This window comes from Delphinus delphis, chromosome 2 (assembly GCF_949987515.2).
Source record: "Delphinus delphis chromosome 2, mDelDel1.2, whole genome shotgun sequence".
In the NCBI taxonomy this organism is placed as follows: Eukaryota; Metazoa; Chordata; class Mammalia; order Artiodactyla; family Delphinidae; genus Delphinus; species Delphinus delphis.
In genome coordinates, this window is record NC_082684.1 from 11,333,289 (window position 1) to 11,621,646 (window position 288,358).

General features: G+C 38.5%; 1 protein-coding gene across 3 annotated transcripts; it reads right to left on the minus strand.

Annotated features, from left to right (window-relative positions):
* Positions 1-4,238: 4,238 nt before the first annotated feature.
* Positions 4,239-206,017, minus strand: UNC79 (unc-79 homolog, NALCN channel complex subunit). 3 transcript variants are annotated; one of them, XM_060003338.1, is made up of 49 exons: positions 205,915-206,017; positions 197,454-197,546; positions 190,954-191,009; positions 190,151-190,280; positions 163,306-163,370; positions 157,116-157,204; positions 156,457-156,497; positions 154,242-154,270; positions 148,546-148,775; positions 146,032-146,203; positions 137,897-138,127; positions 122,821-123,011; positions 122,119-122,242; positions 119,977-120,117; positions 117,553-117,774; positions 115,324-115,551; positions 111,114-111,255; positions 107,486-107,565; positions 107,253-107,401; positions 104,989-105,146; positions 100,254-100,435; positions 98,272-98,473; positions 97,293-97,472; positions 95,770-95,835; positions 87,464-87,750; positions 84,676-84,858; positions 83,936-84,098; positions 81,327-81,476; positions 79,527-80,744; positions 72,328-72,435; positions 68,812-68,928; positions 66,148-66,231; positions 62,153-62,255; positions 59,547-59,687; positions 56,457-56,495; positions 53,506-53,618; positions 53,332-53,417; positions 52,263-52,436; positions 48,614-48,682; positions 45,114-45,224; positions 37,494-37,598; positions 29,383-29,460; positions 23,708-23,797; positions 21,419-21,594; positions 20,264-20,450; positions 18,401-18,598; positions 16,271-16,348; positions 7,039-7,080; positions 4,239-5,385 (listed from the first exon to the last, which is right to left on the minus strand). In XM_060003338.1, the coding sequence occupies exons 1-49, from the start codon at positions 206,000-206,002 to the stop codon at positions 5,185-5,187; spliced, it is 7,590 nt and encodes a 2,529-aa protein (XP_059859321.1). In that variant the 5' UTR covers positions 206,003-206,017; the 3' UTR covers positions 4,239-5,184. The 3 variants fall into 3 exon arrangements, with proteins under 3 accessions (XP_059859321.1, XP_059859323.1, XP_059859324.1); XM_060003340.1 differs by lacking the exon at positions 95,770-95,835; XM_060003341.1 differs by lacking the exons at positions 81,327-81,476; positions 95,770-95,835 and having other exon boundaries at positions 205,915-206,002.
* Positions 206,018-288,358: the final 82,341 nt, after the last annotated feature.

A 288,358-nucleotide genomic window follows, 5' to 3' on the forward strand; every position in this document is an offset into this window, starting at 1 on the left:
AATATGCTGTGGGCCAAGTTTCACCAGCAGGCTGCCGGCTGCTGACTTCTGGTCTATGTGATTCTAGGTTACCTTGTGGTCAGGTGAGTAGCAAAGGACTCTACCCATCATTGACCTGCCAGAATTATGTAGTAGAAAGAGCCAAGGCTTTGGAGGCAGACATATCTGGATTCAAGGTTTGCTCTGCCTCTTACGGAGTGACTCCTGCAGATATTGTCTCTCCATGCCTCGGTTTCCTCATCTGTAATATGGGGTTAATAACAGAAATACCTGCCTCACATCGCTGTTGAGAAGACTAAAAGTGCCTGACATGCAGTAAGCCCACACAGAGGGCAGCTATGGTTATTTGAATTAGGGGCAAGTCTCAGCAGGGCTGAGTGAACTCAGACCCCTAATCTAATAGAGTTCATCATCCCAATCTGATGAATTCAGAAAATTTTATTCTTTGCCATAAAACTATTATATTAAGTGGGAAACTAAATGTGATTTAATTTGTGAGCTATAATTTTTTGGCAAATAAATGAATTCCCAAAGTAAAGGAGAAAATGCCTTTGTCAGATGAAGTGACAGTGGCTCAGTGGAAATTTGTTATAGATGATTAATAAACAGAGAAACCAACAAGACTGAGCTTCCTCCAAAAGAGCCCTCAGATTGCTTTATCCCATGCTCTTGGCACATTTTAGCCAAAAGAGGCCAGAATCAAAGAAAGGGAGAGAGAAATGAACATTTACTGAGGGAAGCTCTGATGGAGTCAGTTGGCCTTCTGGTCCTAATGCTACTACTGCCAGCTTGACCTTGGATGAATCATTTAACTTCTGGGCTTCAGTTGCCTCACCTGCAAAGTGGGAATATTAATGGGGAAGAGAGGGCTAAGAGAAGTAAAGATAATGTTTGTGAAGTGCTTAACACCTAGTAGATACTCAGTAAACGGTGGCTCTGTGGTTTCACTTGAACCCCCTTCAAAAGAGGCTCACTGCTGCCAGTGGAAGGAACTGGCCAGCCTCTTACTGATAACCCTTCCTCTCCCAGAGGGTTTGACTCATAAAAACATAGTTTGGTTCCATTCCATTGAGTTCCAACCACTCCCTTCATTCTTCTTAAGACCATTACTGTTAAAACACCCAATTTGCCCAAAATACATAGTTTCAAATTAATTCTATTAAAGAGGTATATTAAATGATCTGCATTGTCCGATTAATGCCAGAAGCCCTTGAGTCCCAGCTCACGAAAGAGTCTTGGTGGATAACCCATCTTCTCTGATCCAACCCAACTTTATTTGTCCTGTTGTAGCTTGGAAATGGAGACGAAGTTGCTGCAGTCACTTGGCCTCAGATGAGACTCTTAGGGAAGAGAGTTACTGAAAATATCCCATCGTCAGGCAGAATGACACGCTTGTAAAGAATGGCATACAATGAAGACTGGACACCCTTGGTTAATGAGCGCGTTTCAGCTCCCATGGGTCTTGTAGGTCTTGCTTCTGAGGGACTGGCTGAAGGAAAAACCAGGTGAGCCTGCAGCTGTGAGCTGTCCCCTCGTTTGGTCTTCATAAGGTGGCACAGGTTTCCTCGGAGGTCCATAGAGTCTGGTACAGTCTCCCAAGCACCACCTCAGTCCTCCACTCGTTTGTGCTTTCCATCCCCCCAGGGAGATGCGTAGACAGCTCCATTTTACAGATAAGGCAAGACAGAGGTCCAGAGAGATTGAATAGCGTGTCCAAGGTCACCCAACTAGTAAGAGGCATGCTCACTGCAGAACAGTCATGGAACCTATGCATTTGCAGATTTTGGCCCATTCTACCCTTGGGAATCTCAGAATGTTCTGTTCACATCCTGGAACCCGTAGGATTCCGTGAGGGAAGGAAAACTGAATTTATTTATTGGCTCTTCTCCAAGCCAATAATCAGAACTGGCCAGATCTGGATTGGAGTCTCTCTGCCCTCTCTGCTGCTGTCAGAGCTGTCACCCGGGGCTGGACCGTGGGGTAGCAGGAGTCTATATGGACCGTGGTTGAGAGCACAGTCCCTGGCGTCAGACAACCTGGAGTCATGTTCCGGCTCTGCCTCTTACTAGCCGTAGACCTTGGGCAAGGAGCTTTACTTCTCTAGGCTTTAACATGAGAATAAAAACAGTAACCGATAACTCTTATTGAGGGCTTACCATGTGCCCGGCATTGCTTTAAGCTCTCTCCTTGCATTCTTTATTTCGTCATCTCAACAACCCTATGAGGTAGAATGTGTCACTGTCCACATTTTACAGATGAGGAAACACCAGTAATGCAACTTCAAAAACCCTGAGGCTTTGGGGAAAATATACCCATGCGAGGGTTCAACTCAGTGCTCCTCGGTGGCCTTCACCTAGGCCAGAGGTCAGGAGACTTTTTCTGTAAAGGGCCAGATGGTAAATGTTTCAGGCTTTCAGGACTATTCAGTCTCCTTCATGACCCTTCAACTCTGCCACTGTAGCACAAACACAGCCAGAGACAATGTGTAAATGGCTGGTGTGGTTGTGTTCTAGTAGATTTTTTACAAAAACAGGCAGTGGGCTGCAGTTGTCTGACTCCTGACCTAGGCGAATGGCTTCTCCTCTTCCTTGTAAGGACCAATCCTGCTAAACTTCCATCTGCCCCTTCTTTTCCTGGCTTTTTTCTTCTAAGTGCCTGAGCCCCACTTGCTGGAGAGGCTACCACAATGACATAACAAAAGAAGATGAGGATACTGGGTAGGGGGCAGGGGGGAGTGAGTGTAAGCCAGAGAAGCCTGCTGATCTCTATCAGCCAGTGAAGTGGCAGGGTCCCAGCAGGGGCAGTATTTTGGTCAAGCTGGTAGGAAAACTGGTCCCACAGTTCTGAGGGGCAAGGAGGGAGACCTGCCTGGATGGGACCAAGGACCCAGGTTGTGACTGGGGTAAAGGAAACAGGTCCAGATAGCAGGAAGCATTAGAGGCGACCCAGTCAAGAGGGCTGAGCTAAAGGGTCATCTCCAGCCCTTGGGGGGATGCAAATACAAAGGGAAATTGAGGCAGAAGTTCATTCAAGGAACTGGGCAAAGAAGATGGAGAAGAAGCTGTGGATGACTCTGGACCTTGTCTACTGGTAGAATAGGGCCACCAAGATCCTGGCCACCTGTGGCAGGGTGGGCTCAGGACCACTAAAGAGCTGGGCCTACAGCTGAGCCCAGATGGGGAAGTCAGTTAAACCTCCAGGGAGAGCAGCCAGGGCCTCCTGCTCCAGCCTGTGTCTGTAACCCCCTCTAGGAATCCCTGCATAAAAAAGAGAAAGTCACAATTTAGCCCTTGCTGAGCCCACTGGGTAGCTCAAGAAAGACCTGCTGCTTAATCAAATCCGTTCCATTCAATAGACACTAATTAAACATGTACTATGAGCCAAACCCTGGGGATACAGAGACAGGACATATCCTCAAAGCCGTCACAGTTTACAAGCGAGATAAGTACATGCGCAACTTTTTATCATACAAGACCAAATGTGCACAGAAGCGTAACCAAGCACGACTGGGACGGAGGAGAATTCTGAACAGGGGAAGGCCTTTCCAAAGAGTTCATTCGCAAAATATGAAGAAGAATCATTTCTATAGTCTTACTATAAGGACCTATTTGTTCCCCACAAGTTTTCATAAGAATGGAGATCTGCGGGCTTCCCTGGTGGCGCAGTGGTTGAGAGCCCGCCTGCCGATGCAGGGGACGCGGGTTCGTGCCCCGGTCCGAGAGGATCCCACATGCTGTGGAGTGGCTGGGCCCGTGAGCCATGGCTGCTGAGCCTGCGCGTCTGGAGCCTGTGCTCCGCAACGGGAGAGGCCACAACAGTGAGAGGCCCGTGTACCACAAAAAAAAAAAAAAAAGAATGGAGATCTGCCACCCTGTCTTTCTAGAACTCATGTGAAATGCTTAACATTTGAGGACTTGTTTTCCCCTGAGAAGCATTAAGATATCGGACTTCCCAGAAGAAGAGAGAAGCTTCTTTAAAACCAACATAAAAAAAAAAAAAAAGTCTCATGCCCTCATGAGTCCCTAGAGAATGTACTTCAAATAAACTGTGTATTTCTCTCACCAAATGACCTTAAAGAAAGCCTTTTCCTCTTAAAATTGTACTTAGTCTTAATGGAAGTTAGAAGTTTTAAAAGTTTAGAAGAAATGGTTGTCAGGAACTAAACTCTAGCTCTATAAACTGATTTTAAAAAACCCCAGGCTCACAAAGATAATAAAAAATGCATTTAATAGCATGTCAATATACAGCTTAAATGTATATTAAGTCTTCTTTTAGTCAGTGCATTACAGGGATAGAGAAGAGAAATATCATTTGTGAATGCACAGTCAAATGTTAAATATAAGTGCTGATAAATCTTGGTGCTCTTACACTATTAAAATTCCGTTTTATGAAACATAGCTCCAGGTGCAGTGTTCTGTGCCAGCGTGGGGAATCGTCTGGTCCAGTATGCAATCTACAGTTTTAAATTGAATTGTATACAAGTATTAACAAAAGAATAAAATTTATTATTCACAAAACTAAAGTGGTTGTCATAAAGCTTACAAGAAAGTACAGCCTAGGACTAATGAGTTGAAAAACTAGTTTTAAAAATAATAAAACTTACTGGACAGTCCTGGAAAATGATATTATAAAACAAAGAAAACAGTTGGCACAGTTTAACCACCTAATTTCTAAGTGCACTTTGTAATGGTCCTTGCAAGCTGCCACTTTTCCCAGGATAATGACAAAAAGCTTCAGTCAAGTGTCACTGGCTTATGGTGACGGGTTTTTTTTATTGCATTGCCAAGAGTGGATTTTAAGAAAAAACACTACAAAGGTTTCAAAAACCCTATTTATTCTCTATCATCAAAAATAGCAACAGGGGGACTTATACAACTTTTCTGTGAGTACCCACCAGTCTATTTTTTTTTTCTTAAAAAAAATAGAAGTTAGTTAAAGAAAAATGATTTGGTTTTTAAAAAATAATGTAAGGAAACACTTAATCGGATAGCCCAAGGAGTCATCAGAAATGTGTAGCAAGAAAGCTTCATTTTGGCCCTCTCCGGCCTTTGCACGTCTTTTACTAAACTAGAAAGAGAATGTACAGTACCAATATGTTCCCCAACCTGCTTGGATCGAATTGTTTTGTTTTGAAACCCATTATTGCTAAACCAGAGTGTTGACACTGAGAGCCGAGGAGTCCGCTCATAGAGGATAAAATTGAGAGGCTGCTTCTGAGGACTGGATCTCCACCTGCGCCATTTTGAACTGGGTGCACTGCAGCCACTTGCGCAGGGCCGCCAGGCTGGCACTGCTCTGGGTGGAACCCGGCAGCGTCCTGAGGCTGTGGTGGTTCACGTTGTTCTGAATGGCCTGGAGGCGAAGCTGGAGTCCCGCAGATAAGTGCTGTAAGAAAGGGCAAGACGGTAGTTTAGTTTCTTTCCTGCTCGGGTTCCCCGTCAACCCAGGGAGTGCCGGCCTGGACTTCTTCTGCAGGCGGGACTTACACGTGGCACGGGAGCTGTCTGGCCTGAAGAAGGCCAACTCCCAAATTTGGGGAGGGCTCAGGGCAGAGGGCGTGGGCCGGTGCCATGTTCTTAGAGCCCACCTGGCCCAAATCCATCCAAATAATGCCCCTCCCATCTCGACTCATTCTTTGCAACACCAGTGCAGGGGCTGACACTTAGACTTGTCCCCCGAGAGCTGTTTGCTATGTGGGCCTGGTGTCGCGGGCTATGCTGCCAGGCTCCCTGGGTTCAGATCCTCGGTCCTCTGTAAACACCTTGGGGAACAAGGTTTTTCGGTCTGTGTTTGGATTGTCTCATGGGCAAAGTGGGGATAGTAACACTCACCTGACGGGGTTATTGTAAGGATAAGTGATTTAACAGAGGGGTCAGAACAGAAGCCGGCACATAGGAAGGGCTCAGGACATTTTCATCATGATTATAGTCTCTCTGTTCTCACGTTCATGCACACGTTCATGCACACACGAAGGAGCTAGGTTGTAAGCTTTTCTTATTCTTCTTAGCTTTCCATGAAGTTCTGTTGGCCTCCACTTAGCACTCTGGGCAATGTCAAATTGCCACAGATGACCGCCAAGCAGGGGGAGGGCAGTTTGGAATGCCTCGGGGTGAAAGTCCAAGCAGTTTTCACAACAGAAGCTAGTGGTGCAATGAGGTTTTCAGCAAAGCCATTGGCCCTACCGGTGGCCACAAATAGCAGTTAGGCCGTGAACCAGTACTCAAAGCCTGTGGGCACTGCTGACAGCTGTATATCTCTCTTGGTATCCCTTGAAGTCACCTCCCTTCCTTCCACAAACATCCCTCCCCAACTCTGGGAGGAAATCCAGCAACAAGGCTTCCATCTTCTCCCCCTCCTACCTGATACTCCCAGTGCCTTAGACGGGACCCAGTTTGGGATGGAGAGGGTGGTGAGCTTTGCCATCTTAATGTTAAGCCCCAGTAACTAGATTTACAGCCATGGAGTACGTCTGGCCCTGCAGTGACCATGCGTCACTCAAGGCGGGGCCTGGCAGTGAGAACTACGTTCTGTCTCCCCGTCCCTGGCTGTGGGACCCTGTCCAAGTTACTCTTCCTTCCGATCCTACGTTTCCTCTTATATAGAATGAGGGGGGGGAGTGGGCAGGTCCCTTCTAGTTCAATTCTGTCGTTCACTGAATGCTATCCTCTCTTAATAGAATTCTTCCCATCACAAAACGTCAGTCCTAGTGGCCAGGAAATAGCACCGGACATGTCTGGGACCAGATCCCATGGGTATCCTCTGAAGGTAGAGTAGCTTTTCAGCCTGTGTTCTAGTCAGTAGCAGAGCCTCGCCCAGACTCTGGGATCCTCCCCCTCCCCCTTCAATCAACGATGAGTAGGACAGCGGCTCCTGCTGTCACCTCGGCCCACAGGCCCCCTACCTGTCCCGCAAGGTCTCCTGCATTATCAGCCCCCAGAGACCAGGAACAGGTAATGAGTGGCGCATTGTAGAGCCCTGTGAATGTTATGAGCTTCTCTGGAGGGAACTGAGCTTCCAGTCCACCCGGGGGTGACTTACCTTGATATTTGACTGAATCATTGGCAACCACATAGGTATCAGCTGTATGGAGAAACACAGAAGGCCCATTATTACTGTTCTCCATTCTCCCACATAAGCTCCGCTTACTGCCTGGCAAAGCAAGGCACACGGAATCCCTTTAACATCACAAAAGGATGTGGGCCTCCGATGCAGAGTTCCCCGCTATCAGACAAACGTCTCTCTGAGGCCAAACCCTGCTGAGCTGGTGGCATTTGGAGGTTAATAAGCGCCCCATGAGTGCCTGAAACACACACCGTAAATGACTGATTGTCTCTTGAAAGCTACCAAGCATGGGAAATTAAATGTGTATTTATTTAATTAAATCCTCTCTTTCTTGAAATAGAATTTCCTCCACGGGATCTTTAGAACTGAGTCTCCAAGTAGCATGGCGAAGCTCTCTGCCTGTGGTCGTTAAGAAAAGATCACTGGGAAGCGGTTAAAATGCTTAAGTGATGGACAAAGACAAGCCCTGAAGTTGCCTGGCTGTGATCTGGAAGACGAGACACAGCACGAGTGAGTGCCGGCCGGGGTTTCAGCAGTGTGGGTGCACGGGCAGGCGAGCAGCGGGTCCCTGCTCCAGCCGGGAGCAAGGCTCTCAAATCTTGGGCATCTGGGGAGCCCTGCCCCTCCGCTGCCTCTGATTTGCCCTGAGACCCTTCCTAGGAGGTCACAGGTGCCCCGCCCGAGCTCCCCCAGCAGTGGCTCTCCTCTGTCCGCTTTGGTCTCTTGCCACACTTCAGCCCTTCCGAACACAAGTGTTGACTTGTGTTCATGGCCTCATAAATCCGGAAGTCAGGGACAGAATACATTTCCCAAAGTGTGTTCCACAGAACTCCAGTTGGGTGGGATTTAAATGGGGAAGGGGGGCTATGAGCTAATAAGTTTGGAAATGTTAGTTTCTTTCAGGACTGTTCAGATCTTTAATATGCTCAAATGCATCATATCATTTCAGTCCACGCTCCTTCTGACCCAACTCCAATAGAGTTGATATGGGTTGCATTGTGTCCTCTCATATAGCCGTTGTAGTCCTTGCCCACACAGCCTCAGAAGGGACCTTATTTGGAAATGGGGTCATTGAAGATGTAGTGAGTTAGGATGAGGTCACTCTGGAGTAGTGGGGACCCCTAATCCAATATGACTGGTGTTCTTATAGAAAGGGGGAAATTTGGACACAGATAGGTACACAGGGAGAGCAGCACGTGAAGGTGAAGCAGAGATCAACAAGCCAAGGAACGCCAAAGATGGCCAGCAAACCCCCAGGAGCCAGGGGAGAGGCTGGGACAGATGCTCCCTCACAGCCTCAGAAGGAATCAATTCTGCCATCACCTTGATCTCATAACTTCTTGCCTCCAGAACCATGAGACAATACATTTCTGTTACTTCAGTCAGTCACCCAATTTGCAGTGTTCAGCAGCCTAGCAAACTAATACAAGGGCACTCAAGGGAGCAAAGCCCAGAGGTGGGAGTGTGCAGAGAGGTGAGGAAGCAGTGGAGGTTCACGTGATGCTGAAGGGTGAGGTTCTTAGCACAGGATCATGAAAAGCAAGTTTAGAAAAGCAGAGTGAGGCCTCTTGATGTTTGGCCTTGATGTTTGGGAAATACCTGAACTGACCTCTTGTTAAGAATCCTGAGGGACGGGGAGGTGGGTTGAGACCAGGGAACACTGAGTACTCTGCCCCTGGGTGGACACCTTTCCCAGGGTTGCCCCACGGGCTAAGGGCCTTTATGAGGCAAACAAGGGGAATACTGAGGCTGATTTTAGAAGTGCTTTTGTTATTTCCCCACTGATGTAACACAAGACCATAAGATTCTAAATAGACCTGCAAGGGGCCTTCAGGTTTGTGATTTACCAACCTGACTGAAGGCATCAGGTTAAAGTTCATTGTGAAGGACAGCATTATACAATCCAGCAGTCATCCCATTTCAGGAATGCTAATTTGACTGTTTTGAATAACGGTTCATTTCAGTACCCTTTTGCTAGTGGCTCCTACAAAGCTGTCAGTAAGAATTAGATGTAATTTATTCTGGGCACTGTAATGTTATAATAAAATTGGTTGTTTTTTTTTCTTCTCCAAAAACAATATCCAGAAAACTGAAGGACACTTAAAAAAATATGTTTTTCATCAAAATCAAAGGGATACTTTTCCTCTTATCTTGGTTTATGTTATGGGATAAATTGAAGACTTCCTGCTCAGTTGGACTATATTCATTTCACTCCATGCTTTTTCCAGCCCTCAAAATAAAATTAGTCATGAAACTTTCTCTTTCACCCAAGATGGAGTAACAGAGACCAGATTTACAATCCTGCCTAAAACAAAACTAAAATTCCAGATGAAGGGTAATGAAACAATGATTTTCAGACATTAAGCATCAGCAATGCAGGACAGTGATCACTGAGGGAGAGGAAACAAACAAGGTGACCCCTACAGTTATCCTAGCTCACTGCCTAGACAGTGTTTTCAGGCAGTAGCACAGGGAGAAGGAATCCAGGTAGAGTCTGGTGGTCTTCCTGAGGTGAGGAGATGGAGCTGGGAGTCCAGGGAGGCCAAGGGAGCTAGAGTTTGTAAGGCAGAGTAGTGGAAAGGAGAGAGCTGTAGAGAGAGAGAGAGAGAGAGAGAGAGAGCGCTAACTCTCTGAAGATCTGTAAAGGGTTCCCCTTGAGTCTTCAGCTCAATACTGACCAGTATACACATGTGAGAAAATTATCCAAGGCTGAAGAAAAAATAACCTAAAAAGATTAGAGGGAAAAATCCCTGGTAATCACATAGCAATAGTTTGTGTTTCCACTAGTTATAGTGGAAAAATCTTGCAAATCATAGAACACCAAGTAGAGTACTCAGGATATTACCTTACCAGTGAAGAAATAGTAGCCCTAGACAAACTGCTGCTCCAATCCTACCTAACAAAGCTTAACACCAAGTTTCAAAGGCATAAAACTGTTTCTAAGTAATTTAACTATGGCATAGAGTACAGCTCAAGAATGCTTGTAGGAATAAAAAAATATCTAGCACCCAAAAAAGTCAAATTCAAAATGTCAAGAATCCAATAAAAAATTACCAGCCATGCTAAGAAGCAGGAAAATGTGATTCATAATGAGAAGAAAACTCAAGTAACTAGAAAAGACCCCGAAATGACACAGAGAACAGAACTGGTAAACAAGGACATTAAAACAGTTATTACAACTATATTCAATATGGTCAAGAAGGTAGAGGAAATACTGAGTATGTTAAATAGAGGTATGCAAGAAAATCTTAAAGAAACAATAGCTGATACTTTTCCAGATATAATGAAAACTATAAATTCACAGATCCAAGAAAGTCAACAAAATCAAGAACAAGAAATATGAAGAAAACTACACCAAGGCATATCATCATCAAATTGCTTAGCAACAATGGTAAAGAAAAAAATCTTCAGAGCAGCCTGAGAAAAAAGACATATCATATACAGGAGAAAAAAAATAAGAATGACAAAGATTTCTTCTCAGAAACAATGGAAGCAAAAAGACAGTGGATGAATAGCATCTTCAAAATACTAGGGGGAAAAAAAAACTTTGAACCTAGAATTCAATAACCACTGAAAATAGCTTTCAAATATGAGGGCAAAGTAAAGACTTTCTCAGACATACGAAAGCTGAAGGAATTAAGCTTCAGTAGACCTACACGAGAAGTTGTAAAGAAAGTCCTTTGGGCAGAAGGAAGATGGAAGTTTAATTCTACAGAAAGGAATGAAGAAAACTGAAAAATGTAAATATGGCAAAAACAGAAAATATAAAACAAAATTTAAATTGCTTTGAGAGATAATTGTTTAAAAAAAATTATGGTTTGGTTTATAACATATGTAGGAGTAAAATGGATGACAATCATAGCACAAAGTCTGGAAATGGAAGTATACTGTTGTACATTCTCATACTATACATGCAGTGGTACATTATTACTTGAAGGCAGATTGTGTTAAGTTAAAAATGTTGACTATAAACTCTTAAGTCAACCACTAAAACAACAACAGCTAAGACATATAGCTAATAAGATAACTGAAAAACACATTTAAATAACCCACGGGTCAAAGAAGAAGTCAAAAGGGAAATTAGAAAGTATTTTGAACTGAATGGAAATGAGAATATATCAAAATTCAGAGGAATACAGCCAAAGCAGTACTTAGGAGGAAATTCAGAAAACCAAACACTGACAGCTGAATAGAAAAACGTTCTCAAATTAATGACCTCAGCTTCCACCTTAAGAATCTAGACCAAAAAGTGGAAATTGTATCCAAAATTTAATCATTAAAAACTCAATTAGTCAAAAAGAAGGTAGAAAAAGAGGGAATAAAGGACAAAGAACAGATGGGAAATAAAGAAAACAAATAGCAAGGTATTTAAGCCAAATGATATCACAAAACACATTAAATGAAAATGGTTTAAAAATCCCAATTAAAAGGGATTGTCAGATTGGATTTTTAAAAAAGCCCAATACCCAACTACATGCTGCCTATAAGAAATATACTTTAAATAAAAAGACACAAATAGGTTAAAAGGCTAGAAAAAGATATACCATACTAATACTAGTCAAAAGAAAGCTAGACTGCCTTTATTATTACCAAAGAATATTATCGAGGATAAAGAGAACCATTTCATAATTTCAATTCATTAAGAAGATATAACAATCCTAAACATTTATACACCTAATAATAGCTTCATAATATGTGAAACAAAAACTGGTATACCTGAAAAGATAAATTAGGGAGATATTTCAATACCCCTTTTCAATAACTGATAGACTAAGTGGATAGAAAAAGAAGGAAGGACATGAAAAAATTGAACAATACTATCAACAAGCTTGAATCAACTGACATAGGAAACTATATTCAACAACAGCAGAAGACATATTCTTTTCTAGTACACACAGCATTTACCAAGATAGACAATATCCTAAACAAGACTCAATAAATTTAAAATGAGTCAAATTATACAAAGTATTGATATTTTCTCTGATCATAACGGGATTGGATTAAAAATCCATAACAGAAAATCTCTAGAAAAGCCTCAAATATTTGGAAACTAAATTATTGCCTCTAAATAAGCAATGGGTCAAAAAGGAAAGCAAAAGGGAAGATAGAAAGTATTCTGAACTGAACGTAAACGAGAACAGAACTACCAAATTGTAGGATGCTGCTAAACCAGTGCTTAGATGGAAATCTTAATCACTTATGTTATAAAAGAAAAAAATCTCAAATCAGTGAATTCCACTTCCACCTTAAGAAACAAGAAAAAGAAGAGCAAATTAAATTGGAAGTCAACAGAAGAAAGAAACTGATAAAGAACAGAAATTAATGAAACAAAAACTACAGAAAAAATCTATGAAAACCAACCAAAAGCTGGTTATTGTTGTCATTGTTTTAAATCAAAAGCTCACTAAAATTGATAAACCTTTAACCAGATTGATCAGAAAAATAAAAGTGAGATCACAAATCACCATTATCAGGAATGAAAGAGGTAGCATAACTACTGTTCCTACAAATATTAAAAGTATAATAAGGGAATATTATGAGTAACTTCATGCCAATAACATCAACTATTTTGATGAAATGGACAAATTCTTTGAAAGACACACTGTCAAAGATCACTCAAGAATAAGCAGATAACTTAAATAGCCCTGTATCTATTAAAGAAATTGAATCTGTAGTGTAACACCCTCCTGCAAAGAAAATTCCAAGCCCAAGCAGTTCCACTGGTGAATTTGACCAAATATTTAAGGAGAAAAAAAATACCAAACATACATAAACTTTTCCAGAAAATGGAAAAGAAAGGAATACTTCCTGACTTACTCTATAAGGCCATCATTACCCTGATACCGAAACCAAAAATAGTTATTACAAGAAAAGAAAATTACAGTCCAATATCCCTCATAAACACTGATGCAAAAAAATTATTTTAAAGTGTTAGCAAATAGAATTCAGCAATACATAAAAGAATAGTACGTCAAGACCAAGTGGTTTGTCCCAGGAATATAAGGTTGGTTTAACATTCAAAAATCAATCCATGAATCTCACTGTTAATAGTCAAAAAAGAAAAATCAAATGACCATCTCAATAAATGTAGAAAAAGCACCTGACAAATCCTACATCTATTCCTGACAAAAATTCTTAGCAGACTAGGAATAGAAGAGACCCTTACTCAATCTGACAAAGGGTATCTATGAAAAACTAACAGCTAACATTTATATTTAATGAATGCTTTCTTCCTAAGATCAGGAACAAGACAATGTTTCCAACCCTCATGACTTCTATTCAACTTGTATTAGAGGATCTAGCCAGAGCAATGAGACAAGAAAAAGAAATTAAAAGTATAAAAATTCAAAAGAAAGAAAGAAAACTGCTTCTACTTGCACATGACATAATTGTCTACAGAGAAAATCTGATGAAAGCTACAAGAAAGCTACTAGAACTAATAAATGAGTTTAACAGATTGCAGGGTATAAAGGCATAAATCAGTTATATTTCTAAATACTAACAATAAAATACCAAAAATTTAAATGTAAAAAACCATACTATTTATAATACTATAAAATTACTATACACTTAGGGATAAATTTGATAAAATATTCTAGTCCTGTATATGGAAAACTATAAATATTGCTGAAAAAAATTAACAAAGACATAAATAAATAGAGTGGTATACTCTGTTCAAAGATTGGAACACTCAATATTGTTAACATCTCAATTCTCCTTAAAGTGATGTATACATCAGTGCAACCCACATTCCCAGCAGGCTTTTCGTAGTAATTGACAAGTTGATTTTAAAATGTATCTAGAATGCAACGGACCTAAAATAGCCAAAACAACTTTGAAATAGGTGTAGAAATTTAGAGGAGTAACACTACATGATTTCAAGGCATATTAGAAAGCTATAGTAACCTAGACAGTGTGGTACAAAGGTAGACAAACAGATCAGTAGAAATGAATTGAGTATCCATTAATAGAACCATACATGAATGGTCAATTGATTTTTGACAAAAGTGCAAAGGCAATTCAATGGATAGAATTTTTCACAAACAATCCTAGAATAATTGGATATCCACACACATAAAAAGTACCTCAATCCATACCACACACATCCACAAAAGTTAACTCAAAATGGATCATAGATATAAACTAACACCTAGAAGAAAACATATATAATATCTAGAAGAAAACACAAAGAAAACTCTTTGTGATCTTGGATTAGGCAAAGATTTTCTTAAATACAACATCAAAAGCATGATTCATAAAAGAAAAATTTGATAAATGGTATTTCATCAAAATTAAGACTTTCTGCTCTTCACAAGTCACTGTGAAGACAATGAGAAGACAAACACAGAAAAAAAATCTTTGCAAATGACATATCTGATAAAGGACTTGTATCTGAAAGTTCAATAATAAGAAAAAAACCAACTTGATTTTTAAAATGGGCAAATAATTTTAATAGACATTTTACCATGCAGATATATGGATAGCAAATAAGCACATGAAAAGATGTTGAGCATCATTTGTCAACAGGAAAATGCAATTTTGCAGTACACAGTTCTTAGAATGACTAAAACTAGAGATTAACTACATTAAGTATTGACGAAGATGTGTAGGCACTGGAATGCATACTGCTGGTGTGAATGTAACAGGGTACAATCACTTTGGAAAACAGTTTGCCAATTTCTTTAAAAGTTATACACATATCATACAGCCTAGCAATTCCACTCCTTGGTATTTATCCAACACACCTGAAAGCCTATAGCTACACAAAGACTTGTGTATGTATATTCATAACAGCTTTATTTGTAATAGCCTCAAACTTTTGGAAACAGCTCAGATGTCCATTAATTGATGAATGGATAAACAAAATGTGTTATATCCATATAATAGATACTACTCAGAAATAAAATAATCTACTGATACATGTAACATGGATTAATGGTAATATAATTATTCTGAGTGAAGGAAGGCAGAGAAAAGCATAACTACTGTATGAATCTATTTATATGAAATTCTAGAAAATGCAAACTAAGCTATTATGACAGAAAGCAGATCAGCAGGTGCCTGGCGATGAGGAAATGGGGTACAGGAAGTGGTGGCACAGAGACTAACCAATGTGTATGAGAAAACTTTAGCTGGGGAGGACAATATTCATTATCTTGACTGTGGTGATGGATGGCTTCACGGGTATAATATGTGTGATGTGAAGATATCAAATTGTACATTTTACATATGTAAAGTTTACTGTGTATAAATTATACTTCAATAAAGCTGTAAAAAACAAAATCAGGTATGATCACCCAAGTGTCAGTCATGTAGTTTCTCCCATAGTGTTGACTTTTGCTATTGACTGTCAAGCTAGATAAGCTATATCTATCCCTTTTTAACCAACAACCTTGCAGTTTTCTGGTAACAGTCAAGTTTTCCCTAAAATCGTGCTGCTTTTCTTCAGCACTGTGTGAGTTAACTTTACAAATGTCCTTTATTGAAGGGAGTCAACCAAGGAGTGAAATAGGAAGTTATAAGGTTCTAAACTGATGCACTCTGTGGGTTGGCGGGGGGGAGGTGGGTGGTGATGGTGGCTGGGATAGTGGGATATAGACATGGAAGGCAAAGAAGGAAGTGGTACAAGAAGAGGAAGGACAAAGAATCAGTGAAACAGAGAGGTGGAATGATAGGAAGGAAAGGAAAAAGAATGGAAATAAAAAGAGAAAGTGAGTGAGCAACCAGGTTCTCCTTTGTTCTTTTATCTTTTTATCACACTAGCATGTTTCTGATGTCCCTGGATAGATAACAAATACCTGAGTTACTTTCACACACTGTACAGTGATTTAGAATAGTTATATTAGAAACTAAATTAATTTATCTTAGAGAAAAGTATCCGCTACCAAGTCAAACAATGACAGAGTATTTTCCTTGGTTGTCTGGATATCTTGCAAGGCGAGGCTCCACCAAACAATTTACATGACTCTAGGGTCATTTCCAGATCAATGCTTCTGGTAATATTTTAATTACTTATGTTGCATGCAATCATGGTGTGACATACCGAACCCAGCAAGAGTTGTTATAGGAGCCCGATTCCTCCAGCCCCAACTTTGAATGTGAAAATTAAATCAGTTTTATTTTCCTCTTCAGAAGGTACATTCAAAATAAATCCACATTTGTTTTTAGAAGCAAGAAATGGTCTATAGAAATCATAAGATTTTCCTACCTTGACAAAAATTGTTGAATTGCATTCTTGCAGTGCCTCCATTAAACTAATCACATGGAGACACACCATTTCTACCATCTGAAACAACAAACAGGAAAATCAATTCCACTCAAGGTGATACGGAAACAGTCTGCAGCCGCATGCCCTGTGCCCACGAGGACATTCTGCACAACAACCAGAGGGGACCAGGGGTATTTATTCCTCTCTAAAACTTCAACCAGAAACTGAATTTTATAGGCTGCAGAGGTTTCCTCATGCCATGCCTTCCTCATCTAACTTGGGGCTGCCAGTGAATTCAGGTATCAATCTCGCTAATCTGCACCACACTGCGATTCACACCAGAGGATAAACGGTTTCTGCTTCCTTCATTTCCAACTGCAGAACTCTTGGGCTTGGGTCTTTTCTCCATCTTGATCGATCCTTTCTCCACAGTTTCTTCACTTGGAGCGGCTGTTTCATTTATTGCACCACCTCTGTTTGAGGCTTTATTCTCCGTGGAACAAGGCAGTCATATTTACGACAGTTTAAAAATACCATAGAAATGATATCCTTCATCAGAAATCCCTGTGGCTAGATTTTAAACACTCCAGGGGGGATTTTACCAGACTGGCTTATGTAGTTTAACAAAATTTTCAGAATTTAAAATTAATTCAAATTCATTTGTAACACCATTTGTGCAAGATTCACCAGTAACAAATTCATTTCCAACATTTGGATATTAAGAGACATTTGGAGGAGAGGTATTAATGGTATCAAAAAACGAGGACAATAGAAGGAAGCTCTGAATCTCTAGTTTAAATTTAAGGTCCCAGTTTCATCGTCTGTAACAGAGCAGAATAGAATACTTGACCTCCAAGTGCTTCTTCAGTCCCAGACTCTATGATCTAATAAATGTAATTATCTATGCGGTGGTCAGAACTGTTGGTGTACCCTAAAGTTTTCACATAAATTTCCCTTAAGTTGAATTAAAACACCTCTCTCCCTACAGAACTGCCTTATAATATCTGCTTCTCTAAAGAAAAGAAAGTGCTTCCCTAAAGGAAAAATATAATCCCCTTTCCAATTACAACAAAAAGAAAATGTTTCTTAGACGAATATTCAATCAGTCAAAACCATTGCAGAATGCATTGGTGGACAGTGAATTACTGGGTTTCTGGGCACATTGGAATCATCATTATGGCGTTCTTCCAGGCCCTTTGCCCTTCACAGATAAGAACTCTACTGATGAAGCCCCCATAACCAAGACACTGGATGCTGCTTTCCCAGCTGAGAATCTTCCTCCAAAGTAGCAAACTAAACCAAAGGACTCCCTTGTAAATTCCTTCCATACACCCTCCAATCTTGACTCCATAGGACTAAGCTAAGCTTGTTCAATGAAGTGGGATCATGCTATCCATACCTCAGCTATTTTCCAACAAGGTGAGCCATCCACATTAAAATGGAACTGGATTTGAAGATTGAGGAGCTTAGGTCCTCAGAGGGCAACTCAAAATGGTGAGACTCTTTTCAGCTTTGGGCCCTAAGTAGAATTAACACGTACAGTCAATACGCTCTTTTTTTTTTTTTTGGTACGTGGGCCTCTCACTGTTGTGGCCTCTCCCGTTGCGGAGCACAGGCTCCGGACGCGCAGGCTCAGCGGCCATGGCTCACGGGCCCAGCCGCTCCGCGGCATGTGGGATCATCCCGGACCGGGGCACGAACCCGCGTCCCCTGCATCGGCAGGCGGACTCTGCGCCACCAGGGGAGCCCCAATCTGCTCTTAACCACCACAAAGAGATGACTTAACTGGCTATGGTTTTTTCAAATTGCCTTAGACTCCAAAAATAATATAAATCTCCCTCCTCACTCTCTGACTTTATAGCACAAGACAACTCTTAAAGGTAGAAGTTTCACATAAATTTCCTTTGGCACTAGGCAGAGAAAACAAAAATGGTTTTTACTGAATTTATTTGTTTGCATTGTTTTTCATCAAAATTATTATGCAGGTAGAACACCCAGGTTATAACATAAAAATTCACCAATCCATTTATGTACTGTTACAACTGAAGTCTTTAAAAAAACATGTAATGTGAGGACTGAGAGTGGTTTTTGAGATTCTGTCCAAGAGGGGAAACTCATTTGTGAACTCACCACTTTGTTATGGGCCATCAGCTGAAGGATGCTGGGTGTCACCCTACTCCAAAATTCTAGTGCTGTCAGTATCGCTGTGAAGCTGAATTCATTCTGACTTTGAACATTTGTAGCTACAGCACTTTGTTCACAATATACGGTCCAGAGCTGAGCAAAGATAAATGCATGGAAAAGAGAACACATGTGCAACACGGAGGTCTGAAAAGGAAGAAAACAGGGAACCGTTACATGCTAGTGGGCTGTGGTGCTCCAAGGAGCCCTCTCCGCACGGCTTCGGCTTTCCAGGGAGCACAGCCAAAGTACATGTCATTCAAGTGATCCAAGGCTGGAGGAGTCGTCTCCAAGTTACAAACTCATGATTCATCACCTCCAAACAATCTGCTCTTCACTCAGTTAGTGGGAGTGTGCTTAGAGACCAAGCATCTTTTCAGGGAGAAGCCACCTTAGTTTGCAGAATAAATCTACCCTCCCCCTTGCCCTTTAATGAAACTGACGTTCCTATCCCTACACTAGATTAGGAAGAACAATCATTCTACCATTTTAGGGTGTCTGCTGATCTGTAACATGGAGATAACAGTACCCTCCTCAAAGAGTTGTAGTTAAGAGTAAATGAGGTGATATACATGAACGCACTGCCCAGAACTTAATAATTATACTACTATTAGTAGTGACAGCAGTAGCAGCAGCAGCAAAGATAGTATTCCTAACTAGTAGTGAGTACTGATAGTATTCCTAACTAGTAGTGAGTACTGATAGTATTCCTAACTAGTAGTGAGTACTGATAGTATTCCTGACTAGTATAAGTATGATAGTATTCCTAACTTGTATAAGTACTGATAGTATTCTTAACTAGTTGTAAATACAGATAGTATTCCTAACTAGTAATGAGTACTGATTGAGTAAGCACCTATAATGTCCCAGACACTGTGGTAAAGACTTTTTATAGATCACCTCCATAATTCTCAAACCATTTCATCTATTTTACAGATGAAAACCTGGAGCTCAGAGAGGTTAAGTAACTTTTTCAATGTCACAGAATTACAAAGTACCATCATGAGGACTCAAACACAGATTGGGTTGAAATAGTAGGAACTGACTGCCTAATTCCTTTTGCAAACACCATTCAGGTCATTTGGATGGGTGCTCTATTTGATTTCAGAATAAATCTATTGCAGGACAGCTTGCCCTGGCCTAAATCCCAGCTGTTCCCAAACCCGCCGTGACCTCCTAGAATTTGCCTAAGCTCTGTGAGGGGACCTTGTCTCCTCATAACTGATTAGTACCAGTGTGTCTAGTTTGCTTGTATAGGTTCATGATTGATGCTTGCCCTGGATTGACTTTATTCCCTTAAGCACATCATCTGTCTCTACAATTTATAAGTTCCTCTGTGTAAGTGATTCCAACATATACTTTAGTGAGCTCCCAACTGGCCTTATTTTCATTTTTTATCTTCATGTATCTCTAGAGATTTAAGTTGAAAGGCAGTGCATAAAAAATTAGAGTGTAAATTATCCTCCTCTTCATATTTGGTTCTAAAAACTGATCACAGAATTTTTATTATATTTCTATCCTTGTATTGCTCTTCATTATTTTGAGACAGAAATGCCTAGGAAGCTAACTCTTGCTTGCCTCCATAATTTATCTTCATAAAAGTAAACCGAAAAACAATTTAGGGGGAAGAAAAGATAGTCTGGGAATTTGAACAACTTTAAATAAGGCATTAGCACAAAGTTGCTTTCCTAGCATCCACAGGAGGGCAAGTGATAAGATGCATTTTCTTCTCAGAAGAAACATAATTGGCTGATAAGGGTTTCCATTAGCAAATTTGATGCATATGGTTTTAATCTTGCAGAAATCACTTACCTTTGATTGCTCTGGAAATCCAATCAGGATAACAATAAGATGATCTGCAATATGGGAACCTGCATCCAGAGGTATTGGCAGGCAGGGAAAGGAGGCATTTGGACACACTGCATTATGAGTGAGGGAACCCAGAAGCAGCCAGGACAGCAGCCGGATGTGAGAGACACACTCAATGAATTCTTTTGGTCTATTAGGGAGGAAGGAAGTGTTAGAGATGTTTTTGTGTTTTCAGTTTCTTTGTGTGCTTAACAAATGCTTATTGATGGAGGGGTTTAAAAGTGTGGTCTTGTAGGCAGTTACATGAAGTAAAACACCAAAGCAACAAAGTGAGAACAAAATGATAAATCTGTTTTTCTTGTTTTGCACTCTAATCCTGGATCTTAGCTTCTTGAGCAAAGAGCAGCCTTTGGCGACACAGGATTAAACATCATTCTTCCGCAAACCTGGCTGCCATTCTGACTAGCTTCTCTTTCTAAACTCTTTCCTTTCTTCTCATTAGAAAGTTCTCGGATATCCCCACCAGAAGGGAAGGAATAGAAGAGGAGATAAAATACACAGCCACCCACATTCCTGTCCTCCAGTAATTTTCTCCCTCTGCCCCCCTTACACCCCACTCCAAACCTTTCCTCTAGCCAGGAAGCTGCCCATGCAAGATGGCAGGTCAAGCGTGCTCCAAGGTCCCAAGTAAACTAGCCCACGGGCACCTCTCTCTTCTCAGCCTCCCTTATGGGCAGGGTCAGGGGCTCACACCTCCTTGAACTCTATTTCATCTCTGATGTAGATTCTGTTCAAGCTATAATCTAAGCTCCTTGAAGGCAGAAGCTATGTAAGTGCACAAATAAATACCTATCAATTTACTTAACTATGGGAATTAAGAGTTAAAGTGATAGTTCTAAGCTCCAAGTTTTCATCATCCATCAGGATGACTGAGGTCTTTGTAGGAGGGCAACTTGTACTGCCAGCATGTCATGAAGTACTCGTGTTCAAAAATGCTGCCAGGTCAGCAAATAAGTATGGAAATTGGTCTCAATTCCCATCTCCCTAACCAACCATATTCTATTCTCATAGATCTTCAATGCATTCAGTAGCTCTTACTGAGCCCCGGGAAACTCAGGGGTGTTTCCTGCCTCGTGGCCCGAATAATAAGGGTCTTACCCTTGTTGCATTGCAGAAGGGGGATGATAGAGCCAAGGCAGATAGCGAATCACAGCTTTGTTATCTCTGTGGTTGCCCCGTGAGATTTCCATGGCTGCAATCTGAGCCAGCCCAACTTTGAGATGGCCACCAAAGGTATCTTCATGCAGAGGCTGGGAACACGTCTTCATGTGGCTCTACAAAACCAAGTAGTATTTTGTGACTTTGGCAGAGTAAATGGGGATGTTCCAGGGCACTCTTTAAGAAGATCAGGTTGTCATTTCCACATCTGCTATCACCACTCCCAAGCATACAACCCATTTAAACTGCTTCAGGGGCTTCCCATTGTTCTTAAGATAAAGGGGAAAAAAAATTCCTTAGCATGGCCTAAACAACCTGGAATGATCTAGATACTTCAGATTTCTGCATCTTACCCCTTCATCCTTGTGGTCCAGCTACACTGGCTCTCCATGTTCCCTTCCATCACTGGCCTTTGCTTATGTTGTTCTCTCTCCCTGAAATACTGTTTCTGCCTCTCTTCGCCTAATTAACCCTATTCTTTGTTCAGATTTTAGCTCAAGTGTCACCCCCTCCAGGAAACCTTCCTTGATCTACTTTAGGAACCTTCCTAACCTCCCTGGTAGGTCATATCACCCTATTAGAAGCTCTCATGCTGCTGTCTACCTCTTTTTCATAGCAATTGTGAAAGTCACAATTTCACTTTAGTTTGTATGAAATTTTCATTAAAATTGGCCATCGCTGCCAGACCCTAACTGAGGGCAGCCACTGTGTCTGTTTTTGCGGACCATCACATCCTTAAATGCCTAGAACAGTGTCAGGCATGTTATTCGTGCTCAATACATACCAGTTGAATTAATTCAGAAAAATTTCGTTGCTCAGTGTGGCTTAGTGGAAAGAGCAGTGAACTGGGAGTTGAGACCTAGGTTCTAGACCCAGTTCTGTCCTAACAGTCACATGGCCTTAGCTAAGCCACTTGCCACTTGACCTTTCTGATCTGTTTCCTAATACGTAAAATCAGAGGGTTGGATTATGTCTACAGTCCCTAACCTTTTGGTCATCATAGATCCTTCTTATTATTTTTCTCTGTATTTTGGAAGTGGCTATAAAACTATTTAGGTAATATTGTTTCCTCTTCAGACAGCAAAGTGGTTTCAGCGTGGGCAACCAGATTCAGCACGTGCGTGAGCAAACACTAGGGGAGCTTACTCAGAAATGACTGGATTTGGATATTGTGAGAAATCATCAATTTAAATTTTGATTCTACTCTCTGCAGAGCATTTGCAAGTCTATCCCTATCCCAAGAAACACTTGGATCTTCTGAGCAGAGTCTGGAAACTGAGTTGGGCGCTGAAGGGACGGTAGCTTTAGCTGATGAACTTCTGGGACGACTAGATCCTATTTATCAAAAAGCCACATTTAGTGCTGGACTGCAGTCTGGCTGCTCATCGGGCCAGGTCTGGCTCCTCTTCCGCTCTTTGTCTGGGGCCTTCCTCAAATCTCTCGGACTATCAATCTTTTAGCTCCCTAGTCTTCTCGCGGCAGGGAAGTTGACTTGCATCAGCAATTCATTCCACCCTGCAAAGCAATCAATATCCTCAACAACCTCACTGGGATTTTATCCATATGCAAATTAAATGTTGTTCTGTCTTTAATTATTTTCTGGAAGGAGATAGCTTTAGTGCAGATAAAAACCATAAACAACTTACATTTGCATAAGGTGTACACATTTCATACAAACTAAAGTTTACAAAAGTGTCTTCACATGCATTGTTTCACACCAAACCTTGGAACGGGCAGCAAAGGTAGGTTGATTTAGGTGGGTTTATTAGACTTCCTTTGCTAATGAGGAAACTGAGGCTCAGGGTAGTTAAATGGGTGGCACAGTGAAAAGAGAATGGATTGGGGGTCACTACAGTCTTAGGTCACCCCTGACTCCACCACTTAGCAGTAGCGTGATCTTGAGCAAATGACTGCACCACCTTAGGCCTCAGTGCCTACATTGGTAAAATGGGAATATTTTACAATAGGGGTATTGTGAGAATTGAATAAATGGCAAAAGTAAAGGTATGCACAGAACTGGAGCCGCCATGGAAATATCCTTTCCTTTCTTCACTCCCTCTTCACAGAGGTGGAACTCGGTTCTTCAGAATCCCAGGACATGGGCTCATTCAACAGTGCCACCACGGCCTCTCCAGGTAATGATAAATTTCCATCCAGTCTGCTTGATTCCCTAAAACTGTCTCTCCAGTCCCGCTAACCTGAGGGATGAGGGGACGCAGGCCCTCTTACCTTCAGTTTGGTCAGCGTGTGCATGTCTGCCATGAAGTCCAGCACGTCGCTGAGGTACTGCCGCACGCACTCCATCGCCGCCGTCCCGCACTGAAACACACAGGACACGGCGGGGCGCGCGCTCTGAGTCGCGGCCTGCGCTTTTGCCCTGATGGAAGTGATTGTCTCGCTCTGGTTTCACACTGTTTACTAATGAGTTGTTTCATTTTCTGGATTTCTGACTCACTTCGTTACTCTCAGCCATAGCCTGTGATTGTCTGCCCCAACTTTGGACAAAAATTAATAAAAAGGTTTGTGGTGGAGAGCAAAAAATGGGATGGCCTAGGGAAGACAGGGTTTACAGGCTTTTTTTTCCCACTGGGTCATTGAACTGATTTTGTTTGCTTGTTTTTAAACTGGTTGGTATATAAAGATTTAGCCTATGTAAAAGTCATTAGTATTGGTCTTCATGACATGAATCACCTCAAAACAACAGTAACACTTTATCACTCCAGGGAGTCTTAGACACACAAAAAATATGTACCACCAAATTCTACCACCATAATCTTAGATGTCTTTCTCTATCAAAAAAAAAAAAAGGACATAAACGAATATCATGTTTGTTGAAAGAGTCAAAAATTCTTATATTCAAGCACTTACAACTTCTTATACATAGTAGGTACACTATTAAATAGATAAATTTATCATTGTTGAACTCTTGCTAGGGAAAATTAAAGAAACAAAAGGGTCATCTTCCCCACATACTAGCAGCGTGCTTGATAAGTTTTAAAGGAAAAAAAAGCATACTTGTGTTTCAGGTTATTAAATGGAATAAACCTGCTCTCTCAGGGCAATGCAGTGAATTTAGGATTATGAACAAAGAAAAGGAAAATGCACAGACAGGCTGCTACATCAAAGCTGTATGAGAGAACTCATACATAAGACTGGATACAGTGTGGATCAAAAGCAGGCCCTCTTTGAAGCCATCTGAATACTATGCTAAGGCCTTTCTTAGCTTTCTTTAGGAAAATCTGGAACATTATATACTTAACTAGCTCACCCAGTGGCTCTCATTTTCCCATATTCATGTAAATCTGCACAGCACTGAACTATATCACCTTCTATCTCTTCTAGAATGTTACGCCTGTCGGTTCCTCTGACAGGATAACAAACAGTAAAATAAGGTCATTGGCAGTTCTGTCAAGAGTGTTTTCCAAGCATTTCATATGTTTTAAGGTTTTCTTCTTTTAATTTAAATCAAGTGAAGGAATTATAAAAGGTTATTGTGCTCCTGCTTTGGGAATATTAGTCCCTTAGTGCAAGAAAGGATTTCCCCCCCAGTTTATTCCATTTTCTCTGACCTTTCACATGTCATGCAAATAAGAGCATATACTCTGCTCCTGAATTTCTTGAAAGGGATTTGTTTCTTTCATAGGCAATATTTTATACCATTTCAACTAGGCAAATGTCACAGAAAATAATTACTTGGAGCATTATTCAATATTTGTCTTTTACTCTTGAATTTCAAAAAATGAGAGGAAAGAATTTACTATTACCAGTTACTTTTGCTCTAGAGACAGTAACTAGATCTAATAAAAGGCTTAAAATACACTGTCTAGTCAGGATAACTTCAGTGAGCCATCTACACTTATAAAACAAAGCATATAATTTCCAATTGCCCCCCTTTTTTCTTTTACTTTGCAAAACATAAGTATAACCTTAGTGTGTTATTTTAAAAGACCAAAAAACATAAAGAGTCTAGCTCAACTTGTTTCAAAAGACTTATGTTTATTTCAGTGGGAAAACTGATGATAAAGGAGTTGAAAACATACTCTAATCTCAAAAACATGAACTGAAGTGAACCACATCCAATTCTTTCTCAAAACTTGTATCTGATTTTAAAGTTACATTTCTTACATTATAAAGATAACACGTGTTCAATGCAGAAACCTTGGAAAATATAAATTAATAAAAGAAAAAGAAAAATCACCATAATCCTAATTCCTGCTCTCCACCTCTGAGACAGCCACTGTTAATATTTCCAAATATTTTTTAATGCATATAACATACACACATATATAATTTTTTATAAGATTGAGATAGTTTTTTTCTAACCTGCTTTTTAATTAGATTCATCATAAGCATTTTCCAATAATTAAATATTCTTTGAAAATTTGATTTGGTCCACATAATAGTCTATCTTATAGATGTATTTTATTTTATTTAAATAATACCCTAATGTTGCACATTAATTTTGTTTCCATATTTTTGCTATTTTAAATCCTACTTTAATAAATATACTTGTAGATAATTCTTTATGTGCTTGTAGATAATTCTATATTTAATTACTTTCTCAAACATATTCCTAGAAGTAGATTGGCAACTCTTTTTCAGCAAAACTGACTATCACCAGTAGCTTATAAGAATTTTTGTTTCGGGCTTCCCTGGCGGCGCAGTGGTTGAGAGTCCGCCTGCTGATGCAGGGGATGCGGGTTCGTGCCCCGGTCCGGGAGGATCCCACATGCTGCAGAGCTGCTGGGCCCATAAGCCATGGCCGCTGAGCCTGCGTGTCCGGAGCCTGTTGCTCCGCAACGGGAGTGGCCACAACAGTGAGAGGCCCGCGTACCGCAAAAAAAAAAAAAAAAAAAAAAGAATGCTTGTTTCACTTCATCATCAGTAAGTTTCTTTGTTAAGAAAAACCTGCTGATTTGCTAACTGATTTTAAATTTTTATATTTTATATTAATTTACAGTTCACTGATTACTAGTGAGGGTAAAAGGCTTATTTTGAATGGCTTATTGGTCATTGGAAAGGGTTCTATATGTAGAGCTATAACTGTTGCTATTTTGTTGTTTTGGAATATTTGTCTTTTGTTGATTTCAATAAACCTTTATATATTAGGGATATTATTTTTTAGCTATCGCATAGGTAGCAAATATTGAGTTTTAGAGAATTAAATAAGGAAACCAGTGAGTGCTGGGCAGAGACTGGCTAGCTACTCACAGAACCATTTTTCTTCTTCCCTAGGATGCACTAGACCACATTTCCCATCCTCCTTTGCAGTCGGGTGTGGCGGAGTGACTGAGTTCTAGCCAATGGAACGTAAGTAGGAGAAATGTGCACCACTTTTAGACCTGGCCCATGAAAACGTTCCATGTACCATATTCCCTTCTCCTTCCCCAACCACCAGCTGATTGCAGAGGACTGCACATGACAGAAGAAAACTGATCCCCAAGTGCTCATGTGGAAGTCCTCCTCCCTTTGTTAATCAGGACACCCGCTCAAACTTCACTTGAGCAAACAATAAACTTTTTTGGAGCTAAGTTGCTAAGAACTGGAATTTTATCTCATAGCATCTTGTATTACCCCAACTATTGTCAAGAAACTTAAAAAAAATACCCAGAATCTATTAATCTACTCCTAGAAATCTATTATAAAGAAATAGTCTAAAATATGAACAAAGATTTAAGCACAAAGATGTTTATCACACATTAGTTACAATTGCAGAATACTGAAAATAATGAAACTATCCAACAATAAGTAGTGTTTGTTAATAGTATTTTTTTTACTTTTAGTTGTATTTTATTTTTTTATGGACATATGTTTGACATATAACGATGTAAATTTAAGGTGTATAACATGTTAATTTGATGCATTTATATATTGTGATATAACCACCATCGTAACGATAATTAGTACCTATATCACATTATGTAATTATCCTTTCTTTTTGGTAGGAATAATTAAGTTTTAGTCTCTTAGCAAGTTTGATTATTATAATACAATATTGTTGTCTATATTCACTGACCTGTGCATTACATCTCTAGGACTTTTTTACTGCTCATTGTAAGTCTGTACCCTTAAACATCACCTGTCCTGTGCCCCTATCTCCATTAATATTATTTTTAATAGTTAATGTTTACTCAGCACTTACTACGTATTTAACACCATGCTAATGTGCTTTACATGCATTATCTCATTCAATCCTCAACCTAGACCTTAGGCCCTATTATATCCCATTCTACAGATAATACAAATCAAAGCATCATGGGTTAAATAACCTTCCCGATCACACAGCTAGTCAATGTCAGGCCTCACACTCAGGTGTGAATCAAAACCCCTATTGTTAACCACTATTATATGGTGCAGTCACATGAGGTAATGTCACTTTGGGGAAAATGCTTATGACATTTGAAGCCAAAGCTGCATCTATATTACGGTTTGACTATATTTAAAAATATACATAGAAAAAGAAGAAAGAAAATACATTAATATGTTAGCAGTAAAATTATCTCTGGGTTGAATGACTGTTATTCTTCCTCTCTCATAATATTTCTCCACATCAAAAAAAAAAATGAAGTAATGTTTAGTGTGCTGTGGATAAAACTGGTATACTTATAAATGTAAATGAATAAAACCTTCTTGGAAAGCAACATGGGAATACGTATTGTGAAGACGCTCCTGCCCACTGACTAAGGAATTTATCCCAAGGATATCATTCAAAATAAACATGAAGAGGATCTTTGTGTATATGCTATATACTATGCTATGCTATACAAGCAAAGAAACTAGAAAGCATATAGATTTCCAACAATATGGGAATAAGCAAATTAGGATACTGAATAGATTAAAACATGTAAAAAATTTCTAAAACAATAGGGTTCTTATTTTAGGGCAGAAGGATTATAAGTGATCTTTTTTCCTTATTAAAATTTTTCTCAGACTTCCCTGGTGGTGCAGTGGTTAAGAATCCTCCTGCCAATGCAGGGGACACGGGTTCGAGCCCTGATCTGGGAGGATCCCACATGCCGCGGAGCAACTAAGCCCGTGCACCACAACTACTGAGCCCACGTGCCACAACTACTGAGCCTGCGCTCTAGAGCCCGCGAGCCACAACTACTGAACCCACGTGCCACAACTACTGAAGCCCGCGCGCCTAGGGCCCGTTCTCCGCAACAAGAGAAGCCACTGCAATGAGAAGCCCGTGCACCGCAATGAAGAGTAGCCCCCGCTCGCCGCAACTAGAGAAAGCCCAGGTGCAGCAATGAAGACCCAATGCAGCCAAAAATAAATACATAAATACGTAAACAAATAAACTAAAAAATATTTTTTTCTCTACTGAAAATTTAAATAAATTTTTTCCATTAATAATTTATATCTCTAAGTTTTCTCAGTTTGTTGCAATAACCTTGCTATCAATAAGTTATTGTGGTTTCTCATATTCAATCCTATCTATAAGAATCTCAACATATTTCACCAAACAGTTCACTAGTTGATGATAATAGAAGTATTTTTCAATTTTCAGAGGAAATATTATAAAGGAAAACAAGGTATTAAATGCTTATTTCTTTCTGGCAGTAGTTAAATCAAATTGGTTAACAGAAGCCAGTGTAAGAAAACTGATTCTGGAAAAATTGAACTTTAATCAAATCTATGCTGTATGCCTGGTAATTTCTTCCCTCTCCTTAATTGGCTGCTTCAATTTCATTCATGTTTCCTGGAATTAAAAGTTTCCAGGGGCAGAGATTGATTTAAATTTTCACCAGTGCTCTTTCAAACAAGATACTAATGATTTCAATTTTACAGTGTTTGTTCTATCAAAAGCGAACCAGGACACAGGCCAAAAGTACCTCTTGGCTAAATGAGGAAATGAGGAGTAATAGAAAATGTGGATAGTTAACTCGGTCAGGACTTACTCCAGGTACAGAGGCGATCATCTGCTTGCTCAGGATCGTTGACTCAGCTAGTTTGGTTCCAGCATCTGCACAAATAAACTAATAAGAAATTGAAAGGATAATTATTTTTAAGAGCATTTGGACAGTAATAAGGAATTTGTAATTTTATTAACTTGGCTTAAATTCATTAGCGTCTACTTTGGTGACAAGCTGCCCTAGATATATGGGACTTGCTAGTCATGAGAGTTCATTCCTACCAGAAATTCAGAATCGTAGTACTGGGATTAACACACAGATTCTCACTTTAACCAGACAGTAGTTCAGTGGCACTGAAATGCCACATTCAGTCAAGGAAGAAAGGAAAGGTGTCACATTGCCAGATTTATTCTGAAGTCATGCTATTTATTCTTCAGCACTTTTTGACAGTTCCTGAATTTTCATAGATTTTCCGGACTTCTGTCATTATACCATACATTTTGACTGAAAACAGAAAAACAGTCAACTTCAGAGTGAGGACTGTACCTGTTTCTTCCCCTCCGAGGCCCCTCAGTATCTGGTCTTTCTCCTCCCACTTCATTCATGCCTATCCTCTGTGCTGATAATGACCCCCCCCCCCCCCCCGCTCCCTCTCTGTGTCCCCACAGGACTTTCCACACATTTCCATTGTAACAGTCATCACATCAGGTTGCAATGATCTACAAGTCTATTTCTCAACTGGCTACAAGATCTTCGAGACCACAGATCTGATGCAGCTCACTCCTGGCGCTAGCTTCATGCCTGACATCTCGGAGGGGCTAAGCAAGAGTTTGTGAAATGAGACGATTAATCAGGTATGACTCGAGATCACGGTGAGGATGGATTTGTCAGCTTACAACCTGATTTGCTTCATTACAGATTTTTACAGGTGTTTCCCACTTAATGCAATGCCCAACTATTTATTAATGGTTTTAGGGGAAAAGTCAAACATGAAGTCTGTAGAGTTTGCTAAGAGCAGCTAGTTCCTGCTTAGTTTCTCTTTCCTGGCCTCTGGCCCCAGTGACTTGAGGATCCAAAGCTGCTGCTACCCAGAGCTCAGAGGTTCTCAAAGAAGCATTGACCCTGACAGCTCTTCCTTCTAATTCATTTCACTCTCATACTGGAAGAGCATGATAAATTTAGGTAGGTCAGCCAGGCAGGCATGGTCCCCGTCAAACTGAGGAGAAGCAGTACAGATCGGGGTAGCAGAAAAAGTCTCAAGGAGGACGAGGAACAAAACCCAGCATGTTGTCAGCTTAGCCAGAGATCGGAATCTAGGCGTTATTAACAGGCAGCATTGGCCAATGAGGTGAAGCTCTAACGTCAAAAGACTTTCTGAGGGTCAGGGGCCTGTAGACTTCTCATCTGGGGCCATGAGCTGGTTTTCAAGTGTGGGAGAGGCGGTCCTCCCTGAAAGGTATTTCGGGACAGGTAACTGAGCTGGAGCTGAGACGACAGCAAGCAGAGCTGTCCCTGAAAGCCGCATGGCAGGAGTGGGCACAAATCTCCAGGCTCACATTCTATCCTCTCCATTTGCCTCGCAGACAGTTAGAGAAAGCTGAAGAATCTATTTGGCTATTAACTCTGAAGACCAGCTAGTAACATCTAGGGAACACCTAAAATTTTCTATTATTTTATTCAAGAATGCTTATGTCTGCTCTCCTAACTTGGACTTATTTCTAATAAGAAAAAGTAAATAAATGAGGATAAATAATAATAATGAAGCCTACAACCTTGGCAAACCTCTAAGTAAAAAAGGAAAATATTTGAGGGACTTCTCTGGTGGTCCAGTGGTTACGACTCCACACTTCCACTGAAGGGGGCACGCGTTTGATCCTTGGTGGGGGAACTAGGATCCCGCAAGCCGCACAGTGCGGCCAAAAATTTTTTTAAAAAAAAGAAAAAAGTAAAATATTTGATAGAGATACATAGTGAAAAGAAGGAACACTCCCAACCTCCTGGCAGATGCTGCATGTTTTCCCAAAAAATGTATTTTCAAAAGCTATCAGAGTCTGCCATCTAAGACAAACGACTTACAATAAGTTCCAAAAGCCCCGTCAGGACTCCAGCGTTTTAATTAATTTCTTTACAGCAGAACCAAGAGACTGCACAGCTAAGAGAGGCAAAAAGAAAAGAGAGAGATGGATCTAACTGTGGGTGAAGCGGGTAGGAGTCCTCTGCAGTATCCTATGTAAGGATGGTGTAAACCCTGACCCCTAAAGTATGCTTGCAAGCCTGGCTGTGCCCCTAAGGGCAAGAGAAAATGTGTGAAGAAGCAAAATTTCAAGTGTCTGTATCTCCCTCAGCAGAAGCGTTTCTCCCTCACCAAACTCAGGTTAGAGCTTCACCTTATTGAGTAGCATAACGTAAGCAGGTTGTTAGCCATGTGGTGTTAAGATTTGAGGCCAAATTCAAACGTCCGATCTGCGAGAGCTAATAGATAACTTCAGAAGTCAGAGTTAATTTTTTAAAAAATCACTCTAAAAGTTACGGAGGTGTCTCAGAGAGTCTGATGTACTAAAAGGCATAAAAGTACATAAACCTCTAAAATCATCTACTATTTTTTATCAATGTCTTTTCCTCCAGTGTAATTTTACATAGTATGTATGACTAAAACCTTAACAAACTTTTCTGTCTTCATTTTATATAGCTGCCAACTGAAAAACTCCATTATTATTTTATAGAGTTGTTCAAAATATAAAGATATAACAAAATCAGAGGGAAAAAGAATGATGGCTATAGAAGGAAGAATTCAGTACTTTCAGATAGAAATATGCCACTGAAATAGGCACTCCCGCATGAATACAAAAGAAACGCAATACCCATTATGTGTCATTACTAAAATCATTATCAAAATGATACTCAAAATAGGATCACCACCTCTCATCCCAGAGAGTGATCAGATTATTACTAACGCAACAAATATTAATTACCCCACATCAATAGTATCCGGGAATTAAAAACAACAGCCGTAACTCTGCCGTTTCTTTGTCCTCCAGCCCACAACTAAACTATCTTTAAAAGAAAACCTTTCCCCCACATGATTTCTCACAGCTTGAATATGCAGGTGTATCCCACACAGTGGGAGTGTTACATGCAAATTAGCAGAATGTCTACTCTTGACACATAATAGGAGCTGAGGAAATTCTTTTGGATTTGAGCCTATATAGATTTTATGGTAGCTTTCAATGAGTTATCACTCCATTATGAAAACTCTAATCCATCCTGAGAACAATAATAATAGCTTATTACACACGAAATATCTACAGCATGACAGCAGAAGAGAAAATGTTATAAGTGAAAGCAAAAATGTCAACAGATCTGAATTAAAACAAGATAGGGCAACTGTCCAAAGTATAAAAGGGGAACTATACCCCGATGGTCAACAATAGTAGATTCTGAAGAATACATATATTTTTTCTATTTGGAAAATTCTTTCCTGTCTCCATGCCTCTTTTTCCTTTTTTAAAAAATCCACTTGAACATTTAAGGCCACCTGATTGTATATGTAAGTTAAAACAAATAACAGGAGTGATGGCTGAACGACCATAATACAGCAGACTGGGAGATACTCCACAGTGCCAGGCCTCCAGGAAGAAGTTCTAGAAATTGAAAACCAGATTGGTACCTGTCACCGCCTTGAAATGTTTAGAACCTGAATGACCCTGCATCCCTTGGGCAAGTGTTCCATTGTCTTTTAAAGGAACACTCTTACTGCCAGAGTATTTGGTAAACAACAAAAGTAGGGTTTACCCATGAAAAGAATTATAAACAGCCTCATATCTGTGAACTCATCTATCTACTAAGTTATTAATTAGAGAAGTACAATAGTAGAGGGAATGTCCTAGTGGTTCCCTGTGGGGTGAAAGAATGAATGGTAAATCCAAGGTCTGAGCAACTGACTCTCTTCTCGCCAATGGGGCTAGTGTCACTCATGATGGATCACCAGGGGACTTTTGGTTTTTTTTACTTCTAAGCTTTAAGAAATTTATCTTTTTTAAAATTTTATACTGGAGTGTAGTTGATTAACAATGTTGTGTTAGTTTCAGGTGTACAGCAAAGTGATTCAGTTATACATATACATGTAGCTATTCTTTTTCAAATGCTTTTCCCATTTAGTTGGTTACATAATATTGAGTAGAGTTCCCTGTGCTATACAGTAGGTCCTTGTTGGTTATCCATTTTAAATACAGCAGTGTGTACATGTCAGTCCCAAACTCCCAATCTATCCCTCCCTCTCACCCTTCCCACCAGGGGACTTTTTCCTTCCAGTTGTTACTTTCTTTTCTTTTTCCAAGTTGCATTTTCAGTTAAACAGAGCCACCTCCAGTGTCCTGAGATGACGGTCATGATATCCAAGAAGGAAGTCGCTGTCTGCCCCAGACACATTGTTCATATTGTGAATCTGGTCTCCCAGGTACCAGGAACTGACACTGCCCACCAGTAAAGGGGAAAGCTTCTCTCTGACTCCATGCTAGATTCTCTGGTTTAAGAGAAACTACCAGAGAACAGGCTACCACTTCTGCTACCCGCCTGAACATTTGTCAAGGGCAAGAGAAAAAGGAACGGGGAAACACTGCAGAAAGATGCACCGCTTTCTGTAGTGAGACAAAAGATGCTTCTCCCTCATCCCATGAGTGGCCCTGTGGCAGACTTTTCTCCATGACTTAGCCAGGAAGCACAGCGGGGAAAAGGGAACTACTTTTGTTTTTTTTAAGGTATGCCTCACTTTTATTTCTCTCAGTAATTTTTTCATTACTGGTTTATTCTGAGTTTATAGAACAAGGATATGTTACTTCAAAATGGCATGGTGTTTAATATTTTTTGTTGGAGAAGGTCAAAATGTTATTCACTAGGTTGTTCCTCATGGGCATGATCTCAAAATGTCCCCCCCCCAGATATCTCTTTGATCTAAATAATTTTACAATCTGATTTTTAAATTTAACTTAATGACTCAATGACAAATACATATTTGTTTTTAAAGATGAAAATGTTATACATTTGAAATGGCATGAGAGAACCCAAAATACACAGAAGAATTTACTTTTTTGTCTTCCTTCTTCCTAAAGCTAATTTGTGTTTATTTATTCACCTAGCTGTGATGCAATAACCACTGTTTTCATGGTCTCCCGAAGCACTGAGCAATTTAAACTGTCGGTGTTCTTTCACCGTCTTGTGACAAGTTCTTATTACAGCCAGCTAATGTACTTCAGAGAAAAACCCGCCCCCCGTTGCAGTCACAAAGCGGGGTGCTAGAACCCAAGAAGATCAGCCACACAGACCGGCTCTGCCAGGACTGAGGGCAATCAAGGGACCAGCCTCTGACGCCCGCAGGAAAGCACCCTCAGGGCCTGGAAACTGAGGTTGCTTTGAGGTGGCATGTCCCCAATCTAAACGCTATCAGAAGCAACTGACTTCCAGACACTGTCAACCTGCTGGCCTTACCTCTCTCGTGGGCTACTTCACTAAGCCTAGGTCACCTGCCCTCTCCTCCAAACCAGTGTTGATCTTATTAACCTCTATGGTCAGTTGCATCAAAGTTACTTGTACTCAAAAGTGGTGTTGCTGCTGCTGTGTGAAGAGGTAGGACTGGCCAATGGCAATCCACTGGAAGAGATTCAATCTGTCTCTTCTTAGGAACACAGATATTTCCCGGCTATGCTTTGCTTCTGTCTCCCTCTTGGGCTGTCCAGCATCTTGGTACAATGGGAGCCATTTCACTCTGACTATATCATGCCCAACATCCACTGCCATCACTTTCCAGCAGTCACTCCTCTCAGAAAGCATCACTGTGCCTGGGAAAGCTCTTTAAACATGACTTAAGACCATTCTTCACTGAAAGTATACCAACTTTTTATTAAATCTCAAGCCTTTGAGAAAAACTCCGTTCTGTTCCCAAGGATTACTAGTATAAGGCGGGGGAGGAAGCGGACCAGTTAGTGGATATTAAATGGTTAATGACAAGGGTATTCCTCCTCTTCTCCCAGGTAAACACCCAAACTTCTGCACACCCTTCAAAAACATACGATCCCTTTTCTACACCACTTCCCTCCTCAGTACACACCTCTGCTACCGTACCCATCACACTGCGTCGGGAATTTTTGCTTCGATGTCAGCTACCCCTATCCGACAGGAAACTCCTGGGAGGAAGGGGCCATGACATTCATCTTTGTTTCCCCAGCACCTGGGCCAGGTCAGGGCTCATAACGGTTAATGAGCCTTCCTCCATTTCCCAGGCTGAGCTGGCCACTCCCTCCTCTACAGTAGTTTATATACCGTGCAGACTTTCAGTATACTGGTTAGCACGTTATAAGGGTAGGGCCTATGCCTTTATATCTCTATATCCTCAGAACCTAGCCGAAGATAGGTGGTCAGTAAATATTTGTAGTGGGAAATAATGCCAGATGATGGAAGACCTTGACAATTCGGGTACCACAAGGTCACCAGAGGTTTTCGATGCACAGAGTGATATGATAAAGAGCAGAGTTTTAGCAAAATTCCTCTAGGCAGCCATAGGCTATAAGACTGGATTGACGTGGGGAGAAATAAACGGTGCAAAACGCTAAGAGCTATTAACGGTAATCCGGGCAAGTGATGTGCGGGGCCTGACTAGGCTGTGCTCTATACTGATTAGACCCTGTGGTCGGGTGCTTACGCTACTTATGCCAGCTGTGTGATCGTGGGCAAGTCACTGAACCCCCCCGAGCCGCGGTCTCCTCATCTGTGGTACAGGACCAATTCCTCTCACGGTTGAAGGAGTGAGGGGGATATATAAAACCCCAGCATGCTGCCTGGCACTTAATAGGTGCTCCATTAATTTCCCCTTCTCCCTCATCTCTCCAAATGGCACCCAAGGTACCTAAGATTCAGGGAAACCGACAGCTTGATATCAAGCTCCATTTTCCTTCATTCATTTAAGCTCAACCTTGTAGGCCCAGACTCTGGGACTGGTCATAACGCTCAGCAGGGAGAACTGAAACAGCTGTGACACACTTCCTGGGTACTTTGCACAAACGCAGGCTGAATGATACCCTGATCCCAGCTGCAGCTCATGACCAAGTCTTTAAAACCAGGCTCAACCTTTGGGGTAAGAGGCAGGATCCCAGTTTACCTGATCCCTTGCTGACACCCCTGGCATGGCCAGCCTTTTTCTAAACCCATCCTCATGTCGTTATTCCTAAATTTATTCCATCTTTCTGCTAAAGCCTCCCTTTATTGCTTGAAGATGGTCAGCCTCTGGTGCTGAACTCCAACCCCAGGCAGAGTTTGGCCTGCACCCACCAGTCCTTTGTGACCCAGTTCAAACGCCACTTCCTTCATGAAGTCTTCCCTGATTTCACATCATATGAGGTAAGATGCCTCCTGCTCTTAACTCCCCCCTAGGACTTTATCTACATCTCTTTCTCACTCATGGCACTAATTGCAGCCTATCTTGTGTGATCAAAACCTGCACACTTGCCTAAGATGCTGAGCTTAGGATGCCAGGGATGGAGAGCTAGAGCCTCTCGTAAGCAGCCCTACAACCAAAAGCACTAATCTTTGCAAGTTCTCTAGAGCCTGCCTGGTATGTGTTCAAGCCCTGCCCCCTGCCTTAGGGCTCCTGTGGTGCTGGTTCTTTCACACCCACATCCCACCCTGGTTGGACTCAGTCCGTCCTGCCTTTTGATCATATCTGGCTGGGCCCACCCTCACTTTCACTTCTGCTTCACAGAGATTTGGCGACCCATCCATACTCATGCGACTCCGCGATCAGACCTCAGCCTCCGGGTCGCTCATTTTTGGCTTCGTTAGTCCTGCCTCAGCTCTGGTAGCCATTAATGGGCTGCCCCTCCAACCTACTGGACCATAAACTTCTCGCAGACACATTATCGTTTCATTCTTCTTTTTCGTTTTTCACAGAACTAGTTCCACAGTAGGAACAAAATAAATACTCCTTTTCCGGTCTTTTTTGGCCAGTGGAAGTGCCAAGTGCATAGTAATAGACAGATCATGGCTCACGTAAGATATTATTTCTTATCTCTGGACAGACATTTAATTTATGCATATGTCCCACACCTTCCTTAAATTTTCCAAACATAAGTGAATTTCATGAAAAGTGAAATGAGGCATAAGCCTACCTGGACAAGCAGAAGGAGGTTTGTATCCGGTAAAGGAGATTTGAGCTTCAGGGCCTGCAGGAGTTCTAGAACAACACTACGAGACAAATAGAATTTATCCCTCTCCTAAACGAAACAAGAGAGAAGAAGGTAAGCGATTTCTAAAACTTCAGTTAGAATAGATCTATGTCAAAAGAGCTTCCAAAAGATTCACAGATCAGAAATAAGAAACAGTATTTAAAAATGCATAATGAACTGTCCTTAAGAAATAAACCCAAGAAAAAAGAAAAAGGGCATTTTTGTGTTTGTAATGAGTTTAGTGAAGCACTGAGAACACATAATTTAATGGATGAGAAAAAGACAGGCTACCTCTTAAAGACTGAAACCACGAGATTTGGTTCTTATTCACAGAGGAGAGGTTCCAAGAACTGCAGAAACTAAACAAATCTAAAAGGATGTTTTTCAATAGAAAATGATGTAGAGAAAAACATGCAACACTGTTGAAAGGGTCTCATATCCTTTCAAAAGGAGCTTACTTTTTAAGTGGACTATTTCAAGCATACAGAAAAACAGAGAGATGGAATACATCATCTACTTATTACCCATCTTTGTTAAATCATAGCATTTTGCTTTATTTAATACTTTTTATCAAAAATCAAACATCACAGAAATAGTTGAAGCTACCTATAGAGTGCTCTCTTTTCTTTCTCCCTTCCTTGAAATAGCCACTATTTTGAATCTGGTGCTTATTATTTCATGTACTACACTTTTACTACATATGTATACCTCCATTATAAGGCTTACTGTTATTTTTGCTTGTTTTTAACTTTCTATAATGTTATCATACAATGCAAATCTTTCTGCAACTTATAATTTTTTACTCCATTTTACATATATATATATATATATATATTTTTTTTTTTTTTTTTGTGGTACGTGGGCCTCTCACTGTTGTGGCCTCTCCCGTTGCAGAGCACAGGCTCCAGACACGCAGGCTCAGCGGCCATGGCTCACGGTCCCAGCCGCTCCGCGGCATGTGGGATCTTCCCGGACCAGGGCGCGAACCCGTGTCCCCTGCATCGGCAGGCGGACTCTCAACTACTGCGCCACCAGGGAAGCCCTCCATTATATTTTTGAAGTGAGTCCCTGTTGATACATATGTTCTCATTCTTTCAACTGAACAGTTTAATGATGTTTTATTGTATGAACATACTGAAATTCATTGATCTGTCCTTGTTAATGCAATGCTAGAATATTTTCAATTTTGTAAGCTTTATTTATTGTCAAATATAGCACACATGCAGAAAAGTACATAAAATGTAAGTGAACAGATAAACAGATTAGCACAGATTGAACACTCATGTAATCAGCACCCAAGTCGGGTACACATCACAAGTACCTTAAAAGTCCCCTATGTGTCCTTTCTTGATCATAACCAACTTATTGGAGACCCTGTAGGTCTGTATCCACTGTCTTTTCTTTCTACTCATTCTCACTTGTGGTGTCTTGCCTCCTCATATGTCTGGTTATCTTTGCATGTTGCATCCTTTATTTTTAAAATATTTTTAGAAATAATTTGAGGCCTGAAATGTTATCTTCCTCCAAAGAGCTTTCTCTTCATTTTTTACCAGGTACTGGAGGCACTCGTGATCCAGGGTTACCTTAATACACATACAAACCTTGTAATATCTTATCTTGGGCCACCAAAGGTCTTGACAGGGATCTGTGTCCATGTGAGGACAACTTTACTTCTGGGTTATCTTTACTTAGTGGTCCCAGCCAAAAGGTGCAGGAGGTGCAGGATCAGAGAGTCTCCACTCTTGGAAGGTCCTGGATTCTGACTTTTTTCCCCCTACCCTCCTGGATCTTCCAGAATTGTCACATCTTTCAGATAGGCAAACACCCCCAGAGCAAAAAAAAGGTCTTCAGTGCTAGGCTCACATCTCTGCATTTCTGTGTTCTCTCAGATCTTAGCCTGGTAATTCTATATCTGGTTAGCATTTTGATGATTTTTAAAAGTTTTCAGAGAATAGTTTGTTCACTTTTTTAAGAAACTTTTCAAATCCAGTGGGAGGATACATTCAAATTATCTAGTCCATCAGTAACAGGAGAGAAAGTCTAGGATATTTATTGGAATTATACTAAATTTATAGGTTATTTTGTGAGAATCAGCTATCTTTATTATGCTGGGTCCTCATGAACACGAGATCTGTCTCCATTTATTTAACGTTGTTTAATAAAATTTTCTGGTTATCTCCATAAAATTATTGCATATTTTTGTTAGATTCATTTTTTGTTGCCACAATAAATGCTAGTTTAAAAGTATATTTTATAATCATTTGTAGCTGAATAATTAAAGGTAGATGATTTCTGGGTATTCATTTGTATCAGCATCCTTGCTGAACTCTCATAAAAGTTATAAAAAGGTGTCTAGATAGATTCTCTTCAGTTCATTTGTAATCACATCATCTATGAAAAGGGAGAGTTTTTTTTCCTTTCTAATCCTTATACTTTGATTTCTTCTTCCTGTCTTACTCAACTGAGCAGGACCTCCAGAACTAGAGCAAATAGAAGCAGTGATAATGGCCATTCTTGTCTTACTTATGATTTTAAAGGGACTACTGTTGGCATTTCACCATAAGTATAATGTTTCCTAGAGATTTCTGGTAGACATCCTTTATCAAGTTATCCCTTTTAGTCCTAGTTTGACAAGATTTATCACAAATGGATGTTGAATTATATAGAATGCTTCTTTTGTATCTCTTGAGATAATGATAAAAGCTTTTCCTCCTTTAATCTGGCAACATAAATAGATATTCTAATATTTAAACCAATTTTATATTACAAGAGAATCCTCACTAGGTCATGAGGCTTTAGTTTTTTTTAATTTTTTAAACTGAAGTATAGTTGGCATACAATATTATATAAGTTCCAGGGGAACAATATATTTATTCACAATTCTTAAAGGTTACACTCCATTTATAGTTATTATAAAATATTTCCTATATTCCCCATGTTGTACAATATATCCTTATATTTTATACATAATAGTTTGTACCTCTTAATCCCCTACCCCTATACTGTCCCTCCCCACTTCCCTCTCCCCACTGGTAACCACTAGTTTGTTCTCTGTATCTGTGAGTCTGTTTCTTTTTTGTTATATTCACTAGTTTGTCGTATTTTTAGATTCCACATATAAGTGATATCATACAGTATTTGTCTTTGTTTGTCTGACTTACTTCACTTAGCATAATGCCCTCCAAGTCCATCCATGTTGCTGCAAATGGCAGAATTTCATTCTTTTTTATGACTGAGCATGAGGTTTTATTTTTAATGCATTAACTTGGGATTATTCATTCAGAATTTTTGCATCTTTGAAGTATAACTGGCCTATAATTTTCCTTTCCCCTATTGCCCTTGTCTGGTTGGTATCAAAATTCTATTGGCCTCATAAAATATGTTGCAAATTGTTCTCTTTTTTTCTATTCTCTGTTTCAGTTTGCATAAAGTAGAGCTCAATCTGCTCCTTAAATGTTTAATGAAAGTTGTCTTTTAAATTGGAATGGTTTTTAAACTTAAGATAGATAGCTAGTGGGAAGCAGCCACATAGCACAGGGACCTTTGTGCTTTGTGACCACCTAGAGGGGTGGGATAGGGAGGGTGGGAGGGAGGGAGACGCAAGAGGGAAGAGATATGGGAACATATGTATATGTATAACTGATTCACTTTGTTATAAAGCAGAAACTAACACACCATTGTAAAGCAATTATACTCCAGTAAAGATGTTAAAAAAAATTGGAATGGTTTTTAACTACTGATTCCATTTTTTTATCATTTAAGTCTAGCCATCTTTTTTCTGATTGTTACACATTACATTTTTTCTAGAAAATTGTCCCTATTTCCCAAGATTTCAAATTTACTGGCTAAATCTTCTCTTTATATTCTTCATTTCTTTATCTCCCTTTGCTGCATGCTATATAATTTCTTCAGATCTATTTTCATTTCACTAAATCCCTCTTTGGCTATGTCTAATTTGCTCTCTAACCTGTCCACTGAGGTTTTTTTAATGTCAATGACTATTTCATTTCTAGAATTTCTACTTTGTTCAAATCTATCTGGTTTTTTTTTAAGTGACTAGATCTTTTCTCAAGTTTTTAATTCATCTTTTAATGCTTATCATTCAGAGTATGTTTTTATAGTCTCTATCACATTGTTCTAATATTGGAAGTTCTTAGGGGGAATAATCTGATTTTTGTTGACTATGCTAAAGTAGCTCATGGTGGATTATTTCTTCACATGTTTTGTAATTTTAGATCATGATCTCATGTTCATCCAGATTTTAATTATGGGAATCCTGTTGGGCCTAGGTTGAAGGCATATCCCTCCAGAGAGCTTTGAGGATTGATTTTGAGCTTGCTTCTGCCAGACACTCCAATGCAATTACTTGCCCAGCACCAATTTATTTGACTTTTGGGGGTTCACAGAGCATGCAAATTCTAAACATGTTCAAAGACAGGCTCATGTTTACTAATTCTCAAGGGAAACTACAAATCTTTCAGTTCCCAGGCTCAGATAGAGCCCATTCTTTGTCACCTCCATATAAGAATATATCCTTTCCAAATCAAACTTTTCTCAAACATATAGCCTTTCAAGGGTTCTGGCTTTCTCCTGGGGACAACTCAGCTCCAACTCCCAGCCTGAAATAGTCCCAAGACTTCATTTCCTTTCTCTGTATGGGCTTTAAAACTCAAGTCACTAAGGAATATAACAAAAAAGAAACAGACTCACAGACATAGAGAACCAACCCGTGGTTACCAGCAGAGAAAGGGAAAGGGGTAGGGGACTAAGAAGTACAAACTATTGGGTATAAAATAAGCTACAAGGATATATTGTACCACACAGGGAATATAGCCAATTTTTATAATAACTATAAATGGAGTATAACCTTTAAAAATTGTGAATCACTATATTGTACACCTGGAACTTATATAATATTGTATATCAACCATACTTCAATTAAAAACAAAAAACTCAAGCTACTGAGTTACCAAAACAATCAATTTCTCTACCCCAAGACTGCTACAATATCAGCTTATATGCTTACCACTCTGGTTCTCAATTCCCTTTTCATTTTTTCAACTTTCATTCTTATAAAATTTGCTATATATTTAAAATCATGTTTATTACATTTCATCCATCACTTCTAGCATTTTAAGTGGGACAGTTTTCAAGTTATCGAGACTGCCCGATTGCCAAATAGTCTCCAAAGCTATTACCTTTCTATGTCTTTTCTTGGGCACATGAAAAGATGCTCAACATCACTAATTATTAGAGAAATGCAAATCAAAACTACAATGAGGTATCACCTCACACCAGTCAGAATGGCCATTATCAAACAAATCTAGAAACAATCAATGCTGGAAAGGGTGTGGTAAAAAGGGAACCCTCTTGCACTGTTGGTGGGAATGTAAATTGATACAACCACTATGGAAAACAGTATGGAGGTTCCTTAAAAAACTAAAAATAGAACTACCCTATGACCCAGCAATCCCACTACCGGGCATATACCCTGAGAAAACCATAATTCAAAAAGAGACATGTACCACAATGTTCGTTGCAGCACTATTTACAATAGCCAGGACATGGAACCAACCTAAATGTCCATCGACAGATGAATGGATAAAGAAGATGTGGCACATATATACAATGGAATACTACTCGCCATGAAAAGAAATGAAATTGAGTTATTTGTAGTGAGGTGGATGGACCTAGAGTCTGTCATACAGAGTGAAGTAAGTCAGAAAGAGAAAAACAAATACTGTATGCTAACGCATATATATGGAATCTTAAAAAAAAAAATGGTACTGATGAACCTAGTTGCAGGGCAGGAATAAAGAGGCAGACATAGAAAATGGACTCGAGGACATGAGGTGGGAGGGTGAGGCTGGGGCAAAGTGAGAGTAGCATTGACATATATATACTACGGAATATAAAATAGTTGGCTGGTGGGAAGCAGCAGCATAGCACAGGGAAATCGGCTCAGTGCTTTGCGATGACCTAGGGGGTGGGATAGGGAGGGTGGGAGGGAGGCTCAAGAGGGAGGGGATATGGGGACATGTGTATGCATGTGGCTGATTCGCTTTGTTGTGCAACAGAAACTAACACAGTATTGTGAAGCAGTTGAGGAGAAGCCTCAATTAGATACTGCTATTTCTTTAGCTATTTCTTATAGTTTCTCATTATCTGTGAAAAAGGTGGGAATGCCCTAGATCAAAGCTTTCTACAACTAACAGTCATTTTGAGTTGCAGAATGAAGAAGGGTAGATGACAACAGGAAGAGAGAGGCCACAGAAGTTATGATAGATTATGAGGGGATATAATGCATAATGAATATTTAAAACCAAAAATATCTTGAATTCAAAATAGTGGAAGGTCCACTGTAATCAATACTTATAGTACACAGCATAGAAAGTACAAACTCATTATGATTCCTCCTCTATAAAATATATAATTTAAACAAATCAAACATAAAGAAAATTAAGAAATAAAATGACTTCTAAAAATAGAATATCTTTTCATTGTATTTGCTGCTGTGTCTTTTTTTTTAAGTGGAAAAAAAGAAAAGTTATTTTTCAGGAAGGATTTGAAAGAAGAAAAAAACACTGATTATTTTCGTAGTTAGAAAACATATTGTTCCAGGCAGAGTAATAAACAGTTTATAATCATAAAGATTAAAGAGAAGGTTATCATGAAACACTTAACATGGTGGAATGGACACAAGATGGTAAGAAAGGAGACAAGGATGTTTTAAATAGAATGAAAACCTTGATAAAAGTTAGATTTTTAGGAGGAATTAAAGGGCTTGTAGAAGTGGACAACGTGAATAAAGGAGTATTCTGAATGTTTAAGAGGGAACAACAGAAACAGAAAGCCCATTGAAAATAAACTTGGAAAATTTGGAAATTGGAAAAGTAGCATTTGCACATTGTTCTTAAGGACAGAAACGCTCTCAATTTGTCCTGCCTTCTGCTTTTCCATTAGGATAGTGTCTATCAGTACCAACAAGGCTGCTATATGCACTGGGCAAGCAGTACTTTTCCACTTCCTCAGTAGTGGGGCAGGGGATACTAAAGATAATGCAATAGAGAAACCATTATCAAAGCAAGATGACAAACGATGAGATTACAGTCTCAGAGGCCAAGAACCCAGAACTGGGGAGACAGACAAATGATGAGAATTAAGGAGCTCTCCACAGGCTTTTACAAATGACAAGCTGGTATTTTTCTACTCTGGGTATAAAATTGATATGTACTGATGGCTTGCCCACTAATCATAGGATGGTGAACTTGAAAAGGACATTAGAGGTCATTTAGACCATTATCTCATTTCATTCGGAATACCTCTTCTCCTCTAAACCATATGACCCTCAGTTCTCCACATTTGCATATATAACGTATAGTTTACATATTTGTGTGTGCGAAGTGTTTCCTTCTAATGAATTTTATTAGACCTCAGTTGAATTACTCACTTTTAACTATACTGAGGCAATTAACCTAAGAGGGATTTGATACTGATTAGAAAGAATATGTTTCTGCCAGTTTTTTGTTTCCCAGGGACACATAAACACACATGCAACCTTACCTTAGTGAAAGCTCGGTAACATAAGCCACACACCTCCACCAAGTAGGCCAAAGTGAAGATGGCATTCTGAATTACAAAGCTGAGCAGTTTTGAAAATGGTTCCAACAAACTCTGCAATGAGATTGGGGCCAAAATAAAACCAAAATCAATTGCTGATTCTTTCATTTAAAAAAGTATTAAAGTCTAATGATACCTTAACTAATGGGATCACTCTTTCTTAATTTCAAATCTGTTGCCCGGTGGCTACTGTAGCAACCCTGTTTGTCTAACAAGAACAGAACTGAATCTTCAATCAATGGCTCAAAGAGCATGAATTAATCATTTTATTGCTAAAAAGAATCCATTTTTTTCCATGTGGCATCATTTATAAACCTATGTAACTCCAATCTTATCCTCATACCCACCACCAGCAATCAAGACTCTGTGAAGTTTGCTTTAGGATCTCCCGCTCTATTTCTCTGAATCTTTAGGCATGTGTGAGTTCATCAGACCCAGCTCCTCTAGAAGCCTGTCATCTCAGGTAAGTAGCACAAACCACCCTTGCACGTAAGTACCAAAGCACTATTAGCTTAGATAATACACATCAGGACCCAGCTTCCTGCCAGTGTTTACCAGGAAGGCTGTCAGTTTTGGTTTCCCCATCTGAATCCCACCCATAAAGGGTCAGTTTTAGATCCTTATGCTTTAAGTCATTTAGAGACATTTATTGGGCACCTACTAAGTCGCAAGCAGAGTTACACGCTTTTGTTTCGTTTATCTCATTTAAATTTCTGATAACAATCCTGGGGAGAAAGTATATTATAATAATTAATGACACAAGCTCTAGAATTTCACACCAGTGTTTGCAAACTTTAGCTCTCTGTGACCTTGAATAAGTGATTTAACCTCTCTGGACTTAATTCTCTTCCCTGTAAAATGAGGATAATAATGACCTCCATCTCAATAGTGTTGTGAGAATTAAAGAAGATAATGTATGTAAAGCACTTGGCAACAGTAAGCCTTCCATCACTGTTAGTTATGAACTGCGCCATAACTCTCTGAAGCTTTACTATCCCCATTCTTCAGCTGAGGCAGTTAAGTAGGCAAGTAACTTGCCTAAGGCCATACAGCCATTGAATGGAATTCAAACTCAAATTCCAGGGCAATTTTCCAGAGGGAGAATTGCTCTGTAGGGAAGACAGGATTTTAACTGGGCTCCAAAAGACTTCGATGCTGTGATTTCCACTACTTCTCAACCTCTATGGTCCTAACTATCTGGATTATGAAAGTAATACATGCTCAGTGTGCAAACGCAGGATCTGTAGAAAAGTACAGATAAGGAAATAAAAGTCATCCATATTCCCATCACCCAGTGATAACATTTTGATATATTTCTCTTCTTCATCACACACCAGTTTACTCAGTTGAAATCTTACACGTATATATAATACTACATTTTGTTAAGATAATAACGTACGAAATTTCCAATGCTATTTAATTCTTCATAAAGATCCATTTTAATGGCCACAAAAGTCAGATTTTATTATATATAATATCTCAATAAATATGTTTTTGCATGAAATTTGCATTTTCTTCCTTACAATAGATTACCAGAAAAAGAATGACTAAATCAAAGACCATGTGCATTTTTGAGGTCCTTTTTCCTTATGGATACAAAAATGAATTCATTACATGATAGCTGCCTCTGAGGATAGGAATTATGTTTGTTATTTGTATTACCCGCAAAACCATGCAGTGCTTTCCATGCAGAAAATCTTAGAGACACTCTTTGAAATAGTATTATTGATTCAGTATTGTTTGCGTTGTATAAATGTTGTTGCCTTAAAACACTAATAATGAATGAACAGGGATAGGGATAGGAATATGTCTCTGGTTGATATACATCCTTATTGGTCAAAAAAAGAAACCTGAATTCAGACCTATATAGAAACTTGCTCTTTTATCTAGCAAAGCAGCATGGTAATGGGGCAATACAGTACAACAGACAAATAAAAAAGCTGGAAATCAAAGGACATAGATTCAAGTCTCAAATCTTCCAGTAACCAGCTCTGTGACCTTGGCCAAGACACTTCATCTCTCTGAGCCTGTTTCCTTATCTGTAAATGAGCAGACTAGACCAAATGATCTCTATGCAATTTTCCAGCATAAACCATGAGTCTATGCAAGCACAGTCAAGGTAAAAAGTTACAGGGGATGTGGCTTCTTGGTATATTAACTAGTAGCTACAAGCCATTGCAATACAAATTATTGCACTATTGCATATAGTGCAGCCTGGGAATGTAGCCAGGAATACGAAAGTAAATGAGCCATAGTGCTGGACTTCATAAAGCTCACAGGCTCACTGGGGAGACTTCAGTATAGTAACTGCTCATATAGAGAGCTCTGTCAGGTATTGTGGGATCTGATATAGGAGGAAGTTGCTACAGAAAACGTGAGCCTTTATAAATTAGAATGGAATTCAGATTCTCATCTTGAAGAATGAGAAGGAGTTCACTCACCAGCAAGGGTATAAAGCATTTCAGGCAAAGGAAATGGCCTAAGCAAAGGCAAGGAAGTATGAAATTAAATAAGATTATAAATTAGCACAATGTCTGCCATATGGTAAGTGCTCAGCAAACAGTGGTTATTGTTTCACTGATGATAATGATGATGATCCTGAAAGTACGCAGGAAGCACAGGGATGGGACAAGTAGCCAAAGACTAACTAGGAAAGGTAGGCTTGCAAGTTAATGAAGTACCTTCTTGTATGCTCCATTAAGGAATTTGGACATTATCTTAAAAGAAGGGAGAAGTTATCAAAGATTTTAAACAAGGAACCAGTGCGATGAGATCTGTGTTTGGAAGGATCATCTAGTTCATAGTATTGAGGATGAACTGGTGGATATGGCCCAGGACTAAAAGGACCAATGATATTGTAATCTATTGGAGTTCTTCATACTAGGCACTTTCAGAAGGTTGAAAGTGGCAACTACAGATTATCATACTAAGTGAAATAAGTCAGAAAGAGAAAGACAAATACCATATGATATCACTTATATGTGGAATCTAAAATATGACAGTGAATCTATCTATGAAACAGAATCAGGGATGTAGAGAATAGACTGTTGGTTGCCAAGGGGTGGAAGGTGGGAGAGAGATGGATTGGGAGTTTGGGATTAGCAGATGAAAACTGGTATATCTAGAATAGATAAACAACAAGGTCCTACTGTATAGCACAGAGAACTATATTCAATATCCTGTGATAAACCAAAATGGAAAATAATATGAAAAAGAACGTATATATATGTATAACTGAGTCACTTTTCCGTACAGCAGTAATTAACACAACATTGTAATTCAACTATACTTCACTAAAAAATAAATTTAAAAAAAAAGGTTGAAAGTGAAGCATTCAGTATGTGATAACTATTTCTTCAGTATTGCTTGCTATATGCCTGTCTTTTTAGGTTAAAAAAATAACCAAATAACCAACTGGTTATGTTTTTCTGAAACATACATACCCTTGTGGCATTGGTAGAGGGTATCTTCAAGAGGCAAATCATAATTCTCAAACTGGAATCTAAAGAACACTATGAACAAATACAAAAAAAGTAAAAGTCAGTACTCTTCTTAACATATCTTTTGCTTCATATATTTCCTCTAAGCATTTATTTTAGGGAAAAAAAATCTGAAATATAGCTGCCTCCTTACAGTTTTCCATGCCATATATTCATGTTGAAAAAAAAAAATTCTTAGCTTTAAAAATTTCATTAAACCATTAATTAAACAGTGTTAAACAATTAAATAATATTAATTGATATTAAATGTGCCCAATCCTAAAGAGGTCTATTAATTTGTGAAAGGTCCTGTTGAAAAAAAAAACCTACTTAGATCAATTTAAAACCATTAGGCTTATTAGTCCAAATAAAGAACATTTCATCTGTCATTTCTCTGCTACGAAAAGATATAACAATAACCTAAGAAAAAGCAGTAAAATTCCTACAACAGAAAATCATGCCTCACAAATCAAGTAGCATATTTTGGCACAATTCCACATCAAACTGTACTTTTTAAATAACGTGTACTGGGTTTGGGGGAAAATGTTATAGCAAGAATAAGCAATGATATTATTTAACATTGTTAAATATATGAAAATAGCAGGTTACAGTGAAATCTCTGCAGCTGTGCACAATACGAACCTCTTTAAGATAGTACAAACGAAGCCAGTGTTTCTCCAAGTATGATCCCTGGACCAGCAGCACCTCTATTACCTGGAAACTAGTTGGAATGCAAATCCTCAGGTCGCACCCCTACTGAACCAGAAGTTCTCAGAATAAGGCCCAGGATTCAGATTTTTAGCAAGTCCTTCAGGGACACTGACACACACCGATGTTTGAAATCCACTTCTCTAAATTGATGAGAACAAACTACAGAAGGTCTTTCAATGGCTTAATGTTTTCCCCAGAGATTAAATACACAGCATAGGATGATCAGAGGCAGTGCCCAGACAAAATCCAGCAGGGCAAGTTTTCAGATAAATGCTGAAAGCATTTCACAAGTATCAATACCTCCTAAGGGAACCACTGGTCTATTTAATCTGCTCAATACCCATACGAGTTGACGTGACATTTACATTACTTTAAACCAGGGGCTGAAAACCGGGTGCTCATCAGGTCCCCACAGTGACCTATGAAGGAAGTCAGGAAATATCTTAGGAAACGTGGGGAGATGAGGATTGCATTCTCAAATAACAGTTGGCTAGAGTGGAGTAGCAGCTGACCCCATTAGAAAGGACTGGTGCTCTCCAGTTCTCAAGGGTCTCAATTCTCCTTATCTCACTCCACTCCACTCATTAACCTTGCAGTCAGGGTCCCTTTGGACAGGACTGATTATTACAGATTAGGTTTACTAATTGTTTCCAGCTGGCAATACTTCCAACTAGTCCATGTTCAAGTTAAATATTTTCATTATAGCACCGCCCTACAGGCATTTGAATTTGCCATGCCTGCCCCACACCTTCTCTAAAAGTGTGTGGCTCCTAAGCAATGAATGGCCCTGAATGGCTCTCTGCTCCTAGGGAGGGTCCATGTGGTCGTGTTAAAATGCATGCACTTGAATATTTTGGTACATGACTGTTTTTGAATTATGGTTTTCTCAGGGTATATGCCCGGTAGTGGGATTGCTGGGTCGTATGGTAGTTAGATTTTTAGTTTTTTAAGGAACCTCCATACTGTTCTCCATAGTGGCTGTACCAATTCACATTCCCACCAACAGTGCAAGAGGGTTCCCTTTTCTCCACACCCTCTCCAGCATTTATTGTTTGTAGATTTTTTGATGATGGCCATTCTGACCGGTGTGAGATGATATCTCATTGTAGTTTTGATTTGTATTTCTCTAATGATTAATGATGTTGAGCATTCTTTCATGTGTCTGTTGGCAATCTGTATGTCTTCTTTGGAGAAATGTCTGTTTAGGTCTTCTGCCCATTTTTGGATTAGGTTGTTTGTTTTTTTAATGTTGAGCTGCATGAGCTGCTTGTAAATTTTGGAGATTAATCCTTTGTCAGTTGCTTCATGGACTTGAGGATACGGGGAGGGGGAAGGGTAAGCTGGGACGAAGTGAGAGAGTGGCATGGACATATATACACTACCAAACATAAAATAGCTAGCTAGTGGGAAGCAGCCGCATAGCACAGGAAGATCAGCTCGGTGCTTTGTGACCACCTAGAGGGGTGGGATAGGGAGGGTGGGAGGGAGGGAGATGCAAGAGGGAAGAGATATGGGGACATATGTATATGTATAACTGATTCACTTTGTTATAAAGCAGAAACTAACACACCATTGTAAAGCAATTATACTCCAATAAAGATGTTAAAAAATGCATGCACTTGACTTCCTAAGTGTATATGTACAATAGCTATGTACATATATAGTTTCAAAGTACCAATTCTCTTTGCTTGGATTTATTCAACTACTCTAGATTTCTGGATAGACAAGAATCACAGGATGTGAGAGATGGCAAAGATCTCAGTATTCCTGCGTCTTACAGTAATTTCAGACTCAAAGAAACCAGCATACACCAAGGTAAGGGTCCCTGAATTATCATCCTTACAGACCTTATTTGGGGGTCGCATTTTCCAAATTTGCCAATTTGGGAAAAGGTATTATCAGAGGTGGTTGGTCTTTTAAAAACATTTTACATATTTGTAATATTCATTTCAGAAGTAGTGCTGCCAACGTGTAACTTCACTTGTCAGATCCAGTTTTGCTGCAAGTTGAATATTTTTATCTGTGACCTGGATAAAGCACAAAAAGCTTGTGGAACCAATGAGGTTCAAAGACACAGCAATGGCCACTCCCAGCTACCTCCTTTCTCCCTGCTATAGAGACCTGAGTGCCTCTAATTCACCCTTGTTCTAGAAGGACTCTAGGAGTCTGCTAGTGAAAGGACACTGGATTGGGAGTCAGAAGACTTGAGTTCTAATCTTTACACTGCCACTATCTCTCTGAATTTGCAGATCTCCATCTGGAAAATGGGAGCATTGGAAAGGATGGTTTTTATGGGTCTCTTCCAGTTTTGACAGTATAGGATTCTGGTTTTGCATTTAATGGGCTCATATGGAAAATGTTCCTTAGGCTACCAGATTTCTAGCTAGGTAATTTTGTGTGTATTCTTGGAGGGCGGTGTGGCGTTGGGCAGGGGCGGGGGGAGGGAGGAGGGGGAGGAGGGGTAAAGTTGTCAAATAGAAAAATATCATCTTGGTCTTTTAAGTACTTTATTCACACACACAGAAGCAATCACTTCCCTTTAGATAATGCTGTAAAATTGAAGCCTTACATTATATATGTCTGGTCTCCTTTTAGATGAAACTATTATGCTTTTATTTAATATCCTTTTGAGAAAAATTTCTAGATGAACACAATCTACTAACGTCTTCCTGAACTTTTTTATGTTTTACTCAACCGGAAACATGAAATCACTAAGTCAAAAGGTCCACTGCATATTACTGTCAATCTGTAACATTTGAAGAGAAAACCTAAATAACACTCTCTACTCTGTGGCTAAAAGAGACTCCTTATAGTCCTTTATGAAACATTCAATCACCCAAGACCCAGATGATCTGCAAACAATAAGGAAGTAATTTAAAATGAAATCCTGGGCTCAGCTTACCTTCAGAGGCAAAACACAAGGCAGCTTGGCAAAAAAAGTCTGAAACTGGTTGCTGATGATTGCCCAGAGGCTACTAGGAGAATCCATGGGCAAAGCTTCCATGAAGGTAGCAATGTTTTCCAAACAGCGTATCATAGCACCCCCTGCTGGTAAATTCTTTTTGTTATTTAGACCCTAAAAACACAAAGCATAGGCAATCAACTGCTGAAACAGTGTGGGAATTCATACAGCTATTTGGCGAAGATCAGTTTTTAAAAATCATATATTCGCACTATAAACACGTGTTGTGTGCCTGCTATAAAGGCTAATCATTGTAACTTCAGGAGTACAGGGAAAAATGGACGAGTCCACACAAAGTTGGGGGGGAAACTGTGATCTCTGACTCAGTGAGAAAGGGTGACATGTGAACAGGAAATTAGAAACACCTTTTAAGGATCTACAATTGGTGTGGTTAGGTGTCAAGAAACGCAGTGAATGATGCTTGTTGGCAACTCCACCGGCCAAAGACTGAGGATGACTACTATAGCAACAGCAAAGTCCCTACGGCAATCTGCCAACCCTCCAAGCTAACCGAGCAAAGCTAATGAGCAGAGGACAGGAGACAGACTCCAAGTAAAGCGATACAGCGAATAAGCCGTGGAGGTGAGAAGTAGCTTCAAGTCTCATGATACAGAAAATAAGCAGACCTCGAACCCAGATCTTGTGATACACAAACAAACAGTGAAGCTGAAACCTGAATCCAAGTCTCGTGATGCGATGCACATGGATCTGCGCACCACCCATTCTGACATCTGGAGAGTTTTGTGGAGGTGAGTGTTCCACGCCTGGCATGCACCTCTTAGCGAAGGGGTCCAGAGACTTCAGGTAAATTCTAAGTCTGCACTAAACAGCAGTGTCCAACCGACACTATTCTATGTGTTGGCAATTTTCATTTTTTAAATTTTTTAATGTTAAATTACTTAAAATTTAATTTGACATTTAAAATTTAATACTTAAATTAAATGACTTTGAATTTCTTCCTCAGCAGTGATTTTGGCAGGGGCTCAGAGTGCCGAGAAAGCAAACCTACCTCCAAGAGCTGACTGAGGACAGCAACAGAGCTCAGTTCATTGAAGTCCATCAGAGACATGGCCAAGGTCCGTAAAAAAGTCCCATCTGGAAAGACAACCATCAGATTTAGTAGCGTTTGGGTTTCAGCACCTAGCCACGTCTGTGGTGTCTGGATTCCCCATGGATGAATTACCTTTGATAGTGCTCTGGAACAGCTGCGGGAAGATGCCATTGGGAGCCAGTTGATGGAAGATACAGCGCAGGAACTGCTTGGCCACCCCCGCTGCATTGCCGGGGAGCATCATGCTGGCGTTGACCAGGGAGAGAAAACACAAGGAATCTTGGAGCAACCAGCATGAGTTCAGGTATTTATTTACTTATTTATTCACATACACATCAGTCCTCTTATGGAATATCCCACTGTCATTTTCATTAGCAAGATGAAATATTCTAGTCACATGGAATCCCTGTTAACGATACGTTTTTAGAAAGAGGGAACCAGGTAATGTCAGAGTTGGTCTCAGACTAATTCCAGCCACCCCACTGTACAGATGAGGGCTCCCAGTCAGAGAGAAAAGGTGACCTACAAAGGCTACAAGTCCAGAGAATGGCAGAGTCAGGACTAGAATCCAGGATGGGGATTATCAGCAAGATCCTCTCAGAAAGTGGCGTTGGCTAAGAGAGAGAGCCCCTCTGAGGGAAAATGCAGGAGGGAGATGTCCATTCCTACTGGAAGATCTGGGAAGTTTTCTTGGGGCATCTGAGCTGCTACTTGTAAAAAGGTTAGGACTTTGATATGTGCAGTTTTCCCCTTTACCCTCTGCACTACCAACTGCATGTCAAAACAGGGAGCCAAGAGATGATTATCTGGCCTTTCCCCTTAGACCAAAGTATCAGAAAGGATGTTCCCAGAGGTGATTGTAGCTGAGTTGCTGAAAAGAAGAAGGAGGAAATCAAAGAGCCCAGCTGGGTAACTAGTAAAAAATCCGTCTTGTCTAATTGTTTCTTTCTGCCTTGTCTACCCTGATATGCTGGCTCAAACTTATAGGTCAAAAATGTTCTTCAGGAAGAAATGACACCAAACTCTCACAAACTCTTTTGAAAATTAGAAAAGGAGGGAACCCTTCCCAGTGTATTTTATGAGGCCCTAAAACTAAAATCAGATAAAGCATTACAAATAAAACAAAACAAAAACCAAGAAGGAACAAAATGAAAAGAAAAAGGACAGACCAATAGTCCTCATGGACATTGACTCCAACTGTAGATAAAAAGGATTATTGACCGTGACCAAATAGAGTTTATCCCAGGAATGTAAGAATCACTTAATATTCAAAACCCAATCAATGCAATTCAATATCTTAAAGAATAAAGGGTAAAAACCATAGTTATTTCAATAGATAACAGAAAGTGCATTTGATAAAATTCAACATGCATTCATAAAAAACTCTCAGCAAACTAGAAATAGAAGGAACTATCCTCAGTCTGGTAAAGGGCACCTATGAAAACCTATAGCAAACATAATTAATGGTGAGATATTAAATGATTGTCTTGTAAGAGCAGGAACAAGGCAAGGGTGCTCATTCACATCTTTACTTTTACACTGGAGGCCCTAGCCAATGCAAGAGAGTAACAAAAAAATAAAAGGCATAAAAATCAGAAAGAGGTGAAACTGTCACTATTTACAGACGATATGACTTTCTACATACAATTGCCTTTACATTCTAAGGAATCTAAAAGGCAGCTACTACAACTAATAAGTGAATTTAGTTTATTACATTACAATATGAATACAAAAATTGTATATCTGTATATCAGCAGCAAAAAGTTAGAAAACCAAAATGTTTTAAATTTCATTTACATTGGCATTAAAAACCCAAAATTCCTGGGAATAAATTTAACAAAAGCTATGCAAGATCTCTACAATGAAAGCCATAAAACATTGCTGAGAGAAACAAGGACCAAATGAAATGACAATAGACACCATGTTTATTAATTGAAAGACTCAATATTTTTATGATATCATTTATCCCCAAACTGACTTAGAGTCTGAATACAATCCTAGGAGGCTTTCCCCCACAGATTGAGAAGCTTTTTCTACAATTTATATGGAAATGTAAGGAATCTAGAATATCCAAATCAACCTTCTTTTAAAGGATGACCAAAGTTGGAGAACTCACAATGACTTCAAGACCTACTATACGGCTACAGTAATCGAGGCTACAGTAATCGAGACAGCGCGGCGCCAGCACAAGGATCAACATATAGATCAGTGAGGCAGGACACAGAGCCTAGAAACAGACTGAACCTAATACGGTTATTTGATTTTAACAGACACCAAAGGGATCCAATGGGGAAAGGGAAAGTCTTTTTTTTTTTTTTAATGGCGCTGAAATAACTAAGGTATTCACATGGATAAAATGGAACTTCAGCCCCTACCTCACACCATACATAAAAATTAATTTGAGATGGATCATGTAAATGCTAAATATAAATGCTAAAACCATAAAACTTCTATTGGGAGACATTGGAAAATATATTCTTGACTTAAGGATAGGCAAAGGTTCCTTAGATACACAATAAGAAGGAATAGTCATAAGTTGTTTTAAAATTTTAAAACATTAGACTTCATCTAAGTTAAAAACTTCTCATCAGAGCTTCCCTGCCAATGCAGGGGACATGGGTTCAAGCCCTGGTCCGGGACCACATGCCATGGAGCAACTAAGCCCGTGGACTGCAACTACTGAGCGTGTGCTCTAGAGCCCGTGAGCCACAACTACTGAGCCCGCGTGCCACAACTACTGAAGCCTGTGTGCCTAGAACCCGTGCTCTGCAACAAGAGAAGCCACCGCAATGAGAAGCCCACACGCCGCAACTAGAGAAAACCTGAGCACAGCAACGAAGACCCAACGCAGCCAAATAAATAAATAAATTTATTTTTTTAAAAAAAGTATTTGTTGACTGAAATGAGTGAATGCAGGACTGAATAAAGGAAGGTGTGAAGAGAAAATGAACGAGTGCTCTCTGGAGCTGCAACTGAACCTAACCATATTCCTCCCGTGGTAAACACTCTAGTGTGTTAGAAATGGATGAACATGCACAGGGGACGAAAAGAAAGTGAGATTTGAGCTCATTTTAGGACCTTACCTTTCTGCTTGATTAGAAAAAGTTGTGCTGGATGCCAATCTAGGAAATAAAGTAAACAGAGTCACATGAGTATCTTAGGGTTTCATGATGAAATGCATGAGTACTGTATGCCGCATTGCAGCTCCCATTTAGATGGGGGACATGTAAAACCATTGACAATTCCTTTGACCAGGGACAGAGGATCCACTCAGGGGTCAATCTCCAGGGTTCAATTTAATCTAGTTTCTGAAATCTGCTTTCTGCATCAAATATTTCCATGGAGATGCATACAGTTGAGTTAGTTGAATAGCACCCAGTCAATCTACAAATATGTCCTTTGCAGCCAGGTTAGACAGATAACAGAACAGTATTTGACCCAGTCCATCCCCATATTAACTCAACTCAAAATTCATTTCTTTGTATACAACCTCTGAAACCTCACCGCAAACAAACCACAAACTGTCAAAGCCTCTGTAAGATAGCAAAATAGGTAACGGGTATTTGTCAGCTAATCGTTGGGTTGAAATGACATATTGAAAAGAGAAATGTATTAGGTTAAGTAATCGATACATAACATGTAATTTTTGAAAAATATAATTATATGGTTCTATATGCATGGAAATATTCTAGATGTATAGAAAGAAAAAGAATGTAATAAATTCGTGGGTTTAGAAAAACACGTCTTGATCAGTGAGATACTGAAGAAACAAACAAGGAGAATGCTAAAAATTTATTTACTTAAGACCACAACAGTGAATCGAGTCAAGAATGCATTTGGACAGGAATAGAGGGTCCAGCACCAGTAACACCAGACATGATTCCCAGTTTCTTTGGTTATGGTCTCTCTCATACTAGTGACACTACAATGAATAGATAAGCATTGGCAAATGAAATAAACAGTAATTAAGGGTGCAGCCAATGTGATCTTGAAGGCTGCATCTAGAAAAAGGGGTGGGTAAATTTTAAGAGATCTAAGTAGAGAGCAAAACATGAAATCATATGGAAAGCCTTGGGTGATAAATGAAAGGGATGTGCTGAACTTACACACTCTTAGAACATGCTGGAAATAGTTCCTGTGGGATTAGAATAAACTTAAGTGTTCGTAAATCCACATTGCCTCACCTGGAATTGAGGTATGCAAGGAAGGCCTGAATCAGGTGACTACTGAATCTGCCTTCTTGGTAGGTTTGGTTGCTAAGAATTGGGCAGCTTGCTTTAATGCTCTCCCTGTCTCTTGCTAGTCTGCCCAAAGGAGGTACAGATTTAACGATTTTTATATGTAAGTATGTAAAAATGTATCTCTATTGTTTTTCCTTTGCCTTTCTTCAAAACTTGTTTGTTTCCATCCTAAGAATTGGCAATGCTTGAACATGATTTATTCTCCCTTATGTTAAAACAAAATAAAAACCCCTCTATGTATCTATTACAACTTAGATCAGCTATTTCAAGGAGATGGTAACCGACCAGAACAATAATTCTGTCTGTTCTAAAACTGAAAAGTATTGATAGTAGGAATCGAGACCTTGCATTAATAAAAAACTTTCAATTATGCAAGTATTGCTGATAGCTGGTATAACATTTATTCCACATTTATTATGATTAGGTTAAATCAAGGGCTTAATTCATCTTTTCTTACCTATCTCCCTGTGTTCATCACTTACTTTACACATTGGCTATTTCTAAGTATTAGAGGTGGAATAGTTATACCAAGTCTGACTGCATACTCCTAAGGATACACACACCTAAGGATACTACAGAAAAATTTGGGGAAGGGGGACAAGGGAGTCACATACTTCTGGGCTTGAGGGGTTTTTAACGCTTCCCTGTTTGTCTTTAACTTGAAATTATCATTTTTTTCATTAAAAAGATTAAATTTTAGCTCCATCAAGATTCATTCTCTTTCCTCCATCAAATACCAGGAATTTGCAGAATCCAGGTTTTTTCTCCAACCTCCTCTATAGAGACCTTCCCTAAGAAATCATTTCCATCCTGAACTCCCATAGCATTCACCACACATATCGCTCATGAATACAGCTCTTAATCATGTCCCATCTTTTATGGCTACTCAGTTATTCCACACATCACTGTCCTCTTCAACAACTAAGCCATAAAGCACTTGAGGGCAAGAGCTAGGTGTAATGCCTGCAACCTAAAGCACCTAGCTCTGTGCTAGCACAGATTGGAAACTTAACACATTCATGGGGAGTTAACTCAGTCCTCTCCTATACGTTGTGTATGCTAGGACTACAATTTGTTACTGAATTTGAACTTTACTTATATCCATGAAGTACATCACTTTTCTTCTAATGTCCTATCTTACTAAATGGAATTTTCTTAACATGAAAATTCTCAAAGCAGCTAAGTTTTAATCAGTCAGGCTGAAGGCTCTGTTCCCAAAATGAGTGCATCTTTCCTTTTTCTGAGTCAGAAGTATAAAACTACTATACTTCCATTTATCCCTTCACGTGACAATGCCGCAAGTTGCATAATTAAGTGAGCCACCCTGATTACAAGTGCCTAGAGAACCCATCTTAAAACAGGTAAAGTGAGGGACTTCCCTGGTGGCACAGTAGTTAGGACTCCACGCTCCCAAAGCAGGGAGCCTGGGTTCGATCCCTGGTAGGGGAACTAGATCCCACATGCATGCCACAACTAAGAGATTGCATGCCACAACTAAGGAGGCTGCCTGCAGCAACAAAGACCTGCTACAACCAAATAAATAAATAAATATTTTTTTAAAAAACAGGTAAAGAAAGATAATAATAACATCTAAAAGTTACAAAGTGTTTAGTATGAATTATGCACAGTTCTGAGCACTGTAACATACACTGGCTCACACAGTATTTAATAGAGAACAACAAACAGTAGGGTTTTCTTAGTGCAGTTTCCTCTAGCTCCACTCTGACGTTGTGACTCATGACCCTACATGGCTGTAGAATTCAACCAAAAGTTTGGTACATTCAGTTTGTGAAATTAGTCTGAGTTGATCCCACAAATATCAAGCATCTGTAAGGTTACAAAATGTTTCACTTTTGAATTGGCAGTTTTTATTTAAGGATACAGATTGAGTAAGGCTCCTTCCTACCAAACAAAACAGAAGCTGACATTCACCTTCCCACAGACTGCATGATATCCAGCAACAACGGGGCTGCCAAGTCTGGGCTTAAGTGAATGAATGTGGAGAGGACCACAATGGCCAGCCCAAGGGTTTCCTCATCATACTCTTCAAGAATGGCCCCACAGTCATGGCATCTGCAAAGAAAACAGAGGAATGCTTTCCGTGAAAGCCGACAGTGGTTTCAAGGTGTAAGTACATGCAGCCATTTTTGGTGAGTCTTGGAAAAGCCCCCAAAAGGAGGTCAGCGGTCCCATTCTAACAATAAATAGAAAACTCCAGCACCACCATCACCTTAGACACAGAAATAGCACACACACCAGAGATCAGGAAGGTTCCGCGGATCACTGAAAACGGTCTTTCAACTCATTACTATCTGGCCTTTACACGAATTAGAGCTCCCTTTTACAATGAGCGCCAATTGGACTAATAGTTTGAAGCTTCTGGTTGAAGGATTTTCTGCATGTGAAATTATTGCTGGGGATAGTCACTAACTAGATTTTTTTTCATTTGTTGAAATTAAAAGTGAAAAATGTCTAGACAAAAATGGAAGCCTTCCCAATCTTTCAGATTTAAAAACATCCTATTAATAAAGACATAGACATAGAGAATGTACTTGAGGACACGGGGGCAGGGAGGGGGAAGCTGGGGAGAAGTGACAGTAGCATCGACATATATACACTACCGAATGTAAAATAGATAGCAAGTGGGAAGCAGCAGCATAGCACAGGGAGATCGGCTCGGTGCTTTGCGATGACCTAGAGGGGTGGGATAGGGAGGGTGGGAGGGAGGCTCAAGAGGGAGGGGATATGGGGACATGTGTGTGCACATGGCTGATTCACTTTGGTGTACAGCAGAAACTAACACAGCATTATGAAGCAATTATACTCCATAAAGATCTGTTGAGAAAAGAAATAAAACAAAAATAAATAAAAATTTTAAAATCCTATTTGTGGGTGAGAGACAGAATAGTCTAGTCAATAGAACCCTGGAGAAAGCCTAGGGAGTCTGGATCAAGTCTCTTCTCTACCCGTCGTCACTCAGATCAGTTTATGAACTCACCACGCCTACTGAGAGTGCAGTCTGTAAAAACACAATGGTCCCTGCTCTTAAGGAACTTCCAGCTTATTGCTCTTTGTAGTATCTAATGTGGGTTCAACTGACGTCATCTCAACCAAAGCGGAGCTCTTTTTCTCAGTGGCCGCTGAACAGCTTTATACGGTGAAGGGAAAAGCAAGGGAGGCAGCGCTAAAATAGCTACTGTGACCTTTCCATCTGAAAACTTCCTGATATACATATATATCACTCCTTACAAACTGACTTTTTAAAAAAATATAGGATTCACACTGGTAACTAAAAACGAAGATAAATGGAGTACACACAAAGGCAACCGGGAAGACAACTAGGAAATATTGAGACTTGGAGGAGGACACAAAACGAGAAAATTATACCAAAGAAAGAGCTAAGAAGAGCCCTCCACCAGCAACTAGGTGCTCCCCATATGGACACGGTAAGGAGCTGTTCAAGACAGGCCTTTCACTTCTTCAGTAATGACGGCCGGCTGTGGCCAGCTGCATGGATCCTCATACCAGCCCCTTCCACCTCACCTTCCTCTCCTTTTATCACAAGCCTACTCAATTTCTCACGTGGGTCACCTTTACCAGGAAGCCTCCCCGGCCCAAGGGATCTCTCCCAAGTTGAAATTGTACAAGTCTTATTCTTTATCATATTCACTGAACAGCATTTATGTGCCAGGAAATGTATAGGGAGCTCAGAGTATAAAGTACAGAAGAAAGGGTACTAGTCCCTAAGGAACTCACAATCTATTACAGAACATGTATGTATAAACACCTAACGATTAAAATATAGCGTGATAAGTGGTAGAATAGAGAGATGTATCAAATACTATGGAAACTTGGAGAATGGCATGATGCATTATGCCTTGTGAAATCAGGGAAACTTGGCCTCAGGCTGGGTCTTGATGCATGAATAGGAGTTCACCAGGCAGAGGAAGTACAGAGTGAAGGGCACCTATGAGATCACAGAGGAGAGAACACATCAGGCATGCTCTGGAGAAGGTGAGGGGGCTAGGGAAGGAGTTCCTGGTGAGGAGTGGTTAAGTCCATACCTTCACAACCTAAAGAGCCTTTTACAATCAGCTAAAGCATTTGGACTTTATCCCATAAGAAATCTGGGGGAACTGAAGGCTGATAAACAGAGAGGCAACGTAACCAATCTGAGATTCAGAGAATGAATTCTACCAGCTGGATCATATCTCAAACTTAGTCCCACTCTGAACAATTTGAAGCTTCTGGATGAGAGATTTCATTTGTGTGAAATTATTGCTAGGAATAATCAGTAAGCGGACATTACTTGCATTCATCCAAATTAAAAAAGAAAAATGCCTTGGCATAGATGAAAGCTGCCCATACAATACTGCATTTCTAAAGTAACAAATGCTTACCAACACTTATGGCTACAGCCATTTGAAGAACAAATTATGACTTAAAAGCATAGCATGCCTCCTCTGATATTTTCTCACAACCATGGTGAGCAACTTCTCAAATTCTGTAAACAGTGAAGAAAATAACTGTGAGCTTACTTGTCTGTCATCACCGTGGGCTGCTCGTCTGTGAATTCTTCGGGTGCTGGTACAAACATACTCACAATGCTGGGTGCTGACAGCAGGCTGGATTTCGTGGCACCTGGGTAAGCAGCAAAGAAACAGCTGGTGAATAGATATGTGTGTCCGGGGGCCAGGAAAAGCCCTATTCTCCTCTTATAAATCCTCCAAAGATCACATTCACAGGGATGTAACAGGGACAGCCCAATTCCATTGTGAAAAACCGTCAAGAGTGAAATGAATTCAAGAAAGACTGATTTGTTTTGGCTTATATCATTTTAAGAGCTAGACTGCTATGGTTCATTTTGCTTCTTGACTCTGAAAAAAAATCAGAAAGAGTTCAGGTGTGCCAACAATGTACTAAAACAGGGAGGAAAAAAAGTGTGTGTGTGGGATCTATTCAAGGGTATCCTTAAATGAGTTACAACCCTTAATTGCTAGGCATAAATGGAAGCTGCTCATACAATACTACATAAAATCACAAATGCATGCCGACACTAAAATGTTGCTAATTTGGAAAGGGAACCAGATCCTAGATCTCTACACACCTAAGCAAGAGGAGAAGTTTGAGCTAAGAAATATCAGGAAAGTTTTCTACTTTGTAAATTAATATAAGCCCCAAAGCAAAAGACTTCATTTTTCAAACTGAAATCTTTATGAATGAAATATGAAGTGTTTTTGAATGAACCATCTGGTGACTTCAGCCAATCGATATCACAGAGTTTAGTACTTTGGGTTTTGCTGCCTTCAGAGAAATCTGAGGCAGGAATCTAGTGCTCTAGTGATGAGTAAATCTGGAGATCCAGGAGACTGTTCTCCATTAAGAAAACCACCAGCGCTAGACAGATTCTCCAGGAACTATGGAAATAAGGCACTCCAAGAATACCAAAGTGACAACTCAGAATAATACCACGTTCTACAAAGTACTAACTGAGACTGAGTTCTTCAAACAGGAAAGAAGCCACAAAAACCCAATGGTCGTTAAAGAATCTGTTTTTCATTAAGGAACTGCTAACTTTGTGCTGAAAAACAAAACAAAACTGTCTGGTCTTTCCTTAAATAGGAGAAAGATAATGATTCAGAGAATTGGTTTCTAAAGGAATCAACATAAAAAATTTTAGAAACCTCACCAAGTGGGCAAAGTATTTCAATCTGAGAGAGAAAAAATGGTATCAAAGCCTTTGATGCTTCCATACTATACAGACTCCCTTGTCTGATCAAAGGCTACAAAATCTGTTTATAAGGAGACCTTCAGACCCAAACAGCAAAGGAAATTATCTGAAAATATCTTGATGTCACTTCCGAGGATCCCAAATGGGAATCCAAATTTTGCTACTATATTTATCAGCTACCTCTGAGATAATACTCTTTCCAATTATATCATTAACAAAGATCTCCAGCTGTTTCATAAAGATGATGCTTTGAAAGGAAGCAACATATTTATTACAAACAAAAGTATAAATTGATTAATAATAGAAAAGGCAAGAACTGGGCCAAGATAAAAGAAGATATGATTGATTATTAAAACAGTAAGGTAAACTGTATGAAGTTGCTTCAAGAAACCAAAACATAGAAAGTTCAACTCCAGTACTCCACATTTCTTGAACATTGACACACCACATCTGCCAGATGCCATAATGCCTGTGCTGAAAGTGGAAACTCAGCCCACAAGATACGTGGTGATATATATACAGTCTTACTAGAAACATAAGCAACTGATTTTTTAAAAAACCAACAACTCTGAGTCAAGGCTTTCAGAAGATGCTTGCTAAGTACTATTGCATACATAGAAATCACAATTCAAGTCAAGAAGAGTGGGAATCCAAGTCATTTGGGTGGTTTCAAGCCAATCCTTACCTAATACAAATGCCGAGGAACAGATTTTTTTTTTTTTTTAAAGAAGATGTTGGGGGTAGGAGTTTATTAATTAATTTATTTATTTTTGCTGTGTTGGATCTTCGTTTCTGTGCGAGGGCTTTCTCTAGTTGCAGCAAGCGGGGGCCACTCTTCATCGCGGTGCACGGGCCTCTCACTATCGCAGCCTCTCTTGTTGTGGAGCACAGGCTCCAGACACGCAGGCTCAGTAGTTGTGGCTCACGGGCCTAGTTGCTCCGCGGCATGTGGGATCCTCCCAGACCAGGGCTCGAACCCGTGTCCCCTGCATTAGCAGGCAGATTCTCAACCACTGCGCCACCAGGGAAGCCCAAGGAACAGATATTTTTGACAACAGCATCATGAATTTGTTTTTCCACACAACACAGAATGTACAAGGCAATATTTATGACAGTCATTTATAAAAGCAGATAGGTTAAGTGATGAGACATTGGCCACCTTATGGCAACATTAGCTGAATCAATGGATTTCTAAATACTGCTTATGATAAGGGAGCAAAGAGTAATATACAAGGAGAAGGTGGGCAATGCAAAAAGGAAGCCATTGACCTCAGCCACCTTGTGCTATAGCTGAGTCACAACTAAGTCTGCAGTATGAAGGGCAGTCCCATTATCTCCCATTATCTAGGGCAACACTTCTGGTGCCACCCCTACTGGTTCCCCTACTGAATACCCAAAGTGCACTGTATATGGAATTAGGAACAGAAACAGAACATTCTCAGAAACTTGAATAAAGAGGGGACCTCCTCCAAAGCCCAACTTCATAGCTGGAGATTTTTTAGTTTGTTTGTTTTTTGAGGTACGCGGGCCTCTCACTGCTGTGGCCTCTCCCGTCGTGGAGCACAGGCTCTGGACGTGCAGGCTCAGTGGCCATGGCTCACGGGCCTAGCCACTCCGCGGCATGTGGGATCTTCCTGGACCGGGGCATGAACCCGTGTCCCCTGCATCGGCAGGCGGACTCCCAACCACTGCGCCACCAGGGAAGCCCATAGCTGGAGATTTTGACAAAAGCTTCTTAGAGAGTCTTGGAGAAAGTATACAGGTGCTGGTTTGTCTCAAAGCGTAAATGCACATATCAGTCCCCTAGTTATATCAATGGACTCTTCAGTTTACCATGAAAGAGACTTTCTTTGTTCCCATTACCTCATGCCACTTTTGCTTCTACTGACCGAGTCACTAGATCACGGACAAGCACCAGAGTTTGTTCAACCACCCTGACTTCTGCTCATAAAAGCTTTTCCTAAGCCCATAAATGAGAAGAGTCTCATCTCATCGGATACAGGAGATAAAACTGCTACTCAATGCCAAATAAATGTTAGCCAAAGCTGGAGATAACTGTCTCCTCATTCCTAAGGAAAATCAGAAGTGATATGGTCCAGGATAATAGGTTTGCTTGATTTATGGGACTAGCTAAGAGATGTGGTCATAATTCATTTTTGCTTTTTGGTTGTCACAAGTAATAGGTTAACCTGCCTTCTAAATTAAAAAAAAAAAAGAACAAAAGTAATGATTAACTAGACATAAGATGAATTTAAAAAATACATATTCTGATTATCTTAGCATAGATTTATTCTCAGCTTGCTCCTATGATCATCATAAAGTCAAGTGTATATTTTGTTCAGTTCCAGATAGCTGAAAAGAAGCTATTCATCTATGATCTCAATAATTTAGAAGAAACATAGATAAGCTGCGCCATGTTCAGAGAAGGAGATACAGGATGATATGGAAAACTGATACATATTAGGAGGAATACCAAATGACCAGGGATGTGTGGTTTAGAAAAGCCTGAGGAAACAAGCAACTGGTGGCTTTCTTCAAATATCTAAAAATTACGTGAGAGAGTCTAGACTTGCTTTGTGTGGCCCCAAAGGTTAAAAATTCACTATAAGGAAGAAATTTTTGTCAGTCATGTTCAAAGATGAGATGTCGTACATTCCCAGGTCCTGGAAGCGTTTGAGCAAAGGTTGGATCCACTTCATGGAGCTGCTGAAGAAGAGATTTCAGCACCTGCTGGGTGACTAGATGATTGACATATATGGTTTCTTTCACCCTTTCGGTCTGAGGTTCTGCGACTCAGCTCACCTCTCATTCTCAGTGGCTGTCCCTCCAGGTCAGGGTTTAGGCACATTGGCACATTACACTGGCGTTTCCCAGGCTGTATCTGTTCTGTGGATAAATAGAACATTTCAGTCTTCATTGCGGTCAATTGCGCACAATTCACGATACAAAGAATTTAACCAGTAATCTCTTGGGGCCATATTGTGGTGATTGTTACTGTTGATTATTAACATTTACAGGAAACATCCTAGATTTTAGGGTAGGGTTGCTTGGGGTTTCACTACAAACCTGCCATTCAGGTGTATGAGATGCGGCTGAAAGCAGGAGAGTATCTAAAACCATCCCTAAAAGTCCAGATTCTCTAATCCCTCCCCCACAAAAGCTCAAATCGCAAATCTCTTGATATGAAATGAAAGGCTAATGTCACAGCCATGAAAGACATGTTTTATGCAAATCAATAAATACGTTAAGTGATCATTTGTGGCAATGACCAGATCGATCGTACAGAAAACATGTGCAACTGGTAGCAAGGAAATGACAGGCATTTGACTGAGGGCTGCAGAACAGGAATAAGGGGACAGGGGCACATGGGGGAGTAGTGCTTCAGGAACATTTTTTTCATGTGAAAGATGAGGCAAAGAAGCAAGCCATCAGATACGCATGGGTGGAGAAGAGGCAGGTATCCTCTGAGCGAGCAGGCACATGCTGAGGTGAGTCGATCATGACCCATGCTTTAGGCTGCCTTTCTCAGTGTGTCTGCATGACCAGATCTGTTCTTTTGGAGACTAGCAAGTCACTGAATCAACGTATGTGGTATAAAGTGACATGCCACGTAACAAAAAACTCCACACTCGTCAACTCTCTCTGGTCTTGGATTTGGGGAGAATTTTTATGACACTGATAAAAAAAAAGAATATTGAGATGAAGCTCTAGGAGGACTTGGTGACTAGCAAACCAACTTGGAGGATGGAAAACAAGCCCAGGAAAACTCAGACGAAAGAAATTCAGACAGCATGTGAATGGTTAAGTATTAGATGATAAACCAGAGTGACATGAACAAGGCTGAGGTTTAGTTGAAAAGTGAAAAATTCAGTTAAATGGGTTATTTGGCATCATGTAGGTTTTTTTTTAGATTAAAATTTGGATTAGAAATTGAGATCTATTTGCCTTTTTATCACTCTACAGAGTCAATCAAACTAAGCTGTAATTGTAGTCAGAATCTAAAATGGAGAGCTTAGGCTGAGCTTGCTACAGAGAACAGCAGCATGGTAAAATAATCTTCAGGTCAACCTAACGAAAGATGGGCATTTAATCATCGGAGAATGAACCTAACAGCAGCTTCCATTCTCAGTTTTACATAGCACGAGCTCAGTAAAGAGAGGAACAAAGTCCTCTTTGGTGTGAACAGAAAAGCTTCACCCAAACCCAGTAAACTCTCAAGGCTGGTTATTCAATGTCTTTCTCCTTGTCTCCCTTGCCCATTGGCTTTTGGCCATTTCATTATTCACTACCACTTATCACTAAAAAGAAGACAAAACACTAAACCTTTAAAATGTTAAGAACCTTAATAAAGGCCAGGAGAGTTGAAATTATCTGTTAAATATAGGATTGGGTATGGTGTGTAGGATTTAGTTATCTAGACTAGCTCTCTTTTTTTTCTTGAAGAACAGTGGGGAAAATAAGACGAAATATATGTAAATATTATGGTTGTGAAAAATTAACAGTATCTCAATATTTTGGTTTTGTGGACACTGTAATTCCTGGTCATAAAGAAAGCTATTAAAATAATTTCATATAACTGTAGCCAGAAAGTATACTAACCACGATACAAAAATAGTCCTATCCAAGTGTTGGCCCCCAGAGCATATCACAGTAGTAAACCCTGACATTTTCAAAGTGCATGCGTCTTGCAAAAAGCTTTCACATATATAATCTTGTAATCAAATGACCCATTTAATTAAAAAAGAAAAAAAGAAAAGGCAGGCACTCAAAAGAGCAGAATTGCAGCAGTACTACTGGCTTGAGAAAGTAGTACATGTGCAGAACGTGGTAACAAAGTTTAGAAAATGCAGAGTGATCATGTTTAAAATAGACATGTCATGGCGGTCAATTCTTACTTTAAAATTGAGGTTAGAGGCAGTTCCATCGTATGAGCATGAGGGTGTGCGGCTGCAACCTGGTGACCCTGCTGACTAAAACACAGAGCTCATATTCCCAAACCTACCGGCAGATCATGACGTCACTAAGCTGACATTTGTTATTACTGTTATTATTACTATCAATAGTCCCTCATTTTTGATAATTCAGAGTTTATAAAACACAGAATATTGATAATCTGGTGTTTTGTTTTGTTTTCTAATTTGCATCATGAAATCATAGTTCCATTCCCTCCTTTATGCATTTATATCATTTAACCCCCAAAGAGATAGCCTAACATCTGGTATCTGGGTCTTAGAGGAAAACAAACAAACAAAAAAAAAGAGTTGGACCAGCCGAGATGGAAGAACCGGTGGCTCTAGAATACTTGGAAAGTTTAAATAGACTTATTAATTACCTTAGGTTAAAAAAATTGTTTGAACCACAGAATATGAGAAAAAATCTATTCCTTCACAAGGAAGCAGAGGGGACACAGAGAAAGTGGCATTCGCTAATCTGAGAGGTAAAACAAGAAGAAAAAGCTTGACCCACCAGTGTCCCAGTTGCTGATGTTATGGGGGGCGCTAGACTGATGTTCCAGCTGTCGCTTCATTAACTGGCTCATTGTCAGAGCTCCCAGGGATCCCCTTTTCATCTGCCTATACTGAGCTATATGGAGGAAATTAGGAGATAATTACTAGGGGGAATAAATATGCACAGCACACAAAGGCTCTACACATCCACACAGAATCTTAATTGAACCTTCATTGGCTATTCATCATTGTTTAGTGAGTTGTATGCTCCTGTTCAGATGAAAAACTAAGGCACTATGCTATTTCTGGTGCCTGTCTTCACTCGATAAAGAAAGAAACAGTGCCTATGAGCACTTATCTGTAGCCTGTAAATATTTACCCCAGTTACAACAATATGATATTTTCATTTACTTTTTAATTTATATACTCTGCCTTGTTCCCAAAAGGATTCAAGACAGATACTACTACTTTGAATTTATAGCTTAACTTTCTTTAATGGAGCTGTGCATACATGCATAGTTTCAGTTTCCATTATATCCCTCTGAGGCCCCCGTGCATGTGTGTGTGTTTGTGTATGTACATGCATATTTTGGAGTAGGATGACACATATCAACCCCAATTTTTAGGGAGAAATTGAAGCAAATGAAATTATGTTCCTTGGAACCGACCAGCAAATGAGGTGGTCGTAAAACCAAAACATGTTGACTCCAAAGTCAATGCTGTTTTCGATCTCTGCATGAGCCTCTGCCTACTGTTGGAAAAATGTGAATTGAATAACATTCCACAAGTATATTCTAGTACACATCTTTGTTTTAAAAAGAAATAGTGGTAACATTTTTATCTCGCAATTAGGCATTGACAAATATCCCATGATTGATAAGTCACGTACATAAGCATCTCCAAACCGGAAAAACAGTGAAAAGCACTTCTGACAACAGACTGCTGAGTGAGAAAGCAACCTGTCTCCTACCCTCCTATCCCTCCTCAAGTGGTCCCACCAATCCCTGCCACCAGCCCAGTGAGAAAGGAAGAGCATCGCTAAGAGGCCTTTTATACACGATCCCAAACAACTGGATATTTGAGAACTTGTGGTTATTCACTCTCTTATAAGGACAATTTTAGAAACTGAAGCTCTGAAATACATAGTCTAGAAGGAGATGGTAGAAACCGAGATGTCTTTATGGCCCTAGAAAGCCTTTCTTACGTGTTATACACAGGTTTCACAATCATGGTACCAGGGCAGCAACTTGGTGTGATGTGAAATCAATTATGACATTATTTTTAATGTAATTAGCATGCTGTTTGATTCATGGTGGTCATGGCATGTTTAGCTACAAAATAATCAGCTGATAAACTGAGCAAAAAAGAGGGGTGTGATGAGAATTCTTGTGTCTTGGAGTCCATGTTAACTGAATTCATGGAAATGACTATGCAAACTAATGAAAAATCTGATTCTTGTGGTTGATTGGTAAATTTTGCAATTTCATGGTTCACTTGAAAGTGCAGCTCCAGGTAAAATCCAAAGGCAGAAATCTTTTAGAAAATTTAACAAATTTCAAGTAAAATTCAAAAGCAGAAATCTTTTGGAAGATCGACAAATTTAAAAATTAGCCCCATCTATCAGACAAAATCAAAGAAGGGTTAGAAACCTCTAGTGATTGATTAATTTCTCCAGTCCTCAGTATTTTTTTAAAGACAGAAGAATTCCCTGAGAGTAAAGTCCCTTAATGTTTAGCTCAGTGTGTAAAGCACCTGGCATTATGTCTCTAAGAACACACCACCAAGAGCTATCCAATACATGCTTTAAATGGAGAGAAGGAGGAAGGTGGAAATTTAATGATGCACTATGCTGAATCCAAAAGGGCTAGATTCAATCATGACTTCAGGATCATGATTCACTGATACACTTATTTTATGATACATGTAACTAGCACTGAAGCCAAACTGACTTAAGTCATCCTATCTCAAATTATATCCAACTTGGAATTCTAACTATAATTCACTTTTTTCAGATGACTCATGCAAATTAGGAGGAGAAGATACACTTTCATGATTTTAGTATATGGACTTAAAAATGGGCATTTTTTCATGTTATAAAACAGATTTTTTGTGATAAAAGAAGAACAATTAGATTCAGAACGAGGCGTTCTTCTTTGCTGCCAAAAGGGCAAATAACTGTTACTTGAAAATGCTTTCTTAGAATTTCTGTAATCTCTATTATAACTGAATTTGAATTATTCTAAGGCAGTGTGGTATACTAAAAAACACCATGGGCTTGAAAAATCAAACAGACCTAGCATCAATTCCTGTCTCTATCACTTAATAGCCGTATGACTTTAGGCAAGTCACTTAGCCTCTCTGAACCTGTTTCTTAGTCTATTAAAACTGGGTCAATAATATCTGCCATGCAGTGCTGACACGAGGATTTAATAAGGTAGCAATGTGTTAAGAGAGCAACCACTTAGCACAGTGCCTGGAACATGGTGTCAAATAATTGGTAGCAATTATGACTATTATGTCTGTAAATGCCTGGAGAACAAGGGGTGTCTTATTTATTCACCTGTGATCACCAGTACCAAGCACAGTGCCTGGCACTCAGCAGACACTTAATAAATACTTACTGAATGAATGAAAGCATGAATAAATGAATGATGAAGATGACGATGTTGTTCCATACTACCAGTCCAGCATTTAAGTTAAGATCTTTATCTGGTTTTCAGGATCATCTTTACTTCAAAATACTGTCAAAGGAAAATGCACTAGCCCTTGAGGCAGTGGCCACATGGAACACAAAATACACCAGCACAGATGACAAGGGTTTGCAGAAGTTGCACCACTGTTTGTATCTCTGATTCCTACTGAGAATTTCCCATGCTAAAGTCTTTTAATTGACTCCACTGAGCCAGGTGGACACCCTTATTTTCACCTCAATGGAACTCAAGCTCCTCATGGGCAAAATATAGGACCCAACAAACAAGGTAGTTTCAAAATACTGAATAGTTGCCTCCAGTAGATCCAGGAATACTTCATGCCATTTTAATTTTCCGATCCAAAAGCGCTATATTCAATAATAACTTTGGGATCATGATATAACTGATACATTTATTTGATGATAACTTAGATAAAAATTTTGTCAATGATGGAGGTGATTCAAATTAAACAAAGGTGTTTCATGTAAAATTCTGTCACAGACAATGTTTTTCACTTGTCCCAAAACCAGTTCCATGTTTTATGTTTAGGCTAGTCATACATAATACTTATTTTATTGAATTATCCAGTGATTATACCTTAACAAATTAGGATTCTTGGCCTATCAGTAGCTGTACTGATTTATCAAACACTTGAGATGCTGACAAAAGTGGGCCTATGTCTCAGGGTCTCTGAGAACATACAACATAGGGTTACCTAGGAAGCTAACACAACGTAAAAAAAAAGAAGAAAAAAACAATACCAAGAGTGTGAAAATTGAAAACTATGCAGCAGATAATGTTCCAAATCAATGTACAGGTGAAATGATCACCAAAGGAAATCTTACTTGATATTGAAGAATGGCTACTTGTTTCTGGCACACCTGCTTCTAATGTAGGGGCAGATGAGGATTCTCGTGGCATTTCCAAAGTTGAAAGTCCTTTAGTAGCAGGATCTACAAACAGAAATATTATTTAAAACTCAGGACATTGATTAAAAGCAAGTTCAAGAACCTTTTTCATATATTTTCCCCTCTTGCCCAATTCTCCCATTCAAATCATTATATACTTTCTGGCCCTACTAACTACTTTAATGGAATCACATACACACTGGTTTCAAAGTTCCGTGGGAGTTGTATCCACGTTATATTCTGCATGTGTTGCTGTGCCTCTCAGAAATTAACGACAGCACAATTACAAAGCTAGAGCTCAGCATGCTCATATCACATATCTTTGCACCTTTCCGGAACTGAATTTCTTTTCATACAAAACCCAAAGACACCTACAGTTGATCCACCTATATCATTCCACCACTCCACCTTTGTCTGGCAATTTCCTACTCATCACTTACATCTCAATTTATATAGACAGTTCCTCCTCCAGAAAAGCATCCAGGACCCCCACCCCCAGATTCAAACAAAAAACTGAATCACATGACCCTCTTATACAATCCCAGAACACCCTGTCCTAATCTGTACCAAAATGAACACGCCATAATGTAACTGTCTGTTTACCGGTCTACAACCTTTGCTAAATCATAAGTAATTTCAGAGCAGGGACTGTATCTAACTTGGAATAATTACTTACCAATTACTCAGGTTTTCGATTTTATTAGTTGAGCAAGAAAGACGTATCATTTGCTTCTGCTGTTGACAAATGCATCTAAGGTAAAATATTTTCTGCATATACTATTGTCTTTTTCATCTATGAATAATGGGAAACAAGCTGTCCCACATTATCCTAGGTAAAGATTATCCTTTAAAGCTTTTTGAAAAGTTTAGTGGTTTATCATGGCAAACCCCTAAAACTTTTTTATAAACTTCCTTGACATCTTAAGCAACACTCACTGTATATTGAGCTCAATGAGCAGCCTGGAATTACCACTATGGGCTTCCATGATTATAACATGTCCACCCTAAACGGCTTCAAGTTCTTAAGCTTCATGACATCTGTCTCCTCCTTTTCAGGTTATCAATTGTTTTTCTTGCCACAGAGCAAGCCACCATACATTCACACATACATAAAATATAAGTATGCAGATGCTATTCTACTACTGGGTGATCATTAAACTTATTAAACTGTCAGAAATAAAAGTAAAATAGATCCTAGGTGAGGGCTGAGGAGAAAAGCTTTTAAGCACTGATTTTGGAACATCTATTTTTGGTTCTCAGAGGTCTTTCTGAATAGATACATTTGCCAGATAAATACTTTCTTCGAAACAAAAGAAGTATAACTGTTACAATGTTTCCCAAACTCTCCAAATACAGCATAAAAATAACTACCCATTAAAAATTCCTTAGTGATTAAGCTATTGCTTTTCTCTTAGGTATTCTCCACAAACCACAAGTTTAAAACATGCATAATTACCTCTCTTACCCTTATCTGCTTCTGGTTTACATTTGCTGCTACTCTGGCATAATAATCTCACCGATAACGTAGAACAAGAAAGCTTAAAGGCAAGAATTCTTTAACAGATTATTGAGACTTTTAGGGTCTCGATACGCTTATTAAAATCCTTGGTAGCTTTAATTGTAAAGAAACGTCATAACTGTAAGATACTTATTAATAATCATTAGTGTACCAAGATTCTTTAAGCCAGGCAATTTTTGCTCAGTCGTAAATCATTTTATGAAGCCTTCCATTTGTATATAGTTTAAGACAACAAGTATTTGAATAGAGCTATACACTTAGCTTAAAATTCTTCTATTCAATTTTTTATACTGATGTGAAGAAAATGTCATGTTATTGATTCATTCATTCATCAAATATTTGCCACCACTCTACTAGGTACTTGGGATACAATCAAAGAACAAACCAGAGAAAATTTCTTGCCTTTGAGAGAACAGTGGGGACAGACAGACAATAATTAACATACATAAAAGTAAATAAATTATTATATATTAGAAGAATAATTCTTTATAGAAGAGAAAGTGATTCTAAGATGCCGGGTAGGGGTGGAAAGGTGGGGTGTGGTCCAGGCCTCATGGAGAACCTGACGTTTGAACAGAGAATTAAAAGAAATGAGAGAGGGAGCCAGGCAGGTATCTGGAGAAGACAGTTTCAGGCTGAGGGACCAGCCGGTGCAAAGGCCCCAAGGTAAGAAAATGTAAGGAGTGTTCAAAAAATGGCAGGAGGCCACTGTGGCTGAAGAGGAGAAATGTGGAGAGAACCAAGCAAAATGAAGTCAGAGAACTAATGAGAATCAGGACTACATAAAGAATTTTAGGAATTTAAAGGACTTGACTTTTTACTATGAAAGAAATGGGAGCCAAAGGAGGGTTTTAAGCGGAGTAATGGTATAATCTCGTGTTTTAAAGGATCACGGTGGCTGCTGCGTTGGGCAGATACGAAGGCAATATGGGTAAAAGGCAGGAGCCCAGTTAGGAGGCTATGGCAGAGATGTTAAATGGCTATGTGAGAGATGTTAATGGCTATGTGAGAGATGTTAATGGCTCAGACCAGGGTGGAAGCAGGGCAGATGGTGAGAAGGAGTAGATTCTGAAGGTAGATTAAGGTGGCCAGATAAAAGAGGACACCCAGTTAAAATTTAATTTGGGATAAACAACAGAAAATTGTTTAGTATGAGTATGTCCCATGCAGTTTTTGGCAGATGAGGCCCCAATTCTTCACTCCTCTCCGAATCAATGACCGTTGCCATGTAACGTAAAAGTTCCTCCCACTAAAGAGGCAGAGTGTATCTCCCCTCTTGACTTTGGCTCCAGCCAGGTGATTTGCTTTGGCTCGTGGAATGTTTGCAGGCATAACATGACCAAAGGCTTGCCAAGCTCCTGTGCAACGGGGCTTGCTCTCTTGTGCCTCTTCCATCACCCTAAGAAAAATACTTCCAGGCTTCATGGGTCCCAGGAGGAGGCTGGCCACCCAGTTCAGCCTAGATTAGCTGATCTGCAGATAGCCAACAGCCCTTGAATTGAATAAATGCTTATTGTTATATGTTGCTGATATCTGTATGTTTATTTGTTACATGGCATTATTCCAGCAGTAGGTACCTAACAGAGTTGTCTCAGTATACAGACAGTATGTAAAACTACAAGAGTAGATGACATCACCAACTCACTGAGTGTAGACAAGCCTGAGAAAAGGACCAAGGACAAAGACCCTGGGGCACTCCCTCATTAGGGAGTTAAGGAGGAACCGAAAAAAGAGATTGAGAAGGAGTGACCACTGAATATGCAGAAAACCAAGAGAATGTGTATCCCAGAAGCCAAGTGACGTGGGGGTGATCAGCTCTGTGAACTATTGAGTCAGAAGATAATATCTAAGAGCTGACCATTGGATTTAGCAGTGGAGGCCACTGGTGACCTTGACAAGTGAAGTTTGGGTAAACTCTGGAAGCCTCATAGGAATGATGCGTACTTTTTAGAAAGAATAGTATGGGAGAAAATTGGGAATAGTGATAGTACAGATAACTCCTTAAAAAGTTTTGCTAAAACCTAGAGGGTATTATGCTAAGTAAAGTAAGCCAGACAGAGAAAAACAAATACTCTATGATTTCCCCTATATGTGGATTCTTAAAAACAAAACAAGTGAACAAGCAAAAGAGAAACAGATTCATAGATACAGAGAACAAACTGGTGGCTGCCAGAGGAGGGATGGAGGGATGGACAAAATAGGTGAAGAGGATTAAGAGGCACAAACTTCCAGTTATATAAAATGAGTCATGGGGATGTAACACACAGAATAGGGAATATAGTCAACAATACTGTAGTAGCTTTAAATGGTGATAGATGGTAACTAGACTTATCATGGTGATTATTTTGTAATGCATATAAACATTGAATTGCTATGTTGTACACCTAAAGTTAATATAATATTGTATGTCAATTATACTTCAATAAAAAGGCGGGGGTGTTTTTTGCTAAAAGGGAAGAAGCAAATGGGATAATAATGGGGAGAATTAGGATCAAGAGCTTTTTTAAAAAGAGAGAAATAAGATGATGTTTGTATATTCAAGTCAAAGATACCTTAGAGAAAACTAAGGGAGGAGCGAGAGGGGAGATTTCTGGGCGTACATCCTTGAGTAAGTAAGAGAGATGGAATCATGTCCACATGTGGAAAGGCTGACTTCAGACCAAAACACAGTTCACTTGCAGCCCCAGCTAGGAAGGCCAGGTGTATGGGTGCAGTTGATGGAAGGGAGGCAGAGGAAGGGGTAGGAGGATGTGGAAATCTCTTCAGATTATGTCAAATAGGAAGAGATACTGAAAGTCTGGAAAGAAAAGTAGCTATGAAATAATCAGGAGAATGGAAACGTGAATGGACCAGGGAAATACGGTGTGATGCCAGGTAGCTTTAAGGACCCAGTTGAGGTTCATGGTCATGAATTTAAAATAAGACCAGTCAATATTGTTACGCGTTTTTTTCTCCAGCCACACTCATCTGATAGGTACAGGTGTTGGTAGATGGAAAGGCAGATTTGATGAGGGCTGTGTTTAGCCAAGCAAGTCTGAAAAAGCAGAGGTCAGGAATGATATAGGCAAGAAGGGATTGTAATGATTGACTTGAGAAGGGAAGACATGAAGAAGGGGAGGAACAGTGAGAGGCAATAGGATCAATACAGCGCTGTCCAGAGAGAGAGGAAATGGTAATCAGAGAATGGGAGACATTGGACTGACACCATGGACAGGCTGCAGTTATTGATAATAACAAGTTCTGTGATATGACCATAGGAATAAGTAACTGAGTGAGGGTGGAAGATGAAAAAAAAAAGTCTCTGGAGAAGACGAATTCGAGGAACTGAGAAGCCAGAGTGTCAGAAAACACTGTACTAAGACACTGTACTATGTGTATGAATACTGACATCAACAAGAATTAAGACAGGAATAGTTTAGGAAAGAGTAAAAAGAGCCAGGAATTAAAATTGTCAGTAAATGAGAAAGTCAGGGTAAGTAATGAGAGATTCAGCGCTGGGTGTTTTTAAAGACAAGGTGGGAATGGTCTGAAGGGGGAAATGATGAGCAAGGAAGATGCCTACACCCCGGCCCTAGTCCAAGGACACGCTTCCTCAGGGAACAGCTGGGTTTCCATTAGACTAAGAAGGGAAAGGAAACAGAGGACATGAAGGACCATGAATTTCTGATGGAGGAAAAGTTTCAGGAATTGCGATAAGGTGGGAGAAAGGATCTGGACAGGAGATGTGCAAGGCCTTATGGAAATCAGAGTGAGAGAGATGAAGGGTGATCTGGAGCTTCTTGCAGGGACTGACATGAACAGAAGGAAAGTACACAATGCCATTAGACTTGGCAGACTCGAGGCAATTAGCAATGGCAAGGCTGTGAGTCCAGGCCTCCCCTGACTATGACTGATAGAGGCAAGAAGGTCTGGGGAAGCCTGAGTCTTACTCTGAGCACATGGCCCTCCTTCCAACACCCAGCAAGGAAGGGTAGCTCTGCATGTCTGTGGCAGGTGGGACACTACGCAGATATAAAATGATTATGACAGTATAACCTGTATTATAAAAATTTTAAATACATATCATCTTAATTGTCAGATACTTTCCTTCTTGCTCTGGTAACAAATATATTAATATAATACCAATCTCCTCCCTGGTAGCCTGGGGAACAACCTGACATAAGGATGAATAAAGAAGGCAACACACACACACAAACACACATACCACAACCTATATACAACCTATATATACAACCTATTGACCTCATATAGTTTCTTATATACCCACCCTACAGACCTTATATGGTTTCTTATATACCCACCTATAGACCTCTATAGTTTCTAGGTCAGTGCTTTGCTCCATCTATATGCAACAATTTTCTTGGCTCCAAATAATAAAAGGGTGTCCCAGTTTCCGTAGAAACCTTCTTACACTTTCTTGTTATTATGAGAATCTTTTTCTTCCCCCTGCCTGGCTGGAGCATGGCCTTTTCCAAATACATTAATGTTCATTTGACAAGTTTTTACAGAGCCCCTTGAAGGTACACAGCTCTGTCCTATGAAGTAGAGAACAATTGGAAAGCTCAGGAAATGCCCGGGGCAAATAAAAGGGCTGAGCCTGTTCTCTGAGGAGTTGCTTTTGTTATGGAGTGGGGGAGAAGTGCTGTGTGACCTGGGGCAGGGCACGTCCCCTCCTCCGAGTGTCAGTGTCCTTTTATAGGAAATGAGGGATTATACTAGAGGTCCCCAAGATTTCTGCCAGTGCTCAATGTTCTGTAGTCCACGGATCTACTAAAATAATCATCCCTGGCCAATCTCATTTTTTCTAGAGATTCACATTCTTTTTTTTTTTTTTTTTTTTAAATATGGGCTGAGAAATGACGCAACATTCTGATCAGTATTATGATAACAGAGAAGAGAACTGTGTTCTAGGATGAGGTGGACTACCAGCTTGTCACTTTTTCAAGTTAATCTTTCTTGGAAACAGTGCCTCCAAGGAAACACAAGAAACAGCATTTGAGGCAGGAAGTGCTCGTACTATAACAACTTCACCATCAACTGGTGACCACGGATTAGAGTCTAGGTTGTAACTGGGCTCTTTTCGGTTCCTGAGGCCACACAATGTCTGCCAGACTGCTGATACTTGCTTAGAATATGTAACCAGTATAGACCCTAAATGACTATACAGTCAATTCTTAATCATTCCAAGCACTCTCTGCTTTATTTTAGCCCTTCATGATATATTAGCTGTATCACAATTCACTAAAGTATAGCAGGAAAAAAAAGAAAGCAATAAGAGTTCAATTAATGACTTTTGCTGTTTGAGGAAAACGAAAATGATACTTGGAATGTCTTGATATGAATTAGTCATTGCCTCTTGTTGTCAAGGATGATCAAGAATTGAGTGCAGAGTTTAGAAACAACCAATACAGAAACATTTATGGAGCCAATAGAACCACATCTGAATCCAACACACTCCAGTAAGCAGGAAGGGTTCAGAGTGATAATGAAGCAATTATAATGTCATTCCTTGACATTTTAAAATTGAGAGTTTGATGCGTATCAGTGCCAAGACCCTAACAAGTAAAATGCAGAAACTTGAACGTAAGGCTGGGAGAAAGAAGAGAGACGCGCTCACCTGGAACTTTCTGATCTCCCAATTTGTCTAGAATGTTGAAGGAAATGTCAAGGTACTCTCTCTGGATGGCACTGACCGCAATCTTCCTCTGTTTCCTCTGCCTGGGGACAATCTGAATCTTAAATTCAGATTCCTCAGCTCCCTCCTCTTCTGCCTTCCTTTCAGGGTTCTGTTCTGCGTCTGATTCAGCACTGGCGTCTGGCTTCTCACTTTCCATTGGATTCTCCAAATCTTCAGGGACTTTGAGGAGGACAGTTTTTGCCCCTGAACTTGGCATCAGCCCACCGGGCTTCGCTTCCTCAGTGCTGGGCTCAGGGTTATCGTCCAGTGACATCTCAGGGAGAGCAAGCGTCTTCTGAAATAGGTCTCGTTTTTGCTTAAGCGTGAGCGGGCTGCCACAGGAAAACCCTTGCAGCTCCTCAGGCTTTGATAATTCTTCGGAGTCCGTGGTGTCTTCCAGAGCTATGAGAGGGGGGTCCCTGTCACCCGCCGACTGGTTATTTCCTGAGTCCTTAGGAGAAAAGTCTTTGGAACAGTCTTCCACGCTTACTCGCACGAGGGGCGTCGTACTGAGGCTGAGGACAGAGGGGCGGTTGCGGATGGAGGGAGAGGAAGCAGCATCCTTACCAGAGGTACCATCGTCCCCTTGGTCCATGGTCTCCTCTTCATCACTCTCTACTATTCGGAGAGGGGGAAGAGGTTCAAACACAAGGGAGTCGCTGTCCGATGTTGAGAGCGTAGAGTGTTTTTCAGGCCCAGATGTTGAATCTGAGGACAAGTCTATCAGATCTAAATCCTCTTTGGGAGCAGGCTTTAGTGGGGAATCCACTTTCACCTCAAATGTCTCCATGCAGTCTAACCTAACTTCTGGTATTACAGGCCTCCGAGCTTCTTGAAAACCTTCCAGAGCTGGGTTCTCGGGGATTTCGGCATTGTCAGACCTCGTAGCAGAGTTCTGTCTAGACCGTCCATGGTCATGCTGTCTTTGCATGAAATAAGCAGCTTGGGCTGGAGGCTTGTCTATGTCACACCGGTCTATGCAGGACTTCCTACGGTGCTCATCTAGTGTGAACAAGAGGGAGTCTGCATTCCCTATGTCAAGAGACTTTTGTTTTAAAGAGCGCAGCTTTTTTTTCTGAATGCTTTCTTCTCTCACACAGTGTAGAATGTTGTCTTGTAATGCACCCGTTTCTCTATATTCGGCCAGTTCTATTTCACCTGATTAAAACAGAAAAAGCTCGTACTGTTTTACTTGGCGATTTCACCTTTCTCTTCCCCTCAAACTTGGGCATACAATTGGCATCAGCCATAATCATAATCCCAGCTCTACCGGAAGGTAAAACTGACTTCCCGGCCACATTTTCATAAGGTTCATTCTAATTTCAAAACCCAGAAAACTTTGGAATGAGAGAACCCCAAAAGGCAGTTTAAGATCTTATTTCTGAAACCAGGCTTCGGGATAATTCCTCAGCTCTGTTCATTCGTGCACAGGAGAGGGGATCGCTTTTGGCTGAGGCGGATCTAGGAAACTTTATTCAAATTGTGTGGAAGAGAAGCAAACATTTTGCAACAAATCAAATCAAGCAATGGCCCTCTAAGACGATCATGACGTTAATGATGTATCCGTCAGTTCACGTATATATATAAGTGCATATATATATATACTGGTTGTGCATACATACATATCAAATCAACGGCATTAAAAATGTGTAGTAACATAATAAAATTGAGATTTCACCCCCAAAAAATGGTAGAGTACAACATTTCTGCATAAAACTACTAAGAGGAAAAAATTCATACTTCTCTGAACATTCATCTCAACCGGCTGATATTTCACCATTTTGCTGCCGCCTATCCTTTTCAATCTTGCAAAAAAAGTTTGAGACTCTTTATTGCAGGGTCCAGTAGGTGTATCATGAATATCAGATTCATCAAAAACACTATCTTCTTCTAATTGGGGAGAGAAAGTCAAAATTACACTTAAGAGGTTATTCTCTCTTAGGCTGTATCTACACAAGCATTTCATTGAAAGCATTACGGAACACAGCCTGGGGTGGTTCTAAACCAGCCCAAGTCTAGCCTGGCTTGGCATTTCATTCAGGTGTCAAATTATTCATGCGTTGAACAGAGCAACTGTTACAAGTTTGCCCCTCATACTTCATGTCACTGTGGGCAGCATTTTCAAGACAGGCATCTCGATATCCCAATAGGGCCCTCATGGGAAAACTTTTCCAATGTACTTAAAACCAGATAACCAATACACGTCAGGAACCTGGGACACTCCCTAAAGGTGCCTGCTTTGGGTGAATTTTCAGGCTGATTTGGCAAAAGAAAATTAACAAAATGAGTGGATCTTGCCCCTTCCAAAAACACATGCCTTCCTGGAATTTGAGAACTGGCGTAGACACAGCCTAACAGTACATGCGCCTTAAACTTTGTGAATGCAAAATACTGTACTCTACATTTGGCAATGAAACACACAACACACAGAGAAAGCTTAGAAAAGCCACCGGTCGTCTCAAAAGCTCCACAAATGATTATGGACTGATAAACAAAGGAAAGAGAAAACAGAAAATAACATTTCCCCATATTAAAGTAAGAGTTTGCCACAGGTAGCTATTATGAATCCCAGAAAGAATCTTTGACTCTTATGGTCCTGAGGCCTCATAAACAAACTGGTCACTTAGAGTCCTATCAAGCTTGTTTCTATGTTCTCTTCTATCCACATTTGGCTACTTTTAAATCAAAGAGAAAGCCGAAAACACAGTAATGAGGAAAAGGTTGCTATTTCGCAACCCATGAAGTCCACTTAATAAATTTTCTTGCACCCTTTAGAAAAGCCAAAGCCATGTACAAAGCAGCAAGAGAAAAGGCTACAAAAATGCATTTAATACCACAGTAAATGGAATTAGCCTGCTCTTCAAGTTGAACATCACTGAAATCATAGTATTTGGCCTATATTTATATCTACCTATCTGACAAAATGAGCCTCAGGTGTGATTATGATTATTTAAGACTTCTTGAGTATAAGGGGAGTACCAGCATAGGGTTAAGTTTTAAGGACCAATCCTGTCTTAAAACACAAGATTCTATAAGTTAATGAAATTTGAAGCAGTAGATGTTAGACAAAGTAATCATAATAATCTTTTTGGTCAAATAAAAAAATAAGCGTTAATGATCAAAATGGATACAAAACTCCCAGTGAACTTCTGCGATGATGAGGAAGCCTATCAACACAATGATCTGTTTAATTTATTTCCTTTTTAAAAATACTCTCCTTTGAAAAATACAGTTTTTCGAAGAAATCATTGTGTAACTTCCCTTACATAACTTGGAAATGATTCTCAAAATGTACTGAATGAGAGAGACGGAAAGACTTCAAGATGGCTCCTCCCATCCAGAAAGGTTCATCTGGGATTGGCCCAAACACTGAGCCCACATTGACGACATCTATAGTTCAACTGAATCTGTCTAATTTCCCAGAAACTAGGACCTAAGATATTCTTCAGGAAGGATCTGAATGGTACCAGAACTTAATGAACTTAGTTCTGACAGCTCTATCTCTGGCCAACCTAGGCTCTTGGACCTTTTGGCAATAAATGAACAGTGGAACACTGGCTCCAATCCCTCCTATCCAGACATTTCCAGAGCAGTCCCACCAAAAAGGAATCTACTAACACCACAAAGGGCCACGGGGCACTTGGCTTTCTCCCAGGACTGGATTGATGATGTCACCTTTTACGAGTCTAGTCACCCTGCGACATGCACTAAAGACACACACCTTGGCTCTTCAGCTCTCACCTGAAAACATCCAGGCTGGAAGTTTATCTAAAGTTTCATTCTACTGCCTCCTTTGCCGAAAAGCTATCAATATAAAGAGCGTTGATACTGGAAATAATTTAAACCTATGCAGCAAAAATGTTTCATTTCAGTTGCCTTAAGTTAATTGTTATTGAATAAGGAGGCGAGGAAAAAACACTTCAGCATATTTAGGCTCCATTCAAATCTATGAGCACAAGGTCAGGAGCAAACTAGAGATGGACAAGATTATGGCTCCACTGAGTGCCAACCAAGATCTACTTCACAGTCCAAAGCAAGATGTTTCCAACATATAGGAAAAGGTTTACAAAGCCTCCTTAACTAAACAGCAGACAATTTTTTTTTACAAAACACGATTTCTTATGAAGGGGACTTTAGAAGCATATCAATTATTTCTCTTGAGTGTTCATTTTAAATAATGAAAGCAGCAACATTCATGGGAAAGTTGGAAAATTAATGAAGCAGTAGGTCATTTTTTGACTCCAGAATGATAGCTGGGGGGGCTCCTCTATCATCTAAGAAAAACATTGTCCAGAAATGTATTACGTATGCAAGCTAAGTTTGAGACAGAATTGAGATATGTAAAGTACCTTTTTCTTTTTCGCTGTATCTGCTTATGTTACTGTTGTCACTGTACAAAGGTCCTGCCGCGGCATGGGGCTTGCAGCTATGATATTGTGCATTGAGTGTATTGACTGTTATGTGAATCAGATGCAGCAGGACCTTGCTGATATCACAGTCTCGGTATGGATACTGCTCAATGAAATGGAGGGAGAAAAATATAAATGGTTATTTTGAAGGGTAAATTTTTCCACTTGATCTTGCTAGATATTCTTCTCAGTCTCTTCTGGGTATAATAAAAAGAAAAATATAGAAAAGCAGAAACATAAATTCTTATCATGGCCTTATTTTGACAAGGGACTGTATTCCCTTCGTCTTGCACCAAATCATGGATGGCAATGCATGCCACTTTGTAGTTATAATTCCTTTCAAGAAAATTACCTGGCATAAACATTTGGTGTATGAATACAATTTTAAATAGTTTTCTTGTTTTCTGACATAATAATTAATATATAGATAAGATATGAGGTTCTGAGCATAAAGAGAGATTATTGATCAATATTCATCAGATTTTGCTTTAAGCATTTTGGAGTATACACTGGCATGGTCTACATTTCTATTTTCATTCCAATGGCTCTTTACTTCTTGACACTAATTGTGTATCATGCATCTTCCTCTGAAGGTCAAATTACTATCCTACAGAGATCTCTTAAATGTTCTCGCTAAGAGAATCATTCCACCCAAAAAATGAGTGACTACAGCAACTCACCTTGTAAAGGATGACAAGCAAGGCCTTCAACCACATCTGCCGGATGTGAGGTTTTAGGGACCAGAGAGAACAACGAGGTGGCTGTTGGAAATAATGCCGTAGTTGAGGACAAGAGCAGTATTTGAGCACCTGAACCACCAAGGGGAGAAGGTGTTTTCCCAAATTAATGTTATAGTCCATAACCTGAAATAGGAAAAAACGTAATAACTGAAGGAAAACTATAAAGAGCATTTATAAGCCAAAAGGAAAACTTTGAACCATCAAAACACGGGAGAAATATTTTACAGGTATCTCACAAAATAGTAATAGTAATGGCCAGTACATATAGAGGGGGAAAAATCCTAGCTCACAAGAAATTTAATAACTTGTAACTTAAATAGTTTTAATCTACTTACCTATTTAATTTATCTACTTAATTATCTGTTGAAAATAAATTTTATCTTTTGAAATGTCCTATTAAACTATTAACTAGAATTAAACTAGAATCAATGAAAACACATAGTATTGGTAATTATGTAGGGAAATGGGCATTCTCAGACACCACTAGCAAGAGTATTTCTCAATGTTTCAGGAGAGCAATTTAGAAACATGTATTCAGAAGTAGGAAAAAGCACATAGCCTCTAATACAGCAATTAAATATATCCTAAGGAAATAATCCGACAGGCATTCCCAGATGTATGCATAAAGATATCCAGCATTATAGCCACCACAAATTGAAAACAACCTCCATATTCAACAATATGGAATTAAATAAAAGATTGTTTATATGACAACAGAATACTGTGTAGCCATTAAATGGAACATGGTACAAATTTATTTACGTGATATGAACTTCATAATAAATTTTAGGTTTAAAAGATACATATATGTATATATATACATATTCATACACACATCAGGCACATATATATATCAGTATGTATAAATGATCCCATTATTATAAAAAAATATGTGCACATATACATATACACACATATGTATGTATGCATGTATATATGAATGTATGTAAATCTGGAGCCAGTGACATACACCAAAATGTTAGTAAGTTATATTTGTCATGGGTTTCCTGGAGATTTGCATTTTAATTTTTTTCTTATATATCTAAAATAAATATGCATAATGTGAATATAGAAAGAGAGAAGTGAGGGAGGAAGGGAGGTAAAGTTTGGTATCTGAAATGATGTATTCTCTCTCCATCATAGACAGCTGAGTATTAGTGGAGATTCATGTAGTTATCAACACCAGCAAGAGACATACATATTGCTCCCCCTTTGCTTCTCTGTGTTCATTATATTAACGATCTATTTAAGCTAAATAATAACAGCTACCATCACTGATGGTGATGGTTCCCTACCATGAGATAGGCACTGATTAAGGCGTTTGCAATATGTTGTCTCTAATCTTTCCCCCAAAAATCTATTACCACTGAGCAAAGAAGCAAGGATGCTTAACAGTTAATAACAGTGGCAGAGCTGAAATTCGTATCCATTTCTGTCTAGCCCCAAGTTCTACACCCTTCGCAGATTGGGACAGCCATTTCGGACAGTGAGATTTGTAACATTGGTCAAATTAGGCATATATATACCCAATGATCCGTTACGTCTGCTCCTGGACCCATATCCCAAAGGAATTCTTACACTGGTGAATAAGGTGCACGTACAGAATGTTCGTTGCTGATCTGTATAGGGTGGTGAGGAGTTGGGAGCAATATAAGTATCCATCACTGGGGGAGTGGATAGTTAAATCATGGAATATGTATACCATGATGTATAATACAGCAGTTAGAAGTAGCAGAGAAACATGAAAAAAGCCAATGATGATAAGGCGACATGAAGTAAGTTGGGTGATTAACTCAACTCTCCACTTGCAGCCAAGAAAGGAAAACGATTTTTTAAAAAAAAACCTACAAACAAAACTTCCACACTTCTTTATTGTTTAATGGGTAGAGTTTCAGTTTAGGATGATGAAAAAGTTCTAGAGATGGACAGTGGTGATGGTTACCTAACAATGTGAATATACTTACTGCCGCTGAACTGTACTCTTAAAAATGATTAAAATGACAATGGAATATTACTCAGCCATAAAAAGAAACGAAATTGAGTTATCTGTAGTGAGGTGGATGGACCTAGAGTCTGTCATACAGAGTGAAGTAAGTCAGAAAGAGAAAGACAAATACCATATGTTAACACATATATATGGAATCGAAAAAAAAAAAAGGTTATGAAGAACCTAGGGGCAGGACGGGAATAAAGATGCAGACCTACTAGAGAATGGACTTGAGGACACGGGGAGGGGGAAGGGTAAGCTGGGACAAAGTGAGAGAGTGGCATGGACTTATATATACTACCAAATGTAAAATAGATAGCTAGTGGGAAGCAGCCGCATAGCACAGGGAGATCAGCTCAGTGCTTTGTGACCACCTAGAGGGGTGGATAGGGAGGGTGGGAGGGAGGGAGATGCAAGAGGGAAGAGATATGGGAACATATGTATATGTATAGCTGATTCACTTTGTTAATAAAGCAGAAACCAACACACCATTGTAAAGCAATTATACTCCAATAAAGATGTTAAAAAAAAAAGATTAAAATGCTAAGTTTTCTGTACGTTTTACCCCCCAAAATCCCCAACTCCCTTTATGATATCAGGCGGTTGACGTCCTCCACGTACCCCTGCCTAATAAAGTAACTTGTGCAAAACTTTACACTTAACCAATGTCAGCTAAATGGAATTTAATGACTTGTTTGTACTAAAAGCCTAACGGCATGACTCCTGAAAGCTTACACTTACTTGGGCAATTCCTGCAATAAACGCATTAAAACAAGTTGACAGGCGCATTTTTTGAGGTGCAATCATGAAGCAACCTTCCTGCTGGTCGTAGCCAAGTAAGACATACAGGTGCCGCTTGACCGTGTTGAAGGCCTTGGCGCTGCTGATGTCTGACTCAGCGCTGCTCTCATCCTTGGCCATGAACTTCATGAGCACGGTAATCAGCTGGTGCACTGTCTGGTGGTCGATCCCAGCATCTTCAGGGAGCAGGTCCTTGATGGTGTTGTCATTCTCAGGGGATTGTTGGCCTGTCGGTACAAGAAAGGCCATCGGTGGGTGGTTCCCCCACAGGTAAGTTTACACTAAAAACTCACTGATCAATGAAGCACCATAGCACCTTATTTCATTCTTTATATCGATAAAGCCTCTAAATATTGAAAGGTTTGCTCTAGACAAACTTAAAGGCACAATATGGCCTACTGAGCAAAGCACTGGTCCCAGGGTGGAAATTACAACGACCAAGTAATTTGGGAAGAATAAGGGAATGCAAAAAAAAAAGGAGACACTATAAAGCAAAGTTATCTTCAAACAGCAAGACAAATACCTACACAAACTTTGCATTTAGCAAATTTTTGAATATCTTGGCAAAGTTTTATCCTCACTAATAAAGAGAAGTTTCCCTTCCAGCTTTGTAAAGTAAGCGTGTAAGAATAACCACAAAAATCATTTTCCTAAAATCTACTGAGCGACTAAAACATCCATTGAGTTATTTTGTCTAAATTATAATCTCAATTCAGTTACGTTCAAATATCAGCTGATGCAAAAAGAAAAGTTTTCTTCTCCAAATCCTAAGATATTAGCAGTGTGTACTCTTTGAATGATATAGTCAAAATTAGAAGTAGCAAATTATAAGCCCTGCTGTATGTAATGAGAAACATATAAGGGGTGGGAGGGCACAGACAGAAAGAAAGAAGCATGAACTTTTAAAAACAGAGAAAAACACCACATGAAGGTGAGCTGAAAGTTCACATGGAAAGAAAAAAAACCTTAGCCCTTGACTTACTCTTAACCTAACAAATAATTATATCTGAGTAGGTCCCTGACATTGACTTTCTCTGTTATTTCTCAAAGTCAGAAATTAAACCCTGTCTCCCCTTGTTTTCTGCCTTTTCTGATCTGGTTTAGTTTAGGACTTTGAGGGAAGGAAGAGTGAGATTTGCTCTTCCATATTTATGTTTATGTTTTGGGCCTTATTCAAAATACCCTATATGCATTCTTGTCCTTCCTTTGACAAGCCACATGAGAATTTCTAAATTAGAAACAAAGTTTTTGCCTGGTGGGTTAGACCCACACACCAGCATTCTCATCTCTCATCCTGAGAGGAAACGTTCTAAATAATGACAAGCTTTGGTTACAAATCATTACAAACCAAACTTTGATTCTATCCATTTTAATTATGGCATGCAGGATACAACCAAGAGCTAGGTAGTAATTTATTTCCCTTAACGCCTCAACTAATTTGGCAAAAATCTCAGTCTTCTAGGACCAGCCAAGAGAAGCAAGATAGAAGAAACGTTTCCTGGAGACCACAGAAATTAGCTGTCTCAAGCCTAAACACTTTCTCTGAAGTAGTGGCATGAAGGTAATGTCAAATTCCAAATTTACTAGTTTAGAACTGCACGTAAGGTTACATGCTTGGTTGTCTAGTTTTCCCAAGATGATCAGAAGAATGTTGATCTTTTCAAAAGTGATACACTGAGATGGGATACTTGACAATGAGTGAAGAGGCAGCAGAATCAACTAAGTCTAAGAACCTCTAGTATAGGGGAAATCACCTAACAAACTTCAATATGACTCTCGGACATTAACATCATTTTTCGGTCTCATAGAGTCTGTTCATGAAGGAATAAATGTATGCAATGTACTTTAGAGAAGTTTTAACCAAAAATTATTCAAATAAAACCTAAGGATTTGTTTGTTACACTGTTTCACATGCAGAGAGTGGTCAATAAATTGTTACTATTATCATTATTTATTAGGCATGCATGACCCATCAGGAAAAAAAATCAATTCATGTGGAACACCCTATTTCACGAAAGGTCATAAATGTAAAGCATTACTGTATAATTAAATTAAATGTCTGAAATAGAAGATCAGACCAAATCCTTATTTTAAAAGTTTAAAGAACTATCTTTTCAGCATTGAAAAATATTTAGTCTTGATTTTTTTTTTTTCCATCAGAGTATTACTTTACAACTAGCAGGAGGGTATTGCTCTGGGCAAGCTTGGGCCAAGAATGTGACAAGTGTGAGAATCTAGGTTACCTGCAGGGTTCAGTGTTATTGTAGCAGCAAACAATGGCTGTTACGATGATATAGCTTCATTCCTCAATTCGTTTTAGCTCTGGGGGGCAAGGTTTAGGAGAGCATGTATCACTCAGCCCTGCTCAGCCACCTCCAAGTCTAGACTGGCTTGACTCCAAAGTTAAAAATGGAACTGAGGAGGAATTGAGAAGGAGATGCAACTTTGTTTTTCAGCCCTGAGAGTCTAGGGGACTCAAACAGAAGAAAGGGAGATCCAGACAAGGCCCAGCTAGGACACCGGCTCCCTATTTCCTCCTATCTAGTTCAAGCCTAGAAAATAAACTATCAGGCTTCAAGTTTAAATATTTCAAATCTCTTCGCCCCATTGCAAGTAGACATTCATTTTAAAAGTGTGTAACCCTTGAGAGTCCGCCTGCCGATGCAGGGGACGCGGGTTCGTGCCCCGGTCCGGGAAGATCCCACGTGCTGCGGAGCGGCTGGGCCCGTGAGCCACGGCTGCTGGGCCTGCGCGTCCGGAGCCTGTGCTCGGCAACGGGAGAGGCCACAACAGTGAGAGGCCCACGTACCAGAAAAAAAAAAAAAAAAAAAAAAGTGTGTAACCTTAGTTTTTCCCATCAAATCATATTTTCCTAATGACTAAGTATCATTTCACAAAGGCCCCATCCTCATTTTGGATTCATCTTCATCCATCTGCAGTGGTTAGCTTTAAGTTTGCTGCTCTTTGCTTTCCCTGAATAGCCAGTAATGAGTGATCTTTCACAAACCATTAAATGTACTGAAAAAAGAACTAGTTAATGGAACTTTTTGCATAAAGTGAAAGAAATCTCTTTTCATTCCAATAATTTACCCCTCCACGTGTGGGCTTTGCAAGTCTATGCTTTGTACATTGTCTTTCTTTAAAAATAGTGTAAGCATGTGACTGACACCACTCTTCATCAGGAAAAGTTACCTTAATCAAATCCCTAAGAAAAATGAGCCTAGGAAAGCTGAAATTTTCTTTATGGATAAAGACATTACTATTTTAGTTATCTATAAAAGATATAAAATTTCCAGTTTAAAACTAAATGCCTATAATATTTTCTCTAAATGTGACAATTAAAACACTTCCTTTTGAATTCTAGTCTGTGAAACTCCTATATCTGTTTTAACTACAGAGATTTAACAGGTTAAGGGATTTGATTTTATCATTTTTGTAAAGAAAAATGTAAAAATCTTTATTATCATGGGGGCAGAGCTACTCTTACCCTCACTTTAACATGGACCGGGTCCATCATAACCTGTCCAGAGAGTGGCACAGCTGATTGAAACGCCACGGTATAATACAGTTTTATTTATTCAGAAGATGTGAAACCAGGCAGGACCAGGATCTGCTTTTCCAGACTTATCTCCTATTGCTCCACCCTAAATGCTCCACAGTCTTACTCACGGGGCTACTCCTGGATCTCAGAACGGAGCCAGCCTTTTCCCACCTTGGTGTCTTTGCTCGTGATGCTCTCTTCACCTTGCACGGTGGTCCTCCACCCGCACCCCCACCTTTATCCTATGGATCTGGTCCCCAGAAGCCATTCTTATTAACATGCCCACCCTCCTCTCAGCAACTGGGGTCCCTAAATCTATACATCTCCAAAAACAAGAAAGGAGGGAAGATGGGTGGGAAAGAGTGCAGGAAAATTTCCTTTAGCATTTCCCAACTCTCATGTGGCAAATAACTATTATGCGAGGCAGAACTTTTTTTTTTTATCCATTTGCTGTATTTCCCCTGTAAGAACAAAGACTCCTTGAAGGCAAGTGCTATGTCTTATCCAATTTTCCATCCCTCACAGAATACGGGACAGTGTTTGATATATAGTAGATGCTCATAATTCGTATATGTTTAAAGTGCATTGAATTCAAATAAATATTTCATATCTTTTCTACATGGGCAAAAACCTGATGAAGTCCCCAAACAGCAAGGAAGTGGGTAGGGAAATAGGGAACATTCCTCTTTGTAAGTCGACTCACTGACCCCTCTGTCAAGCCGACAAGTGACAATTAGGTAGTGGAAGGAAGTTTCTATGAGTTTACTCTGCATTTGGTCCAGAGAAACCAACGATCAAGCACTATAAATGAGTCTGCATTATGTTGGTAGTTCTAACTACACTGCCTCACGGGTCTCCGTGGCTCATTAAAACAACTTAAGGCTTCGTTCACAGCAGTTCTGTTCTTATGCACAGAGCCACAGGAGGGCCGTAACGCTGGGGCCGGTTACTAGCTGCATAGCCTCATGTGCTCCCCATCCCTGCCTTTGCCTCTCCTATCCCACATCCTATCACCATGCATTTACCTCCTATCCACCTGTCTAGGCCTGGCTGAGTCACCTGTCCACAAAACCTTCCTTGTTCCCTCCAGCTCTCCTCCCACTGCATTTGACGTGAACGATCCTATAGTACTATCACTTTCACACGAGATGAGAGTTCACCTCTGTTCATACTTTATCTCCCTTACTTGACTATAAGCAAGTTGAGAGTACAAGAATTTCTGATGTATCTTCACATTCTTCATATTTTCTAGTACAGCAGGTGCCCAATAAGTGTTTGGTCAATAGAAACTGTCGTTTTCCGAAACTATCATTTCAATCAAGGTCATTCCTATAAAAACAATTGAATTCTTTGATTTATTGGCTCTTAATGATCAACAGGCATTTTGCAAGTTAGTGAAGACATGAAATGTAAGCCACCTCTAGAAAGAAAGCGAGAGCCCAAAGAGAAGTAATTTGGAATTCTAGGCTGGACATTGAGGGAGGCGGGAAATACAAGAGAGTTTTACCAGTGCTACCCAGTACTGGGTACCTTCTCTTGTTGACACAAATTCAGACCAAGAGATCTCAAGATTTCTCTGCAGGCTGGAGTAGAATTGAAAGTATATATGTCCCTTTAGGGATTAGGATAGCTCTAGACCAATCTATAAGTCCTGGTCAGGAAAGGTCCTTTGGTCTGGACACTCATGGGCTTAAGTCACACTGGAGCTTGAGTGCCCAAGTCAGCTCCCTGATAAGACTGGTGTCCTCACGTACCCCAAGGCAGGGACACCCTAAGACCAATTTATTGAGAAGAAGCTGTAGTGGAAAGAAAGCAAATAAAGTCTCCTGGACTCAAGTATCAGTCTCTATCTAACTAACTAGTTATATGTGATCATGAGCAAATTATATAAGCAGAGTTACTTAGTCCCCCAGGACCTCAGTTTTCCTGTCTGTATGTAAAGTGGAAAAAAAATAATACTTTATGTATATGCAGAGTTGTTGTGAAATCGAAATTAGATGATTTGCATTAAAAACACTCTTTATAAAAAGGTACTATACATATATAAAGTGCTATTGTCGTTATTAACATTATATACCTACTATTGTTTAATTATTCATCCCAGGGGATGAGGAAGAAGATATAACTAAGTTTCCCATGATCACATGGGGTTGATACCAATTTTCCAGTACGGTCCAATGGTAACCTACCATAACTGCTGCATTATATTCAATTAATATTCAACAGGTGTTCTGAATCACCAAAAGCAAAGAATTCCTGGTTCTCACAGCATCAGTGAAAAAACAGCTTATATCTAATTATAATTATACCAAATTCAGACTAGCAGGTAAAATTGTATATTTCATCAATTGGGATTAAATGAAGGTGCTGAGCTCCTGCTAGCATTACCACACATGCCTTGCAAGAGAGATCAAGACATCTGGGCTTGAGACCCAGATCTGTCACCAACAAGCTTGTGAAACTTGTTCCTTTCTGGGAACCTCAGTTTCCTCTTCTGGAAAATGAGAATGTTAACATATCTCTAACGTTTCAGCTATGACAGTCTATGAATTTTACTTATATGCACAAAGGCCTTTGATATGACTCATAAAAGTCACAGAGGGGGCTTCCCTGGTGGCGTAGTGGTTGAGAGTCCGCCTGCCGATGCAGGGGACACGGGTTCGCGCCCCGGTCCGGGAAGATCCCACGTGCCGTGGAGCGGCTAGGCCTGTGAGCCATGGCCACTGAGCCTGCGTGTCCGGAGCCTGTGCTCCACAACGGCAGAGGCCACAACAGTGAGAGGCCCGCGTACCACAAAAAAAAAAAAAAAGTCACAGAGGAATGCAACTCTTCAGTAGCCTTGCAGAGTTTACCCTCCATACAAGTGCATTTCTGCTGCAAAATTTGCTGTGGGCAATATGTAAATGCTAAGATCAGAGAGCCATAAACTGTAAATCCAGTGTCCAAAAGTTCAGCCTAAAGAGCAACTAAAATTAAGTCTTGCTGCATAATTAAAGGACACCTGCTTTATTTCAGGCCTGATCAATAAGAGGTGTTGCACAGAGGAGCTCATTACTTGTACCAAACAAAAGCATGTTCGTTAAATAGCAAGGTCTTCGGTTTCCATTTAATTACTATCTTAAACCACTCTGTACAATCTTGTGATTATCCTGGTGTGTCTTTGCTTCCAAGTTAAAACACTCAGTGTTCAGTAAATAATAATGCAAAAATGAAAAGCTACTTTGAAATTGCCTTATAAGCTGAGCCACCTGTTTCCAAATCTAAGCAAGTTTTGCTTATGGTGGTGTCATGTAATTATCTTTGCAGAAGCATTAGCTTTATATTTAATTTAAACAATACTGTTATCTGCCCCTTTTCCATCTGATCACTTTTGATGGGACAATTAGACGCCTAAGGGCTTTTCTTCAAGAAACATATGTACATGTTTTTCCAAAGAGATGTGAGAGGACTCCTACGGTTGGATTGTTAAAATGGATAATAATAATCAAAGACTAGCTTTTCAACTAAGCCTTAAGACAAAAAGAAAAGACAGGGTAAGATAAAGGTAACTTATGAAATTGCATAAGACCAATCTCAAAAAGACCTAACTGAAGGGAAAATGGAAATTTTCACATTTTAAATGAAGCTCAGGATCAGAAATTCTTATTTTTATTCTTTTTTTTTTTTAAATCCCAGCACAATTGAGGCCCGAGTGATGCTCAAAACAAGGTAGAGGGACTCTGCCAAGTGTGTGCTCCCCTTTTCTCATCAATTTTAAAAGCAAAAATGCACTTAGGCCAACATCTGCCGTGTGCATTCACAGTATTTAGGGCTCTCCCTCTTCCCCTCGTCTCCCACGCCTAACTGCTTCTCTTTCTACCATCGTTTTTACAACACATTCTTGAAAGTCTCCTTACTTGAAATACTCTCCTTCTGAGAGTATCGGTACCATTCTGAAAAGTTTATTTTAAAACTACTCTTAGATGAAAAGCCAAACGTTGTATAGCATGATACATAGGTGGTAGTTACCAGGTTTGTTTTGGACAAATAAGCAGGTATTCAGAACCTCCACAATTTTCCCAGCAAGTATGGCATCATGTGTGTAGATAACATTCAGTCTGTAACAGGCTCGCCAGCGTCCCTTCAACCCTTAAGATACTTCATGATAAGTTAATCTATCAAGAACGTCAAAGGACAGTTACACTCTACCAAGCAGAATATGATCCCATGGTCCTCTAAACAATGGAAATCCTCCTTTCTCGAGAGACAGAAATGCATGTAAGAGTTGCAAAGAATCGCAAATGGCTAAGGGGATGAGTGAATGATGGTGGTTCAAATGTATAACCTTTTAAAATGTAAATGAAATGTTTTTCCTAGAGCAGATATATATGAACATAATATTTCTATGTGTAAAAACACATACAAATATAAGTACTAGGTATAGTTCTAGTCATACTGGCTCTCGGGGGAAAAGTGCATACTCAGGTAACATGATGCTTCTTACTGGACCATAAGTTAACAGGATCAAAAGTCATCTGCCAATTTTAAGATGGAAAGAATTGCCATGTGAGGGGCTCAAACACTTGAGCATCTCGAAGGGGTAAAACCCTTCGAGCTTTCAAATCCTAAATACATCACTCTGGTCCAGTTAGAGACATCGTATTCTTTACCTCGTCCACCTGTGATAGACACTTGCACACGGCCCTTCAACGTCAGAAGTACCCACCTGGCATCTGTTCGGGTGTCCCACCGAGAGCTGGAGCAGACTGCTCATGCCTGGTCAACCTCACAGCTTAAAAATCAACAACAACTCTATTTAAATAAGCATTAAAAACAACTTGAGCCTAGAAAACATACTCAGTGCTAACTGCACTGGATAGCAGGAGCAAGTTTAGTTTTCATATTTGTAATTAACATCACATACAAGATGTTTACGTCACAGAAGTTCTGTGGCTTTCTTTGAATCTAAAGAACATCCTTTAATGTTACTTCAATTCTTATTCTTCAAAATTGTCATGTGAATCAATTAACAAGAAATAACAATAAATAAACTTTATATCCCAAACTGATTAGTTAGGTTATAAAAGAGCTGGGAAATTCATATAGAAATTGTAATTTATTGAATCTAGCTACTGGTTTCTAGAATCTGATGCAGTTTCACTGGGCCTAGCAATGCTAAAGGTTATTCTTAAATGGCCATCTGTTATTATCTTTGCTCCCTGAAAAGCTGGGTCATTGATTGCTTAAAGAGCTTTCATTGACTCTTCCAAAGTTCAAAATACCACATTTCCGTAGCTTGTCATAAAATAGAGAGAAATGCAATAAAAAAAATAAAATCATATTTATGATTAAAAATGGTTATGTTACATATAGCTGACTTCTAAGAAATGTCAATGAAAAAACAAACATTTCAGCTTCTGACAGGATAAGAAAATATGTTTTATGGTGTTATTTTATTAACTACATGACATTATTTAAAAATTAAATCATTTAATAAATGTTACAAGTTAGTATTATATTTAATGTACTTATTCACTAATATGATGATTTAGTTATGAATTTTTAATTATTTGTCATTCATGAGCCATTGCTAATCATTACAGTTCATCTAGTCATTTGGTAATTTTTTGTTTTCTTTAAAACTGCAATCTAAAAAAAGACCTTTAGAAAACAAGTATATATGGTCTTTTTTTAGTTGGCAATGATGTTTGTTTTTATTTATAAATTATCTGCTGAAGTTGGGCAGAAATTCAACTTATCAGCCTGTTTTTTCTTTTTTGAAAACACCATTATTATTGGTTTTCTAGGAGCTTGTTGGCTGGCTTTGTCATTCATGAAAAGAAAATGCATTCCAAAGTTCCACTCTACCCTCTTAGTTGCCATGGGTCTTGACAAAGTCTCATCCAGGAAGCTCTTAGGTTATAATGGTGGTAGTGGAAACTTTCATATTCTAGGACTTAGGAGCAAACGCTTCTCCTGCGTCTCATGCCATGCATCAACGGACTTAACTGCCTTCTACATTTCAAAACAATCTGCTGCTGGATCGGGGATTTGTTTCACCAGCAACTGGGAAAAGCCACCCAGGGCATTGAAACATCTGAGGGGATCCTCTAGGGAATATGAAGGCCAATGCAGCTGAAGGAGCTCAGTTTGCTAAATACACTACTATCTGTGAACATTCAACAAGACATGTCAGCCTCAGAAAGACATCAAACAGATTTAAGGGAAGGATGGAAGAAGATACTCAACGGATTTTGGAGGTTAGGGTCTCAGGGAGGGAGAGCGCCCTCTTGGACTCCGCGGGCCCTTTCACGCTGTCTCTGAGGGAACGCACACTCTTCTGGCGGTTCCTTGCAAAACGAGCCCTCTTGATCTTCCACAATGCTGCATCACTGAGATTAGCGACATTGGTCCTCACAGCAGTGATAGCTTTGCAAAAGGAATTAGAGGTGATCATTTTCCTTAACTCGCTATGTTATACAAGTAGTTTGAAACAATCCATCTGTGTATATTTTCAATATTAAAAGTCATCTTCCATGGATACATTTCTCATTCATCTATCTCCCTCTATGAGAAGCCTTATATTAAAAAATCATGGCTATTACCTATTTTGACTATCATTTATCATTTTTCTGTTTAGACCATAAGATTAAAGTATCTAATTTTGTTATCACGGGATAAATAGTTGAGTGGCCAAAGTCTTTCCTCCATCTCTTTAGAGCTCCAGGTAACTGATTACTAAGCATGGAAGAGTAAATTTACAAAGTGCAAATATATCTCACAAAATTGCTCACGGACATTACAAACATGATGGTTGAATAATATTTAAGGAACACAGAGTCACAAATAGTTCTCATCGGTCCTCAAATAAATGAGATTTTTTTTTTTTCATTTTTTTTTTTTGGCCGCGCGACATGGCATGTGGAATCTTAGTTCCCCGACCGGGGATTGAACCCATGCCCCCTGCATTGGAAGTGTGGAGTCTTAACCACTGGACCGCCAGGGAAGTGCCTAAATGAGAAAAAATTTGATGTCGGAATGCCAGAAAATAGTTAACCTGCAGATTACCACAGTAGATATTCAATAAACATTTGATGAACTGAGTACATGAAGTCAAGGTATCCTCCATAATGGGAAATTAAACTACATGCGGAGTATCTTCTGTTTATCCAGCAAGCACCAGAATAGGAACTGTGACTGTTTAAAGCAAGTTCTTTGTTTTGCTTACTTGTAGGAAAAGGAAATTCTTTGTTACAATCCAAATGTAGCTGAGCTTCCAAAGAAAGCGTTTCAAATCTGTTGACAAAGAACTCCCAACTCAAAGCAGGAATATCTTGCTTAAGAAAATGCAAGAGTAAAAGCTTGCTCAATATTGTGGGTCGATCTTTAACCACAGTATCAAACTGGAAGTCAAGACAAAGACACAGACCCTGGGGAAAAGGTTAAAAAAAAAAAAAGGCAAGTCAGATGTAAATACACCAAGAAAAGTCAGTGAAACAAGGCAGCCTCCTCAATCCATGCTTACAATGAAGAATAATTCAACTGAAATCTTCTTTGATTGCATTTTTGGTAGGGAAAAAAAAAAAAACGCAGAAGAGGAGCTTCTCCTAATTGTTGAATATCTCTTGAATTTTGACTCAGAAATCTGAGCTAAATGTATATTATTGATTCTTCTGATGCATCGAATAATAACCACTTAATCCAAATACCCTCAGACCAGTGTTTCTTTCTTTAATGTCTGTAGTTTCTATTAAGAGAAGCGTACTTCCAAAACTACATTTTAGAATACACAAGAATATGGTCTTTAAATTCCCTTTCAATGCTAAATTCCATGATTCTAAAAGAAAGGAAAGTCATCTTGTCTTCTTGGAATGTGAGTGGAACATAGAATCTTAAGAAATCCAAGTTGGAATGGACTGAGCATCTATTTCTCTAGTATGTGAGTCTACCATTTCCCTTTTTTTAACTGAATAAAATTTTAAAACTAATTCATCCAATTATGCTATTAATTCATTCAACTCTCATCTAATGAGTGCCTCCTATGTTCCAAGCCCTGAGTGGGGGTTAGACATACAACTACCTTGTCTTATTAAGACCAACACAGAAGGACTATCCAGAAGACAACTGGGAATTTTTACATGGGGAGGTATGGGTCCACAAGCAGCAGAGCTCTACAATTTTTCAGATTCTGCATAGTTTGCCCTTTCTTCTTAGTCTTTTTTACAACAGAAGCTCTCACACTGGTTTGGGAGACCTTGTGTACACACACACATACACACACACACACACACACACACACACACACACACACACACAATTAAGAACATGGACATTATTATGAGTCAGACCTGAGTTTGTGCTGCCACTTATTAGCCGTGTGACTCTGAAAAAGTTACTTAAACTTTCTAACCCTCAACTTCTCTATCTGTAAAATGGGAACACACACAATATTATTGTGAGGATTAAATGAAGTAATGCATGATGGGACACTTCTCATACATTGCCCCGGAAACACAATACCTGTTTGACAAATGTTAGTTCTTGCCATTATTATTACTTTTAATAATAACAATATAATAATAAATCAGGTGCCAATGTGGAAAAACAGTAGATCGGGACTTTAGAGGTTCTAGTCTTGGTTCTCCCATGAATTCACTCTGTGTTCTTTGAAAAGTCACATTATCTCTCTGAGACTTGGTTTTTTCAAGTATAAAATAAAGGTGCCAAATAAGATAAATAAACAACTCTCTCCAGGTCTCATATTTCATGTCTCTTTGATTTTACTTTGTGGTATTTCACTTCAGTAGTATATTTGCCATCTCTTGTTTTGCTTTGGTTTATATTATAATTCATCTGATTTCTCCTTGCATCTAGACTCAGTGACAAGGGCTTCTGCCCCAGGAGCCAGCTGAATGGTATAAAATAACCAACCTAATTTAAAAATCTGCCACACACACAAAATTATACAATAATTACATCTGTCAGAACCGATGGCAGCATAGGGACAAAGACTGGAAAGAATCAACAAATAAAAACAAGAGATCTGTTAATACAGTGTGGTTCTGGGATGCTTTTCTCGATGTAAAAATTTCCACTGTTACCATCATCATCAGTATTCTGTGTGTTTATGTGACAAATAACTCAATGAATTAGTAGAGTAGAGCAGAGCACCATCCGCAGAGCAGATAATGCACATCTGAGGGACGTCACCTGCAAGGCTGGCCTCTTTATGGTGTCAAGCAGGAGACCAGCCCTCGTAGCCACAGCTGGGTTGACGTCCTCCACAGCCGTCAGAAAGCAGCAGAAGGCGTGTGCCAGGGAGTACTTCAGCAGGTGGTTTTTGGTCACTGAATGAATATCCAGAAATCTACAAATTACAGCCACTTTTTCCACTGCAATGTCAAAGGCAGAGAACAAAAAAAATTGACATTTATTTAGACGGTCTGAGAAATGAGCCCACAGAGAAAAAGCTAACTCTGGGCCCCCCTACACTGATGTTAAATACCAAAAGGAAATTCTAATGCCACCTTTTTTTTTAAATTTATTTATTTACTTATTTTTATTTTTGGCTGTGTTGGGTCTTCGTTTCTGTGCGAGGGCTTTCTCTAGTTGCGGCAAGCGGGGGCCACTCTTCATCACATTGCGCGGGCCTCTCACTGTCGCGGCCTCTCTTGTTGCGGAGCACAGGCTCCAGACGCGCAGGCTCAGTAGTTGTGGCTCACGGGCCCAGTTGCTCCGCGGCATGTGGGATCTTCCCAGACCAGGGCTCAAACCCGTGTCCCCTGCACTGGCAGGCAGATTCTCAACCACTGCGCCACCAGGGAAGGCCTAATGCCACCTTCTTTAGTGTTCCATTTTATCTGTGCAGCAGAGACCGTTTCTACGCAGTGTAGTATTTTTACGTCAGGCAGCCTTGATTTAGTTCTGGGTTTTCTTTTCTTTTCTTTTCTTTTTAATGGTCTTTACCTTTGTTTAACTTTCAGCCACATTTCAAACTTTTCAAAATGCCTCCATGCTCATATCTTTGTCCATTCTATAGAGGTTCTGCAGACCACACAGGGATGTGGGACGGGCCCACCAGGGCTGGCTCTAAGTCCTTAATATGTCATGAAGTGATATGACAACCAGTCTTCCTGAGGCTACAGAAGCCACCTATTTCTTCCATGAAACAGATGCACCATTATTCTGCACATCTATATTAAATTATTCCAGCCACTCTTTAAACATAGCTTTATAAAAAGTTATAATAAATAGTGAAGCAATATAGTTCCATGCAAAGACATTTCAGGACTTTACTTAAGCTGTTCCAGCAGCCTAGATAGAATATTCTTTCTATTCTTTTCTGCTTATTGACATTCTACCATCCTTAAAGAGTCTGCTGCTGAAATTCTACTATTCTGTAAGGTCACTCTGACTTCCCAGAGTGGCCTTTCCATCCCACGAACTCCTGCAAAAATACTATTCATTTACCTATGGCATTTGTGTGTTCATATATAGCTATATGACATATCTTCTGTTGTCTGAATTATATCTATACCGTTATCTTCTGTTGTCTTGAATTATATTTATACTGTTATAGTTTCTTAACCTCTTACATGTTTATATTTGATCTCATCAATTAAATTAGGAGCTTCTTGAGGGCAAGAATCTGCTCTTACACTCTTTGTATTGCTCCCATGATAACTAGTACATACAGTATTTATTCAATAAATTCACTGATTCACTTATTTTTAATTAACCATAATGGAAAAGAATATGAAAAATATGTATAGGGTTTCCCTGGTGGTGCAGTGGTTGACAGTCCACCTGCCGATGCAGGGGACACGGGTTCGTGCCCCAGTCCGGGAAGATCCCACATGCCGCAAAGCAGCTGGGCCCGTGAGCCACGGCCGCTAAGCCTGCGCGTCCGGAGCCTGTGCTCTGCAATGGGAGAGGCCACAACAGGGAGAGGCCTGCGTACTGCAAAAAACAAAAAAAAAACAAAAAAAAAACTTCCCTCTTAGAACTGCTTTTGCTGCATCCCATAGATTTTGGGTCGTCGTGTTTTCACTGTCATTTGTTTCTAGGTATTTTTTGATTTCCTCTTTGATTTCTTCAGTGATCTCTTGGTTATTAAGTAGTGTATTGTTTAGCCTCCATGTGTTTGTATTTTTTACAGATTTTTTTCCGTAATTGATATCTAGTCTCATAGCATTGTGGTCAAAAAAGATACTTGATGTGATTTCAGTTTTCTTAAATTTACCAAGGCTTGATTTGTGACCCAAGATATGATCTATCCTGGAGAATGTTCCATGAGTACTTGAGAAGAAAGTGTATTCTGTTGTTTTTGGATGGATGTCCTATAAATATCAATTAAGTCCACCTTGTTTAATGTATCATTTAAAGCTTGTGTTTCCTTATTTAGTTTCATCTTGGATGATCTGTCCACTGGTGAAAACGGGGTGTTAAAGTCCCCTACTATGATTGTGTTACTGTCAATTTCCCCTTTTATGGCTGTTAGCATTTGCCTTATGTATTGAGACGCTCCTATGTTGGGTGCATAAATATTTACAATTGTTATATCTTCTTCTTGGATTGATCCTTTGATCATTACGTAGTGTCTTTCTTTGTCTCCTGTAATTGTCTTTATTTTAAAGTCTATTTTGCCTGATATGAGAATTGCTACTCCAGCTTTCTTTTGATTTGCATTTGCATGGAATATCTTTTTCTATCCCCTCACTTTCAGTCTGTATGTGTCCCTAGGTCTGAAGTGGGTCTCTTGTAGACAGCATATATACAGCTCTTGTTTTTGTATCCATTCAGCCAGTCTATATCTTTTGGTTGGAGCATTTAATCCATTTACATTTAAGGTAGTTTTCGATATGTATGTTCTTATTACCATTTTCTTAATCGTTTTGGGTTTGTTATTGTAGGTCTTTTCCTTCTCTTGTGTTTCGTGCCCAGAGAAGTTCCTTTAGCATTTGTTGTAGAGCTGGTTTGGTGGTGCTGTATTCTCTTAGCTTTTGCTTGTCTGTAAAGCTTTTAAGTTCTCTGTCGAATCTGAATGAGATCCTTGCTGGGTAGAGTAATCTTGGTTGTAGGTTTTTCCCTTTCATTAGTTTAAATATGTCCTGCCAGTCCCTTCTGGCTTGCTGAGTTTCTGCTAAAAGATCAGCTGTTAACATTATGGGGATTCCTTGTATGTTATTTGTTGCTTTTCCCTTGCTGCTTTTAATATTTTTTCTTTGTATTTAATTTTTGATAGTTTGATTAATATGTGTCTTGGCGTGTTTCTCCTTGGATTTATCCTGTATGGGACTCTCTGTGCTTCCTGGACTTGATTAACTATTCCTTTCCCATATTAGGGAAGTTTTCAACTATAATCTCTTCAAATATTTTCTCCATCCCTTTCTTTTTCTCTTCTTCTTCTGGGACCCCTATATAATTCGAATGTTGGTGTGGTTAATGTTGTCCCAGAGGTCTCTAAGACTGTCCTCAATTCTTTTCATTCTTTTTTCTTTATTCTGCTCTGTAGTAGTTATTTCCACTATTTTATCTTCCAGGTCACTTATCTGTTCTTCTGTCTCAGTTATTCTGCAATTGATTCCTTCTAGAGAGTTTTTAATGTCATTTATTGTGTTGTTCATCATTGTTTGGGAGGTGGCATTTAAATGGAACCTTGAATAGAAGAGGATTTCAGATGGAGAGCACAGAATGGCCAACACATGGATGAAGGGAAGCAGGAAGCAATGGAGAAATAGCAATGGTATATGTAGAAAGAAGAGTGGGAAATGAGGCTGCAAACACTTGCAGTTAGACCATGGAAAACTTTGAACGCCAGTTTAAGGAGTCTGAACTTTATTCTCTGGGCACCGAAAACCCATTAAAATTTTTTGAGTAGAAAAGCAACATAATCGGAGCTGTGATTCAGAAGATTAATTTGGCAATAATCTAATCCTTAAATTGTAATGAAAGAGCATAGTTAAATATTTACCTGCCTTATTTGTATTCAAATGCCTATAAAATGTGGCCAATACTATGTAGACTTTTGCTAGAAGGTTTTACTCTAATTTCATACAATATTATGTGCTATCACATAAATAAACCAGCCCCTGGGATTCATGGGGCATTAAAAGCAGGAACTCTTTGAAGTGGTCAGTTATTAGGGAACTGAACTCAAAGTAGAGTAGTTAACTCACCTGATGGAAGTTCCATTTCTCTGCTAAATTTTTGAGACACTAAAATATATGAAACCATTCTGATAAGGCACAGGTTGGTATGCCAACCCTGCTTGCTGCCCCCTGAGAACGGGAGTACCAGCAGATTAGGGTGACAGTGAGACCAGCAGATGCAAGACTAAGAGAACACATCCCAATTCCTTCCTTACCATGTTCCTCTGGGAACTTGCCATTCTAAGCAGTAGGAATTATACCCATCACTTCACCAGATTTGGTCACTGATGCTCCAATGGCAAGAGTACAACAGCAGAGCTTCTCAAACTTCACTGAATTACCTGGAGAACTTGTTAGGAAATATAGACTTCTGGTCTCACCTCCTGAGATTCTGATTCAGGAGGTCTAGGATGAGGCCCCAAAATATGCATTTTTAACGAACATTCCCAGGTACTCAAATGCAAGTAACCTATTAGGTGACTACATAATTTATTATTCAAGCCAGGACCCATTTGAGAGTAAACAAGGGTGCAATTAATAAATACACCTGGACAACAGGCATAAACTAGGACTATCCCAGACAAAACTAGACATGGTCAAACTACCTAAGGACCACTCTGAAAAATTCTATTATCAAGGGCTCAACTAAGGAGAGCCATCAAAGAACACTAGCAAGCAGGACAATGCCTTCTAAAAAGAAGGGAGGGGAAGGGAGGGCCAAAAAGAGATGTCATGACTGGACATCTGGTTTACCTTGTGACCCAGAGAGAATTTTTAAGCTAATACAGAGGTACCTGCTTCAAACCTCATCTTCCAGTCTTTGCTGTTGAAATTGCCATTAATGATTGTCCAAAAGATGTCAGCACCATGAGGAAGTGACAAAGCATGAAGAAGGAGAGGAACTGCCAATGAAGATAGCTGGGAGAATTCAGATTTGACGACTCTCCACAGGCTGGGGAATCAAGAGGAAGCAAAGTGGTTACAGTTATGACAATCTTTCTAGGAAAAGAATCTTATTATCTTAGTTTGTGGGAAGTATAGTTAACAGAGGGCTGGTAGGAATGCTTTTGGTGAAATTCCACTCATTCACAAGAGTATAACCCTTGGAAAACCGTTCCTATGCTCTTTTCCTATGTTAATTTTTTTAAAGAAATTACTTTTATGTAATAACATAGGAGAACACTACCAGTTAACAGTGCATTTTTAACATAAAAGTTAAAAATTGTATATTATAAATGAAGGTACATAATTGAACAATGACTGTTAAATAATAACTGATATCAGTTATGTTAAGATGATGGGGTGATAAGTGATTTTTTAAATTTTTTCCTCTTATTCTAGCAAAGAACAACTCTTTCTCTACTAAGAACAGCCTCTCCACCAACTGGCAGGGCTGTCAATCAAGTTCCCCCACCTTCTCTTTCCTAATAATGAACACAAAACCCAGGGTGATCAATGTCATGAAGAGTGATTAGTCCAGGGGTGGGCATGTGACCCAAGCATGAGAGCGCTAGCATCCTTTTTCCAGGTTTTGATATGCACTCTGAAATCTCAAGAATGAAGTGTAATGTCAATCTAGGGCTGCTAGCAACCCTCTCTCTTTCCCACCTCACAGGAACAGCCTGAGGAGAAGAAGCCAGCACAGAGAGAACTAGGCTAAGTGATGGGGAGGGAGAAAGGGGCGGGGAAAGAGAGAGAGAAAAAAAACAGAAGAAGAGAGAGGTATCCCTGGTAACATCTTATGAGTACCTACCATTCTTAAAACCAGACTACTACTGGTCAAAAACATACCTTAGCAAGTTTAAGCTAAGTCCCTATCATTGCATGCCAGAATAGTGCTGACTATATATTTCTAGTAATAATGTTTTCAAAATTTTTATTCATTTAAAGTATGCCTTTTATTTCTTTTTGTTTTGTTTCATTTTGTTTTGTTTTCTATTTGGCTCCAGAGTTAATATCAGAATCAAAACTATGTTTGACTTTAAAAACTTATAATGCAGCACTAAGAGAAAGAAGAAGTGACACATTATCTCCATTTTACAGAGAACATATTGAGGTACATGTCACTAGAGAGCCTTGTTTTTGAGAAGACGTACTAAAGCTATGGAATGAAAAGGAGTAACTTTCAAACACGGTGTGCTTCATCTTAATAGTAGAAATCAGACAAATATAGATCTAATCCCAACCCTGCCATTAACTGGCTGTGTAACCAAGCGTAAATTTCTTAACTTCTCTGAACTTTTGTTTCCTCCCAATGCTGGTTGTATTAAATGAAATGATATATAGTACTTATCACATAGTAGGTACTCAAAAAGCTTGAGCTACTGTTATTGTGTGATGAAGGATGATGATGCTTCCAGAGCACAACAGTAGGCCTTATATAAGAAGAATGTCCAAACAATTGCCCTCATGGAGCCTGCAATTTAGTTGAAGGAGGCAAAGCATATATATATATATATATATATATATATATATATATATACACAGCACTAGTAGAAAACCGTCTCAGTGACAAAAAATTCTGGATTTGGCCAGTAACATGTAGCTCTCCCAGTTCTCTAAGGCAGTCTTGTTTGAAAAATGGAAGAGTGTCCCTTCCCCAAATCCCTACATTGTCCACCATGGCTTTTGTGTCAGGGTGGTACTTTGGGGGAAAAACCTGGGATACAAAGCCCAAAGGCTGAGGCAGAGATCCCACGGCATCAGCAATCCAAATGGCCTGGGTTCATATTTGGTAGAGATCGCTTTAATAACAACAAAAGTCAGCCCACCTAGAGTACACAATATTCTTAAGCCATCTAACAACTGAAAGGCATAAAATAATCCTTATTTTGCCTTTTCTACTTCTAAAGTACCTAGCAAAGACAATTACTATTCTTCATATTGACATACTCAAAAATTAGACTACATAAAAGAAAGAAAAGTAGTTCCCATAGGTAATTAGCCTGTGCTGGCTAAGAGAAATAACCCAATGAGTTGGTACGTCTTATTCTAAAATTGATTTTCACAGATAAAAGCCTAAAATATGAACAAACAAGAAACTACTAGAAAGACATACCTTGCAATCAACATATGATCCTGAATATAGGCTAAAAATTGAGGATGATCTTTTCTAGCGCTGTATAAACACTCTCCGTGTAGACAGAGGATCTTCAGGCAATTGAGCATATTAAAAAGAATGTCTGGCTCTTCAAACTTGGCCATTTCCTAGGCAAAGAACCACAAGTTTACTGAGTTATCTAAAACGGCAATGCTACTAAATATAATATTCAAATATTTCAAAAAATATACCTGGAAAATGGTGTATATTAGTCTCAGCGTTACTGGAAGCTGCTGGTAGCAAAACTTTCTTTCAGTATCATTCTTTATTGCTGGGAAGAAATAATTACACAAAGGTTAGCATCACTCCTTCCCCTCACCGCTCATGAATTGATCAAGACCATAAAACAAAGAGGAGTAAACATAGAAAGAGAATATATTAAGAAGTGTTCATGTAATGTGTTTATTTGTTCTCCAAGGTAGCATATATCCTTTCCACGATGCAAGTGCAGGAAACCTTCTAGATTTAGGATCCTCAGCTTCCACCTTCCACTGTGTATTCAGATGTCTTTGATTCCCTGAGGCAACCCCAGCCCAGCCCTAGGCTCCTGTGGACAGCTATTTCTGCTGATACCTGGAAGGGGCTTAGGGCCTGCCGAGGTTTGCCCTTCTAACTGAAAGGGAGATAAGCAGGTATTAAAGAGAGATATGCAACTTACATTAGCACCTAAGGAGGGATTTACCCCAGGACTCAAGCGTACACTCTTCACACATGCACAGGACCCCCATGTGCAAAAAGGGAGGCTTTTAAAGAAGTTGAGCATATTCAAATCAGAGCTACTCATGGTTTTATCTTCCTGTGAGGAGCTCCAAAAAGACCTTTGGGACTTCCCCGGTGACAAAGTGGTTAAGAATCCACCTGCCGATGCAGGGGACACGGGTTTGATCCCTGGACCGGGAAGATCTCACATGCCGCGGAGCAACTGAGCCCGTGAGCCACCACTACTGAGCTTACGTGCCACAGCTACTGAGCCCACGTGCTGCAACTACTGAAGCCCAAGCACCTAGAGCCCGTGCTCCACAACAAGAGAAGCCACCGCAATGAGAAGCCCGTGCATCACAACGAAGAGTAGCCCCTGCTCACCGCAACTAGAGAAAGCCTGTGCACAGCAACAAAGACCCAACGCAGCCAAAAATAAATAAATAAATTTATTTATTTATTTATTTATTTAAAATAAGTAAATAAATAAATAAAAAGACCTTTGCCTCTATAGTGGGTAGTGGTGGTATATTTTACATGAGGCATGCTAGAGAAAAGAATTCAAAAGTTAACCAGATATAGAAACTAACGTAAAATGTTTTCAAATCACCATTCTAAGTTTTGGCCATTCCTAGGATCATAGGCAGTGAGAGTCAAACCCTCTTGGTGTATATACTAGTGTATTGGGGATCTTCCACCCCAATGTATTTTAAATACTTGTTATCAGCACTAAACTCCATTCGGTCTAGCATGAAAGAAACTTTTAACATTTTTAGTGGAGGACATCTCTGACTGCTATAAGGAATAGGCACCAGGCCACAAAATGCAGAAACAGGAAATACTCTAGAATGAGAGAGGGAAACCGCTGAACACGTGTCAGTAGAGCACCCATCTGTTCTCTGACAGAGGAGCTCAAGACCAACACCTGGAGACCCACAGAGCAGAAGCAGGGTCAGCATGCGTAGCAGCCAGGACGGCCGGCCTTGGCAGAAAATTCCTCTTCCCTGAGGACACAAGTGATAACTGTGTCCTGTAAGACAGCAGAAAGTAAAAGAAGGAAAACAGACCAGAGGCTGTGACCAGAGCCTGAAGTAGTGTTTGGGGGAGATGAATAGAGCAAGTGTTTAAATAAGTGGAGTTTACAACAATTAAGCAAAGGAAAGAGTAATTTATAAAAACAAATTGCTTCATTTTAACCATTGTTCAAATAAAATGTTACATATAAATTAAAATGGTAGTGAACTGATTTGTGTGCTATGTCAGGTTTAAAAATATATATTTACATCTAAAGAGTACAGGTTATTGGATCATAAGTGAAATCGTTGCTTCCCTTAGGCATCAATGCCTGATAGAAACATGGCCCTGGGATCTAGTCTCAACCCTGCCACTAACTAGTTGTACAATATTTGGGTTTCCAATTCCCAGTCCCCCGCCCCCAAGTATGCCCAGAATCAGGGGTGAGCAGGTGGAACTCATTTCATTTTGTGTTTCAGCTCCTCAGATGACCCTGATGCTCTATTACAGTTTTGAAATCATGTTAAGCATAAAGCATAAATCAGGGCTTCCCTGGTGGCGCAGTGGTTGAGAGTCTGCCTGCCGATGCAGGGGACACAGGTTCGTGCCCTGGTCCAGGAAGATCCCACATGCCACAGAGCGGCTAGGCCCATGAGCCATGGCCACTGAGCCTGTGCGTCCGGAGCCTGTGCTCCACAATGGGAGAGGCCACAACAGTGAGAGGCCCACGTACCGCAAAAAAAAAAAAAAAAGCATAAATCAGGAATGAATAACTTGTGCTATATGACCATGGGCAAGTTGCTTAACCCATCTTGGATGTACTTTCCTCATCTACAAAGTGAGAAGGCTGACCTAGATCCACAGGTTTCAAATTCCTTGCTATGGAATCCTTTGTTGAAAGAAAATCTTAGAACGCCAACATAGGAAATAGCGCAAGTCAAAACACTCTGGTTGAAGCAGGGTGGGGAGCCTGGGTCTTTATCATTTGCCCACATGTTCTCACCAATTGCCACCCCAATTAAGGAAGGTCAAAAGGAAACAACACAGAGATTTACAACTCCAAGTACACACTCAAAACCAATGAAGTAGGTTATCTCAGGTGTTCCCTCATCTACGTTTCAATGGTTCTAAATAGTGTGAGGCAACATATACATCCTCAACTAACTAGTTACACAATCATGCTGAAGCAGTTAGTTTCAACCAAGCATTTTGTACTAATGATGTACTTATCTTGGTCTGATAAGACACCCCGTGACTTGCAATGAGCCCCACAAAACAGTCACTTAATAATGTTTGCTGTCCACTGAAGAAATGATGGAAAGCTTCCCAAACTTTGGTTCTGGGGAGTAGGCTCCCCAGGGGTCAGGTATTCTAACAATTCAGGATAGTGGAAGCAAGAAGATAAAAATTCCGAGAGTGTCACAGTGCAGATCCAGAAACCAGGCTTTCTCAGAGGCACGTGGAGTCCCATCCTAAATTCCTGAAACTCCTTCAGAGTTTAAGGAGCTGGAGATGATTCCAGGCCTGCCTGCCATCTTGCTGGTCCCAATTCACCTACATAGAGCCTTTAAGCAAAGTAGAAAGAGGTCACCTCTCTTCCCAGCTCTCAGCAGAGCCAACTAGCCTTAGAGTACGACTTGTACAGCTACTCACGGTGAGCCCATCCAGGGTCACAGCCAAGCCCCTGGGGCTCAGAAGCTGCACGAGCTCAACTTTGGTCACCTCTATGTGCTTTGGCCAAATGCCCTGAGTGGCTTTCAAGAGTGTTGGCAGCCTCCACTTGGGCCCTTCAGCCTTGATTCACAGCTACTTCTCCACAGAGAACATGATTCACTATATGTAGAGGTAATGCTCTCACGGACAGGGTAGGTTTTTATCGATAGCAAGAAATATGCTCAGTGACCTCTCTTCTATGGGAAACACAACCTGGATCTGTTCACTTCATAATCCTGAGAGAAATGGTTCATGTGCACAAGTCTGTACCGAGGAACCCAAGTCTGAGCTTGCCCAAGCCAATGGTGATCTAAGAAATCCGGGTTCTGAGCGTTAGACCTGTGTAAACTGGGATGTGCACACCTCTCTCCCCATCAGCCAGAGTCCACCTACCAGCACGTTCCATGGGCTCGGTGTGATTGCCTGGGTTCTCCTCATGCTTAGTTGCTGGGTTCTCCTCGTCCTCACCTTCCGGGCCTATAATAAACTCTGGTCTGGAAGAAAGGAGGCTATCCTCAAGGCTGTCTGTGGGCTCCTGAAACAGATATGACAAGCAGCCAGATGAGCAGCCCTTTGGGGATGTAAAGAACGGTTCCACTTAGTTCCACAAAGATGGATGAGCACCTGCTGTGTCCCAGGCCCTGTGCTGAGCCCCAGAGGGCAAACACATGTGCCCCCATAGAGACTTGAGTTTATTGCCACAATGGTTAAAGGAAATTTGGATCAGCTGTTTTCTGAAATATTTTCATTCCCTTAAAATAAATATGGAAAAAAATCTCAAAAACATTGTTAAATCTTCCTAGGCCTGCTTTCTCATCTCTGCTGTAATCCCTGTGAGCATGTCTCACTTGCCAGGTGATTCCAATCCATGCTCATTTTGTTTAATCACAGCACTTAATTAGCAGAGAATAATAAGGGGTTCACACCAATATATTTACATACAAATACTGGTTGCTGGGGGAAGTCAAATTTTTAGAAGCAAGAAATTTCTATAATATGTGAGTTAAAGAGAGCAAGGTATGGCAACCCAGGTGTCCATCAACAGATGAACAGATAGACAAAATGCATACAACAGCATATTATTCACCCTTGAAAAGGAAGGAAATTCTGACACATGCTACAACATGAATGGACTTTGAGGACATTATGCTAAGTGAAATAAGCCAGTCAAAGAAGGACAAATTTTCTTTTTTAACATCTTTATTGGAGTATAATTGCTTTACAGTGTTGTGTTAGTTTCTGCTGTATAACAAAGTGAATCAGCTATATGCATATGTATATCCCCATATCCCCTCCCTCTTGTGTCTCTCTCCCACCTTCTCTATCCCACCCCTCTAGGTGGACACACAGCACCGAGCTGATCTCCCTGTGCTATGTGGCTGCTTCCCACTAGCTATGATTTTACATTTATTAGTGTATATATGTCCATGCCACTCTCTCATTTTGTCTCAGCTTACCCTTCCCCCTCCCCATGTCCTCAAGTCCATTCTCTACGTCTGCGTCTTTATTCCTGTCCTGCCGCTAGGTTCTTTTTTTTTTTTTTAGATTTTTTTTTTTTTTTTAGATTCCACATATATGTGTTAGCATACGGTATTTGTTTTTTTTTTTTTTTTTAGATTCCACATATATGTGTTAGCATACGGTATTTGTTTATCGTTTTCTGTCTTACTTCACTCTGTATGACAGTCTCTAGTCCATCCACCTCACTACAAGTAACTCAATTTCATTTCTTTTTATGGCTGAGTAATGTTCCATTGTGTATATATGTGCCACATCTTCTTTATCCATCCATCTGTCGATGGACACTTAGGTTGCTTCCATGTCCTGGCTATTGTAAATAGAGCTGCAATGAACATTGTGGTACATGACTCTTTTTGAATTATGGTTTTCTCAGGGTATATGCCCAGTAGTAGGATTGCTAGGTCATATGGTAGTTCTATTTTTAGTTAAAAAAGGACAAATATTGGATTATTCCACTTATATAAGGTATCTACAGGAGTCAAACTCATAGAAACAGAAAGTAAAATGGTGGTCTCCAGGGGTTAAGGGGAGGGAGAAATGGGCATTATTGTTTGATGGGTATAGAGTTTCCATTTTGCAAGACAAAAAGATTGGTTGCACAACAATGTGAATATACTTAACACTATATCTGTATGTCTATATATAGATATATAACAAGCTGAAAAATGGGTGAAAAAGAAGATTTAAAGAGAGAGAGAGAATGTACTAGGAATAGCTACCGTTTAAAATATCCATCTCTAGTTATCCTCCTATTCCAGTTTTATTCTCTCTTTCAACTCCCACCTTCAAATATCCTCTTCTAAAATCATCCTCTTTTAGGGGAAAGGTTGGGGGAGGGATAAATTAGGAGTTTGGGATTAACATATACACAGTACTATATATAAAATAGATAATCAACAACGACCTACTGTATAGCACAGGGAACTGTGCTCAATGATCTGTAATAACCTATATGGGACAAGAATCTGAAAAAGAATGGATATATGTATATGTATAACTGAATCACTTTGCTGTACACCTGAAACTAACACAGCATTGTAAATCAACTATACTCCAATATAAAATAAAAATTAAATTAAAAAAATTTTTACATAAATAAAATTTTAAAATATCCTCTTTAGCTAACACTTTAACCAGTAATTACTTTAACCAGTAATTTGAAGAATTACTTGATAGCCAGCTGAAAGCAAGAAGGAGGTAAAGATTGATGGGATACACGAAGGACACCAAGAAGAAAGAAACCAGTGCTAAAACGGTGTCTGGGAAGGTTCTGAAGAATATCTTTGCCAACTTTGCAGTTTTGCTGAGGCTGGCCCTGTTCCTTGGTCACCCATGAACAAGACGCTAAATCAAATTATAAACTGAGTTTCATAAAATTCGATATGGCAAAAAATTTCCTGCTGCATACACACAGTTTTCTTCGGCATACACCCAATAACTCACGTATAATTTTCTGTAAATGGAAACATCATCAGCTCCCAAGCCAGAAAACATGGATTTGTCCTCAACTTTTCCATCGCTAAACGCTAACTAAACACCAAGTGCTGTTGATTCTCTTTCCTAAAAATCCGTCAGGTCCACACCTTCTCTTTATCACCACCATCATTGCTTTAGTTAAGGCTCCCCTGTTTCTCCCCTGAGTGACAGCATTACCTTCTGACTAGATACCTGTCCCTGGCCTCCAAATTCTCTAATCTCTCTCCTCCACTGGCAGAATTTCTCAAATTCATCAAATTATATCACCACCCTGATTAAAATTCTTCAGGATTCCCCCATTGTCGCCAAGACAAAATCCTTACCTCTTAGTATGGCAGACAGAGCCCTTAATAAATGTGACTATAAAACTGAGCCTACCTTTTACTCCTTTGCCATCCTCCTCGCTGCTCTAGCAACGATGAACTACTCGTAGTTTCCTGAGTGTATCATCACCCCCTTTCCTCTGTATCATTTAAACAGAGAGTTTCCTGGGTCTCAGCAGTCCTTCTCTCCTATCACCTTCATCTCATTAACTCCACTCCTCCTTCAAATATGTGCTCAGCAGACATCTCCTACGGAAAGACCTTGCCTATCCCCATCACACCTCTAACCTAGATTCATCCTCTCTCTGTCCTCCCATAGCTATCTTGTTCATCTCTTTCTCACTATGATCATCGTGAGCATCTTAGGTTTTTCATTTACGTAAACGTCTTCCTGATTAGGCTCTAAGCTAGACGATGTTTTCGAACCATCTATTACTGTGACTGCTTTAGACTATATACCCAATGACGGTGTTAAAAGACTGTACTACAGGAACATTATGTTGTGGCAGGTAGGACTAATGAGTTACGTGGGCTGAAAGGTATTTAAAAACTGAAGAAACACTTTACTGCATATATACTATACATCCCCAGAGAATTTTTTAAAAGAAGTCGCTTTCTACCTAGACAAACACTAGGGGAAGAAAAAGAGAAGATGGCGAACACCGGCTCAAATGATTCAGGTTCATCTACCTATGATGCTATGTGGGTATTTTGGTGATGTGTGTATCTTAGATGGAAAATAGGCTAAACAGGGAATAACTAATATATGGAGTAGATAATTCATGGCATATATTAGCTGTTCCCTATTTAAACAGTTTTCTTAAAAAGCAGAAAATAAAAGCTTTATTGGTTGTTGATCAAGTCAATTGGTTTTATACACTGAGGTGACCAAGGAATTTTCAGTGTCCATAACCAATCTACTTTCTCAATATTTGATGTCTATATTTTGTAGTATTCATTTTTATCTAAACTTTGTAATATAACTTTGTGATAAAAGTTATTTCAAGAATACCAGTAATGCTTTGTATTTATGAAAACGGTAGCAACGGATATACTACAACCCTAACTCAAGACTCAAGAATTCTGTGTAATGTATCTCCATCTCATGTCTCTTTCCAGGAGCCTGAGTTAGCAGAAGGAACAGGGAAACTTTCTTTTAACGCAATCTCACATATAACCCAGCATGGAGCATAAGATAATACTGGAGGAAGACTCCATTACACCATCTACTGCAGCCTTTATTACCATTAGGCATGGATCATCTCATGTCTTCAACTGCTTACCACCAGCCGGCTTTCTTCTTTGGGAGCCAGTCTCTCCAGGAGCTCACAAGCAAGCTGATAGCAGAGAATACTAGACTGACATAAGTTACACTCAATTGCTTTTTCTTCCTTCTGGCAGGTGTGGGAGCCCCCCCAGGGGGCTTGGAAGACATTGTTTATAATGGAAATAATGTCCTTTGATAAGCTGTGCTCTAAGCCCATCGTGATCCCATCATCTTGTAACTCCATCTGAAAGGTACCAAAAAAAAAAAAAAAGAAAGAAGAAGAAGGAGTTTGGTCCTTTTGTCCAATATTTCACTGGCACACTAATTGGGGACAATTTTCACTAACTGATGACAATATAAATATTTAAAGATGATAAGGCTTACAGACCATGAGCATACATTACTTTCCATGGAATCTTCTAAAAAGAATATAAACACAATACAAAGTAATAGGAATTATTTCTTAAATCATGTAGGACATTTAAAAGAGAGTTCTTTTTTAAAGCCATCACTTTGTGAGATTTTACACATTTAAAAAATGCTGTTCCTCACCTAGTGTCCAGATCTTGGTTTCTAAATACCATTATCCACTAAAGGAACCAAGACTCCTTGGAGAAATGGCTGATTCCAGGGTTGGGGCTAGGAAAATATAAAATGAGCCTGGAACATTCTGTCATGTGAGACATTAAAGAAGTGTTCAAAGAATGATGGGAATATGTCAAAAGAACACAGAAGCCAGTTTGAAGGGACTCTCATTGGCCAAATGTGGGATGAAATGAGCCTCAAAATAAATAATCATAGTAACAGATTTTAGCCCACTGAACAAAAGAATCCATGACTACATTCGGGTATAAGTAGATTAAACAAACAAATATATAAATGGGAGAGGCAGGGAACCTGTTCCTTCAGTAGAATGCCAGCTAATAAATTAAAAGAAATGATGGAATTAGAATATTATCATTTGGTAACCAACAGAGTAAAAATTGATTCAGGTATGAATCATCCATGGATACTAAAACTAGAAGGTGAAAGTCTGATGAAAAACAGGAAATCTGTCTTAAAGTAGCTCCCTACAAGTTAGTTATTAATTACAAAGGGGAAAATAGTGGCTTTGTAGTAGAGAAATCTGGCAGAAATCACCTTAACCAAGTTATTACCACCAGTAATGGGACATTATCATGTCATGTGCCCCCCGATATCATGCACTGAAAACAACATAACATCACATCTGTGGTATGACTGACAAAAATGCTTAACTCAAATTGATTCATAAGGAAACATCAGACAAACTCAAATTGAGAAGTATTCTATAAAGTAACTGGACTGTACTCTTCAGAAATGTCAAGAATATGAAAGATAAACAAAGATTAAAGGACTAATAAATCAGGACAAATCATTGTAATGAATGATGCTGGATTGTGTCCTCAGTCAAAAATAACTTTTTACTTTTGCTATAAATATGGTATGATTATTATATCAATTTTTCAAATGAATAATTTCTGTAAGTTTTATAATAGATAATAATATTTTAACAATATTAATTTCCTGATTTTGATAACTGTACTTGGTTATGTAAAAGTATGTCATTTTTTAGAAAATATACTCTGAAGTATTTAAGGATAAAGGGACATCCTGTTTGCAATTTACTTTCAAATGGTTCATTAAAAAATTCTACAATTCATACATACACATAATTTAAGAGAGAGAGAGGAGAAATAAATGTGGTAAATGTTGACATCTGGAGAATTTGGGGGAAAGTACTTGGGAATTTTTTGTACTATTCTTGCAACTTTTCTGTAAGTCTGAAATTATCTCAAAATAATAAGTTAAGAAAAAATGTTCTCCTGACCAAAGCCTTTTTTAAACTTTTCTTTTAAAATTAACTTCAAAAATAAATTTATATAATATATTAAAATCAGCCCATCACTACAGAGTTGTACCTTGCTCTTCCCCAAAACAGCATTAGCCAGTTTGTTCACCAAATTTGTTCAACAGAATCAATTCTAATGATGCTAGGGTGTTTCTAAAATTCATATCCATTCTCATGTGTCAACATCATTGAAGTTATTCATACAAGTATTTTTCAGACTCCTTAGGAAATCCCCATAGAAGTTTGTGAAATGTCTTGAGCGATGCTGCATCATTTCAGTAAGTGCGAAGATGCCCAACACATAGAAAGAATCACTATACAATGCTTTCCCTCATTCTTCACCTCTGAACTAAAGGAAGTTCATGCTTCAGCTACCTGCTTCAGGAGAAGATCAAACATGAGGATGAAACAATTTAGATTCATTTCATCATCTTCACAATCAAAGTCAATAGTCCTTCCTCCTTGATGTCCAAAATTCTTGAAAGGACTACGAAATGGGCTACGCATAGGACTCCGAAATGGACTCTGAAAAGGACTATGAAATGGACTCAGCATATTGTGCTGAACTCGTCGACCAGGATCAGAGGCAACACTCACCTAGAAGAAAAAACATTAACACACATAAGTGAACTCACAGGAGCTCAAATGGCTGTACAAAATATTTGACGACTCTGTGTAAGGTATTTCCAGCTGTCACACTGATTTCCTTCCTTAGCCAATGGCATTAGTACCTCCAAATCCTATGAATCTTCTCAAAACATAAAAATAAGAAATAAAATATCTAAACTTTCTAATTGTCAGGTGAATGAAACATAAGTACCCTGAAGAATGAAGGCAGCTCTCTTTGCCATTATATTTTTCATTCCGTAAAACATTTCCAATTAAACTAAACTGCATCTACTTAAAACCATAACCTGAAAAATGATAACTTACAGGCATTGCAAGATCACTTTTAAAATCATTAGCACAGAATCTCAGATTGACATGACTGGTTAAAGAAAAATGGTTTCTGGGTATAATAAGTATTAAACTGTCATGAAAAAACAATATATGTCAAGCCTGCTGTACTGTTTATTCTCCGTTTGCCAACCCAATCCTTCCCCCCCAGAAGGCCCTCACTGCCCTTTTCTGCCCTGTTCTATGCCCAAGGATGCCCAGGACTGAGTCTTTCCTGGCCCTCTTGATGGCTGGCTTCCAGTTGGGTTCAGTTAATGAGAGGCACCAGTGGAAGACCTGAAGCTGAAGGAGCGAGAGGTAGGAGTTATTTCTTCCCACCTCCTGCCTCCTTTGATGCTACACCTTTGGCAGTATCTCCACCCTCTATAGTTCCTCTAGCCAGACTTTCCTTATAATTTAAGCTCCCAAAAGGCCCAGGAACATTTTCCCTTGCTCCTTCAGCCCTAGGGGTATAAAGGCTTCCTAGTGAGCTACTGCTGGCTCCTGGGTGCCTCACCAACCCCATCGCCCCCTTAACCTTTCCCATAACTCTATAGGCAGAGTATCCATTAAAATCTCTTCATTTGAACCATCCAGGATAAATTCTGTAGCAGGACGCTGACTGACATACCTGTACATCATTCTGAAATCATCTTTTTTCTATTTAAGATCTCTCTAATGATCAGAAATCTCCTTGAACACCATATTTAAAATAAAAAAGAAGAGTATCCCCACTAAGAATCAGAATACCTGGATAATGATAGCGTTATCTATGGCAAATCACTTCAGCTCACTGAACCTCAGGTTAAGTAGTTGTAAAATGAGGCTCATGAGCTCTTCCCAACTGCCTCACACAATCCTGTGATGTCATTAAGTGTGAATATGTTACACAGTATAAAGTGCTAATAATGTACTGTAATATTAAAGATTACTGAAGAAATCAATAAAATATAAATGTTTGGCAGCTGTCTCCTATGAGGCAGATGAGAAAAGAAGTAATGATTTTTTAAAAAGAAAGCACTGAATACAAACTATGATCCCCTGATCACGTTATAGTCTCATTTTCTAATCCCTAGAGAGCAGGTAGCATGACTGGGGGCCTGCAGTATACAGCCGGGAAAATGTTAGGGAGAGGATTGGCACGGAGACAGGTGAGAACAGTCCCTGCCTTGGAGACGTTGATGAGAGTCAACCTCTCCAAAACTGATCATGGTCTGGGAATGTCAGAACAACAGCAGAAACTTTATCAGGTCCTCCATAGAAAAATTATCACAGATGTCCAATAGTTCTTGTACACTGTAGACCAGACTATATTTTCTCATCCTCAAAGGTACAAAGGGGTCAATAAGATGGGCTCAGTTAGTTTACAGTGACAACATCACTCACAATCACCCCTAGTTGATCATCTTTTCCCAAAACACAATAGGGAAAAACAAAGAGCAAGCAAACAAAAATATCCAAACTGCTCATTCCCAAAGTGAAGCAGTGATCTGCCCACTAGCTGGTAAAGAATTCTTATTCACCAGAAAACAAAACAAAACAAAATTGGATAGTACCCCAAAAGCTCAAGCTACTCTTTTTGGTTTATCGAGGATGAAAGGTAGCTAGCAGAGATGTGTAGGAGAAAAACTCAAAGGAAAATGAAAACTCAATAACTTACTGATTACAGACTATACCAAACATGTCTTAGAACAGTGTTTTCTGTTATTTAATGTGCTTAAAAGGTTAACAGAGTGAGTGGGATAGGATGAAGAAAGCATTTTCAGAGCAGTTTATGAGGATGTGACTTTAAGGCCCACTATAATTGACAAGAGTTTTCAAAATCTTAACAAGTAGGACAAAAACAATTGTGGCAATAATTACCCTTCGAGCTGCAAGGTTCCCTGCCAGTTCACTGACTCTTGATTTTCTTTGATTTGCCAGTTCTTTAACAGAATTAACTCCATCAGAAAACATACTGATTAATAGTTGAAGTGGAACCATGATGTCTAACTCTGATAATACCTGGGGAAAAAAGGCATATGTCCCCCAAAATATAAACATTAAAACTCAAAAAAACTATGTTTAACATTTTTCCCTAAGGTGACCTATTGAACATAAGGACATTTAGCCTCACACATATTCTATCTGCGGTCATCCTCAATTATTCATGCTAAAAAATTCAAAGCTATCATTGAACATTCCCACTCCTCCACTCCCCACACCCGATAAATCGCCATGTTCTTTCTATTAAAACTTCTAAGTATCTCCTGATGCTGTCCCCTCCTCTCCATACCACTGCTGTTGCCTTAGTTCATCACTTTTCTCCTGAACTAGTATAATCTGCGAGCAATCTTCCTCCAATCCTTCCCCACTCTGACCTGAATGCCCCATCCGACCTTGCTCTCTGGTGCAAGCTCAGGTACCCTTCTGTCAAAATCATGTTACTTTATCTGTAATGAATTTTCTAGAAATAGATGCCTCCTTCCTTCAGACAGAATTAATCCATCTGTCTTCTCCGCTTTCTTAAAACTTTGTACATACCTTTATTAGAGCAATTATCACTTTTTATTATATTTGATTATTTGATACTATCTCCCCACTGTGAGTTCCTTGAAAAAAGGAAGTATGAGGAAAGGATCATTTCTTATCCCATTTTTATCCTACTGCCTATTACTGTGCCTGGTACATAGGAGCTCTATAAATGTTTCTATAATTAATTAATAAATGAGTCAAGCCAATCACTATATTGTTCACTCTATTCCCCAAATGGTTAGACCAGAGGTTTAAAACCTCCTTCAACTACAGAGTGCTTTGAAGCACTCTGTCTTCAAAGCAAAATTGTGTCAAAGCCCAGTCTGTAAAACATATAAGCTGTAATTGCTCTAGCTATGGAGAACCTCTATGCTCTGGAGGTTTACAGGCCTGTCTGCTCACCTCCAGATGGCACAGCTAAAGGGTGTATAACTGAATAACGGAGGCGCTATCTAGCCATCTGTAGAAGGATGGGCTTTGCTAAAATGGAAATTATCTTATGCAAGTCTACTCGGGGATGAAAAGTTAAAATTCTGAGTCCCAAAAGTGACTTTTTTTTTTAAATCCCTTTACTACTTGTCAGTTATGAAAAATATTATTCTTTAGTTTACAACCCAGAAAGGCATCTCCAGAACTTGAAAAGCCTTTGGGATCACATCCTTCCATGATACAGAAATGTATCTGCATCCGTAGCTAATCTAAATATTGACTCTGTCCTCCTTTTCTGAAATTGTCCAAATTTTATAACAGGAATTCAACTCAATTTAATACATTTTTAAGAATGTACACTAAATAATAAAGTATGTGCCAGATGCTGAGAGGAAAGGATGAGGGAGTTATAAATTCAAAAATGAAAAAGACCTGGACCCTGCACTCCAGGCATTTGTAATCAGGAAAAGAGATAAAAGTTAACTATAATATTAAACAGAAATAGAGTTTACACAGAGAACCTATATGAATACTGGGGGAAGGAATAATGAACTCTAATGGGAAGATAAGGGTGTGACATAGGAGAAAACTTCATAGATAATTTCGGAGCTGAATTTTAAAGAATAAGCTAGAGTTCACATATGGAGACAGGAAATGAAGTCATTCCAGGCTGAGGGAATAGCATGAACTACTCCCTAAATCAGTAACTTTCAACCTTTCCAAGTAAAGGACCTATTTAATATCAAAAAATTTATCAGACTCCCACAAGACAGCTATTACACTTTTAGTATCTATTGATAGAAAAAATATAAGAACCAAAAGCTACTATGAATTCAGTAATAGTATTGCACAAATTTGTATTTTATTAACCACAACTATAGCTAATATATTTGAAATATAGCTATTTGTCTATGCATATGAGTTACTAGTCTACAGATAGTCCTGAGCAAACATACATGTTTAAGGATTCTTTGCAATAACTCTCTGCCCCTCTACCCAAGGAGCTAAAGTTCATAGGCTAAAAACTATTGCCCAAAATGATCAAAAGTGTCATTTACTTACATGAAGCCACAGTAAAGCTTGTTCCTGCACAGAGGAAGGGTATCCTGTGAACCGACAACTAATAAAGCCAAACATCTCTTCCATTGAAAAAGGTAGAGGACAAAGTTCAATGTCAAACATTTTGCTGAAAAGCAGAGCAACAAAAGTAAATGACCAGTGGGCATATAGTAGGGTCTACTGTTGCATTTCCATCTATATCTTATTTGGGGAACCAAACAGTTTAGTCTGTGTTCTGAACTATTAGCATGTTTCATTTTACTGAAAAAGCTTATGTCGTTGGAATAGATATAAATAATTCATACAGTTGTTAATAACATTGGGGTTCATACTCATATCAGGTTTAACAGAAGGAATTGCATTTCTAGGGAATTGCACTTCTAGGGAATTGCTCCCCAGCATCTAAAAACACTGTCCCTTTGTACTTCTCCCACTTTATCCAAATCATAATTACATTTGAAAATAAACAATATGGTGTATCTTTTTATTATCCCATAAGAATGAAATCCTTTCTGAACAATTACAAATCATCTTAGCACAATTTATAGCAACTATTTCATTTTGAACCTTCCAATTTTTCTATAGGATCATGTAAAAGTAAATAAGATTATATAAAATGCTTATCACAGTGCCTGGCACACAGTACATGCTCGATAAATGTTAAACATCATAATTAACGGTGACTTCATTAAACTACTTACCCACCTTAATACTTCCCTGAATTCTTTTAACTGATTATCTGGGACTTCTGTTCTGATGGCTTCCAGCCATTCTGGCATGATACACTCCCACACGGACTGACTGATCACATTGTAGGGAATCAGGCAGAGGATTCGGTTGAGACCTTCCTTCAACTGAGTCACTGTGCTACAGGACTTATCCCAGTATCCACCAACCTGATGGCATTTCCACAGCCACAGGGGAAAAGAACAAAGTGCACTTGTTACATTTATACTCAAGGAAATACTACATGAAATGGGTACAAAGACCACTATCCATTACATCTGAAACCTGGGCCAAGTATATTGAGTAAGATTTGGAAAAAACTACAAACCACCAGGATCCCTTTGTTACCAAAAAGAAACCATAGTTACAAATAGGTCCAAATAATGATCACAGACTGAATTTGAACTATTCTACTGCAGACTTCTCAAATCACACATGAATTAAAATTCCAAAGATTTATTCCTAGTAGGGTGAACAGGCTATTGGAGCGTTTTTTCTAAGGTTTGACAAACCCATTGCAAATACGTGCAGTTATACCTGTGTTTCAAAGGAACACAGATTTCTACTACTGTACACTTTGTATTGAAGATTTTTCATATGGAAAACGAAGGGACAGAGAGTACTTTTTTCCCCTATGCTGCATATTCTGCCACAATTTTTTCCCTAAGAATGTTCTAAGGCTGGTTGAATCCATGACTTTTTTTAAAAGCTATATTTTTTACTAAATAAGATAGTATATTAATTTTCTAATGCAGAAGAACTTAAAATTACAAACTGAGGTTCTGTTTGTAATTCTGATTTTAAATAAAGATCCTATATTACTATTATACGTATCAAAGTAACAAAGGGTTGACTGGTCCTAGATCTTTACTGTATAACACAAGATTTGTGGGAAAATATGTTATTTTTTTCCTTCCAGTTTTATTGAGTTATAATTGCCATGCGGCATTGTATAAGTTTAAAGTGTACTGTACACCATAATGATTTGACTTACATACATCATGAAACGATTACCACAATAAGTTTAGTGAACATCCGTCACTACAGATACGAAATTAAAGAAATAGAAAGATATTTTTCCCTTGTGATGAGAACTCTTAGGATTTATTCTCTTAACAACTTTCACATGTAACATACAGCAATGTTCATTATATTTATCATGTTTTTACATTATATCCCTGGTACTTATTTATCTTATAACTGGAATTTTGTACCTTTTAGCTGCCTTCATCTAATTCCCCTTTCCCCCACTCCCTGCCTCTGGTAACCACAAATCTGCTCTCTTTTTCTATGAGTTTGTTTGTTCGTTTTTGAAGTATGATTGACCTAGAGCACCATATCAGTCCCTGTTACACGACATAGTGATTTGATATTTCTATATATTTCAAAATGATCACCCTAATAAGCCTAGTTACCATCTGTCACCATATAAAGATATTATATAGTTATTGACTATATTCCCCACACTGTACATTTCATCCCTGTGACCCATTCATTTTGCAACTGGAAGATTATACCTCATAATCTCCCTCACCTATTTCTCTCTTCCCCCTAACCCTCCTCCCCTCCCGGAACCACCTGTTTCTTCTTTGTATCTATAACTCTGTTTCTGTTTTGTTGTGTTTATTCAGTTGTTTTGTTTTTTTAGATTCCACATATACGTGAAATCACACAATATTTGTCTTTCTCTATCTGACTTATTTCACTTAGCATAATGCCCTGTAGGTTCATCCATGTTGTCACAAAAGGCAAGATTTCATCCTCTTTTATGGTTGAGTAATATTCCATTATATATGTACCACTTCTTCTTTATACATTCATCTATTGATGGACACTTAGGTTGCTTCCATATCTTGTCTATCATAAATAATGCTGCAGTGAACATAGGGATGCATGTATCTTTTCTAATTAGTGTTTTTGTTTTCTTTGGACAAATACCCAAGTGGAGTTGCTGGATCATATGGTAGCTCTATTTTTAATTTTTTTGAGGAACCTCCATACTGTTCTCCATAGTGGCTGCATCAATTTACATTCCCACCAACAGTGCAAGAGGGTTCCCTTCTCTCCACATCCTCACCAACACTTGCTATTTGTCATCTTTTTGATAACAGCCATTCTGACAGGTGTGAGGTGATATCTCATTGTGGTTTTGATTTGCATTTCCTGATCATCAGTGATGTTGAGCATCTTTTCATGTGCCTATTGGCCATTTGTATGTCTTCTTTGGAAAAATGTCTATTCAGGTCCTCTGGTCAATTTTAATCGGATTTTTTTATAAGAGTTGTATGAGTACTTTGTACATTTTGGATATTAACCCCTTATCAGATATATCATTTACAAATAGCTCCTCCCATTCAGTACGTGGTCTTTTCCTTTTGTGAACGTTTCCTTTGCTGTGCAAAAGCTTTTTAGTTTGATGTAGTCCCATTTGCTTAGTTTTGCTTTTGTTTCCCTTGCTTGAGGGGCCATGTCTAAAAAATATTGCTAAGACTGATGTCAAAGAGCATACTGCCTATGTTTTCCTCTAGACATTTTATGGTTTCAGGTCTTACGTTTAAGTCTTTAATCCATTTTAAATTTATTTTAGTATACTGTGCGAGAAAGTAGTCCAGTTTGATTCTTTTGCATGTCTAGTTTTCCCAACACCATTTATTGAAGAGGCTGTCTTTTCCCCATTGTACATTCTTGCCTCCTTGGTCATAGATTAATTGCCCCAAAACTATCTTATTTTAAATGAATCCAATTTTAAATATTTAATTGTTATATCTAGAATTCCACATTATTCAAAACAAATAAACTCCATTTAAAGTTGAAATATCTATTTGGTATCATATTGGCCAACACGCTAGATGATTGACTGACATTTTCAGGAAGTGACTACATTTCTGGGGTTGTTGTTAGTTACATAGACTCAGAAGAGCTACCACTGATAATGTTGCGATTGTGGAATGTATCATTACTGAGGTCCCCTTGGCTATTTAATTTATGGTTAAGCCATATAAAGGCCTGTTGGTTTTGGGTCACATTTTGGAACAGGTATCCTTATGGAGATACTAAATTGTCAGTGACCAGACAATGGATCCTTTGATTTGGAAAAGTTTTTATGTTTAAAAGGATTTTAGAGAGTTCTCACCCTAAATAAATGTCCTCTTACCAATGGGGAAGGATCAGATTGACAGAAGCACACCAAAAAAAGGATCACAGCTAGCCTAAAAGACTCCCTTAACAAAACTGAAGAACAGAAATCTGATTTAGAAAGAAAAATAAAATCCACACCCACCCTAAACCTCCCCCCTCCACCACCTCCCTCCTACGAATGACCCAGTTGGAGGTTGACATTCAGAGCCTGGTAGGAGCCATTATAAAGGCCTTCCCTCAGAAGTTTAATTGCGCTAAAATGGAATGATCTACTTGGAGAAAAGGAATATATCCTAAAACCTTTGTCACACAATTTATAAAAAATATTGCAAAGGCACACAGCTCTAAATCTACAAATCTCAGATCATAGGAGTCTTTTGTTTTCTACTTTAGTTGAAAATCTCGTTTCTGATATAAAGAGGTTACTTCAAAGTAATGTGGTTGCATGGGCAGGCCAGCTCCTTAATGTTATTATTGAGGCTGTCATCTAATTCTTTGAAGAATTAAAAATAAGTGGCCTTGCCTTACTAATTGAATATTTACAAAAACTAAACTGTGGCTCTAGAAGAACCCCAAAGCTCATCCATCCTTCTTCCCAGCCCCAAAGCCTCCCTATTCATCTCAAAATGATTGCAGATACCATAAAAGGCAGGACATTGGAAAAGGGACTGCCCTGCCCTTCAGAAGAAGAAACACTTAAACAGCAATTGTCTTAGGCCCAGCCTCCTCGGACAGGCTCCTCTGAGTCCTCTTCTCAACTAAGGCCTCACCTTGGACCTGTTAAAAACTGCAGACTCTCAACACAAATAATTTTGTCCACCTCCCATGAACCTCCTCAAAATGCCTGCTTGTAAAAGCTCAACGCTGCCAAGAGAATTTGTTTGTCCCAGTCAAAACCTGTTAAGAGACAAATCTGCCCTTGAAAACCTTCTTAGATTGTTATCTTACAAGCTTGCATCCTTTCTCTCCCTCTTTGACATTTAAATCTTCTACCACCCGGCACTATCTTCTCAAGGACTTGAGAATCAACTCTTTAAAATGCAAATGTTCAAGGAATTAACTGTGGCTCTCTAAGGGGTGCCTTGCTTTTATTTGTACTATTGCCTCCTCTCATAAAATAGGAGAAATTTATTTCTCCTCCTGATAAGCATCACTTAACACTGCCCTTAACAAACCTCCAATGCCTTTTTCCTTAGCACACTCCAGCCTTTAAAAAGTACCTTCTTAGTCAACTAAAACAACTGTCTTACGCTGAATCACAGCCTCTATCAGATTATATATCAGGGCAAATAAAAAGCTCTTAAGGGTCTCCCCCTACAAATATTGCTTAAAAACTTTAACCCTATATTGAACAGATTAACTAACAACTTGGTCCATCTGCTAGAAACATAATTTGAATAAAAGTGAGGTAAAGATGAAAACCAGCTCTTATATAAACTAGTGAGTTTTGTATTAGGTCTGTATTTTCTATGAGGTCTGTATTTGTGTCTGCCTGTAAGTTTATATATGTATGGTATGTATATATGGTATTTTCTTCCTCTGGATGGTTTTGCCAAATTATTTATAAAACACCTTAAAAGATCTCCATTCTAAATGGGCTTTAAAAAAATAAGAGCTTTTAAAAATTAAATATTCCTCCAGTCCCTCCCATCAGGAAACTTGCACAAGGCTCTTAGATAGCCTTATCCACCAGAGGGCAGACAGCAGAAGCAAGAAGAATTACAATCCTGCAGCCTGTGGAACAAAAACCACATTCACAGAAAGATAGACAAGATACAAAGGCAGAGGGCTATGTACCAGATGAAGGAACAAGATGAAACCCCAGAAAAACAACTAAGTGAAGTGGAGATAGGCAACCTTTCAGAAAAAGAATTCAGAATAATGATAGTGAAGATGATCCAGGACCTCGGAAAAACAATGGAGGCAAAGATCGAGAAGATGCAAGAAATGTTTAACAGAGACCTAGAAGAATTAAAGAACAAACAAACAGAGATGAACAATACAATAACTGAAATGAAAACTACAGGAGAAGGAAGCAATAGCAGAATAACTGAGGCAGAAGAACAGATAAGTGACCTGGAAGAGAGAATGGTGGAATTCACTGCTGCGCAACAGAATAAAGAAAAAAGAATGAAAAGAAATGAAGACAGCCTAAGAGACCTCTGGGACAACATTCAACGCAGCTACATTCACATTAAAGGGGTCCCAGAAGGAGAAGAGAGAGAGAAAGGACCCGAGAAAATATCTGAAGAGATTACAGTCGAAAACTTCCCTAACATGGGAAAGGAAATAGCCACCCAAGTCCACGAAGCACAGAGAGTCCCACACAGGATAAACCCAAGGAGAAACATGCGGAGACACATAGTAATCAAACTGACAAAAATTAAAGACAAAGCAGCAAGAGAAAAATGACAAATAACATACAAGAGAACTCCCATAGGTTAACAGCTGATTTCTCAGCAGAAACTCTACAAGCCAGAAGGGAGTGGCACGATACCCTTAAAGTGATGAAAGGGAAGAACCTACAACCAAGATTACTCTACTCAAGATCTCATTCAGATTCATTCAGATTCATTACTCACGCAAGATCTCATTCAGATTCGATGGAGAAATCAAAAGCTTTACAGACAAGCAAAACCTAAGAGAATTCAGCACCACAAAACCAGCTCTACAACAAATGCTAAAGGAACTTCTCTAAGTGGGAAACACAAGAGAAGAAAAGGACCTACAAAAACAAACCCAAAACAATTAAGAAAATGGTCATAGGAACATACATATCGATAATTACCTTAAATGTGAGTGGATTAAATGCTCCAACCAAAAGACACAGGCTTGCTGAATGGATACAAAAACAAGACCCATATATATGCTGTCTACAAGAGACCCACTTCAGACCTAGGGACACATACAGACTGAAAGTGAGGGGATGGAAAATGATATACCATGCAAATGGAAACCAAAAGAAAGCTGGAGGAGCAATACTCATATCAGATAAAATAGATTTTAAAATAAAGAATGTTACAAGAGACAAGGAAGGACACTATATAATGATCAAGGGATCAATCCAAGAAGAAGATATAACAATTATAAATATATATGCACCCAACATAGGAGCACCTCAGTACATAAGGCAACTGCTAACAGCTATAACACAGGAAATCGACAGTAACACAATAATAGTGGGGGACTTTTAACACCTCACTTACACCAATGGACAGATCATCCAAAATGAAAATAAATAAGGAAACAGAAGCTTTAAATGACACAATAGACCAGATAGATTTAATTGATATTTATAGGACATTCCATCCAACAACAGCAGGTTACACTTTCTTCTCAAGTGCGCACGGAACATTCTCCAGGATAGATCACTTCTGGGGTCACAAATCAAGCCTCAGTAAATTTAAGAAAATTGAAATCATATCAAGCATCTTTTCTGACTACAACGCTATGAGATTAGAAATGAGTTACAGGAAAAAAAAGTAAAAAACACAAACACATGGAGGCTAAACAATACGTTACTAAATAACCAAGAGATCACTGAAGAAATCAAAAAGGAAATCAAAAAATACCTAGAGACACATGACAATGAAAACACGACGATCCAAAACCTACGGGATGTGGCAAAAGCAGTTCTAAGAGGGAAGTTTATAGCTATACAAGCCTACGTCAGGAAACAAGAAAAATCTCAAATAAACAATCTAACCTTACACCTAAAGGAACTAGAGAAAGAAGAACAAACAAAACCCAAAGTTAGCAGAAGGAAAGAAATCATAAAGATCAGAGTGGAAATAAATGAAATAGAAACAAAGAAAACAATAGCAAAGATCAATAAAACTACAAGAAAAAAAAATTTAAATATTCCCCAAACTCTCAGAAATATAGGAAGCAACCCAAATGTTTTTCAAGTTCATGTGATTTTGAAACTGAGCAGAACCTTGAGCCCCCACCCCACCCCCAAGTACAAAGGCCCCTCTATGTCCCCTGCCTCTTGTTTGTAGAAAAGCTGAAGTCTCCCAGGCCTCCCTGAGTCACCAAAAAGCAGGCTCAAACAGTTAATGATTAGGACTAGAGAGTCACAGAATCTTTCAGTGTCTGGTGCACATTCCTGAGCTGTTTTACAGATACTCTAACTGCCACCAGAGGGGAAAAGCTGACTGCATGATGACCAGACTGTAGCCATGACATAAGGTGCTCCACTTGAGCAGTACTGAATCTACGGCTAGTACATTTCTAAGAACTGGCCTCAAAAGAATGGGATTAACATTATTGCTCATAATAATCTATATCTTTGTGGGCATCAAAATAATTATAGCTTGCTCTGCCCATATGTGTAAGTGGGCAAGTAAAATTGTCAGCAAAGAAATGCTATAGACCCATGTTGACATCTTTCACTCTGAGAATACAGTGCCCTATGTCAGCATGAAGAAGTTACAGAGAACAGACCTTCACCCCTAATCCCACAGAAATGGAATGATGTCTGAAAAGTGGGGATTTGTAAGCAGCTCTTTTGCCCCTTTCCTGTTTGCCTATTTCTGTTCCCCTCAAACCTTATAGGAACGAGATCACTAGACAATTTAACCTAACTCCTGACTTATGCTCTCCTGAGTGCACACCATGCCTTGCCTAACCTGTGGATTCTTTTCCTGGATTAAAAGAAGAATGAAGAATTAAGGAGTTAAAGAATAACAAGCTCTCTACCCCCAGCAGCCCCCTTAGCAATCCTGCAGGCAGATCACGCAGGCAATATAACATCTGAAGAAAGAGTCAGCCAGTCTGCACCCAACGGGGAATGATGCAGAACCCAACTTCCTGCCTCAGTGATTCAGAGATTCTTTCCCCTTTTTCCTTTTAAAAATTGTCATGGGGCTTCCCTGGTGGTGCAGTGGTTGAGAGTCCGCCTGTCGATGCAGGGGACGCAGGTTTGTGCCCCGGTCTGGGAAGATCCCACATGCCGCGGAGCGGCTGGGCCCGTGAGCCATGGCCGCTGGGCCTGCGCGTCCGGAGCCTGTGCTCCGCAACGGGAGAGGCCACAGTGGTGAGAGGCCCGCGTACCGCAAAAAAAAAAAAAAAAAAAACTGTCATGGCTGAGCACAATCTTCCAACTTGGTCTTGGGACATGAGTTCACCTCTTCAGATTGCTGGCTTTTCTAATTAAAGCAACTTTCCTTTCTACAAATACTTGCCTCTCAAGTATTGGCTTTTGAGAAGTGAGCAGCCAAATCCGAGTTCAGTAACAATTTGTGTAAATCTTTGATAAATAAGACTATTTTAATACTGTTGGTTTAATAAAAACAGTTCCATCTTCTGAGTTATCAGCACTGAGTATGATATGAGCATACATTTTTATTCGACGTGGGTTTACTAGTCAAATAAGCTCATATTATATTTACTAGAGGTTTAAGATTATAAAATTTATAGATTCCATTTTAATCAAATTAAATTATTATTATGACAAGCTTTATTTCAACAGTAATTGTGTGTTATAATATGTCTTCTTAGAAGTAGGTTCCAAAATCTTTTTGGTAACCTGAAACTAAATTTATATTGAGTCAAATGATAGATATTCATTGAATATCTAGATCATTTCTAAATAAGATAAAACACCAAAACATTAACTACTGAATATAAGTTTAATTTTATCTACTTTTGGCTTCTTATTTTTACAGAGAGCTAAAGCTGTTTGGATCTGTTAATAAATGTGTTCATTTTGCCACTCTGAGAAATTATACTATGAAGAAGCATATCCTCTAGAAGTTATGAGATGGTATAATCATAAAATTTGCTAGTATGCTACAAAATGCTGGTATGTGACAAGCAATTCACAATTGTTTACTTCCTGGTCTTCGTGGAAAAATAGAGGTTATTAAGTGTTGAAAATTATAATCAATATATAAATGAAACTTCTAGAAATAATAAGGATGAAGGAAAAACCTCTTTATGCAAAATATTCAAGGAATGAGGGGTGTTCTTGTCAAGGGAAAAGATTGTAATTCTGTCCTAAGGTATCAATAGTGGTTTAGAGGTTGTGTGAAGGCTTTCAGATGAGAAAGAGGAAAGTGAAGGACAAAAACCTGAATGAAAATATGAAGTTGTAAAGGAACTGTGTGTGGGGAAGGGGGGAACATGTCTTCATCATGTCCTCAATTATTTAAAAGAACCGAGTCTTCTCAATTTTAAATTATGTTAGATCCCATATTTACTTTTGATATCTGTATTGCCATTTTGGTTAAATGGATAACTAAGGATCATTTCATAGTGACCTGTCATCCTGGTTAATTAAGTGTCCAAACCTTTTGACATTTTGACAACTTTTGGTATTTTGCTTCCCCAGATCAAATCCTTATGCTCGCTTCGGCAGTACATACACCAAAATCAAATCCTAAATAAAATCCTGATCTCAAATTGACTTTGAGACTTCTGAGAGGGCCTCTGGAAAACCTCAGAGGATTTGTTCTCTCCTAGGAAAAAGAGATGTTAAGCTAATTAGGTCTATTTAATATGTTGAACTGCATGAAAATCATGGTCAAATAAGAAGAGATTCTTAACCTTCCCTAGCTTATATCTGTATAGGTAAATGTTTTTAACATAAATATTCCAGGAATTAGATGTAATTTCTAAAAATCTGTCAACGCCTTTTTTGTTCACTATTATATTCTTATGCTATTTTGCCTGATAGTATACAATAATGGCATAATTTTATCATCATAATTCCAGTTGCTCTCGTCAGATTTTTAATACAGCCATTTTAAGCCTTTATCATTCACAGTTATTGTTTTATTCCAGTGTTTTCCAGAAAGCTCTTGCAATCGGCTACTATCCAGAATGCTTCATCTTCAGCAAAAAGGACTGTCTCTGAGACCCATGGAAAGGACTATAACAGGTAATCTGGGGTACAGACTTCTGATGGAATTGCTCAAGTAACTTTGAGACCATGCCACTGGACTGAGTAAAGATTCCAGAACTCTAGTGGAGAAGCCAATGGGTTCATAAAACTGCTAACCCAAGACCAAGCAGAACAAATAATTAATTACATGGGACTGAATGAACTGCTGAAGGAAGATGGTAATTTTTATGTGTTTTTTACTGCTGGTTCATTAATATTCTGTTTTCCGGGTATAAGATTTCTCATAAGCTATCTATAACTCATGACTATTTAGTAGATTATACCTTTGTAAACAAAAGCAAAACATTTCTTTTTCTCCCTACCTGAACGTCCCAGAATTCAGAAACTCTTACAATACTCTTATTTATATGGCAATATAGCTATTTACACAAGTTCAGTAAGAACCTGTTCTCCTTGTAACAGGACATAATTGGAAAAATTGGTTATATTATCAAGGCTTTGACTGAAATGTCATATTTGAGAAAGATATGCATAGAATCAAATATGACCAGACAGCTTTAAGGAACTAAGGTTGACATCATGGAACCAATGCTTATAAAGCCCTCTTGGAAAAAACCAGCCTGGTACCTGACTTATGATGTTCCCAGCCTACAGGCAAATAAGAAAAGTCACTTCTTGACAGGCCCAGGAAACAGAGTATTTTAGGGACCTCAAGAAGAGAAATTCACCCAAATCTATAGGTACTGAAGATAAGTATGATGACAGATTGGCTTCCGAGCGTGGAGAGGCTTTTAAAAGTCCAATCTGAGGGACCTTCCCGGCAGTCCAGTGGTTAAGACTTCACCTTCCAATGCAGGGGGTGCAGGTTTCATCCCTGGTTGGGGAGCTAAGATCCCACATGCCTCGTGGCCAAAAAACCAAAACATAAAACAGAAGCAGTCTTGTAATGAATTCAATAAAGACTTTAAAAAATGGTCCACATCAAAAAAAATCTTTAAAAAAATAAATCAATAAAAGTCCAATCTGAGATTCTTTAAAAAAACTTCCAGCAAAGCAAATTTTTAAAGGCCCCTGTAGTCAAATACCATTTTTGCTGCACTTACGCAAATAATCAGGCCAAATTTAATGAGACTAGACTTATGTTGTGAACAAGAATCATCTTACTTTGATTTTCTTTGATCAAAATGGTGGTAATTGAGAGAGAAATTTTATGTTTCAGCAGAAAACTATAACCCATCCTGTGGATTTTCAGATTCTAGTCCTGTTCATTGTCTTTGAGCTATTTTTAACCTCTTTATAAACTGGATCCTGCTGTCTTGCACATTTTCAGCAATTAATGTTTCCAATTTTTCTACTACCCTCTTCACTTGGTGTCACTAAGAACTAAAACCTGACTGCCCAGTTCCTTATTGAGACTCTAGGTTGTCTTGTCCCAAAGTCCTGTAAGCTGAAGCAGGACAACTTGACATAAACTTCAGAGGACTTATTGCTGCAACAGTTTAGGCCACTGAGGAAGTTCACCAAACATCCGCATCTTCCATGCTCTGCTCTAGGAAATAACCACGACCATGACACTGATGGTCTCATTCATCATCTAAAGATGCTTCAAGCCCAACATCTAGAAATCTTCTTGACTGGCTGCCCTTCGGACTCAGAAACTAGGTTTACTGTCTACTCTAACCACTAATCTTTGTTTTCTTTTTATTTCCTTGTTCTAATTTATGCTCTTTTCCTCCTGTTCAGATCTCTTACCTAGCATTTCCTAACTCAAATCTTCTTTCCAAGTCAATCAACCTAGATTCCTTTTTGTGTGAAACTTCTAGGGAAGTTACAGATAGGAGAAATGTGGGGACCCACTCAGACCCCCAGAGTTGGTATAAAGATTATTTTTTATCTTTATAAAGTGAAGATAAAAAAAAAAGTGAAAACATTTGAGCTGAAGAAGATGTAGAGAGAAACCTTATCTGAACTTCCCTTACCTGACTAAAGCAGAGCCTCCAGAAAAATATGGCTGCCATTAACCCCCTTCAAAGGAAGTTTCCTGTGAATTCAGCTGCCTTGGAGACAGGCTGCCCATTTCCATTGGCATCAAAATGCCCAGAAGAACTTTCCATATCTTCCCATTCAAGCCTCCTCCTAAATGCCTCCTCCGAAATGCCTCCTCCCACCCCCACCCCCTGGAAGTTTGGTATATAGACCTTTTATCTCTGGTTATTAAAGAAATTACCCGTCAATGAAGAGTACTCCTGTGCATAAATATTAATAAATTTTGTCTCTTCTCTTGTTAATATGTCTCTTAACAATTAATATGCAGGCTCGCAACCACTGAACCCAAGCTATAAGCAGAATAGTTTTCCTCCCAACATAATCACTTCTTCTTATCTTTCAGAATGAGATCACACCAGTCCTTTACTATTCCAAAAGGAACAATAATAGAAAGCATATCAACACAGTCAAAGAATGCCAGGAAATGGCATTCTTTGCACATTTCCATCATGCAAAAATCTAATTTTATATATGAGTCAGTAGGTGGCACTAAAGAAGAAAGAAGTGTATCCTGGTAAATGCAAAGAACGCTCTGACTCCTGGAAATCTAATAAAACCTACTCTTTACAAGGTCTGTGTTCTGTTTTATCCTTAAATATCTTATTCAAACTGAAAACTGGGACTTCCCTGGTGGTGCAGTAGTTAACAATCCGCCTGCCAATGCAGGGGACATGGGTTTGAGCCCTGGTCCGGGAAGATCCCACATGCCGCGGAGCACATAAGCCTGTGCGCCACAACTACGGAGCCTGTGTGCCACAACTACTGAAGCCCACACGCCTAGAGTCCGTGCTCCGAAACAAGAGAAGCCACCACAATGAGAAGTCACGCACTTCAACGACGAGGCCCTGCTCACTGCAACTAGAGAAAGCCCACGTGCACCAATGAAGACCCAATGCAGCCATAAATGAATAAATACATAAATAAATAAATTAAATAAAATAAACTGAAAACTGCCTCAAGACTTCATTGAAAGTAAACCCAAAAATCACACAAAAAAATTAAAACTTAGAAAATACCTTGAAAAAAATTTCATATATTGCTGCCAGAAACTGATTCTAGATATCCATCTTGCTGGGTTAGACACAAATCATATTGTATTCAAGAAATATGATGTCTTACCAGCTGTATATCTGAAGCCTGTGATCCACCGAGGCAGAAGCAAGAGGATAAGCACAGAGAAATTTGTCCTATAAGCCAGAGGAAAAGGAGCATTGTGGCAGTTCCTAAATCTTTTGGGCATTCCAGATGGGAGGGCAGGGACCATTCATCTCTAGAAATATATGTGAAACCACAGAAATTGCCCCTAGTCAAATGTTAGCCTTTCCACAGACTGTAAACCAGAAAAGGACTGAGCTCTTGCCACCTCATGGAAAGGCTTTTTTATTTTCTCCTGTTTCTTAATAAAAATATTCAGCGATATCAGGAAAGAATATTTCCTTAAATTTCTTAAAGATACTTTGCACATTCATCTTGCCATTCTTCCCCATCACAAACTATCATCAAAGCAGCACATCACTTAAAATGTAGTTACTAAACTCACTTAGCTATAATAAAAATTAATATAAATAAATAAAAGACTAAGTTAAAGAGAGATGTCCCTCTTCTACAGTCACTGATAATACTGTAGCGGCTAAGGTAGTGTAAGCAGATAGGGTAGGGTGTCCCCAGAGAAAGAGAACCAGGCATGGCTTTCTTGACAGAAAAGAAGCCATTTCACCTAAACCATTTTGTTTGTGATCTAAGCCTGGCCACAATGCTTGCCCTTGAACAGGTCTCAGTAATTAATGATTTTAAGGGCAGGAACAAAGGAAAAGCAGTCAAGAAACAATAGTTCAGCAATAAAGCAGAGTCCTAGTTCCTCCTCAAGAATATACATCACAATCTGATACATATTTTTGAGTTCTGCAGGAACTAAGCCCCTCCACCCCCACACACACACCCCCTACCAGGTAGAGGATGGTAACTACACGCTGAGACCCCAGACTGGTCGGAACCTAAGGAATGATGATGTTGACCTTTTCTGACCCCCTGACTTCTATCCACTAAAGTCTGGACTCTGTCCATCTTTGCCCCAATTCTATGCTGAATTCTCTGCTCAAGCCCCTTCATGAATATGCATGTGCCCTTAGCTTAAAACTTCCCCAATTTTGCTGTTCGGAGAGACACTACTTTGGGAAAGAGCCCTGGTGTTCTCCTCACTTGCTGCAAGTAATAAATCCCTCCTTCTCCAGCTCTTTGCCTTGGTTGTGTCTTTTGGCTCGACACCCACCAAGAGGCAAACCCAGTGTTTCTGTAACAATAGTGCTTCTCCCTAAGTCCTCCTCTCCAACAAGGTCCAAGCTGTAGGCCTTGATGAAAACAATTCATATTTTATAGCAAGACAAGAAAATTTTAAACATAAAATTTTTCTCTGGGCTTCCCTGGTGGCGCAGTGGTTGAGAGTCCGCCTGCCGATGCAGGGGACGCGTGTTTGTTCCCCAGTCCGGGAGGATCCCACATGCCGCGGAGCGGCTGGGCCCGTGAGCCATGGCCGCTGAGCCTGCGTGTCCGGAGCCTGTGCTCCGCAACGGCAGAGGCCACAACAGTGAGAGGCCCGCGTACCGCAAAAAAAAAAAAAAAATTTTTCTCTGCCCATTTGGGTCTCCTCCATCCCCTTTAGTGTGTGTTGTGCAACTGCATTAACCAGACTTCCTTAGGAGATAACATTCCTTCTTAACCTCATCAAGGGTCACAACTCCTTAGAAGATAACTTCCCTTCTTGATCTTGACCCATGACCCACTACGTGCTTTGTATGTGTAGATCTGGATTCTGTAAACTGTCAATAATACATCATTTGATGTAAAACCCTTTGTCTCAAAATTTTACATACCTGGGCTTTGACCTCTAATGGGCAGAACAGTCCTCAGAACTTTCTGAAAGACTCTCTCCTGGGTTATAATCCTCAGGTTGGCTCAAATAACATTTTCCATTTCTTTCTTAGATCGATTATTGATTATGTTTTTTCATCGACAGCCTCCACTTACCCTGGCAAATTCCATTGGTTTGGGAAGAAGGCACATGACCATGACATCAAAGCGAACATCACATACTGTCTTCAACCACTTGGTGACAAACTGAGGCTTCAGCTTTTCCACTAAACTTCCAACTTCATCATCCATCATATACGCTGTGGAGTGAAACCACTGAAACACCATGGCCACCAGCCTGGCCAAGCTTTCCGTAGGAGTGTTCTCACTGGGCGTGCAGAGGCTCACCTGGAAATAGGTAGATCAGACTCTCCTTCAGCCTCCTTACATAATTATTACATGTTTGGTAAAAGACGAAAACAAAAGAAAGATGCCCTGTATAATCCATTTGAAATAGGCAGAGGTTTTTTCAGGGTTTTTTTTGTTGTTGTTCTTTGAACCCTTTGAATGCCTATTTATTTATTTAAATGTTTGAACCACTTTAAGAATTACTGAAATATGATTTGTTTAAATTCTTATTAAAACCACATTTATGAGTAATTGAAATCTCCCCCCCTTGACAGGAGTGACATAATACCACTGTCGGGTAACTGCTTTACCTCGTCCTTCTCTTCTTGACATCTGCTGCAGCTTATTCACTTAACAAGAGGTAGAGGCCTTTTCTGGTTTTTGGTTTTGTTTTTGTTTTGTTTCGTTTCTTAATGTATAACTTGTCAATATTTGGCCAGGGAAACAAGTCTTTATAGCAATTGTATCTCTATCTTTTGGGCCAAAGTTTTGTTGGTTTGTTTGTTTTTTGTTTTCTGTTTTTTGGTTTTTCTTGAATTTTATTTTATTTATTTTTTTATACACCAGATTCTTATTAGTCATCCATTTTATACACATCAGTGTATACATGTCAATCCCAATCTCCCAATTCATCACACCACCACCCCCACCACTTTCCCCCCCTGGTGTCCATATATTTGTTCTCTACATTGTGTCTCTATTTCCACCCTGCAAACCGGTTCATCTGTACCATTTTTCTAGGTTCCACATATATGCGTTAATATATGATATTTGTTTTTCTCTTTCTGACTTACTTCACTCTGTATGACAGTCTCTAGATCCATCCATGTCTCAACAAATGACCCAATTTCATTCCTTTTTATGGTTGAGTAATATTCCATTGTATATATGAACCACATCTTCTTTATCCATTCATCTGTCAATAGACATTTAGGTTGCTTCCATGACCTGGCTATTGTAAAGAGTGCTGCAATGAACATTGGGGTGCATGTGTCTTTTTGAATTATGGTTTTCTCAGGGTATATGCCCAGTAGTGGGATTGCTGGGTCGTATGGTAGTTCTATTTTCAGTTTTTTAAGGAAGCTCCATACTGTTCTCCATAGTGGCTGCATCAATTTACATTCCCACCAACAGCGCAAGAGGGTTCCCTTTTCCCCACACCCTCTCCAGCATTTTTTGTTTGTACATTTTCTGATGATGCCCATTCTAATTGGTGTGAGGTGATACCTCATTGTAGTTTTGATTTGCATTTCTCTAATAATTAGTGATGTTAAGCAGCTTTTCATGTGCTTCTTCAGCATCTGTATGTCTTCTTTGGAGAAATGTCTATTTAGGTCTTCTGTCCATTTTTGGATTGGGTTGTTTGTTTTATTAATATTGAGCTCCATAAGCTGTTTATATATTTTGGAGATTAATCCTTTGTCCGTTGATTCATTTGCAAATATATTCTCCCATTCTAAGGGTTTTCTTTTTGTCTTGTTTATGGTTTCCTTTGCTGTGCAAAAGCTTTCAAGTTTCATTAGGTCCCATTTGTTTATTTTTGTTTTTATTTCCATTACTCTAGGAGGTGGATCAAAAAAGATCTTGCTGCAATTTATGTCAAAGAGTGTTCTGCCTATGTTTTCCTCTACGAGTTTTATAGTGTCCAGTCTTACATTTAGGTCTCTAATCCATTTTGAGTTTATTTTTGTGTATGGTGTTAGGGAGTGTTCTAATTTCATTCTTTTACATGTAGCTGTCCACTTTTCCTAGCACCATGTATTGAAGAGGCTGTCTTTTACCATTGTATATTCTTGCCTCCTTTATCAAAAATAAGGTGACCATATGTGTGTGGGTCTATCTCTGGGCTTTCTATCCTGTTCCATTGATCTATATTTTTGTTTTTGTGCCAGTACCATATTGTCTTGATTACTGTAGCTTTATAGTATAGTCTGAAGTCAGGGAGTCTGATTCCTCCAGCTCTGTTTTTTTCCCTCAAGACTGCTTTGGCTATTCGGGGTCTATTGTGCCTCCATACAAATTTTAAGATTTTTGGTTCTAGTTCCATAAAAAATGCCATTGGTAATTTGACAGGGATTGCACTAAATCTGTAGATTGCTTTGGGTAGTAGAGTCATTTTCACAATATTGATTCTTCCAATCCAAGAACATGGTATATCTCTCCATCTGTTGGTATCATCTTTAATTTCTTTCATCAGTGTCTTATAGCTTTCTGCATACAGGTCTTTTTGCTCCCTAGGTAGGTTTATTCCTAGGTTTTTTTGTTGTTGTTGCAATGGTAAATGGGAGTGTTCCCTTAATTTCTCTTTCAGATTTTTCATTATTAGTGTATAGGAATGCAAGAGATTTCTGTGCATTATTTTGTATCCTGCAACTTTACCGAATTCATTGATTAGCTCTAGTACTTTTCTGGTGGCATCTTTAGGGTTCTCTATGTATAGTATCATGTCATCTGCAAACCGTGACAGTTTTACTTCTTCTTTTCCAATTTGTATTCCTTTTATTTCTTTTTCTTCTCTGATTGCCATGGCTAGGACTTCAAAACTATGTTGAATAATAGTGGTGAGAGTGGACACCCTTGTCTTGTTCCTGATATTAGAGGAAATGCTTTCAGTTTTTCACCACTGAGAATGATGTTTGCTGTGGGTTTGTCACATATGGCCTTTATTATGGTGAGGTAGGTTCCCTCTATGCCCACTTTCTGGAGAGTTTTTATCATAAACGGGTGTTGAATTTTGTCAAAAGCTTTTTCTGCATCTATTGAGATGATCATATGGTTTTTATTCTTCAATTTGTTAATATGGTGTATCACATTGATTGATTTGCGTATATTGAAGAATCGTTGCATCCCTGGGATAAATCCCACTTGATCATGGTGTGTGATCCTTTTAATGTGTTGCTGGATTCTGTTTGCTAGTATTTTGTTGAGGATTTTTGCATCTATATTCATCAGTGATATTGGTCTGTAATTTTCTTTTTTTGAGTATCTTTGTGTGGTTTTGATATCAGGGTGATGGTGGCCTCATAGAGTGAGTTTGGGAGTGTTCCTTCCTCTGCAATTTTTTGCAAGAGTTTGAGAAGGATGGATGGGTGTTAGCTCTTCTCTGAATGTTTGATAGAATTCACCTGTGAACCCATCTGGTCCTGGACTTTTGTTTGTTGGAAGATTTTTAATCACAGTTTCAATTTCATTATTTGTGATTGGTCTGTTCATATTTTCTATTTCTTCCTGGTTCAGTCTTGGAAGGTTATACCTTTCTAAGAATTTGTCCATTTCTTCCAGGTTGTCCATTTTATTGGCATACAGTTGCTTGTAGTAGTCTCTTAGGGTGCTTCATATTTCTGCAGTGTCTGTTGTAACTTTCCTTTTTCATTTCTAATTATATTGCTATGAGTCCTCTCCCTCGTTTTCTTGATGAGTCTGGCTAATGGTTTATCAATTTTATTTTTCTTCTCAAAGAACCCACTTTTAGTTTTATTGATCTTTGCTATTGTTTTCTTTGTTTCTATTTCATTTATTTCCACTCTGATCTTTATGATTTCTTTCCTTCTGCTAACTTTGGGTTTTGTTTGTTCTTCTTTCTCTAGTTCCTTTAGGTGTAAGGTTAGATTGTTTGAGATTTTTCTTGTTTCCTGAGGTAGGCTTGTATAGCTATATACTTCCCTCTTAGAACTGCTTTTGCCACATCCCATAGGTTTTGGATCATCATGTTTTCATTGTCATGTGTCTCTAGGTATTTTTTGATTTCCTCTTTGATTTCTTCAGTGATCTCTTGGTTATTTAGTAACATATTGTGTAGCCTCCATGTGTTTGTGTTTTTTACTTTTTTTTCCTGTAACTCATTTCTAATCTCATAGCGTTGTAGTCAGAAAAGATGCTTGATATGATTTCAATTTTCTTAAATTTACTGAGGCTTGATTTATGACCCAAGATGTGATCTATCCTGGAGAATGTTCCATGCACACTTGAGAAGAAAGTGTAATCTGCTGTTTTTGAATGGAATGTCCTATAAATGTCAATTAAATCTATCTGATCTATTGTGTCATTTAAAGCTTCTGTTTCCTTATTTATTTTCATTTTGGATGATCTGTCCATTGGTGTAAGTGAGGTGTTAAAGTCCCCCACTATTATTGTGTTACTGTTGATTTCCTGTGTTATAGCTGTTAGCAGTTGCCTTATGTATTGAGGTGCTCCTATGTTGGGTGCATATATATTTATAATTGTTATATCTTCTTCTTGGATTGATCCCTTGATCATTATGTAGTGTCCTTCCTTGTCTCTTGTAACATTCTTTATTTTAAAGTCTATTTTATCTGATATGAGTATTGCTACTCCAGCTTTCTTTTGGTTTCCATTTGCATGGAATATCTTTTTCCATCCCCTCACTTTCAGTCTGTATGTGTCCCTAGGTCTGAAGTGGGTCTCTTGTAGACAGCATATATATGGGTCTTGTTTTTGTATCCATTCAGCAAGCCTGTGTCCTTTGGTTGGAGCATTTAATCCACTCACATTTAAGGTAATTATCGATATGTATGTTCCTATGACCATTTTCTTAATTGTTTTGGGTTTGTTTTTGTAGGTCCTTTTCTTCTCTTGTGTTTCCCACTTAGAGAAGTTCCTTTAGCATTTGTTGTAGAGCTGGTTTTGTGGTGCTGAATTCTCTTAGCTTTTGCTTGTCTGTAAAGCTTTTGATTTCTCTGTCGAATCTGAGTGAGATCCTTGCCGGGTAGAGTAATCTTGGCTGTAGGGTCTTCCCTTTCAACTCTTTAAGTCTATCATGCCACTCCCTTCTGGCTTGTAGAGTTTCTGCTGAGAAATCAGCTGTTAACCTTATGGGAGTTCCCTTGTATGTTATTTGTCATTTTTCCCTTGCTGCTTTCAATAATTTTTCTTTGTCTTTAATTTTTGTCAGTTTGATTACTCTGTGTCTCCACATGTTTCTCCTTGGGTTTATCCTGTGTGGCACTCTCTGTGCTTCGTGGACTTGGGTGGCTATTTCCTTTCCCATGTTTGGGAAGTTTTCGACTATAATCTCTTCAGATATTTTCTCGGGTCCTTTCTCTCTCTCTTCTCCTTCTGGGACCCCTTTAATGCGAATGTAGCTGCATTGAATGTTGTCCCAGAGGTCTCTTAGGCTGTCTTCATTTCTTTTCATTCTTTTTTCTTTATTCTGTTGCGCAACAGTGAATTCCACCATTCTCTCTTCCAGGTCACTTATCCGTTCTTCTGCCTCAGTTATTCTGCTATTGCTTCCTTCTACTGTAGTTTTCATTTCAGTTATTGTATTGTTCATCTCTGTTTGTTTGTTCTTTAATTCTTCTAGGTCTCTGTTAAACATTTCTTGCATCTTCTCGATCTTTGCCTCCATTGTTTTTCCGAGGTCCTGGATCATCTTCACTATCATTATTCTGAATTCTTTTTCTGAAAGGTTGCCTATCTCCACTTCATTTAGTTGTTTTTCTGGGGTTTCATCTTGTTCCTTCATCTGGTACATAGCCCTCTGCCTTTGCATCTTGTCTATCTTTCTGTGAATGTGGTTTTTGTTCCACAGACTGCAGGATTGTAGTTCTTCTTGCTTCTGCTGTCTGCCCTCTGGTGGATGAGGCTATCTAAGAGGCTTGTGAAAGCTTCCTGATGCGAGGCACTGGTGGTGGGTACAGCTGACTGTTGCTCTGTTGGACAGAGCTCAGTAAAACTTTAATCCGTTTGACTGCTGATGGGTGGGGCTCATCAGCAGTCAAACGGCTCAGGTACCCTCCCTGTTGGTTGTTTGGCCTGAGGCAACCCAACACTGGAGTCTACCTGGGCTCTTTGGTGGGGTTAATGGCAGACTCTGGGAGGGCTCACGCCAAGGAGTACTTACCGGAACTTCTGCTGCCAGTGTCCTTGTCCCCATGGTGAGCCACAGCCACCGCCTGCCTCTGCAGGAGACCCTCCAACACTAGCAGGTAGGTCTGGTTCAGTCTCCCCTGGGGTCACTGCTCCTTCCCCTGGGTCCCGATGCACACACTATTTTGTGTGTGCGCTCCAAGAGTGGAGTCTCTGTTTCCCCCAGTCCTGTTCAAGTCCTGCAATCAAATCCCACTAGCCTTCACAGTCTGATTCTCTAGGAATTCCTCCTTCTGTTGCTGGACCCCCAGGTTGGGAAGCCTGATGTGGGGCTCACAACCTTCACTCCAGTGGGTGGACTTCTGTGGTATAAGTGTTCTCCAGTATGTGAGTCATCCACCCAGCAGTTGTGGGATTTGATTTTACTGTGATTGCGCCCCTCCTACCGTCTCACTGTGGCTTCTCCTTTGTCTTTGGATGTGGGGTATCTTTTTTGGTGCATTCCAGTGTCTTCCTCTCAATGACTGTCCAGCAGCTAGTTGTGATTCTGGTGTTCTCGCAAGAGGGAGTGAGAGCACGTCCTTCTACTCCACCATCTTGGTTCCGATCTGTCCAAAGTTTTAAATGTACACTTTCCTTCTGGCTATTAGGAATTGTATGTTAAGAAGTCCAAGACTGGCCTTCAGAAGAAGCTGAATCAGGCACTCTCTGCCCCTCAATCAGAGTTTGGGACTAGAGCTGTGTCCCAACCACCTTCTGCTACTAACTGGTTGTTAGCAGTGACTGTGGGCAAGTTGAACTGCCTCTCTGGGCTTCTCTGTCCTCATCAAAAAAGTGAAGGGGTAAAATAGGCAGTTTTTAAATGGATGGAGGACCACTTAGCCTGGAAACTCTGTTCTTCTCTACAGAGAGAGATGGACTGTAAGAATTTCCTCTCGAGATTGCACCTCCCTATAAGCTTTTCCCATATAAGAAATCTGTTACATAATCTGCACTAGATACTTTTAACAAGTTAAGTCTACAAAGTGAAATTTCATAAATATCTTCAGTAAAAAATAATCTATATATATTTCAGTTCTAAAATGATCAGATTTAGCCAAGAATTTCCTATCAGTAATAATTCTGAAACCTTAGAGCCCCCCCAGTTCACCATATTATAAATAGACTTTCCAAAACTGCTCATCACTTAGTAATTCAATCATTCTGAAATAATCTCTTATTAAGCACTGAAGTAGCGTTCAGGAATATAAGAAATAAGTAAAACGCTATCTTTGCCTTCAGGAGTTCACAATAATAGTATGTCATTAGATAATAAGTTCTAGCAGCAAGACATGCGAAATCAACAATTAAACTCCAATTTGGCAAAACAAAACAAAGCAAAACAAAACCAAAAAAATGTGTGAAAGCATAAAAGAGATGTATCACTTTGGAGACTTAGCCCAGGTCTCCAACGGACAAAAACAGAAGTCTGCTTTTCTGCAGAACTGGCAAATTCAGCATGCTTGGAACTTTGGATCTGTATGTTTGATCTTTCCTGAATGAATACTGCAGTTGAATCAGTCAATAGCAATCAAATTCCTTGCATTGGTTTGGCTATAATTTTTCTGGCTGTATTGCAGACTTGCCATAAATACACAAAAAGCTCCACAGAGACTGAACTTTCAAGCAAACTTTCATGTCGATCGGATGAATGATCTGTAAATTATATTGAATCCAATATTTCACAATATACCCTAGCAACTTTCCCACTTGTTTATTGTCAAACTGCGCATTTCCAACAGTTTAGGGTCTGGCACGGTAGGTTTCAACACCTGGCTATTCATTAGAATCAACTAGGGAGCTTTTTAAAAAGGTCCCAAGATTCTGGGGTGGAATCTGGGCAATGGCATTTTTTAAAAGCCTTCCCAGGTAAATCCAATGTGCAGTCACTGTCCTAGAGTATAGAGTCCCTATGCTAAGTTTAATTTTTCACTATTTACTATTTACTTCTTTAAAAAGAACAGAAGAAATTCCTCATCAGCGCAATGTTGGAATGAAACATAAGAAAGCAGAGAAGAGTTAACTTCTTTTCTTACTAAGAACCATATCCCAAATTGACTGAGTAGCCGCTGGTCGTGTTTATCATCATCTTTGTTGTCAAAGTCAGCGTTATCCAGGGAATGGTGGGAGGAGGAGAGGCCCAGCTGCCGCCGGCGATTGAGCTCATGTTCCCGCTGCTCAGCATGGAACTCGGCTTCTTTCAACAAGCTGCCAAAGGGGAGAGATTTCAAGTGAGACTGCCAAAAAACACATTCGAGATTATGACCTATTCAGAGCAATTACTTCATGAGTACTCAAGCATTACTCATTGCTCTCCTTTAAATTGGAAGGAGCCTAATTTCCTTACTATTTTCTACTCCATCCCCAATTCAAAGATGAACAGACTGAGGCACAAAGAGGCTACTTCCTCCAATCAATTAGAATCAAGCAGAACTGATGCCTTCTGGCTTCTAGTTCACCAACCATCCCACTATATGTCAATGCTTCTCCTATATCTAATATGAAGCTGTGTGGACATCAAATGCATAATACAAGGAAAGACTGAGGAACTGGTACCCAGATGGAAAACTATTTAATATCTAGTATTCAAAGACCTGACAGTGAGCAACGAAGATTCCTTTTTCACTTGCTAAGCAAATGACAATTTAAAAACATAATACCCAATGTTGGCAAGGGTTTAGCAAAAACTATCAGTTTCATACGGTGATGTATGAAATTCACATACACTCTCTGAAAATCAGTTGGGTAATGTATCAAGCACCATTAAAATATTCAGATCCTTTGACCCAGTCAACCACATCTGGTCATCTACCCTAAGAAAAAAAATATACAAACAGCACTATACACAAAAATAGTTATCAGAGTTATTTTTAACAGTAAAAAAAAAAAAAGGAAGAAATTGAAATATCTACTGGTGGAGGAAAATAATCTAGATAAATATTATGTAGGCACTAAAAAGGATAAATGTGGAAACTACACAACATGGAAAAGAGCTAATGGTATAAGGTTACATCAAAAAGAATGTGGATACACTGTGATTACAGTTATATAAATAAAATATGCATTTGAATAAACCTAGAAGAACATGTGCAAAAGTGATGATGATGACAGCTGTATGGTTGATTTTTTTTTCTATTTCCAAACTTTCTGTAATGTTTTATTTAGCAAACATTTATTGCACTTCTACATGTATCAGCCACTGGGATAAGAGAAACAGAAGACTTAGTCTCTAGCTTTAAAATTTGCATTCTGGGGCTTCCCTGGTGGTGCAGTGGTTGAGAATCTGCCTGCTAATGCAGGGGACACGGGTTCGAGCCCTGGTCCGGGAGGATCCCACATGCCGTGGAGCAACTAGGCCCGTGAGCCACAAGTACTGAGCCTGCGCATCTGGAGCCTGTGCTCCGCAACAAGAGAGGCCACGATAGTGAGAGGCCCGCGCACCACAATGAAGAGTGGCCCCCGCTTGCCACAACTAGAGAAAGCCCTCGCACAGAAACGAAGACCCAACACAGCAAAAATAAATTAATTAATAAACTCCTACCCCCAACATCTAAAAAAAACTTGCATTCTAATATTTTTTCTTAATTTTTAAAAATCTTGCCTCAGTGAATATTATACAAAAAGAGAACAAATCTAGAGGTTATCAGTTCTAAAGCTTCCTTTTTTGTGTGTGACAGAAGGAGAAAAAGCCAGAAGCCTGCAGGATCAGGCCCCTGCCTTACTCCACAGTCTTCTGGTTTACTCCAGGACCAAATTATCTAGAGCTCTCCCATCCTTCACTGCTATCAGTCAGGTCTGGGACAGCCTTATTCCCACCTCTCACTCTGACTGGCGCCTCCACTTCATTCCCCTAAGACCCCCTACTCTGTGTTGTCATTGTGCTCACCACACTGGATTGCAATTTCGTTCTTCTGTTTTTATAGTCCCTACATGGGTAACTTGAAAGCAGAGGTTACATTTTACTCTCTTCTGTCTTCCAAGTGTCTGATACATGCCTGGCACATAACTGGCATTAGATAAAAATATTTGTTGAATGAATGAATTAAAACATCGTCACTGCAACATTGTGGAAGTTGAGCTGCCCGGCTGAGGGCACTTGAAGTTGAATTAAATTTGCACATCTCGGACTTCCCTGGTGGCGCACTAGTTAAGAATCCGCCTGCCAATGCAGGGGATGTGGGTTCGAGCCCTGGTCCGGGAAAATCCCACATGCCACAGAGCCACTGAGCCCGTGTGCCACAACTACTGAGCCTGCGCTCTAGAGCCTGCGTGCCACAACTACTGAAGCCCACGTGCCTAGAGCCCGTGCTCCACAACAAGAGAAGCCACCGCAGTGAGAAGCCCGCACACCGCAACGAAGAGTAGCCCCTGCTCGCCGCAACTAGAGAAAGCCCGCGTGCAGTAGCAAAGACCAATGCAGCCAAAAATAAATAATAAATAAATAATTTTAAAAATAAAAATAAATAAATAAATTTGCACATCTCAATGTGAACAGGGTGGCTCAAAGCAAAGGCAGTGTTTTCAGGGTAAGTTTCTAATGAAGCTGTTACCTAATCACCGCCTCCACGGCGCAGACAAGTTCCTCGGCACCACATTCTCGAGTGTTGATGGGTGGAGGGGAGGTCTGATAGAGGTGGGTCTCCGAGGCAGCTCCCAGTTCGTTACTGTGATGATTTGAGTGGCATCTTTTGCAGTACCGAACAGGCCTGTTTCCGTGACGACCACAACACCCTGCTGAAAAGCAGGTGACAACAGCTCTTCTAACGTGGGAACTGCAGTTCTAGAAGAAAAAGAATGAAATCAATTAAAAGTCACCACTGAGGTAAATTTGGCTACTAATTGGAACAAATGGAAACTTAAAGGGCCACTGGAAGTGGCAGCGCATTTCTGAAGTGCCACTAGTTTCCAAAATGCAGGTCATCTCTAACCAGTGAGATTTCAGCTATAGTTAAAAATAAAGGTGAGAAGTGGTTTCTATTAGTGTGAGTGGTAGAAACGTTCTAAATATGAGTGAAACTGTTGAAAAGTCCTCTGTAAAGTGACCTCAGCCATGAGGCATGGGGGTCTTCCTGGATTATTTCAAGTTAGCATTTCAAGAGTTTTCAGCAGAAATATGAAAAAAAATTAAAACTGTGGTCCAGAGACAGTGCATCACAGCACATGAGAGTCGGAAACAAACAATTTTAACCCCTAAAATAAACTTTCAAAATTATTTTATCCACCACCTAAAGGGCCGATTTCCACTGCAGCTCATCTGTCCTTGGTGCGTTCAAGGACAGGCAGGGAGCTGTGCTGCACCGAGCTGATGACCCCAAAGCTGGCCTGTCCATCCCCACCGGCACTCTTTCTATCAAGACCTAAAGAATATGTCAGTGGACACCACAGGAACATCAAAACACAGCAAGAAGCATTCACAGACTCAGCGGCTGACATCAACTAGAGGAAAGGAGTCAACAGATGAAGTGAGAAAAGTGGTGCAGTATAAGAGAGATTCTGAAGCTCAGGGGGGGTTATTATCAGAGCTGCCCTGACAAGAAGCAGGGGAGAAAGGCAGCGCCCACATAATGCAATTTGAGGAGCAATCAGGAAATATCCCTGACCTCTGCACAAAACTGTGCCCAAGCCTTTTAGAGATGTCACCACCACATAATCAATGTCTTGTGTCAAGAGAGCATTTCAGTCTTTCAATAGAGCTTATTAAGATGGAACACACTGAAAAAGAATGACTATATGTATATGAATAACTGAATCACTTTGCTGTACATCTGAAACTAACACAACATTGTAAATCAACTATAATCCAATAAAATTTTTTAAAAGATGGAATATAATAGGGGAAATAATATCCTAAGCCATTATGAACTCAGGGCTTGAGGAAGACTGAAAACCTTCCATGACAGATATCTTGCGAAGTGCAGAGACAGAAGAAGGAAAAAGGCAAGTACAAAACCTATATCCAAACATTGACAATGTATTCAATTGCCTATCGGAACAACCATTTCAAAGTAAGGCTTGTTCCACTTCGATTTTAGCACAAGGCTTTGGATACGAGTGCTAGGAAATCTCATTTTCTGAACAGGACCCAGGTCAATAAATCATAAAAGCAAGTTTAAATTTTTTATGATCTTTTTTCCCTTTTATTAACAAGTTTTTAAAAATTATTTGTTAAAATACAGTGTGCTGCCTCTGCATCTGAAGCCCAGGTCTTCTTCAGCATCCAAGTCAGCCCTGACTTCTCCAAGTGAGGTGTCTTTCCTGCTTTGTGCCTTTTCTTTCTCTTTCACTTACTAAATTTCATTCTGGAAGCACATGAATCCTTACTGGTTTGGGGCTTCTCCAAACCAAACCAAACCAAACCCAACCACATCACTAGCAGGGTGGGTTATATCGGAGTACATTGTTAGTGTTTATTTCTTCCTTCCAGTTATAGTTAGTCTTTGTTCCTCTGGGATTCCCACTGTTACATAAACAATAGGATGTGGATATGGGTTTAGTGGGTAGTTATTAGCTATAATAAAGTCCCAACGTTTAAGGCCTACAATTTCCAATCCTATTTTCTGGTCACAAATTATTTACATTCTTCCCACATGCAAATTCCTGGCTGGAGGTCCAAGGTCTTCTTGACTAAATTAAGTCCAGCTGTGGGTGAGGCTCTTTTGGTTTAGTTCCTCAGATATGCTTTCATGAGCCTTGAATCTGGATGGGCTGTGGCTGCTTCAACCAACAGAGCACGGCAGAAGTGATACTCACAGGACTCCCAAGGCAAATTCTAAAAGGACATGCAGCTTCCAACTTGCTGTCTTAGAATATTCTCTCTTCAGAAGCTTCCTCATCAGGATACTCTTAGAACTGTGCCATGGTCAAGGCACATGGAGAGGCAATGTGTAAGTCTCTACTCTAAGCCCAGCCTTCAAGTCACCCCATCCCAGAGCCCAAACATACGATCTAGATGTCTCTAGGTAATTCCAGCCCCTAACTAGTCAAGTTAGTCTTCCCAGATGAGGCCCCAAACATCATCAAGCAGAGATAGGCTGTGGACTGTGTCCTGTCCAAATCCCTGACCCTCAGAATCTGTAAGCATAATTAAATAGTTGTTGTTTCATGCTGCTACATTTTGAGTGATTTCTTAGGTAGTATCTGGACATACTGTGTATGTTAGTATCTGGAATATCAACTAAAAGTCAACCTGCCTTATCCCCATGTGCCATCAATTCTAAATAATATCAGCAATAAAATACTTTGCCCCTAAATAACCTTTGGTTGGTCAAAGTTCTAAACAGTTGCTGTGGTTCCTACTAAGTTTTAATAATATATTTCCAAGCCACAATCAGTCCTAAACCCTGTGGACTCAGCTACATGCATTCATTTCAAAAGTAAATTAGAGAGATTTCCCTTAGGTTCAGATTCAGCTGGGCATGTTTTCAAAGGTTCGCTCTAGCCACTCTGTTTCATTGCTTTGAATTTTAAATATAAATAAATAATTCCAAGTGGTCTCACAGAACAGCAGAATTGAAATAAAGCATCTGTCTCTCGATGCTTATTTGATACAGTTTTTTAATTTATTTTTTTACTGAAGTATAGCTGATTTACAATGTTGTATTTGATACAATCTTGATGTTTATCTCAAACCTACTATTCAAATGTAGGAATATGTAGTACTGAATATATAGTATTGAAAGACACAAACTTTGCCCAAAGCAAGCTCAAACAATTCTGATCTATTAGGAACTTAAGGAAAGTTCTCCAAATTAACTTTCATATAAAACACAACATTTATTAAAGGATAAGTAATAAAAATGTGCTAATTTTAACTTTATTACTGAAAATAATTTTGTCATATAACGGAGGGGAGTATTAAAAAATGATCCACCCTGGGTGTCAAGTATGTTACGTATACCACCAGAGCCAGGAAATGCCAATTTAGAAATAAAACTGTTTCTCATCCTAGTCTCTCCAGCTTGTAAAAGATTCTCAAAGTAGGAGATAGCCTCGGAATAAAAATGAAATCAAAAGTATGCTGAATGACTATATGATCCCTTGTTAAAACTTCAGAAAGCTATATAAGGCGATGCCCAGTTGAGCCTTCCAGCTAGAACAGGGCTTCTAATAATTATTGTTAAGGGCTGAAATGCCCAAAGTATAGAAGGCATTTCTATACTCAAAAAGAATTATAGATGTGCCTTTGACAGCACTGAACCCCAATTAGACTCATTGAAAATCCACAAAGTTTTAAAGAGAGGCATACTAGCAAAAGTACCACCAGCAGACCAAATGGGACAGACACAGTTCAACACGAAAAGAGGACTATGGAACCCCAACTTCTACATACAGGAAGCAGACTGAGAGGGTTACTCAGCTGCAACATGGGCCATTTCTTATTATAAAGGAAAGATGTCTTAAAGAGTGGAGCAAAGATCCCAGGAAAGAAATGACTTAGGAAACTATTCCCAGGAAGCAAAATCAGATCCTAATCAAGGCATATTTGCTATTCCTTAAAGACAGAGGAACTGTTGACATGTTCCTGGCTAGAGCTGCTATTGACTAGTAACAGCTACCTGCTTCCCCTTCCTCTTTCTGAACAGAGGTCTATGGCTGTTATCCAATCCCTGTCTCGCATTTTGTGTTGGGTATGTAACTTGCCTTTTTAGTTCACAGGTCTCTGGTTCAAGAAAATTCATACCCAAGGGGTTTCATCAGTGACCAGACCAGATGCAGATCATAAGACAATGGACTTTAAGCCTGAAGCCATAAATGGGTAAGACTTTTGGAGGTCTTATAAGGTGCTGAGAGTATTTGGTACATGGAAAGAATGTAAGTAATGATGCCCAGAGGGTAGATTGTGGTACATTAAATATGACCACAAAATTCTTGCTGCTCCTTCTATAAAGAGGAGGAGTCTATTTCCCCACTCCTTGAAACTGAGCTGTCCTTTGGACTTGCTTTGGCCAATGGAATGCAGCAGAAGCGATGCTGTGTTAGAATAAAAGGTATATGATACAAACTATGATTTAGAAATTAGTAATGAGTGTTCTTCTTTCTATAGTATAATGCTTGGAAACACAGCATCGTAAATGTGATAAAACATAACATTTAACATTGTAAAAAAAAAAAAAAAAAAAAGAAGTGATGCTGTGTGACTACCGAGCTTCAGGTTCAAAAGGCCTTGCAACCTCCTCTCTCGTTTTCTCAGAACACTGATATCTTGTGAACAAATCCAGCCTAGCCTCCTGGAAGATGAGACACCTAATGGAAAGAGTGAGGGCCAGACACCCCTGTCATCCCAACCATTCCAGCCATCCCAGCTGAGGCCCCAGACATGGGAGTAAAGTCATCTGGGACCAACCAGTTGCCAGCAAACCCACTAACTGATTGCAATTATCAATACATGAGTGAGCCTAGAGGAGTTTATCAAGAGAACTACCCAGGCGAGCATAGGCAAAACTGCCGATCCACAGCATCGTGATCAAACAAATGTTTGTTGTTATAAGCCAGTACATTTTAGGATGGTTTATTAGGTGGCAATAGATAACTGAAACAGCCCTCTAAAGGTATCCACTCATAAACAGCTCCCAAAAAGCATAAATGACTTGTACATAGTCTCATAGCTAGGTGGGAATAGAGCCGACCAGAACCCAAGTATCACAACCAACTAGTGCAAAGTTCTTTGTATGACACCATACTACCTTCTCTTGTACTTTTCAGCAACTGGAGCAAGAAAAGAAGATGGAAATGGCTTAGGGAAACTGTCATGAACAGTGGCTATTCAAAAGTGGAATCGTTAACTAGAGATATCATTCAACTTACATATAAATTAATATTTTCCATATATACTTGGTCTGGGTATGTTTCTGACACACATATATTGGACTATTTGCATTCCACTTCCAAACAATAAAGACTTTTAGCAAACACGATCATCCTTTACCAAAGTTAAGTTGCATGTATTGCATTGTCACTCAAACCTTTTTGTATGTAGACTTCTATCCCAGAGTTACACATATGCTTTTATTTCAGATTACTTTTCAGAAACACTGTGCATAGATGGGTAAGCAAAAGCAGAAATGTAAATAGAGACCATCCAGACACAGCAATCTTGCATGCTGAATTATTTCCTTTCCCCCTTCACAAATACAGTGACATGTACACACTGGGAAACCATGGTGCAGAAATGAGGCAGATGTCAATGAATGAATTTACATACAAACACAGCAAATCATGCCCCACCACACAGATGGTTTGCTCTTACCTTCTTCTGACATATAGCAGATATTTCAGCTGTAAGGGGAAGGTACACAAAATATCAACAAAGAAAGAGAGCCCGTTTTAAATAAGGGCAGCCACCAAGGTGAGCAAAAAACAAGCTTAGTAACACAACCTCCAGATTTGGCCAAAACAGCTTCTCCCTCCTCTCATAAACTGTCATCTAGTTATGTTTAATGAGGTTAAAAATACCTGTGGTATGTTTAATGAGGCTGCAAATATTTTCACCTATCCTTAGAAATAATTCAATCTTCTCAGACATGACTTAGAATTCAGATCAAATAACTTTAACCTCACCCCCTCACTTGACAGAGAACAAAATTGAGGGTTACATGGCTTCTTCAGAGTCACACAGGCCATCAATGGTACAGGCCAATCTGGAGCAAATGTCACTGGACTCCCTGTCTACTGTTCTTCCATTATGCTGTGACACTGAGTTGATGTGATATGCTTAGAGTTTCACCATGGAGATGATTTGCTATATCAGAACTATAGAAAAAAACTTAATAACTTGGATGAATTAGACTCAAACTATCAACTTACATCAGTCCTTAACTAGTGCAAAACCAGCTGCAGGCTTATTTAAGAGAAAGCAATTTCAAACCCATGGATTGGCCAGCTGGAGTAAAGCTGTCAAATTACTTTAGTACTTCAGGATTGATTTTAATAAATGGATAAAAACTCTTTTTAGTGGGCATACCAATTATTTCCATGAAACTGATGCTTGGGTGTAATTGAAAATAATTTTTCCAAGAATCTGTTAACATTTCCCATGAAATAGTAAGTGCTCAAAAAATAGACTTAAATGCCGATGTCACAATTTATTAAAAAGATCAAAGATAAATGTCTCCCAAACTCTGTCTGGAAATTATGAATTAGCGGATGTCAAATCAATGAAATTAACAACTCAGTTGTTAAAACTGATTTTGTATAATTAATGGTTATTTAACAGTTTGATATCTTGGAGTTTATCTTAACCTGAGGTTAATGGGTCACATCTCTGGATAAATAATGAAAAGTTATTATCGGTTTTCTTCCACAGATGAATATCATCTGCAGATCATGGCCAGAATTCAGCAACATATCTGAAATTTAAAACATAGTTTAGAACCTGACTATGGGTTTTACCTCGGAGCACTGGAAGTTCACTCATTTAAGGGGAAAAAAAGGTTACCTTTACCCATGTAAGCCCAAATCTTTTTACAGATATTCTTATATAAAATTTTTAAATGTCTCTTTAAAGGATATAGAGGCTGACATTATTGACCCATTTTACAGATGCAGAGCACTCACTAAACAATTTATTTCTTCAGGTTGAGATAACCTAATATTAAGAGTTAGACTACAAAGAAGGAGTGTAATTATCATCAGGCAAAGACCTTAAATTTTGAAAAAAGTGTTTACCGAATTTAGTTAACATGAGGTTTTTACATTTCTTTTTAAGTGAGGCCTTTCATAAAAATTCTTTTATTATCTACCTCTGAAGTTATAGATCAAGTTCTTCCTGGGTGCCTGATCTGTGCTCAGTATGCCCCCAGCTTTTTCCACTTTTCATCTTTCCTCTGCTAAGTATTTTTCCTGGTCATTTCATCCTGCAATTAGGTGGCTGGAATACCTGCCTCCCCATGTGTAGGGAAACACTCTGTCTGCAACCTGCCAACTTATCAGGCACAGCTTTCAGAACTCTAGCAAACTGCAAGCATTACAATCTCGTCTTTTGACTGAGATGGGTCAGATATATTTATCCCCATTTTACTGAAGGGGAAACTGACTCTCAGAGCGATTAAATAATTTTCCCTAAAAACACAGAGCTGGTAACCGTGGCAAGAGAAAGACCCATTATTTATGCTCTTCTCACTGATGTTCCTTATTTCCTTTCTGACTTGCACAGCAAACTTGCAGGCAACACCTGTTATATACACAGAAAACCCCTTAAGGCAGAATCCAGCTTTGGTCATACAGAATCCTAATTCCAACACCTACCTCTAATTGTGGTGGAGATGATACCTCTTCCCTCATTATTAAATGTGTGGGTATATTACAAGCAAGACATTGATATCATGCTTCTTATCAGTGAATATGCACAGAAAGTAATACTTTGGTTGCTGTCTTTGTAAAATAAAACAGTACAAAAGGAGAAAAATCAACGGTGCCATTAGTCATGATTACTCATTATTCATCCCTTCTGAAGTAAGCCATACCTTGTGGCAGAAGAACGTCAATCAACCATTCACTGTGGTCCCTATAAAGAAAAACAGAATTCATTTTTGAACTTTGTTGCAATGTTACCCTTCCACATGAATGCTTATAAGCTGCACGCTATTGCTAAAAGGCTTTTAATATAAAGGATGTGTAATTAAGAGCACTATCATAATAAACTTTTTAAATGTCTAATGCATTCCATCTAAATTATAAATTATTGGCATTTCATCATATTCAGTTATCTTTAAATGATACTTTCCAGATGCTAATTAAGTCAACCAAAATACAGCATGATTTGTACAAAGCTGAGTGTGATTCTGTGAAACGAACAAGCATAGAAAACCCATATGAATTTTATGTCATGTTTGAAAACCACAGCTTTCTTTTCTTTTTCTCTGCGGCCTTTTTCACAGGGTCAATTGAAGAGTGGAGCTGCTTTATTAAGTGGAATTGCTTTCTCTTGTCACATGGAGAGAAATACTGCAATTTTTCAGAGCTGAAATCTTTTCAAATGAAAGTTTGATATATATTAAATATCTGACAAACTAACCTTTAAAAAACAGAGAGGCTAGGGGAAAATGAAGGTAACAACCAATTTAAGTCGAAGTGATTATTCTTCTCTTCTCATTGTAGCCCTATTTCCTTTTCTTATACCTACCCTGCAATCCTCTGGCTGCATTCTTCACAGAGATACAATGGGGGTGGTTTATCACCCAAAGCTACAGACAGGGAGGGGTCTATACACATCTGAAACACATGAAAAGACAGAATGAACTCTCCTGTTTATCACGTTCCCTATATCAAGCGCACAAATGTTTCGATAATAGATTTTCGAAAGCAAAGCAGAATAAATATTTTCAGTAAAACCCATTCAACCTATAACTGTTTTCCCACATTGGAGGTTTAAATGTGGCTGCTGTGGTTTTTCACTTCTGTTATTTGCAATTCAAGTCACAAATAGTGTCAAGAAATCCACCCTCTGGACTTCCCTGGTGGCGCAGTGGTTAAGAATCTGCCTGCCAATGCAGAGGACACGAGTTCAAGCCCTGGTCTGGGAGGATCCCACATGCCACGGAGCAACTAAGCCCGTGCACCACAACTACTGAGCCTGCACTCTAAAGCCCGTGAGCTGCAGATACTGAGCCACAACTACTGAAGCCTGTGCACCTAGAGCCCTTGCTCCACAACAAGAGAAGCCACCGCAATGAGAAGCCTGCGCACCGCAACGAATAGTAGCCCCCACTCGCCACAACTAGAGAAAGCCCGCGCACAGCAACGAAGACCCAACGCAGCCAAAAATTAATTAATTAATTTTTTTTAAAAAAGAAATCCACCCTCATTCTATAAAGATAAAAAATCATCTTGTGGGTTTCCCTGGTGGCTCAATGGTTAAGAATCCACCTGCCAATGCAGGGGACACAGGTTCGTGCCCTGGCCCGGGAAGATCCCACATGCTGCGGAGCAACTAAGCCCGTGCTCCACAACTACTGAGCCTGCACTGTAGAGCCCACGAACCACAACTACTGAGCCCATGTGCCACAACTACTGAAGCCTGTGCGCCTAGAGCCCATGCTCCGCAACAAGAAGCCACGACAATGAGAAGCCCGCGCACCGCAACGAAGAGTAGCCCGGCTCACCGCAACTAGAGAAAGCCCATGTGCAGCAACGAAGACCCAAAACAAAAAACAACAACAACAAAAAAATCATCCTGTTCTGTGGCTGTTCAAATTGCTTCTGTATTACTCATATAGTAACTCCTTCTTTAATTCAGTAAACACAGTAATCTCTCTTTGGGAAAAGGAAAATGTATTATTAAGATTTAAAAATCATAACTGTTACCGAAATGCTGGCAGTAGAGAATTTTGCTTCTCAAGATAGACCTCATTCAGAAAACTTAGCATTAAATCTAACATTGAGTGATTCACTTTTCTTACTCTGGAATAAGTTCTATATATCCAACTTTCAACTTCAGGTAGTTTTTGTTTTCCACATATGAACTGTAGTTTGTTTAACCCTGTAGTGCTCTGTTCAATTTTGAGTTATTTATGCCTATTTTCATTAGTGTAAGTACAGAGATTAAAGTATTAATCTTAAATTGATCATTAGGATATTTCAAGTATCTGGATGTTTTAAATCAAATGGACAAAACATTCAATGACTAGTAAAAACTGAATTTTGTACTTTGCATTGGTTTAAATGTCTATGACTTACTGAACTCTTTTTTTTTTTTTTTTTGGCTGTGCTGGTCTTCATTGCTGCGCTCGGGCTTTCTCTAGTTGTGGCGAGCAGGGGTTACTCTTCGTTGTGGTGCTCGGGCTTCTCATAGCAGTGGCTTCTCTTGTTGTGGAGCATGGGCTCTAGGTGCGCAGGCTTCAGTAGTTGTGGCATGTGGGCTCAGTAGTTGTGGCTCGTGGGCTCTAGAGCACAGGCTCAGTAGTTGTGGCGCATGGGCTTAGTTGCTCTGCAGCATGTGGGATCTTCCTGGACCAGGGCTCGAACCCGTGTTCCCTGCATTGGCAGGTGGATTCTTAACCACTGCGTCACCAGGGAAGTCCCACCAAAGTTGTCCTTTTTTTAAAAATAAACATTTATTTATTTTATTTTTGGCTGCATTGGGTCTTTGTTGCTGCACGCAGGCTTTTCTAGTTACGGTGAGTGGGGGCTACTTTTCGTTGCGGTGCACGGCCTTCTCATTGCAGTGGCTTATCTTATTGCAGAGCACAGGCTCTAGGCACACAGGCTTCAATAGTTGTGGAGCACTGGCTCAGCAGTTGTGGCTCACAGGCTTTATAGCTCAGGCTCAGTAGTTGTGGCACATGGGCTTAGTTGCTCCATGGCATGTGGGATCTTCCTGGACCAGGGCTCAAACCTGCGTCTCCTGCATTGGCAGGTGGATTCTTAACCACTGCGTCACCAGGGAAGTCTCAAAGTCATTTTGAATTCTGTTCCTGCCCTTCAAGAAGTAATCAATCTATGCTACAGCTGAGTATGCAGTTAACATGCCTAGTACACAAATTCTTCTAGAACTTCACTCTGCCTTTTCTTTAGGCTTTTTTTTTTTTTAATGATTTGAAGGGGATAAATGAACTGAACTTATGACCCAAGCAGCCTGTCATTTAAAGTTAAAACCCTTAGGAGTTTCAATGGTTGGGGAAGTAAGAGTTAGAATTCCTAAACTTAAATAATTATACCATCAAAATCTGTAAATTATATATTCCCTGGTGCTAAAGGCCCAGTGTGAAAATTTTCCTTAGGTAACTTTCATGCTTCCTTTGATACAGTGAATAACTACTTTGTGGTGTGTTAAATCAGGGATTGGCAAACTTTCTGTAAATGGCCAGGAAGTAAATATTTCAGGCTTCGTGGGGCATAAGTTCTCTGTCACAACTACTCAGCTCTGCTGTTGTAGCATAAAAGCAGCCAGAGACAATACGTAAGCAAAAGAGCACAGCTGTGTTCCAATAAAACTTTACTTGCAAAAACAGGCAGCAGGCCATATTTAACTGCAGCCATAGTTTGCTGACTCCTGTGTTAGCTAATTATCTGGGATTCAAGTATTTCATAAAGTGATTTTCAAATAGGACCAAGTAAAACCAAAAAACAGAGTGGGATATAATGAACTATAATTTCCAACATACTTTCATTTTAGGATCCTATCATAACTTTTGGCTCTTGCCTTAAAAGTACTTTGGACCTTATGGGGCCTTCCCGAGACAGACCCTTCCCCCATATCCTCTGCTGTAGCTCCTCTCCGAAATACCTAGTTATATAACAGTATCTGATGAACATTTCCCGAGTTGTTTTACAGATTCTAAAACCACCACTAAATGGAAGAAATTAACTACTTCATGATCACGAGCACTTTGTAGCCCCCAGACCTACTGGCACCTAAGGACTGATAATGTTAACCCCTGTGACATCACCGTGTTACCTCACCATCAACCAGTTGGAGAACTGTGCAGGAGCTGATCACAGACCCTGCGACCCCTCCCCCCTGCCCCCACCTGGCCTTTATAAATGCTTTGCTGAAACCCACCAGAGAGTCACGGTGTTTTCAGCACTAGCCGTCCCAGACTACTTGTATGGCGCCTTACAATAAATGCTGTGCTTTCCTTCACCACCAGCCGGTATCAGTAGACTGGCTTTACTGCACACAGGCGAGCAGACCCAAGTTTGGTTCATTACTGCCTAGAGGTATAACTCACTATTATGGAGATATTAGGCTTTTGTGAAAATAGATCCATTTTCCCTGAGTTTTTCCCATGCACTCCATGTAGACCTCTGCTTCAGCATAGGTACTTTACTCTCATTTCTAATGAGTCCTTGATACCTCTGTCAGGTAAAGATATTTTTTCATTCCATTCCAAAGTAAAAACTCCTAGGATGTTAGAACTGTAAAGAGTCATTAGAGGTTAGCTAGTTGACCTCTGACATGTTAAATGAATTAACATGACCCTTCAGATTTGTGGCTAGGAGTGTCAATCCTGTTCCGCACTGAACAGGTCAGTTTACATCCACATTAATATGTTCACATCTGACTGTTACATTTAAAAATAGTTATTTTCTATCTATAAATATAATACATGCCCAAGGTAAAGGCTTCAGATAATGAAGAAAAGGAAAGAAGAAAATTTAAATAACTCATTAACCCTCCATCTCAATGCAATCACTGGTAATATTTTGATGAGAATTACTGGTTGGTGTTCATTATGAAGATGAATATAAAATTCATATATGTGATTTTTAAACTACATTTGCATCATACTGTACACTTCATAATTTCTTTTTCATTTAACATTATTCTGTAAGCATCTGGATGTTGGGTACCCTTGATTTACATGTCATATGCTCATATCTCTGTGGGTTTGTGGAGTGCTCATATTGTAAAGAAAGAATAACCCTGAGCCAGACCGGTGGTCATGCAAAAACAGCCTCTGCACAGGAAATGACAACAAGAATATTCCCTTTCTGGGAAGCATAGAGTGAAAATGTAAAAGGAAGCCCTTTAAGAAAACTGGGATTGAGAAAGTAAAATTTGGGGGGGTGAGAAAAACGTTTAGGAACTAGATAGAGGTAGTGGTTGTACAACATTGTGACTGTGATAAATGCCACTGAACTGTCCACTCTAAAATGGTTAGTTTTATGTTATGTGAATTTTACCTCAATTAAAAAATGACAGAAAGTGGGATGGTTTGGCTTATCCTGGAGGACTGGCTATAGGGAATGGCCTGTGAGAAAAGTGAGGCCAGGCCAGAGGAGTAGACTGGGCCTAAAGAGAGGGAGAATTTCTAATTCATGATGACTTCTGCGGGAAGGAAGCCAAAAACCATTACTAATCAGGAAGTCAGAGGACTCCCGAGAATGCAGTCTGACATAAAATCAAGGAAAAAATAACTGGAAAAATTAAACAGATTTTCAGTACCTCCTTTCTGTTGATGTCTGGGTGAACGAAAAGAGGGCACTGTAACTTAGGCAGAAAGAGGAAAGGACAGATATAGAAACTACGGGAATTGTGAAAGTCTCACCACTGTGAAGAATTAAGCTGAATACTATATGAACTCACTTGTGTTTAGCTCAAAATGTCCTCACACCAAAGAAAAGTACCTTTGAACCCCAAATGTTTATGGAAGTTCAGAGGAAGAGTACACATCGTAGAATGGGAGAGGACTAAGCTTCCATTGGTGGGTTACCCTCACCTGCTCTTTCTCAGCATAAATTCATTCAATTTACTTTCATCAAAAGCAGAGATCAAGCATAATAATATAAGGATGTTCTTTGTTGGTAAGATATATCTAGATGACAATGTGATAACTGGCACTCCTGTGCCACTTTTGGTATATGAAATACATGTTTTATTCCATTTAGAGTTCTTTTTGGTTCCATTTATATTTTTTATATCTCATTTTACCTCTTCTACTCTGTTTCTAAAAATTAGAGTATTATTTTTCTATTATTTGATAATCTTTACAATCTACCTCTCTATAGAACAAGAGAGGCAAACTTCCTTGACAATAGGTTCTAAAAAGCAACTTGAACTCTAATCACTTGACCTAACTCCCACTCCTCAGAATTTAAAAATTAACCCTTGTAAATCCAGACACAGGTCTCTCCAGCCAAGTGTTGTATCCAACAAATATACCAAAAGTAATTTTGTTAAGTGGTGTAATTATTTTTCTTAATTTTCTGCTTCAAAGATTCAGGATTATAACAGGACAGAACCAATTAGATGTGGTAGGAAAAAAATAAGGCTGAGAGTCAAGGTACCTAGTTCTGTCTGCGTGACCTTAGGAGAGTGACTTGACCTCTCTAAACCACTGTTCCCTTACCTCTTTTGTAATTTTCCATGTGTTTGCTGTCCAACTACCTCTCAGTCATTTCAACTAAGTCACATCTGTGATCTGAGCTAAGACTTAACAATTTTATCTGTTTTTGTCCTACGACTCTTGAATTCACATAGTCACACACTAGACCACTCATAACTTGTAGCAAACACATGAAAACAGGGCCAAAGTACATTCCCCTGAGTTTATTAGCCCAGACAGAAATCAGTCAAGGACTATGTAAGTGTTTCACCAGAATTATTCTGATAATTAGCGCAGTTCTCCACAGCACTTGGCTATGAACTCAGAGTCAAATCTGCAGATATCACTATTCATTGCTCTGTCTTGAACCAATCCACCAGAGTACAGTCAGATCCAAGTAGAGAACAGTCATTTGAGATGACCACAGAGTACAGGCTTCTGCTTTACAGAGAAGGATGCATGCAATCTCCATTTCATTCAGCAATTTGCTCCTGATAATTTGACCACTGACAATATAATACAGCACCATGTCTAATCAAACAGTACCTTCACAGCTGGTTTGTTAATTGCATTGTGGCATTCAGTGTGCTGGCAGTGGATGGGGTTCCAAGCTGTAAAGCAAAGCATAGCTGATGAGTATTTCTCACTGAATTATTCATGCCCTAGGAAAAACACAGCAGATACTTCACTAGTTTTCCTTAAATAGAACCATCATCAGAAGGTTTCCTAAAGTAATTATTTTTTTTTCAGTCTATGAAGTATTTTTAAATTAAGCAAAGATATCACAACCCCATCCATTTTCCTATGGGGAGAGACAAGCTAATATAAGGTGGCATACCCAATACCATAATATTATTTCACAATGATATACCATTAGTAAATTCTTAGAAGCTTTTACATCTGTGTTTTCACGTGATCCTCCCAACAACCCTGTGCCATAGATACAGCAGATTATTAACCTCATTTTATGTGTAAGTTAAAATTTAAAAGGTTAAGTAGTTTGCTATGGTCACAGAGTTAGTAAATGAAAAGCTACGACTAGAACATATATCTCTTGGTTCTCAAAACTGTGCTCTTTTCACTATAGTATACTATGCTAAACATCCTAGATTTTTGGCACCAGGAAGTGTTTCAGATTAATAATAACGGAAATGAGTAGTAAGGCAACCTCCACCATTCCATTTCCCACCCATCCCCATTAAATGTGGAGACTGAAAAGATGAGTTTCTTGCCCGAACGAAATGCGTCCCTCTCACACATTAGTCACAGTCTAAACCTCTGCTAGTGTGCTAATATCCAACTCCTCAACACAGTATACACACAGAATGAGGACAAGAACCAAGTGATCTGAGACAGATCAGAAAGAGAATTACAATTACTTCTCATCATCCAGATGATTCTGTAGCCCAAGGCACTTAGCTAACAATATTCCACCATAAAAAAAAATGCAATAGGATTTTATGTTTGAAAGTAGGACATTTTTCTAAATCGCCATATTCTAATCCTATAGGACCATGGTTGGCCTAATATATAAAAATCTGCAGATGAGAAGATATTCTTAGTTACATGTCTAATTATAATCCAAAAATATTTGTTATTAATGATCTGAGCCTAAGTTGTGCTCTGAACATTTTGTAAAATTTTCTAAGAGTGTCCCAACTTCAATTCTTCTATGCTATTGTTAGACCAGGAATAAGACTCTGTGTCTGATTTGGAATTCAGGAAAATATGGTCAACAGAACCAGTGACCTTAAAAAAAATACACAATGGGTCTATTTATTTAAAAAGAAGTAGAACTACTACTATAATAACATAATATCATATTGATTATATCTTTTGAGAGAAAGAAAGAGGAAATGAATGAGTAAAGAATGGATGAATGAAGAAATAATTTAAATAAAGACATTCCATATTTGTTTCCTACATGTGGAAAAGTCAAGATACAGTAGCAACAAGTTTTCTTGTGTAATTAGAGAAATCTAGAGAAAAAAGAGTGCCTTCAACCAGTACAGAAGTTGCAAATACATGGAACGTGTACCCCATTCCTCCAATCCCAAACTCATGACAGATAAGAGCATTCTTTCCTGCTGAGTCTAGAACTGGCCTTAAAATCTTTCTCAACACTGAGCTCCAGGAAGTCACCACTAATCAAAACAGAGTTGGCATACAAGATGAAATCTGCTAACCATCTCTGAATCCATGTATTATGAGAATATTTGCAGATCACTTTATAAATATTAAGAAAAAGCTCATGACATTTTAAGATAAAAGTAATATTTAAACTACATAACAACTGTTACGGCACAGGTACAACAAATTAGAACGTGAAATGGCCACAGCACTTGATCAGAGCTCCAAAAACTCCTGCTCTGCCAGAAATCAATGCTTTATATGTGGATGGTGGGGATATCTAGGAGGTCCTACTCCTCTTTTTATTCTATTTTTACAGGATGTCACTAACTTAAGCACAGGTTGTAGAATACCTCCTTTAAGTTCACCAAAGTCACACTAGATTTAAGCTTACTAGATCAGTGATTATTGGCTTTTGTTTTGTATCACAAATCATCTGTAAAGGTTTTTAAAATATGATGCCTGGAACCTCACAGCCCAGGTATCTGTAACTGGGAAAAGCAACACAGTTGATTCTGATACAAGGACAATCTACATACCTTACCATATGGCAAATATTTTCATGACAGACCTCCCTTTATTTGAAAATAAAAACAAAAATATAGCATAACCATGGCAGACAAGAATTCTGCTTCCAAAAATGACAGAGTAACTTGTATTAGACTCGCCCTCTTACCATAAATAACTAGAACACTAAAAAATACATGAAACAACTGTTTTAAGAAACCTGACTACAGGTAGTACAGGACAATGACCTTTGAGAGAAGAAACAATGAAATGAATCCTACAATTACCCTTGGTCTCTTCCTGGAAGCAAGTTCCAGGTCTTGGGCCTAGAGGTAGAAAGATAAGCACAGTAGGGTGGTTTCATTGAGTTGAGGGGACAAAAAAGAATTTAGAAAGGCAAAGCGGCTTAAACTTGCTGGGTAGAGTACCAAAGACGAGGGATCTATGCAAAGAAAGAGCTCCAGATATCTGAGTAGGAATCCTTTTGGGTCTTTGGCTTTACACTAAGCTGAGCATGTGTAAGGCAAAACTCCATTAAGCTGCTTAGAGAAAACTACGGGGGATCTGTAAGCTTAATAATTCCTACATCTCATACAGGGCTGAGAGATATTTGAGATTCAACCGGCCAGAGTGGAGGGAACTCAGTGAAAACCTGCGATATTCAATTGAGACTCTAGGAGGTCACACCTTAGTAGTTGAGCTAAACTAACATTAGGGAAATGGCTAGTCCAGGTTCACCCTAAGAAAATATAAGAACAAGGCTTGAAAGGGTCAAGCTGATCCACCAGTAAGCTGGCTGCCAAAACAAACTTCAATGCACTGTAATGGAAGGCAGCAAAATCCAGACACTCAATAATGTAATGTTCATGAAGTCCAGCATCCAGTCAAAAATTACTTGATATTTGAAAGGGGAAGAAAATATTATGCAAGAAAATATTACCCACAATTAGGAAGAAAAAATTGGCCAATATAAACAAACCCAGAAACTACAGAGATGAGGTAATTAGCAAACAAAGATTTTAAAACAGCTATTATAAACATATTCAAAGTAAAACATGAACACAATGAGGACAGAGATGCAGGACATAATAAAACAACCAAATGGAATTTCTAAAAATTAAAAATACAATATCAAAAATTAAAAATTCTCGGAATGGGCTTAAAGGAAGATTAGACAATGCAGAAGAAACGATCAGTGAATTCAGAGATGTAACAACAGATCCTACCCAAACTGAAGTACTGGAAGAAAAATAAATAGAGCTTCAGTAAGCTGTGGGAAAACATCAGGCAATATACCTGTGGTTAAAAGCCCAGAAGAAGCAAGGTTGTGGGGGTGGGGATGGAGGCAAAAATTTGAAGAAGCAATGGCCAAATTTTTTCAAGTTTGATGAGAACTATAAACCCACAGGTCCAAGAAGCTCAATGAATCTTAGGCAAAATAAAAGCAAAGAAAATAACACCAACACTCATTATAATCAAATTGATGAAAACCAATGATAAAGAGAAATATCTTAAAAACAACCAGGGAAAAAAAGACATTACTTACAGGGGGACAAAGATAAGAATGATCACTGGTTTCTCGTCAGAAACAATGCAAGCCAGAAGACAATGGAACAACATCTTTAATAGGCTGAAAGAAAAAAACTGTCAACCTGTAATTCTAGACCCAGTGAAAATATTCTTCAAAAATGAATATGAAATAAAGACTCTTTGAAGGCAAACACAAGATAAGAGAATTCATTGCCACCTGAGTTCCACTACAAGAAAAGCTAAAGGAAGGTCTTCAGGCTGAAGGAAAATGATACCAGATGGATGCTAGGGCCTACACAAAGGCATAAAGAGTTCTGAGCATGATAAATATAGTGAATAACTACAAACAACTTTCTATATATATAGAAGTAAAATATTTGATAAAAAACTAAAAGGATGGGAAGGGGAAATGAAAGTGCACAGGATTCTTGCATACGTGTAAACTAGTATAATATTACTTGAAGGTAGACTATGAAGTTAAAGGTGCATATTGTAATTGTAGAACTGTAGAGTATTCTTTTTAAAAAAAGGTATAACTAACAATTTAAAAAGAGAAACATGGAATAGTAAAAATTAACCAAAAGAAGGCAAGATATTAAAATGAAAAGGAACAAAGAATAGATGGGAAAAATAGAAAACAAGCACAAGATGATAGACTCAAGCCCAACCATATCTATAATTACACTAAGTATAAATAGCCTAAACAATAAATACATTACATGTAAATAGTCTAAAAGACAGAGATTGTCAAATAGGATTTAAGTTTTTCAAAAAGCATGACCAAATATATGCTGCCTGTGAGAAACACACTTGAAATACAAAGGTAGAGAAGTTAAAAGTAAACGATAGAAAAACTTATACCATTTAAATGCTAGTCATAGGAAAGCTGGAGTGTCTATATAAATTCAGACAAGTAGACTCCAGGACAAAGAATATTACCAGGAACAAAGGAGGATGTTTCACACTGATGAAAATGTCAATTCATCAAGATAACATAACAGTCATAAATACGTGTGTATCTAAAGATAGAGTTTCAATTTACATGAAGCAAAACTAACAGAACTAAAAGGAGAAATAAGTCTATAATTAGTGTTGTAAATTTGAACAATCCTCTCTCAGTAATTGATAAAACAAGCAGACAAAAAAAATCAATAAAAATAGAAGACTTGAACAACATTCTCAACAACTTGACTTAATTGATAACTATAGAATTCTCCACTCAATCACTGTGGAACAGACACAGTGTCTAGGTAACATTTACTGAGACAATATTCACATTCATAAAGTAAGCTCCAAAAATTTAGATGGAGTGATAGAATAAAGTATGTTCTCTGACCACAATAGGATTAAACTAGAAATAAATAACAAAAATATACCTGGAAAATCACCAAATATTTGTACATTTAAAAAAATATACTTCTACTCAATCCATAAATCAAAGAAGAAATCACAAGGAATATTATAAAATATTCTGTTCTGAAATACAATGAAACCACAGCATATCAAATTTGTAGGATGCAACTAAAGGAATGTTTAAAGGGAAATTTATAGCTTTAAATTCTTATTTTGGAAAATTTTAAAGGTCCAAAATAAATGATTCATGCTTCTACTTAATAAGATAGAAAAAGAAAAAAATAGATTAAATATTAGTAGAAGGAAGAAAATAATAAAGATAGAAGCAGAAATCAATAAAATTGAAAACAGAAAACCAACAGAAAAAGTCATAAAACCAAATGCTGGGTTTTTTGGAAAGTTCAATAAAATTGATAAGCCCCTAGGTAGCCTGATGAATAAAAAAATAGAGAAGAAGTAAATTATCAATATCAGGAATGAAAGGTAGGACATCACTGCAGATACTGCAGACATGCCAATAAATTGGACAAGTTGGATAAAATGCCCACATTCATCAAAAAACTTGGTTACACAATTACAAAATTCAACTCAATTAAAAGTAGACAGTTCAATGCCCCATAACTGTTAAACTGAATTCATAATGTAAAACCTTCCCACAAAGAAAGCCCCAAGGCCAGATGGATTTACCAGATGGATTCACTATTAATTATTAAAGGGATAAATAATACAAATCTTACATAAATTCTTTCAGAAAATAGAAGAGGAGGAAACACTTTCCAACTCATTTTATGAAGCCAGCATTACTCTATAAACAAAACCAGATGAAAACATTATAATAAAAGAAAACTAAATCAATATCCCTCATAAATGCAGGACCAGAATCACTTAACAAAAAATTAGCAAATTGAATCTGGCAATATAATATAGCCAACAATGTGGAATTTATCCCAGGAATGCAAGGTTGGTTTAACATTGCAAAGTAAATCAATGTAATTCACCTTATTAACAGAATTAAGGGGGGAAGTCATATGATCATCTAATAGGAGAAAACACATTTGACCAAAATAGACATTCACTCATGATAAAAACTCTCAGCAAACTATGAATAGATGAGGACTTCCTCAATATGATAAAAAGCATCTGTGAAAATCCTACAGCTAACATCATGTCTAATGGTGAATGTCTGAACACTTTCCCCCTACAGATGAAGGAAAAAAACAATGATATCCACTCTCAGCACTTCTATTCAACACTGAACTGGAGTTATGAGCCAGTGCAATGAGAGAAGAAAAGGAGAAAGGAAGAAGGGAAGAAAGAAATGGAAGGAGGGAGAGAGAGAGAGGGAGGCAGGCAGGCAGGTAGGCAGGCAGACAGACATACAAATTAAAAGAAAAAAAAGTTTAATTATCTTTATTTTCAAGAAAGCATAATCATATATACAGAAAATCTTAATAAACTTACAAATAAGCTACAGAAATTAATAAGTGAATTTAGGAAGGTTCAAGGATATAAAAGTCAAAATACAAAAATCGATTATATCTATATAAATAATGTCAATAGACAAGTAGAATATTACATTTTAAAACACTACTTATAATAGCACCCAAACCAATAAAATATTTAGGAATACCTTTAACAAAATATCTACAGGACCTGTACACTGAAAACTAGCAAATATTGTTGACAGAAATTAAATACGACCTAAATAAATGGCTAGAAATGCCACGTTTATGGATCAGAAGACTCAATATTGAGTCTTTTCTCAGGAGGTCAATTAAACTACAGATTAAACTACATATTTAATGTAATCCCAGTCAAAATGCAATCAGACTGTTTTGTAGAAACTGACAAGCTGATAGTAACATTTCTATGAAAATGCAAAGGTCCTAAAAATAGTCAAACAATTTTGAAAAGGAACAAATCTGGAGGATTTACACTACATAATTTCGAGATTTACTATAAAACTATAGTAATCAAGATAGTGTGATACTGGTGAGAGGACAGACAATGAAATAGAATATGGGGTCTAGAAACTGATCCACACATATGTGGTCTATTGGTTTTCAACAAAACAGTCCAGGTAATTCAATGTGGAAAGAGTAATTTTTTCAACAAATTGAACTGGAACAATCGGATATCCTTACGGGAAAAAGTCAACCCTTACGTCCCACCATATACAAAAATTAATTCCAAATGGATCATATACTTAAATGTAAAAGCTTAAACTACAAACTTCTAGAATAATACACAGGAGAATTTCCTTATAACCTTAGGAGAATTTCCTTATAACCTTAGGGGAGAGGAAAGAACCATAAAAGAAAAAGGATCAATACACTGAAATTTACCAAAATTTGAAAATTTTGCTCTTTGAAATACCTGAAAAGGAAATCCCCTGATTAAAAGGACATATTCACAATACATATATCTGAAAAAAGTCTTCTATTTTGGACATATAATAGACAAGCAACCCAATTTAAAAATGAACAAAAGATTTCATTGAGAACTTCAAAAATATATGTGTATATATATATATATATATATATATATATATATATATATATATAAAAGCACCTGTAAAGATGTTCATTAGCATTAGTCATCAGAGAAATGCAAACTAAACAACAACGTGATATTACTACTTGGCCATCAGAATGTCTAACATTAAAAGACCAACAATCCCAAGTGTTGATAATAATATAGAACTAGAACTCTCATATACTTCTGGAGGGAGTATAAGATGGTACAACCACTTTTGAAGAAGTGTTTGGACATTTCTTATAAAATACACTTACCATATAATCCAGCATTTTCATTGCCAGTTATTTATCAAAATAAATAAATGTATATCTTCATAAAAACACTTTTATATGAATGTTTATAGCTTTACTCATAATAGGTAAAATGTTCATCAAGAAGTGAATGGATAAACTGATATAGCCATACAATGCATTACTACTCAACATTTTAAAAAGTGAACTACTTATATACCAACATGGATAAATTTTAAAAACATTATGCTGAGTGAAATAAGCAGACACAAAAATAGTACATTCTATACGATTCCATTCATATGAAATCCTAGGACAGGCAAAACTAGTCTATAATGACAAAAAGCAGATCAGTGGTTGCCTATGGTGGATGGACTGAAAATAAAACCAGGAGATATTTGTGGGGTGATGGAAATGTCCTGTATGTTGATTACAGCTTTGGTTACATTAGTGTATACACTTGTCAAAAGTTATCAAACTATGCTTAAAATGGGTCATTTTATTGCATGAAAATTATATCTCAACAAAATTGATTTTTTAAAAAAATGAAGGACCAACCAAATGTATACTTCAAAGGAAATGAAATAGTATACTGAAACCTGAGAGAAAACATTTGTCTGAAAATTATCTAGTCAATGAATCAAAAGATTTTAGGAAAGTGTGTGGCATCTGCAACATGAAGCAAGAACATAAGACCTCTATAAAAACAAGAGTAGACAGTCACAGAAATTCAGGGTGACATAGGACACTAACAGAATGAGATAAAAACAGAGTTAGGTAAGAGACATGATAAACGTAATTAAAGTAGATAGCAAAATTAGAGACCCTCATTCAGTGCAATAAATAGAGCTGATTTGGGGAAAAAGTCAAGTAAGTTATAGAGTAAACCAACCTGAAAAACTAAGAATATAGAGGAAAAGACAAATGTATGGAAAATAGTGGCTATTAACAGCTACACAGCACAGAAAATGAAAACATGACCTATGAGTTACAGGTGTTCCTGAGAAATAAACCAAGACAATTTGAAGAAAGCAATAATTTAAAATTTCATTAATGTGAAATTTCCTGAAAAAAGGACCTGAATTTGCAGATTGAAAGTGTTCTTCACATTATAGAAATTAATGAAAAGATACTTATATAGAAATATTTAAGAAAAGGGTTTTTTTTAATAAATAGATAAGGCTCCAAGAATTAAGAACAAGAAAGGTAACTCCTGTAACAGATAAAAATCACTGGTCTAAGATTTGTCTTCTATAACTCTGAAATTCCAGGAAACTATGAAGCACTTTTTACATATTTTTCACAGTGAGGCAGAGGTTACTTTCATGTGTGAAGAAACAGAAAGACATTCTTAAATATGCCTGACCTCAAAAAATATATATGACCTTCATTTCACCATTGAAAATATTACATTAAAAAAAGTCTGGGTTCCATTTCTCCAGAAACAATAGACAAATAAATTCAAGTCAGTTCTCCTAATGAGAACAATTAGAAAACCGGACGAGATTAAATGCAAAAGGAAATAAACAAACAAACAAAAACCCAGAGAATTGTATGGGAGAATGATGGGGCCATGATCCAAAAGAAAATGGGATTGCCAAAAGGTAGGCCTGGCATTTGAGGCCACTCTTTCTCCTTTGCCTATTTCTCTTTCTGCCAATTCCACAAGATGAGCAGATTTCAACAGACTCTCTGAAATAGGGGAACTAAATTTGGAATTGGGTGACTACCAAGGAATGGGAAACCTAAAAATCTCCCTGGGCTGTGGGTAGAGGTCCCAAAAGGTCACACCTAGGAGTAAAGAGGAACCAGAAATAGACCACCCCTCACAGGGACTGAAGACCAGCTTCAAATCATCTCAAGAATTGACCACAGATTTTTTTTTCTGAGCTGCATTAAAGTGACCTGGGTTACCAATTCTACAGCCTCCTGCCAGAAGCAAACACACAAATACTCTCTGAAGAAACATAACTTAATCCTAAACCTCAAATTAACTCCATAGTTTTTCTATCTAATACCTTGCACACAATTATTTAAAAAAATACAAAGACAAGAAAAAAAAAGAAATGACAATAGAATCAGAATCTCCAGAGATCTGGAATATTGAGTTATCAGGAAAAGACTTTAAAATAACTATGCTTAATATATTCTATAAAGTAAGAGACAGAGAATATAATCAGATATTGGAATTTTTAAAGAACCAAATGGAAATTCTAGAACTTAAAAATACAATTAACAAAATTAAGAATACATTTGGGAAGTTAACAATTAATGATGGGGAAGAAAAGTCAGATAAAAAGATTCAGAATGAAGCACAGAAAGATGAAATGAGAGAGGAGAATACAAAAAAATATTCATAGAAGACATGGGAGAAAAGATGTAACATATGTGTCATTGGAATTCCAGAAAGAAGGATGAGAATATGGTATAAGCCATTACTGAAGAAATAAGGGAACTTCCAGTTACAGCCATGATGTTTTAAGAATGTACTGGACTTACCCTTCAACTGGACAAAATGTATAAAGCAACTTGTTTCCGACACTGGGCATAGATTTTAACACAAGATTGCAATTCTCTGAAAAGAGGGGAACACGCAAATTAAGTTCTACATTCACCTTGGTTTTCTGCCTGGGAACACTTGCAAACTGCAGCAAAGAGAAGTGAAACCCAGTTAGTAATTAGCATTTTCAGTGGGTAGAGGAAACATCAGAGTGAAGAAGTGCTAATGCAACTGGAATTTGTAAGCAAAGTGAGAACAGCAGGGAGTGCCAGAGAATAGGTCCCATAAATCTGTGTAAGGATGCGCCTCAGGTCCTTGGTTTAATCCTAAACTGCATGGTCTCACAGAAAAACTTCACAAGGACTAGCAGAGAACACATACTGAATGCTTGAAAGCTGAACAGAGATTTTATAGGTCACATTGTGCTAGAGATGCACTGTATTTCCAATGTAGCCAAAGTGAGGAACGTTGGTGAACACACCAGATATTCAGGAGACCACAGATAGGTCACTACTAAAAAACTAAAGGTCAATATCCCTGATGAATATAGATACAAAAATTCTCAATAAAATACTAGCAAACTGAATTCAGCAGCACATGAAAAGGATCGTTCACGATGGTCAAGTGAGATTTATCTGTGGAATGCAAAAATGGTTCAACATACACAAATCAATAAATATGATACATTACATTAGTAGAATGAAAGAAAAGAATCATAAGATTACCTCAACAAATGCAGGAAAAGCATATGACAAAACTCAAAATTCATGATAAAAACTCTTAACAAATTAAGCATAGAAGAAAAATATCTCAACATAATAAAGGCCATATATAACAAGCCCATGGCTAACATCATACTCAATGGTGGAAGCTTGAAAGCTTTTCCTCTAAGATCAGGAACAAGACAAAGTACCCACTCTCACCACTCTTATTCAACCTAGTACTGAAAGTCCCAGCTAGAGCAATCAGGCAAGAAAAAGAAATAAAATGTATGAAAATTGTAAAGGAAGACATAAACCTGTCTCTATTTGCAGATGACATTATTTTATATATATAAAATCCTGAAGACCTGACAAGAAAACTGTTAGATCAATGAATTCAGTAAAGGTGCAGGATAAAAAATTAAGATACAAAAATCAGTAGCATTTTTATATACTAACAATGCATTTTATGAAAAAGAGATAAAGAAATCAATTTCATTTACAATAGCATCAAAAACTATAAAATACTTAGAATAAACTTAACCAAGAAGGTGAAAGGTCTCTAGTGTGAAAACTAAAAGACGTTGATGAAAGAAATCAATGACACAAATAAATGGAAAGGCGTCCCAAGTTAATGAACTGAAAGAATTAATATTGTTAAAATTTCAATACTACCAAAAGCCATCTATAGATTCAATGCAATTCTGTCAATATTACAATGGCATGTTTTATGGATGTAAAAAACACTCCTAAAATTTATATGGAGCCACAAAAGACCTCAAACAGCCAAAGAAATCCTGCAAAAGAACAAAGCAGGAGGCATCACATTCCCTGATTTCAGGCTACACTATAAAGCTATAGTAATCAAAACAGTATGGTACCAGCATAGAAACAGACATACGAGCAATGGAATAGAACTGAGAGCCCAGAAATAAACCCAAGCATGTATGGTCAATTAATATTTGACAAAGGGAGCCAAGAGTACTCAAATGGAGAAAAAACAGTTTCTTCAATAAGTGGTGCTAGGATAAGTGGATATTCACATGTAAAAGAATGAAACTGGATCCTTATCTACTCACAAAAATTAACTTGAAATGGATTAAAGACTTAACTGTAAGACCTGAAACCATGAAAATCCTAGAAGAAAACATAGGAGTAAGACTCGTTGACATGGGGTTGGTAATCATTTTTTGGATATGACACCTAAAGCATAAGCAACAAAATCGAAAATAAGCAGGTGGGACTCCACCAAACTAAAAAGCTTCTGCACAGCAAAAGAAACCTTCAACAAAGTGAAAAACAACCTATGGAATGAGAATAAACATTTTTAAACCATATATCCAAAATATATAAAGAACTCATGCAGCTCAATAGCAAAAAAGAAGAGGAAAACAATTTAAAAATGGGCAAAAAACCTAAATAGATATTTTTCCAAAGAAGATCTACAAAAGGCCAACAGGTACATGAAAAGGTGCCCAACATCACTAGTCATTAGGGAAATGCAGATTAAAACTACAAGGGGACTTGGGGACATGGTGGGGGAGGGGGAAGCTGGGGCAAAGTGAGAGTAGCATCGACATATATACATTACCGAATGTAAAATAGTTATCTAGTGGGAAGCAGCAGCATAGCACAGAGAGATCAGCTCCGTGCTTTGCAATGACCTAGAGAGGTGGGATAGGGAGGGTGGGAGGGAGGTTCAAGAGGGAGGGGATATGGGGATATATGTATGCATATGGCTGATTCACTATATGTATGCATATGCCTGATTCACTTTGTTGTACAACAGAAACTAACACAGTATTGTGATGCAATTATACTCCAATAAAGATCTATTAAAAAAAAAAAACACAATGAGATACTACCTCACACCTGTTAGAATGACCAGCATCAAAAAGACAAGAGAGGGCTTCCCTGGTGGCGCAGTGATTGAGAGTCTGCCTGCCGATGCAGGGACACGGGTTCATGCCCCGGTCCGGGAAGATCCCACATGCCGCGGAGTGGCTAGGCCAGTGAGCCATGGCTGCTAAGCTTGCGCGTCCAGAGCCTGTGTTCCACACCGGGAGAGGCCACAACAATGAGAGGCCCGCGTACCACAAAAATAAAATAAAATAAAATAAAATAAAGACAAGAGATAACAAATGCTGACATGAATGTAATGAAAAGGGAACCCTCATGCACTATTGTAAATTAGTGCAGCCACTATGGAAAACAGTAAAAGGAACACTCAAAAAGTTAAAAATACAACTACCATTTCCACTTCTGGAAATATATCCAAAGGAGACAAAAATACTGACTTGAAAAGATATCTACACCCCCATGTTCACAGCAGCATTATTACAATAGCCACGACATGGAAGCAACCTAAGTGTCCATCAATGGATAAACAGATAAAGAAGTTGTGAGTACAAATTTCCAGTTATAAGATAAATAAGTACTAACGGTGTAAGGTACAACATGATGATTATAGTTAACACTGCCGTATGATATATAATAAAGTTGTTAAGAGAGTAAATCCTGATTTCTCATCACAAGGAGAAAAAATTTTTTTCCTTTCCTTCTTTTCTTTGTGTTGATATATGAGATGATGGATGTTAGTTAAACTTACTGCAATAATAGTTTCACAATATATACAAATCAAACAATCATGCTGTACACCTTAAACTTATACAGTGACATGTTAATTATTTCTCAATAAAACTGGAAAAAAGAAAATTTCAATCAAATAGGAAAAAAAAGAATAGTTTTCAAAAGAAAAAAAGAAGGCAGTTTAACCTTCAAAAGAGCAACAACTTGGCATGAAACTAGAAATCAACCACAGAAAAGGAAATGAGAAAAAATGATCACATGGAGACTAAACAACCTGCTACTAAAAAAACCAATGGGTCAACAATGGAATCAAAGAGGAAACTTGTTAAATACCTTGAGAAAAACAACAATGAAAACACAACCATATAAAATCTATGGGATGCAACAAAAGACAAATATATATATATATATATATATATATATATATATATATATATATCTGAATCATTTCACTGTACAGCAGAAATTAACACAACATTGTAAATCAACTATACTTCAATAAAATTTTTTAAATTAAAAAAAAAAATCTATGGGATGCAGCAAAAGCAGTCCTAAGAAGGAAGCTTATAGCATTACAGGCCTTCCTCAAAAACAAGAAAAATCCCAAATAAACAACCTAACCCACCACCTAAAAGAATTAGAAAAAGAAGAAAAAACAAAACCTAAAGTCAGCAAAAGGAAGGAAATAATAAAGATAAGAGAAGAAATAATAAAGATCAGAGAGGAAATAAATAAAATAGAGATTTTTAAAAAATAGAAAAATATCAATAAAACCAAGAGCTAGGTTTTTGAAAGTATAAATAAAATCAACAAACCTCTGGCCAGGCTTACCAAGAAGAAAAGAGAGAGGACCCAAATAAACAAAATAAGAAAAGAAAGAGGAGAAATAACAACCAATGCCACAGAAATCCAAAAACAGAAATCATAAGAAAATACTATGAACAGTTATATGCCAATAAAATAGAAAACCTAGAAGAAATGGACAAGTTTGTAGAAACATACAGCCTGCTAAAACTGAATCAAGAAGAAACAGGTAATTTGAATAGACCAATCATAAGAAGTAAAATAGAATCTGTGATTTTTTAAAAAATCCCGGCAAACAAAAGTCCAGGACCAGATGGCTTCATTTGGGGATTCTATCAAACATACAAAGAAGAACTTATACTTATCCTTCTCAAACTCTCCCAAAAGAATGAAAACGAGGGAAAACTCCCAAAGTCACTCTATGAATCCACCATCACTCTGATACCAAAACAAGACAAAGACACTACCCAAAAAAAAAATTACACGCCAATATCTTTGATGAATAAAGATACAAAAATCCCCAACAAAATATTTGCAAACTAAATCCGAGAACATATAAAAAGGATCATACAACATGATCAAGTTGGATTCATCCCAGGGTCTCAAGGATGATTCAATATATGCAAATCAATCAGTGTGATACACCACATCAACAAAAGACAAAAACCACATGACCATCTCAATAGATGCAGAAAATGCATTTGATAAAACTCAACTTCCATTCATGATAAAAACTCTCCCCAAAGTGAGTACAGAGGGAACATATCTCAACATAATAAAAGCCATTTATGACAAATCCACAGCCAACATAATACTCAGTGTTGAAAAGCTAAAAGACTTCTCACCAAATTCTGGAATGAGACAAGGACGCCCACTCTCATCACTCTATTCAACATAGTATTGGAAGTCCTAGCCATAGCAATCAGACAAGAAAAAGAAATAAAACGTATCCAAATCAGAAGGGAAGAGGTAAAATTGTCATTATATGCAGATGACATGATACTCTATATAGAAAACCCTAAAGATTTAACACAAAAACTATTAGAACTGATAAATGAATTCAGCAAGGTAGCAGGATACAAGATTAACATACAGAAGTCTGTTGCATTTCTTTACATTAGCAATGAAATATCAGAAAGAGAAAGTTTTTTTAAAAAACCCATTTAAATCTCATCCAAAAAATAAACCACCTAGGAATAAATCTAACCAAGCAGGTGTAAGACTTATACACTGCAAACTGTAAAACATTGATAAAGGAAATTAAAGATGATTCAAGGAAATGGAAAGATATCCCATGCTCCTGGATTGGAAGAATGAATATAGTTAAAATGGCCATACTACCCAAAGCAATTTACAGATTTAATGTGAACCCTATCAAATTACCCGTGACCTTTTTCACAGAACTAGAAGAAATAACCCTAAAATTTATATGGAACCACAAAGGATCCAGAATTGCCAAAGCAATCCTGAGGAAAAATAACAAAGCTGGAGGCATAACCCTTCCAGACTTCAGACAATACTACAAAGCTACAGTGATCAAAACAGCATTGTGTTGGCACAAACGTTGGCACAAAAACAGACATATAGGTCACTGGAACAGAATAGAGAGCCCAGAAATAAACCCAAACACCTATGGTCAATTAATCTTCCACAAAGGAGGCAATGGAGAAAAGACAGTCTCTTCAGCAAGTGGTGTTGGGAAAGCTGAACAGCCACATGTAAATCAGTGAAGTTAGAACACTCCCTCATACCATACAAAAAAATAAACTCAAAATGGCTTAAAGACTTAAATATAAGACATGATACCATAAAACTCCTGGAAGAGAACATAGGCAAAACATTCTCTGACATAAATCATAAAAATATTTTCTTAAATCAATCCTCCAAGGAAAAGGAAAGAAAAGAAAACATAAACAAATGGGACCTAATCAAACTTATAAGCTTTTGCACAACGAAAGAAACCATAAGTAAAATGAAAAGAGAATCTACAGAATGGGAGAAATTATTTGCAAATGAAAAGACTGACAAGGGCTTAATTTCTAAAATACACAAAGAGCTCATACAGCTCAATAAAAAAAATAAAAATTAAAAAATGGGCAGAAGACCTAAATAGACATTTCTCCAAAGAAAACATACAGATGGCCAACAGGCACATGAAAAGGTGCTCAACATCGCTAAAATTAGAGAAATGCAAATCAAAACTACAATGAGGTATCATCTCACACCAGTCAGAATGGCCATCATCGAAAAGTCTACAGATAAAAAATGCTGGAGAGAGTGTGGCAAAAAGGGAACCCTCCTACACTGTTGGTGGGAATGTAAATTAGTACAGCCACTATGGAAAACAGTATGGAAGTTCCTTAAAAAACTAAAAATAGAGTTACCATATGATCCAGCAATCCTACTCCTGAGCATATATCCAGAAAAAACAAAAACCCTAATTTGGAAAGATACATGCACCCCAATGTTCATAGCAGCACTATTTATAATAGCCAAGACATGGAAGCAATCTAAGTGTCCATCAACAGATGAATGGATAAAGATGTAGTATATATATACAATGGAATACTAGTCATAAAAAAGAATGAAATATTGTCATTTGCAGCAACATGGATGGACCTAGAGATTATCATACTAAGTGAAGTAAGTCAGACAAAGACAAATATTATACGTTATCACTTATACATGGAATCTAAAAAACAGCATAAGCAAACATATTTACAAAACAGAAACAGACTCACAGACATAGAAAACAAACTTATGGTTACCAAAGGGGAAAGGTGGGAGAGGGATAAATTAGGAGGATGGGATGAACAGATACACATTACTATATACAAAATAGATAAACAACAAGGATTTACTGTATAGCACAGGGGACTATATTCATTATCTTGTAATAACCTATAATGGAAAAGAATCTGAAAAATAATATATATATATGAAACTGAATCATTTTGCTGTACACCTGAAACTAACACAGTATTGTAAATCAACTATACTTCAATTTAATAAAGAGCAAAAACTGACAGCTCAACAGAAAAAATGAAAACAAAAAGATCATTAAATACCTTCAAAGTACTGAAAGAAAATGCCAATCTAGAATTCTATACACTGAGAAAATATCTTTAAGAAATCAAGCCAAAACAAAGACATTTTCAGACAAACACTAACTGAGAACATGTATCCCCAATAGAAAGGCACTAAAGGAAATACAGAAGGAAATTATTAAGGAAAAACATTAAATCCTAGATGGGAGCTTACAGATATAAAAAGGGAAAAGAGCAAGAAAAAATCTAATGAATACTGACTGCAAAGAACAATAATAATTATGTTTTCTGTAATTATTAAAAATAGAGCATAGCATGAAAGTCAGGAGTGTGTAAAAGAAGTTAAAATCTTCTGCCATTTTACAGAAAAAGGTAAAAGTACTATTTTATACTGGACACTGACAAGTCAAAATGCATGGTGGGGCTTCCCTGGTGGCGCAGTGGTGGAGAGTCCGCCTGCCGATGCAGGGGACACGGGTTCGTGCCCTGGTCCGGGAAGATCCCACATGCTGTGGAGCGGCTGGGCCCGTGAGCCATGGCTGCTGAGCCTTCGCGTCCGGAGCCTGTGCTCCGCAGCGGGAGAGGCCACAACAGTGAGAGGCCCGCATACCGCAAGGAAAAAAAAAAAAAAAAAAACACATGGTGTATGGTAATCCACCCCCCCCTTATCTATCTATGGGGTGTATGGTAATCCACCCCCCCCTTATCTATCTATCTATCTATACGTTCCATGACCCCCAGCAGATGCCTGAAACCATGGATACTACTGAACCCTAAGTATAATATGATTTTCCTATACATATATATCTATGATCAAGTTTAATTTATAAATTAGGCACAGGGCTTCCCTGGTGGTGCAGTGGTTGAGAATCCACTTGCTGATTCAGGGGACACAGGTTCAATCCCTGGTCCAGGAAAATCCCACGTGCCACAGAGCAACTAAGCCCATGCACCACAACTAACTGAACCTGTACTCTAGAGCACTCAAGCCACAACTACTGAGCCCATGTGCTGCACACCTAGAGCTCGTGCACCACAAGAGAAACTACTGCAATGAGAAGCCTGCACACCGCAACGAAGAGTAGCCCCCACTCGCCGCAACTAGGAAAGCCCGCATGCAGCAACGAAGACCCAAAGCAGCCAAAAATAAATAAATAAAATAAATAAATTTGTTTAAAAAAATTAGGCACAATAAAAATTAACAATAATAACTAATAATGAAGTAGAACAATTATAACAATATACTGTAATAAAAGTTATGTGAATGTGGTCTCTCCCTCTCAAAATATCTTATTGTACTGTACTCACCCTTCTTAAGATAATGTGAGATTAAAATGCCTGCATGATGAGATGAATTGAGATGAATGATGTAGGAATTGTGTTGTTGTGTTACACTACTATTGACCTTCTGACAATACATCAGAAGATGGATCTTCTGCTTGGGGTGATCCTGGATCATCAAGCCATGATGATGCTGATGATTGGATGTCAGGAGAATATGATATCTATGGTTGGGAATCCCAGGTGGGACACTGCAGGAGGGTGTGAGATTTCATCATACCATTCAACACAGCACACAATTTTAAACTTATGAATTATTTCTGAAATTTTCCATTTAATATTTTCGGACTGCAGTTGACCGTGGGTAGCCAAAACCATGGAAAGCAAAACCATGGGTAAGGGGGGACTACTGTAATCTCTAGGGTAATGTTTAAAATTAATGTTTAAAATGAATAACTCACCAGGACAAAGATGAAATATTTAAATATACTCAATTAGTGCAAAATAGGCAAAAAGAGAGAGAAAAGAGAACACAAAAGGCAGGAGAAATAGAAAATGGTGGATTTAAAATCAAATATCCTAGTAATTACATTGCATATATATGGAATAAGTGTTTCAATTAGAAGACAAAGATCATGAAAACTGAGTTTAAAAAATAGAACTATATGCTACTTACAAGACACACATGAAATAAATATACAAATCTTAAAAAGCTGAAAACAAAATGGTCAGAAATTTTATACTACACACACACTCATGAAAGCTGGTATAGCTATATTAGAATAAAACAAAGTAGATTTTGATATTAAAAAAAGCATTACTAGAAATAAAGGCATGCATTTCATAATGGTAAAAGTTTCAATTCACCAGAAAGATAGTGTATTCTAAATTTGTCCACACCTAATAAAACAGCCTCCAAACTTATACAGCAAATACTGACAGAACTACAAGGAGAAATACACAAATCCACAATCATCAGTGGGAAAGTTTAACATTCTACTCTTAGTAACTGATGGAAGAAACATACAAAAATGCAATAAGGATATAGACTATTTGAACTACACAATTAAGAAATTTTATTTAATTGATATATTTATATAGAACACAGTATCAAACAACTGCCAAATATGAGCTCTTCTAAGTACACAGGAATGTTTACAAAAATGACCATAAGCTCAGCCCTAAAGAAAGTAGGGCTTAAAACTGTCAGAGGAATGAAATAATACAAAGTATGTTGTCTGACTATAGAGGAGTCAAGCTATAAACCAATATAAAACTTCACTACGAAAATCCCCATATGATTAGAAATTAATCATCATCCTTCTAAATGACCCATGGGTCAAAGGGGAAACCATGAAGGAACTTAGAACTCAGCATAGCATAGGAGGTTTTAGCCCATACAACAAGGCAAGAGACATAAAAGCCTTAAGGACTGAAAAGGAGACATTAAACTGTTATCATTCAACAATAATATAATTGCAAACATGAAAAATTTTTTAAAAACAAAACTACAGATTCATTATTAGAATTAAAAAGTGATTTATCAAGGTTTCTGGGTATAAGATCAATATACTAGAATTAATTGCATGTCTATATACTAGCAAAAAGAGTTAGAAAATGTAATTTCTAAAAGATATATCATTGACAATAACATCAAAATAAATAAATAAATACCTAGCAACACACTACATGAGACATAGGCAAGACATCTACACAGAAAACTACAAAACAGCATTGAGGGAAACTAAAGAAAGCCTAAATAAATGAAGAGAGATACTATGCACATGGACTAGAAGATTCAATATTACACAGATGTCAGTTCCCCAAATTGGTCTATAGATTCAAGGCAATTATCAATCAAATCCTAGTTGTTTAGGTATATGTTTGTGTGTGTTTAACTTGACAAACTCTTCAACTTAGCAAATAGCTAGGAATAACCTTGAAGGAGGAAGAGAAGAAGAAAGAACAGGAAGAAGAGAAAGCAGGGGAGACAAGCAAGAGATCAACAATTACAGCAAGGTAGAAAGACTTGCACTGAAGGATATAAAATCTTATTATTAATGTACATTAATTCAGACAGTGTAGTATTGTGAAAAGGAAAAATACACAAATAGAACTAAATAAAGAATCCACAGACAGAGCCATCCTCAAATAGACACTTGATTTATGAAAAAAATGGTACTACAGAGCAGTAATAAAAGGACGATATTGGGCTTCCCTGGTGGCGCAGTGGTTTAGAGTCCGCCTGCCGATGCAGGGGACGCAGGTTCGTGCCCCGGTCCGGGAGGATCCCACATGCCGCGGAGCGGCTGGGCCCGTGAGCCATGGCCGCTGAGCCTGCACGTCCGGAGCCTGTGCTCCACAACGGGAGAGGCCACAACAGTGCGAGACCCGCGTACCGCAAAAATAAATAAATAAATAAAAGGACGATATTTTCAGTAAATGATGTTGAGTCGACTATCCATAAGAGGTAAAAAAAATTGTCCCTTACCTCACACCATACAGGAAAATTAGTCCCAGCTACATCTAAATGTAAAATGTAAAAAACAAATATTCTATAAGATAATGAATAATATTGTCATAATTTTGGAGTAGGGAAAGATTTTCCTAGGATATAAAAAGCACTTTATATAATGAAAAAGATTGCTAATTTGATTACATTAAAAATAAGGAGCTCAGTTAATCAAAAGTCATCATTAAAAGAGAGAAAAAATAAGAAAAGATATTCGTAACATATGTAACTGACAAAGATTATTTAAAGAGGATATCCAAATGGCCAATAAATATATGAAAGTGTTCAACTTCATTAGTAATCAGGGAAACACAAACTATAAGCACAATAAGGTACTTCTACAAATCCTCGAATATGACTACAATTTTGAAAACAAATAAAATTAAGTATTGCTCAAAATGTGAAATATAGACAAAAAGAACTCTCATACACTACTAACGGTAGTACAAACTAGTACAACCATTACTAGTTTTGGAAAACTGTTTGCCATTATCCATTAAAACTGGATAGATTCATACCCTCTGATCCAATAATTCTACCCTAGGCATGTATCTAGCAGACATGTGTTCATGTGTGTACCAAAAGATATGGGGAAGGATGTTCATGGCAGCATTATTTGTAAGAGCCAAAAAGTGTGAACAGCCCAAATATCAATTAATAGTAAAATGGATACATAAACCGTGGTACATACATTTGGTAAAATATTGAGATATATATATATATATATATATATATATATATAGTAATAAAAATGAACAAAGTGCAGTTATGCTCAACCCACAGATAAATCACACACACACAGACACACTGGCACACACACACAAATAATGTGTGATTCCATTTATATAAAATTAAAAACTAGGCAAGAATGATCTCTGATGTTAGAAGTCAGGCTATCAAAGAAATGGGAACAAACCGACCCTGGAACTGAAGATTAACTGTACTTAAGACAATCAAGATGATGCTGGTCAGACCACCAATAACCAATTTCAAGATGACTGTCAGAGCTGACTGTTCTGTTTCTGCATGTAGCCCCCTCCCTCCATCTATAAAAGCTCTTGCCCACTGACTGTTGGCAGGGCGGGGTGGAGGGGGTGTGGGAGGGAGGGAGTCGGCCTTTGGACAGGAGTCCCCCCGCCAACCCCCTTGTGTGCCGGCATCCAAAATAAAGCAAACTTTCCTTTCCAAAAAATAAAAAGAAGGCAGGCTAGTGGTTACCTGTGGGACAGAAGGAGAAGGTAATCATGGTAGTAAACATGGTGGGAGGTGTTCCACATATACTTAAAATTTGTATTTTTTTACATGTCTGTAATGCACCAATAAAATGGTTTAAAACATTTTAAATTATGTGGACATAAAATCAATATAATAAAAAGATAAATAAGAAGTCAATGAGGAGGAAGTTAGGACGTAAAAGGACCGGTAGGCCTTCTTGTATTTTTAACTTGTATACAACTCAAGAATCCAACTCTACTAATGTAGGGTTAGATATGTGGTAGACTAGACCAAAGTTTAACCTTGTAGTGCTATCTTAAGTCATTCTCGATCTACTTTTGCCACAATCTCGGTCTTGGAAAATTGTATATTGTGCCACATTTTTGTCCTCTAATTCAGATGGAAACTACACAATAACTTGTGCTCATCTTTGTTACCAAAGGCTAAATTATGTACTATTGGCACACTGTAGCAAGAAAATTGCTAAGTAATTTCTTTCTCCCCCACAGCAGAGCTTTATAGAACAATATAATGGCTATTTCATTCCCAAGAAACTTGTAATTTTTGCATCTTTAAGATTTGTATTTAATGACCAAAATAATTGGGGTAGTTTTTGTTGTTGATAAATACTAATAAACTCAAAAGAAGCAAACATTGTAGATTACCAAATCCTCACTATTGGATCATCATCTTCATATAAGCTGTAAATATTCCCATGTTATTACGTTTTAAAAGCAATAAGTAAATTAAATACATATATGTATTGTTAAAATTATGGTGAATTACTAACAATTATTAAATCTAGGTGGCTATATATGTGTTCATAGTGTTACTCTTTAAACTTTTCTGTATTTGAAAAATGTCATAGTAAGGACGGGGGGTAACTTTGTATAATTATATACAATATGACCTCTATTGTATTTTAAAATGCTCATCAAAAAAACTGGAGGGAGGGGCTTCCCTGGTGGCGCAGTGGTTGAGAATCTGCCTGCCAATGCAGGGGAAACGGGTTCGAGCCCTGGTTTGGGAGGATCCCACATGCCGCGGAGCAACTAGGCCTGTGAGCCACAACTGCTGAGCCTGCGCGTCTGGAGCCTGTGCTCTGCAACAAGAGAGGCTGCAATAGTGAGAGGCCCACGCACCGCGATGAAGAGTGGCCCCCGCTTGCCACAACTAGAGAAAGCCCTCGCACAGAAACGAAGACCCAACACAGCAAAAATAAATTAATTAATTAATAAACTCCTACCCCCAAAATCTAAAAAAAAAAAAAAACTGGAGGGAAATATACCAAAATGTTAATAATGGTCATTTCTAGTTAGTATTTTTTCTTTCTTTCATATTTCTATGATTTTTCTAGAAGCAAATTTTCCTTTTATAAAAAATAAAATTTACTTTTTAAAAAGGAAATAAATCACTGGGAAGACATACAGTGCTGCTGGTCCCTAAGAAAGCATTTCATCTTTGAGCTTCCAAGTCCATAAAATTCTATCTCCACATAATTTTTTTATTGAGAATATTTAGGGTTTTAATGCCACCTAAATACCGAAGATACCCTTTAGTGCATATTTCATTGTCGAAAGCATTGCAGAAAATTTTCTAGTGCTCCAGCTAAAGTTTAATTACAGAACTGAATTGAACAGAACAATGTGGATTTTCAGTTAAGATGATCTAGGATCAAATTCAAGCTGTGCTCCTTTATTATCTGTGTGAACTTAGTGCTGTTACTTAAACTCTCTGTCCTATGCTTCATCTGTAACATTGCAATAAGAAAACTACCTCTCAAGATTTTTGTGAGAATTAACTGAGAAAAATGTCTATAAAACCCAATATGGCCCTTGGTCCATAAATTTTGTTCAACTAGGAGAAGGCTAACATATTAAATGAGATAATAAGCAGCTAGAATAACGTCAGACAGACAGCCAGTGCTGGATAAATAGTAATACATAGATCAGAATGATTAATTTTTTTCCATGATCCCTTGTTTCCTGCACAAAACACGATGGTCAACTAGCATGGTAGTTCCAAGAGAGCTGTTTCCCAGGGCCTTGGACAGAGGCTGGCAGGTAGAAGACAAATAATGACACACTGAAAGGATGGAAGTGTGTGGAGGTATGAGTACAAAAATGGACTGGAGAGTGAATGAATGCCTTTAGACAGAGACATCTTGTTCAGATAAGCCAAGAGAAGATGAGAGCGTCTCTTCTGATCTCGGTAAGCATAGGCTGAGCTATTCTGAGGAGACAGGTTTGGCTGGCTCTTCCAAGAGGGTATGGTCATGGGGGTAAATGGAAGTGGCTGTCAGTTTGCCAGGCTTATCATATGCTCTGAACAGGCAAATCTCATCATGTGGTTTCTCCATCTAAAACCTGTGCATGGGGCTTCCCTGGTGGCGCAGTGGTTGAGAGTCCACCTGCCGATGCAGGGGACACGGGTTCGTGCCCCGTCTGGGAAGATCCCACATGCCGCGGAGCTGCTGGGCCCATGAGCCATGGCCGCTGAGCCTGCGCGTCCGGAGCCTGTGCTCCGCAACGGGAGAGGCCACAACAGTGAGAGGCCCGCGTTCCGCAAAAAAAAAAAAACCAAAAAACAAAACCTGTGCATGGTTTCACTTTGCTGCTAGGATAAAATCCACACTCTTTCATGGGCCCTGTCAGACTTTCTGCTTCTCTCTGGCTTTTCTCCTCCTGTCCCTCCACTATCTGGCTGCATATGACTTTTTCCAGTTCCTAAATACGATCATGCTATCTTCGGCCTCCAAGTCTGAACCCATGCAGTTCCTTCTGCCTCAAACTCACATTTTAGCGGTTCATGATTCCCTCCCCTTATGACTCTATCTATCGTGCGTATATCTTTCAGGCATCAGCTTTCATGTCACACACTTGAGGACTTTCCTTGACAACTTAACCCTCCCCAAATTTGCCCACCATCAGGGTGAGTTCAAAGGCTCTTCCTGGGTGTTCCCACAGCTCTCTGTATTTTGCTCTACCTTAGTGCTTATTACACTGTCAGGTAGTTTCCTGGTCTTTCCCCCAGCTGGAATGTTCGCACCAATGTCTTAGCCTGTTTTTTTTATCACTGTATCGCCAGTGCTTAGGATAATGTCTGGCTAATAGTAGATGCCCCATAAATATTTGTTGAGGAAATGAATGAATTTCCATATCTAGACTGCATTAAGCTCCATGGGGTCTGGTTTTGTGTCAGTTCTTCTAACATCAACACAAAGTATAGTGCCTGGCACTATACTTTCTCTTTCCTATAGTACTCTTCAAATATGTATCAAATGAATAAATTTCATTTGATACTAGTTACCCATTCATACATCACATAAACGCTTATTTCAGGGATCTATTGGGAAGGGATTGGTGTCAAATATTTCTGTCATTTCACCTTTTATTTTATTAGTGCTTCCAACTTCCTGCTTTTAAACTCAAATTATCCACTCAGCAACGCTTAAACATTCTCCACTAGCAATGATATAAAACATCAATGATACCAATTTCCATTTTTTTAAATTTACCTACTATCTACCTTCATCATTTCAATTAATACTATTGTTACCACTAAGGCCAATATTATTTGTTCTGAGTTTAGAATAAGCCCACCAAGCACCATCAATACCTCTAACACTTGGCTTTAATCAGGAGCATAAAACAGACACTTGAATTATGTTAAATCCCCTCTGAACCACCTCAAATCACCTTTGGAAAGATGAGTGATGCCAAGAAAAAAGTATTTTCTCAGAATATCAGTATACAACTCCACAGTAACTTGAATAAAAGCTATGCCAAAATATCCATCTCTTCCATTTTCAGAAAAATATTATACAATTAAGTGGGGGGAGAGGGTAGTCAGGGGCATCAGAAGCTCCATTAGCCATAGATTGCTTCTTTGATTTTATAACATATAAACATAAACTACATAAGGGTTAGTTTGTTTGGTTTTTGGTAAATATATGTCTTCACAATAAACTCAGTGTTTACTTGTTGGTGATTAATTATACCAGTATTCACCAGTGGTTGAGTCTTCATGTCTACCTAGGCTTTCAGGGTCATTTAATTTTTATTTAGTGCCTGAACTGGTAATGTTGAAAGCACTCCAAGCCTTCTCAACAGAGCAGAATTAGCCACTTGGGATTTTGCTGAATCTGAGCCAATCTGCAGCATCACTGACTGCGCACACCTTTGCAGCGATCAGCGTTAGCAGTGTTAAGACCAGAGGCCAGGTGTACAGCAAATGGGACTGGAACTTAACATGGTTTGCTGTGATGTCATAAAAGCTTTTGAAATTAATTTTAATTAATTTATTTTTATACCACCTAGTTTCAAAAAGGATTTATGACAATGTCTAAAGGCACAGTAAATTTAATCTAGCAAGATTAAAAAATACAAGTAAGTGAGGCAAATGTGGCACAGAAGAAATAAAGATGGGGCATCACAGAGCTATCCTAATCTTACCTGTGTACTGTAAGCCCCTGTACTCGCTTATTGCCCCAGGAGGTTTTAAATTGGGCCAGTAATGGAACAGCATTTGCACAGCTGGAGGCTTCACCTGTGAAGGCCCATAGGCTATCACATACAAAAGATCCTAAAGGAGACAAGAAGCATATTTTCACTAGCATCATCAAATAAAAATAAAGGTAGCTCATTCAACATTACCAAAGCAGTGAAAATTCTAATGGAGAGATTGAGCTGGTTAATTTCCCTGGAATCTCATCATCCAGATGGGCTTTGCAGATTAAATCATAATATATTTTTTATTATTTGTATGGGTCCTGTAAATAAGCCCCCCAGTAGTGTTCAGATGTACACTATCTTTTAACAAATTCTTCTCTCCTCAGAATAACGTGAAAGAAAGATTTTAGAATAGCATAAAGCCAGTTTGCCAAATACTGCATTTTTAAAAACATTTCCCTAAAACATATTTCTTAATAATTCACATCTCCTATTTGAAAGAAGAAAGTTTCCCAAGCAACATTTCAAATCAAGTAAAACTGTCACATAATATAGTATCTGCTAAATTTCAAGAATAAGATATATCCAATTACATTTTCTGTCAAGCCACTGTGTTCTTCAAGTATCATTTCTGCTCTAAATGGTAAATAATTAACCAGTAAGGAAAGGATTATAAGTTCTACCATACCAAAATAATAAGACATCAATAAATTTGATCTAAACAATAGTTTTAATATGCAAACAATTTTTACTATATTATACAAATTGAACTTGTGACTATGAGTTTAATGTGGCCCCAAACTTACTTTCCAGACTTCTTGTTTATATTTCATGAGGCATTCCAATAATTGACAATGATATACTGTAAGGAAGAAAATATAATTTGAACGTGAAATGTAAATACCAGACAAAAGGTCCTTTAAAATAAACTATATTAGTCTAAATTATATTAGACTTTTCACTCTAGTCATTAAATTAGAAATTACTTATTTTCATATATTCATGCCTTTCAAAAATCATATAAGCCCTTGACTTTATCAAGCTTTATTCCAAGATCCTTGAGAAGTATTTTATTCATCTTAACAAAGGAAATATTTAGAAAACTCCCTAGTAATCATACTTTTATAACATAAACTTATATCAATGTAATCAAGAACTGCACGGGGAAAAAAATAGCCTAATAGGATCATAATAACAGCTTACATTTATTGAGCGTTCATTATGTGCCAGGTACTGAGCTAAGAGCTTTATGTATTATGTATCTCATAACCACCATGTTGCAGTTAAAAAAGTGAGGTTTAGTTTCCTACCTTGCCCAAGGTTGGACAGATAGCAAGTGACAGACTGATGGATTAGAATGGCAGTCTTTTATCACCAACTCCATCTTGTTGAGGAGTCCTTAAAAGCTATACAACAGCAATCTTCTTTGATTTGCCTACGTTTACTTGAGGAATAAAGATACTTTCACCTTAGTTAGATACCCGTTTTATACCTTCCCTAATTTATCTGCCAACCCTATCATGGCACTGAAGCAGGTCTCCCTTTAGTCACCGATGACCTCCATGTCGTTCAATTCTATGGACATTTATCAGTCTGCCTCCCACTTGACTTTCAGCAACATTTAGTACTGCTGACCACCCTCTTTCCTTGACTTCATGACTGACCCTCTCCTACTACCTGTGGCAGACACTGTTGTTGCTACTCAACTGCTAACAACAACCCTTTCTTCCTTGTTCAGCTCCCAGTACGCAGACTGCCAAGCAAGACAATTTCCCAGATTCTGTTGCAGCTAGGGATGGCCATGTGACTCAGTGCTGGCCAGCAAGACCTAAGAAAGAATCTGCTGAGGAGTTTCTGAGACTCATTTTTCCTCTTTGACAGAAGGAAAGAGGCACACCAGGAGACCTTTCTCTGATTACCCTGACTGATCCTATTTTTGATAGGATTTGATAGGATATATTTTTGAAACCTGTTTTTAGATGTAGTTTTGTAAGAATATAATAACCTCCACTGTGGCATATCTTGCAAACATGAGGAGAAGTTCAAGAGAAACACAAAGATGGTCTCTCAGGCCCCTGATACTGCGGAGCTGTCTCCAAGACTTCTTCTTCCACTGGGCCAGTATCTGTTGGAGTTCCTGAAGGCCTGGTCATAAGTCAAATCCACTTTTCATTCTGCGCTCTCTTGTAAGCAATGTCACACTCATATACAGCAATATATCAGAGATACTGCAGGTTCCATTCCAGATCATAGCAAGAAAGCAAATACTGCAATAACGCGAATCATACAAATTTTTTGGTTTCTCCATGCATATAACAGTTATGTTTGCACTATACAAACATTAAGTATATTAATGTACACTTTATATAAACATAAAGTATATATTAAGTAGTCTATTAAGTGTGCAATAGCAATATATCTTAAAAACCAGTGTACACACCTCAGTTTTAAAATATTTCATTGCTAAAAAATGCTAACCATTGTCTGACAATGCAGGGTTGCCACAAAACTTCAATTTGTAAAAAGCACAATATCTGTGAAGCACAGTAGAGCAAAGTGCACTAAAAGGAGGTATGCCTTTACAACTTCAGGTACCCTCTATATGCAATTCAGTGAATAGCACTGGACACTTACATGAGGGCTCAAAGTTCATTACTTCTAGCCCAGAACTCAGTTCTGGGTTCATAATACAACTTCCTAATTACTATTACCTCTTTTTTCTGAAGAAACCTGATTTTTTTGCATTTTTGTGTTTTGGATATGTATAACTATTACTGAGGTTATGTGTGATTTTTTTCCACAGTTTTATTAAGATATAATTGACATATGACATTGTATTAGTCTAAAGTATATTATTTTCTCTCAAATGTCTCAAAGACGCTTCTAACATAACATGTCCAAAGTAGACCTCATGATCTTCCCTTAGAAACCTGGTCTTTCTCTTCCAGTGTCTCTTTTTGCAGTGAATGGAACCACCATGCACCCAGTTCAGAAGCCAGAATGCAACCATATCCAATACCTCACCACACCCTATCAGTTTTACTTCCTAAATAGCTCTCAGATGTATCCACTTTTCTCGGCCTCAATCAACCCTGACTTTTACATGCCTACACAAATGCAATGGCCTCCTCATGGGTCAATCTGTAGCCATTCCAGCTCCTTCTTAGTCCATTCTCAACTGCAGCTCGGGTGACACACACACCACCACTCAAAGTCCTTCAGCACTTTTCCATTAGACTTGGGATAAACGCAGGACTCCCAGAGCCCACGACATCCTGCATGTTCTGGCCTGCAGAAGTCTACAGTCTCATCTCACACCAGGCAGCCCTCACTCTGAGCTCCAGCTACAATGACTTTTCAGTCCCACCTGCTTGCCAGGCTCCCTCCTGACATATGAGATTCCTCTGCCTGGAAACCTCCACTCCCTGATAGGCCTTGTTAATGCTACTCGTCCATCAGTCCTCAGACAAAACGTTATATTCCCAGAAAAGTCCTCTCTGACCTCTTCAAGAAAAGAAAAATCCCCTTTTATAGGGTCTCATCATAGCACAATGTACATCTTTCGAAGAACCTGTCACAATTGAAACTGGGCATTGGCTGTTACAATTATTTGATTAATGTCTTCTCCTTCCACCACACGATAAGCTTTATGAAGAGAGGAAAGGGGTCGGTTCTGTTTTACTAATTATGGTGTTCCCAGTGCCTGGCACATAGCAGATACTCAGTAACTGTTTGTGGAGTATATAAATGGTCCTCTAGACTTGGAATTTTCTGAAGCCATGACTGAGTTCTCAAGCACAGATGCTCCGGGGTACTTTCTCTTACACGGTGTCTGCTATTCTCCATATGTTTGCTACACGAACCTTGCTCAGAGGAATACACTGACTGCCCATGAACAGACCTAGAGAGCCCCTTTATTTAAACTGCTTCCCCTCCTCAAAAATATACAATGGAGAAAAGACAGTCTCTTCAATAAGTGGTGCTGGGAAAACTGGACAGTTACATGTAGAAGAATGAAATTAGAACACTCCCTAACACCATACACAAAAATAAACTCCAAATGGGTTAAAGACCTAAATGTAAGGCCAGACACTATAAAACTCGTAGAGGAAAACATAGGCAGAACACTCTTTGACATAAATCGCAGCAAGATCTTTTTTGACCCACCTCCTAGAGTAATGAAAATAAAAACAAAAATAAACTAATGGGACCTAATGAAACTTCAAAGCTTTTGCACAGCAAAGGAAACCACAAACAAGATGAAGAGACAACCCTCAGAATAGGAGAAAATATTTGCAAACAAAGCAACTGACAAAGGATTAATCTCCAAAATATACAAGCAGCTCATGCAGCTCAACATCAAAAAAACAAACAACCCAATCAAAAAATGGGCAGACGACCTACATAGACATTTCTCCAAAGAAGACATACAGATGGCCAACAAACACATGAAAAGATGCTCAACATCACTAATTATTAGAGAGTGCAAATCAAAACTACAATGAGGTATCACCTCACACAGGTCAGAATGGCCATCATCAAAAGATCTATAAACAATAAATGCTGGAGAGGGTGTGGAGAAAAGAGAACCCTCTTACACTGTTGGTGCGAATGTAAATTGGTACAGACACTATGGAGAAGAGTATGGAGGTTCCTTAAAAAACTAAAAATAGAACTACCATATGACCCAGCAATCCCACTACTGGGCATATACCCAGAGAAAACCATAATTCAAAAAGACACATGCACCCCGATGTTCATAGCAGCACTATTTACAATAGCCAGGTCATGAAAGCAATCTAAATGTCCATCAACAGAGGAACGTATAAAGAAGATGTGGAACATATATACAATGGAATATCACTCAGTCGTAAAAAGGAACAAAACTGGGTGACTTACAGAGACGTGGATGGACCAAGAGAGTGTCACACAGAGTGAAGTAAGTCAGAAAGAGAAAAACAAATATTGTATATTAATACATATATTGTATATTAATACAAATATTGTACATATATGTGGAATCTAGAAAAATGGTATAGATGATCTTAATTACCAAACAGAAATAGAGACACAGACATAGAGAACAAATGGATACCAAGGGGGAAAGGGGTGGGGGTGGGAAGAATTGGGAGATTGGGATTGACTCATATACACTATTGATACTATGTATAAAATAGACAACTGATGGGAACACACTGTATAGAACAGGGAACTTTACTTAATGCACTGTAGTGTTCTAAATGGAGGCGATACATGTATATGTATGGCTGACTCATTTTGTTGTGCAGTAGTAGAAACTAACACAACACTGCAAAGCAACTACACTCCAACGAAAATTTAAAAATAAATAAATAAATAAATTGCTTCCCCTCCCAGAACGCCCCATTTACCTTATCAATCAAAATTCTATCTGTATTTTAAGACCCATTCTTTGCTCAAGTGGCACAAAGCCCTTCCTGATCATTTCAACCCACAGAGTTCTCTTCTCTGATGAATTAATACAGCCTATAGTATTTATTTGGTACTTTTTACATACTACTTTGCATTGTAAATTAATGACTTATGTAAACATGCCTAATCTTCCCAATGAGACATAAACTCCACAGCAAGCATCATATCTTACATTTCAGGGTAGTTTTCACAATGCCTAGCACGGAGCCATGGACACAGGTGTTCTGCAATGAATTCCTGGTGCCTGAGCAAGAACCCTGCTCCATCCTTGATACACAATCAGCTACAAGGACCAGGCTGCCACTTGCTGTCTCCCCTAAAAGTTCAAAGGATAATGATGCCCTACCCGCTTGATCTCAGACAGTCCCCTGGTGGATAGCACCTCACTTCTTATGTTTCCCCCATCATAAGATTAATTTGGGGTCCCCAATGTCATTCTTAGTATAGAATAGCTAGCTATACACGTTCCCCCATGAACAGATGAAGATACAGATTAAGAAATAACAGAAGTATTTGATCACAGGGGTTTCCCAATGAAACGTTCAACTCCAAGAAGACAATGGCAGATTGCAGAGATCTGTGTTGCTGTTTACTGAGCAGTGCTTATGATGTGTCAAATCACTATGCTAAAGAAGCACTTCACACACACTTAAGTCATTAAATCCTCACAACAACATTTTAAGGTACTACAGGAAGAATTCCCATTTTATAGATGAGGGAACTTGGTCTTAGGGGAGTTAAAGAACTTGCTCAAGGTTAAGATACCTGGCAATCTGCGCTGAGCTCAGATATGAACCCACACACCCTTAACCTCACGATTCTACCCAACCCGCTCTACTGCCTCCCAACTTAGAAATTAGGACCAAACCCTGATGATGAGACTTTAGTTAACTAACTAGATTCTATGTGAAGGGGTTTTTTTCAGGACATAAAATCTAATAAATATGAATGACATTATAAGGATCCTTTAAGCCAGAGTGAGACACGAGGTATAACTTCCCCAAAAATTTACATTTTAATTAAATGCACGTAATAATCATAAGGAATTTCATATTTAAAGGATGACACTCCAGGCCAAGAAGCATTAAGATTTTAAATGAAAAAAATTGTTTTCCTTATGCTGAGTCAAAAACTCAATTATTATTCATTATGTAATTAAGCAGAAGGCTGAAAACAGGGCCACCAAATTTGTTTACTTTCCAAATGAAAATAAAAACTGAGTTCATATCTTAGCATGTGACTCTAACAGCCAGCCCCCCTTTATGTCAGTTTCCCAAAGTTCATCTGCAATTACACTGATGAATGGAAATCCAACAGAATATATCTGTCCCACATTACTAGAAATCAAAGAAACACAGATCAAAATGACATATTACTTTTTATCTGTCCATCTCTATACAAATGTTATAATAACACTCAGTGACAGGTTACAATGTACTTTCACGTATAATTAGTGGGAATGTAACGAAAGCTTTATGTGCAAGGATATTCATGTGGTGTCAGAGTAGCGAACTCACGAAGTAGTCCCAGTGGTTATCTTTAGTTGTTAGAATTGCAGGTGATTTTTATATTTCTAATTTAATTATTTCTATATATTTATATTCAAGCAATTTCCAGTCAGTGTTCTAAAACTGTGTTCTCAGACATTCTAAAAAGATCAGTAGTCAGCAAGATGACTGCTAATAGCAAGAGGCAAAGGAAATTTATTTCAAGTTGAAAGTCTGTTTTCTAACACATCTCCAGTTTCTATTTACCAAGAGAAGTTCTTCTCACATGAGAATTCCTAGCTTGCTTATTTGATGTCTTATTTAATTATTGGTTCGGAATTACTGAAGCCATCCAAATTTTCACTTACCTGGATTGGATGTGTACTGCATTGCAATCATTAGCATGGATGATGCGGAGAGATTAACGTGGGCAGGAACACCTTCTCTCCTTGAGGAGCCCACTGAAACCAAAATTTTTTTGATTAGACACAATTTATTTATATATATATATTTATATATTTGTACATTTATATTTAGTTGCTACTTTGCATAGACCATGAGAGCTGAGAAGAAACTTGAAAAAAAATCAATAGAAGTTTTGCATAAATAAAACCACAAAATTTGTCCTAGCCTACAAACGCTACAGTAGTCATTATCATAGGCACATTTAGGGAGAATCTTCAAGGAGCACGAGTAATGCCAGAAGGTAATGTAATCGTTTTATCAGAATTGTACTTAAATGTGATCTCTGTTTCCAAGATGTTTATATCTAGGTAGAAAAGAAAGAAAAAACAGAATCCTCCATGTACCCAAATATAAGGCATATTGAAGGTTATCCAAATAAGAAGGTAAAAATAAAACGTTTTTGAACACGACTTGAATGTATTAACTTTAAGAGATGCAGATGAAAGAGTCTACTTTTAATGGGTACCATATGCATTTAGTTATATCAATTTTAAAATTAGTTTCAACTCTCACCTATCACTAAACAATTTTATTCAAACCTTCACATGTAACTTCATCATCAGCATCTTAATCACCATGACAATCACTTTTTTAGTCTTCCAGAGCTTACCATCTTCACATCCACCTGAGTTGTTTGAAATACAGCACTTTTTGAATCTGTGAATAATGCTGTTGCTGGACATTTTATCCTATCCCGCAGTATTCAATCACAAAGTCAGTTGGTTTCTTCAAAATTCATCTTTTAGCCGTATAATTGTGATCTCCATGTGATAACCACTTACATACTGCTTTTAAGAGACATCTTTAAGTGGCTTGTTTAGGATGACATCCAATACTGTATTAACTTTCTTTCTCTTTCTTTTTTAATAGAGGGTATCAGGTAACCTCTATAAGCATCCAGAACTATCACTGATGGAGGTCATTCGGGGTAATATGTTGTCCCCAGAGTACTTTATTATTCTAAACACAGTAACTGAGAAAGGACTCAAATATAAAATGAATTCCTTTTCTCAGGATAATTGCAGGAATAGCAGAAACCTCTCCTTAGAGCTGGGCTCCTGTAGCAAATTGTCAAGAAAGCATGAACAGAACAGTAAACAGTGACTATGACACCCTCAAAAAGTCAACTCTCAATTTCCAACACATACTGCAGAAGACCATCAACATAGACAACAAGAAAAAAGCAGATAACCCTAAAATCTGCTTTATTTTAAAGTATTAAAGTGCAATGTTTGGGAATAGTATCTCACCTACAACCAACAAGAATAAGGCAACTTATAATAAAACACAGGTATAAAAGAATCATTAAAGCACTAATAAAAGGTTTGTTGTATAGTAAAGTAGAGAAGACAAAAAAAAATTTAACATGATTCTTCTTTTTAACGTAAAACACTGAGCACCACAATGGACAGTGGCTTTACAATAGTTTTACAGAAATAAACAAACAAATAAAACAGATCTATAATTAAGTTCCATTTACCTGAGTTTGCTTTTATTAGTAACTTACTGCTGGGCTGCTGCTAACCCACTAAGCAGGTGATATTCAGGTACATAAATTAGTTTGGTTATACAATATAAATAAAAATTAGTTATTATACAAAGATGTGAGGATCAGCTCACTGCTCTTAGATGTTAAAGCTGATTAATCAAATACGATTAATCAAGGAAAACAATCTTTGTGCCAAATCCTAAAGAACAAGATTCAGTTTCTCTCAGAGTTTAGACAGGGAGGTGGTTCAAATTCAGCTTCCAGGGCCCCATACCTAAAGAGTCTAACTCAATCAGTTTGGAAGCAGGAAAGCTACATGTTTAATAAGGACATCAAGTGATTCTGACCAAGTGGGCCTTGGAGCTGCATTTGAGAAGTACTACTACAGGAATGAGAACAAGAAAGGAAATACTCAGTAAGGTGTCCAAGTGTAGGAGGAATAATTGCATGCCCTTGTGTTCTTTCTTTAAGGGGGAAAAAAGCAAAAGAAAGTGTACTCTTTGACATACGCAAGGAAAAATAATTATATGTATACTATATCCATTCCTTTTGGGACAAGTGTTTTCACCTTTGTTTAAACTCATTTCAAACTTTTAAACTATAAGTGTTTCTAAAAAATGAAAACTACTTATTAAGGTAGGCTGAGAAGCACTGTGCCTGGAGACCTTTAAAAATGGGAGAGATGGGACTTCCCTGGTGGTCCAGTGGGTGGGACTCCACGCACCCAGTGCAGGGGGCCCGAGTTTGATCCCTGGTTGGGGAACTGGATCCCGCATGCATGCCACAGCTAGGAGTTCGTATGCTGCAACTAAAAGATCCTGTGTGCTGCAGCTAAGACCCGGTACAGCCTAAATAAATAAATAAATAAATATTAAAAAAAAAAAAAAAAAAAGGGAGAGATGCCCAAATGTCTCAGATGATTTAGATGAAGTTCATTTGGAGAACAGGACAAATGGCTCGGTGACCTCTGCATGTCCCCCCTACCCCTACGCTCTCCCTCAAGAATGGTCAGCCACAAAGCCAAGAGTGCTCCGGTGGCTCCAGCCCTCAGAAACTGGCTCCAATATTTCTATAAACAGACAGCGCCTTGCAATTTCATAGCTTTCTAACAGACTGAACAAAATCACCACAATTCTAATTTAATAAACATGCAGAGGCACACATCATTTATTGAATCTTGTTAAAAAGGCACGAGGCAAACAGATGTGCAGCTTGTCCCCATGAGGGTGTCTAAGGTCAAAGCTACACACGATGGAAGGAAGCAGAGAAGTAATAAAAATGAGAAAATTTTACATTTAATGTTGTGCTCAGAAAATACAATTAAGTTTTAAGACCTATTCCCTGATCTTCCTAGCACCACCAAAACAATCATTACCACCATCCCCTCCTTCTATGAACAATAACAATTTCTTAATCTGTTTCTGCATTTTGTAATTCCTAACGTGTTATCATGTATAGCTCTTATATGATTCTCATTAAAAAAAAAAAGTATATGGGAAAAGCCATCTTATAAACGAGAAACCAAATTTTGCATGTGAACACCAACCTAATTATTAGGACTACAGCCTGTCACTTGACTTCACAGCTAATGTGCTAGTCACTTATTTATTCACAGAGTATTTTTCTTTTCAGTATCCAGACATTGTTCTAGGCCCTTGAGACACAGCCATAAATAAGATAGGCAAGTCTTTGTCTTTATGAAGTTTAAATGCTAGAGCTGTGCTATCCAATATAGTAGCCACATGTGGTTAAATTTAAACTAATTAAAAGTAAACTAAATTAAAAACCTCTCTCTCACTAGATACATTTTCAAGTGTTCAGCTGCCACATGTGGCTAGCAGCTATTCTACTGGACAGCACAGAATTTTATATAACATTTCCATCATTGCAGAAAGTTCTGTGGACAGCACTATTCCAGAGGAACAGGCAAACAAATACCTGTGAAGAAATATAAAGCAGGGCAAGGGAATACGTAGAGAGCAATGGAAGGTCCTATTTTAGCTTGAGAGTAAGGAAGGGCCTCTGGGAAGACTATGATACTTGAGCTGAGACCTGAAGGGAATGAGGAAGCAAATCATGTGACCATTTGCACAAAGGGCTTTTGACACAGAGGAAAAGCAAAAGCTTGGTGCCTTTATGAAACTGCAGAAAGGCCAATATGGACAGAGCAGAGTGAACATTAGCAGACACAAGTGATGAAGTAGTAAGATAAGCAGGGCCCACATCACAAGGCAGAGGGCCTTGTGGGCCACGGAAGGGTGTTGAATTTGATTTGTAGGAGTGATCGGAGGCTATTACACGTTTTCGAAGAGGCAAGTGACATGATCTGACTCACATGTTTGGAGGATAGCTCTGGCTTTTTGGTGGAGAGCAGGCTGTAGGGGGGCTAAGAGTAGAAGCATGGAGACCAGCTCAGAAGCTACTGGTCTGGTCCAGATGAGAGACAGTGGTAAGAAGTGGTCTGAATTGAAATATATTTAAATAAACCCCTCTAGTCTTATACCTTTTTAAGGGGTAAAGGTAAGGGAATCAACTGGGAAGAAGAAAAACATTCTGATGCCAGTTCTACCATATGACAGAACCATTTCCTGTGCTGCCTGGATTAGCAAGTGGCCTCTGTTTGTGTAAGCAGAGGTAACTGTGTTCCATGGGATAGGGTTTGAGCATAAGATACCTGTGCTGTCAGAAGGTCATATCAGTTCAACATAAAGGGAGGACTAAGACACCATGAACCTGAAGTCTATGTAGCATTAAAATATGTGCAGATTGGTAGATTAATAAAAAGTCATAGAGACAGGATTGCCCATCAACACTGCAGAGGTGTTCTGTCAGGTTCTATGAGATCAAAACCTGACATAGCAATTTCCGTTGTTATACAACACACTCTAGGGGGAAAAAATCCCAAGCCTCAGCAGACGGTCCATTATTATTTCAAGCAATATTTAAGATGATAAAATTTCAGGACAACATGTGATTTTGAGCAGAATGTTGGAATTAGTTGCAATGGGATTTGACATGTCCGTTATTTGACTGAGTGTTACACATTGATATAACATCAGACAATATTCAAAGGTCATTCCCATATGTTATGTCATGGTCTTCGCAACAAACATTGTGATGTAGACAAGTGAGGTTATGATTATTCACAAATTTACAGCTAAAGAAACTAAAGTTTGATAAGGTTGAGAGATTCAGCCTACAATTCAGCCCTTCTGGATTCCTATTCCAAAACATTTCCCACAATTCAATAATAAAGCTCTTAAAGTATAGTAAGATCTACTTTATAAAAACAATCATTAGCTAATGAAACAGATTTTATATATAAAAGATTATTTAAATACCATCAATATCTTGTGTTGGTATTTTACTGTCTTTTTTCTATTATCTTTACTTATTAGTGTTTGGAAGATCATAGAACATAACACACATCCTCTGTAGTAGCAATAGAACAAAAAAATGATACAGGGCCAATGGTTTGGAAGCAGACCTTCAATTAAATCATACAATTGCTTTTAATTCAATGCAAACATCTAAATGAACCTCTTTTTTTACCTGAGGATGAGTGATTTTTGAGGAAATTTAAGTTGGAAAAGAAACAAGATGAGACTGCACAGTTCAGGATACCAAGATACCGCTAGAAGGCTCTTTCACTGATTTAATTGTTCAGCTTTACTATTCACTTTAAAATAATGTATCCTACATCACATAATGTTCATTTGGGACCCGCTTTTTCTTTTCTCTGCCAAAATATCGTCTTCCCAACATCCATATTTCAATTTGGTCCACAAATCACAGAACCTTTGTGGAAAAAGAGAGGTTTCCATGGTGAAATGCAAATGACTTTTTCAATTCTTAGTAACTCCTTTAATATATAAACAAAGCCTATTGCACACATGTGGAATAAAAACAAGTGTATCTTAATATATACACAAGGAAAGAGTTAACAAGAAAAGGTTATGTCAAAGGAAATTTTTACAATAAATTGCAGTTTGCTCTGCAGCACCTCAAAGCACAGTACTTGGTTTAATGACAAAAATGACATAAAAGACATAACTGATATACATGCAAGGCTCTTAAACTGAAGGAGCTGCAATACCTCATTAGGTCCACTTGAGAGCTCAGACTTTCATCTTCTAAGTCCTTAATGGTATAATCATTTAACACCTGAAAAACTGTCCATGTATTACATTTGACCTTGTGAATACCACACCAAAGAGATAAAAGCCTTTTTGTCTTAAAGACTTTATCAAGTACTCAGAAAATGCAACATCCTTCATCTCAGGCCTGAAATAAAAATATTCTGGAAGAAGTTAAATGCTCCCCTCTTGTTCTGGTCAGAATTTCTACACACTGAAACAACTTCCAAAAATAAAACCAACATGGGTGCAAACAACAGGCACACATTCTCACATCAATTCAGTTTGACTTGATTAATCTGGAACTCAATTCCCTCCATCTTTGGATCTATGTCCTTTGTATCTACTCTATGAAGGAATAAGTACAAAAGAAATGCCTGAATCGTTTAATAGAATTTGGCTTTAAAGATTAGTACCACAATTTCTTTTCAAAGATTTAAAGATGATACAGACTGGCTACTGTTGAACTACAGGAATAGTGATGAGAAACGAGAAAGTCAGAACTAGGAGACTAAAACCAGAGCAGCAAAATAAATGAACCAGATCAGCGATTGCATTGGAGGAAGATATGTGCCTCTTACGTAAAATAAGATTGATGTTATTTAACCTAGAATTATTAAGACAGAAATAACCTTAGGGATGGAACATTATTTTCTAAACCTCTCCTTTACAGTAAAAAAAAAATGGAGACAGAAATGACTTGTCCCTACCCTTTAAACGAACACCAAGCTACTCCACTAATAAGCACTAAAATTTTCACACAATTTTTGTAAACTCAACTTACTATTTTGTTCTCCTTAGTTGCCAAGTTCACACATTTAAATAAGTAAGGATTCCAATGTGACTACAAGGCATGTTTGGGGGTCTGTGTCTAATTAAGCAGAAATTAATAATCAAGGGTGAAGAAACAAGTTGCCAGCTGTCACATGCTCGTTTGCTCTTTATAACTTCAAGGGCCTAAAATACGCACTACATCTCCCAAAATTATTAACTTATTTCTAAGAAGGAAGGATACAGTGAATTTACACTCATTATTAGAAAGATGCAGCCTCACCTGCTATTCTTAAAAGAAAAAAATTTCTATGCTTAAGTTTAACAGTTAACATACTTATTAAAAAAATACAGGGGTGCTTCCCTGGTGGCGCAGTGGTTGAGAGTCCGCCTGCCGATGCAGGGGACACGGGTTCGTGCCCTGGTCCGGGAAGATCCCACATGCCGTGGAGCGGCTGGGCCCACAAGCCATGGCCGCTGAGCCTGCGCATCTGGAGCCTGCGCTCCGCAACAGGAGAGGCCACAACAGTGAGAGGCCCGCGTACCGCAAAAAAAAAAAAAAAAAAAAAAAAATACAACTATGCAATCCTAAGGCTGTATCCATAAGCAAGTACTTGTCAATAAGGATACACAGAACCAAAAAAGAGAACGATCAAATATTCTATTACTTGAACAGTATAATCAGTCTGCTAATTTTTTAAATAGCTATATAATTTAGGCAGAAGTCAGACTCTTTGTTTAAAAGACATGAAAATTACAATTACATAGCTAAAATTAAACTGAATTGTAAAATAAGTAAATGTGGCTCAAAGGTACATATGTTTACCAACTGTTATTACAAAGCAACAACTTTAATAAGATCATAAAAGTACATAACATTAAAACAGTGAAAAATGATCTCTAGGAATTGAATGTGACCAACACAGGCATTATTATAGAACAAGAGTTGAGGGAAGGAGAGAAGTAAACTAACACTTATTGAACACTAGGCATTGTGCTAGCACTCTATCAACATTCCAGTTAATCATCTCAATTGTCACAGCGACCTTATGAGGCAGTATTATCATTATTCTCATTTTACAGGTAAGAAACAGAAAGGTTAGGTAACTTGCCTAAGCTCACACAGCTAGTTGGTAGCAGAGCTGTGATTTGAATCTAGATATGTTTGACTCCTAAACCCATAATCTTTTCAGATTATCCACTGAAACGTAAATTAATTAATCACCCATTTCTTTTAAAAAATACTTTAGCAGGACTTTGATCATAAAAAACACAACCCAACTTATTTTTTTCTCTCTGTTATCACATCTGGAGAGCCTGCAGAATTAAGTTTATAAAAGTGAAACAGAATTCATATTGATTCCATAAGAGTACCTTGCACATGAGTTGTAAATTTCAGCTTTTTACAAAGTGTTTTCATAAATTTTGACTTGTTTTGTCATCACAACACCCCTGTGAGGGAAAGCTGATGATATCATCATTCTGGAGATGAGGTTTCAACTATGTCAGTCGCCCAACCTCACATCATACGTCAGATTACAGATAGAACTGAGACCACAGGAGATCTACATATCCTGATTCTATCCATTGCTCTTCCCGACACACCCTACTTCTTTCAGATGCAAAAGATAAGAATTACTACATCAAAGGCAGCACTTTGCTCCACCCTTTTTTCTAAAGTAGCCAAAAAATATCATAATTTATACAGACTGTGCCTTGACATGTTCCTTCTTCCTATCCAATAAGATCAAACTATGTGAATACAACAGTTCTAAGGTATAATTGTCTTTTCATTTCTTTGATGTTCACCATACTATTCATGCTGAAATAACTGCATTTAAATCAAAGCACATGTATACAGCAAGTGATTCCATTATAATCTTGAAAATCTGTAGCCTAAACAGCAAAAGCAATTTCCATTCATACAACACATAAAAATAATCTAGTATTAGGTAAGACCGAACTTACATATAGCCATTGGTAGAAAAGATGTGCTGAGATATTCAATAATATCCTTGTGCAGAAACGGAGGAAAGGTAGCTAAAGTTGATATCATCGTGTAGGGCAAAGTACTCAGAATATCATCATTGAGAAAGGGGAGCAAACACGTAGTTGTATAAAATATTGACTGTCCAAGATCTACAAAACAAAATGAAGTAATCAGTCACTGAATATTTTGCCATCTAACAAAAAATGCTAATTTTACATTTTAAGTTTTTATGAACTGGTTTAAATTATAAGCAACCATCACTCCCTTCCTATCAAGAGTTCTGCAGAGTGCGTACACAGTCTTTGATGAATGATTGCATTAAGAAATATACAGGGCTTCCCTGGTGGCACAGTGGTTGAGAGTCCGCCTGCCGATGCAGGGGACATGGGTTCATGCCCCGGTCCGGGAAGATCCCACATGCCGCGGAGCGGCTGGGCCCGTGAGCCGTGGCCGCTGAGCCTGCGCGTCCGGAGCCTGTGCTCCGCAGCGGGAGAGGCCCACGTACCGCAAAAAATAATAATAATAATAATAATAATAAATATATACAGTTGATTCGTGAACAACACAGGTTTGAACTGTGTGGGTCCACTTACACATGGATTTTTTCAATAAATATAGTACCTGTATCTTCATTTTACAGATCTTTAAATCAACTAAGTGTGGGGAAAAGTTTGTGTTCAATTAGAGATCACAATAAGTGGAACCCAAAGAACTAGGGTTTGAGTCCTGATTCTATCCAAACTGCTTCAGCTCCCTGCCCTCAGGTGAGTCAGTTATCAATTCCTTTGTTTTTGAGGCAGAGAGAGCAGCAGAGATTGCAGATTTTCAACTGTATGGGGGCTCAGTGCCCCTAACCCCACAAGTTGCTCGAGGGTCAACCATATCTATGATGTGAGCTTTTCCTCAACACCTTATTCATCTTCAGTAGTACTTGGTATTCATATTACTCCCTGATTTCATAAATTAAAAGCACTTTCCAAGTGATTAACAAATCTTGAAATCCTTCCAGCATTCTTACCTCTGTTACATTTTACACAAGATCACTGTGGCACGGCGATGTTAAATTATTTTCTCACGGGAATTTTTAGAAAAGTCAAGGGCAAGACTGGAAATAAAACCATGCTATTTCTGCTCCATCGACTGAACAATCCTCCTATATCTGGAGTCCTGGGCAATGAAGTAATCTGCGTCTTCCAGCACAGCGGCAGATTCAGCAGGCACCAAAGAAAGGAAGCCGTAAACTGATACTGCATGACCCTGCGCACTCAGTTATCAATTATCACAGAAGGACGTGCCACCTAATAATAATCTTTCTATCAACATTTTTAAGTGATAGGAACAGTACCTACCTCACTTCATTAGAAGGATTGTTAGGAGGTTTAAATGAGAAAAACGTAAAGTGCTTAACATAGCACCTAATGTGTGCTCCACAAATATTAGATATTATTATGAATATTAATATTGTTATTACTATTACCTGCACAAGGAGTAAAAATAGAGGACATTCAAAAACTCATAACGATTTAGCTTTAGAATGCATGTAAACCAAATCCCATTACGTTGAATATATATTTTGATGTCTCTGGATCTCCTGATATACAGGTCATCAGCCAAGACTTGACAATGAAGACTTTTTCTCATTTTCACGTCCATTACAAAAGAAAATTATTAGACTTGTTTGTCTTGTAGCAGATGCACCTTCTTTGTGCTGTTTTGATGCCTAATGTTAATTCTGATTATCATTAGAATTAATATGCCACCTCAACAAGCACATCAACTGACAGCAGAGAGGATGTGGCCACACTGCCCACTGGGGAGTGAGGGTCAGTCAACCTTGGGCTCAAATTGATAAAATCGAACATTCACAAGTGTATTCCTAAGAACTGACTGAGCCTGTGCACATAAGACACCTCAGCTGCCTTTTAGCCTAGTTACAGGACATTGGCACTGAAAGGAACCTGAAGCCCCCCCTGGAATATTTTTCAAATGAGGAGACAGGCCCAGAGAAGGGAAGTGATTGCCCAAGATCACCTGAGAGTTAGTAGCTGAACTGCAACAAAAATGCAGCTCTGGGGCTTCCCTGGTGGTGCAGTGGTTGAGTCCGCCTGCCGATGCAAGGGACATGGGTTTGTGCCCCGGTCCGGGAAGATCCCACATGCCACAGAGCGGCTGGGCCCGTGAGCCATGGCCGCTGAGCCTGCGCCTCCGGAGCCTGTACTCCGCAACGGGAGAGGCCACAACAGTGAGAGGCCCGCGTACCGCAAGAAAAAAAAAAAATGCAGCTCTGCTGGGTACAGTGCAAGTGCAGTGGTTCTCAAACTTGGTGTACAGAAGAATCACCCAGAGAGCTAGTTAAAAATTCAGATCCTCAGGACCCACCGCTCAGTCATTCTTATTTCAAAGTTCCAGCTTGGGAACCAGAATTCCACGTTCCGAACTCCCTCCCTCGGAAAGTCTGATGTCATTCAGATCAAAACAGGGTTGTATTGGTTTTTAACCTCTAAGGGATGGTCTAGTGAGTTTTTCCTATCTTCTAAGATCTGTTATGCAGAACACAGCCTATAGATAACAGTAAAGAGGAAGGTCACAAAAGAGCTGTGGGTAAAAGAGCAAAAATACAAATAATCCCCCCTGAAATTGTCACAATTTACACATTAACTGCAGTTAAATGGGCTGTGAGATACCAAAGTGAATGCTTTTATCTTAATCAAGGGGCCCTAACTCAGTGGCCCATCCCAAGACCAGGCAGGTAGTCACAAAGGAAAAGCACTGACAAGTTCACCACCATGGCAAGCTCCGGGAATATTACATTCAAAGAGTCATCTCCTTTAAGTTCTGAGCTGGGATAGGATCACAATAAAAGTGACTAGACTCAAACAGCTACAAAATTGTACAATAAGCAAACTCACAAGTTTCTACATTTTTTTTATATTCACTGTTATACAGAATTGTAAATATAAGAAAAAAAAAATTAATAATCATTATTTCATCATTTTTATAAAAGAAGATTTCTCTTTTAAGTTCAGAACACATCTTACTAAATAAACCATTAAGCATTCTCTTAGGAAAGTTAGCCATAATTAAAAGACAAAATAACCTCCACCACCCACCCATTTCTGAAATTCCAATTTTTTGGACAGTGAAACTTTGGTTATCATACCTCCATGGACCAAATTATCAGTGCTTTAAAGTTAAGACAACTGGTGTATTAAAAGCTCATTTGCTGCAAAAGTCATTTTTCTTACTGTATGATTTTTCATTTGATTCTCCCGAATATAATATTGAATACTTAAGCAGTAGATATTATTGTGCTCCTTTTTATGGGTTAGAAGAATTTGGTAAGCATGCAAGATAATGAAATTTACTAAAGACACACAGTAGAAAGAGGAAGAGTTAAGAAAAGAAGCATGCTCTTAGGCTTCTGTCCTAAAGCACCACTAAGACTGTGTAGTGTATACCGTACACGGCATGCATATACTATATATGGCATATAGCACCACTATACACTGTACCACTTGGTCAACACTTTCTAATAACTATTGATTGTTTGTTAAATTTGGAAGAGTTCTTAGAGATTTCTTATTATCTAACCTCCTGGGTTTAAAGACAGGAAAAATGAGTCCCGGAGAGATTCTGTGATTTGCTCCCAAAAATCACAAAATTAGTCAGTGGATATGACGTGCCCTTTAAGCTCCACCTCATACATTTTCTGCAGGGCAAGTTTTTAAAACTTAACCCCCAAATCGTAATTTCAACCAGAGTCTCCCTGATAAGCAGATCAGGGGAGAATAGGTAAGTTCCTTTTATAGTCTTCCTCCTTTCTCAAGTCCATTCCCCCCACCCATGGGGGGACCCACTTGGGTAACATCCCTCTGGCCATAAAACAGCAAAAACTGATAATAAGGGAAACACCATAATTAAGTTTCAGTGTAAGAAAGGTTTTAGCCACACAAAGACCTTTCAAGCAATTTATTATAATAACAACAACGGTCTCTAGCATCTATAAACATACATGTACATTTTCAAAAGTTTTGATTAAATGCTCACCATGTTGGCCATGCTGTAGTAAAGGAACTAGATCCAGGAGAGTCACCAAAGTCACGTAGAGGCCTTGATAGTCCAAAGAAGGGTAGTCTGACAAGTGAGCATCACGACTTTGCAGGCCACGTTCAGAGGGAGCATCTCGCAGGACGCTGTAAAGGAGGGAGCGAGTAACAGTAGGGTTGATGGAACTGACCTGCGGTCTTAGAGATGGGGTGAGTGGGAATGGCACAGGAAAAAGACACATGGTCATGGGCACTGTCAAATTGGAGGCATCTTGGTTTTCCTTCTTCCCTGTGCGGGACAAAATGCTGTTGGGGGGACAAAGAAAAAAAAGAGACAACAAAGACACAAAGAACAGCACATTACATTGAAATGACACTCTAAAACAAATAATAAAACACCAGATACATCCCACATGAGATGCAATTGCCACACCAGCAGCATCTACAAATCTAGTATGGGTCGCAGAGCTTCATGCGCAGAGATACCAATAACGTAAGGCTTATTTTGTGGAAGTTGCATTGCATCTCATGTGTTATCTGGCTAGTAAGGAGCAAAAATATAAAAATGCATGTTTCAGTGCCAAACCCATGTTTTACAGTTTATTGATTCGATGAAGGCGAGGTTTCCGGAAAGGAAGAATGATGGCTTTGTCTAATGAGTTAGAGCTTTCATTGCTAATTAAAAGGAGCTTTCAAAGCAAAGGAAGTTTTCAGCAAGACTGTCTTAATCAGGTAAAGAAAAACTTGCAAAATATAGGTATGGCACTTGCAGAAACATGTTTTAGCAAAGAATAAACATGTGTGTTTATTAAGAGAGTCTTAAAAATCACATGTTTATTGCATCAAAATAATGTCTATATGTATATTATGATACTGTTTCATGACATTCTGTCAGTATCATTTGAGATAATGAAGTTTAAACAGGCATATGAATTTAGAAATAATACATATTTCTAAAATGTTAGCTAAACTACATTGGAAAAGCTATAAAATAATATAGAGTAGATGGTCCATAGCATATGTTTGTGAACTAATGATAATGGTTATTTATGTGTGTTTTTTAAATTTTGCATGTTGGGGAGGAAACATTTTATTTTATGAATACAAACAGAGATTTATTAAATAGTTACCTTCAAAATTCTAAAGACTAAGCAAGCAGTATCTGTCATATAGCTGCACGTCATACAATAAGATCTCATATATATATTACTGCTGCTACTTACGTTATTATTCAACAAAACTCACTAAAAACTAAAGGAAAGATAATTTACAAAGTTAAAAAAATTTTAATGGAAGTAAAAAGAAATTCTTAAAAATAAATTGGCTTTCTTTTAGCACTAATTTTTAAATAAAAACCTTTTAGTAAAAGTAATAAAGCAGAAAAGTTGCTAATTTAAAAATAGAAGAAATGACTGCTTAGCCAAATGTTTAGTTTTTTTTAATTAGGTTATACTATTTAATCATTAAGACATTATAATGGTAATATCTATACATTATACTGGTAATATCTGCTGCACTTACAAAGTGCTTTGATATAGTACACTTCGATGTTAATCAAAATAGATAACAATTTATAAATGTTTCATTACATAGAAATAATCTTATCTTATACTTATTCTATGTGCATCAAACATTACTAAGTTCTTAGTTAATGATATTACATTTACAATTTTACAGTGGTGTGAAGAACTGGTTAGTGTCAAGCATGCTCGCTATTTCAAATTTACATTTATTTTTATTTACTCTTAGTGCAAAGTATGTTACAATGTAAGAAAAATGACTACATGCTTTTTATTTGCCATGTGCCTAATTTACCTCGATTTCCTTTGTCTTCTGTTACCCAATGTCCAGGGAAAAACAATTAATAATAAAAATAACTTCAGAATAGTTATATAATACTTCTTAGCAATAAATAACTTAAGATTTAGTGTAACTTTTTTATTTTTAAAGGGATTTAATTTACCTTTTTTGTGTGTGATGTATTTAACTTTGTAAGCTTATACTTTACAATGGGATAATATCAACATTCCAGTTACCCCTGCCTGCCTACATCTATTATAAATACCATCAGATTTTCCATCAGACTTTATACTTTCCTCATATAACTCAATTACTCCTAAAAGTACCCCCTTTAAATGTTATATTCTTGATAAACCCACTCACCAAAAATCTGTTTTAAACCTGTAGGATTTTATCCCACTGAAAATTCCCTTAAAATCACAATGGATGTAAGTCAGAAATATTATTTCCCAAACTTCAGCCCTAAATTAGCCTACTACCAACATCCTTCTAAAATTGCAACCTGTGGCTCTTATAGAAGTGGCATGGAAAAACAATACTTTGCCTTAGAGAATAAAATTAGTTGTAGAGCATACATTAATGCTTTTCTCTAAATTAAGTACATTGCTCTCATCAAACTTTTCCTTGGTGGGGGAAATATAGCACATTATTCTTTTCAAATACACAGTAGTATTTTTCCAAAGTTTGATATAATTTAACAAACATTAGTGAAATCAACTTTGGAGGCTCTACATTGGTATTTTTCCCTTCCTGTATATGCAGGGTTTCCAAATGATAGCAGCACCAACTTCATATACGTAGGGAAGAAAAAATGTCAGCACTGAAACAGTAAACTTCTTTCTCACTGCTTTTAGATTTAATAAGTAGGTGAGGTTGAGAAAAAATGGCTGAAGATGAATAATCCATGAAACCAGTTTTAAATTACCATTCATGTTTCAATGTAAGGAAATGTTTTCATTTGTGCAAAAACTTAAGAAGGGCTCATGAATAAATGTACAATGCATTGTGATTTCATGATGTTTTGTGAAGTTTATTCATTAAAAAAAGGAAACTTATTTCCCCAACCAAACTGTCTAACTTGGGAATGATAAAACCATCTTCCCCATCTGAGATTCTTTCCCAGAGGTCTGTACACCCAACCAAAAAGAATATTAAGAATGCCCTGCTCAGAAGAGTCTGACCCAGCAGACAACTCTTCACCTTTCCTCTTCACTCCTGAGATCCTCTTTACCAAGCATTTACTTCCAACATCAAGAGAAACCAAGAGAAGAGGAACACTGTGGGTGTGGGGAAAGATGAGGAGTCGCCCTGAGGTATCTATAGCACAGAAAATTAATATGTCATATAAACTTTCTATAAGATTATGAACTTTGCCATTTGAATTAGATCTATGCACTTCATAAAATTTACTTGATTATGCTGTGCGCTAAAGCTACTCTGTGGACAATAAATCAGTCATTTGAAGGTCTGTATTTTGTTCCTAAGCCATTAGAAATTAGAATTCAATTAAGACTATCGAACTGAAACTAGAATCCCTTTTAAAAACATATTAAACATTTACTAAAGAGTTAGCAGCAAGTAGCTTTCCCCAAACTCAATGACTTTTTTAAAAAGATTGTATGTGCTAGCAGTTCGAATGGCACCAGAAGAGTGATCTGGGGGAGGGAATTCCAAAAGAATGTTTGAAATAGGAAGACTAGAAGAAAGCCTTTAAATGTTCTCCCAGATAAAGGGCAAGATCCCTATAGAAGACCTTAGATGTTTAAAATATGGTCCAAGAATGCTTCTAATATAAAATGGACAGATTCCTCTGCAGCCATGAGGGGAGATTAAACTAGATGATCTGCATAGTCACTCTTAATGCTAAAAGCAAACAAAAAACTAAACTCTGAAGTTGTGTATAAACTGTGTGTCCATTACCACACTTAGATCCCTACGAAGTTAAAATGAGGACACCTCAGCACTCATACAAAATCTTACCCAGGACCCTCGGTCACTGCTAGATTAAGTAAATGCTCTAGAAGAGTTCCTGTGATGGATGAAATTTGGACTCAAGGCAATTCAATTCAACAAATACTTACTGATCCCCTTCTAAGGACAGAACATTGCTCTAGACTCAAGGGCTAGCAAGCTGAGTAACACAGAGGACTTGCCTTATGCTCACCTAGAGTTTGGGGAACCTCCATGAACTCTGAGTCCAATAATAAACTAAGTGGACCTATGTGGACTGTTCAACTGCTGATATAGTCAATTACGGTCTCTATTTTTCTCTGCAAATAATCTCTCCTCTCCTATGGATTAAATTAATTGAAGTTAAACACCTAGCCTAATCTCTGCCTTTGAAAATATGTACAAACCTCTACTGAAATCAGAGAGAGTTGCGTGCATGCATGAATACCAAAGGACTATTACTCTAAAAATGCAATTGTGACTTAAATGATGCTGCTGGAACTTCAAGTTGCATATTTTAACCAAAATAAGTTTAACTTCATTGAGAATACCCAAAGAGAAAGATAGAGGGTTACTCTGTGAGAATTTAAAGCTTTCTTGTTTCTTTCCAAGAACCTGAATTCTGAAAGCAAGAAGTGCTTCTGAATGTATATAATAAATTATATAAAATGCAAAGGAAACCATCTTGTTTGTAAGTAGAAAGCATTACTGTCAAAGAATCTTGGACACCAAACACTTAGACCATCTTATTTGTCTTGAACTTTCTAACAGCATAAGTAAGATGAAGAATTATAAATATGATTATTACGGATGTATAAACCAACAGTGAGAATGATGAAAATGACCATAACTTGGTCTAATATACAGGACAATAGTTGTAAGTTCTGTATTACTGGAATTATTGGAAAGTAAACAAAAGAGATGAAAACTTTTTTAAAACTGAGGTAGGCAAAGAGAAGAAAGAAAATGCATTGGGTTCAGCCCAAGAGTTGAACCTATGAGTATTAAAGTCCAACCAGGGACTTGTTACATTCCTCAGTGTCTTCTTTCTTCCTCCCACTTGATGTGTGTGTGTCCTATAGGCTGTCAACTCTGCTCTGACCTACTAGCCACAACGAATTGCTGAGTGGGAGATAGGGCTAAAACATCTGGGAATTGAAACACTGTCCACATCACCTCAGGTATAGCTCAATTTAACTTTCAAAAGGATGGGGACTTCTCTGGCGGTCCAGGGGTTAAGACTCCAGGCTCCCACTGCAGGGGGCATGGGTTCAATCCCTAGTCAGGGAACTAAGATCCCACAAGCCAGGCAGCGCGGCCAAAAAAAAAAGATGGTAAATCTTTGCACCAAGCACTTCCTTTCCTCCCTAGATCTCAAAGAGAGCCAAAATTATACTCTATGGACTCATAATGGATGCCAGCATTCCCAAAGGCCAAACCAAGTTTTTACTAAGAGAAGTGGATTACGATAAGCAGCAATAGTAAGGAGAAGCAGCGTAGCCTAACTGTTCAGAGCGTGTGCTGTGGAGTAGGACTCCCAGGGTCGAATTCTGGTTCCAACGCTCACCAGATACGTAACTTTGAGCAATTTAACCACTCTGGGCTTTAATTTCATTATATATAAAATGGGTATAATAGTATACTTATTTAATAGAATTAATATGAGGGGTTAAATGAGATGACACATGTAAACTGCTTAGAAAAGTGCTTGACATATCATTTCTATTATGTATTATAATATAATATTGCTATGATAATAATAGCTATGGGTTAGTACTACCATTTGTTGTGGCTGTTGATATTGTCTCCCTTTGAAAATGGACTCAATTGCATAGAGTCTTTCCCAACAGCACTTGAATAAACTATTTTAACACTAGTTTTACCATTAAAATGCTGTCACCCATGATCATATTCTAATGATTCATTGCTCAAGAAAATGGAATCCTCATGTCTTGCAAACGTGACTTCAATATCCCAAATTTCTTAATTTTTTGGCACCATGACTAAGACCTTAGCAGCAAGTTTCAAACTGCCAACTAGAATGTCACAGTTTCTTTGCAAATGGAATTCGGAATTTGCTTCCTACTGAAAAGTGTCTCTCACTTAGAGAGCTTTCAGAATTTGTGATAAAGGAAAGTGTTTCCCGTTGAGAACCCTGACCTCAAAGACAGAAGGAGAATTCAAGAGGACAGAATCCGGATGCCTTGGTGACTTATCTGATTATTACTGTGAAAACTGAGCTAATTATTCCACTGCCATTGGAAAAGAGAAATGTCCTATAACAAGGTCCTAAACTTAACTATGTAAGTATGAAATCTATGAATCTGATCAACAGAATCCCTTTAACATAGAACAAGGACACTAGGGTTCTAAAGAAGAAGAGACATTCCAAAGAATAAGAACACAGAGATAGTGGCACTGAAGACTAGGAGCTGACTTGATCTAGTGAGGCTTCTTTCTACAAGGCATTCAGTCCGCCCAGGGCAAAGCCTTAGACTGCTGGGAACTCCAGTGCCACTACAGTCGTTCTGAGCTGGTGTTCTTTCCCTAATGCCTATCTTACAAAACTTTTGCTGTTATATAGCTGAAAGAAACGTGTTTCTAAAATCAGATTTGGAGTGAGGAGATCAGGATAATGGAGGAGACCAAGCCTTAGAATTTAATGGAAAGTGAAGTGTGCTCTCACCTCTTCGATGTTATTTCCCCGACAATTGAGTCTTTGCCTGAAAGTCTGCCTGTTTTTCCTAATGAGAACTCTGAGGCAGATGGTTCTTCCCTGTCTCTACCTTATAGTCAAAGCAGACAGTATAAAAGGGTGGCTGTGGTTTTGTTTGTTGTCCTCCATATCGATTGTAAAGCATATTGAACACTTGAAGTGTTACATGGATTAAAAAAATTGTTATTATCATAAATTATGCTTCGAGAAATAGGAAATACTACTGATGAACTTAAAATGCTTCGTAATTCTGATTTTCTTTAAGACCATAAGTGTTTCCTGCTCTTAATTTTAAGCAAATGTAGGTTCTCCTTTTAATTCCACTCTATATTAGTGCCAAACATATAACTTTTATCACTATATAGATCTCTTGAAAAGGCGTTCAACTGAGGAAAGCAGGCAGTAGCCATTTTTATCAGTTAGGCCTCTGATCTCATCTGCTATATACACCCAGAAAGCTTGAGTCCAGACTCTTCTGGCAGAGCACTAGAAAACATAAGGCCCTTCAAGACTTTCAGTTCGATAAAAATTTAGGTCCCAATCAATTTAGTAGAACTACCTAATAATTCTTTCAAAGGACAGGATATTTTAAAGCTTACCTTAACAAGGTCTGAGAAAAGTATTTCAGGGTGTTTGCAATATCTGTTCCTGAAGGTACAGGATAAATGTTGTGGAGAACTCGGTTATGATATTCCTGTAAGTACCGGATCTTGGAAGCAACTAGATAAAAGCAAAAAAAAAAAAAAGAAAAAAAAAGAATCATCTTATAATATTTATTAGGCATACAGTTATTTTTTTTAATGATCAGATACAGGAAGTTAATCAGTATTTTAAGGAAAATATGTACATTTTTACTGGAATTCCATGATGGAAACAATTATAAAAGGCCTTTAATTTACTTATAATTGTATTCCACACACAAAATTAGCTATAGTTATCTGGCTTAATATCCTAGTCACAAATTAGCCGTTACTTTTTATCACTAAGAAAGGCAGTACTCCAAATCATCCTATAATCACCCCCAAGTTAACTTATTATTAGCAAAATAATAATAGATATATATCTCTGCCACCAGAGAATTATATTTAATAGTGCTTAACTAAAACTGGAGAAAACTCAAAAGGTCTTTCAACAACACTAAAACTCCTGAGACATAGGGAATCCGTTGCATAATAGCAACAATCAAAACCAGATTTTTAACGCAATAAGGGATCATAAAGTGTGTTTAGTGAATGTTTGAACTGTGAGAATTGTTAAAGTAGATTAACTTGGTGAGTGTTAAGTAAGAATGCAATGACTGTGTGGTAACAAATTACAAAAAATGAATGTCACATTTTTCTTCCAAGTAATTTCATAAATTAGGAGACTTCCTAATAGCTTTCTGAGCTTGGCTGCCCAGATCTTCTCAAGATTCAGGAGGGACTAAACAGGCTTATTTACCCTCCTAGACCTACCTGGAGTCACCAGCATTGTCCACATTCCTGACCTGACCTTTGACCTGGCAGCAGTGAATGGCCCAGTTCTAGTCATTCCTCTTTGCAAATCCCAAGGGGCCATGATGATCAACGTCTCTCAGGTCTCCTCTTCCACAGAGCTCTCAACACTGTCCATTTGTCCTTTCAATCTTTAAGGCTACCAAAGGAGCCTTTTTAGGTGGTATGGCTCACTGTCAGCAGTTAACAGAAGACATATCAAGTCCTGGAGAAGCACGGCCTTGCTGTTCCCAACAGCCCATGGAAACAAGCTCCTGGATACACTCTAACTGAAATGCTGGCTTAAGCAACTTGAAGAAAGTCAAAATGCTTTTGATAGGCATGGGATGTAGAATCACAGAATGATGAGACAGCAGAACTAGAAGGACCTTAGTTAGAGACCTTTGCCCATAACCATTTCATTTTAAAGGTGGGGAAAATGAGGCACATAGGTAGTCAACGGCCAAGCTAGACTAGAACTTATGAACCCTGACTCCCATCCAGTGCTCTTTCCACTATGATATACTCTAGAACACCATCTGAAATGAGGTCAGTATGCAGACAGATAGTGTGTGTCCACTGCATGACATCAAAGCAGTTTTCAGCTGTTATTAGGTTAACTATAGATTCTAAATCTCAAGTATACCATTTATCAGATTTGCCTTTTTTCCCTCCTACTATCTGCACTGTTTCCATAATATGGTTAGCATTTTCCCACACAAATAAGTCTACATTGTAGATAATAACTATATAACTTGAGTTTATATAGCACATCACCTCTGAAGAAAGCAACAAGTTTAAATCCATTGTCTCAATTAACCCCAATAAGTGTTTGGTTGTAAATAATTTTTTTCCTGAGATGATAAAAATTTAGGTAAAAGTAGATGATAGTTGAAAATGTTTCAGTTACATAATCTACAAAAATCCATTTTCTTCTCCATGTTTTTGATCTGCCATTCATCATCCTTTTTTAAATTACATTACAGGGAACCCCTATATTAATACATAGTTCTGAGATCCAAGAATTTGAGATATGTGCTAGGCCAGCATACACTTTCTGCATACCCGCCATCACAATAATGCTTTGTTACTGTGACTTTTCTCAAGCTTTAACATTCAGCAGGTTTCTGTCGAGTATTTCAGGAATACCATTAATCATTCTACCACCTTAAAAAGGTGTTGATAGTGTAGGTTTTGGACAATAAGCTCAAATGAGGAGAAAAGTCATAGATCCCCCAACTCAATGCTTGCTCGTGATTCAAGAACTACAAAACTGTCACTACACAAAGACAGTGAGCATTCGAAAACGTGAAATGAACAAATGTGCTTTTTACAGTTCCTTTCATTAAAACGCAGCAAAGACTCCTTTCAATGGGTATCCAAACATGCAAGGGAAAGCACAGAGTCACTCCCTTCTTTGAGATCTTTTAACATTTTACAAATGTTACAATGTATTGCCTTTGTTTACTTACCTGTTTATTTTTCTTTACCAGGTTGTAAATTTCTTGAAGGCAAAAACTATACCTTATTCATGTCTCTATCCCAAGCCTAACACACTGCCTGGCACTTAATAGCAGGCACTCAATACATTTGCAGGATAAATGAACACATGAATTATTAATTTAATAATAGCACTATCACTTCGGGGTTTTTTGCATATATACCTGTCTCCCACACTAGATTGTGGACTCTTTTTATCCCTAGTGCCAGACATCTAGTAGGTGTTCAATAAATAACTGATGAGTGAAGATGGGGAAAAAAGGAAGAAGGAAAGGGGGAGAGAAAGAAGAACAAAAATAGTGGTAAGTAATCATTAAAAACAATTTTTTTTTATAGAACCGGTTGGAAAAATGTTCAAGCTAATTTGTTCATTGGTGAATGCAACAAAATCCTAGCAGTCACTGATTTATTTAACTTTCCTGTTTTCAACTATTTAAGAACAGCCAGAAAGGTCCCTGACATACAGTAATTTGTAATTGTGCTGAGGATGTGAATGAAATTCATTTACATTTCAACTTGGCATACCAGAGATGGTTGTTTGAGCACACAGCAATCTCGTGGCAGCAGAGGGTTCATATGTAATAATTTACTCCACCCATACGCCTAAATATTGCTGCAGAAACTCAGATAACTGGGTTGACTGGATGTAAACAAATCGTCTCCAATCTCACCTGACCCTAAAGTTACATTTCTCTAGAAAGCTCCTTCTTCTACCCTCTTCAGTCACTGTTTCATCTTTCTCCACACTTTTCAAGACTACCCCTACGGCCAGTTTTTTTTCCTTATACTTTAAGAAAACAGAAGCCATCTGCTATAGACTGAATTTTGTCCCCCAAAATTCATATGTTGAAGTCCTAATCTCAAAATGTGACTGTATTTGGAGATCAGGCCTTTAAAGAGGCGATTAAGTTAAAGTGAGGCCCTTAGAATGGGCCCTCATCCAGGCTGACTGGTGTCTTTAAAACAAGAGGAGATTACAGCCCAGGAGAGACACCAGAGATGTATGTGCACAGAGAAAGGGCCATATGAGGACACAGTAAAAAGTCAGCCATCTGCAAGCCAAGGAGACAGTCCTCAGGAGAAATCAAATCTGCCGACACCTTGGTCTTGGACTTCTGGCCTCCAGGACAGCAAGAAAATTAATTTCTGTTGTATATGCCATCCTGTCTGTGATACTTTGTTATGGCAGCCCTGGCAAACTGACTAAAAGACCACACTAGAGGAAGTCCTCTAAGAGTATAAGTAAAAGCTAAGAGTCTGAGCTCTGAAATCAGACAGCTCTGGACTAAGAATTTGGTTCTCTCTCTACTCAACCCCAGTTTCCTCATCTGTAAAATGGGGATAATCATACCAACTTCACGGGGCTATTGCAAATAATAAATCACTTACTGTGCTAATAACTTAGCATATACCTAGTACATATTCAAAATACAGTAAATATCAAACATCAGTCCCACCACGAGTGCCCTCCATCCATCAGTTGTCTCTCCTACATCATTAATTTCTCCCTCCCTACGAAATTATTTCCATAACCATTCAAATAAACTCTAGAATCTCCCTTGTCAAAGGGAAACAAAAAACTTTCCCTCGACTTGACAATCCTTTCCAGCTATTGGCCTCTCTTCAGAGCCAAGATAATAAAGAGTTATCTTGGCTCTGAAGAGCTCTCATCTCTCCATCATTTCTATTCTTACTTCTACTCACTCTGCAGCCTGGCTTCTACCTGCACCACTGCTCAGAATCTGCTTTTTCCACCATCGTCTAGAGTCTCTATGTTGCCAAATCCAATGGGCACTTCCCAGCCATCATTTTACTAGACCTTTCAGCACATTCCATCCCTCCAATCCCTCCTTCCTTGAAACTCTCTCCTTGGTTTCCCTGACAACCACATTCTTTTAATCTTCCTCCTACCTCCCTAGTGTATCCCTCGCAACACACTTTGCCACCGCCCTTATTACTTAAAAGTTTAAATGTTGGAATTCCTCAGGACTCAGATTCTCTGCTCCTCTCTCAATACTCTCTCCACAGTTCCATCCATCCAAAGGGCTTGAAGCACCATCTGTACCAACTACTCTTGAATGTGTATCTCGGGACTTCCCTGGTGGTCCAGCGGTTAAGAATCCTCCTTCCAATGCAGGGGACGCGAATTCGATCCCTGGTCGGGGAAATAAGATCCCACATGCCGCGGGGCAACTAAGTCCGCGTGCCACAACTACTGAGCCCATGCGCTCCGGAGCCCGCATGCCGCAATGAAGAGCCCACTCACAGCAACAAAGGACCCCGCATGCCGCAACACAGATCCCACGTGCCGCAACTAAGACCTGACGCAGCCAAATTAATTAATTAATTAAAAAGAAAACTACACTGAAAAGAAAACTGTATATCTCCATCCCAGATGGGGATGGGTCGCTCTTCTGAGTAACAGACCTTATCTATTTAATTTCTCTTACAGATATTACGCAGCAAACATGTCCAACACTAAACTCTTATCTCTTTCCTCACCACCATCCATGTAATCCACCAAGTCACCCCAGCAAAATGTCCTCGACAGCTCCTATTCCCTCTCCCCCACTCCTTAATCCAATCTGTCACTAAGTCCTGTCAGTGCTACCACCAAAATACACCTCCAACTGTCTTCTGCTCTTTATCTTCACTGTCATTACTGGGCGCCATCATCTCCCGATCAACTCTAAAAGCCTCCTTACTCACCTTTCTGCTTATTTCTCGCCTCTCTCCAGTTCTTTCTCCTCAGAGAAAACATAGAGATATTTTTTAAATATAAACTGTTTCATGCAAATCCCTCAGTGGCTATCCATTGCCCTCAGAATAAAATCCAAAATCCTTAACCAGGTCCCTGCCTATCTTCCAACCCGTCATACCACAAAGGCCAGACACATTGGCTCTTGCCCCAGTTTTTTTGAACACACAAAGCTATTTTTTGCCTGAAAATCTTTATACGTGCTTGTCCCTCTTCCTACTATGCTTTTCCTTCCATATTTTGTCTGTCTAACCCCTTCTCATGCATCAAGGCTGACTTTTTTTTTTTTTTTTCCCCATACGCGGGCCTCTCACTGCTGTGGCCTCTCCCGTTGCGGAGCACAGGCTCCGGACGCGCAGGCTCAGCGGCCATGGCTCACGGGCCCAGCCGCTCCCTGGCACGCGGGATCCTCCTGGACCAGGGCACGAACCCATGTCCCCTGCATCGACAGGCGGACTCTCAACCACTGCGCCACCAGGGAAGCCCAAGGCTGACTTTAAATGTCACTTCCCCATGGAAGTCTTATGTCTAAATTGATTCCCTCTCCTCCACCCTCATTTTCCTCTCTCACAACACCCTATTCTTTTTTTCACAGTAGTTAGCACAATTCTTAGTTATATACTTATTTGGGTGATTGTTGACTATCTCTCCCAAGCGGACAGTAGGCTCCAAGAACTATGTCCCCTGTTCACCACTGTATATGCCCAGTGACTAGTGACTAGTGGGTGCTGAATTTGCTGGATCCTAGTAAGAATGAAAGGAAGAGCAGGAGGGAGGTAGAAAGTGGCTTTCTGCAGTGGTTAAATGGGTTACACTTTGCTTCTTTATGAAAATAGCCAAGGAAGCCAAAGGTTAAAGCTGTGATGAAAATGAAGAAAACATGAAAGGGGGGTCTAAGAAAGTGATGATTTTTATCCAGGCAAACACAAGTCTAATCTCTGCTCTCTGCTTCTTCATTGCTCATCCTATCCCTACCATCTTGGAAACTGCTACATCTTGAGAGAAAGAGCCACGGAAACAAAATTCAGTCATTCATTTTAGGCATAGATAGAAAACTACAAAAATACTTTAACAAAAAAAAACTAATAACTTGTTTTTCTTTAAATCTTAAGCATTTTCCTACGTCTCTAAATATTTTAATTAGGAATCCATTCCTATTTTAAAATTTTTAATTGTCTATGCTTATTACCATAAAAGTAAAAAATTCGGGTAAGAAGATAAAAATTACCTGAAGGCCCACTATTCTGAGACAACCACAGATAACATTTTTGGTATATTATCCTTCCTGAAAATTTTCTCTTCATAAATATACATCTACAAAAATGGAGTTATACTGTATACAGATTTAGAATCTGCTTTCCTCACTTTCTATATCTGAAATATATTTCTACATCATTTCAATAACTTTATAATTGTCCTTTATGTAAGTGAATCATAATTTATTTACCAATCATCTATTTGTGAACTTTTGGGTTATTTTTACTATTCTATTCAATGCTGCAAAGAATATACTCTTAAATATGTGCACACATCTTTATTCCTTAGAATAAATTTTTAATTGTGTAATTGCTGAGTCAAACAGGAAAAATACTCATTTTAAAGCTTTCGGTAAGAACTGAGACATTACCCTTCAGAAAGACAGTATCTCTTTACATACCAATAGTATATGTATAACTAATAATGAATAATAATGTTTATCGAATGTCCACTATTTATCAGGCACTCTATATACATTATTTCTTAATATACATTATTTTTAATCCTCACAATAACTTTTCAAAGTGGTTATTATCATCTCCACTTAAGCTGAATAAACCAAAGCTCAGAAAGAGTAAATGACTTGCCCAAAGGCACCAAGCTGGGAAGTAGTAGAACTGACAGTTTAACAGGTTACAAGCCAGGCTTCTCCACCAGGTCACATGGTTCCTTAATGACTCTTACTAGTTTAATAATATTTAATTATTAAATATGATATAGCATGAAATACTGACATTTCTCCTATTCTATTGTTCGACATTTAGGTTGTTTCCAATATTTCATTAAGTAACACTAGAGTGAACAGACGAAATATTAGACTAAATCTGTTTATTTTTTTAGGAAATACAAAATGAAACTTGCTTACTTCACCAGTCCCACACTTTTCTGCCTGAAAAACCAAATCCCTTTAGTCCTTGAAGACCCACCTTAAAAGTCACACCATTCAAGAAACCTTCTAACTGACGCTTATCACTGCTTCCCTTTCGGAAGACTTAAAGCACTCGTTATCTGCCTCAAAAATTTTGCCACTTAATTATATAAATTTTTCACTGATAATAAACTGTTCTGGATGGTTCTAAATGAGTTTCATGTTTGCAAATCTAGTCTCCCTAACAACACTTTAAGATCTTTGAGGACAGAACTCATATATCATTTGTAATGCCCTTAGATCTTGTCACAATGCTGGGCACATAACAGATGGTCACGTTAACACAGGGGTTGAAAGGAATTAATAGTTTAAACGTCAGCTGTCTTACATCTTATTAACGTCCTCTAGATAAATTCTTTAACATTCTAGTATCATTTACACAAATAAGTAATTTCCAGATAAAATTTGTTTCTACAACATGTAATTAACCCAGAAGTCTTTTCCTGATTTATTTTCCCCTCATCTCTCACTCAACAGAACTCCAAATAATCATTTCACTTTATATACTCCAAACATTTTTATAGGTTCTTCATTATTTTTTGCAGTATTTACTCATTTTTTTTTTTCTTAGAATAGGCCACTTATTGTACTTTTCCTGACTTGGACCCTAAACATGCTGGGTAAATGTTGTGGAGCCATCACAACGTCTTGCAGAGAACTCTGGGAAGCAGTGAGTTTCCACCTACAGCTATGTGTGAGCCTCAGGGGTTCTTGTTTGCTTGTCTGCTTGTTTGTTTGCTTGTTTTGTTCTGTTCCTTTTTTGCCAAGTGAGAAATTAAAATAATACTTCCTCCACATTCTTTGCAAAAGTTGATTATTAACATTGTAGATTTGGAAGCATATATCTTAAATCCATCTTATTTTTTATTGGTTTCCTCTTCCACTCCATAAAGTCTAAGACTTTATGGATTTGCTGTGATTGCATCCTTTTAAACTATTCATCTTCTTTTCAGTTTAACCTTTCATTGAGAAATGATAGACATAAACACAGAGTATTTGGACATACTTCACAAATTTGGATTGCTATAAATATTCACTTCAGTGGTTAAAGTAAGAATTATGCCTGGTTCCTTTTTCACTTCTTTTTTTATTAATTTATTTTTGGCTGCTTTGGGTCTTCATTGCTGTGCACGGGCTTTCTCTAGTTGCGGCAAGCAGGGGCTACTCTTCGTTGCGCTGCGCGGTCTTCTCATTGCAGTGGCTCCTCTTGTTGCGGAGCACGGGCTCTAGGCGTGTGGGCTTCAGTAGTTGTGGCACGTGGGCTCAGTAGTTGTGGCTCACGGGTTCTAGAGTGCAGGCTCAGTAGCTGTGGTGCACGGGCTTAGTTGCTCCACGGCAAGTGGGATCTTCCTGGAGAAGGGCTCAAACCCGTAAGCCCTGCATTGGCAGGCAGATTCTTAACCACTGTGCCGCCAGGGAAGTCCCTCATTTCTTCTCTTGATTAGAGCATCAGACGCCTTAATCACCCTACATATCTGTCCTAACTTACTATTTTTGTGTCTCTCAAAGTGTTTGTCGTGTCCAATAGATTCTACTCCTTGGCCCAATTGGGTCTATCTAGAAATAGTCTCTAAAATCTATTCTCTTCTCCATCTACATTTACATCACCTTAATTCAAGCCTGCATATCTCTTTCCTAGATTACTGCTGTCACATCCAGACTGATCCCCTTCTGATTCTTTTCTTACATGACATCCAGAGTAATCTTTCCAAAATGCAAGTCTTCCTCCTTTCCTGCTGGTTGAAATCCAGATAATTAACTCAGCATATAGAGTCCAGCATGAATGGATCCCTGCTCATCTGTCAAGCTTCATCTTCCGTCTTTTCACTAAGTACCACACTTCAGCCATAATGACTTGCAAAAAACCCCGACACGACGCTCTAACCCTTCCATGGTTTTGCCCACACTATTCTCTCTACAGGAATACAACCCATACTTCTCTGCCTGGCCACCTCCTAAGAATTCTTCATATCTCAGCTATAACCACTTCCACCGTAGACAACTAACCCTCCCTACCACAAGCTGCATTAAATGGTCTCATTGGCACTCTCACAGCACACAGGGCTTCGCTCTATCATAGCCCTTATTGCCACATGCTATTGATATAATTATTAACTAACGGCCTCCTCCACTGCTCTGAGCCTCAATTTCCTAACCTATAAAACAGGGATGATGATATCTCTCTTGCAGCGTTGCTAAAGGATTTAAAATATTACATACATAAACTGTTTAGCACAATGACTGGCACATAGTGGATAATAAATTGCTACTAAGATTAGCAGTTACACGTGAGATCCTTCTGCTTCCCCCTTTCCAGTCCAATACTCTGGTCCCTCGAAATGGAATGACTGTAGAGTAAGGAAAACACAGCAGTGATCTTTCATCAACAAAATCAAGCATAACCCCCTACACACACACACACACACACACACACACACACACACACACACACACACAATATAAATACTGCATTTGGTACTAAAACCCAGTTCTATATTCAGAAACTCATCTTTTTTAAAGAATAAATACAGCTAATAATAAAGATGTTCAGAAATGGAGATGTGGGGAGAACAATGCAGCAACGCATGGCTTGGGAGTTCTAATGAGGAGCCAGAGTTCTTTGCAAACCCTTGACCAAAGAATGATCCTCCTTCTTTGAGGAAGGTCACCCTCTTGAACTGAAACCTTCTAAAAGTAACAAATGAAGGGAGACGGGAAAGGATACACGTATTTAAGAGCCAAACAGTGGAATCTCCCCTCAAAAGCAAAAAGATGTCACATGTCACAAATCTCATTGTCAATTCTTCCAAATATTCTTATACTTACATGTATAACCTTCAGTGAGTTTTACTTCCAGGAGACAAACTTTATATGGCACTTTCAGCAGACAGGAGAGGTCAGTGAACACTCCCATTCTTGGGCAAGTGACTCCAACACCACCATCATCATCGTCATCATCATCATCATCATCAATCACACTTGTATAGCCATTTACATTTTTCCAAGCATTTCCACATACATTATTTGTTACATTTTTTGAACAGTTAACTTGTGAAAAACAACACGTCAGGAGTTATAAGACATTTTTGACATTGAGCAAAAGTTAAGCATCAAAGGTGAAGGGAAAGATACTAGTGTTCTTATTCATTCATCAGATATTGTTGATTGAACACTCACTATGTGCTAGGCACCTTGAGGCATGGGTAAATCAACAATAAAAAAAGACATAATCCTCATCCTCTGAGTCACAATCACAATAATAATTCTAAATTCTGAGTGTTTACTTTGTGCCAGTGAACATAAAAATAATAGTTCTTTTTTAATAATAATTATTATTATTATTGCCATATTACCAATGAAAAAACCAAGGCTTAGAGAGGTTAAGTAATTTGCCAAAGGTCACACAGGAGGTAAATGATAGAGCACTTACATGTCACCTATAAAGAGAAACAGTTGAACAAACTGTGGCCCACCATACATTTTTTAGCATATTTTTAAAAACACATAGATACATAAAATCGTCCAATGCTTTCACGCATGAATTAGTGAGACCTGACCGCTTGCCAACTGGAAAACCTCTTAACATGGAAAAACCTCATTTGTCAGAAATGGGGCACTGGAAATAAAGAAAGGGGGAAAAACAATTTATTCAAGTGAAAACTGAAGACTCCTGTTTGGTTCCTATTGCACTGTTGGTCCTGAGAGCTTGTGCTAGGAACTGTGAAAGTCAGATTCATTTCATATTGTGATGGAGAAAGTGATAAAGGCAGTGAATCTTCTTCAAGTTGAGTGTTTGTTGGATATTAGTAATATTTGAAATGGAATATGAATCTCTATTTTATTTTAATACAATCAGGTTAGGTTATACAAGTTTGTTTTTAGAAGTTTACTGGATAGCTTCCTCAGATCAAGATTTTGAAATTGAAGAATCTAAGAGGCCAAAATTCATTCCCATCCCCCAGAATCTAAGAGGCCAACTCTTCATCCCATCTGAAGAGTTACTCACAAGCTTGTACTTTCTTTCTGATGTGATGAGACCTCTGAATACTGTACTTGAAACTGCAGGGACGGGGGGAACAAGAGTATTACTGATTTGTTCAAGGAAGTATAAATCTAGACATACAGCTTTAGCAGAAGAAAAGTAGAGAATATTTTAACTCTCATTGCTAAACTGTACTGAGCTGTCTATAAGCATAGATTTTTGAGGAACTGAGGAGATATTTGGTAGAAATTTCAGAGATATGCCAAGGTTGATGAGTATGAATCATTCTTTAAGTTTCTACATCTAAGTGCAATACCCAAGACATATCTGAATTATCAACCATCTATCCAATCAGTGTGGTTCCACCTCAAAAGAAAATGATTGTACCGAAAATAAATTATACTCCTTAAGAATATGCAGATATCGTGCAACTGCCTAAATAAGAACCTGACTTACAGACAGCGCTGTCCTGAAACTTAAGTGTCTGGTTACACGGACAAACTCAAAAATATCTGGGATCCTGTTTTCCTGATAAAGTACACTCTCTTCCATGACAGTGCTACAGTCCAAATTGAGATTCATGATCAACCTGCAGTTAAAATTCAGATGTGCTGTGACTCAGAACATACTACACAATACTCAAAAACAATTCAGTCCATCACACAACAACATTTTCTCTAACCTGATCAAAACTGAACACCAGTTAAATATAAAATGATAACTCTTTAGAGACTCTTTCTTTAAGACTCTTAAAAATATAACGTCTCCTTAGTATTTACCATGTGCAAGGCAATGCTCTAAGCACTTTACCCTTTTAATCCTTGTAAGCCTCACAACAATCCAATGAGGTAGGAGCTATTTTATTCCCCTGCCCTTCTTTTTGTACATATGAAAAAACTGAACGCATTGCTATCAAGTTTAAAAATTCAGGCCTACATGTAATTTGTACTTTCACTCATTCAGCAAATATTTACTGAAGGTCAACTATGTGCCGAACACTAGGGATATAACAATGCATGAGAGAGCTGCAGCCCTTGATCTCATGTTACTTATGATAAAGTGTGAAAGATGAATGGAAAGGGCAAAATAAAATTGCTTTAAAGGTCTATAAAGATATGGGAACTAAAACAGAGAATAAAGCAAAGGATAAGGAATGCCTCCTTTACATAGGGTGGTTTGGAAAAGCCTCTCAGAAGAGATTATATTTAAGTTAAGACATAAAAAATGAGAAGACAACAGCCATGAAAAAGTGGGAGAAAGTTTCTAGGTTAAGACCACAAAAGTGAACACAAGCATCTAAATCACGCGTACTTGAAATGCTACCAAACTACAGTAAAAGATTTTTTTTAAGACAAGAAGAAAGGGACAATAAGCAAGAAGACACACAACAACATAATTCTGGAAGCTTGAAAACCAATAGACAAGTAGCCATTGACTTGCAGATCAAACAAAGTCAAATCCCAGGCCAGCAGTGAGGAAAGCTGAGAAACAACGATGTGCATCTCAGAATTCTCAAAACGCATGGAATTGGCAGCACTGTTAGCTCTGGAACTGCGGGGGTGGGAGGCTGGGGGGTACGAATAGGAACTTTTAAAAAGAGGGATTGGTTGAAAGCTGTTTAAGAAGCAATTGGGGGACTTCCCTGGTGGCGCAGTGGTTAAGAATCCACCTGCCAATGCAGGGGACACGGGTTAGAGCTCTGGTCCGGGAAGATCCCACATGCCGCAGAGCAACAAAGCCCGTGCGCCACAACTACTGAGCCTGCGCTCTAGAGCCCGCGAGCCACAACTACTGAGCCCATGTGCCTAGAGCCCGTGCTCCGCAACAAGAGAAGCCACCGAAATGAAGAGTAGCCCCCGTTCACCACAACCAGAGGAGGCCTGCATGCAGCAACGAAGACCCAACGCAGCCAAAAATAAATAAATAAATATTTTTAAAAAGAAGCAATTGGATCCCTAAATTCTCTCCCTACCTCACATCCCTGAGGGAGCACCTCTCCCCAACTCAGCAGAGCTGAAGTTTATTGTCTAAAGAGAATGTACACCAGAGGGTCTCTGGGATGGAAGAAACTAAACACAATTGAAGACCAAGGTAACCTACTTAAACACAAGGAACTGGTGGTTATATGAAGTGTGAATACTGAATAGAGAGTAAGTCAAACTCTGCCCCCTCCCCACACACACACCTAGCAGCCAGACCCTTACTCTTCAAGCTGTAGATTAGAAGCCTCTTTTTTTCTCCTTCCTTCTGTGAATCTGACCAGTCAAAAAGGAAAGACCTAAAGACAGACAGTGACATCAGGGGTTCCCCCAGTAAATGGCCCACCGACATGCTCAGGTCAGCTCCTTAGTCCCAACCCGTAATCATGAGTGGATAGCAAAGGACGTCCAGCCCTCTAAAAAAAAGCCTCTAGCATGGAAGACAAATGGAAGGAACAAAACATCAACTTGGAGAAAAAGAATCTATGTAAGAGAAGGAAACCTTTTTAAAAAAACTGTCATTAATATCAGAAATATGAGACTCTATCCACAAATGATAAAAAAGCAATATACAGAGAACAAAACAAAACAGAAAACAGTTCTTAGAAATTAAAAACATGATCCCAGAAATAATCAATACTCAATAGAAGGGCTAGAAGATGCAGTTGAGGAAATTTCCCAAAGTACAGCAAAAAGAGAGACAAAATAAGAAACGATCAATCCTAGAGCTCTAACATGAGAATAAAAGGAGCTTCAGGAGAAAAAGCAATAGCAAAACCAAAAGGGTTAAAAAATTAACATGGGAATTCCCTGGAGGTCCAGTGGTTAGGACTCCGTGCTTCCACTGCAGGAGGCCCGAGTTCAATCCCTTTTTGGGGAACTAGGATCCCACAAGCCACGCGGCACAGCAGAAAAAAAAATTAACAAAATTATTTTTTTTTTAATTTAGAAAATGGCAGATTAAAAAGGTCCACCAAAATGAATAAAAATAGACATATAACAAAGCGCATCTTTATGAAATGTCAGAAACTGGTGACAAAAAAATTCAACGTGCTTCTAGAGGTTTTTTTTTTAAGCAACATCACTTAGGAAAGATCAGGAATTTTGGACTTCTCAAAAGCAACACTGGAAGCAAGGCAATAATGAAACAATGCCTTTAAAACCCTGGGAGAAAAATGATCCTCAAAGTAGAATTCTATATTCAGGCAAACTATAAATCAAGAATAAAGACATGTTTATACATTACTGGTTTCAAAAAATTTATTTCCCATGCATCCTTTCTCCTGGGAAAGACTCAACTGTGCATCAGGCATAGACAGCAACTGGACAAGATCAGAGCACTGTGGTCCAAGACAGAGTGTTGAAAGCTGTCATCACAAAGAGCCCCATACCTATATAGAGGGTTGTTTTGTTGTTGTTTTTCTTGTTTTTTAAAATTTATTTATTTAGTTAGTTATTTTTGGCTGCGTTGGGTCTTTGTTGCTGCACGCGGGCTTTCTTTTTTCTAGTTGCGGTGAGCAGGGGCTACTCTTCCTTGCAGTGAGCAGGCCTCTCATTGTGGTGGCTTCTCTTGTTACAGAGCACGGGCTCTAGGTGCGCGGGCTTCATTAGTTGTGACACGTGGGCTCAGTAGTTGTGGCTCACAGGCTCTAGAGCACAGGCTCAGTAGCTGTGGCACAAGGGCTACGTTGCTCTGCGGCATGTGGGATCTTCCCAGACCAGGGCTCAAACCCGTGTCCCCTGCATTGGCAGGCAAATTCTTAACCACTGTGCCACCAGGGAAGCCCTATATACAGGGTTTTTAACCCAAGGCGGAAGGCCTGGGTGAATGTGCCCCAGACTCTTATTTGTTCTCGAGCCAGCAAAGCACCTACTCTCTTCCACAGTCTCCTGGAACAGCTAAGAACACTCATTTTACTCCCAAAGAAATGTTCCTTGACCTACTTCTAAGGGCTGGGGGTAGGTCATGTTGAGCTTAAGCAGAAAATACAGAGTAACCCACTCCCCAACCATATTTTTGCCAGAGGTCCAGTACCTGGCTCACACTTCTGCATCTGGCAAAAGCCCCAGCTGTCTTGTTTTTCTGGACTCACTCCTGACCTTGCTCAGTGATGTCCCTGGAAGGGACTCTCATGAATACTGAATTCGGACTGTTTTCCAGAGACTCTATTTAGTTTCTCTTGATGTTATGAAAGAGGACATAAAATTATATATACAGATTCAAAAATAATATTAAATGCATACTCATGTACCCACCACCCAGATTAAAATATGGAACATTTCCTGTATCTTATGCGTATCTATCTCTAATTTCATCCCTCTCACTCACCATAAAGGTAAATACTTTTCTAAATTTTCTGAATCATTTCTTTGCTTTTCTTTATAGTTTCATCCCCGGAGCATGTATATAGTGCATATAAACATTATACTATTTCATTTCAGAAAACTGAAGAGCAAGCCTAAGCCTAGTGGTATAAGGAAAGCTCAATATTGCCATTGATTAGGAGGCTCCCATATTTACAAGTTTTGGTCATCTCCTCTTAATGGCAACAGGAAAAAAGAAAGGACTAAAGGGACTGCTGTGACTTCATCTTGATACAGACGTAGAGAGTGGGTGAGGAGTCACAAGCCTGGTTCTAAAGGCAACAGCCATTTATCCAAGAAATGGATCTTAAATACCAGAGAATAGGGATTTTAAAAGAGTCATGTTAAATACCCTAAAGGAGGAGGATTCCAGGAAGAGGGCAATGGCAGCAGCATAGGTTACGAAGCAACCCAAGCCCCTCCAATAAAAACGGAAAGGTCAATGAGGGTGACAAACCCAAAGACTGGCTGACAAAACTATCTACAACAAAACTAGGTGACAAGGTAGCCCCATGAACCAATTACAAGTGGATAGGGACAAACTTCTGTTAGCTACACTTCCATGCAACATCAGTATCCATGTTGGAAGATACATAGGGAAGACACATAAAGGCCTCTGATGGTCCTCCGGTCAAAAGAACTCTCAAATCATCCACAGGTACTCACTGGAAACTGTGGTGTCCCAATCTGAAAATAGAAATCAAAGCAAGGAAGGAGTTCTTCAGATGATAAGATCTGATAATGATGGAACAGACTCTCAACTCTAACAAGTAACAAGCCAAGCCTAACCTCGAGATAAAGTTCTGTGTTCAGAAGAAACTGCGGGGAAGAGAATCCCAATCCCAAGAGAGAACAGTGTAAGGATATTAGACGCAAAGAAAGTCCAAATTAAAATGGGAAAGAAAACCAAAGAAAGCAGGTCTCAGAAAGTACACGAGTATATTGTTTTATCCCTCTGCCCAAAAAATAAAAAATGAAAGAGGAGCCCTAAAGTTATCCTGAACCACCCCCTCTGTCTTTAAAAATTGTAGAAAAACCTATTTCACTTTAAAAATGAGCAATGGAAAATCCCATATGAATTTATCATAAGAGAAAGAGAATAAGAAGCAGAGGCACGCACACTAAGCAGATGAAAACTGTAACCCAATACTTCAAAGCAAAAGCTAAAAGAAATTAAGAAAATGATTGAAACTCTGTTGTTAACACACTGAAATTAGGTGACTAAAGAAGAGATTGTGACAATCAACGTGAAAGAACTCTAGAGAGAATTAGAAATAAAAGAAAAAAATATTTTTTAAATGAAGACTAAACCAGTAGAAACACAGGAGTAAATAAACGCAATGGATGATGCTTAAGAAAGATAAAGCATGGAAAGGAGGAACTCTTTAAAAGGAAGGGCTTCCCTGGTGGCGCAGTGGTTAAGAATCTGCCTGCCAATGCAGGGGACACATGGTCTGGGAAGTTCCCACATGCCACGGAGTAACTAAGCCAGTGTGCCACAACTACTGAGCCTGTGTTCTAGAGTCCGTGAGCCACAACTGCTGAAGCTCGCACACCTAGAGCCCGTGCTCCGCAACAAGAGAAGCCCCCACTCGCCGCAACTAGAGAAAGCCTGCGCGCAGCAACAAAGACCCAATGCAACCAATAAATAAATAAAAGAATCTGCCTGCCAATGCAAGGGTCATGGGTTTGAGCCCTGGTCCGGGAAGATCCCACATGCCGCAGAGCAACTAAGCCCGTGCACCACAACTACTGAGCCTGCGCTCTAGAGCCCAGGAGCCACAACTACTGGGCCCACGTGCCACAACTACTGAAGCCCACGCGCCTAGAGCCGGTGCTCCGCAACAAGAGAAGCCACCGCAATGAGAAGCCCGCGCACCGCAACGAAGAGTAGCCCCTGCTTGCTGCAACTAGAGAAAGCCTGCGCGCAGCAACGAAGACCCAACACAGCCAAATAAATAAATTTATTTAAAAAAAAAGAAAAGAAATGAAATGAAGAGGCTCTAGGTTATGATAAAATAAACCTCTACCTACAATTCCTCTTCCTCTCACAGAAAACAACTAAGAAGCTTGTACATAATGAAAAAGCAACCCCCTGAAGGTACAGGAGAATGAACAGAAGTGGATAGACTCTGATAGGGGAATTCCAGCTACCAAGGAGGAGGGAAGACAGGCAACTATACCAGCAAGCTCCTGTCTCCATGGGCCTGGAGCTAAGTGCAGCCCACGCAGTGTGCACAGTGGTGAGAGCAGACATAGAAAAACCCACAAGCTTTCTGGGCTGGGGAAACAGAAAAGGAAAACTGGCAAACTGTGAATGTTGAAGAGAGTAGGGGAATCTACCTCCTTGACTGACCCCTGAACCACACGAGTACAAAATAGACTCTAAGCAGCCCAGCAAAAGGCAAAAGATTTGAGCAGAGTAAGGATTTACTGCATAAGCAACAGAGTTTTACGGTTCAAGTCCAGCCAAGAAAATGACCCATTAAAACAAAGGAAACACTATTTGCCAGTGGGAAATAACAGAATCCAAAGTTTTCACAACTTTACATTCATAATGTCCAGGACACAATCGAAAATTAGCCAACATATGAAGAAGAAAGAAAATAAAACACATTCTCAGAAGAAAAGAAAATCAAACTAGTTTGATCACTAAATGAAACAGAGGTTGGAATAACAGACAAGGTATAAGCAACTACTATAATATCCTCAATGAAGTAAAACAAAACATGCTTTCAATGCTTGAAACTCTCATTAGAGAAATGAGAAGTCCCAGCAGAAAAATAAAAATAATAAAAGAAGAACGAGATGAAAATTCTAGAACTGAACAACATAATTTCTGAAATAAAAACGTGACTTGATAGACTTAACAGCCAAATGGACATGACAGAAGGAAGAGTACATGAACTTGAAAACAGAGCAATAGAAAGCATCCAAGGTGAAGAACAGAGGGAAAAAAAGGTTGAAAAAAAACAAAGTGAACAGGGCCCAGAAACCTGTTAGATGACATCAAACAGTACAATTAAGGATATGTAATTGGAATATCAGAAAAGGAGAATGGAAAGAATAGAGCAGAAAAAAATGTTTGAAGAAATAATGGCCAAAGATTTCCCAAATTTGATAAAAGACAGAAATTTTCAGACACAGAATGATAAGCAAACAACAAGCAGAATAAACTCTAGCAAACTATGCCAACAGAAGCCCATATGATATTCAAACTACTGAAGACAAAGATAAACAGTATATCTTGAAAGCAGCGAGAAAAACAATATATTTTATACATATTATGGGAATAATACAACTGATGGCTGAATTCCCCTCTGACACCATGAAGGCCAGATGGAATAATACCTTTAAAGTACTGAAAAAAACAAGAAAAGCTGTCAAAGCAGAACTCTATATTCAGCACAATTATTATTCAAAAATAAAAGCAAAATGGAGGGGATGAATTGGGAGATTGGGATTGACATATATACACTAATATGTATAAAATAGATAACTAATAAGAACCTAATGTAAAAAAAAAAAGCAAAATGAAGACATTTTCAGGCAAAAGAAATCTAAGAAATTTGGTCATAAGCAGAGTTGCAGCTACAGTTTTTGGGCTGAAGAGAAAAGATACCAGATAGAAACTTGGATCCTCAGAAAAGAACGAAGAGCATCAGGAATGGCAAACCTCTTGGTAAATACAAAAGACTATATTTTCTTTTTCCTCTTAATTTCCTTATTAACTATACAATTTTAAAGTTATAACATTGTCCTGTGTCGTATATAACATATGTGTATGTATTACACATAACTATAAATTAAAGAGGAATATGAGACTATAAGGTTGCAAGGTTTCTATATTTTAAATAAAGTAGTACATTATTAACTGCAAATCAACTGTGAAAATTAAAGGTACGTTATAATTGCTAGGAAGCCAATAGGAAATTATAAAACATTAAAAGAAAATGGATGGAAAATATACACCACACAAACAGTAAACAAAAGTAGGCTGGAGTAGCATTATTAATATTAGATAAAACAGATTCCAAAACAAACTACATTAACAAGGATAAAAAAGACACTTCATAATGTTAAAATGGATGATTCAACAGGGAAACATAACAATCATAAATGAGTACGAACCCAGTATCAGAGCTTCAAAACACAAGAAGCAAAAAATGACAGTTTTAAAGGGAAAAATAGAGAGTTCCACAGTCATAGTTAGAAACTGCAATATGCTTTTATCAGCAACTGACAGAAAAACTAGACAAAAAACAGCAAGGACATAGACGATTTGAACACATCAACAAACAACTGCAGAATATACATTCTTTTCAAGTGCTTATGGAATGTTTACCAGTCAGTGTAGACCACGTTTTGGGCCATAAAACAAGTCTCAATTAATGTCAAAATACTGAAGTATATAGAACATGTTCTCTGACAAAAGTGGAATTAAGTTAGAAATTGAAAACAATAAATAAGATAATCGGGCAAAATCCCAAATATTTAGAAATTAAACAACACCCTTCTAAAGAAACTTTGGGTCAATGAAAAATATTACAAGATAAATTAGAGAATATTTTGAACTGAACTATAACAAAAATAGAACCTATCAAAATTTGTGGAGTGCAGTTAAAGTAAGGCTCACATGGAAATTTATGGATTTAAGTGCCTATATTCAAAAACAAGAAAGGTCTCAAATCAATAAACTTTCACTCTAAGAAGATGGAAAAAGAAGAGCAAATTAAACCCAAAGGAAATCAAAGGAAGGAAATAGTATAGATAGTGACAGAAATCAATAAAATAGAAAACAGAAAACAATCAAAATCAGGGCAACTAAGCCCACGAGCCTCAACTAGAGAGCCCATGTACCACAAACTACAGAGCCCACATGCCACAACTACGTGCTCTGGAGCCCACATGCCACAACTACTGAGAAGCCCGCGGGCCGCAATAAAGATCCTGCATGCCGCAACTAAGACCCGACCCAGCCAAAAATAAAATAAATATTTTTTTAAAAAGAAATAAAAGACAGACATAGCAACAGATTCTACAGATATAAAAAAGGGTAACAAAGTATTATTACACACAACTTTAAGACAATATATTGACAACTGGACAAATTTGTCAAATGGTCAAAATAGACAAATTCCTTGAAAGACACAAATAACAAAACTAAGAATAAATTAAAGCAACAACAAAAACTTGAAGAGTTCTATATCAATTAGATAAATTCAATTTAAAATTTAAAACATTTGTTAAAAAGGAAAGAAAAAACCTTCAGGCTCTGATGGCTTCAAACGTCAATTTTATCAAAAATTTAAGGGAAAATGAGTATCAGCTCTATATAAACTCTTTCAGAAAATGTAGAAAAAAGGAACATTTCCTAACTCATGAGGTCAATTTTACCCTGATCTGAAAACCAGACAAAAATATTACAAGAAAATAAAACTGCAGACCAACATCTCTCATGAGCATAGACACAAAAATCCTTAACAAAATACTAGCAAATAGGGAGTTTCTTGGTGGTCTAGTGGTTAGAATTTGGTGCTTTCACTGCCGTGGCCCAGGTTCAATCCCTGACTGGGGAGCTGAGATCCCACAAGCCATGCTGTGCAGCCAAAAAGAAAAAAATTAGCAAATAGAAACCAACAAAATTTTAAAAGGATATACATTATGACCAAATGTGGTTTATTTCAGGAATGCAAGGTTGTTCAATATTGTGAAAGGCTCAAAGCTTTCTACCTAAGACCGAGAACAAGGCCAGGATATCCACTCATACCACTTTTAATTAACACTGTCCTGGAGGTCCTAACCAGTGCTGTAAGACAATGAAAAGAAATAAAAGGCATAAAGATTTGAAAGGTAGATGTTAAAACAATCTTTATTCACAGATGACATGATGATGGGGTGTGCTGAAAACCTTAAGTAATTCCCAAAAAAGCTACTAAACTAATAAGTGAACATTGCAGGGGTGCAGAATATAAGATCAACATACAAAAATCAATGGTATTTCTCTAAACTAACACCAAATAATCAGAAAATGAAATTTGAAAAACAACTACATTCACAAAAATGCTTAGGAATAAATTTAATGAATGACGTGACAACTACAAGACATTACGAAGCAGAATTAAATAAGATCTAAATAAGTATACACATATATCATTCCAAGGATTGGAAGACTCTATGTTGTTAAGATACTAATCCTCCCCAAATTGATCTATAGACCAAAATTCAAATAAGCTTCTTTTGAAAAAAATGACAGGTTGATTTCAAAATTTATATAAGAAAACAGAGAACCTAAAACAGCTAAAATAATTTTGAAAAATAAGAGCAAAGTTGAAGAACTTACACTACTCGATTTTAAGCCTTACTATAAATTTACAAAATAAAGACAGTATGTCACTGGCATAAGGATAGACATATAGATGGATAAAGAGAATTGAGTCCAGAGATAGACCCACATATACACAGTCAATCAATTTTCAACAAAGGTACCAAAGTAATTCAATGGAGACAAGACAGTTTTTATAAGAAATGGTGTTGGGACAACTGGATATTATTCGTGTAAATAATGAATGTCAAGGGGCTTCCCTGGTGGCGCAGTGGTTGAGAGTCCGCCTGCCGATGCAGGGGACACGGGTTCGTGCCTCGTTCTGGGAAGATCCCACATGCCGCGGAGCGGCTGGGCCCGTGAGCCATGGCCACTGCGCCTGCGCGTTCAGAGCCTGTGCTCCGCAACGGGAGAGGCCACAGCAGTGAGAGGCCCGCGTACCCTCCCTCCAAAAAAAAGAAAATAATGAACGTCAAGCCTCACCTCATACCATACATAAAAAGTGACTCAAAAATGTTCATTGACCTAAATATTAGAGATAAAACTATTATATTTCTAGAAGTAAACACTGGAAAAAATCTTTATGTCATTGAGTTAGGCAAAGATTTCTTAAACAGGAGACCAAAACACAAATGATAAAAGAAAAAATTAATAAAAATGGATTTCATGGTTTAAAAGTTTCACTTCTCAAAAGTCATACTTATGCAAACACAAAGGTAAGCCACAGAGCAAAAGCGAAATTTTTCAGAACAAAGGCCTTCTATTCAGAATACGTAAAGAACTCTTACAAGTCGATAAGAAGACAACCAAAAAAAAGCTAATAAAAATGGACAAAACATTGGAACAAACATTTCCCAAAAGATATACATATGGCCAATAAGCACATGAAAATATGTTCATCACTGCTAGTCCTCAGAGAAATGCTAATTAAAACCACAATGAAATACAGCTACACACACACTAGGATGACTAAGTTAAAAAGACTGTCAATAGCAAGTGTTGGTGAGGATGGGATATGGAGCAGCTGCATTGCTGGTGGAAATGCAAAACATTACAGCCACTTTCAAAAACAATATGGCAATACCTTACAACAGTAAATACCATATTGTCAAGCAATTCCATTCTTTGGTATTCACCCTAGAGAAATAAAAACATATGTCCCCATGAAAACATGTATGCAGATATTTTAGCAGCATTATTCATAATGGCCAAAAACTAGAAACAACCCAAATAATAGATACAAACCATGGAACACTACAGAGCAATAAAAAGAAACAAAATATTAATACATGCAACAACATGAATGAATCTCAAAAACATTATGCTAAATAAAAGCAGTCAATTAGAAAGACTATGTACTGAATGATTCCATTTATATGAAATTCTAGAAAAGGCAAACTATAGTGATGGAAAGCAGATCAATGTCTGCCTGGAGCTGGGGGTACAGGAAGGAGATCAAGAGCAAAGGGGCACAAGGAATCTTCTTAAGGTAAGAGAACTGTTTCACATACTGGTTAAGGTGGTGGTTACAGGATTCTATCTGCTTTGCAAAAGTCATTAAACTGTGCTTTGAAAATGGGTGAATTTTATTATATGTAACTATTTCCACAATAAACAAAAAGAGGACAAAGTAACATGCATTCCAATATGTAGGTATTTGGGCATGTCTACACTAGAAGACAGAATGATATAGTCAGATGCTTGTACTTACTTATATTGATTAAGTTTGGATTTATGAGAAATAAGGTAATATTTAAATGAATAGTGTCAATTTTATTTATATTTGACATTTCAAGTTAAGAGCTAAATAAACATATATACATGTGGAATCACCATGAATAGGCTAGTTCATATAAAGACTAATAAAGATATACTGCACAGGTAATTCTTTTAAAAACTCAAAAGAGGGGGCTTCCCTGGTGGTGCAGTGGTTAAGAATCCACCTGCCAATTCAGGGGACACGGGTTTGAGCCCTGGTCTGGGTAGATCCCACATGCTGCGGAGCAACTAAGCCTGTGCGCCACAACTACTGAGCCTGTGCTCTAGAGCCCGCGAGCCACAACTACTGAAGCCCACACGCCTAGAGCCCGTGCTCTGCAACAAAAGAAGCCCCTGCAATGAGAAGCCTGCACATTACAACAAAGAGTAGCCCCTGCTCACCGCAACTAGAGAAAGCCCGCACACAACAACAAAGACCCAACTCAGCCAAAAATAAATTAATTAATTTTTTAAAAAAACTCAAAAGAAATACAGAGAGAGATTTTTAAAACATTCAATAGAAAGTGATCCATACAGAAGATAAGCAAAAAAGACCCAACATACATATGATAGGGATCTCAAAGAATGTCAAATGATAGACCAAAATAAATATTAAATTATATTCTATAATTTCAGAACATTTTCCTAAAATTAAAGCAAAACTTGAATTTATACATTGAAAGGATACACCACAATCACTTCAGCGTGACCAACACTGAATCATATTACAGTGAAAATTACTTTAAAAAGAAAATAAAACATCATTTGGGCAACTAGGCAAAAAGGCTAAGACACTAATACGAGAAAGAAAACAAGGTTGTCCCCTGACTTTTCAACCAATTCCTAATACCCAAAGAACATGGTGTAACAAATTTAAGACACTCAAGGAAGGGAAATATGAATCAAGGATTTTACATGTACCCAAACTGGCCTCCAAGTAAAAAGCTGCAAACAAACTATTATAAACTTGCCAAAACTCAAGGCACATTGATCCTGTGAGCCCTTCCAAAAGAATCTCTCAGAAAAAAACACTCAGACAACCAAAAAGACTGATAGAGACAGTGATATAAGAACCACTGGTGAGCACTAAATATAAATATTCCTATAGAACAAAGATAACCCATGGTCATAAAAGAGAGAATATAGCAGACAAGTATAATTATCAAAAATTGGGGTCGGGGGAATAAGGAGTGCATATGGATATGACTGTCGATTAAACGTTAACTGGAAATAACAGAATATTACTTTAGATCAGATACTGGGATAGAAGGAGCAAGGGAGAAGAGGTTACAAGCTAATTTCAATATTTTTCAACGTAGGGAACCAGTAAGTCCGAAAAAAAAAAAGTGGACTAATGGTATTATATGAAGGTATTAGTATAAAGTTAACCAACAGAATGAACAAGCAGGTAAAACCAACTGCATAATGAAATAACGTAGATACAAAAGACAAAAAAAAAAGTATGATAGAACTGAGGCCAAACATATTAATCATATCAATAGATGTAAATGGGCTTAACTCACCTATCGAAAGAAAAGGATTTTCAGATTGGCTAATAAATCAAAATCCAACACTATGCAGAATACAAGAGACACACCTAAAACAAAGAGATTCAAAAGAGTTAAAAATAAAAGGATGGAGAAAGACATATCAGGCAAACACAAAAAGAAAACAGGAGTCTTAATCTTGATATCTGACAAGGTGGAATTGAGACCAAAAAGCATTACAATATATTAAAAAGGCCACTTCATAATGGTTAAGGCTACAATTCACAATGAGGATATTACAGTTATTAATATTTATGAACCCAATAACACAGCAATAACTTTAATTAAGCTGAAACTTACAGGAGATGCAACTAGAAATAGACAAAAACACACTAACAATAGGAGATTTAACATACCTCTCAAAATCCAAGATCAAGCAGACTAAAAATTAATAAGGGTATAGAAGACTAAAACAACATAAATCAGGTGGATCTTTTAGATCTATATCAAACTTTGAACACCAATAACAGAGATTACAATTTCTTTTCAAGTACACGTGGAACATTCATAAAAACTGACCTATCCTTACACCACAGAGAAAAGCTCAATAATTTCCAAAGAATAGAAATAATGCAGATATCATCCTCAGACTATAATGCAGTAAAACTCAAAATCAATAACAAAATAAAAAGATGTTAACTAGACTTGTGGTGATCTTTTGCAATATACACAAATACTGAATTATGTGCACACCTTAAACTAATGTTGTATTTTAATTATACCTCAAAAAGAAATGAAAACGCACACACAAAATAACAAAATAAACAAAAATGCCCTTCCATGTGGAAACTTACAAGCACACTTTTAAACACTTGAGTCAAAGGCAAAATACAAAATTAAATTGCAGAACTTTGTGAAAATAATAATAAAAACCTGACATCAGAATCTGTAGCCTACAGCTAAAGGAAGTGTCAAATAAAATATATTGCATGAAATGCCTGATCAAAAATATAAAAATAAATAAACACCCGACTCAAGAAGCTAGAAAAAAAACACCAAAGTTTAAAAAAACGATGTCTGGGACTTCCTGGTGGTCCAGTGGTTAAGATTCCAGGCTTCCACCGCAGGGAGCATGGGTTTGGTCCCTGGTCGGGGAAGTTCTTCATGCTGTGCAGTGCAGCCAAAAAAAAAAAGAAAAGATGTCTGGGGAAAGGGGAATTAATAATAAAAGTAGAAATTAATTTACAAACCAAAAAAAAAAAAAACAGTGGAATTAATAAATAAATCTAAAACTGGTTCCTTAGAAAAGAAATGAATAAAACAGACAAACCACTAACTAGATCAGGAAAAAAGGGGATAGGGATGGGGAGAGAAAACACAAGTACACAACATTAAATATATAACATTAGAAATGACAAGGAGAAAATAAACGTCAAAATAGGGGAAATCTTAAATTTTCTAAAAGACTCTTCTGCATAATTCTATGCAAACAAATTTGAAAACTTAGATGAAATAAAAAAAAATTTAGAGAAATAAAACTTACCAAAACTGACCCCAGTAGAAACAGAAAGTCTAAATAGAACAAGGGTCATAGAGGAAATAAAGGAAGAAGTTAAAATGTTCCACTACAAAAAAGCAGCAGGCCAGATGATTTCACAGGGGAATCCTAACAAACTTTTAAAGATCAGAAAACCTCAATGTTACTTTAATTATTCCAGAGCATAGAAAAAGAAGGAAATCTTCCAAACTCATTTTATGTAGTCAGTATAACATTGTTTCCAGAACCTGACTAGAATTACTCCCCACCCCACCCCAAAAATGGACCAATCTAACTTGTGAATATCACTGCAAATATTATTAAATAAAACATAAAATCCAATCCAGCATATTAATAAAGTTAAGAGAAGAAGTCATATGGTCTCCATAGATACAGAAAATAAACTTGACAAAATTCAACACCATTCAAGTTTTTTTAACTCAATAAAATAAGAATTGATGGACACTTCCTTAGTATATTACCTCAGCCCCCCCAAAATCTTACTTAATAGAGAAATACTAGAGGCTTTGCTACTAAAATTCAAAACCACACAAGAATACGCTCTATGCTGTATTTAACATTGTGCTGGAAATATTTGCCAATGCAATTAGAAAAGTGAAGGTACTTAGAGATATAAGAATTGAATGGAAAAGAATAAAATTATTTTCTATTTGCAGATTATATAATTATATATCTTGAAAACCCAAAGAATCGATGGAAAAGCAATTACAAAAAGAAAATAATTTGGTAAAGTAAGGTTACAAAATAGGCATACAAAAATCAACAGCCTTCGGGTATAAAAATAAAAATATAGAAGAAAAGACAAATCTCAATTATGATAGAAAAAAAAGGATTTCAAAAAACATTAAGCAGGGGCTTCCCTGGTGGCACAGCAGTTAAGAATCCGCCTTCCAATGCAGGGGACATGGGTTCGATCCCTGGTCTGGGAAGATCCCACGTACCTACGGCGGAGCAACTAAGCCTGTGCACCACAACTACAGAGCCTGTGCTCCAGAGCCCGCGAGCCACAACTCCTGAAGCCCGGCACCTAGAGCCCGTGCTCTGCAACAAGAGAAGCCACCACAATGAGAAGCCCGTGCATCACAACGAAGAGTAGTCCCCGCTCACCGCAACTAGGGAAAGCCTGCGCACAGCAACAAAGACCCAACGCAGCCAAGAATGAATAAATAATAATAAAAATATTTAAAACAAAAAAAAACACTAAGCATAAGCTTAACAAGAAATTCTAAAAGCACCCCCTCTAAAAGCACCTTTTTGGAAAGGAACAGAAAGACTTGAAAATAATTGGAAAGACATACAATGTTCTTAGATAGTGAGATTCAATATCCTGAAGATGCCAGTTCTCCCTAAGTTATTTTATAAATTTAATGTGATACTCAAAAATACCATCAGGCTTTTTTCTGGACCTATGCAACTTGATTGTGAGATTAGTTCGGAAGAATGAAAAAGAATAGCCAGAAGAACCTGGAAAATAAGAAAAATGTTGAATGGGGGAGAGGGGATTCCAATACAATTCTCTACCAAAAAAAAAAAAAATTCAGCCTACAGCTTAAAAAAAAAAGGAGAGAGTGTAGTAATGGTCATAAGGAGCAAGTACTGGCTGCCTGTGAATAAGTCATGCCAAGTTCACTTCAATTTCTTATTTCTTTGGGGGAATCTGGACAGAGTAACAAAGGAAAGCTAAAGATAGAGTATATACATCTCAGCAGAGTAGACTCAACTGTAAGCTCCTCTAGAGCCTGGTACAGAGCCTGACACACTGCAGACACCCAATAGATATTTGTTGAATAAGAGAACAGACAAGTTGATAAAATATGGATTGGGTAGTACCACAGTAGGATGCACTTGCAGTTGGTGAAACTGTCTTATCTAAAATGTATTGATCAATGGCTCAAAAGCAACTTGAAACAAGCTATTTAATGGCACACCACATTCTTTTTTTTACTTCTTTTCTCCTGATCAACATTTTTATTTTGAATATTTTATATAGGGATGCATATCATTTTGGTAGTTGATGCAAAACTAATGGAGAAATGTCTATTATGTTGAATGATAAAATCAGGCATAACAATGAGACGACACTAAAAAGATGAAATTAGTAGTTTGTAGTGGGTTGAATAGTGTTCCCCAAAAAGTTATGTTCAAGTCCTGATACCCATAAATGTAACCTTATTTGGAAATAGGGCCTTTGTAGATGTAATCGGATTAAAATGAGGTCATACTGGATTAAGCGAGGCCCTAAATCCAATGACTGGGGTATTTATAAGAGAAAAGAGAGGGAGATTGGATACAGAGACACAGAGGAGACACAGGCCATATGAAGACGGAGGCAGAGATTGGAGTGATACAGCACAAGCCAAGGAACACCAAGGGATACCAGCAACCGCCAGAAGGTAAGAGAGAGGCAAGGAAGGCCTGCAGAGGAAGCAAGGCCTTGCCAACACCTTTATTTTGGACTTTTAGCCTCCAGAATTGTGAAAGAATAAATTTCTCTTGTTTTAATCCACGCAGTTTGTGGTAATTTGTTACAGCAGCCCTAGGAAACTAGCACAGGGTTAAACAAAGCTCTATTATCGTCCCACTGCACAGCTGGAGAATGAAGGAAAACAGGCTTAACAGGTATTTCCTATGGAAAAGATCTGGCAGTTTCAGCAGACCAGAGGCTTGACATTATAATACAAAGAGCTAAAGGACTCTTTACATTTTGAAATATAGATTCCTGTACTCTGCACTAGTGAAGGTATGTATAAGGTATTGAGTCTTTTTCAAGTGCCACATTTAAAGGACGACATAAGAAGGACCTGGAACGCATATTAAAATGTAATGTAGGGCTTCCCTGGTGGCACAGCAGTTAGGAATCCGCCTGTCAATGCAGGCGACACAGGTTCAAGCCCTGGTCCGGGAAGATCCCCCATGCCGCGGAACAACTAAGCCCATGCGCCACAACTACTGAGCCTGCGCTCTAGAGCCCGTGGGCCACAACTACTGAGCCCATGTGCCACAACTACTGAAGCCCATGCACCTAGAGCCTGTGCTCCACAACGAGAGAGGCCACAGCAATGAGAAGCCTGTGCACTGCAACGAGGAGTGGCCCCCGCTCGCCGCAACCAGAGAAAAGCCCGCGTGCAGCAACAAAGACCCAATGCAGCCAAAAATAAAATAAATAAAATTAAAAATTTTTTTAAATGTAATGTAAAAGTAAAATGCCTCGAAATTAAGTCATGCTATCATCCAACATCAGTGAGCAGTTACTGTATGTATATGGTATATAGTCTAACATCTAGGAGGAGCTCACCCAACTCCCAAAGAGGTGGAGCTCTAACATGGGTCAAAGGTGATAGGAAGTTATTTAAAGATAGCAAGTGTTTTAAAGAAGAGAATGATAAAAATGACACGATAGCCTCTGTATTTTAGATGGATCACTAAGGGGACTACGTGAGGATAGATTTGATGGGGACAAAAGCAGACACAAGGAGATAAATTAAAAGGCTGTTATAATAAAGAAATGATAAATTCCATAATTAGGATGGTGATGGTAAGAATAAAGAGGATGTGGGGTACCTGAGGAATATTTAAGACATAAAACCAGAGTTTTACATAATACAATAACACTTGACTCTCAAAAGTATTATGAGAATGAATTAAGCTAATATATGTCCAACTGCTTAATACATAATAGGCATAAACAATAGATATCTAAACCCTCCTTTCTAGAGATCTTAAGATTCAAATACATATAACTCTGACATGTTAAATTGGTTATATGTTTAGGAGTTATCTATTTTCACTTCTAAGGCAAGCTCATTTCTTCTTAAGATAGCATTTTATATATATATATATATATATACATGTACAGGTATATAAACACACACGTGCATATATATACATAAGTACCTATGTACACACACACATATCCTTTAAGTTTTGTCCTAGTGTCAGACCAAGCTTCTAAGACCAATGAAGATGAAATACACTCTGAAATGCTGAATATCCCTCCAATTTTAATCCCACATCAAATAGTAAATGAGACTCACACAATAAACTATGTACTGTTTAGAAGCGTTGTCCTTTCAAGAAATGTCCAGAAGGAGAGAAAAACAAGACAGAAATAGAACGTATGGGTTGAAAAGAGCTAAATATTCTAAATGAAATGACTGAGCTTTCCACACTACAGGAAGCGAGCTTGTTGATAAGTATACACTTTTGCTTAATGTAGTTTTTTTATGCAATAAACATTTCATTTCTAAGCCAATGTATGTGTTCGTTTATGCAGAGCTACCCATATCTTTTCAGAATATGAGAAACAAATGCATGTGAATTTCCAACATAATAATACTGCAAAATGAAAATCCCAATTTAAAGCCTATTTATTGGTTGAGTAATCAATACAGAAAATTTGCACAGGTATACTACCAAAGGATCCAAGTCAAGTTACAGCATGAAGAGTCCCTGACTTCAGATGTATTGTCACTTTATCTTAAAAGAAAAAAGAAGCTGGTTGCGTGCTAAGATTGTCTACCAATTAGGAATCGTGATTATTATGCTGAATATACTAAGAGAAAATTTTAACTAAGAGAAAGAACCAAAAATATAATGAACATTCAGGAAAAGTGTAAGTTGTTATATAAATACTATAAAATTTGATTTAGCAAATATGTTTGAAGTACTTTTGACAACTATATTTTTATTTACCTGTAAATCCATTTGAAAAGCATGTGAACATTGTATATAGTACAGAACTTCACATTAATGAAAATATGAAACCTTCAGGTGAATGATATCCATAATGTAATTATGTAATCCTTCTTTATGAAAGACATTTACTTCACCTTCATTCATTTTTACTTATTCAAGAAACAGTTTTTGTGCAAACACTGCCCTAGACAATGATTTGCATGCTGAAGACACAGAGATGAACATAATACCGTCTACACACAAATTAGGGCAACTAACAAGAAGACTAATTATTTCAATACAGTGTGAGCACACGAGTAGGGCATACAGGGGAAGAGTGACAATCACGCAGGGCTTCCAAGCTAAATAATGAACAATAAGTAAGCATTAGGAAGGCAAAGAAAAGGGCCGAAAGAGAAAGAAAGCATTTCAGGCAAAAAGAACATCGTGCACTGGAAGAACTGGAAAAAAATAGTCCAATGTAACTAGATCAAGGAGTTAGGGCAGGGATTTAGTTGGATGGGCAAGAATCATTAGGGCTTAAATAGTAATGGTAGAGAGTAGGAGAAGTTTAGGAAGACTCCCAATTTTTTGACTTAGGTTAATCGGTGGATAGATCATGGAGCCATTCACCAAAATGAGTATTATAAAAAAGAAGTACAAGTTTGGGACAGAAGACAATGAGTTTGGGTTTGAGTTGCCTATAGGACGCTTCGATAGGCATAGAGGTCATAGTTCAAGAAACACGTTTAGACTAGAAAATTGAATTTGGGTGTCATCCACATAGAGGTGATAGTTAATACCACAAGAGTGAATGAGAGAAAGAGTCTGTGGGATTTCTTTTTTTAAAAAAAGAGAGAACTAATGACAGAATCCTGTTTTTAAAGATAGGGAGAAGAAAGGTAGCCCTAAGAAAAAAATCTGAGTAGGAATGGCCAGCAAAGAAAGAAGAAAAGGAGAGTTTAAATAAGGAATAGAAAAGCTAGTGTCAAATCATGCAGAGAAATCAGAGCTAAAAACCTGGTGTTCTTTTTGCGACCACAAGTATGGTTAATAGGTACACTCTAATATTTACACATGTGAAAAAAACTAGAGTTCCGTCTATGAGAAGTCAGCTATGTTGTTGTGCAAAGATTTCTAAATGACTACAGGTTGCAATGTTATTCAAAGGAGAAGGGCTTTTATATTTTAGTCACATTACCAAATAATGTACATAAAAATAAATAAAACTACCTATTGATTTCTCTAAAACTACCTTAAATATGTAGGGGATAGGGCTTCCCTGGTGGTGCAGTGGTTGAGAGTCCGCCTGCCGATGCAGGGCACGCGGGTTTGTGCCCCGGTCCGGGAAGATCCCACATGCCGCGGAGCGGCTAGGCCTGTGAGCCATGGCCGCTGAGCCTGCGCGTCTGGAGCCTGTGCTCCACAACGGGAAAGGCCACAACAGTGAGAGGCCCGCGTACCGCCAAAAATATATATATATATGTAGGGGATAGGAGGAAGTTCAACTTCAAATCATACTGCTAATTATCTATACTCTTAAAACTGTTTGTTTTGATGTAATCAAAAGATTTTTAGTTATTGAGATAAAGATGCTGAGTAGGGTAAATACATTAAACATGGCACACATTCACATTTCTGTAATTAGCTATACTGAGATTATACCCCAAAGATCAGCAGGTTAATTTCCAAATTTGACAAACATTTTGATGGATATTTATATGAGTGATTTATGTTAACCAGATGCTACACTGTCATCATAATACAAAAGGTGATGGATAGGCAGTTCATGCCCTAGAAATGTTCTGTTTAGGTGATCAGCCAGTTCCCTGCTAGATATATCAAGTCAAGGAATTGCCATGCAGGGATCCACTCCCACCCAAATACGTTAGGTTGATTGTTGTAGAAGAGACTTGGAGACAAGCAAAGGAGAAAAAAAATAGCCCAAGAGTCCATGTCCCATTTAAACAATGGCTACTTTTTTTTCTGCTCCACTCTAGGCTGGTGGTGGCGGGGGGAATGGGGGGACTAGATCCAAACTTTATAATTATCCTTATTTTAGCAGTAAGCACAAGGTTTAATACTTGATGATAATGATAATAATAATGAGCTAACTTCTTTATTAACTCCTCATTATATGCCAGGATTCTGTGCTATGCACTTTTCATGGATCACCTCATTTAATCTTCACAACTATGACTATCCCCATTTTACAAACAATGCAGTTGATGTTTAGAGAGGTCGAGTTAACTTGTCCAAGGGCACAGAGAATGCAAGAAGCAGAGCCAGGATTTAAACCCAAGCAGCAGTCTGATTCTAGAACCCTGACTCTTAACTTCTGCTGTTATCAAAAGCAAGCTTCTTTTGAAAGAGCACACCCAAAGTGCCCCAGATTGGTCAATTTTAACTCTTAAAAGACAGGGAAAATGGGGGGCGGGGGGTTAGATTCCTCTTTCTCCTCTTTAGAATCCCAAATGAAAGAACTATAAATTCTTATTTTTATCATTCTATATCAGCTACATAAACATTTTCACTACAGTGAACTTTGACTTTAAGAAAAAGAAGCATTTCAAGGAAAATACCTGTAACTCTTGTGCAATCGCCTGAGAAATTGCTAGGAAGCTTTCACCTCCTGTTATGATGTTCTGCACAAAGCACAGGAAAATGATTGAACGTATAAAACAAGCTCCAAAGTATATCTTAACTATACCTACACTCTCTTTCATCATTATCACTTATTTTATTAACGAAAATGCTACTACATAAAAATAACATCATCTTTCACATAACTGGGATCCATTACATTTCAAAGGTTAAGTCACGTAATTTGTTTGGTTGAAATGCAATACTTCCTCTTGCTGGCTCAACCAAACTATGTTCACTTCCTGTACCAAAGAAACCTGTACCTACATCAAGAGGCCTCAGGAAAAGAGTAACAGAAATATTATTTTGACACTGCATTAAGCCTCCATCTCCCCTTTGGTCCTTAGGCAAACAGTACTATGCACACTTCTCCTGAATGCAGAAAAGAAATGAACTCTCTCGTTCTCTCATGTTCTGGTGGTCTTCACATCCAGTAGAAGAGAAAAATCTCACGGCCCTCCCTTCTCTTTCTCCTTCCTCCTAGCCGGACTCCTACAAAGTCCAAGAATCACAGATCTGCAACTTCACTTTATTAAAAAGTATTCACCCTTCATAAATAGTAACCATGCAGCCTTTCATGTATTTGCTCTATTTTCGGGTATATAATGTACACTGGAGTGTCAACTCATCCATGTTAGTGCACGTCAAAGAGAGAGAGAAACGAGATTCTTAACTTCCCTCCACCCTAGATAAAGATGCCGAAAAACACCCAAAGCACCTTATCCTTTTCACAGCCTACTCCTGTGTTACCTCCTTTGCCCTCCAAAATGCTAACGGCTGAACAAAGATAGCTGCTACTCCGACTCCTTACTTTACAGATGAAAACTCTGAGGCACAAAACGATTAAGTTAATTGCCCAGTTAACTGTCTCACAGTTAATCAGAAGGACATGAAAAACTCAAATCCGTATGTCCTAGCTTCAAATATGGTATCCTTTCCATCTACAGATAAAAAAAAATAACAAAACCTGTTTTACAAAAAATTCTAAACTACCTACTAAACTACACACTATGTGCACTACACAACCAAGTCCACAGATAGATTTTATCCATCTTGGCACTAAATGCCCAGGAAAGAGACAAGACAAAGCATCCAGTGCATCTCAAAATATAACAAGGAAGAGGACAGTAATACTCACTGGCTTTAACCTGATATTTCTTACATAATATGTAACTATAAAAGCAAATGACAGGTAGTAGTTTTTTTAACAACTGTACTAAAATAAAACCTTTAAGGGTGTGTTATCCTCAAGTTCTGCACCAATTCCAACTATGTTACCATTACTCAAAACGTAATGCATAATTTTTTCAAAAGCCTCTGCAGAAGCCAAATTTATCTTTGAGGGTTAGATTGAACTAAAACAGGCCAAAAAAATCACAAAAGAACTTCCTAATGATTTAGAAGAGATGGACTAATAAGTGGGAAATGATTGTCAATATCATAACTATCATTTATTGAGTACTTGCTATATGCTGGACTCACTACTCAACATTTTATGTGTATTCTCTCACCTATAATCACAACCACCCCACTGGCATTATTACCCCAGGTCTATAGATGAGGAAATAAAGTTCATAGAAGTCAATTATTTTGCCCAAGGTCAAACAGTAAACGGCAGAACTAGGATTCAAACTCAGGTGTTCCAGATTCCAAGAAAAAGAAAAGATTTTTATAGAGGTACAAGCACTGGATGGTAGGTGCTCATAAAGGATCTCTAATGAAGCATCAATCTGGGAATTCTATGAGTCTTCAGTTCATTTAACCTACCTGGTGAATAAGTGACATACTGCATTTTAACAAATACAAGCTACTGCCCCAAAATAATGAGACTACTGTTTTTTGGTGTCTCACAAAATGGCTTTAATAGCCATTCCAAAGAAGAATTAAAAAGACTTTCAAGCAGTGACAACATAACTGTGTGCTGCTCTGAAAGAAACTAGAGTCAATTCGTTGAATAGCTTTTGGTTTACTTGTCAAAAATTCAAACTCATTGCTTAATAAAAAACACCTTTTATTTACAGAAGTTTAAGTTCCTGAATCCTTCACATGCACTCAGGAAAAGGTTTCATGTTAATCAACCTACCAAGTACATACCAAAGGCCTACTAATGCGCACTGCAATAAGAAATGCTACAGGGAGCCTATTAGAAACTTCCTCTGTCCACAAGGAGTTAGCAGCTTGTTTCCAACCAAACACACAGCCAATCATTCCTGGGAAAACTAAAATCCTCCTGCTATTTTTTATAGTTTGTGTGAGCTGCTCTACAAAGGAAACCTCTCTGGAAAAATAATTAGATCATTTTTCCAGAGCCCCTTTCACTTTCTTGCAAGCAGTGGCTCTGGCTTTAACCTCTGGTTGTGGTTAGTTTTAGCATTAGTGCTGGTGTTACTGAGCTGATTTTCCTCACACTGAATCCAGAATTCACACTCCAGAATCCTCCCTCCCCCTTCTCTGCCTTCTAGCCTCTCCAACCCAAAGTGGAAACTGCAGACTCGAACTCCCCTATGGCTCCAGCACCGAGAACTGGGCATGCTCAGAAGGCCCGGCAGGCTCGGGTGGCACTGACAGTTCTCCGCCCCTGATGTGCTGCTGCCCCCCTTCCCCCACTCCAACAAGAGATACTGAAATGTTTATCTGAAAGATACGAGGCCTCTTCTTCCCGAAAATGACCCCATTTTAATTTCGTTTCGTAGGGTCTTTCGGTCTTGCCAAACCCCACCACCAGCCGAGGAAGCCCGCATAATTTTTCAGCACCGGGGACAGCGCCGCGCTCCCATTAACGTCCGCCCTCCCCCCACCTTCTCTTCCCCCCCACGCCCCACCCCCCACCCCAACTTCAGCCCCCACCCCCGCACCAGCACGAGGCCAAGGTCTCCCAGCAGCCGCAAACGCTGCAACTGCAATAGCTCCCAGCCGGGGGCCGGGCCGGAACGCCGGGCCGGCTGCTACTTACACTGCTCCGCTTTGGTGGACATGGTGCTGTCCAGATGCAAAGGCTTTGCCCCAAAATCTGTGTCTTGTGAGCTCCCTCGCTCCGCCAGCGATGTTGCGAGGAAAAGAGCGCATACCCCCCACCCCCACCCCCTCGCTTTCCCCCTCCCTTAGGCCCGTGTCGCTACCATTCGGACAAAACGCACATCAAATTGCAGAATTCGGTCCCGGAAGGTTAGGAAATCGCCCCCGGAGAAATGGGTGGGATTTAATAGGCGGCCAAAGGCTTCCTGTCCGTCCCCTCCTGGAGCTGCCCGCGTTGATGTGGGCGGGGAGACCGAAAGGAGGGAGCAAGCTGCGGCTCCTGGTGAAATGGGAGAATGGGCTCGACCGGGGGAGGAGGATTTCCATTCATAAGGCGCACGGAGGGGACGGGTGTTTCCCAGAGAAAAGCCTCTTAAAGTGCCGGAGTCCCCGACCATTTGGATCTCCCATTGGCGTTCTCCGGGCCTGTAAATCCTGCTCCGGGAGCAGCCCCGGTGTCTCAGCGGTGTGACCGGAGAGGGACACAGGTGCGTCCCACGCCTGGTCTCAGCCTCCGTGCGGCAGGAGGGGGAGGCGGATCAGGGGCGGGCTGGAGAGAGCCGGGGCCGGAGGGCGGCGAGGATGCTCCTGAGGACCGCGAGGAAGGAAATGCAGAAGTAACCCTCAGCATGGCTTCCCGGCGTGCTGCGGTCCGTGCCCTGTCTCCCCTCTCTAATGGGCTCTCCTGCTGATGATCAGGATGGGAGGTCCCAAGGCCAGGGGGCTGTGAGAAGACTTTAGAAGTCGAGTCTAGGGAAGGAGGAGATTTCCACGGATGGTGAAGCTGGAAGAGCCACAGAAAAGGAAAATGCAAGATTGGAAACAGGAGGAACCTAGGTGGGCTCCCATGCAATCACCCAGGAGGGAGACGGGCACGTTAGGAAGCCCCTCTGCTGGGAAACCAAATGAAGCCAGTAGAAAAAGAAGGCGATGGAAACACACCTCAAGCATATTAATAGGAAAATACTTAAAGAATCAAGTAGTGGAAAGACATTCTGAGCCTGGACTTGGAGTCAGGAAGAATCAGATTCAAGACTCAGTTCTACCACTTACTTATTCATTCTAGGACAATCCTAATCTCCCTAAGCCTCAATTTCTGTAAAATGGTAACAATAAAACCTGCCCTGTCACCTAAAGAGTTAGTGGGTGGATCGAATGATATAATGAATGTGAAATTCCTTTTAAAATTCAAGTACTGTGCAAGTGTCAACCATTATGACCATTCTTAATTCAAATAATTTAAATAGCCGGTGAAAGCTGAGGAGCAATGATCAAAGCAGGTTAATTTAGCAAAAAGCTTTGGGAACAGAACTGAAAGAGGTGACCAATTATTTTTAATACTGATAATTGTGGTGACTAAATCACTGTTTTTCCACCTCAACAACAACAAAAATCCTTAGTTTAGGTAAAAGAATGTTAAATTATATATGATATGGACAAAATATTCTAAAGAAATCTTTGACAATTAAGAAAAAAAATAAAGATCATGGCACTAGCAGATGCGGTGTCTGGTGAGGACCCACTTACTGGTTCATAACTGGTGTATTTTTGACATGACCTCACATGGCAGAAGGAGCGAGTGAGCTCTGTGGGGCCTCTTTTATAAGGGCACTAGTCCCAATCCACCTCCTGAAGGCCCGCGTCCTAATACCATCACCTCGGGGACTAGGATTTCAACATATGGTTCTGGGGGGGGCAGAAACATTCAGCCCGTGGCCATGTCTGTCTGCAATCTCTATTCTCAGGCTAGGGTCCTGGTTGGGTAATATTCCATGGGTTCTACTTTCTCTGCCTGGGCTGAGAACACTCCCTCTATTTCTTGAAAACCTCTAACTTTGTAGCATTCAAATTTCCTTTTCAACGAAAAGCTCTTCCCTCGACAACCTTTAGTTGACAAACTCTAGTCATTCAGTAAACACTTTTTGGGCTTTGAATACAATCTTCATGGTGACAGTTCCCTAAGTTTACCTCCAGCCCAGACTTTTCCCTGCATTCCAGACTTGGTCCCCTACTGTCTACTCAACATCTGCTATTGCGTGTCTAAAGGGCACTTCAAACCATGTGTGGCCCGAACTAACTCCTGGTCTGACCCAAGCCACCTTAATGTCTCACATTGTAGAGAATCCTCACTAGTCCCCCCTCCATGATTTTCAATACAGTTTCCTGAGTAGTCCTACTAAAATCTAAGACAGAACATCCTTCTTCTTGGCACAGAACCCTGCAGGTGCTTTCCATCCCATTCAGAGTAAAAGCCAAAGTCCTTATAATGGAGAACAAACCCTGAATGGTCTTTCCTTCCCAACTCCTGTCATCCTCTCTGACCCCATCTTATCCCACTCCCTTGGCCCCAGTGACCCTGAGCCTGCTCCTTGGAAACTGCAGGATCACTCTCATCTCAAGATCTCAGTCCTCGCTATTGCCTCTGCCTAAATGTTACTCCCCCTGTAAGCTGGCCTCATGTAAAAACTGTGCCCAGCGATCATCCCTTGGGGGAATTTTAATTTGAAGCTAAGATCATTGGGTTTTGGGGAGCAATTAAAATGATGATTCTAAAACTGTTTTATTTAGCCTTGAATAAAATTAAATTTCAAATCAAGCCGGACATTTTTAATAGCAACTTAAGAAAAAGGGAAATTTTGAACTGTGAATGCAAGTATTTCAAAATACAAAGCATTGAGACAGCTGTTATATTTAGTTATCTAAATAAAGGTGAAAACTTTGGATGCCTGTAAAAAAAAAAAAATGAACAAATGTCAAGGAAAGTTTTTTCTGAGTAACCCAAAATAGTCTATGGACAACAAAGAAGCTGCCCATTATGATACACACAGTGGCCAAGTTTCATGATATTGGTGAAAATGTTCATAAAATGTTAGTGACTTGGCTCTTTAGGATGTACACACAACTGGACTGTGTCAACTCAGTGATTGCCAGGTTGGTCTGGCTAATCAAGCCGATCATCCTGTACTATTGTTCATTCCTAAAAACACATCCCAAAGAGAAGTTCCTAGCTTCAAAGATAAATGATGATGTAAAGAATGATGCTGAAGAGTTAGTTTCAAGTAAAAAATTGGAATCATTCTGAAAGAAAATGTGAATATAATATAAATTTCTGAGAAGATGACAAACGTTCTATGTGAACAAAAGAAAGCTCAATGATTTATTCAGAAATTTCTGGGAGGCTTGAGGCTTTGATAAAGAAAATAATTGAATTTTTTTTTTTTTTTTTTTTTTGTGGTACACGGGCCTCTCACTGTTGTGGCCTCTCCCGTTGCGGAGCACAGGCTCCGGACGTGCAGGCTCAGCGGCCACGGCTCAAGGGCCCAGCCGCTCCACGGCATATGGGATCCTCCCGGACCGGGGCACGAACCCGTGTCCCCTGCATCAGCAGGTGGACTCTCAACCACTGCGCCGCCAGGGAAGCCCTAACTGAATTTTTTTTAATTGGTATCTTGGATAACCCAGAAACAAAGTAACAAAGTATATTACTCCCTCTTGGCCTGTTTTACTAACCCTGCTGTTTGTCATCAATTAAACCTTCTACTGCCTCATTGAGAGAGTATAATATTATTAAGGAATGGACTCAGGAGTTAGACAGCCTGGGTTTGAATTCCAGCTCTGCCTGGGTGTGACCTTGAACACGTTACTTCCCTATGTCTCAATTTCCTCACCTGCAAAATACACATAACATAGGTTGTTGTCAGAATTAAATGGATGCACATAAAGAATCTAGAACAGACAAAACTATAATTCAAAAAGATACATGCACCCCTATGTTCATAGCAGCACTATTTACAATAGTCAAGACATGGAAACAACCTAAATGTCCATCGACAGAGGAATGGATAAAGAAGATGTGGTATATATATGTGCAATGGACTATTACTCAGCCATTAAAAAGAACAAAATAATGCCATTTACGGCAACATGGATGGACCTAGAGACTATCATACTAAGTGAAGTAAGTCAGAAAGAGAAAGACAAATGCCAGATGATATCACTTATATGTGGAACCTGAAATACGACACAAATGAACATATCTGCAAAACAAAAACAGATATAGAGAGCAGACTTGTGGTTGCTAAGTGGGGGGGCGGCGGGGGAGAGGGAAGGATTGGGGGTTTGGGATTAGCAGATGCAGATTATGTATAGGATGGATAAACAACAAGGTCCTACTGTACAACACAGGGAACTATATTCAGCATCCTGTGATAAACTATAATGGAAAAGAATATGAAAAAGAATATATATATATATGTATAACTGAGTCACTGTACTATACAGCAGAAATTAAACACAACATTGTAAATCAACTATACTTCAATAAATGTTTTTTAAAAAGAATCTAGAACAATCCCTGGCACGTGTTAAATGACATACGAGAATCTAGAATAATCCCTGGAACATATGAGTGTTTGCTTTTGTTAGCATTACTGTCCAAGCCACTCAAATGCACTCATTCCATTAAGGTTTATGCTGACTATGTCAAACCATTCAAAGCCTGAAATCATCCATATTATTGATACCCTAATTATCAACCTAGGCTCTTACAACTTCAACCTCCTAACATGTCCATTGGGCTAATTCACTAACCTGAACCATGTCCATTATCCAGTTTCTCCATTCCAACAGATGGCCTGACTTACTACTTCAAAGAAACAAATAGGAACTCCCTCACGTTCCTTGTCTTTGTCTCCATTGATCTTCATCAACCTTTCTTTCTTTTCTTCTATTTCAGAAGTAATGCCTCTCTACACTGCCAAGTGAAGTGCTCTTTTCTTCTTAATCTATGCCTCTAATTATAAATGCATCCATTAATTGCCCTTTCTTTCCAGCATTTTAAGTCTCTGTCTTTTCAATGGATTGTTTCATTCTGCTCACAAACATGAATAAATTTTCCACTCTGGAAAAGCTCTACTTGGCATCACACTGAATAAGTGATCTCCATTTCTCCACCAGCTGTCTCCATTTCTTCAGCATCTCACCTATTACCATCTCCTTACTGAAACAATTTCTTGCAATAGTCACTAATAATTTCCTAATAGTCAATTACAATTATCTCTTGGTGACTAATTCCGCATTTTAAATATCTCCCTATCCATTTTTGAAACTCCCTCTTCCCTTAAGTTCAATGTTATAATGTTCTGAAAAATCTTCTCCAAACTTTTTGGTGTTTGTATTGTTTAAGGAAGTATTTCCAACATAGAAATATAAAAAATAATGATGTCATAAACACTAATTTTGCCTCTACCCAGTGCCATCAGATCTTAATACTTTGTCATATTTACACTAGATACTTTACTTTTAAGAAATAAAACATTTTAGATTCCTTAGAAGCCCCCAGCAAACTTACCTAATTGGTGGTTATTTATTCAGCAAATACTTATTGAGTACCTATTATATGCCAAATAGTGTTCTAGGCACTGGGGGTACTGTCGTGAACAAAGAAGACACAAATCTCTGCTTTCGTGTCTTCTAGTGGGGAAGACAATCCCAAAAAATTTAAATATGTAAAACATATAGTGCATTAAGTACTGGTAATTACATAAAAGAAAAAATACTAAGGCAGGGAAAAGAGACAGGAAATGTTGAAAGAGGTTGTAATTTTGGATAGAGTACATTTTAGATAGGGTAGCTACATACACTATATGTATCTATATCCAAAACAATATGTATTGTTTCACATATTTTTAACTTTATATAATTATACTATACATATATTTCTGAAACTTACATCTTTTAACTCAACACTGCATTTTGACTTAATCATATTGATGTGTATATATATATATTACTAGTTTATTCATCTTTACTACTGTATAGTATTTCATTTTATAAATATCTCACTGTCTATTCACCTACTGTCTTGTTGATGAACATTTAGGTTATTTGAAATTTTTACCTATTACAAAAAAAATTGCAATGATCATTCTTATACATATGTACTTCTGCAAAAAATTCTCTAAGATATTCTCAACTTCAGCTTTTACTAGATACTGCCAAATTCCTTAACAAAATGATTGTTATCAACGTATATTCTCTCCAGTTTCCACTTCCAATGTGCCCAAATAAACTACTGCTGGTTCTACCCTCCCAAAAATAATAATTACAAACTCAACACTTGGAAGAAGGGAATGGCACAGGAATATGTTTCCTCTCTTTACGGCTTTTAGCCTGAGGGATGGCTTTAGTTGGTGCTGTACAGGGTGGCTAAAACTCCAATAGCATACTCACAGCCTTTTTAGTCTGAATTACCAAAGCACATAGTTTAGAACAACCATATCTACTGGAAAGGGAAAGGGTAACTCCTAGAAGAAGAGAGCCTGAAAGGAGGAAATGTAAATTATGTGTTTCTGCCCAAATCTCTAGCTCATCCCTGAACAATACACATGCAGGGGATATGCAAACAAAAATCTAGCTAGGGATAAAAGAAATAAATTCAGATTTAAGCTAACACCTAAGAGTTAGTTTGTAGTTTAGATTGAATTAAATTAGTTATCTGCTAAAACAAAAAAATCAACACCTTTCAGAGGAAAATAACAAAGTTCAATCTTTACAACGTAACATTCACAATGTCCAAAATACAATTCAAACTTCCCTGACACATAAAGAAATGTGACCTATTCTTAAGAAAGAAGACAATCAACAGAAAAAAACTCAAGATGACCCAGATGTTGGAATTAGCAAACAAGGAATTTAAAGCTTAATTCTGCTCACTGAGGTAAAAGAAAATATGCTCATAATGAGTGAAAAGATAGGCATGTCAGCAGAGAAATAGAAAATACATTTTTTAAAAAACCAACTGGAAATTTTAGAACATAAAAATACAGCATTTTAAATTAAACGTTCACTAGACGGACTTAATAGATGAAGTAGTAAAGTGAATATAAATCCATGGAAATTATCCAATATGAAGAATGATGGGGGCAGGGGGGAACTGGAACAAAATAAACAAAGCCTTAGGCCTGAGGGTCAAATAGCAAAAGGTCTAACATATATATGATGTTAGTCACAGAAGGAAAGGATAAAAAGAACAAGCAGAGAAAATATTTTAAGAAATAATGGCTGAAAATTTTCCAAATTTGCTGCAATAAAATTTACAGATTTAAGAAGCCATGCAAACCTCTAAACAGGAGAAATACAAACAAAATCATGTCCAGATACATCAAATTCCAACTGCCAAAAAACAAAGATAAAAAAGAAATCTTAGAAGAAACTAGAGGAAAATGACAAATTACATACAAGGGAATATCAATTCTTAGCCACTGACTAATAATGGAGATCAGAAGATAATGAATAAATGAACACTGTCAGTATATCTATAGCCAGCAAAAATATCCATCGGAATGAAAACAAAATAAAAAATGTTCAGGGCTTCCCTGTGATGCAGTGGTTAAGAATCTGCCTGCCAATGCAGGGGTCATGGGTTCAAGCCCTGGTCCGGGAAGATCCCACATGCTGCAGAGCAACTAAGCCCATGTGCCACAACTACTGAGCCTGCACTCTAGAGCCCATGAGCCACAACTACTGAGCCTGCAAGCCTAGAGCCCATGCTCCGCAATAAGAGAAGCCACTGCAATGAGAAGCCTGCACACTGCAACGAAGAGTAGCCCCCACTCACTACAACTAGAGAAAGCCCACACACAGCAACGAAGACCCAATGCAGCCAAAAACAAATAAATAAAATAAATTAATTAAAAATATTTTTTTTTTCAAAAAATGAAGAGAATTTGTCACCAGCAGACTTTCACTATAAGAAATGCTAAACAGGGCTTCCCTGGTGGCGCAGTGGTTGAGAGTCCGCCTGCCAATGCAGGGGACGCGGGTTCGTGCCCCGGTCCGGGAAGATCCCACATGCCGCGGAGCGGCTGCGCCTGTGAGCCATGACCGCTGAGCCTGCGCGTCCGGAGCCTGTGCTCCGCGACGGGAGAGGCCACAGCGGTGAGAGGCCCGCATACCGCAAAACAAAAAAAAAAAAAAAAAAGAAATGCTAAACAAAATGTTCAGGCTGAAGGAAAATGACACCAAATGAAAACGCATATGTTCACCCAAGCTCTAGTTTGATTTTTACTTTCTTTACAGAATTTTTATTGAACAGAAGTTTTAAAACGTAAACGTAGCCAAATTTATCAATGCTTTTCTTCATAATTTGTGCTTTTTATATTTTAAGAAATTCTTTCCCATCCCCAACATTGTGAAGATTATCTTATATTTCTAAAAGTTTCAAGGTTTTACTTTTTACATTTAAGTGTAAATAAAATTAATTTTTGTGTATAGTGTGAGGTAGGGTTTACTTTTTCCTGTATGGATGAGTATCATCCTAAACCACTTATTAAATTCTCCTCCAACAATTTCTAATACCATATCAACCTTGTCATAAAACAACTTTTTATATATGCCTGAGGCTGTTTGCTAACAGTTTTCTCCTTTACTCCCATATTACTTTTTTTTTTCACTTTAAGGGTTTTTGTTTTTTAATTTAAAATTTAAAACATTCTCTGAGGTAATGCATCTATTTTTTCAACATTTCATTTTATATTGGAGTACAGTTGATTAACAATATTGTGTTAGTTTCAGGTGTACAGCAAAGTGATTCAGTTATATATATACATGCATCTATTCTTTTCCACATTCTTTTCCCATTTAGGTTGTTATATAATATTGAGCAGAGTTCCCTGTGCTATATAGTAGGTCCTTGTTGGTTATCCATTTTAAATATAGCAATGTGTACATGTCAACCCCAAACTCCCTAACTATCCCTGCTCCCCACCCCTACCCCGGCAACTGTAAGTTTTTTCTCTAAGTCTGTGAGTACGTTTCTTCCTAGTAAATAAGTTTTTTTAGGTCCTGCATATAAGCAATATCATATGATATTTCTCTTTCTCTGTCTGACTTACTTCATTCAGTATGACAATTTCTAGGTCCATCTATGTTGCTGCACATGGCATTATTTTATTCTTGTTAATGGCTGAGTAATATTCCATTGTGTATAGGTACCGCATCTTCTCTACCCGTTACTCTGTTGATGGACATTTAGGTTGCTTCCATGTCTTGGCTACTGTAGACAGTGCTGCAATGAACACTGGGGTACATGTATCCTTTTGGACCATGTTTTTCTCTGGATATATGCCCAGGAGTGGGATTGCAAGATCATATGGTATCTCAATTTTTAGTTTTTGAAGGAACCTCCATAGTGGCTGTACCAATTTATCTTCCCACCAACAGTGTCAGGAAGGTTCCCTTTCCTCCACACCCTCTCCAGCATTTATTGTTTGTAGATTTTTTGATGATAGCCATTCTGACTGGTGTGAGGTGATATCTCATTGTAGTTTTGATTTGCATTTCTCTAATAATTAGCGACGTTAAACATCTTTTCATGTGTCTCTTGGCCATCTGTATGTCTTCTTTGGAGAAATGTCTGTTTAGGTCTTCCGCCCATTTTTTGACTGGGTTTGTTTTGATGAGATTAAGCTGCATGAGCTGTAAATTTTGGAGACTAATCCTTTGTCCATCACATCATTTGCAAATATTTTCTCCCATTCTCTGGGTTGTCTTTTCATTTTGTTTATGGTTTCCCTCACTGTACAAAAGCTTTTGAGTTTAATTAGGTCCCATTTGTTTATTTTTGTTTTTATTTCCATTACTCTGGGAGATGGATCAAAAAAGATATTGCTGCAATTTACGTCAGAGAGCGTTCTCCCTATGTTTTCCTCTAAGAGTTTTATAGTGTCCAGTCTCACAGGTAGGTCTTTACTCCATTTTGAGTTTATTTTTGCATATGGTGCTAAAGAATATTCTAAGTTCATTTTTTACATGTAGCTGTCCAGTTTTCCCAGCACCACTTATTGAAGAGACTGTCTTTCCTCCATTGTATAGTCTTGCCTCCCTTGTCATAGATTAATTGACCATAGGTGCATGGGTTTTTTTCTGGGTTTTCTATCCTGTTCTATTGATCTATATTTCTATTTTTGTGCCATACTGTTTTGGTGACTGTAGCTTTGTAGTATAATCTGAAGTCAGGGAGCCTTAGTCCTCCAGGTCCATTTTTCTTTCTCAAGATTGCTTTGGCTATTCGGGGTCTTTTGTATCTCCATACAAATTTTAAGATTTTTTGTTCTAGTTCTGTGAAAAATGCCATTGGTAATTTGATAGGGATTGCATTGAATCTGTAGATTGCCTTGGGCAGTATAGTCATTTTGACAATATTGATTCCTCCAATCCAAGAACATGATATATCTTTCCATGTATTTGTGTTGTCTTCGATTTCTTTCATCAGTGTCTTATAGTTTTCAGGGTTCAGGTCCTTTGTCTCCTTAGGTAGGTTTATTCCTAGACGTTTTATTCTTCTTGATGTGATGGTAAATCGGATTGTTTCCTGAGTTTCTCTTTCTGATCTTTCATTGTTGGTGTGTAGAAAGGCAACAGATTTCTGTGTATTAATTTTGTAACCTGCAACTATACCAAATTAATTGATGAGCTCTAGTAGTTTTCTGGTAGCGTCTTTAGGGTTTTCTATATATAGTATCATGTCATCTGCAAACAGTGACAGTTTAACTTCTTTTTTTCCAATTTGGATTCCTTTTATTCTTTTCCTCTCTGACTGCCGTAGCTAGGACTTCCAAAACTATGTTGAATAAAAGTGGCGAGAGTAGACATCCTTGTCTTGTCCCTGATCTTAGATGAAATGCTTCCAGCTTTTCACCATTGAGTATGATGTTAGCTGTAGGTTTGTTATATATTGCCTTTACTGTGTTGAAGTAGGTTCCCTCTATGTCCACCTTCTGGAGAGTTTTTACCATAAATGGGTGTTGAATTTTGTCAAAAGCTTTTTCTGCATCTATTGGGATGATCATATGGTTTTTATTCTTCAGTTTGTTGATGTGGTATATCACACTGATTGGTTTGCAGATACTGAAAAATCCTTGCATCCCTGGAATAAATTCCACTTGATCATGGCATATGATCCTTTTAATGTATTGTTGGATTCCGATTGCTAGTATTTTGTTGAGGATTTTTGCGTCTGTGGTCATCAGTGATATTAGCCTATAATTTTCTTTTTTTGTCTCGTTGTGGTATCAGGGTGATGGTGACCTCATAGAATGAGTTTGGGAGTTTTCCCTCCTCTGCAACTTTTGGAACAGTTTCAGAAGGATAGCGTTACCTCTTCTTTAAATGCTTGATAGAATTCTCCTATGAACCCATCTGGTCCTGGACTTCTGTTTCTTGGGAGGTTTTTTTTTCTTTTTTTTAAAATATTTATTTATTTATCTATTTATTTGGCTGTTCTGAGTCTTAGCTGTGGCACGCAGGATCTTTGTTGCTGCATGTGGGACACTCGTTGCAACATGCGGGATCCTTTTAGTTGCGGCATGTGGGATCTTTTGGTTGCAGCATGTGGGCTCTTAGTTGTGGCATGCGGGATCTAGTTCCCTGGCCAGGGATCGAACCCAGGCCCCTTGCATTGGGAGCACAGAGTCTTAACCACTGGACTACCAGGGAAGTCCCTGTTGGGAGTTTTTTAATCACAGTTTCAATTTCAGTACTTGTGATTGGTTTGTTCATATTTTCTATTTCTTCCTGGTTCAGTCTTGGGAGATTGTACCTTTCTAAGAATTTGTCCATTTCTTCCAGGTTGTCCATTTTATTGGCATACAGTTGCTTGTAGTAGTATCTTATGATCTTTTGTATTTCTGTGTTGTCTGTTGTAACTTCTCCTTTTTCATTTCTAATTTTATTGAGTCCTCTCCCTTTATTTCTTGATGAGTCTGGCTAAAGGTTTATCAATTTTGTTTATCTTTTCAAAGAACCAGCTTTTAGTTTCATTGATTTTTGCTATTGTTTTCTTCATCTCTATTTCATTTATTTCTGCTCTGATTTTATCATTTCTTTCATTCTACTAACTTTAGGTTTTGTTTGTTCTTCTTTCTCTAGTTGCTTAGGTATAAGGTTAGGTTGTTTATTTGAGATTTTTCTTGTTTCCTGAGGTAAGATTGTATCGCTATAAACTTCCCTCTTAGAACTGCTTTTGCTGCATCCCATAGGTTTTAGATCATTGTGCTTTCATTTTCATTTGTCTCTAGGTATACTTTGATTTCCTTTTTGACTTCTTCAGCGATCCATTGGCAGCATATTGTTTAGCCTCCACGTGTTTGTGTTTTTTTACAGTTTTTTTTCTTGTAGTTGATTTCTAATCTCATAGTGTTGTGGTTGGAAAAGATGCTTGATATGGTTTCAATTTTCTTAAATTTACTGAGGCTCACTTTGTGGCCCAGCATGTGGTCAATCCTGGAGAATGTTCCATGTGCACATAAGAAGAGTGTGTATTCTGGTACTTTTGGATGGAATGCTCTATAAATATCAATAAAATTCATCTGGTCTAATGTGTCATTTAAGACTTGTGTTTCCTTATTGATTTTCTGTCTAGATGATCTGTCCATTGGTGACAGTGGGGTGTTAAAATACCCCATTATTATTGTGTTACTGTAGATTTCTCCTTTTATGGCTGTTAGTATTTGCCTTATATATTGAGTTGCTCCTATGTTGGGGGCATATATATTTACAATTGTTATATCTTCTTTCTGGATTGATCCCTTGGCCATTATGTAGTGTCCTTGTCTCTTATAACAGTCTTTAAAGTGTATTTTGTCTGATATGAGTATTGCTACTCCATCTTTCTTTTGATTTCCGTTGGCATGGAATACCTTTTTCCATCTCCTCACTTTCAGTCTGTATGTGTCCCTAGGTCTGAAGTGGGTCTCTTGTAGACAGCATATATATGGGTCTTGTTTTTGTACCCATTTAGCCAGTCTATGTCTTTTGGTTGGAGCATTTAATCCATTTACATTTCAGGTAATTATCAATATGTAAGTTCCTATTGCCATTTTCTTAATTGTTCGGGGTTTGTTTTTGTAGGTCTTTTTTCTTCCCTTCCTCTCTTGTTCTCTTCTCTTGTGGGTTTTTTTCCTTTTAAGATTTATTTGTTATTTATTTATTTTAGGCTGCATCAGGTCTTAGTTGCAGCACGTGGGCTCTTTGTTGCAGCCCATGGGCTTCTCTCCAGTTGTGGCGTGTGGGGTTTTATTTTCTCTCTCTAGCTGTGGTGTGCAGGCTCCAGGGTGCGTGGGCTCCAGAGCGTGTGGGCTCTGTAGTTTGCAGCACGCAGGCTCTAATTGAGGTGCGCGAGCTCAGTGGTTGTGACATGCAGGCTTTAGTTACCCCACAGCATGTGGGACCTTAGTTTCCTGACCAGGGGTCGAACCCGCATCCCCTGCATCGTAAGGCAGATTCTTTACCACCGGACCACCAGGGAAGTCCCTTCTCTTGTGGTTTGATGACCATCTTTAGTGTTGTGTTGCTTTTTCTTTTGTGTGTGTGTATCTATTGTAGTTTTGGGGTCTGCTATTCCCATGAGGTTTTGATACAACAGTCTATATATGTACAAGGTCGTTCTGAGTCACTGGTTCCTTTAGCAACTGTTGCAAAGCTGGTCTTGTTGTGCTGAATTCTCTAAGCTTCTGCTTGTCTGTAAAGCTTTTGATTTCTCCATCACATCTGAATGAGAGTCCTGCTGGGTAGAGTATCCTTGGTTGTAGTTCTTCCCTTTCATCACTTTAAATATATAGTGCCACTCCCTTCTGACCTGAAGAATTTCTGCTGAGAAATCAGCTGATAACCTTATGGCAGTTCCCTTGTATGTTGTCATTTTTCCCTTGTTGCTTTTAATATTTTTCTTTGTCTTTAATTTTTGTCAATTTGATTACTATGTGTCTTGATGTGTTCCTCCTTGGGTTTATCCTGCCTGAGACTCTCTGCACTTCCTGGACTTGGGTGACTGTTTCCTTTCCCATGTTAGGGAATTTTACAGCAATTATCTCTTCAAATATTTTGTCAAGTCCTTTCTCTCTCTCTTCTCCTTCTGGGATCCCTATAATGCGAATGTTGGTGCATTTAATGTTGTCCCAGAGGTCTCTTAGACTGTCCTCATTTCTTTTCATTCTTTTTTCTTTATTATGTTCTGCAGCAGTGATTTCCACCATTATGTCTTCCATGTCACTTATCCGTTCTTCTGCCTCAATTATTCTGCTATTGATTCCTTCTAGTGTATTTTTCATTTCAGTTATTGTATGCTTCATCTCTGTTTGTGCCTTAGTTCTTCTAGGTCTTTGTTAAACATTTCTTGCATCTTCTCGATCCTTTCCTCCATTCTTTTTCTGAGATCCTGGATCATCTTCACTATCATTATTCTGGATTCTTTTTCCAAAAGGTTGCCTATCTCCACTCCACTTAGTTGTTTTTCTGGGGTTTTATCTTGTTCCTTCATCTGGGACATATTCCTCTGCCGTTTCATTTTGTCTAAAGTTCTGAGATTGTGGTTTCCATTCTGCAGGCTGAAGGATTGTAGTTCTTCTTGCTTCTGCAGTCTACCCTCTGGTGGATGAGGCTATCTAAGAGGCTTGTGCAAGCTTCCTGATGGGAGGGACTGGTGGTGGGTGGAGCTGGGACATGTCCCTCTGGTGGGCAGCGAGTAAAACTTTAATCCACTTGTCTGCCGATGGGTGGGGCTGTGTTCCCACCCTGTTGTTTGTTTGGCCTGAGGCGACCCAGGGTGAAAACACAACTATCAGCAGAGCTTCAGCTACCTCATGGGAATGTGCTGCCCTTGGTGACACCAAGGTTTGGCTTTTAATGGCTGGAAAGAGCACAAATGAACAACATGGAGCAGGTTCCTGTGGAAGGAAAGCTACACTCAGAACTGTGGCTAAGGTCACAAGAGAGAAGGACCTCAGGGAGAAGGCCAGCACAGCCCCTTGACATACTAACCGAGAGCAGCACCTCGGCTTTTGCTCATACACAGCAGAGCCCCCATGCACCATCTCATCCTGCATGGCTCAGCCTGGGCATCCTCCTGAGACAGAGCGTCCATCCTGCTGTCTCCTCACAGAACAGCAACCTGATTCTCATAATGTGAAGCTGCTGTTGGTTGACTTCCTCCTCATACATCATGCAGCCCCTTGGGCATTTTTCTCATGGAACATCCTCTCACAAGTTAAACATCTCAAGAAATTGAAAAACACTGAAAGATATAACATTGTCTCACATATGAATTCTTAAAAAGCCAAATCCATAGACGTGAAAAAACAAAACCAAAACCCTACAGGCTGTTTGGTGGAGCTAATGGTGGCCTCCCAGAGGGCTCATGCCAATGTGTATTACCCAGAACTGCTGCTGCCAGTGTCCTCATGCCCGCAGTTAGCCACAGCCACCCCCCGCCTCCGCAGGAGACCCTCCAGTAGTGGCAGGTAGGTCTGGCCCAGTCTCTTATGGGATCATGCTTTTTTTCCCCTGGGTCCTGGTGCTCATGAGTCTGTGTGCACCCTATAAGAGTGGAGTCCTGTGATCAAACCCCACTAGCTTTCAAAGCCAGATTCTCTAGGGAATCCTCCTCCCATTGCCAGACCCCCAGGCTGCGAAGCCTGACATGGGGCTCAGAACTTTCACTCCTGTGGGATAACCTCTGTGGTACAGTGGTTCTCCAGTGTGTGGGTTGCCCACCTGGCAGGTATGGGATTTGATTCTATCGCAATTGCACCCCTACCATCTCACTGTGGCTTCCTCTTTGTCTTTGGATGTAGTGTATCCCTTTTCGGTAGGTTCCAGCATTTTTTTGTTGAAGGCTGTTCAGCAGCTAGTTGTAATTTTGGTGTTCTTGCAATTAGGGGGTAAGCTCACGTCCTTCTACTCTGTCATCTTGAGCTTCCCATATTGCTTTAATAAAAAAATTTCTGTAATCCTCTTTTTCCCTCCGCTCATTTGAAAGATACAGATTGTGTTTCCAGTCTTTAACTGATTACTTTTTCAGATTTTAAAATAAAATGTTTAATTATGAATTTTTCTAACAAATTCAAGCTATTCAGTATTTCTATCCTCCTTGCAACTGGACATGATTCCCTATTTTGTTATTGTTGTCTAGCGTTTCAGTTTGCCTTTAAAAATAAAACATCATTCATTTGATCAATAGCTAAGTAAATTTAACAACATATTTTGTCCATTTCTGTGTTCACAATTATTTCTTGTATACCATACCTTCCTTCTTGGTTCACTTTTCTTTCTTACTGAAGTACAGCCTTTATTCTTTCTTTTAGAAAAGCTATGGAGCTAGAGAATTCTCATATGCTGAAATGTTTCTCTTTTGCCCCACCCTATCATGTGGTAGTTAGCTGGGTATAAGATTCTAGCCCAAAATCATTTTCCACTCAGAATTTTGAAGGTATCATTTCATTGTTTTCTGCAATTCTTTATTGATGAGAAGTCTGTTGTCACTGTAATTGCCTTTATTAAATAATACCTTTTTTCCTCTCATTTCAGACATTATTTTGATCATCAATGCTCTGCAGATCCACTATGATGTGTCTACATGTAGACTTATTTTATTCTGTGTGGTATTGAGAGTGCACTTTCTATCTGAGAAGTCATGACATTTTTTAATTCTGGAAAACTGTCTGCATTTTCTCTTAAATATTTCTTCTCTACCATCTCTTCCCTTTTCTTGTTGTGGAACTTCTATTTCTATTTCATAACCTCTCATTCAATTCATATCTCTTAACTGCTTATTCATATTCCTTATCTTTTTACCTCTGAGTTAATTTCTCAGAAATGGCCTTTTTTTTTTTTCTTGCAGTAAGTGGGCCTCTCACTGTTGTGGCCTCTCCCGTTGCGGAGCACAGGCTCTGGACGCGCAGGCTCAGCGGCCATGGCTCACGGGCCCAGCTGCTCCGCGGCATGTGGGATCCTCCCCGACTGGGGTACGAACCCGCGTCCCCTGCATCAGCAGGTGGACTCTCAACCACTGCGCCACCAGGGAAGCCCCAGAATTGTCTTTTAATTCACTGATTCTCTTTGTGTTCAATCTTGTTTGTGTCCCAACATTGAATTTTCTATTTCAAAGATGTAAATATTTCATTTTCCTATATCTAGTTGTATTATTCATTTTCTACTGTTCTCATTTAGTGTATGCTAGATTTTTTTTCATAATTTTTTCCTCTTTATGGATTTTATTCCTTCATTCAATCCCAAACATCCTGTTTTAAGGTTTTTGACAGCTCTTTCCATAAAAATTAATTTTATTTACATTGAATTCACATTATCATAATTTATTGTCTTGCCCATGTTTCCTGTGGATTTATTTGGGGAATCTTTGTTTGGATGCATCCTGTATAAGAGGCTTTTGTTCTTATCTTTATTTTTCTCTGTCTTCTTTTCCCCTGTATTCAACCCTCTCCATCTAGCAATTTGTGATTTGTTTGTTTCTACCTAACTCCCTGGAGAGCAAGTCCTGAACCAGATCCTATTATACTAGCAGATAAGATTGTTAAATAGAGGTATCACAAATCTGGTCAGAAGTCTTTGGGCAGTTTGATTCAGTCCCAAGTCTCAAGGCTATATCAGTATCTTTCTGAATCTCTAGGCTTACGGTGTGCTCTAAACTGTATGTATCCCAAGTAAGAGCCAACAGTTTTTTTCAGACTCTTTTCTCGAGATGGAGTGAGGCTAAGGAAAGCATTAAGACTTCAAGCAGTAAGTGTGGTTCCAGTTCCTGTCTTACATGGAACACTTTAACCTCCATTACCCTGCAGGAGGTAAATCCAAAATACCATTGCTTTCTTTCAGCCTGGAGTCCAGCAGACTTGTGGCATCAACCCTACTCATAAATTTGCATTTCTGTTCAGTTTCTAACAAATTGATATTTATCTTGTTTTGAACTCAGCCATGTGCTATCTATCATTACTATGAGTTTAGGCCCAATACATGTACATACAACCATCTTGGATGAGTAGTATCTGTCTACTCCATTTGACCCTTCCTTCATCTTCTGATTCTACTCCCCCAAAATATGAGTTGTTCCTCAAAGCTTCGGCCTCAGAATTCTTATGTTTTCTCTAAATCTCTCTTCTTTGGGTATACTATCTATTCCCATGCTTCAACTATAACTTACATGTTGAAGATTCTCAAATCTTTAATTTTTTTGGCCCAACCAGTCTACCAAGATTCAAGCTCATAATTTTAACTGATACATGTTTATTTCTGGACGTCCCATTAGTACCTTAAACTCAGTATACATAAACCATGCATTATTTTCCTATCCCCACCAACACCTTTTCCTGAAGCCATTATTCTCACTGTTACCCAGGCTTGAAATCTCAATGTTGTCTTACTCTCCACTATACCTCATCCATATAATCTAATCACAGGCTTTGCTACAGGCTGGGTTGTGCCTCCCTCCCTCTCCAATGCATATGTTGAAACCCTAACCCCCAATAGGATGGTATTGGGAAGTGGGGCCTTTGGGAGGTAATCGGGATTAGATGAGGCCATGAGGCGGAGGCTCCCACAATGGCATTATTAGTGCCCTTATAAGAACAGGAAGAGAGACCAGAGCTCATGCTCTCTCTCACTCTTGCTCTTGCTCACACACTCACTCTCTCCCCCATGTAAGGAAACAGTGAGAAGGTGGCCCAGGAAGAGAGCCCTCACCAGGGAAATGAATCTGCCAGCACATTGATCTCGGACTTCCCAGCCTCCAGAACTGTAAGAAATAAATTCTTATTGTTTAAGCCACCCAGTCTATGGTATTCTATAGTATTAGCAGACTAATATAGGCTTCAACTCTCGCCATTTCTTTCAGAGTTGTCCTTGAATTTGATTCTTTCTTTCCACACTTTTTGCCATAACACTAATATATTTCTTCTTGATCTAACGTCTGAATTATTGAAACTCCTTCCTTAGTAGTTCCCCTAGTGCTAATCTCACTCCACTCTAATCTATCCTTCATGCTGTTCCCAGATTAATCATCCTAAAGTAGGCTGTACCATAGATTCCAGTACCTTATCCTATAGTCAAATTTATCCTTGCAACTTCCTCATCATTAAGCCTTTACTTATGTCATTCCCTTTGCCTGGAATTCATTTCTTTACCTTCCCATCTTTAAAAATCTCCGGGGCTTCCCTGGTGGCACAGTGGTTAAGAATCCGCCTGCCAATGCAGGGGAACACCCTGCCTGTACCATTCATATGGCACTTATGACTTATGACTGCTAACTTATACCACATTTATCTACTTACTGTCAGCTCCTTGTGAAAAGGGGTTATTTACATAGCCTCATCAAGCCTAAAACAAAGTCTTGCCCAAAAGAACAGTAAAAAGAATATAATCTTTGAGATAAATTGTCATTCAAATCCTGGCTCTGCCACTGCTTGACCTTGGGCATACTAAATTTCTCTAAGTATTAAACCTGTCAAATACTGTGCCTGATACCCCACAGTTTCTTCTCAGGTAAACTGACCCAAAACAGCACCTGCTGAAAGAGTATAAGAAGTTCCTCCCCTGGGACTTCCCTGATGGCACAATGGTTAAGAATCCGCCTGCTGATGCAGGGGACACAGGTTCGAGCCCTGGTCTGGGAAGATCCCACATGCCACAGAGCAACTAAGCCCATGTGCCACAACTAGTGAGCCTGCGCTCTAGAGCCCGCGAGCCACAACTACTGAGACCACGCGCCACAACTACTGAAGCCTGCATGCCTAGAGCCCATGCTCCCCAACAAGAGAAGCCACCGCAATGAGAAGCCCGCGCACCACAACGAAGAGTAGCCCCCACTCGCCACAACTAGAGAAAGCCCACGCACAGCAACAAAGACCCAACGCAGCCAAAAATAAATAAATTAAAATAAATAAATTTTTTTAAAAAGGTCCTCCCCAAAAGATCTCCCCTCACAGAAATGTAAATAAGAAAGCAAAAGAATCAGCCAGTTAATCATAAGAAGAGAAGAGCAAAGATACATAAATAGGCAAGTAGGGTTACCTGAGTTAGGTCAATGATAGATAACCGCACAAAGACTCACAGACTGCTTCTAAGGTCCCTAAAACTCCCAAGGACTATGAATGACCTTCTCACTCCAGGCTCTATCTCAACCTGTCATGGGAGGATAACTGCTTTACTAAGATTCCTGCTTCCTACACACACACACACACACACACACACACACACACATTTCCTCTACTTAATATAGTAAAATATATTTGTACATCTTCAAATATGTGTGTAAATATTAACTTATACTATACTGTTATTAATATTATTATACTATATTATTAATAATATATATTAATATTATTATACTATATTATTATTAATATATATTATGACATAATATGTTATTATATTTTATTTCAAAAACTGGAGCCAGAATTTCTCTTAGAAGGTCAATTCTATTGCTCTGGTAAATACCCTGACAAGTGCTTGGGGAAAGAAGCTCCTGTAAATTTGGGTATGGAGAGAACTATTCTGCCAAAGATAAGAAGGATTTTCCTGTTACTCCTGATAGATCGAGGGAAAAGAGAATAAAAAGATAGAGACAGAAAAATGATAGAAGTTTATCCAGTGTTTGACCTGACTCCTTTCTGTCCTCCCTTAAATCTTCAATAAAGTTATCTAAATGATAAAATTCTTGGTGCTAATGGATATTTTGTGGAAAGAAGTGTCTGGGCTTTGTGCCCACAATGATATGAGGTGGAACCAAGATAATGTCAGAGATGCAGGAGTAGAGACTATGAGAAACATGATAAAATATGCCAAAGGAACTAGTGATATCAAAGAAAGGTTGTATAAATGAGATTTGGCCAATTTAATCACATCTTTAATGAAAAGAAAGACCCTAATTAATATCTGGGTGACCCTCACAATAAACCCTCCACTACTTGTGGTGAATTTGGTTCCAAAGAAACAAAAAGGCCCAGCTAAAATACTAAATTTTTTATCTGTATAAGATGGGGTTAGTGATGACTACCTCAAAAGGTCAGATATGAGGATTAAATGAAATATACATACAAAGTGCTCAGCAATGGATATTAGGTACATAGAGCTCTGGTCCAGTCTGCTACTCATGGTCTCAGTCTTAAACTAATCACCTGGGCCTGCTTATGTGATTAGGCTCTGTTAAGTACTCTATACGTTCTTCTATTTCTACCCACATTTCCAAGTTTATGTGCAAAATTTATGTGCCCTTACAAATTTATGTGCAATATTATCACCCAGGCTCCAACTCTGACTCTTCCCCATAATGTTGCTGCTCCTCTATCCTGGACGCCTTACCTCAAACTGCCTTCACTTATGACTTATGGCCCTCCTGGTTACATTCAGTCTTGTGCCCAGCACAACATCCCACCTGACTGGCTTACTCTGATCCTGTAGATAGCGTCAAATCACAAGACTTTTGTGGCACAAAAGATAATATCTTTTGCTTCTATATACCCACATTATGTAAAACAAAGCAGCTAAGCTCCTAACAGTTAGTGAGATATCAATGAAAAGGGAAAGTAAGGACTTCTGAAAATTCTTCTCCATAAAAGTAAAGCAAAAACTGGCAAACATTGCCAGAATCAACTTTTTCCAAACTCTGGAAATTAACTAAAGGCTTGCAGCATTAACTAAAAAAACAAAAGCAAAAACAAAAAAAAACTGAACCTCAATAAGATCAGAGACCTTTGTAGCATTTTAATTTGCCCTAGTCCCATCCCCCACTCTCCTGCTCTGAAGCAGACTTGAAAGCTAACAGACTACATCTGCAGAGAAAACCAGCAGCTGGCAGCCACTGGATGTGGCAGAACCAGGTTGGGGGCTTCTTCAAAGCCCTGTTCTCAGAGGACTGTCATTATTTGGTCAGATGGTTTCCTACAAGATCCTACTTACAAGTCTGTCTGTATTTGACCTGACTGGGAGCTTGCCCAAGTGCAAATTTGAAAAGGCTTTTCCTGAGGCATCTGTCAAAAACAACTGCAGGCATCACAGATGCGTGAGGGGGTGGGAAACAGTTGGGACAAACAGTAGACTAACCAAAAAGTTTAAAAGGAAAAGATGGAGAATGAGATATTACAGGGGCTTTGAAAAGCTCCAACATATTCCCAGGAATCTAGAAGACCATCCACACATATAGGACTATGCACATGCCTGAGGTGTGCACATTCTCAGGAAAAACCCAAGAAGGCCCTAAGCTCTCACCTCTGGCTAACCTTAAGACATTGCATAGGAAGTGAAGACTAAGACAGAGTTGTCTACTGCTCAGCTGAGAGTTGAAGGCATACCCCCCAACACACACACACACACACACACACACACACACACACATCTTCAGCAAAGACTGGGAGACTTATTGGTTCTAGGCGGTTAGGAAAATCTCCATCCAATAATTAGCTGACCACTAAGCTAACCAAGAACAGACTTCAGTGGCCACACACAACAAAGAACATAGACTTTACAAAATTAATTCAGAAAACTCACTAAACAAACAAACTATAAAAAACAACAACAATGAACCCTAGGGAAGGAGAAAAATCTGATTTCCAGAGTTACCACATTATATAATATTGTGTCCAGTTTTCAACAAAAAGATATGATACAAGAAAATACAACACACACAGGGAAAAAAGCAACCAATAGAAACTGGCCATGAGAAAGCCAGAAAAAAGAAAGTAAGAAAGCCTTTCTTACTGGAGAAAGACAAATCAGCTATTTTAATTATGTTAAAGAAGTAAAGGAAACCATACCTAAAGGATAAAGGAAAGTATGAGAGCAATGTCTCACTAATTAGAAAATAGCAATAAAAAGATTGAAAAAATTTTAAAGTACCGAAGAGAAATTCTGGAGTTGAAAATGATAATAACTGAAATAAACAATTCAGTAGACAATCTTAAACAGAAGATTCAAGCAGACAGAAGAAAAACATTGGTGAGCTTGAATACAGGTTAACTGAGAGCGTCCAGTCTGAGGTAACAAAAAAAAATTTTTTTAAGTGAACAGAGCCTCAGAGTCATGTGAGATATCATCAAGCATATCAACATATGCATAATGGAAGTCCCAAAAGGAGAGAAGAGAAAGGTACAGAAATATCTAAAGAAATAATGGCTGAAAACTTCCCAAATAGGGTGTAAAATATTAATCTACATATCCAAGAAGCTCAGCAAACTCCTAGTGGAATAAATTCAAAAACATCCACACCTAGACACATCACAGTCAAACTGTCAAAAGCCAAAGATAAAGAGAACCTTGAAAGTAGTAAGAAAGAAGCAACTCATCACTTATACGTGAAACTCAGCAAGATTAACAGCTGATTTCCTATCAGAAACCATGTATACCAAAAACAGTGGGATGATACAGTCAAAGTGCTGAAAGAAAATAAAACTATCAAACAAGAATTCTACACCCAGAAGAGCTATCTTCAAAAATGAAAGCAAAATTAAGACATTCACAGAGAAAGAAAAACCTAGGGAATTTATTACTAGCAGATCATCCCTAAAAGAAGTATTAAAGAGAGGCCTTGAGAATGAAATGAAAGTACTCACATCCACAAGAAGTAAAGAGCATTGAAAAGGTAATTACATAGATGAATATAAAAGACAGTGAAAATGTATTTTTTTGGTTTTAACTCTTTTTTCCCCTCTACGATTTAAAAATACAGCTGCATAAAGCAACAACTGTAAATGCTATGAGGATAAAATGAGTTAATACAAATAAAGCTCTTAGAAGAGTACCTGGCACCTAGTAAGTACTTAATAATGTGAAGTATCATTATTATTATTTATTATTCCAATGTGTGTGAAACTTCAGTGGAGATAACCACTTAGCAAGATAAGATAAAACAAACCTGATGATAAATGGATAGTAGACTTCACAGCCAATCAATGGGATAATAGACTTCACAGCCAAAGAGCCTTAATTTCCCCTTTAAAGCATGGTAGAACTAACTACTGGTAGAAACTGTGAGTTTAAGAGAAGTCAGTCATTGGTTCTAAGAATTCTTTTAGAAGACATTTAGCTTGAAGTAATGGTGGATCATTCAAACATCTTAAAGGAATCTACCAAAATTGGACTGGAGTTTGAATAGGAGATAAAGCCTGGAAATTATCATCATAAAAGTGATAGCTGAAGTAAAGGGACAACAGTAGCTCCCTAAATGAAATAACATGTATAGAGAATAGCAGAGGACCAAGGACTGAGCCTTTTTTTTTTTTATAACTTTTTTTTTTTAACATCTTCATTGGAGTATAATTGCTTTACAACGGTGTGTTAGTTTCTGCTTTATAATAAACTGAATCAGCTATATATATAGGACTGAGACTTTAAAGAAAACAGAAAAATGAGGGAATGGCCAGCCAAAATATAAATATTTTCTAGGTGAAAAATAGCTAGTCACACAACCAGAAAAAAAGAATTCTTGAATTTCTAATAATAATGTGACTTTTAAAAATTGGTTCAATTTAATTGTTTTTATAAAAAGAATTTTGTAAGGAAAATGCAAAAATAGAAGATTCTATCCAGTCTACCTAGAAGAGTTTATACAAACATACTTCATGTGACTGCTCCTGAAATGTATTTCACCTAGAAAAATAGCAAGCATCCTTAAGTAATGCTTTAATGTCTTTATCTCTAAATGACTCTTGTCAGCTAAAAATTTTGGAAATAAGTCTATGTCATTTGGCTCACTCTGATAAAGAAGAGAATCCTATTTCCTATGTGAATTATGAAGAACTGTAACCTTTATTCTCAATAAAATATTAATGGAGGAAGAGTTTCTGAAAAGAGCCCTATTTAATGACTGAGTCCTGGGTTAATTCAAGAAACATTTACTGGGCTTCCCTGGTGGCGCAGTGGTTGAGAGTCCGCCTGCTGAGGCAGGGGACGCGGGTTCGTGCCCTGGTCCGGGAGGGTCCCGCATGCCGCGGAGCGGCTGGGCCCGTGAGCCATGGCCGCTGAGCCTGCGCGTCCAGAGCCTGTGCTCCACGACGGGAGAGGCCACGGCGGTGAGAGGCCCGCGTACCGCAAAAAAAAAAAAAAAAAAAAGAAAAAAAAAAGAAACATTTACTGAATCCTACTCTATGCAATAGATTCTGCTCCTCGTTCTCTGGAAGATCAAAGACTTTCTCTGCTATCCCATATGTGGATATCTAACCACAAGCCGCTATGCTATTTATTATCCATCTTTCTTCAAAGAATGCTCATATTTCAAGAATACCAACCATTCTACCTCTTCATCCTTGATGAAACTGATTCTAATAAATCAAATTTGCCAAAGGTCTAGAGGACCATTCTAACTTCTATCTGAGAAGAAAACATATAAAACACATAAACTACAATTATTTTCTCCCAGGTTCTTTAAGGCCATTTATAGTGTGAAAAAATGACATACAGGAAATTATGTTAAACATAAATGTACAGCTTAATGAACTGTTCTATAAGCAAACACCAGTATAATCACCACCTAGGTCAAGAAACAGGACATTGTCAACATTACAAAGCCTCTAACTTGCCCTTCTCACTTAGAACTCTCTCCCCTACCCCCAAAGGTTACATTAATTACCTGCCTTTTGGAGTAATTACCTTTGCACTTCTTATACAGGATGATTTTAAAAGAACATAAAACTATCAAAATTTTGTTTAGTATATATATTCGGTATATAGTATATTTAGTATATATGTACTTAGAATATATGTTTACTATATATATAGGAACATGTAGTCAAACCCAATTTTTAAAGGAATTATCACAATATTTTTTCTAATTTTACTAATCTTCAAAATTATCCCCACAACATATATAAGTCCTGAGGTCTAATTTATCCCAAACCCTTGGTAGCCTATCACCAGTGATGAAATGGTAGCCATAATGCAGTGCTTCATTTCTTCAAGAATGTGAGTAGTATGTGGTACAAACACAAAGTTCTCAGTATATCCCAAGAGATTTGGGTGATCATTCATCCAAACAGTCAATGTTTCAAACAAAACACTCATCTTGATCCAAGGAAAATGCTTATTAAGGAACCACTGGAACGTGTGATGGAAATGAAGTAGAAAATGAAGTTACTAGAGACTTCCTGTGGCTACAGGGGAAAAACTCACTTCCTCAGCTTTTTGAATATGGGATCACTGTCATTACGGTCTCCATAAAAAAGAATGGACTGAAGATTCATTATGGTCAGCCCTCTGTATCTACAGGTTCCGCATCTGAGGATTCAACAAACCACTGATCATAATGGTTTTTTTTACATTCCAGAAAGCAAAATTTGAATTTGCCGTGCACTGGTAACTATTTACATAGCATTTACATTGTGTTAGGATATCCATTTGTTCATACAATTTATTGGAAAAAACTATCCTTAATCCACTGCTATGCAGTAGCACCACTGTCTAATCAAGTTTCTATGTATTGACAGCTGTATTTCTAGACTCTATTTTGTGCTGTCACTTTATTGTCTCTTCTTGCACAGATAATAGTTACTCTCTCGTGGTTAGAGGTGGAAGTTTATCTTTAATTTTATTTCCATCATCTCAGATTTAAGCAACTTGTTTCAGCTCCCTCAGTATCTTTTCTCAATTCTTTTTTTGGTTACAGCACCCTGATTTTAATGCGGGGAGCCATCCTATCCCCCTTTTCATGTAGTCTTACTGGGACTGTTAATGGAGGTGCCCACCCTTCCCTGACCAAGAAATAGTAATATAACTCAAAATGTTTTTCAGACTCTCTGTCTAATAAGAAACTGAATCATAAACTCAGTGATACAAGGATAAAAAGTTTGAGCTGATCCATTCCAATCCATTCCTAAAGAGATTATCCATTAGTCCTCATACACCACGAATATTAGCCAGTGAATTTTATTAGAAAAAGCCAATCTGGACACATTAAAACACAAAACAATTGATCAAGTCTTCTCTGAATTGAAGATGTAAAGATATATTACCTCCAACAGTCCACTTCAAAGCTATGGATGAAAAAGGAAGATCAGATTCCTTATAAGAAAAAAGATTAAGAGTTCAATATTTTTCAAAAGAAGTGCCGCCATCCAGGTACTAAGGATAAAGCACTGGAAAAGGAAAAAAGACTGCTTTACTTAGGAAGTAGTCTCAACCTAAAAGTGTTCATCCATCAAACTGGGGAAAAAAAAATTTTTTTAAGCAGTGCTATCCATTATTGATGAAGGTACAGAGTAATGTGCACTGTCATGCATTGCTGATTGGAATATGAATTGCTGCAACCTCTTTTGGAAGCTAATCAGGTAATATGTACTAAGATTCAAAATACATATTCTCTCTACCAGAAATACTGTGTTGGAGAAATGTATCCTTTAGAAATAAAAGCACCAGTATCTAAAACGCATATACAAAGATGTTTCTTTCAACTTTGCCTGAAGTAACAAAACAGAGGAAGGGGGCTTCCCTGGTGGCACAGTGTTTAAGAATCCGCCTGCCAAGGCAGGGGACACGGGTTCAAGTCCTAGTCTGGGAAGATTCCACATGCCACGGAGCAACTAAGCCCGTGTGCCACAACTACTGAGCCTGCGCTCTAGAGCCCACGAGCCACAACTACCGAAGCCCGCACGCCTAGAGCCCGTGCTCCACAACAAGAGAAGCCACCACAATGAGAAGCCCATGCACCACAACTAAGAGTAGCCCCCGCTCATGGCAACTAGAGAAAGCCTGCGCGCAGCAACTAAGACCCAACGCCGCCAAAAATAAATAAATAAATAAATAAATAAATAAATAAATAAATAACTTTATATAAAAAAGAACAGAGAGAGGGAGAGAGGGAGAGAGGGAGAGAGGGAGAGAGGGAGGGAGGGAGGGAGGGGGGATGTGCGTGTCAATCAAAAGGATAATGAATATATTGTGGTATATTCATGCTTGCAATAGTAGATTTTTAAAAGAATAAGTCAACACCACTGAACTGTACACTTAAAATGGCTAAGATGGTAAATTTTGTATTATGTGTTTTTTAACAAAAAAAGAAAAGAAAAAAAAGAGTCATATCCACACATAATGATCTAGAGAAATGGTTAGTTGACACGGAAGCATAGAAAAAGGAGTACCACATCACTAGCAGTACCCTAGCACGGGGACTCAAACTGCTTGGTCTTAGTGAATCCTTTTATGGAAGCAGCTATATCAGATTATCTCAGCTTGACGGCAGCAAGCAATCCAATTACATAATTATGCCCCTTGTTTTTATTTTCATGGTTACCCCCCCCAAAAAAAACCCACTTCTTTTTATAACTTGCCTATAAGTGTTGTGACCAAAGGATGCTAATATTCAGTCCCTCTGACAGCCATATTTCTCACTGTAAATTAATAAATTGGCTTTTTGGTTTTAAAACAAATACCAAAAAATGGACTCTGTCTAAAGGCAGAGATTCCTCCCCACCAACCGTCCCCAATCATCACACATACATAGCCCCCAAGATCTTCCTGCTTTCTCCTCCTCAACATTCTAAAACTCCTCATAAACTTTCCAAAATTCAGCTTCTTCTTATGTGTGGCAGAAGAACTCAGAATTGGGGAAGTCAGAAAGGGAATCCATAACAAAGCAAATGCATGAAACTGGTCAGAACTTACTTAAAAGAAAAAAAGACAATTTGGGACTCAGAGATCAGAATCCTGATTTCTGCTCTTTCTACAATGAATTAAAAATCAATTATGTTAGACATTTTCTACCCTACTTCCCTACCCACTCACAACTATTTCCCTCAACAACCCCAACTCCCACCTCTCCCCATCCTCTCACAGAAGGAAACCGAAACTACATTTCAGAAGCAAAGTAGATGACGGTGAATGCTAAGCATAGAAGGAAATTATTATAATTTTCCTATTTATATCACACAATATAAGCAAGACCTCATTGGTTGAGCCTTCAGAATGTGTCCCAGGTAATCACACCTATTCTCCAACTCCTGTCTTCTCTCCAACACTTTCCCTCTTCCCCTTGCATCTGTGCTTTTTTAAGTCCTCATCCTTCAGTATACCTACCATCTCCTTTGTGAAACAACTATGCTCACCCCACTCCTTTCTTGCATCTTGCAAACTCCACTGCCTCAGCTGCAGCGAATGTCAATGGAGTCTCTGCTCAGTCCTCTACAGATCCCACAAACAGAAATGGAAAGCTCTCATCATTTGTATGCTCGCTTGTGTGTGTATGTGAGTGCACGAGAGAAAGGTAGAGAAAATGAGAGGGAACAAAAGTAGGAGAGGGAGAGAGAGAGAGAGAGAGGGAGAGAGAGAGAGAGATCTTGAGTTCAAATTGTCTCCATCATCCAAGGCTGCTGGGCCAGGGGTTTATTCTAAACAAACACAAATCTATCTAAATGCAATGTGGTACCCTGGATTGGATCCTAGACCAGAAAAAGGCCTTTATTTAAAAGAAAAAAAACCTGCTGAAATCCAAAAAAGTTTAGAGTTCAGTTAATAATAATGTACCAATTTTCATCTGTTAGTTTTGACAAGTGTCCCATCGTTATATAATGTGTTAACATGAGGGAAAATTGGATAAGAGTATACGGAAACTCTCGGCATCACCTCTGCAATTTTTCTGTAAATCTAAAATAACTCTAAAAGTTTACTTAAAGATATGTATGCATATATATGTATATATAACACACACATATAGCTATACATGTACATATAAGATTAGATAGATAGACAGATAGATTGGAATTGTGAGAATTTTTTTTTTCCTTCAGAAAACCACCAACTCTAGTTTACTCCAGAATGTGTTAGTGAATGATGACAATTTCCCAGAAGACTGTGAGGAAAGATGAGGAAAAGATTTTACATCATTACACAGCACATGAAAAAAACTTAAATCTCTATAAGATTATTGTTCTTCCCCCAAAATCTCTCTAGCTGCCTCAGTACTCTCTTCTCCCAATACTATTAAGTGTTCTGGTTATCATTACTGCAAAACAAACTACCCTAAAACTTAATGACTTAAACAGCTAATTATTATAACTCACAATTTTGTTCGTCAGGAATATGGGCAGAATATCAGCAGGGTGATTTTTCTGTTCCACATGTCATTAACTGAGGTCACTGGGTCGCTCAGCTAGCAGATGGAATGGTCTGGAGGCTCCAAGATGGCATCCCAAACATGCCTGGCACCTTGGCAGGAATGACTAGAAGGCTGGGCACAGCTTTGGTTTTGAACCATGTGCCTACATATAGCCTCTCCACCAGCGTAGCCTCCAAGCAGTTGGACTTTTTGCATGGCAACTGAGGCATCCTAGAATGTTCCAAAAATAGGAAGTGGAAACTGTCAGTATATTAAGGACCGAGCCAAGAAACTAGCACACCATCACTTGTGCCATATTCTAGTCATCAGAGTAGTCACAGAATCTGCCAGTCACTGACTCGAAAGGAAGAGGCTTAGACTGCACCTCTCAAAAGGAGTGTCAAAGAATTTGTGGCTGTCCTTAATCTGCCACACTAAGCATTTAACACACATTTCAGACTTATTTTTCTAATGAATGAGAAAATTAAAAGTTTCTACCTTCAAAAAGCTTTTTTGCCTTCAAATAGGCAAAAAAAAAAATTTTAAGTAACAAGTAATGACAAGGATACAGAGCAACTGGAACATTCACACATTACTGGTGGGGATACAAATGGTACAGCCACTCTGGAAAAACTGTTGAGAAGTTTCTCATAAAGTTAAACAAACACCAGCAAACTCTCACTCCTAGAGCAGAGGTTGGCAAACTATTTCTGTAAAGGCCAGGTAGAAAATATTATATAGGCTTTGTGAGACAAACGGTCTCTATTGCAACTACTCAGTTTTGTCATTATAGCATGAAAGTCACCACAGACAATTTGTAAATGAATAAGCATGGCTGTGTTTCAATAAAACTCTATTTACAAAACAGGCAGTGGGCTGGATTTAGCCCTTGGGCCTAGAAAAATTAAAATATGTTCACACAAAAACCTGCATACCAATGTTTACAGCAACTCTTTTCATAACTGACAAAAACTGTCCTTCAGTAGATTAATGTATAAACAAACTGTGGTATATCCATAAAATGGAATTCTACTCAGCAATTAAAGTGAAGTATTGCTATTCAATACATACAACAAAATGGATGAATCTCAAAGGCATTATACTAAGTGAAAGAAGCCAGTCTCAAACAGTTGCTTACTGGTATGAGTCTATTTATATGAAATTCTAAAAAAGATAAAACTATAGGGACAGAGAATAGATCAGTGGTTGACAAGGGTTAGGAGTGGGGGGAGAATGTACCTACAAAGGGTCAGTACAGGAAGTTTTTTGAGGTGAAAGAACAGTTCTGTATTCTGATTGTGGAGGTGGTTACACAAATTTATACATGTGTTAAAACTAAGAACTGTACACACCTCCCAAAAAAGCCAATGTTAACATGTTATTTTAAAAATAAATAATATGAAGAAAAGTATTTTCTCCACTATAAATTCATCAAACAAAAAGACTATTTCTGTAAACAGAGAACTGGAGTGGAGAGACTATGACTAGAACAATATTTAAATTCCCACTCAAAATTTTGAATAATTTACAATAACATAATTATACAATACTATATATAATTTATTTATACTTGCCTTGTTTTTCACCTTTATCCTTGAAGTTCAGAAACTTCTCAACTATCCCAGCTACTATATGCCTGAATGTATTTTCAGCAGTGTCTATTCTTTTTGTTGCTTCTCACGTGGTTTTCATCATTTCATTATTTTACATTCTTTCATTTCTTCATTGTACTCTTCCAACCCATTTTTCACCTCCTTCTGTTGACTTTCTTTGAGCCTTTTGCTAAATCTCTTTTCCCCATGAAGAAACACGGAACAGGTTTTCTGTAATTTTTTTGAGAGTATGTAGAACAATTATCCAAACTATTCCTGTTTTCCCATACCTCCTTTGAGGCATTTTCTTTTTTTAAAAGATTTATTTCTTATTTATTTTTATTTATTTTTGGCTGCATCAGGTCTTAGTTGCAGCACGCGGGATCTTTCGTTGCTGCACATGGACTCTTTTTTGCGGTGCACAGGCTTCTCTCTAGTTGTGGCATGTGGGCTTTCTCTTCTCTAGTTGTGGCGCACAGGCTCCAAGGCACGTGGGCTCTGTAGTTGTGCCGCGAGGGTTCCAGAGTGCATGGGCTCTGTAGTTTGCGGAATGCAGTCTCTCTAGTTGAGGTGCGCGAGCTCAGTAGTTGGGGCACACAGGCTTAGTTGCCCCATGGCATGTGGGATCTTAGTTCCCTGACCAGGGATCGAACCCACGTCCCCTACATTGTAAGGTGGATTCTTTACCACTGGACCACCAGGGAAGTCCCTGAGGCATTTTCTTAACCTGCCTTTTGTTGGGGTTCTTTTCTGAACACCTCCTGCAAAGAGTTTAGTCAACTTTGAAGTCAACGAGCACAGCCCACATAAGAATGTCCTCACTTCTGACATCTTTGCAAGTTCGGAGGTTCCCAAAACCACCCTTAGTTCCAATGATTCATGAGGAAGATTCACAGAACTCAGCAAAAGCTACTGTACTCCCAGTTATGGTTTATTACACCTAAAGGCTACAGATTAAAATCAGCCAAGGGAAGAAGTGCACAGGACAGAGGCCAGGAGGGCTCCAAATACAGATCTTCCAGTTGACCTTTCCTCCATGGAGTCAGGACAGCATTACTCTCCTGGCACTGATGTGTAACAATGCACACAGAATATTGCCAACTAGGAAAGTTCATGCAAATCTCCATGTTCATAGCAGTCTCCAGTCCCTGGCCTCTTCCAGAGATAAGCTGATACTGCATGATCCAAAGGCCTCACCATAAATCGCATTATTATCTGCTGTGGCCAGCCGCCACCCTAATCACATTAACTACCTAGTGTGATCCAAGGGCCCCATGCAAATAAGACATTCCTATTAGGCACGATTTTCCAAAGGCTTAGAGACCTTTCCAAGCTGAGGACAAAGGTCAGATCTCTTTGGGGGTAAGGTTAAATTCTTTACTATACATACTCCAATATATTTTAATTGTTTAAAAAGTTTTCATGCACAGTCTAGTTTTTGAAGTGGACTAGGTACATGTTGAAGAAAAGTATAAGCAGGAGTAATGGGAATCAAGCTCGTGAATTTCACACAGATTTGATGTCTGTAACACCCTTCCATGCAATCTATTTTCTTTGCTGCCACCAGTTTTTTGCAGAGGATCACAGCAACATCCTTTGGGTTAAGGTATTTTGTGTTGTGATTTACTAATCACTCCTTCCTCCACTTCACTTCCCTTCCAGCAACCTCTTTACTAGGACGCAAAATCACAGAAATACCAAGTAAACTAACACCCCTGTAATCGGCAGTTTTCTAAAGAGATATTTGTCACTTCTCCTGTGACTCATTCCAACCCCTCTAAACAAAGAATCAATGTATATACCTGTGAAAAATTTCAATGAGATCTCAATTCTGCTTAGAGAATAAAGAGACAGCTCCCTTGTTTCAGTCTTTGTTTCAGGATCCCTTGTTTACAATATTTGTAAGGTATGCTATTTTATAGTTTGTGTCTTACGGTTATGGATTTTATAATTCATTAAAAATGCCACTTTTTCTCTACATTCTCATGTTTGTCATTTTCAACGAGTTTCAAAGGAGAAGAGATTTTTTCCCATCATCTTTTGCAAAAGACCCCTCATTTATTTTCAGTTTTGGGGGTGTATGTCTCTAGTAATATAGGTGGATTTTTTTTTAAATGAATACTCTAATAGAGGAATTTGATTCATTGAAATTTTGACTTGGTGAGTAAAATACATTATAAATGTCTCAGTGTATAAGAAACACTGATATCCTTGAGCAGAATGCAGATATAAATTTAAAATAAGCAACGAAAAATGCAGATATAATGAAAAGGTAATACTTAACTCATTTTATGACTGCAAAATGAACAAAATTAGAAGAATGGGCCTAAAGTGGTTCCAGGGTGGGTGGTACGGTAGAATCACTCTGAGAAAATATTAAATAGAAACAAAGGAAGGAGTCTGGATTTTGCATAAATATGTAAATCTAAACCTGTGTCACAGGAATGCTGTGTCCCTATTGCTTTTCATATTGACTCCAATCAGGGCACTGTAATAAATCATGTAGCTACTGTGTTCAAATTAATTTCTTTAATTATTACCATCCGTAGAAGAAATCACGGACTAGAAAAAGACAAATGGTCACTCTTCTGCTGCCCTGAGTAAGAGCTGACTAGGGCAAATTGTGCAGCCTGTTACTTAGATTGGTCTGCCTACCCTTCCCACTGTCCAGGACGGCTGAGCTTGCCCAGACAAGGGACTAACACAGGGAGTCAACACATTTACTGTAATTACTAATATTTTTAAACTTATTCCTGCC

Bases quoted from the DNA above. Each gene is read 5' to 3' on its own strand.
- UNC79 (XM_060003338.1), bottom strand. From the start codon at position 206,002: ATGATATCAACTTTAGCTACCTTTCCTCCGTTTCTGCACAAGGATATT. The intron at 117,775-119,976 runs GTAATTATTGCC...TTTTTCTTCTAG, and splicing joins GGAACCTTGCAGCTCGAAGG to GTGAGTGTTGCCTCTGATCC. The intron at 87,751-95,769 runs GTGGGTACTTCT...TTGTACCGACAG, and splicing joins GACACCCGAACAGATGCCAG to GCCAACAATCCCCTGAGAAT.